The 257,664-nt window shown below is 37.2% G+C and overlaps 8 protein-coding genes across 10 annotated transcripts; 4 read left to right on the forward strand and 4 right to left on the reverse strand.

Moving 5' to 3' along the window:
- Positions 1–5,879: 5,879 nt before the first annotated feature.
- On the reverse strand, positions 5,880–19,179 carry LOC140165145 (mediator of RNA polymerase II transcription subunit 19-like). The gene is made up of 6 exons (XM_072188584.1): positions 18,971–19,179; positions 11,841–11,963; positions 10,038–10,171; positions 9,313–9,421; positions 8,456–8,583; positions 5,880–6,816 (listed from the first exon to the last, which is right to left on the reverse strand). Exons 1-6 carry the CDS (start codon positions 19,134–19,136, stop codon positions 6,748–6,750), a joined length of 729 nt encoding a protein of 242 aa, XP_072044685.1. The 5' UTR covers positions 19,137–19,179; the 3' UTR covers positions 5,880–6,747.
- A 5,289-nt stretch (positions 19,180–24,468) lies between these two features.
- Positions 24,469–66,589, forward strand: LOC140163855 (uncharacterized). The gene is given in 22 exon segments (XM_072187169.1): positions 24,469–24,498; positions 25,097–25,320; positions 27,340–27,463; positions 28,744–29,835; positions 29,838–30,301; positions 31,644–31,869; positions 34,675–34,764; positions 35,612–35,731; positions 37,279–37,422; positions 38,479–38,568; positions 39,349–39,577; positions 40,052–40,262; positions 41,395–41,560; positions 42,549–42,724; positions 43,215–43,386; positions 43,629–43,659; positions 43,928–44,435; positions 45,480–45,714; positions 63,903–64,082; positions 64,922–64,996; positions 65,780–65,860; positions 66,413–66,589. Coding segments are annotated over 22 exon segments (4,740 nt in total). The 3' UTR covers positions 66,485–66,589.
- On the forward strand, positions 49,446–59,008 carry LOC140165146 (uncharacterized). Its single transcript, XM_072188585.1, has 3 exons — positions 49,446–50,083; positions 56,354–56,584; positions 58,091–59,008. The coding sequence occupies exons 1-3, from the start codon at positions 49,663–49,665 to the stop codon at positions 58,708–58,710; spliced, it is 1,272 nt and encodes a 423-aa protein (XP_072044686.1). The 5' UTR covers positions 49,446–49,662; the 3' UTR covers positions 58,711–59,008.
- Positions 66,590–79,053: 12,464 nt separating the features above from the next.
- Positions 79,054–164,749, reverse strand: LOC140165147 (protein CASP-like). 3 transcript variants are annotated; one of them, XM_072188587.1, is made up of 18 exons: positions 164,646–164,749; positions 128,897–129,007; positions 126,189–126,315; positions 122,614–122,751; positions 121,670–121,793; positions 121,113–121,189; positions 120,651–120,717; positions 119,754–119,907; positions 118,863–118,922; positions 118,316–118,444; positions 117,359–117,599; positions 98,213–98,349; positions 96,579–96,654; positions 96,202–96,299; positions 91,341–91,460; positions 82,134–82,277; positions 81,195–81,340; positions 79,054–80,228 (listed from the first exon to the last, which is right to left on the reverse strand). In XM_072188587.1, the coding sequence occupies exons 1-18, from the start codon at positions 164,709–164,711 to the stop codon at positions 80,138–80,140; spliced, it is 2,106 nt and encodes a 701-aa protein (XP_072044688.1). In that variant the 5' UTR covers positions 164,712–164,749; the 3' UTR covers positions 79,054–80,137. The 3 variants fall into 3 exon arrangements, with proteins under 3 accessions (XP_072044688.1, XP_072044687.1, XP_072044689.1); XM_072188586.1 differs by having other exon boundaries at positions 118,863–118,928; XM_072188588.1 differs by lacking the exons at positions 79,054–80,228; positions 81,195–81,340 and having other exon boundaries at positions 82,140–82,380; positions 118,863–118,928.
- On the forward strand, positions 83,258–91,347 carry LOC140164165 (uncharacterized). The gene is made up of 4 exons (XM_072187407.1): positions 83,258–83,988; positions 84,842–86,436; positions 87,984–88,248; positions 89,209–91,347. Exons 1-4 carry the CDS (start codon positions 83,716–83,718, stop codon positions 90,799–90,801), a joined length of 3,726 nt encoding a protein of 1,241 aa, XP_072043508.1. The 5' UTR covers positions 83,258–83,715; the 3' UTR covers positions 90,802–91,347.
- LOC140164166 (homeobox protein cut-like 1) lies at positions 108,816–113,702 on the reverse strand. Its single transcript, XM_072187408.1, has 3 exons — positions 113,171–113,702; positions 110,310–110,852; positions 108,816–109,744 (listed from the first exon to the last, which is right to left on the reverse strand). Exons 1-3 carry the CDS (start codon positions 113,700–113,702, stop codon positions 109,035–109,037), a joined length of 1,785 nt encoding a protein of 594 aa, XP_072043509.1. The 3' UTR covers positions 108,816–109,034.
- LOC140164167 (homeobox protein cut-like 1) lies at positions 113,712–116,875 on the reverse strand. Its single transcript, XM_072187409.1, has 3 exons — positions 116,865–116,875; positions 115,052–115,672; positions 113,712–113,841 (listed from the first exon to the last, which is right to left on the reverse strand). The coding sequence occupies exons 1-3, from the start codon at positions 116,873–116,875 to the stop codon at positions 113,838–113,840; spliced, it is 636 nt and encodes a 211-aa protein (XP_072043510.1). The 3' UTR covers positions 113,712–113,837.
- Positions 164,750–181,115: 16,366 nt separating the features above from the next.
- On the forward strand, positions 181,116–215,095 carry LOC140165148 (nucleoporin 88-like). Its single transcript, XM_072188589.1, has 14 exons — positions 181,116–181,366; positions 187,746–187,915; positions 193,915–194,040; positions 195,107–195,367; positions 196,549–196,732; positions 197,530–197,686; positions 200,448–200,546; positions 201,725–201,929; positions 203,825–203,971; positions 205,338–205,460; positions 207,792–207,938; positions 209,366–209,492; positions 210,074–210,189; positions 213,285–215,095. Exons 1-14 carry the CDS (start codon positions 181,139–181,141, stop codon positions 213,346–213,348), a joined length of 2,154 nt encoding a protein of 717 aa, XP_072044690.1. The 5' UTR covers positions 181,116–181,138; the 3' UTR covers positions 213,349–215,095.
- Positions 215,096–257,664: the final 42,569 nt, after the last annotated feature.

The following is a 257,664-nucleotide window of genomic DNA, read 5'->3' on the forward strand; positions in this document are numbered from 1 at the left end:
TATGTCAGCAAACAGATTGAATACAATATCGCTGTTTTCAAAGATACTAATCTTGCAGGTGCGAGTGATAAGCCTTTCTTTGACACCTATGGTTCAATGCATAGGTACCGTGTGAACGTTGTAGTGCAGGGCGATATATTCAAAATTGTATTCATATATTGCTATGGTAGTTAATCCGATTAATTACGTCACTTCTACTGTGAATCTAAATTGCCATTATTTTTTCTAATACATTATTTTTGTCAAATATATTCTACAAGAAACAATAAAACAAAAGTCCACTGGCTTAATTTGTAAGTTTGCATACCTTTATTACAACTTCCAAATCAAAGAAATAAAAACATGCTTTTGAACATTACAAAATTACATAAAACTGGATACAATTACGTATGGTTACAATTAGAACATAATAAAATCCTTAATATTCAAATGTATTATTCAAAATCAAAGAATAAATATTTACTATAATAACATTAGCATAATACAGTAGCAACATGGTTGTGAATTGTGAGCTTTCCTATCTAAAGACTGCACAAAAAGTAACACAGCTGTTATAAATACGCTTATAGCGTCAGAACTATTAATTGTGTTACAATATTTCAACATACAAAGAAGGATGATTTATTTACGCGCATTTTGATGCCCCATTTGTCCAATTTTGTTCAATATTAAGAACACAGCAGTGTTTTAAAGAAAAAATATTCGAATTTAAAAGTTGCAGTTATTTGTATTGATTTGAAGTCAGTGCAAAGATAAATGGAGGGTTTTACATGCCACAATGCTTGCGTAATAACCATTGATCGCTGTAAATTCGGGTATTTTTCTTTAAAAGCACTACTGTGTTGCAGGCCTTGCCGTTTGAGGCGAGCGATCGCTCTCGCTCGCCACCGCTCGCCCAAACTCCATTTCTAGTGAGCAATTTTTCACTCGCCATGGACACTATATCTCGCTCGCTGCGAATCTCCCAAAACCTGCCATCGAATCAGCCAATTCAGCATTTAATCGATTCTGTGCCATCTCTATAACATGCCATAGCGGAGAAAATTTAGCGGCAGCTTAGCTTCGCTCGTATTTCAACATAAATACCGTTTTAAGACCAAAGCTCTACTTGATTATACGTATACCCAAATTAGTGGTATTTGTTCAATTTCAACCACTCGCCTAGCATCATACTAGTGAGTGATTAACCACTCGCCTTTAAAATCTAGACGGCAAGGTCTGGTGTTGTTAATATTGAACGATATTTGACAAATGGGGTATCAAAAGGTGCGTAAATAGAGCATCCTTCCTATGTAGAAATATTGTGGAAACAATTATTAGTGTTGACGCTATAGGCGTATTTGTAACAGCTGCGTTACTTTTTGTGCAGGCTTTACATTTGTATTACACCCCTCCTTTTTCAACAGTCCCTTTCTTTCCAACAGTACCCACCAAACTTGGAAAAAATATTTTGAACAACTTTATGTAAAATAATGGAACAAGTACGCAAGGAGTTGACGGCCATGTACACACATAAAAAGGCTTTCTAAAAGTTTCTATTTTACTGCAAAAATACTGTGAATTTGTAACAAAGAACCTCAAATATTGAAAACAATTCAGTTATTAAAACAATTTGGCTATATCCTCATTTTGTACATGGGTGTACATAAAATTCCAATCCCCAAATTGAAAAAAAGGGATTTTTTTACCCCATTCAATATGAGTGACACAACCTATTAAATCAGTATCGCAAAGCACAACAAAGTAATATGGTCTCAGATTGTAACATTTTCGTACAAAAATTGACTTAATTTTATTCCTCAAAATTTTAGTTTTCACGATTGTTTACATATTATGTATGTTAATCATACCTATGCACTTCTGTTTTTGTTTATTATTATCTGTTCCAACTGCTGTGACACCTCATGCATATTTTTCTGGGTAGGATTAGGCAAATGTTCACTGGAGGGGAGCTGAGGGGCATGAAAACTAACACTGCAGCCCGGTTATATTGATTTTTTATTAGAAGTAAATGCTAATACCTATTTCAATTGTCTTGGCAAATTAATGAGGTGACATGGGAGCTGGACAGTAGCGCAACTAGGGGGGGGGGAACGTGCCCCGGGCACCACCCTTAGGGGGGGCACCAAATTGACCATTTCAACATCGATTCTCGCCCCTCAAGTGATGAAAGTGAACAAATTTTAGCACAAAATCAAGAACATTTTAAGACCGATATTTATCTTCTAGTAACCAAAATTAATTAGTGGTAGGCCATATTTGTCCAAAATTTCGCACGCTCCGGCGCAATTGTTTCAAGAATTGGGGGGGGGGGCCATTATGTATCCTTAGCCCTGGGCGCCACAACCCCTAGCTACGCCACTGCCCACATCTAAGATATTCTTGGGTGGGGGAGGGGCAGGGGCTCAATTAGTTTCTTGCCCCAGGCGCTACCAACCTTAGATTACGCCACTGGAGCGGAATAGATAATAGTTTTTGTACAAATATGCAGTTATGCCCACTCACATTCTGAATGAATTAACACAATTCAATTTACTGTAGAACATGATTTCCTTTTTACTTCAAGCATGGTCTCTCTTAATTGATCACAGAGATGCCACATCTTATTTGCTACTGATAATAATAAAAGTCTGAGATAAAAACAACAACATAGTTTGTGTCTGTTGTCACTCGTCAATCAAACTCAGAGACGGTTTGTTTATGATTTGTCGTGATGAGAGTAATTTCTGAACGCAGTGGAAAAACAGCATACCCTATGGTTAGTTTTTCACCTTCAAACATACAAAACATCTCAAACGTTAGGTTAAGTACTAGGAAACTTCCTGTGCTGATGGCACAATGTCAACAATGCCTATTGCTTTTTGCTTTCTTCTGCGATTTCTATTCTCCGATGAAGGCAAAAGACGAATCAACCTGTTTTATGCATTACTATACAATCACATGCTGTGGGGAGTATGATTGACAAGATCGTCAGATGCGAACTAGTATTTTATTTCTGACTTTTATTATAATACCTTCCTAAGTGTATCTATAAACAGTTTGTACAATATCTACAAAATATAATAACCAAGATCTATGTTAGCAAGCTTCAAAATAAGCAGGCACCCAGGAGCCATTTACCCAATGGTCATAACATTTTGGCTCCTGGTCCACACCAAAATCATATGAACCAGGCTCTACATTTTTTTTTATAAATAGAGCCTGGTAGTTAAAGCAGGTTTTGTATTTAATATGTGAAATTTAAATGACTCTTAGCTCTTTGAAAATGGCTCCTGATTCACTAGATAATCACAGGACCAGGAGCTTCTTTTTCCAAATGTGTGGCTCCTGGTCCAGGCATGCTTATTTTGAGGCTTGTATGTTAGTATTCAAAAAGTACAAGCTTGTTCACACAAATCTCTACAGGCTGTCCCATGATAGTTCATGATTACTTCTGGTCCATGTCCCAACATTTTAAGACATTTACAAGGTTTACTTATTGTGCAGAGTGGATGCCCTATGTTATGTCATGTGCAGACGACAGTAAGAGTCGTACAAACAGCAACTGTTAAATCTGACCACATCAGGGTAGTTAGTACCCCACTGGAAGGCACACTTTCAAGTAAAGTAATTTGCCGAAGTTGAAAATAACATTAGAACTTGCATTCCAGCTGACACTACTAGAACTTGCATTCCAGCTGACACTACTAGTCTTTTACTATACCTGGTGAGCCATATGGTTCATGGGTGAAAATGTGATTTCTGGTTACATTTTCCCTGTTACAAAACCGGTAAATTCCAAGTTTCTGAGTTTTCTCTAAAACCATTCCCATAAGACTTTACAATTTAACCCATTTGAGCTAAATGTAGCTTGTGGTCATAAGCGCACAAACAAAAAGATTGATGAAGCACTAGAAATGGGCTATTCTAGTTGAAATCCATACACTCCCTATGTAACACATGACCTTTATCTCCCACACAGGGAGTGTCAATTTCAAATGTAGTCATCCATTCAGGTAACCCCATTTGAAATTCACACTCCCTATGTGGAAGATTAAGCTAATGGTGGGGATTCAGGCAGTGTTCGATTTACCTGGATTAGCGTAGCAAAATGCTACTCACAATTTTGGAATTGCTACTCAAATCTGAAAGTGAGTAGCCTTCTTTGCTACACAGAAAAATATACGAAAATCGATCACTGGCCAGTGACTTGAACTGAAAATGGAACATTCAGGATTAGCATGTTGCAAAATGCTACTCACAATTTTGGAATTGCTACTCAAATCTGAAAGTGAGTAGCATTCTTTGCTACACAAAAAAATATACGAAAATCGATCACTGGATTCAGGGGGCAGCACCTGGATTTGATGCAGTGATGCCTTTTTGTGGGCAAAAATCAGCATGCTGGGGCACTGTTATTTGCATTTTTAGCTCCTACATTTATATTTTAAGAGTGACAGTCAGTATTCCCAGAAAATTTTCAGAGCTGCAGAAAATTTTAAATCTTATATTTTCCCCTGTCTTGATTTTTTTTCTGCAACTCTAATGAATTTTTTTCTGGGAACCCCAATCTTGTGGTTTGTTCCCTAACACAGAGAAACTGCCATCTTCCAAGACTCCCACTTGTTTTGTTACCTTGCATTTTTTCTATCAAATGTCCTTCCAAAAACATCATATGATTGCACAATTCTACTTCCAGACCTTTTATAATACAAGATCTACAGTCTACACCCTTATTTTTTCAAACATTTTTTAATGAGAAAAGGGAAATATTTCCCCCATTTGTGTACCTGATTGCTTTAGTTTACATATCGGGAGATAAGTGCCAGAGGGCTTTATCTTCAATAGCTGCCCTCTTGACATTTGACAATTTCTGCATTATATATTGTATACAATCTAAAAATACGATATCTGGCAGCTATTGGAGATAGGGCATTCTGGCTCTTAATTCCTCCATAATACATTTCACTGTAAAACAAGACAAAAAGCAGGTATTCACATAAAGTTTGTTACTTTACACACCAGTGTAAAAAAAATTAAATACTGCTGTAAGAAATTAAGCATACAAGAAGTATTGCTGACCTGACATCTTGACATTTGGTGCTTTTTAAGCTCCAGAGTACAAATAAGGCACCACTGCATAATTTTACCACTGACTTTCACAGCCACTAAAAAGGCTTAGCCACTAGCTTGTGACCATGCCAAATTCTATGCTTAGCAACTAGAAGCATTGGTACTTGAAAGATTGTACTCCTGGATAGGTCAGCTACCGTCAACTGATTACTCTGTACATCTGTTTGAGGTTACATTGCTACAAAAGCAGCAATCAAAGAAAATTATATACTTCATTAATATATTCTTGTTCATTGATTGGTTAAAAGTGGATCACATGACCAAAAACAGTTCTACCATCAGTACTCCTATCCGTAAATAGTACCTCTAAGCCGTAAATAGTATTTTCAATGTCCCGGATGAGCCGTAAATAGTACCTCCAAGCCGTAAATAGTACTTTTGACCATGCCTTCGGCGTGCTTGGCGCATTCGATGCGACGGAACAGTTCACGCACAGCGGAACTGCCATAGCGTCATTTGGCGCTGCTGTAATTGGTTAGCCCGATTTTAGGCTATTCGATTTTTTTTGAAGGGTAGGTTGTGCTTAAATTGGTCGAGCTGTTCACTCAGGATAGAAGCGGGCGAGTCAAAACGTCAAATCATTTTTCTTTTAACAAATCAATGAACAAAGAACATATAAATGAAGTATATAAAACAAATATATACTGCCTTTATTCAAAGTTCTGGTTAAAACTATGGTCCCTCGTTGAGATCAATTAATACTATGTTCCTCCGGCCCTGCGCCCCTCAGGAAAATAGTACTGTTGATCTCACCTCGGGCCCATAGTTTTAACCAGAACTTCTCATGGCAGTATATATTTGTATACTATTGACCCAATTAGAGTGCTTACTCTTGCCAGTGTTAGGTCATGCATATTTGTGACCGCAACAATTTAGTGGTCAAGCCTAGTGGCTACCACCTAAGTCAGAGGCAAAATTATGCAGTGTTGCCTTATGATAATTATAATTCATTGCCAGGATGTTTTTCCCAGCTAATTTTGTAGATGTTGCCTACTTGACAATACTTCAAACTGCTGAGAAAATCAATGAATTAAATTGAAGATAACAAGCTCTGCCATAATTGTGAGCATATTTTGTTTTGTGGACATTGTTTGCATTTGTTCCTGTAAGGTGACGGAAAAAAAAACCCTGTTCTACGGGCAGATGGACCTTTCAAGTAGGGTCGGTCGTTCAGGCTTTTTTTTTTAAATGATCAAAAACAAAGCACCAAAATCTGTAAATATTTTGCAATTTGGGAAAATACCAACAAACAAAATTTGTTCCTGAAATTTTCGAGATTTGGGTCGGCATTCATTTGTACAGGAAATTTTTTGCTCCCAATTTGTTCAAAATCTGGGTCGGTCGGGCCCGCAGAACAGGATTTTCTTTTTTCATCGCCTAATGCTCCTTTACTCAACAACATACTGTATCAAATCTATGCAGAGTTTTGTCAGGCTTATGCTTTTCATAGATACCAAATATCATTCAATTTACAAATCTCGACTGACAAAATCCAAGCATGTACATCACTTTGGTCTCAATGCCAAACAATCCAATATGGCACACTTACCAAGATGTGGGGCTATGTGGAGTATACAGTCTCCAATTTGAATTCATTGGATATATAATAATAAATAGTCCATGTGATATATCTCCTCATGGTCTTCCAGGACCGCTGCCTTCGTTAGGTTGGGCACCACTCGGATGAGACGGACTCTGACGGGACTGAAAGGAATGAACAAAATATTGTGGAAATGTATGTTAATTTTAATCACTTGCATCGGGGGTCGCATTTAAGGAGTTTGTGCGTCCAGGGACTCCTTATTTTTTTATTTTGGCCATTTTGGACTCCTTAAATCACAAGTTGAAAGTGACCAAAGGGTCCGATAAAAACTGTATGGACTCCTTAGTTTTACGATGCACGGAGGCGTAAATCAGTATAAGAATCATCGATCAAAAGTAAAAAATAAAAAGATCAGTAAATCTTCCAAATCACCATTGGCCAACGACACTTATAATTTCACTGGAATATTTGACAAGTTCCAAAGTTTCGAATTTCGGGCAGGTCGACTCCTTAAATTCTCATTTGACCCCTTAAATTTTGATTTTACAGGTACCAAAGGGTCCAGAAAAATTAAATTGGACCCGTTGGTATTTTGTGCTCGCACTACCCCTGACTTGCATAATTGGAATGTTGAATTATTATTTGAATTTTAATCACCTACTATATTTTTACTACTCTTTTCAGAGCAACCTTTTATTGAACAACGGACAGTCCACTTGATCGCTCTTTAAAGAACCACTGAATCTTTGGTAGCAAAGGGTACCTACTGAAGTTATTTGGCTCATAATTGGCAAAAACAATGACTCATAATATTGAGTTCTGACCAGTGTCTTAGCTAGCCACCCGTCTGGCCGTCATTTAAGTCGGGGAGTTTGCTCCTGGGACGGGTAAAATTAATGCCTTTGACAGATGCTATAAATTGTATGTGTTGAGAAGCTAATTGACCTTTTTTAGTAGACCAGATTTGTAGAACAAGGCCATTATCAGCACATATTTGAACCCCAATGGGCTAGAGACGTCTGGTAAATGTTTTAAAGGTCAAATAAGGACGGGCAATTTTATTCAAATGACGGGCAACACTCAATTTCTAGCTAAGACCCTGGTTCTGACATATAATAGCGTGCACACAGTTGCGCATTGAATGGGCTATTCCATTTAAAATCCACACTACCCCTGTGGAAGATTTAGCTGAAGTCTGCCACAGAGGGAGTATCAAATTTGAATAGAATACACAATTGGGTAACCTCCACTTGAAATACTTACTCCATTTGTAGACGATATAGGTAAAGCCATAATACAGGGGGAGTATGGGTTTCAAAATGATGAGCTCTAACCAATTACATTGAAAAACATACTCCCCTTGTGGAAGATATTTCCAAAATCTTCCACAGGGGTAGTGTGGATTTCAACTGGAATAGCCCAATGAGTGGCTGGCATGCACTTATGTGAATTTATGTGAGCGTAAGTTGGGACTTGATTGATATGCGAAGTAACAAAAACTGAATAGTTTTTACCAATTATAAGCCGAACAAACTTTACAATGGTTCTTTAGTAGATAAAAGACAATCTATTATATATTGTTGGTTTTGCAGCCCAATAGTTTTGTCCTGAGGAAGTCAGAGCTTGACAATTGTATACTTGTCCAATGAGCGAACCTGTTGAAAACCTCAATTTTTATCATGAATACCAGTCGTAAAGGCCTATTGTACAATGTAATTTGGACAACAAAGAAGATAAAAATATCCAAGGAACCAAACAAAGAAACCAAAAACACCATCTTAACTGATTATGGTAACGTACCTTTTTCTTCCTGTCTTTCTCTTTTTTCTTCTCCTTCTTCCTTTTCTTGGACTTGTTTTCATCTCCATCATGTTTATGTTTCTTTGGTCGCTTCTTATCATGTGGACCTTCTTGGGTTTGGTGTCCTTCTACGAAATAAAAACAGGAAAAGTAAGTAAGGCCCATGCTGAAAATTCTTTGCTAAGGGCTGGTAGGTATATTGTGCAAAGAACGCCATTAGCCTTTTCGAGATATGGCGGACACAATAGGATGGCGCTGCACGAAGTGGGTAAAGTCGTGAATTTGCCGGGTTTTAACCAGATTGAAGACTGCCCTTCCTTTATGTACGCCATACTTCGAAAAGGCCAATGGCTATTAATGACCTTTATTTTTAACTTTGTGTTTTTTCTGTGTAAGATCATACTCTACTCAACACCAAAAAATTTGGGTTATAACTGCCATTTGGAGATAACAAACACAAATGGCTTAGCTTCACCAGACTTATATGGGTTGAATTTAGAGGTTGTGATTTGCATTTAGGGTGTTTGGGGTAAATACCAACTATTAAAGCCACCTGGGATGTAAAATCAAGTTTGGCAAACACTAAGGACCATCGATATATCGATAATAATCAATAAATCGACTATCCAATAATATCAACATTGCGAATATCACTTTCTGAAGATGTCATTTGCAGTATTAGTCACCACTGAGTTACCCACCAAGATGAATCCATGGTATAAACCTCTCATGTGTCTTATTCAATGATACATTTTACTGTGTAACATATTCACAACTCCACTAATCCGGGGGAAGCCCTAGTCTCTCAAACTTGAGAGGGGGGTTCAAATGCAGGTCAGTGATAACCCTGTCCTTACCTGTTCCCACCGGTTCTGCCAGATCAGGTACACGGTGTTCTTTCTTGTGCTTCTTATGCTTGCGTTTCTTAGGTGGTTGGTGGTGAAGAAGCTTGTATTGATCTGGTATCTGCAAATCAAAGCAATGTGGACAATATTATATTAGTACTTGGTTTATTACACTACAGGTACCAAACATTGTTACATTATTTCATGGTAGTACTGAGATCTCACAATGTGTTACCAAATTTCTTGCACAACCCCAACTATTTGGTGGGATTGCAGGATCCCGTTATTTCTGAGCCATCATTTTGCAGGCTTCCAATTTTTTTTGCGGGCTCCCATTCTGTAGCGGGCCGACTCATCCTAATTGTGGGATGACTTGTACTTGACACAGACTTCACCCACACTTTAGAGGACCCGTAGTAGAGCCTGCAAGTCTATATGTGACATGATCAAGGGGAATGAGTCACATGTCGACCCTGGTCGAAAATGAGTTTTTCACATGTTTGTAAAGAGGCCATTTAGAGCTTTCAGAGACTGAAAACCCCATGTTGATACAACTTTTCTTTGCAAAGTTACGTCAATTTATCAATTGCTTAAAACAATATATAACAAAAGAATTTTAACACTTTCTTTGTTAATATCTCAAAATCAATATTAGCGACATCCGACTCATTTCCCTTGATTGTGTCACATATAAGGCCAGGATGTTTTTCTCAACTGCAATGCTAAATGATACCTACCGATCCAGGATGTAGCTTAAATCCTGTGAGTAATTGACCTGAGAGAGGCATTAGTTCTTTGCCTCCTATTGGTGGTTTATCAATCAAAGCTTGAAGACTACTGTTATCCTGACTGCCAACGGTATCAATCATACCTATACAAAAATATCAGAAGTTGCGTTACATTTTCTCCAAATACAATCTAATGCGCATAATTTGATTGATTATTGCCCTACATTTTCTGCTTATCCTCTTTCTTTATAGTATCAAAATAGGTTTGAACCAGTTTTGACCACTTTTTAGTGGTCAAAACTGCCTGGTTAGGAACACAATAACTGTGATAATGCTATTGGACATAATAAATAAAAAATATCCAAATTTACGCCTAAACAGAATTACGGCAGTGACCAAAAGCCATTAATGTCCTACCTGGACCTGAATTCAAGAATAGCCCAAGTTCTGATAGTTTGCATGAAAGTTTAATGGCTTGGTTGAGGTGGTCCCTAGCCACAAAATCTAATTCCAAGAGGCCTCTAGGATAACTAAACCATAATTTAAAGATCAAATGATGTCAAACCATTAGCGTGTTTATACTGAGCGTACGGCTTTTTGCCCCGCTATTTTCAGGGCACAAAATACCGATCATAATCCGGCCACCGTTACCCAGCTTGTTTCTACTGAGACCAGAAAGCCGTGTCTCGGCACGATGCACGGCATTTATTTCCTGTAAACCGGAAGTACGGAAAACAGATTTGACGGTTAATTATATCCTAAATTTAAATGTCTACGGATGGCAGCTCATGGCATATGACCTACAATCACAATTTAGTATTTTCGTAAAATCCAAATTGCATTAATTTACCAGTGGATCTAGTAATTGGCTATTATGATAATTAATTTACAGCTCATATATAACCAACTCATTAATTATAAAGATATAACCAACTCATTAACTATAAAGAAGTAGGCCTAGACTATTTGTAAAGTCATATCCATGTGTCCAGTGTATATAATATCGGAAAGAAGGAACCTACTACATCATAGGCCTAAGCTAGACTATACAAGTAGAATATAAATCGCGTTATTTTTGCAACACGCATGACCTCGACCCGGCAACCGATGACACGGCTCGTTTCTACTGCGCAGATTACACGCTTTGACCGGCATGATCCACCTCAAGAGGTGGATCACGAAAAAGCGAGCACATGACCCGCATGACACGGCAACCGATTACCCCAAGTCGTTTCTACTGGGCTCGTTACCCGGCACGGCACGGCACGGCACGGCATGGCCCGAATTTTACCCTCAGTAGAAACACACATAATATCTTCCTTCACAAAATGACCACTTTTTGAGGGCACAGTGGCTCAGTGGTTCTGGCCTTGGACTCATAATCTGAGAGCTTGCTTGGCGTGCGTGAGGTTCGAGTCCCCGTCCGCCACCGTGTTGCGCCCTTGGGAAAGGCGCTTTGTCTCGCTTGCCTCACCCCACCCAGGTGCAATGGGAAGCTGTTAGGGGTAGTCACAGTCGTTGTACTGATGAACCCTGCACCATTTGTAGGCAGCAAACGTGGTTCCAACATATTCTAATAACGGCGGAATAAATGTAAAGCGCTTTGAGGCTGTTTACGGCATAAAGCGCTATATAAATATCTACATTTATTTTATTATTTTATTAAAATACCATTGCTATTCACTCCACTTTGATTTGATCCATCATCACAGTTACTCGGATATCCACCCGTAAATTACATAGCGCACCTGGGAAATCACACCCCTAAAAGTAGGTCTACACAAAACATGAAAATGAAGGGCCATTACTCACCTGGAAGATGCGGCAGGAATGCACTGAGTTGTTCTTTGACCTTCTTAGATGAAAACTTATTGTAACTGTGTTCCAGTCCATAATGACAGATAAGATTGGTTTCCCCTGTCACTTCACTTGATGCTTTAAAGTAAAGGAGAATAAAGACTATAAGGTTACTTCAATGCCATACAAAATACAATGCTAAGGGGGTACTACACCCCTGCCCAATTTTGTGCCTATTTTTGCATTTTTCTCAAAAAATATAGCGCATTGGTGACAAGTAAGATATGTATATTATAGGGGCAAGGACTACAACTACTGTACTGAAAATTCAGCAACTCAAAGCAAGTAGTTATTGATTTATTGATCAAATATTGGTTTTCCGTCATTTTTGACTGTAACTCCTGTCTGTGCTGAAATAAAATTTCCAGTGCAGTAGTTGTAGTACTTGCCCCTATAATATACATATCTTAAGGCTCATATTGAAATACCCTACCACGTTTTCACACAGAAAGAAGGCAGGATTCCCCTCGCTAAGCGCGCGCTTCAGGAAAGCTCGGTCATAAAAAGCATGGATTATATGCATCAGTGATACACCCTGCCCAGGATTTTAACAAAAGAAGGCTAGCACAGGAAAGCTGCAGGATGGCGCACACCTTCCTGTGTAAGGGAATTTCAATATGAGCCCTTACGTGTCCCCAATGCGCTATAATTTTTGAGAAAAATGCAAAAATGGGCACAAAATTGGGCAGGGGTGTACATTGTAGTACCCCCTTAAGTTGATGAATACTCTATTAATTTCCTGCCCAGGTAACAGGATTCTCGGGCGGGACTCGAATTCCCGGGACTCACTCACACCATTAATTAAAATGTTAATATTTGATGTTTCCTTTGATTTGTTTCTTTACAGATGAAGTAACTTTGTGATGATAACAAAGAATAAGTCAAATACTTTCGTTTTAAGGGATCTGAAATGAGCGTTTAGAGCGTTTCGACAGTATTTTTTATGGGACATGAGAGCACCACAGACGTATCGAATTGCATTCTGAATACGAATAATGTCTTTCTGATATCAAATAATTTTCTTTTTTTTGAAAATCACGATATAATACAAATTTTATGACAAATTATAAAAATTTGATATTTTTCAAATTTTTGATATATAACAGTCCTCGAAGTATATTTTATAAATCTAATGTTATATTCTTTAAGTGTGTGTAGCTGGGAGGATAAGACGACGATCAATTGAAAATTTTGATCTTTCATATTGATGATATGGATTTTTTCCAAAAAAGACCTAATTTTTTTGTGTGTTTTGGGAAAAAAATCCATATCTTCAATACGAAAGGTCAAAATTTTCAATTGATCGTCGGCATTTCATCCCACCTACATACACGTTAAGTATAAATCATCAGATTTACAAAGTTTACTTCGAGTACTGTTAGGCCCCGAACAATCGATTTTGAGTTTCCCGTCACATACTTTTTGAAAACAAGTGAGGTAACTTTTTCATTATTCATTATTTTCGTGACTTTCATTATATGACAAAATGCGAGTGTAAAACACGTTGTTATTTACCGTTCACTCACTCAAAGGATGTTTAACCAAAGATATAAACTTGCAAAGAGGCTGCAAGGTCAAAATTGATACCAATTCCTTTCTTTTTACTATTATTTTTCTTATTTATTTATAATGTTGTGTGATTTAAGTACAAATTATCCACTCCAGTTGACGTTGACATGCGATATCGTCCACTGCATGACAGTACGACCACTGTCGCATATCTTAATTGATATGTACATGACAAATCTTTAATAAAAACATCAGCAAAGTCCCATCAAATTGAAATCAAAATACGAAACAATTGCAATTCATGAATTGGTAAGTTTTTACAACTCCACTATCGAATCTTGCGCCAACAAAATTAAAGGGAAAACCCCATGCGTGTTTTGTTGATGTTGAATACCGCATAGTTCTTGCAGCAATGTCATAAACACAACGGAGTTGAAATATAAATTTTTTTGCTCTTTTTGTATATTAAATTTAATTTAAAACTATGTCGAATACTATTTAAAAATAAATAATTGATCAATCGTGACAACAAATATAAAATTAACACTAACAGTAATAATATTTCTTTAATTACCACAAACAACGATATTGTGCAAAGTCACAAACAGCACTGTAGAATAAAAAATCAGACATTGAAAAATATTTTTGTTCGACCGCATATTTCGTGCAACAGTGTCACAACTCGGTTCTTTCTGACTTTAAACCTGTAAACATAGGTATACCTCAAGGGTCTATCTTAGGACCACTTCTCTTCATAATTTTTGTAAATACTTTACCACAAAGTGTATCATGTAAATCTGTGATGTATGCTGATGATACTACCCTTCTTTGTTCTTCAGAAACTGCATCTCAACTTCAAACTGATCTTGAAAATAATTTGAATGATATTGCTGATTGGTTTCAAAAAAACCACTTAACTTTGAATATCAAAAGACTAAATTTATGATATTTGGTACATGGCATGTTCTATCTAAATTTGATGATATTAAGTTAAGTTATTGTGATCAAACCATTGAAAAGGTTGACCAGTTTAAATACCTTGGTGTTATATTTGATTCAAACTTAACATGGTCTAACCATATCAATTATGTTTCTAAAAATATTTCTAAAAGATGTGGTGTCATAAATCGTATTAAGTATTATCTTCCAGAGTCAACTCTGACCATGCTGGCAAATGCTCTCGCTCTACCCCATTTTGATTATTGCAGCCCTGTATGGTCAAATTGTTCTGGAGAACTTGCAAACTCTCTCCAAATCCTCCAGAACAGACTTGCAAGAATTATTTTGTCAGCTGATATTAGAACACCAACAGATGAAATGATGGATAAGTTAAATTGGATTAAGCTTGACAAAAGGTGGTACAATCATTTGTTAGTTATTGTTTTAAAATGTATTAAAGATCAAGCGCCTTCATACTTATCATCTAACTTTACATTTACACATTCTGTACATAATGTTGCAACCAGAGGCCAAATTTCAAATATGCTTTATCAACCAAAATGGAGCTCTAACTCTGGTAAGCGTACTTTTAATGTTAGAGCTGTTAAAATATGGAATGATCTTCCATCTAACATTCGTAGTAACTATAATACAATGAGTCTCTCCATGCTTAAGAATGCTACATTGTGCACCTCAACCAAGATAATTTAATTCATAATGTACTCATAATTATTTCATATTCAAATATGTATATTTTTCCTCATGTACATGTACTACTATAAATATTATTTAAGTTGTATTTTAATTTGTAAATGTACGGCTCTTGCAGGGCCCCCAGGAAGATCAGTGTTTTCATTGATGGGATTACCCTGCTTAAAGAAAGTATAAATAAATAAATAAATAGAGCAGAGTTGAAATATAAATTTTGCCATTTTTGTACAGTCAAATTAATGTAAAATGATACCAAGTACTATTTTAAAATAAACTCCTCAACAAAAGTTTGGAAAGTTTTTTCAAGCAGCTGTATCTCCAATTATTTGTGACATATTCATATCGTGTTGCATATCACTGGATAGCTACAATACTCCCCTTTACAATGACACCCCATTTGAAACATCAACATTTTTCATGGCTGAGTACATGCCTTGTGATAGTAGTGGGGTCTCAAACAGAATTTGCCAAATTGATCATTATTCTGTGCTCAAACAAAGCTAGGCACTAACCACAATAGCGGGTGGAAAAACCACAGGCAGCCACAATAGTCAGGCACCTTCTCCTCATGCTGCTCACCGACCTGGTTACACGTCACTGTGGGATGGAATTCCATTCTTCAACAAGGATTAAATGCTTGAGGTCATTCAATGTGGTTGCACATAGGCTTCTCTGACACGCACAGCACGATCAAGCTGGTCCCACAAGTGTTCAATCGGGTTGAGGTCTGGCCCCCGGGTCTGGCCTGATGGCAGGCCATTTTGACTCTACTCCCATATTTTGTAGGTAGTCGTTGACTACCGTGGCTATGTGGGGCGAGCGGTGTCATCTTGGAGGATTGCATTAGGTCCCAGATTGTGAAGTTATGGGATTGCAGCTTGCTGCACAGAATAATAGTCAATTTGGCAAATTCTTTTTGAGACCCACTATATTCACAAGGCGTGTACTCAGCCGTGAAAAATGTTGTTGTTTCAAATGGGGTGTCATTGTAAAGGGGAGTATTGTAGCTATCCAGTGATATGCAACACGATATGAATATGTCACAAATAATTTGAGATACAGATGCTTGAAAAAACTTTCCAAACTTTTGTTGAGGAGTTTATATGATTGATATTTGTGAAAAGAAATCCAAAAATAACAGAATCAATATATTTTTTTAAAATTCGCACAAACATCACTATTCATTGTGCGATTTCGCGAACAGCACTGTAGAATCATTGATCTGCCAATGACAGGATTAATCTGTCAGTACAGTATATGATACGCACGTGGAAAAGGACTGCGACGTCAACATATTTACAAAGCGTTGCGAACCGGGCCTACAGGATCTAGGCTATCACTATCAGACGCAAATCAACCGGCCGCAATGAGTTTACTGCCGGTAGCGAAATCGATGTTTTGAATTTGATTTTCCACTAAAAATGCACAGATTTCATCGGTTCTTTTTGTGCAAAAATGACAAGTTTTTATTTTTCGAAAATGAAGTGCGGGCGGGCGACAGGAAACTCAAAATCGACTTTGCCAGGCCTTAAATTTATATCAAAAATATCAATTTTAATGATTTGCCATAAAATGTGTATTACATTGCGAATTTCAAAAATCAAAATTATTTGATATCAGAAGGACATTCTTCGTATTCAGAATGCGATTCGATATGTCGGCTTTTGTCTAACACACGCGTCACGTCACGTCACGTCGCGTCACGTCGCGTCACGTTGAAATGTTATCAAAAGTTCATAATAAATTATTAACTCCACAATTACCCTTATCTCCCTACGTGATAAATAGTCCGTGAAATAGTCCATGGAACCTGAGAGGGTGAACACGTGTTCCTTGGGTGATCAGTCCGAGGAAAACATGAAGTACTCAAACATATACTGCTTAAACATGAGAGCCATGCATGGAAAAAAAATTTACCACAAGAATGCCTAAACATGCATGCGCCACCCCAAAATGGTTTGGTTTTGAAAGGGAAACAATATTTTGAATTTAGGTCATTAAATCTACTACACAGTCTACACTAGCAACAATGAATGAGCAAAAGGATTCTTGTCAACCAGTGAAGGCAAGCAAGATACCCAGTTGTGAAATGGAACATTTTCTAAAGCATGTAATGTCAACTTTGAAAATTTTTGAAATACACAAAAAATATTCATCACAAAAATCAACATGTACTTTGCTTTCTAAACAAACACTCGCGTCCACGCTTGTATTATGCACATGTGTCGCATGGTTAAATAAATCGGCGATCATGATAAAATACACCATCTCAAAGCTAGCTTTACTGCAAATGTTCGCTATAATAAAAACAATTACTTTACCACGACAACACGAGGGATTTGTTTAGTCAATCAGAAATTTATAAACAAGCTGATGTATGCGCTGAAGTGGTGGCTGTACCATACTTGAGACGCAGCTGACTGTAAACATGCATGTATCAAAAGTCTTTGTGTATGCATGACGACACGCAGGTACTGCGGAAGCGGCACAAGATAAAAGGCGTACATGTACCGAGGGTGAGCATTGAGCAAACATGTTCAAACATGTACATGCAGTCAACATGTCTGGAGCAAATGTTTTGAAAAATGCCATTTTATGGTCCATGCAAAAATACAGAGCACCGCTATTTTTGAATGCATTTTAAAAAGAAAACTTGTACAAAATTTATGACATGAAAACACCCGAACTTTTTAGAGAGTTTAGCACAAAATCGCATCTTGTACTCATAATTTGAAATGGAAAAAAATATATCAAAACTTTGAAACACAATCACAACCACATCCTGATTTACTCTTAATTTGGCAGCCAGCGAGGGGGCACGCTTGACGATCTTCACAATGAAAATCGGTTTACACATAAAACATGGAGAACGAAGTAAATGTGAACTTCCAAAATGTCTGTTACTTTTACCAAAACATTTGCTAGTTTCAAAATCATTTTCCTCTTTCCATACATGAAACATTTCCGATTATTTTATTCATTGAAGCTTTGCTGTGCTTTGCGGCATTGATGAAAAGCTGGAATTCCATGGACTATTTCACGGACTATTTATCACGTAGGGAGATAAGGGTAATTGTGGAGTTAATAATTTATTATGAACTTTTGATAACATTTCAACGTGACGTGACGTGACGTGACGTGACGTGACGCGTGTGTTAGACAAAAGCCGATATGTCTGATGTGCTCTAATGTCCCACAATAAATACTGTCCAAACGTTCATACCCCTTCCCTTAAATTTTAACTTTTTTCGCAGCAATATTTTCGTACCAAATTAATGTATTTTTTGCCTGTGACAATTTTTGTGGCATGAAAATTGTTGCGTTATGATTGATACTTACACAACTTTTTTTATGGATGAATATGACCTGACCTCAACTAAATTTGACCTGACCTAATGTCATGTGACGAAAACAAGTCAAGATAAATCAATCCGCTTTCTTAACCCTGTTTTTGCGATGGTAATTCGGCGATTCAAAATGGCCGACCGGCGACCGTCATCACAGGTCGCCAATAGCCAGTACTTCCGTGTGAGTGATATGATCAAAGTCATCATCGATGTGTGCGTGCCTACTTTTGGTATCAATGTCCAATGATCCCTTTTTAAGAAATTAAGCCAATTTTGCAGATTTTTGGTCCTTTTTTCAAAATTTTCTACATTTTTTCAGAAAATAACCCAATTTACTGAAAATAATTTAGCCAAAATTTTTGGGAAAATTTGTAAAAACTAAATACCCTCGCGAGCCTCCAGTTTAAACTTCTGCAAGGAGATTTTTGGAGGATACCAATACCAAGTACCAAGTACGGAAATTTCAAAAAGATAATACTATTTTATTCTGCTTCTATTTTACATGATATCGGATTTCGATGTCCGACCATACACTACTGTGACTACAGATACCGGATACCGAGTAAAATTTAAGCTTACCTGGTGCATCTTTGAATAAGTAGAATGGCTCCGGATCGGCTCCCATCGGGCTGGTAAAAGGCCTTGGGTTTGCGGGAGACTTTTGTCGAACCGGTGTCGGCATTTTTGCCGGTATCCCGCCGTATTTTGGCGAAGTTTCACTCAAAGAACGCTTCATGGAAGTCATTTTTTCCTTCCTCCATTGGACGCCATTTTGTAAAGTAGATGTAGTGTTGGGTGGTATATGATACACAAAACAAGCAGCATAGTGTTGGGCGGGAATCTTAATCGCATTATTCATTTTTGAACCCTCTATTTCTGCGGGGGGGGGCATGACCAGACGGGTATGCCCCTGAAAGACCCCCCCCTTTTTGGATTTCGCAGCTCCGAAATACCCCCTAATCTATATTTGACCAAAAGTGAGTTCCGAAAGACCCGTGAAATTGATCATTTCAGCCCTCGGAAAGGTTTTTTTCAGGCGATTTTCAACCAGAAAGCCAAGAAAGACTCTTGATGTGGACTGTTCGCAGCTCCCCTTTTAACTTGTTCGCAGCTCCAAAAAAGGTTCTGTAGCCAAGAAAAAGGTTCTTTGTAGAACCTTAAGCTTCAAGAACCTTTAAGGAATCTTAAAGAAACTTAATCCTCAAAGGGTTCTTAGAACAGAAAAAAAGGTTTTTTATCCAAGAAAATGATTTTTTAGTAGGGGCCCTACCAAAAGGGTTAACACTACGTTTTACTTTTCTTAACTTTGTGATGAATCCCTGAATGAATGAATTAGAATGTCCCCAGGCCTATTTAAATCTTTAAGGTTCTTTATAGAACTTTTTAAGGTTCTTTTTTTACTGCTTAGGATCTTAGGGTTCTACATACAAGACAAAAAAGGTTATAAGCACCTTTTTTCTGAGAAGCTCTGAGAGTGTGCTCCCTTTGCGCACGCTACTGTTAAATATTAGCAGCCGGCGTAGCTAGTTGTGGCGCCCAGGGCTATAAGGATACATAATGGCGCCCCCCCGCCCCCAAGTTGAAACAATTTCCAGTGGAACGCGCGAAAATTTAGACCACGGGAGCCTACCATGGATATAATGAAGTTGAAATCGGTCTTAAAAGCTCTTAAAATCCGTCTTAAAATGATCTTTCAAATGATTTTGTGCTGAAATGCGCGGGAAGCACGCGAAAATTTTGATTTTCATCCAAGTTGGAGGGGCGCAGATGCAGAATTGCCCAGGGCACGTGCCCCCCCCAAGTTGCCGCCCCCCCTCCGTTGACTACGCCATTGAATATAAGAATTTTACGAAACTCCCTCATTTTCAAACCTTCTACGGATTCAAATATCAATATGCCATCTGCACAGATATTTTACTCCGTGCATAGAACGGGATGAAAATGAGCTAGTTTCGTAAAATTCTTTTATTTCAAAAACGGAGGGGTCAATTGTCAAAATTCAAAAATAGCTGATATTCTTTAACCACACAGTTTATGCGTTAAAATGCCCAAATAATTCAGTTTCCGACGATACAGTTCTTTCAGGGACACCCTGTATCATACAAAGGTTCAGACATTGACATTTCATTGCGGTCACAACTTTTTTTGCAATATCATACAACGACCATTTTGCTTCTACCTGGAAAATTAATTTCCATGACAGCTCATGACCGGGCTCATGACTATCCTTGTGCCTAATCAGTACTGATGAAACATATCGTAAGGTTCTGGCATATTTTTGACAATTCATTGCTGTCACCCCTCAATAATTTTGATCAGGGGCCCAAGTAGTAGTAGGCCTACCGTACTAGAGCCCCCAATAATCTGAGGTAAAATTCATAATTTCATTTCTTTTCTTTTCTTTTCTTTTCTTTTCTTTTCTTTTCTTTTCTTTTCTTTTCTTTTCTTTTCTTTTCTTTTCTTTTCTTTTCTTTTCTTTTTTCTTTTCTTTTCTTTTTTTTTTTTTTTTCTTTTCTTTTCTTTCTTTCTTTTCTTTTCTTTTCTTTTCTTTCTTTTCTTTTCTTTTCTTTCTTTTCTTTCTTTTCTTTCTTTTCTTTTCTTTTCTTTTCTTTTCTTTCTTTTCTTTTCTTTTCTTTCTTTTCTTTTCTTTTCTTTTCTTTTCTTTTCTTTTCTTTTCTTTTCTTTCTTTTCTTTTCTTTTCTTTTCTTTTCTTTTCTTTTCTTTTCTTTTCTTTTCTTTTCTTTTCTTTTCTTTTCTTTTCTTTTCTTTTCTTTTCTTTTCTTTTCTTTTCTTTTCTTTTCTTTTCTTTTCTTTTCTTTTCTTTCTTTCTTTCTTTCTTTCTGGAGCAGTGCGCTTTTCCCAACGTAACAAAAGCGCTTGACCTCATTTGCAGCTATTTGCTAGTAAAAACTAATAATCGCTATCATCGCTCAGCGATGTAGTATAAATTCAGCTTTAGCTTTTCAAGAAACATTACTGGAGTTTTGAAATAACTCACAGTCACAAACACACGAATCACGATCAACCGAAGGGAGGCGAATTTAAATTGTTTGTAAACATAAACAAAGCTTTAATATCCACAGGTAAAAATAAGTATACAAGAGAAAAATCTGTTTCCTATATTTTAAGAAGATATATTAATGATCCGTGTTATTTTGGTAAGCAAAATTTCCTCATAAAAGCTATTAGAACTAATATTAAGTTGGCTAATCAAGCTCGATCCGATAGACGGGTGCAAAATTCGGCATCCGAACTCAAATCTTATTTGCGTCGTTATGTTTGTTTGAATTTCATGATTTAAATGGTCTGGATCGGGAATTATGGACTCTGTTATGTTTCCTATTTCGTACGTGCAGAGGGTCTAAAATGGGCGATATTTTCCTAAGTTTAGACTAGTCACGATTATCGCACTTTCAGTTTGAACGGGAATTGGATTGCGTACTTTTTCGATGTCTAGTGAGCAAATTTTTTCAATATTTTGAGAAAATGATGTCAAATTTTCTATTCTGTATTGTTTGGTAATAATGTCTTTTGCCAATAGTATGTTTAAAGTTGTAATTTTGTGTTTTTGATCGCAAAGATCGGATATTTTCGCTTCGATTCAATTCTGAACCCTTCGCAAGGGTGCCGATTATTTCGCAGAACTTTGACGATAATTTTGCCTTTTTGGACACTAAAATGCTTTCGATCCTTAATTTTGTTTCAACCGAGTCTTAAATTAGCAAGCACAATACGGTTGGTACCACTTTTATACATTGATGAAATTTTAAAGATTTTTTTTCAATTTTCTAACCGGCGCAAATCGTTAAGTGTGTATTTCCCATTGACATCCAAAATGGCGTAAGCCAGTCCTCAATATACATAGGTACGGCGTATATAGAACTGGCAAGCGAGTCTACTTTAGACCACCCTCGCTTGCATCATTCAAGGTTTACTTTTGCATCAAGTTTTAAACAGTTGAGTTGCTAACACTAATTTAGTGACTAAAGTCAAGCATGTCAAGGTTTAATGTATTGGAACAAGTGAAAACGGCCATTTTGTTAGGAAAATATTTCCTCAAAAAACAATTTAAAAATTATCGGAAAAGCAAAAAACATACCTTCATAAAATCAGCACCCGAATCAGCATCACTTCCATCACATAAAAAGATGATCAGATCAGTGCAAAGTGTCAAAGAATTTGTGAAATGAAGTAATTTTGTAAATAAAAATACATTGCGGTTTTCGAGAAATTCGCAATCTTGAATAAATGAAGAATTTTTGAACAAAATAAAGCTTGTTCGACGAAACAAAAAGTATGTTACGTTTATATAGCTAAGAACATGTTTAACCTTGATGCAAAAGTTTAATTTGATAAATTAATTCAATACTTTTAACCTTATGTAGCTCAGGTGGTCTAAAAGAAAAGATCGCCCTAAAATGGTTGTTGGGTCTACTGATTTAATATTTTTGACAATGAAATAATATTCGCGCAACATATTTTAATACGGGATTTTAATTCAATCCCTATCATGCCTACAGATCAATCAATTTGATATTTTTGACGATTCTGACTTAGACGACCCGAGCTAATATAAGGACTAAATTTTTACTTTTGCATCAAGGTTTTAGTTTTGCATCATGGTTAAAAAGATGGGGTAAAAAACAAGTTCAAAACAACTTGTTAAAAACAAGGCCATGCGTTTTGAACTCAACATCCGAAAAGGGTGGCCTGGTGTCTCACTTTTCATTGTGATCATTTGTTTTTTTGAGTGTAGCTTCAGAAGGAAAACAGATATGACAGTAAAATGAAAGCTATTGATTATTAATTGTAGAGAGTTTAATTGTTAAGATATCCTAATGGAACCAAATCCAACCGACCAAGTTAGGGGTGGTAGTGGCAGCGTGCAGCGGTGCACTCATGTACAATCTCTATCTCGAAATTGCCAAGTCCTATCCTATACTTGTAATACATTGTTGCATATGTGTTATTTTTGCGGTTGGAGCTCCAATCGCAAAAATATCCCCTAATTACAGTAATTAAATTGTCCCTAGAAAAAAATTAATAGTTGTCCCTACTCCCACTCTTTAGATTCTTGAGCGCCCTTGCTCAAATAATCATGGGGCAAAATGAACAGTTGTTGTCGGCAAACAATAATTTCGGACGGTCCCGGTACACCACTTTGACATCGTCATGCCAAACAATTCCAAAAAATTGACAGCCCTGGTGTTGACCGTCTGAAGCATGGAAGTTTGATCTTGTAGGAATTCAAGAAGGTTATGGCTTGCACTATGCTTGATTGCTTGTTTCCACTTCTCCACTCACCAAATATTCAAAATGTACAACAAAAACAGCCCCCTATGGTCTACACTTATGTGACTTTGGGTAAACTCAACTCTAAAACAGTTTGTGATAGTTAAAAATGCGATCCCCAACCCTTTGGTTACCTTTGTACGCAATTTGTAAAAATCTTTGTGTCAGAAAATTTCCAGTACAAATATAAAAATGGCCACAATGGATCAGTCCAGTTAATCAATACTACTCTGAACTCTGAATTTACGTGGACTCGTTTTGTAGTTGCTTGGTGAGAGTGTGCTTGCACTACCCCCCCATGATTCCCAGTCTATGTTAAGCTGGCACAATTGGTCAGGAAAACATTTTCAATACTTCCGGTACACACCACAACCCATATTATTTAGCATCAGCAGAAACATGCTGGTTGTTAGAGAATGGGGTTGTGGCGGGTTACCTGGTAATGCTGGGTGTAATTCAGAGTGCCCAATAGAAGGTCGACCTTGTTAGCACTTGATAATATGCTCTGTTAGCTCACATGAGCGACTTAATTCTAACTGTAGGTGACTCCTAAATGTAGACAGAAACTGCTACGCTAGACTAGAGATGTAAAATTTAATCTTACTACATGTATATATCATTCTCTTTACTTGCAGTGAAGAATACACCATGTATCGTGTTAGTAGGGAATCTACTGGCTTTGTGGACAAGGAGAATGCCGGGACACCTGTCAGGATTAAGATGCTAGCAGCACAGGTAGGCCTATTGAATATTGGGCTATTGCAGTTGAAATCCATGCACCCCCTATGGAAGACAAGGACATGACCTCAGAGAGTGTGAATTTCAAATGGGGTTACCTGAATGGGTGACTCCATTTGGAATTCACACTCCCTGTGTGGAAGATTAAGGTCATGTCTTCCATAGGGGGTGTATGGATTTAAACTGGAATATGCCATTATATACATACTTGTTGGTGATGAAAACAGATTGTTCAATAGTTTTAGTTTTATTCATGTCTGAAATTGTAATATTCATGAAATGAATGTAACTTTTGGCTGAAAATGAAAACAAAAAAAAAAACTGATTTTGTATAAAATCCAGGGAAGAGGAGAGCGGGGGATACAAATGCAGTGTTGCGAGAAGTTCAATAAACATGTTTTATATTTTCAGTATAATGTTAAAGAGATTGAACAGGTCACTGAGATAGTAGTAAATTCTTTATTTACCAGTCAATTCTTAGTCAGTGGCTGTGGCTGTGGCTTAGCTTGCTAGCTCTGAATTTCATTAGTTTTGATGCCGTCTATCACACGATAGACGGCAACAATATCGTAGTGGATACCCTCTACTCAAAATATTGGACCTGCCTGTCATCTATCACACAGTAGGGGATGTAGTAAAAACAAAAATTCCTATTGTTGTTTCTCTAATTGACAGAACACACCTGTAGGTGCATTGAAGCCTTCCAAACTCCCTACGGCCACGCCAGGTAGCAAACAATGTACGCCGATGAGACGACCCCTGACCGATGTCAATCACGATATGAGTGGATCATCAACTCCTGGCAAGATGTTAAGTAAACCAATTGTGACTCCTTGTCTTCAGGGAACACCCAAGTTGACATCGTCTAAAACTCCTCGGAGGAAATCAAGGTCTTTGAGGTAAATTTCATGGAAATTTATGCAAGGGGTTAATTCGGTTATAGTTCACTCTCTACTATTTGTGCGTAATATAAAATCCACATTCTGGCTGTGGTAACAACAAGTACAGTGTATGGAAGAATGCAAAATGTCAGTCTTTCAGCAAATGTTAGCGTATTTGGTTCATTTTGTGGATGTTGCAACTGACACAGATTTATATGTGTGTGCTAAATGCTTGAACAAACCAAAACACAAAACGAAGGTGCTTTTATTAGGAGGCTGACCCCTCCCTCCCTGTAATGTTAATGTGAAATATTGAAAATTAAATCTTCAAAAGATCAACTTTAAAACAAATATTTTAATAAAGTAATCAAACTTTTTGACCCCCTATTAAATGATTCAAGGACTTTTGTTTTAATGGACATGTTCGAACGTTTAGTTTGTTTCCCAACCCTAGTGCCAAAATATACTTTTTCAGGACGCCTTTTAGGAGAAGCATAGATTATGTATGACCATCAAATATATTCAACCAATCAATTTCTGGCTTGAATGCATATTCGATCAATACACTGCATCAAGTAAGATCATTAGATCAATTGATGCGCTACAAGATTGGATTGAACAATCGTACCACGCTACAAGCTCGTCGAACATGCTGTCCCCAATGTTATTTTTGTTTTCCGCATGCGACATCTTTCTGGACAAATATCTGAAGATAACCTATCAGCTTCTGAAAACTTGAGGTTTATTGGCACAAAGCCTTCTACAATGTAAGAAGAAAAAAGAGGTTACTTTTCAGCAGTGTTTGAAATAAGAAAGTAAGATCTCATTCTTTGGTTGTCCACCACATTTTTGGTTGTCCGTATTTCTTCGGCACCAAAACTTCAGCAATGTTGACTTTTAATCATGTGTAGAACTCCCATTAGTAGTTGTTAGATTTAATCAATGGCGATAAAATATATTACATGTGTACACTTTATCCATTATTTTTTATTCAAGACTTGTATCATGACTGTATAGTGAATTTTATGTGAGCTTTTTGAAATTGTGCATGCAGATTTTTGGTTGTCCAATGGACAACCACCAGCAGCATTTATGCAGACCTGCCAACTGTCCCTCATTTTGAGGGACTGTCCCTCATTTTGAGGGACTGTCTCTCATTTTGAGGGACTGTCCCTCATTTTGAGGGACTGTCCCTCATTTGGGGTTTACCAAAGTGAAAATGAGGGACAGTCCTGTTTTCTGAAAATTTCAGTGATGGCAAATTTAAATGTAAGAACAGCAGAAAATGATGAAAATGTCACTTTAAAATTGGCTACAGGATTCTCTTTAGTCTATTGTGATAAATTCAGACCTGCAAAACCTTCTCTGAATTCTGAAAATATTGCACACCTCAAGTCTTTGAATTTGTTGGTACCTGGTTTGTGTACATGTACAAGGTTTTGGTCTCAATGTCCCTCATTCTGACTTCGGTAGGTTGGCAGGTCTGTTTATGGTTGTCCAGTACTAGATTTAGTTGTCCCGGCGAACGGACAACCACTTATTTCAAACGCTGCTTTTCTGTCCAGTTTGACCATTAAAATGCCAACAATAAAATCCTTTAGAGGAACACTCATCAAATGACTCCATTTCATCGTCTGCATCACACATACTGTAGTATCTCAAAAGGCTGTCTTGTGTGATTTTTATTATCATTTTTATATTGTTATTTTATATTTCAGCAGGGTCCTTTCTTTTATGAATGGACTTGAGATTGTAATAGTGTGATATTAACTCATAATTAATATATCCAGTTAATTTTACAGTGTATATTATCACAATTGGATAACAATTTTAAAAAACAATACAAGGCAGCCTTTTGAGGTACGATCAAAAGTACATGTATGTGATGCGGATGACGACTAGTTCTAAATTTAAGCTCTTGATTCCAGACATTTCTGATCTAATTTCACATGCTTCTAATTTTTTGAGATGCTTTATCATTGGTCAATCTGAATGTCAAATTTATATTTATATTTTGTTTTTCTTATATAATTATAGGAAATCGGTAATGACAGTGGAAAGCCAGAAGCGGTGGAGTGACAATCTTGATGCCATTGCTGATGAGTTAACGAGTCAAATAATGAGGGAGGAACTTAAAGCTGTCTTCCGAGATGTTAAATCGGTAAAAATAAAATAATATATAAGTGACTGAAACAATGGTTCAATGAATGAAAGAATGAATGAATGTCGACTCCAGTTCAAGATGTAATTTTGTAAAGTTTTGTCAAGAAACATCCTAGTACTAGCACTCATCTCATTCTGAGTACTTTATTCAGTAAACTTCTCAAGGCGGGGGGATCCCCTGGAAAGCTGGTCTTCTAGCTCAGCCGTCCTAATTTATAAAAGCGGTGAGACATCCAAACCTGAAAACTTTCAGATGATTGCTCTGTCATCTTGTGTTGCTAAAAACTTATGTATATTTAGCTTAGTGTCCCTGTCCACCCTGTGTTGGCCCATGCTGTTGTTTTCAACGGCATGTAGCCATGTGCTGGGTTTTGTGTATGCTTTGTAACCTTGTTTTATTAATAGAGTATACAATCAAATCCATGATAATAATTGAATACCTGAGTGGAAGAAGGGCCCAACTCCGTCAAAACTGTTTTTGAGATATTAAGAAAAAACTTAATTATTTGGAAAAGTTAAATAGACAGAATGTTTTCATCTTCAGGGGACCTTTAATACATGAACATACAATATTACGTACATTCGAAATTATATATATGATGTTTCCATGGCAACAGTACAGGTCTTAATACAAGCTGGAGTTAGGCCCTTCTTCCACTCATATACTGCAAGTGCGAGTTCCGTAAGCAGATGTGTTATAAATAGCTACAGAAATTTGGAATTATCCATTAATTGCATACATAGAAGCATGTAATATGTTAGCAAGAAAGTTTAATGTAGTGAAAAGCAGATTTCATGGATGAACAAATTATTCGTCTTTAACCCAATATTTGTGGAAGAAGGGCCCAACTCCATGGAGTTGGTCCTTTCTTCCATGAAAACTATGATTGAGTGTACATGGAAGACTATTTAGAGAGTGGGTTTTGGCTCATATTTCACACACAAGGAAGAACAGTCTGCTGGCAATAAAATGCTGGGCCTAACTCATTTTTTGTAAAAAATTGGAGTTGGGCCCTTCTTCCACTCAGGTATTCAATTGTTCTATACCATTTTTCGACCCTGATGTAGCAGTGACGTCAGCTGCTTTGAGGCAGCTGTTTAAGCGTGTGCATGTGTACGGCAGCGCTTTGAGCAAATGCTAGCGATTTGAAGCTGCGCCCAATGAAATGCACACTAACGTCACTGCCACATCAGGGTGAAAAATGGTATAGCATATAATTTTTATCACCCGTTAAAGAAAATTACTGTAATTGTCTTTACAAATTTTTCTGTTCGCAGAAATATACATCAACAGCTAACTCATCTGCTTCAACACAAGCTGCTGAAGAGGACATACATTCAGTGACATCTGCTCAGGAAGCTGACCAGATACCAGTATGCCAATCGGTGGATTCAAGAGCAGAAGAAAGCAACACAAGTAATGCCTCCTCAGATAAATCTGATGGAGAAGACTGCCTATTGCAGGAGACATCCATACATCTTTTGTCAGATGGATCTGGAAGAATTGAAGAAACTTGCTCAGATGAAACTGGAATAGTGTCACAATCAGAAGTTCAAAGTGGTGTCCCGGCAGAACTTGTGAGTTTATTAGATCAGCTTACGGATTGGACATTTCAGAGTGACGTGTCATTGGTGACTCCGGTCAAGACGACGTCGTCATCACGTAAACCCGTTATGCAAAAAGATAAGCTACACTACATGGGCGAGTTAGATGTTGTTTATATGGGGACATCAAGAGAAATGATAGAGAGTGTCACTACAAGGAGAGGGGTAGCATACAAAGAGATGTCATCGGAAATGACACCTACGAGATGCCAGGACATGTCCTCAGAGATGACCCCAGTCAAGTGTCATGAAATGTCATGTCAGATGACACCAGTTGGCCAACGAGAAATGGCATCGGAAATGACACCTGTTGTACACTGTGAAATGGCATCGGAAATGACGCCAGTAAGATGTCAGGAGATGGCATCTGAAATGACTCCAGTTAGATATGGTGATATGTCATCTGAAATGACACCAGTACAGCATAGGGAAATGGCATCTGAAATGACACCGGTACAGCATATTGAAATGGCATCATCAATGACACCGGTAAGACACAGTGAAATGTCATCTGAAATGACACCGGTAAGACACAGTGAAATGTCATCGCAAATGACACCGATACAGAATAGAGAAATGTCATCTGAAATGACACCGGTAAGACACAGTGAAATGTCATCGCAAATGACACCGATACAGAATAGAGAAATGTCATCTGAAATGACACCGGTAAGACACAGTGAAATGTCATCGCAAATGACACCAGTACAGCATAAAGAAATGGCATCTGAAATGACACCGGTTAGACACACTGAAATGTCATCGCATAAATGACACCAGTACAACATAGAGAAATAGCATCTGAAATGACACCGGTTAGACACACTGAAATGTCATCTCAAATGACACCAGTACAGCATAAAGAAATGGCATCCGAAATGACTCCTATCAAACATGACACCACATCAACCTGTATGACTCCTGTGAAATTGGTAGACGGTTGCAGTGAGACTACCAGAGTAGAGCTAATTGACACAGGGTTAGATCCTATTCCACCGGTAACGACCAACCTCGGGACAATGACGTCCCCAGTTAAGGTCGCACACGTTGAGGTCGGCACCGAGCAGGTCACCTTGGTTCATACAGAAGTCGGCACTACACCAATCCAGACTAAAGATTCAAGTTGTGCGATGACGCCTCATCTTATGATAGACAAGTCAACATCCATTACACCAGTGGTGGTTAATGAGATGGAGACTGAAACATCACCTATGGTTGTCCCAGTTTACAGGTAAGTTATCCTCAAGAAACCGCAAATACATACCTATAGTGTGTCTCATCTCAAGTTGAGAGTAACACCATGTTGGATTTCGCAGTGGCAGATTCGAATCAGTGTGTTTACACAGTTGGGTTGACAGCGTATGCACAAATTACCCTTCTACAGTCGCGTGTGTATATGTGACATGATCAAGGGGAATGAGTCACATGTCGGCCCATGAGTTTTACACATGTTTCTAAAGAGGACATTTAGAGCTTTCAGAAACTGAAACCCCCATGTTGATACGACTTTTCTTTGTGAAGTTACATCAATTTATCAATCGCTGAAAACAATATTAAAACAATTTCACTTTCTTTGCCAATATCTCAAAATCAATATTAGCATCATCTGACCTCATTTCCCTTGATCGTATCACATATGCCCCATGTTTGAGTCCAATCTGCCACTGCGATATCCAACATGGTATTACTTAATATGCATTTATTTTACAGTTTAAAGCAGTATTGAAATGAAAGCAAGGATTGAAAAAACTCTTAAAATGGAATTGGTGGGATAAGGGATTGATGTGTTTCCATTGAGGTGATTTCAATTAGCTAAGCAGAATAAGTAAAAATGACTGAAATTATTGTAATGAAAATAACAATATCATCTGAGGTGATGTTACCAAAGGTTGTAGAGGGATAAAGGTTTTCAGGAATTTTTATAATTTAAAAAAAAATGGTTCTTTAGCGTTAAGTGATAAAAATGCAGATTTTTGTTATATATTTTCATGATTTTATTTTCCATAGCACTTACATCTCTGGTTGTATGAGCAATTGAGCATTCATTTGGGTGTATTTATTCAAAACACTCAAATAATAGCCAAATGGCTGAATCACATGGTGATTTGCATTAAAATTCTTACTAATACACGCATACGAAAGGCAAAACATGGTTGTAGGCAGCTGTATCACAAATTACATATTCAGTGTAATTGTGTACTTAAGATATATGTGACATGATCAAGGGGAATGAGTTGGATGTTGCTAATATTGTTTTTGAGATATTGGCAAAAAACTGTTCAAATTCTTTTGTTTCATATTGTTTTCAGCCATTGATACATTGCTCATAACTCAAACTAGATGTCTGATTTTGATGGGGTTTGCATCAAAATGCAGCATAATTTGTAAGCTGCCCTAAAATGATGTAAAACACTTTAAAATTGAAAATTGCCGACAATGTGACTCATTCCACTTGATCATGTCACATATTATATAAAAAAATAGAATATATCAAAAATATCAACACAAATAATTTATAAGAGAGCAGTTTTACAGAGATAACCGTTTCACCTGTGTGTTTATTTATGTTATAGATGGGAAGCTGAAAACCAACAAACCACAGATTCAGCCTCACTGATAGGTCACCTGGAGACTGCTTCCATCAGCAACCAGCTGTTGAGAAGGGAAGTACAGATGTGGACAGAGAAGCATGCCACTATCAGCCAACAGCTCAGCAAAGCCAGGGAAGACTTGAAGAAGAAACACAGTTTACAAAGGGAAGAAGATCAGAAAGCTAGTCAAATGCATAGTTTGGCAAAGGTACGATTGGCTCTTGAGTCAAAATGGATCAAAAAGTTGCAAACTTCTGCTGCTCTGGGTATAAATGTAAAAGGTCATCATTAATCATTTCTTTGGTCATGGTCTACCCTTATTTGTTTTTATGCCTCCACCGTGAGGCATACTGTTTTACAATGTCCGTGCTTCCGTCGTGCTTCCGTCCGTCCGGAGCTATATCTCGGGCATGGATGGACGGATTGACTTCAGATTTTCAGGATAGGTGGGTCATGGTCAGAAACTCTGGCTACTTTTTTTTTGGGTGAGGTTCAAGGTCATATACTTAGGTAAAAGGTCATTTGAGGTCATTTCCTTATTTACCTCTTTTCTCAGAGACTAGGGGTCGCACGTTCCTCAAACTTGGTGGGTGGGTGCATCTTGACCCCAGGCAGAACTTGTTTGTATTGATTGGTTAGGGGGTCAAGGTCACCTGAGGTCATCAAGGGGTCATCCGAGGTCAAATTAGCAAAAACTGTCGTGTGGCCATGAAACTTGATAGGTACAGTCAACATTTAGAGCAAAAGTTTTGGAAGGATATTTTGGGGTCATCTGGGGTCACTCGGGTCATCTGAGGTCAAATTAGTAAAAACTGTTGTATGGGCATGAAACTTGGTGGGTGCAGTCACCATTTAGATACAAATTTTTGGAAGGTCGTTTTGGGGTCATCCAGGGTCACCCAGGGGTCATCTTAGGTCAAATTAGTAAAAAGTGTCGTATGGGCATGAAATTTGGTGGGTACAGTCAACATTTAGAGTCAAATATTTGGAAGGTCATTTCGGGGTCATCCAAGGTCATTCAGGGGTCATCTGAGGTCAAATTAGTACAAACAGTCACATGGGCAGGAAACTTGGACAACCTTAGACAACCTTAGACAAGACCATCTGTGTCTTTTAACTTATAAATGTATTGCTGGTTTTGTTCCAAAGTATATGCAAACAATTTTTAACCTCTGTGAAAACCAGTCATCGTCACAATACACGTGGTAGCGCTCATGGCAATATTGCACTTAATTTCAAACCCAGAATTGAAGCTGGTAGACGCTCATTCTTATTCAGAGGGGCTAAGGCCTGGAATTCACTTGATCCTAAACTGAAATCACCTCTCCCAATTAGCACAGCAACTTTCAAAACAATATACAACTCTCAATTTTATGATTCTCAAATTGTAGTCTTTAAATTTGTTTCATATTTTGGCTTCATTCATTTATTTTGCAAAACAAGATTTGTTTGAGTTGTATTTATACTATCATGCTAAGCCTTATTACTATTTTGTGCAATCAGTTTCCATATTGAATTATTTGTATTTGACATTAAATAAATTATTTAGTTTGTATTTGGTGCAATCGATAGTTTTGAATAATATTATAATTATTATTGTTTTATAGCTATGCTGGTTCATAGGTTGATTTTTGTAGTGTTTTATCTTTTAAGTAGTTTTAATGTTTATTGGGTCCCCCCATATTATTTGATCCTTTATCCTATATGCTTTGCCTATGTATGTAATATTAATAGTATTTTAAACATGTTGTAAAGTTACATTGTAATTTAATTTATTTTGTAAGCATTGTATGTATCAAAATTTGCAATATTATTGTGTATTTGAATGTATGTAGTATTTTTAAAACCTTAATAATTATGTTATGTAAATGTTGTATTGATCCCTGGGCCTCAAGGAAGTTTCAACTGATTGAGTGTCCCAGGTTAAAGAAGAAATAAAACAAACAAAAACAAACAAACAAAAACTTGGTAGACATAATCAACATATAGAGCCAAAATTCTGGAGGGTCATTTTGGGGTCACTAGGGGTCATCTGAGGTCAAATTAGTAAAAACTGTTGGATAGGCATGAAACTTAGTGGGTACAGTCAACATTTAGAGCCAAATTTTTGGAAGGTCATTTTGGGGTCACCAGGGGTCATCTGAGGTCAAATTAGTAAAAACTGTCAAATTCTTAATATTTGTCCTATGGGCATGAAACTATTGTCACCATTTACAGCCAAAATTTTTGAAGGTCATCCGGGGTCACCCAGGTGTCATTGGAAGGTTGTTTTGGGGTCTTCCAGGTGTCATCTGAGGTCAGATTCAGTCTCCTCTGTTAGGCTTGAAGCTTTGTATCAACTTTTGAGTGCCACATTGCTCCCTTTGGTGGAGGCATCACGGTCGACGCTTTGCGTCGAAAACCGCGACATCCAAGAACCGTGGTCCATCTAGTTCTTTCATCATTTGGTTTTGAGCACTCGGCGAAGCTAATTATGCATGGGGATGTTAGTACGTCCTTAATGTTCCACCTAGGTAGGTGGACTGTACAGTTTCAGGTGTTTGATGCTATACTAACACTACAATGGTCTATTTTTTGTGAGGTCTTTGGCTTTTCAAAATTTTCCCTTTCTATATATATTTTCTTGTTTGTTTATCTTTTGACCAGAATGGCTGACCATAGATTTGTTTTTGCCCTTTTGACCTAGTTGGCCTTTTATACTTGCACATGTCTGTTTTTCTCACTTAATTGATTTTTCCCTTGTATGCTTTTATTATTATTCTAAATCCTTTTCATTCCTTGCTGTAAATGTGATGTACACTTCTTGAATCTTTTTAGATCCATCCAAATTTGCCCTGCTGGTCAGTCAATTGGTACTGTTTTAGTTTTTTGTTGTCTTTTTAGCTAATGTTTGCTAGCATTGATTAAAAGAGCCATGTACATGTATTGCACTCCTGAAAGGTTTTTAGTTGATATTTTTTAGAAAAGCTGTCATATAAGAAGAGCTTTATCTTGAATTTTTTAACTGATGCAGGTAACACTGGAGAAGGATGTGGAGGATTTAATGACACAGATAGGAGAACAGATGATGCAAATTGGAGAGCTACAGAATCAACTAGACAAGGTATGAGGTAGCTCGAGATACTCTAATCTGAAATTACAGGTTTTAAATCTGACAGATCATTGCTTTATTTAAGCTAGAGCACCATGTGTCAAAAACATGGGGCAAAATAGTACAAAAGACAGTCTGTGTCGCTGAAGCAGCAGCCTATTCATGACTTCAGCTACGCGACCTTGATGTCCATCATTTTTATTTACTATGTTCATTCAAGTGAGAGGGGCGGGATGGCCGAGCGGTTAAGGCGTTGCGCTGCCGGCCGGGAGAATATGAACGATAAGGGTTCGAGCCTTGCATGCTTGGGCTTGCCTTAGGTGAGAATTCTCTTCCTCTCCCAAAATGTTCCTAAAATGTCGGAAATCTTGCAATTGCGTTCAGTTACACCACAGAATGTAATTGTAGAATTTCTTCTCACCCCACACACTGTTTATCAGTATATTGCGTGGTTCGTAAAGTCACGAAAAGCCATTGGTCCCGTGTACAGGACGATGTCACCCCTGTGCATGTTAAAGTGTCAGAGCTATACGAAAAGAGAAAGGGAACCATCTCCTGTTCTGGTACCTGTACTCAAACCCTCTAGGTTCAAGAGGACAAGATGGGTGCAAATCTTGTAGAATGTAGAATGTGATCGAAGCTTGAACGGTAGAGTTTGCATCTCATGAATGTGAACTCATTCTTTAGAAATTAAACTGCCCCACTTATTCGACTTAATTAGCTTATGTCTGTTGTTAGTTTGATAAGTTGTTGTGCAACAAGCTACACATGCACTTGTAAGGCATTTCTCTTTTCCTCATGATTTCCCGTGTTATTGACCATATTGTATTGACCATATTTTCCCATATACAAATGGCAGAAATCTAAAGAAGTTGAGGCTGTGAATCAAGAAAAGACCCGGTGTCAGGAGCAGTACCAGAGAGAAATTCACAATTTACAAGAAGATTTGAAGACAAGCTACAGACAGCACCAGCAACAGGTATGGGGTTTCTTTTGGAATTGTTACCATAACTTAAGGGATCTGGAATGGCGTTTTGAGCGTTTGAAAGTATTTTTTGTGGGACATGAGAGCACATCAGACATATCAATTGCATTCTGAATCTGAAGAATGTCTTTCTGATATCAAATAATTTTCATTGTTTGAAATTCACAATATAATACAAATTTTATGACAAATTATAAAAAATTTTCACATTTTTGATATAACAGTCCTCTAAGTAAATTTTATAAATCTAATGACATGTTCTTAAAGTGTATGTAGCTGGGAGGAAAAGCCGACGATCAATTGAAAATTTTGAACTTTCATATTGAATATATGGATTTTTTTCTCAAAAGACCTAATTTTTTTTGGTGTTTTGGGAAAAAAAATCCATATCTTCAATACGAAAATTTTCAATTGATCGTCGACTTTTCATCCCACCTACATACACTTTAAGTATAAATCATCAGATTTATAAAGTTTACTTTGAGTACTGTTAAATATCAAAAATATCAATTTTTAATCATTTGCCATAAAATGTGTATTACATTGCGAATTTCAAAAAATCAAAATTATTTGATATCAGAAAGACATTCTTTGTAATCAGAATGCAATTCGATATGTCTGATGTGCTCTAATGTCCCACAATAAATACTGTCCAAACGTTCATACCCCACCCCTTAATATGGGGAAAACTTTATATTATTTATTCATCTTGCCTTTTGCTTGCCCCTGTCAATGTGCAGATACTATAAAATGAACTCTCAATGGTAGGGGTTGTTTCCTGATTTTAGGCTTTTTTGTGACCAAAATTTATGTAATTGTATTGATTTTCAGCCCATTTTGGGGTATTTTAGCCCAATTTCAATCTGATTTTCAGGATTTTCTCCTACTTCCAGGTTATTTCACAAGCATTGAATCACACCCTGCAATGGTTATGTGTAAAAATGTTAATCCATGTATCTTCTGGAAATGGTAAATCTACTGTTATAGCTCAAAACTACTTGGTCAAAGTCTCTTACCAAAATATTATTTATAGTGTATTTTTGGGTGGTTGGTTTGGAGGTAGTAGAAGTCATTTTGTCAAAATGAATGAAATGCTTGTGATGCAACAAATTAAATACACTGATAATATGAACCCCTGACTTGCCCCTTGTATAGAGTGTTTAAAGTTTGGGGTCAAAAGGTCAGATCGGAGTCAAGTTGACTTCAGTATTCTCAAAGGAGGCCCAACTATAATCGTGGACTACCTGGAAATGTTAAAATGTGACCTGCTACCACGAATGAGCGTAAGTCGCACGTTGGTAGTTTTGAGAGGTTCTTGCTGCTGCATCAGTATTCTTTGTTTCACATGCACCTGTTCATGCCAATAGTATTTCTGTATGTCCTTTATGAATGGGCACACTGGGCCATTCACAAAGGACATACTACTGGCTTGTACAGGTGTGCGGCACACAAAGAATATCAACTCTGCAGCCAGGATGTCTCGAAATTGGTTTGTCATTCTCAATTTTATTGTATTATTTTTTATTTTATGCATTGCACAGATTGCTGAATTGGAAGATGAAGTCAAGAGAAACAACTACAAGCCTCACTATCAACGAGCACAGGAAACGATTCAAACTCTACAGGCGGAGATAGAAGCATACACAGGACTACATGATGCCATGCAAAGAACTACAAAGTTACAGGTAAATAATCAGGACTGTATCCTTAAATCCATGTGAAAAGAGGCTATTCCAGATGAAATCCATACACCTGCTATGGAAGACATGACCTTGATCTCCCACACAGGGAATGTGAATTTCAAGTGACCCATTCAGGTAACCCCCACTTAAAATTCCTAACTCACTGTGTGGTTTATTAAGGTCATATCTTTATACTATAGGGGGGGGGGTGTATATTTCAACTGGAACAGCCCAATAGAGTTTTGAGTGGAGGTACTAGTGTTTTGATGCAACCATTATCCACACATATCATAATCTTTGTGCATGTGTGTACATATGGCTCAACAACACACATACATACATACAAAGTATTATGACACACTGTTTCATAGAGATCACAGCGTGTGTGATGATACACTAAATAATAAAAAATAATAAAATAATAAAAGCAAGCAAAATAATATGAAACAAAAGAAATCATTGTGTGAAAAGGTGTGTTTTAAGTCCTTTCTTAAAAATTTGAAGTGATGGCACAGAACATAGAGTAGGTGGTAAAGTTCTCCTCCACTATGTTTTTCAGTACTATAGGTTTGATTGTACTTTGCATATGTGGGAAAAAATAAATTATGTTATGTTATGGTATGTTATGTTATGATATTTCAACGTCAGTAAATCTTAGTCAAGGATCAATATGTTTGATTAAAGGTAAGATTTGACCTAAACGTCTGTAGCATTTACCAATTATTATCTGTACCAGTTTCGGTGACCCCTCTTGTCACTTTCAAAGAGGTAATAGAGTGGTTTGATGAGACAGGTGCCCTGTTCTTAGCAATTTCTTAGCAAATCAAAGCTGTATTGATTGCAGATTGATTTGCTCCATTGCATACACACACACAAACTTTCGCTGATAGTGAATGGAATTTGTCCAGCATGACGTCACAAGGTGTCACCGTAGCTGGAACGTATAATAACATGATCAATAATGTGCTATAATTGTGCTTATGCAGTGGCGACAGCAGAGTAGAAGTGTACATGGAGTTCACCCATATCCTTATTTAATTTTGAACACCCTTATTTCAGGAGGAATTTGGATGTCTAGAGGAAGCATTCGGCAATGTTACAACGTTGTTCCAGAAAACGGTGGCTAAGAAACAAATCTGGCAGACTGAGGTGAGTAGAGAATAGACAATACCTCAATATCCCATACATGGGCACCGTACATGTGTTTGCTGGTAAACGGGGGACTCTGTACTGGACCGGCAAAAGAGGTTGTGTTTTTTCTGATTTTCTGCGCTTAATCAGGGATATGCACCCCGTTTTACACAAATTATACAAAATTTTTGGATTTTAACGTATCAACCGGGTACTGATTGCCTACCTACTTTCTTGACTCTGTGGATTCGCTTGAGGTAACTAAGAAACTCTGGATGTCATGGTTTGTTGTACGTCCATGGTTATGTGAAGTGAATCAGGAACAAATCACCAACTCTGGCACGCACATGCACACCCACCCCTGTCTGTGTTTGCCTCCAAACGTGGACATTGTGTTTTGCTATCTAACCGAGGACGTGTGTATGATGTTTTCATCGCCTAACCATGGACTAAAATGGCGGATTTTTTTGTGTATAATACGAAACGGAATTTTAGCCATCACCCTGCGGACGGTAGTTTATACACGTGTGGTCCTCGGTTTCAGGCAAATAGCATTTAAAGCATCTAGCATGCATTTGAGGTCTTTTGCAGCAGTTTGAGACCGAAGACAGTCCTCGGTTGGAAGTAGGCCCACAGTTTAGGGTGAAAAATCTTGTGTGTGTCCTCGTTTGTCGGCAAACACGTACGCACCCCTACACATTCATACTCACATGTACTCAACAGAAAAACAACTACATTGTCAGAATCTATTAAAGCCATTTCTGCAAAGCAAATTTGTTTCTCTTACTTTTTTACCAGAACAAAGCGATGCAGGCCCAAATGGAAAGCAACCAAAAGCAGCTGCTCGATGCCCAATCCCAACTACACCAGGTAGAAACCGACAGAAATAAACTCCAGGCAGAGATGAAAGAATTCAGAGAAAGAGAGGAGACTACACAGAGTTTGAACCAGACATTGAAAGCTGAGATTGAGAGTGCTAATGCCAGTATTGATGAACTCAAAAAGAAACTGCATGTCACTAAGTTGGGTAAGGCTTTAAATTTTTGTTATATCATGTTTTTATAACTAATGGATGACAGGGGCCGGAAGTGTGGATACAGACTGTACTTGCTGCGTATGTCTTTTATGACATTTTTTGTCATAAAAAATGCAGCTGCGCTGTTCATTTTGCGATGCACATTTTGGCCTATGTCTCTGATATTTTTATGTCTATTGTGTATCATGTATGTTAACCTTTAGATCTATAAGGATATGCTTGCTAGTCAAGTATATTCAGTCGAGTGTGATAATATGGCTTAATAAATATGCTAAAATTTGCTCAAATTAGTTTGTAAATATGCAGAACAATTTTCCATATCTGTGGAACCCTTTTTTAATTTATTTCTGGAAAAGAGTTGCCTTTTACATAAGCAGCATTTATACTTTTTCTATGCGGCTTATGAGGCACTTGTGTTAAATAAACTCACATGCTTATATCTACATCTTCAAATGTTATCCACAGAGGCACTTGGATTCCAAGAAGATTTCACCAAGTCTTCATCTCGTTGCAAGGAGCTTGAGGAGGCAAGCATTGCAGCCCACATCAAGGAGCAATCACTGGAGGCGGCCATTTTGGTACAAGGCAACCAGTGGAAAGATGCTGAAATACATATGGAAAATGTCAAGAAGAGTTTGCAGGCTAGGATAGCAGAATTGGAGCAGCAATGCCAAATGTAAGAATGGGCTATATTCCATTTAAAATCCACACTACCCCTGTGGAAGATTTTGGAAATGTCTTCTGCAGAGGGTGTATGCATTTCTGATGGAATTAGCTTATTAACCAGCGCTATTTAGAACTCATCCTCCCTCTGTGGAAGATTCAGGGTGAATGTTTCTCAGAAGGTGTATGAAATTCTAATGGAGCTGCCTAATGTGTTCATTCCATTTGAAATTCATACTCCCCCTGCGGAAGATATGTCCAAAATCTTCTACAGTGGTTGTATGCATTTTAGTGCAGCATTAATTCCCTCGCTTTGCACCACTGAGGTCCCGGGTTCAAGCCCCGGCGCGGCCTAAGGACTCATGTGCACTTGGTTTATCCCGATTCCATGCTCGCTCTCGCAGGTTTTCTCCGGGATCTCCGGTTTCCTCCTGTATCGCAAAAATCGGGTGATTAGTTGTTTGGTTATCAAAAACTTCCTTCACCCAATGGAATTTGGGGAGCTGCACAGATAATTGGTGGATGTTACAATCTAAATGCGGATAAGTGTGCGCTGCTCGCAGCAACCTAGTTGATGCGATCTGATTGTGATGATTCACCATTGCAGCAAATTTACAGCGGTTTGAGTCCTCTTTTGGCTATTGTAAGAAACGTCATAACTTGGGAAAAACAAGCTATGCTTCATGAGAAATGTTTTTGAACACAAGTCTCCACATAATGGCAGCCAGTGAAAATTGCTCTAACCATTCAGGATTTGAACCTGGGTCCTTTGGATCACCGGACCGATGCTCTACTAACTGAGCTAATGAATCTGATGGGGAAGAGCAGTGATTTATCTGTAGGTCTTCAGTTCAACACCAGCCATATTTTGTTTCATCTCAAGTTTTGTAGAGGTATATTCTTTTAGGCGGTAGAGCTGCAAGCGTGCTGACAAATTGCACTATTATGTGTGTGTTTACGCTCTGCAGGTTTAGATTACCAATGGCAAAATATGCAGCTATGTCACTGCCAAACTTGTGGTGAAACAAAGTATGGTCAATAATGTCTGACTGTATTTTTGTTCTTGATTGAAGACCAATAATGAATATGAGAAAATGCTAACATTTTGGCAACTGCTATTGCATCCTTTAAAATTGTCATTTCAGGCTGAGCAGTGCCAAAACTGAACTGGAGAAACAACTGAATACAGCAGAGGAAAGCAGATCAGTTCTACAAGCTGATTTAAATCTGTCTAGAAACACTGTAGAGGAACAGTGGAGGGAATTGGAGAGCTTAAGACATCAGGTTGGCCAAATGAAGGAGGAGATTAAGGTATATTTTGTGATTATCTTATTGGGGGGGGGGGTGGTGTTTGTCATGCTCATCAATATTTTGTATTTTGTACATGTTGCTAAGAATCTTGTATTTGACATCAGAGTGGTGCAAAAGGGTTCATGACCCTTCTGCTTTAATCACACAAATCATATGTTATGCAAGTAGGTCTATTTAGGGGTATGACAGCCAGCCAATTCAGTAAATTTTGCATCCTGGATCTGTGGGTGTAAACCCTTCAAAATATGCATGATTAGAATACTGACTTCCAGTGTTTACTCAGAGGCTGTATGTCGCAATTTGGGCCCAGTGAAAATTATATTTGGCGCACACAAATTCACAATGCTGTATTACAATGAGTAAATTTGAGGAGCCGAAATTGAGCCAAAATTGGGCCAATTAGGAAGTGGGATACTTCATGATAATAAAGATACTAATGTTACCAGTATATATTATTCTTATACACAGTTGTATTTGTCCTGTCATCATGTCAATGTGTGTGCATACTTTGCAGAAGCTTACAGTTTTGTCTAAGAAGAACGGCAGTTGCTTACATTTTGAGAGTGCGTAGAGTGTAAACACGGAAGTGGGGTTCCGATTGGCTGAATAAATCGTCTGGCAATAATAGCAACAGACCGATGATCTGATTGGCCGATTGTGTGTCAAAACGTTGTTCGGCGCAGATCGGTGCCCTTGAAGTATGTTGCTCATTAACAGGGTGCGCTCGTCAATCTGAGTAAGGGACTGCCGTACTCCTCTGAAACCCAGTGTAGTAAATAGCTGCTGAGTAACGACATTGTGCAGCATAATTGGTTTGAATTTTTTTGAGTTGTACAAAGTCATACGCTTTGTGGAATGTGCGTGGGATGCACTTGTTGCTTTCAAATGTACATGTCATGTCTGAGAATTAAATACAGGAAATTTAAATACGATAATATCATCTACAGAATCAAGTTAGATAACTCCCATGATTTTGTTTTTGTTTCAGGATCTGCAGGACAGCAGTGATTTCCTTGAGGAGGAGAGGAGATCACTATTAGATGCAACTAAGGAGTCAGATGATAACCTGAGAGTCACAACACTGGAGCTGTCACGATGCAAGGTGGCGCTTGAAGAAAGTGAATCGGCCAGGAAACAATGGGAAGCGGCAGTGGAAGATATAAGGTAATAACTGTGTATTAAATAATCGTCATCCAAGCTAAATTCGTTCCCGGTTAGGCATTTAAAATCAGGAAAAACATGTCTGCGTTCAATGGTCATTCTGCCACAATGGTTTAAGTGTACATAAGTTTTTAGGCTTACTTCCATTTCCAGTTCCATGACCTAACATAACACCTAGTACTACTAGCATCATTAATAGTATCAGTAGCTGTTAAAATCACTGATATTATTGTTTCATCCTCCTCCTTGTTACCAAAGTTCATCAAATTCAAAGTTCTTTTTGACTTTAATGCCATCTTGAGTACTTAAAAACAATCAAAACTTTTGACCTATCCTATCCTATTTGCTGGTGATTAAAAGCTTCAGCAGTTGGTCGCCATTTGCGCCAGGGATTAAAGGTTTAGTCGCATCAGAAAAAATCTAGTTGCCAATGCGACTAAAATGGCTGCACTGTACAGCACTGAACATAACTGTCTTTTCTATTTATACACAGTGAGAAACTTCAAGAGACACAACTTGAATTAGATAACACCAAAGCCTATGCACACTACATGTTATTAAACCAGGGTTCTGAGATGAACGATGCTGCACAGGGATTGAATGCCATCCAACAAGAGATGGATACTATGATGTTGCAACTCAAAGATACGCTGGGACTAGATATGGTATGTGTATAATTGGGCTATTCTATTTGATATCCACACTACCCCTGTGGAAGATTTTGGAAATATTTTCTGCAGGGGGAGTATGAATTTCAAATGGAATGAACACATTAGGTAGCTCCATTTGAATTTCATACACTCTCTGAGAAAGATTCAACCTGAATCTTCCATAGAGGGAGGGTGAGTTTCAAACAGAGTTGGTTAATGTGCTAATTCCATTTAAAATTCATACTCCCCATTGGAAGATATTTGCAAAATCTTCCACAGTAATAATGGGTCAAAAATAAACAATTATCTTGTCGGTAAACAATGATTCTGTTCCGGTACACCGACCGACCGACTCTACTTGAAAGGTCTGTCCGCCTGTATAACTGTGTTTTTTTTGTCACCAAAGAGCTGACAATCACTCTCACAAATGGAGCTTAAGGAGAGCATTCACTCTTGCGCTTCTGAAAACAGTCCCTGCATTTGAATGTAATATTTGACATACCGGTATCTTTTTTATTGTAAACTTATTCATTGTTTTCTTGTTTTATCCAATCAGAAAAAAGAAAAGAGATCTCACCAATCAAAAACACCTCATCAGCCAGCTGTTCCATAAGCAACACTTCCTCCTCGTCGGATGCTTCATCCATTGTTGCATCAGTACTCAGCGCTTTGCAAATCAATGGGAGTAGCACTCCTAAAGAGAACAGCTTGCTATCTGATTCACCTATGCTAGGTGGAGTGGGTCTCAAACAAAATGTCAGCGACTATGAACAACAAGAGATGTCCATGACCGAGTCTTCCGGTTCAAACATTGTGATTGGTCAATCCAGCGGTAGTGCCTTTACGTCGCTAAGGACCTCCTCCAATAGCATCTCGTGTAACAAAACCCCAGAGCAGCAACAAAGAGACTCAAGGACGAATGAGGTCAAATCGGAGAAAAACACAGGTCCATTGCTGGTGGATCAAGTTGGCCTGGTTGGCAAACTGTTTGGACAGATTTTGAGAGGGTTGATTGTGTATGCCAGCAGTCTCCAAGAATCTTTGGAGGAAATGAAAGAAGAAAGGTAACAAAAGAACTAATAAAATTATACCTTACTTCACACACCTTGATTTTGGTATACAGGCTGTATCAAAATGATTGGTACCAATCAGTTTTGATGCTTATTGAAAAGTGTGCTTCTTCCAAATGCAACACATCAATCAACCAATTTTGCAGATTCTATGTTGCATTCTGAGTCATGTCCATAATTACTGGAAACTGATGGGTACTAATCATTTTTATACAGCCTGTACAGGTTTTGCACCCTATATTTCCTATTTTCCCAATATTTTTGAAGTTTCCCAATATTTTTGAAGTTTTCCTATATTTATTACGAAATGTGCTATAATTCCTATATTTTTTCCAAATTTAGGAAATTTACTTGTTTTAGGAAGTTTACTTGTAATAACATGTATAGGGCGCATTGCATTCAAGTGCGCTGTACGCGTTCCTGATACGCAATGACAGGGTCAATGGCCGCTTCCACGCAGTTACATACTTCTGACGTTGCTGTCAGGGTCCTGCTTGTACTAGACTAATTTCAGGTTATGGATTCTAATTTTTCGAAAATGAATTTTCTATTATTTTTTATAACCAACTATCAAAATTAACATAAAAAACTAAATTCATGAGCAAACTCTTAGCCTACAAAATGTATACTCCACTTGGCCAATTCTTTGAATTTTTTGGCTGCAATTGTAAGAAATCGTGCAAAATTGCATGTTCTTGGCTCATTTTTCCTGAAATTTGCAAAACTATTAAAATTTGACTCTTGTTGCCTGTTAGAACTAACTAAATGCTTAGGATTTAGCTATGTTTCATTTGGCAAAACAGGATAATATTTTTTTTAATCTCAAAAAATTAGCGCTGTATTTTTCTGAATGGGGGAGTATGGCGAGCGTGGGTGGGTTAAGCGATTTGGCCCCAGAGATCCTCCCTCTCCAGCAGTCTTTTGTCTGCATTGGGTTATTCTTGTTGAAATTCCAAACATTTTACTGCTTCTAGCCAATCGTATCAAATCTGGAAAATAAATTTGATCGAAGGTCTTAATTTATATTTATTATTTTAGGGATAGTCTACAAAAGAATGCAGCCAAGAGTCGACAGAACCTTGACAGCGAGTTGTCCCTGGTCCAGGAGCAACTACACGCATCACAATGCAGTGAGAGGGCGCTGCAGCAACAACTTGCCAATGCTAAAGCCAAGCTGTGTGATCTGGAGCAAGATTTGCAGTACGGGGAGCAGCGAACACAGGCGATGGCCAATAACTTGGCAAGGTTTTCAGACCAGAAGTACACAATAGAAGTAAGATCTTTGCTATATGCTGTTATGCTTTTATTATGTATGTGTTTAATTTTTATTAAAGCCTTATATACGATTTTTATTTGGTAATCCTTTGCCAAATGTTATAAAATATTAATAGTAGCAACTGTCAGGAAAGTTTTCTGGTCATTTTAAGCCAAACTAATGGGGTAAAATGAATGAAAATTCACTTACTGTCTTAGCCGCTTAATTGTGGTGTTCTATGGGGGATTTAAAGTCATAATTATTACTTTAATTCAAACTTGCTCTGTTTTCCTACAAATACAATGAATTTGGCTGAATCCAATTAGGTGTAAGTTGGGACATGTATTCACCCATTGCATAGTTCCGCCATGTGCAAGGAGAGCCTCAATCTGGCAGCATGCATGAATGGGAATTGAATCAGTCATATAACATTGTGTAAAGTTATGTAATTATTCCTTTCATGCCATGCCAGTTCAAGGCTCTCCTTGCATCATGGCGGAACAGTGCACCTGGCGAATAAACATTACAAATATGCTAAAAAATGACCAACTCATTTTAAAAGATCATACATTATTATATTATCTGGTTTTTTTACATGATTAAGGGTGTACTACACCCCTGTCCAATTCTGTGCCTATCTTTGCATTTTTCTCAAAAATTATAGCGCATTGGTGACAAGTAAGATATGTATATTATTGGGGCAAGGACTACAACTATTGCACTGAAAATTCAGCAACTCATGGCAAGTAGTTATTGATTTATTGATCAAATATTGGTTTTCCTCATTTTTGACAGTAACTCCACAACTGTTGTGTGTGCTGAAATAAAATTTCCAGTGCAGTAGTTGTAGTCCTTGCCCCTATAATATACATATCTTACTTGTCACCAATGCTCTATAATTTTTGAGAAAAATGCAAAAATAGGTACAAAATTGGGCAGGGGTGTAGTACCCCCTTAAGATGCTGTATTTATGACCAAATCCTGAGATTTAATCAGCCAATCAGATTTGCCAAACATTCACGATCTAGGCCTGGGATGATATAGCAATATTCTATCATTGGGCTATTCCAGTTGAAATCCTTACACCCCCTATGGAAGACATGATTTTAATCTCCCACACAGGGAGTGTGAATTTCAAATGGGTTACCTGAAAGTGTGACTCCATTTGAAATCTTCACTCCCTGTGTGGAAGATTAAGGTTGTGTTTTTTTATAGAGGGGTGTGTGGATTTAAAGCGGAATAGCCCATTTTTCCTCTAGTTTGGCTCAAAATGAAAAGGGAACATATTTTTCTGATGGTGAAAGCTAGCATGCTGTGAAAAAATAATCTTTATTTTCTTCAGAAATCTTACCATATTGCTGTAAGGTTTTTCCATTCTCAGCTGATTCATCTCGGTGTAAGCACCTGTATTCAATGTGTGCGCAAGCGTACTTGTTGTCGTCCTCGGCTCTGTGTTGGGGACATCGCATAGAACAATTTTGTGCATTTCACTGTTTTTTTTGTGTGTGTGCACTGATGATGTATCATTAGGGCCGCAAGAAAATAAAAAATGTTTGCTAAGCGATTAAATTGTAGATGTTTCTACAAGCAACGACTCTGCAGGACAAATCTTGCTCCCTGTCAGGGGTGCAAATTGTGATTTCTTCCTCAGGAGCAAGGTTTTTAGGCTCAAGATTTCCTCAATCATACCATGCATAAAAAAGCTTTATTCTGCACTTTAAAAGATGAGAATGCTAACATAGCGTGTATTCTTAGAGCGACTTTATATTAAGTCTTCGAGCTTCCAAAAAGGCCTAACGAGGACAATGTGTGCGCGTAGCGCGCAACAATTTGGTTTTTACACTAGTTTGGGGTCACAACTTGTTCAGTGCTTTATGGTTCTTCTTTTTAAATTTCCTCAATTCTCAGTGGCATTAGTATTTGATACACTGAATGTCTTCATGATTTTTGTTCCCATAAAATCCTCATTGCTGCTTCTCTATAAATTTCCTCAGATATGATTGCCGCATCTCTGTCAATTTCCTCAGATATGTGCCCTGTTTTCACCTGCCTTCATCCAACTTCTTTTTTTCCCGTCAATTTTTTTTTACATTTTTCCTCATATCCCATTTCCTCTTTCTTGCTCTTGTTTCTTGAACAGTAATGTGAATTCCTCCAAATTTTGCACAACCAGTGTCTTTAAAGATTTCCTCTCTTCCATTCAGTAGCTTCACAGCCCTCCCCTATTATCTTGTACCTCACTCCTCTTCTTTTTCTTTTCTCTTTTCCCCTTTCCCCTTTCCCCTCCCCTTTTCTTTTCTTCTCTTTCCTCCCTTTTCTCTCTTTCTTTGTTCTTCCCATGGCATTATTTCCTCAATTTTGACTATCATTTCCTAGGAGCGGTGCTCCCCGCTCCCGCACAATTTGCATCCCTGCTCCCTGTGGACCCCAGCATAACTCCACTGAGAGGTAGACACATAATCAAAATTTCAGAATCGTGAGACAGCCTAGGCTCGAGAGATTTACAAATGACACATATCGAAGGCTCTGCGCAATGCTGCATGCCTCATCTACATTTTGAGAAAATAGCATTTATAAAATTTTTGTATATAAGGGTATGTTGCATCTGCAATCATTACCGGATTTGTGTGTTTTCTGGATCTTGTGATGGCTGTGGTTATGTTAGCAATGTTGCCGGCTCAAAATTCTATAAAGGCAACTGATGTGAACACAAAAGCAGTGCTAGGTGAGTTCTACCAATTATTTGTTAATAATCAGTTCAAATGAGAAAAGATAAATAATTTCATAAATAATTTCTCCAATCTGAATCTCAATATATTGTATGGTAATTAAGGTCCAGCCATGTTACATTTAGGCCTATCAATTTCTTAAGAGATGTTGATGATTGATGCAGTAGCTATATCTACTGCTGATATTGCCATTAATGAAGTAGCTATCTTTTTCTGATACTGGCATTAATGATTAGGTCCCTAGCTGTCAAATACGATTGATGCTGATGAACTTATTATCTACTTCTGATATTGGTACTGATGTGAAGTAAAGTTGCATATTGACTTGTATTATTTTTAGTTTTTATGTTCTAGTTTATTTTTAGTTTTTATGTTCTAGTTTATTGTAGTTTCTATTTTTCATTTTATCAAGTCGTTATGTCGATCTTTTGTTTATTTTTAATTTAGTCTGTGTTTACTTAAGTTTTGATTTATTTTTTTCCAGTTATCTTTTTACATTTAATTTTTATTACTTTTCTTTTATTTAATAGTTTTCATTTGTTATGTTTTTTCTTATTAGTGTATTCTTGCATTGGCTATTTCTTAATTATTCAGTTTTGAATAAAGTAGACTAGTACATTCTAGTAGGACTACAGTATTCTTTGACTTTTCTTAATCATCCAGTTTTTTTGCAGGATCATTATTCTAAGTCAAATGTTTCCCTGGGCCTCAAGGAAGAACAGATGATTAATTGTGTTTTCCACTGATTAACTGCCCCCAAGTTAAAGAAGAAGTAAAACAAACAAACAAAATGTCAGCAAATTGTAAACTCTATTCTAGAGATATTTGATTGGCAGATGACTACATGATATCACTTTAATTCTGTCTTTGTTAGCCATTTAAATGAGTGGGTATAATCCACTTGTCTAACAAGTGGGGGAATAAGCAGATCTAGAGTGGGTCCAAAAAGGACACCTGACCCCTGACCAAGTCAATTAACCTCTATTGTTGTCCACAGGAAATTCTCACCCATGACTCAATGACACTTTCTGTTGACAATGACACTTGAAGTTCCCTCCATGACATCCCCTCTTGACATTTCTTGTCAATCACTTTGACAGTTTATGTCCTTTTGACAGGTCTCCTATTGTAATGCCCCAAGAAAGTCACTTCCTGTCAATCACTTGACAAATGACGTTTTGACAGGTCTCGTATTGTAAAGCCCAACATTTTGTTTTAATAGTTAGTTGCTCTCAAGATGACACTCACTGAAGTATTGAAAGTTAAGCTCTCTGACAACGACTTGTCTCGGGAATCAAGTCCTACTCATGTTTACCGGTCTAGAATATCAAGTAATTCCAAATCGCTACAAGAAAAGGATACCAAAACAGCACTAGACCGTATCAACAAATCCATATCCAGATCAACGACTAGAATCAAGAAGGACACAGGGAAATTGCGACGAAAAAAACTCCAGCAAAGCCTCCTGAGGACAACGTCTACATTGCAAGTCAAGGATGGTGTGTCTAGTTACAAGAAGGACTTTGGATATGATCTATACACAATTGACACTGAAGAAATACCTGCACCGATGAGGCAACCAGAGATGCAAACGATGGCTGCTGATGAAGTTTCAGATGATTGTGTCATCTTGTTTGATCTGGAGACCACTTGTACAGGTATATTGATCTTTTTTTGTTTTCCGGTGTTTTCTTTTGGCCCTTCCAGTGAATATAATCATTTTAAATTAAAGTAGGCTAAAAAATGCATCAAAAATTTCATGCATTTAAAAACCATAGCATGTAGCTATTTCCAAATTTGTGAGAGACCGATCCTTATTTTTATTTATTTTTTGCCTTAAACAAAAATACAATTCCAAAACAATTTTTTAGAGTGTTTTTTGTATGCTGTGACAATGGAGCCCAAATACTTGAAGAAAAACTTATTTCATGTTGTTGGAAAACACATTTTATAATCGTTTTTTTAATTTTTTATATATAACCAATGATCATAATTTACAAAATATTAAAATTAAAGGTACTCTAATACTAATTGTAAATGTGTTTTGCAAGACAAAGGTATAAACTTTATTGATCGTAAGTAACAGTCATGCATGAGCTGAGATAAATAATAGTTGCAGGATATTATTGACCAACCCCCGTATGTATCATGAATTGGTATATCAAATAAGGTGGAGAATAGAGATGCTACTTTTCGGTTTTTAACCTGAATTCAGCTTTTTTGTGAGTCCAAATTACCACATTTTTATTTATTTTCAGCCCTCTTTTGGGCATTTTGCAGATGTATTCACATGCTTTTTCAGGGTTTTTTGACCAGTTTCTGTTTTTTTGAGTGAAACTAAGTGGCATCTCTGATGGTACAACATCAATTAATGTTGAAGTTCTTAACTAATACTGTCTTCTTTAAATAAAAAAGATGTTCATTTGGATGTCAAATAAAAAAGCTGACCAAGTAGTCAGGGATGGAGTTGGTGGGGGAGCAGCCACTAGCGATTGCACACAAATTGGTCCAAGGTGTCATTTGGGAAAGTAGAACTCTTGGGGTTTCAAAATTTGCAGGTATTGCAATCAATAACACACTTTTAACAAATGAAATGTCATTTTGAACCAAGGATCTCATTAAGTAATTGTTTAATTCAAGTGCTAATGGCGATGCCTTCTTTGAAGTGTCATAGGCCCTATAAGAAACTCTTAATTGGGTATCTCAAAATTCACAAGAATTGTAATCAATAACACAGTGAAGCCAAAGATCTAATTTGATTATTAATACATGCCAATTTTATGACCGAGCTTTCCTGAGGCGCGCGCTTAGCGAGGGGAATCGTGCCTTCTTTCTGTGTGGAAACGTGGTAGGGTATTTCAATATGAGCCCTTACTGAACGTACTATATATCATGCATGCTTACTGCTATATTTTGTTTTTTATAATATACTTTCAGAATTGTTTATTTGGGTATTTTGATACTAGAAAAATAGATGTTTTTAATGTTACACCCTGTATAACTCATACACACCCTGCAAAATAACATTTGATGTTAACATATTCTGTGTCTTTTTATTTTAAATATGTTTTTTTCATGTCAATCAGATATACAGAAGAAAAGGCATATATATGTTCTTTTGTGTCTGAGAATTGGTGATTTTATCACAATTTGCAAAGTGTAACTTTTTTCATATCAACTTATGACCACATGCAACTCCCATCTACATCAAAGTTTAACCCAATCCAAGTCCAGATGTGGTGTTTGGTACCAGTTGGGGGTGGGGGGCAAAGCTGTACTGCTACTAGAGATGCAGTCTGCAAAACAAGGTACCAGTTACAATAAGTATGTGAAGGTCCATCCTCTCCTGATTTCAAGACTGAAAATTTTATTTTAGTCAGACATTCGGTTACCAAAATATGGCCTGTCTAAATGGTGCAAAACCAAGAAGTTAACAACAACTTCTTTTCATTTTTGGCATGCAGTGTTGCCAGGTAATTTTCTCATTATATATGCATGGATTCTGCAAATTTTAAGTTTTCCAGATACAATTATAAGAGGTATGGTAAAAATTCTCTTGTTAAATATGAAATTTTCTCGTTCATACGCACAGTCTCGGTTTTTAGTAAATATTCGCCCAACCTAATTGTAACTTTTAGCTTTGAGAGTGCACTGCCATTTTAAGGTGTTTATGGTTCAGTGTGTTAAAACAAGAAAAGTCTCAGGTCAACCTAGCTATGTTGAGTTTTTGATCATCTGGCATCTAAATCATCTAGTTTCACCTGATATTGGTGGTGTTTAACTTTGAGAATTCCGAATATGAGAAAATTCCGCCCGAGATTAACAATTTTCCCATTGAAAGCTGTGCAATAGAGATAATTAGTGGTATTGAACCATTTACTGCCTGAGATCTACCATTGAAATAAGAATGAAACCATTTATTTGCATTACCGTTAATATCATATATGATTTAAGGTTGTGGTTCACTGCATCAAATGCCTTTTTATACGGAAATTGGACCTGTATACTATGTATAACTGCACCATTGTGTACATTATTAAAGAATTTGATCTGTTACATCCAAAAGAGCAGTGTTATAGTACTGTGATGTTTTCTGAAACCTGATTGACATGGATTCAAAATATTGTTACATGATGTGAGCTAATTATATATATTCTTCCTTGGGGCCGTGCATAAACAAACATACATGTACAAAATAACAAACAATTACAAAAGCTTATTATCTAGGCTTAAACATATTACAATCACAAAATTATTAATTGTCAAAAGCCATTATGATACTCTTATGGTTACTTACCATGCTTACAGGCATGTCATTATGTTTTTTAGATTATTTTTAAAAGTATATAATGTTGGAGAATTTTGGATATTATTTTCTAGTTCATTCCAGCTTACAGCACCTCTATAAGACAGACTGCGCTTTTTGTACTCTGTTCTTGGCAGGGGTATAGTTACATTACTTTGGCTTTGACGGAAATTATAACTGTTGTTTACATGACTGAAAATATGACCCAAATAAGGAGGTGCAAGATGATTTAAGATTTTGTAGGTTAAAATTAAACAATTTGAGTTTTGTCTGTCAATTAAAGGTTTCCAGTTAAGTTCAGCACGAACATCTCTGCTAGGTGTGTCCCATTTTGCACCACAGATAGTTCTTGCAGCCCTGTTTTGAATAACTTGAAGTTTCTTTGAAACAGTAACACCACAATTTCCCCATACAACATTACAATAATCTAAGTGTGGCAGAACAATAGCATTATACACAGTACATAAAATATCCTTAGGGAGACAATTTGCCCTGCATTGTTTTAGCATGAACATACCTTTTAGGCTCTTTTTACGTACATTATTGATTTGCTCATTCCAAGTTAATGTGTCATCAATAATTACACCCAGATGTTTACATTTATTAACTTTCCTAATAGTTACGTCATTTATGCTGATAGATAATTCTTTAACACTGTCCTTAATTGTATTGAGTCTTTGTCTAGATCCTATTAGCATAAATTCAGTTTTATCAGTATTAAGACTAAGTTTATTACTTTGTAACCAATTATTTATCATTTTTAAATCATTATTAATACATTCCATGATATCATTTGGCGAGTTAGAGGCATAGTACAGCACGGTATCATCAGCATACATATTAACTTTACAATGAGAAACACAATTTGGTAAATCATTTATATAAATAAGAAAAGCGAGTGGTCCGTCAATTGAGCCCTGGGGCATTCCACAAACAGTTTCTTTAAAATCTGAAAGTATCCCATTTACAGATGTACATTGGGTGCGACCAGAAAGATAACTAGTAAACCACTTAATACAATATTCACCTACTTTATACATTTTAAGCTTGCTCAAGAAGATATTATGGTTTACGGTGTCAAATGCTTTCTTCAGATCCAGCAGACATAATCCAATTAAATTACCTTTATCAATTTCATTATACCAATCCTCTGTGATGTTTACGAGAGAAGAAGAAGTGGAGTGAGATGGCGGAAACCAGATTGGTTTATATTAATTAAACAATTTACATTTAAGTACTCGTACAGTTGATTAACACAGCCCTTTCAATAATTTTAGAGATAACAACTAGAATTGAAATAGGTCTATAATTGCTAGGATCATTGGGATCACCAGCTTTAAATACAGGAATCACCTTTGCACGTTTCCAGCATGTAGGAAAAGTACATGATGCAAAAGAATTATTTATTAAATAAGTTACAATTGGTGTGATTACTGGTGATGCTATTTTCAGCAGTCGAGATGGGATGTTATCTAAACCAGTAGCTTTATCATTTGCTAACTTATTGAGTTGATTGAATACATAGTCATTAGTTACATTTACAAATTCAAAGTCTGACTGATCAGTTGGCTGCTTTTCATTGACTTCATAATTACAAAAGTTATTTTTAGGAATCTTACTTGCAAGTTTATAGGGCCTATATTAGCAAAAAAATTGTTCAATTCATTTGCTTTATCCTTAGGTTCAGTTAGTGCCAGGCCGTTTTCAGAATTAATAACAGAGATTTTTGTATTTTTACCTTTGGATGGAACAATATGCCGTAGATGTTCCCAGCTTTTTTTAATATTATTCTTGTGTGCATCAAAACCTTGTTTAAGAAACTCTTTCTTTTATCTTTTATAAGTTTGTTAGTTTCATTTCTAATTTTACGGAAATTTTCCGAGCATTTGTTATCATTACTTGATTTAATAGCAATTTGTTTAAGTTTGTCACGTTTACGCATCATATTTAGCACATCATCGTTAATCCATGGAGAACACTTTTTACGAATTCTATGCTTTTTGAAAGGTGCATGCCTGTCAATTAATTCAAGAAATAACTTTTCAAATAATTCAGCTGAAATGTTAACATTACCAGTATTAAATACACTATCCCAGTTTGTTTGACACAAATCATTTAAGAAGTCAGTTTCATTGAATTTCTTGTAAGAACGAGATGTTCTGAAGTTATGTTTATCTGCATGCATTTTATCATCATCATCATTTTCATTTTTTGGTTCATTACATATCCTGTGTTTTTTCCCCCATATTGCATATGATATTGAATGGTCACTTAAACCAACATGAATTACTCCAGAATCACATATCTTGGAAGGATTTGTACAATATATAACATCAATGAGTGTTTCACTATTCTTAGTTATCCTTGTTGGTTCCTTAATTAGCTGTACAAGGTTCATATTACTACAAATTTCTTTAAGTCTATTTGTGTAACAATGAGGAGTGCTTGTTAATAGATCACAATTTAGATCACCCATAAGTATATAATCTTTACCTTCTGACTCAACTACTTGAAGAAGATGATTAAGATGATTGAATAGATCAATAGCTGACCCAGGCACTCTATACCATAATATAACTATAATGGGTTTCCTTTTAAGAGGCATTAGTTCAATAGTAAGCAGTTCAAGTTGATTTGAAGCTAAATCATCTCTTATTTTGTGAATACAGTTTTTGTTAACATAAAAGCTACACCCCCACGCCTATTATTAACATAATGTCCATTTAGTACTCTATCATGTCTATACAAAAATAATTATCAATATCTATAATGTTATCTGATATATGTTCATTTAAGAAAGTTTCACCAAGTCCCATTACATCAATGGGATTATCATTAAGTATATGTTTTAGCTCATCAATATTACCAGTAAGACTGCAAATGTTTAGGTTTGCTAAAACAATATTTTTCCCATGAGTATTAAGAGCTTTGTAAGGATTAAAATTTATTCAAGTGATTATAATCATTACTATTACTGTCTTTACCGATTTGGTTTGAATTGTCACTTGATATATTTAGACTACTGTTGCTTTCGATACTCATACAAGCTTCACTAATATCATTTTCAACACTATTTTCATTTAAAATGTGAATGTTATTTGTTAATTCATTTATCACTTTATCACCATTACTGAGCCTACTACTGATATTATTTTTATCTGAGGTCTTGTCAAGATTATTAAAGCAATTAGTGGTATGATTAACATTGTCATTATTAATATCAGTATCATAATCTACACTCTCATTCAAGATAGATAAGTTATTTTTAGCATGAATATTTTCAATTAAAGTAGAATTACCAATGTTTTCATTGATACCAGAATTAATTACACTTACATTTACAGTATCATTATCTTTAAACTTACAACACTTTTTTGTACACTCATTATAGTTACATGTTGTGACTTTATAAACACTTTCCATTTCTTCATTATCAAAGTTATTACCATTGTTTGCACCATTGGTGTGAACATCTTGAGACATTTCATTTTCAATAACAGATGTACCTGAAACATCATTACTACATGTACATGATCACAATTGATCATGCACAGCTCTTTACAAAATCTTTGAGTTTTGTCTAATGCATTATACATGTGATGTTCTATGTTTATATTCAAAGGATCCCATGCAGAGATTATGCAGATAGCTGCAATGAAAGGGGATCAACGGTTCAACAAATATGTTCTTCCAACAGGCAACATTTCAACAGCAGCAGCAGACAAAACTGGCCTAAATGTACAAACAACTGTCCAGGGTTCACGGATACTAGTGCACAACGGTAGAAGAGTGGCTGCTGGGTCCATTCAGAGTGTACTATCAGAATTCATCTCCTGGTTAAGATCTATACAAGGTAACCATTTTGCATGCGTGCATATTATAGAAAAAAAAAGTTAAATCCTTCCCAAGCCTTTCGGTCTGTTGGGCGGGGCCTATCTCCTTTTCATAACCCTCTAGGCCACATGTCTGCAAGCAGAAAAGCTACAGCAGGGGGTTAGTCCACTGGTAGCCATGTGTTTAACTTTCCCTACTCCATTCTTTCAATGCCGAACGCCTGGCAAGAAGGCAGTAGGTACCATTTTTAAAGCCTTTGGTATGGCCCGGCCAGGATTCGAACCCACGACCTCCCGATCGTGAGGCGGACGCTCTAACCACTAGGCCACCACGCCGGTTATTATACGAGGGTCATTTAAAAAGTTCTACCTCCATCATCACATATCTGTTATCTTACGTGTCAGGATATTGAAATTACTCATGGTTATTATACTCTTATATCTCGGCTACAAAATAAAAGTTATTTGATGAAAATGTAGTTTTTAGTTGTTTAGATATGCTGGTTAAAGCAAATACAGATTTGGTACGTTGGAAATGGTTAGAAGCCTAGAGTTTAGTAAGCATCATATTGTAGCTTTTGATAATCTCCATTAAAATGTTTTTAAGATGCAGTTGTCCAACTGCTTACTCATGATAAATATTTTGTTCCTTCAGTGAATAGATTCATCAGGTTTGTATATCAAATCAAGTAGTAAATTGTGCTTGGCAAAACCAGTAACTTTTTACTTACTATTACTAATATTTCCTCCATCTCGTTGGAGGACTTCATCAGATGTGAGCATCTGATCCACTTTCCCGGGAAACTGGCTTCCGTTTTGAGTAGTCTTACTTCCAGTCTTCAAAAGTGGGTCAAATATGTGACTTAGGAAATAAGTGCCTTCCTCTCTATTCATGGTCTTGGTCCCCCTCTTTCCGATCTCCATCGCTTCTCGTACTTCTCTATACTTTCTGACATGCTCCTTGCCAAGTATCTTGGACTCCACCCAATTGACGACATGATTTGCCCTTGCGCCATGATCCGATATGGCTGAGTTTGATTGTTCTAAAGGAGAGAAATGGCAGTTTTATTAAAAATTTTGTTTTTAAAAGTTATTTTGAGAAATTGGCAAAGTGCCAGGAAACCTATCCTTGTAGCCATTCAATGGGATTTTCAGATGACAAAAATTACACAAGTCAAAAATGCTTTTTTGTGATTATTAAAATTTGGCAAGTAAGGTTTTCTCATCAATGCACACATCCTATATCATTTTTAAAGGGGAAGCCCTGCCAGAGCAGTTCTTCTGGGGTGAATCAAACCTGCCTGGTTATCAAATTAATTTGACAGGTGCTAATCGATGTTTTAATGTTTTAACCTCTCAAATTCAGAGATTACCTTGTCACTGATTAATTTGATAACCAAGCAGGTTTTGTTCACCCAGAAGAACTGCTCTGGCAGGACTTCTTCCTCTTTAAGGACTTATGTGCATGAAATTGTAGCCGATAAAGCCACCGTAAACATATCTGTTCTGCAACATTATACTTTCAGGAACTAACATAACCAATGGCTCCAAGGTGATTCTGTGTGGCCACAATGTCCGTGTATTCGGCATGCATGCTATCATCTCAGAAGCTGAACGATGCCATCTTACACAAGATCTCCAGGCGGTAGTTGGCGGGTTCATGGACACTCTTCCCTCATTACGTCAATTTTTACCAGGAAGGGACAGCTACTCACAAGCAAACTTATACAAAGACATTGTGAATGAAGAATGTGAAGGACACAGTCTGGTGGAAGATGTTAGTGCGCTGGCAGAGTTGGTGACAGTTTCTGGTATTCCTCTTGAAGTCCTTGCTCAACACACGGTCACGTTTCTCACAGCGGTTGAACGTGTTCGCTACCTGAATGAGAAGAATACAAGGTTGAAGACATTGAAAGGTCGTCTCTCTACTTTGTCTAGTGCCACACTGAACAAAATTGCCTGTTCCGGACTGCAGTACTCTCATCTTAAGCTCGTATTCAGGCGTGGAGGAGAAGCAGCACTCAAGCACTTACTATCGGAGCCAATATCTGGCACAAGAACTGTCAGAGTTTCAAAGGATAAGCAAGTCCATAATCAAATTATTGGTCATTTCCATGAAGTATTGACTCAGAGCTCTGAAGTGTAGACCAATATACATGCACATTTACAAAACTGATATCATAGTCCTTTTTATTGGCCAAATGCTTTTTTGCAGGTAGGCAGAGATGCCAACCCTCCCTGATTCTCCTGGACGCTCCTTGAAATTAATGGATTTTTTGTACATTCCTACAAACAAATTTGATGATCGCCTTGATCCAGGAAAGTTTTGTACCCATCAAGGCAGTTAAGCGAATGCCCTGGTGCCGTGTGTCATTATACCGCTCATGTACTGATCAACCACACAATAAAAAAATTCGGGAAGCACCGTAAGAAAACTTGGCAAGTGGTGGCAAAAAAGTTTTGCACCACGACGCCAAAGTTCACTTTTCAAAGGGCTTAACTGTTGTTACGAAAATCAAAACGACTGGTAAACAGTTCTACTAAATGACCTCAAAAGGTCAAATCTTCTCATTTCGTCTGTGAAAAATAAAATGACGAAATTGCAACAGTGACTGTCACCCTTACGAGTGAAAATACAGCTTATTTAGCCAGTGTCAACATGGGGTCCTCGGTTTGAATATTTTCCTAACATATTGGACTAACTCCACAGCTATATGGTTTTTCACAATATAACAGTAATGGAAAAAAAACTGAAATTTTTCGGCACAAACATTTTTTTTAAAAATTGACGTCACAGACATAAACAACAATCTCCTAATTAGCATATGCTCGCCATTCCTCCAGCTAGCTCGTCCTGTGATTGGTCCTTTAGTTATCTAGTTTTTATTCTATATCGCTGGTACCCATTAGGTTGTATACAGGGTGTCCCTGAAAGAACTAAACATAACTTCTGTGGTTGAGAAATAAATCAGTTATCCCAAACTTTTTTTATCTTTTGACAATTGACCAACCGTTCTTGAAATATAAGAATTTTACGAAACTCCCTCATTTACACACCTTTCTACTGACTCAAATATCAATTGATGAACTATATTCGGAGTGCTAATCACTGCGCATCATCAGCGCATGAGGTGTCTATTTTCATTGATAGATATTTGACTCAGTGGAACGGATTGAAAATGAGGTAGTTTCATTAAATTCTATTATTTCAAAAATGGAGCGGTCAATTGTCAAAATTCCTTTACCATATTGGTTATTTAGTTATGTTTGGTTTAAGCGTACTTAAAATACTCAAACAAATCAGTTCCTGATGGTGCAGTTATTTCTGGGACACCCTGTATAATTCTGAAAATCTCCCTGATTTCTGTGTGACACCTCCCTGTTGCTGAATGTAAATGTTGGCATCTCTGAGGCACACAAGGAGCCCTTTTCACAACGATTGATTGCATAACTTTGATCGAATTGGAATTGGAATTACGATAATCAAACTTGCGATCAATTGTTTTTGTGAAATGGGACTCAGAATTCAAATTAAATTATAGAGCTATATGTACCTACATTATATAGTTTGTCATTTTATCACCTTTCTGATGCATTGGGCTCTTCCAGTTGAAATTCATACATCCTATGGAAGACATGACCTTATTCCTTAAAGGGAGTGTGAATTTCAAATAGGGTTTTCTGAATGGGCAACTCTGTTTGAAATCTACACCTCCTGTGTGGGAGATTAAGGTCATGTATTCCATATGGGGTATATGGATTTCAACTGGAATAGCCCAATGTTAACAAACTGCTTTAGACCGTATTTATACCGGGTATTCATACCACACTATGAAGACGCATTGTGGTCAACAACAGTTCAATGTACACTATTGAATTTGTTAGCCTGCTTTTGAGAGACCATGACTCAGAGAATGAAAGCATCAAAAAATAGCGGATCACAAAACAATAGCAGTATATGGGCTCATTAATGTAAATTTGTGCATTAAAAGCTAAAAGTATGCACTTATGGCACAATGTAGGGGTATGTTGGCGCAGAGGTATGGGCTCTGCCTTGTAATCGGTGGATTGCGAGTTCTAGCCCCGGCGGTGCCATCGTGTTGTGCTCTTGGGCAAGGCGATTTACCTTACATGCCTCTCTCTAACCAGGTGTGGAATGGGGAGCTGTTATGAATATTGTCCATTGAGCGCCGCCCAAAAGTATGAGCATGCCTTGGGCATTGTATGGCAGCTGACATATTCTAATGACAGCAGAATAAATGTAAAGTGCTTTGGTACATGTACACATGTGAAAGGCGCTGTATAAATACACAACATTTATTTAACATTTATTTATTATGACCCCTTCTAGCACTACTGGGATCTCTGCATTTTTTTCAATAATCAGTAATATCACTGATGCTCTGTTTAAGGTTAACCCTGAACTTAGGTATGTTATGTTTTGCATCAATAAATCAAAACAACAATAAGTTAGCATTGCACTTGGGGATGAGTGCAACATGCAGACCAAATAATCTAGGTCTGTGATTTGACATACCAATAATTATGGAGTAACAAGTATCAATGTATTCAATTATTACAAAGGTCACTCCATACCATATCAAGGAGGGCCCCCACCTGACCCCCTCAGATTTGCTTTATATTTTACTCGTATATTATATCTGTAGAAATATTTAAAACATACAAGTTGGAGGTCTATAGCTCTAACAGATTTTCTGCGACAGCTTTTGGGTCCAAATTTAGACCACCCTACTCCAACTTAAGATGGCTGCCACAGAAAATCCGTAAGAGCTACAGACCTCAAACTTGCATGTTTTTAATATTTCTATAGTGAAATATAAAGCAAATCTGAGGGGGTCAGTTGGGGCCCTCCTTGATATGGTATGGAGTGACCCACAAACAACTCTGAGGTACTCATCAGGTAACATCAGGTTAAGGTGGTGATAGGCCTATCCAAGTTTTTCTGCATCAGAGCGCAGAAGTTCCTTTGTGAATTGTGCTATTCCATTTGGAATCCATACACCCCCTATAGAAGACATGACCTTAATCTTACACACAGGGGGTGTGGATTTCAAATGGGGTTACCTGAATGGGAGTGTCATGTCTTCCATAGTGGGTGTATGATTTCAACTGGAATAGCCCAGTTTGTGTTATTTTTCTATTTTGTTACATTTTGTACAATTAAAATAGTAAGTTATTTTTCTATTTTTCACAATTAAAATTTGTTGATAACCATGCAATGTGGAAAGACTGTTTATTCTTGTTTCGTGCATGTCTAGGTCAAGAGGTTTACCCCCAGCTTTCATCCACAGCCCTTCCACACACTCACAGGGTGTGTGAATTCCAATGGGGTTAACTGATCGAATGTGTGACTCCATTTGACATTCACGTTCCCTGTGTGGGAGATTAAGGTAATTTTTTCAGGGGGTGTATGGATTTCAACTCAAATAGACCATTGTTCCATGAAATGGGATTCTTTCCCAAACTTGAAATCCTTTCAGGGAACAATGGATAGAACTTGTTGATAGACCTGATAACAGCTATCAGTAGTAGACAGCAACATTAACATATAAGCTGATATCAGTCATCTTCAGTATAAAGCAACATTGAGGATCCATGCAGGATCGCCTTTGGTGGGAAAAACATTATTTTCACTTTGTCAGATAAATATATATGAAAGTATACATTTTTGGAAAGGGAGTGGTGAAAGAAATTCCACTGTTTAAATTTGAAAAAGTGCTACATTTTGGAAAGAAAATGATGAAAGGAATTCAACTGTATCTTAGAAATTTGGAAGAAATGACCTGTTTTTGAAAAAAGTTCAAAGTTAAAAAAAGTGGATCAAAAATGTTTTTGGTCCTTTTTCAAATATGAGTAATTTTTCAAAATTTCTAAGATACAGTTGTATTCCTTCCATCATTTTCTTTCAAAAAATGTATACTTTCATTTATCTTCGTTACTTCAAAAGTAAATAAAGTTTAACAATTTCCCACCAAATGTGATCCTGCATGCACCCTTAAGATAATCTGATACCAGCCATCATCAGTAGATGCTTAACATGACCTGTTTTTATCAATAACTCAAAATCGACAAAATAGATTGAAACAACAGCTTTTTTTGCATCACTGTTGGAGCTGCCTCACAACCTTTCAAATTTTTAATGATAATGGACCTGTCATGGTCTTTAGTGGGCCCATTATCGGTAGAGCTCTGCAGGAAACACGACTTGCCAGATTGTCGCTTTTTAGAGCAGTCATCATTTTTTCGCTCAACATTATTTTCTTTATTTGTGGCCCTAATGATTTCATGATACATCACAGGTGCGCAAAAATAACAGTAAAACCCACAAATCACATTGTTTTTTGTGATTTTCGCAACACAAAGCCAAGTTTGACGCATAGCGCACACACATTGAAAATGAGCAGATGAATCAGCTGATGATGAAAAAGTAAGTGGACTTGTAATATTGGAATTACAGCTATAAAAAGTTATTGAATATTAGACTCGACAAAGCATGGTGAGTACTTATTGTACCAAATTAAATTTGTGACCAGCTCCAACAAAACCCGGAACAAGTCGCCAGATATGTTTTAAGTTTTAAAGATGACATTCCCATAAAATAAAATCAAATTTTGGAAATCTTAATTTCATGGTATTTGACTGTGGGGCTAAGTGGATTTTTAGATCCTTGAAAGTATTTATTAAAAAAATCTTTAATCAATAATTAACAGTTGAACTATGATAATCCCTATTCAATCCTGTATGAGGCAGGAAACTAATTGGCCCATTACTCAAAATAGCAAATTGGCAAAAATATCAAGGTATCATTTACAAAATTATCCATATCGTGAAAAGTATTGATGCTATAATTTTGGTATCATTTTAAAGCTTATTATCTACTTACATTTTTATTCAAATCATGAAATGGCGAAAATGCGACTTGTTCCTGGTTTTATCAGAGCGGATCACATTTTTGTCACAATATGTGACCATCCACCACGAAGTGGTAGTAAAGTCGGCTCTAGATCCATTTTCTGTTTATTGCAGATTTTAAAAGAATGCACTTTCAACTTTACAATGACACCTCAACCAGCTTCATTGGACATCTAGAAGTGAAGTTATGGTTCATCAAAGGTCAAATTCCTAATATATTTTACATAGAAATCCAATAAGGTTTTTGATTGTATCTCAAAATGGAAAATGCCGACTTTACGACCAGTTTGTGGTGGATGGGCACATATATGGGGTATTCTGGATCCATAAATCATGTTTACAAGCTAAAAAAACCAAAAACGGGCATGCAACATTTATAAATACTCAATATTTTTGTTCCCACAGAAATTAAAACAAGATGTGAAGGACCTAACAGCTGCATGCAAGGCATCGGACATGGAAAAAGTCACCCTGCAGCAGGTGCTTGATGACCTAGTGTCAAAGGTCAATAGTGAGGATGAAGGTCATAAGGGGTCGCAAGTATTTGGGCCTGTTGTCAAGGAGAACTGCAAACTCAAGATTGAGGTTGGTAGGGGTAGAATAGTGTGATGACGGAATGTGTTTGTTTGTTTTTGTTTCTTTCTTCAAATCGGATAATAAGCCATTGAACTCATGCAGAAAGCTTGCAGTCATTATATTTGACCCTTAACAAATTCATATTGGTGCTGTATGGAAATTCACAATGTAAGAATTTATGACAGATATGATTGGAATTGAATGAAGTAAACTGGATCTTACACCCGGGGGGGCCACTTAAATATGACGAGTGTACGCATGCGTGACCAAATTTTTTTCAAACACCCCCTAAACGAGTTTTAACCTACCAGCAAATTTAGCCCCTTAATAAGGTAATTTAGTGTAGAATTTACCCCTAATGAGTTTTTGGCTGGTGAAAATGCAACAAATGTACCCTTTTTGGACTCATAATTTACCAAAAATTTGAAAAGGTACCCTAAACAAGTTGTCCAGTTTCAGAAAACTACCCTTATCCGTGAAAATCACTGTTTTTTAGACCCTAAACGCGTCATAACTTGCCTTGCCTAAAAAAAACACCCCCTTTTACTTGTTTTTTTGGTCACGCATGCGTACAGACCATTTATGTAAGTGATCCCCCCGGGATCTTACATCCAAAAGCAGTGCTGTGATCTTGATGAATGAATGGCGTAATGCATGTTATTTTTTAGGGTCATTAATGCACTATCCAAAAATGGCAGTTTTATAGTAAAATTAAAGGTACACTTTAATTCAAAAAGGTCACTACTAAGGATTATCATTTGTAATAAGTACTGCGACTAAACCTGATTCTCGGAGTGACTTTCCAAATAGGAGTACTTTCAATTGCAATAACTGATTCTCTTTTATAGGTTGAGAGGATGCGCTTGAAGGCGATTGAAAGAAAAGACCACTATGAGGCGCTGAACACAAGGGCAAACAGACAGGTATGTACCATATGTAGGGATAACCAGTAGTGGTTTTCAGTCAAATGTTTCACCTACACATTAGAACTCAAATGAACAGCTTTTTTAGGACTGGTATTATAATCTCCTTGAAGAAGCAGGTACATGTATTAGAACAGGGCATTATACCTGTTCTCTCATACGGTGCTTAGACCTTGACGACCACCAAATTTTTGAAGAAGAAACTCAGGGTGACAGAAATGGCTATGGAAAGAATTATGATAGGTGTATTAAACAAAGAAGAACAAAATTTAAGACAGAAATCAGTGCAAGGTATTATGTTGACCATCAAATGAAAGAAATGGAGGTGGGCAGGAAACCTGGCCAGGAGGTATGACAGCAGATTGACACACAGAGCAACAGATTGGACTCCTAGACACCAAACCAGAAGGAGAGAGAGACAAAACAGGAGATGGAGGGATGAGTTAACAGCACAAAAACAGCATTTCTTGGCAGAGTATATAGCTCAAGATAAAGTTGGTGAAGAGCCCTTCCTCCTGCAGTGGAGGGAAGTAGGCCAAAGAAGAACTAGAATTGTGTGAGGATTTGTAGGAATAGGATCACCCCATGAATTAACAACATCATTGACACTATGTGTATGCCTGATCTTCAAAGTCACACCCATTGCTTTTCTATTTATTGGCAGCAGATTGTAAGCATTCACTAAGGAAGTGGCTGTGACTCTTGCTATATTACATCTGCATTTTTGGTTAACTGTACAGATCTGATATACTAAAACGCTTGTAAATTTCTTTTTTTTTTCAGATGAAAGTTTTAGAAGGGAATTGGAAGAAAGCGGAAGCTGAGATCTACAGACTAGATGATATATTTGACAAATGCAAACAGGTATGTTGGCTGGTATGAGAATGAGATCAATTTACTGCAACCAGGAACACAATCAAAATGGTCTATTCCAGTTCCTATGGAAGACATGACCTTAATCTTCCACACAGGGAGTGTGAATTTTAAATGGGGTTACCTGAACGGATGACTCCTTTAGAAGTCTTAAAAATAATGCTTGAATAAGTGAACTCAAAACAAGACCACACTTATAAATCAAGGCTTATGTTTTCAGGGTCAAATTTTGGACAGGTAGTTTTGGTGAAAATGACAGGTCCTTGTCAAATCCTAGCGAAGATCCTGCTTACTGAAAAAGTACAACATGTATGGGGTATACTGGACCTATAAAACATGTTTACTAGTTTTAAGAATTCAAAATTTGACAATGCAAATCAAACTCGCCTTTTTATTTCTTTTCTTTTATTTTGTCATGTTTTCTTTCTCCATCCACCTAGCCAGCTTTGTCCCATCATGGCCAGGTATTAAATCAAAGGTTGACTGTAAAGTGTTTTGTCAATAAAGGTCTCACTGTGTGTATTTATTGTTCTTTTTACACAGCTTATTAAAAATGTGGCAACGGCAGAGGACGAGGACCAAAATCTGTTGGCGCTTAGAGAGATTTTCAACTGAACAAACCAATCAAGTCAGCTATCAACTATCTAATACAATTAATTAGTAGATGTACTACTAATTAACAGGGTTGACTGATAAGGCCAAAAAAAAATAATGGGTTGTCTCAAAACAAATGCGAAATTCTGGAAAAACTATAAAAAAAAAAATTTTGTGTAATAAAAAAAAAAATCTGCATTTCTTTTTTTCCAAATCTCACGATTTTACAAATGCGCGCGCGAGCTTTGAGACAAACCTTTTTTTTTGCGCCTAACGGCAGAAATTAGCAGGTGTTATGTGAAGTAAATCCTACAAGTAGATATCATACTAGGCAATTGTAAAACATGTTACGTTTTTTAGTGATGTAACTAATCGCTTATCATAAAAGCAAGCCATTGACTTGAAGGCAACTTTGTCGCTACGTCACTAACTATGACTGAATTCTGGTAGCGATTGTGAAAATGCTATAGCGTTTGATTACTAGTGATTTTTGAATTGCACAATGCTAAAGAACTGTTTTCTAGTGAGAAACAGTAAATGCTGATCATTCAGTTATTTTGAAAGTAAAGTAAGAAGTTTTGTACTATTTTATCAATTATTAGCTAAATTGTGAACATGCTGTATAAATACTGCTCGTAACATATATTTTATGTTGTTATTGTCCATAAAATTTACTTGCAAATTTACATTGCAAATGGACACAAGTACAACTTTCCTTTCTGTAAATGTATACTTATATGACACATCATCATTACTTTAAAAATACATACAAAACTAAGTCTAAAATTTCCCAGTGATCCTGTGTGCCCTATAACCCTAACACTGGCCATGGTTTTTGCTATTAGAAGGGTTTCGCTGGCCTGGCCAGCAATTTTGTGCGTATATATGACTTGAGGTGATTGTGTCAGGGTATCACATGGCATGCATGCACAGTGGTTTTCCTTGTAAGATTTTATAGCGTTAGGTTTAATAAAATATCTGTAGAAACTGTAAATGGGATCATCTGCAATGTAAATAATGTAAATTTGGTTATTGTATAGGTAATGTTTGTATGTTAATATGTAAATCTTAGTACACCTATTCCTCAAATCAACCAATTCAATATACTATTATATATGAAGTGTTGAATTGCAAAACTGCATAGGGACGATTTTTTCAAAATCGAGTTTTTGGTGTTAAGTTATAGTGCCGATAAAAATACACATTTTGGTGCTTGTTTTGATTTTGAAAGTATTAATCAAGGTGCATAATATTCCATGCCAACAGATTGGCTCAACTCTGATTATAAAGATGTTTTTTAGAAATAGGGTAATAGTTGAATTGCAAAACTGCTTACATCCATAAAAGGCATGATATAAAAGTAATAATAAATTAAATATGAAGGCTAAAAATTTGTACCAAACTTATTCTTTTGGTTTCTTTCCATCAACACTTTGATCAAAACCAAAATGAATCAAATCGAACAAGTGATTATTGCACAGTTAAAAAAATGTGTTTGTTATGTTTACCCCTGTATATCCTAAACAACGACAAATATGTCGAAATTAAAACAAGTAGTCAATGCCTGTACTCTTTAGCTCAGATTTAAGACCTTATTTGTTGAAATTGGTCAAGAATTTAAGAAACGGTGAAACCCTAAAGAAGAAACAAAATAGAAAATTGCACATTTGTGCTCTAATCAATGAAAGCACAATGCTAGTTTTAGCGTGCTAATCAATGGAAGCACGCGCTAGTTCTCATGTTCGAGAACGCTTTGTACAATTCAATAGGGCATGCAATGGAGCAAAGTGCAACTTTTTAATTGACATCTTCCTTGGGTTTTTGGATCATCATTTCTTTATTTCTTGAAAGATTACAATGAATTCAAGCTAAAAGATGCAGCTATTGGCTGCTGGTTCCAGTTATGACATATCTGCCTTTGTTTCGAATATACAGGGGGTGAACAATAACATAACTGGTACCTTAATTCTTTACTGTATTGGGGTAATGATAATTTGGAACAAAAATGTTAGAATAATGGTATAAGGGGTTACTTGATCAAATCAACATAAAATAAAGGTAAACAGTAAGGGGTTAAGTAACTTGATAAAATCAACAAAATAATAAAATAAATATAAAATAATTGCAGCTATTACCTTTCCATATTCTCATTTGTTTGTTCAGCTTCTAATTATAAGGCAAAAATTATATGACTTTTGTTACTCCACACGTCAATCAAGTCCCAACTCACACTTGTGTAAATTCACATATAAATACGCACAACTAGCGTAAGCATGGTGCTCAACTGCGTCAGGGGCTATTTTAACGTGCCTCACTGTCACGTATGTGTCGAGGTAAAATATTCGTACAGTGACATTTAACAATCCGTGTAGATATGCTTTAATAGTAGACAATGGTAGAGCCTTTCTTACGGTCATTTTCAGGTAAAAATGTCAGTTTTTTAATTTTTTAAACGCACTCTACTTCATCAACACTTTTATCTCATTGCACGAACGTGACAGTGAGGCACTTTAAAATAGCCCCTGAACTGCGTGCACGTCATTCTATCTCAATACACGGTGTTATAAGTCTTATTTTTTTCACCTGGACAAACGTAAGTTAGTGACATTTCTGTATTAAAGATATGTGACCAAATTGGGGTCTGATTGTTTTTGTTCATACTGCCAATATGAAACATCCCCCAGTCCTAAAATTTCACTGGGGTTATGAGAAATGTATGAGCTTTCACCTGATACCAAAATATGCATTTTCATGAGGTAAAGTTGGGGATGAGACTCGATATTGTCATGCACCTTTAAAACAACCAATAGAATTAGAGAGAATTAAGACTGCTTATAGCATCATACCGTTCCTATAATTGGCATTTTTCTGCTGTTGGTGGGGTGAACATCAATATTATGCATTAAAAAAGATATTTTGAATTGATTGCCTATATGCATACGTTTTACACCCACCTTAAGAATTGATCCTAGAAAAAGGGAAAAAAATCATTGGAATGTTTATGCAAGTGTTGGTGCCAGTATGAAGGGCAGTCAGTGGATTGCGCAAAGGGGGGGGCACACCGACATCGCCTGGCTAATAATTATTTGGTGCAGCAGAGACACTAAAATGAATACACGGGATCGATACACGTGAATTGCTATGCACGATTTTCATATCAGACGAAATTCTTCGGATACCGGGTTAGAAAATGATGAATATCTCCCGTAAATGATTTCATATAAAGAAACCAGATGTGGTTCCTTGCACATGAATATATATTTTGAACAGATATGATAGTCGTTAGCTTGCGCTTTGAGACGGTAGCTTGCGTCTATAGCTTGCAGTGTATAGGCCAATCGTGAAGGTTGTCTAAAAGAATATGACCTATGGCATACCATGCTTGACTGACACACAGCGAGGTGAGTCACCGAGCTAATCGGGCTATTGTCAGTAGCCTTAGTCAGATGTCCTTCGCCTATTATATTTAACAGGTCGATATGTATAATGGCCATGTGTGGCTGTGGCTTCAATCTACCATGGCGATTTCTGCCATGAAGATATCGGGGCGATGACAATGTGGGGGGGGGGGGGCAGTTCCCCACTATTGCTGGTAAGTCGGGGGAAATGCACCCATTCAGGGGAAATTTGGGGTTTAGCAATGACAAATTTGTAAAGAGTTGGGGGAATCAAGTCCTGTGGCCTTCCCCTTTTTGAAAAGCTGTGGACACCACCGAGGGCAGTTTGTGTGTATTTGTATATTCTCCATTGTGCTTTTCCACTTTCAGAGAAAAACACTGCCTTTGTCATATTGGAAGTCTTGCCAAATATGGGAGTGTAAACTGCTCCTCAGGTGCCAAAAAACCTGTTTCATTGGTCCATCCGTTCAACAGACCCAGATATTCCGTTCTGGGAGCTTTTTTCAAAATTTGCTTTGGCCAAAAGTGGATTGAGTTTGATGGAAATTGCTGTATTCATGTAGAATCACAATATTGAAATTACATGATTAGGGAATATTTGTTGTCACAGATACTCAGTATTGGCAGTTGCATTTCTAGGGCACTTTCTTAAATAAAGATGTCTATAGCATTTATTCAATTTATGATACCTGTATGACAAACAAGAATAAAAGTTTCACCTGTATACAGAAACAAACTGGTCGTTCTGATTGCTTCTTTAGATTTCTTAGGGAATGAACCAATTATAGTTTGACGTCCTATAAATGAAAGTGCTTTCGTTAGGAGGTTGACTGACCCCCTCCCTCCCTCCCTCCCCAAAAGTGTGAAATGTTGAAAGATGAATTTTGACCAATATTGTAACTAGTTTTTAGAAACTTATTTTAACTTTTTGACCCCCTCATTTCCAACGAAAGGACTTCCATTTAAAGGATGTCAATGAACTTCTGGTTTATTCCCTTGATACTGCTGATTTCAAATATTTTAGACAGACATTGCAGTTACATGCATGCTTTCATGCTTCCACCATGAGGTATATTGTTTTTGTAATGTCCGTCTGTCTGTACTTTAAGTACAGACTTAGTATTTCATCTATACTATGATCAGCTCTTAATAGGTGGGAAGTATTTGGTTTTTGTTACTGCACGAGTCAATAAAGTTCCAACTTACGCATGCGTAAATTCACAAAAGCGCAGTTCATGTAGGTGCTGCGCCTAGCTGTGTGTACGCCATTCTGTATCAATCCACGGTGTTATGATAGTCCCGCCTATTACGAGCTGATCAGAGTATAGGATAAGTAGGCCATGGTCAGAAAGTCTAGCTACTTTGGGGGGGAGGCGGCTCTAATTTGCATATTTGAAGAGCTTATTTCCAAACCGTGTTAAGTCCACCCACCTTCAAAATTGAGATTTTGATGAAAATGGGTAGTGAGTAACTAGGGCTATCCAGCAATGTGTGTGTTTTTTTTCCAAAATTAGTCAAGTTCCGAAATATTGACACACAAAGTATCAATTTTTTTCCAAAACGTGTTAAGTCCAATCCAGTTTTGTAGCAAACTGTGTTAAGTCCACGAACACTGCCCTTGTGGGCAGCTTGTAGGCAAGTAGCACAGCATAGGGCTTCCAATAGTTTATCGCCAAAGTTCTGCATGATTGATAACACTGCCTTGCTCTGCGTCTTCATTCTTGTTTGGTCCTGAGACTAGTATACCTGAATTTGGTCTGCATAAAGTAATTGTTGTTTTTGGGTGTTTTTTTAAAATATTAGTAGACCTAGTTTGTATGGGATTTCTTAAATATTTGATAGATGCCTCCAGAAAGACATGAACAGGGTGAAAAGGGGGAGAGGGAGAGGTTGTGATGATAGAATTAATGTTAGAGGATGGTGGTAGAGTTAGTTTTTGATATCATTATTTTGTTTCATTATCAAAATGTGCTACTTAATTCAAGGTATTACTTTTAAAGTTAAAGGTGTAAAAAACTTACGACTGCCAATATGAGATTTGGATGGCAGCATGGGGAGGGGAAAATTGTGATAAAACAAGTGGATATTTCAGGTCATCACTTATTGTCAGTGAAATGTTTATTCAATTCTGAGAAATGCAATACAACTAAGTTTTGAATTTTGAACGATTTTAAACGTCAAATTTTGGTAAAAAATGGACGGGAGGAGGGGGTTCAAGATGCAAGGTGTTTTGTGGCAAAATTGTGTTTTATAGTAGAGAGAATCACATTTTGTATGTTTGTAATAAATTTGTTATCTTAAGACTAGTTTGAGAAAAATATGGCTAGTTCTGTGTTACAGATACTGTGTTTTGTGTCAAAATGTGTTAAGTCCATGCCAGAAATTGCGTTTTGTGTCAAAACGTGTTAAGTTTCCAGATTACATCGTATTTTGTGAAACAGTGAATATGTAATGTGCTAATAAAACAGGACATTTAAAAAAAAAAAAAATTCATTCATTAAAAAAAATTAAAAGTCTCTAGATTTTAACTTAACATGTTTTTATGGTCCTATATATGTCACCTTCACTTCACTGTAATTTTATAGAAATCAAACTTTTTTTCATTGCCATAAAGAAAATTCCTGATTTTCTTCAAAGTGAATCTTGTGGACTTAACACGGTTGGGAAATAAGCTCTTCATTTGTTGATGTGATAATTTAAAGACTTTAAATCGCTCCATGGTAAAGGCATCCCGATTGATGTGACATTTTTAGTTTTTTAATTATTTTCAGCCTGTTTCCGGGTTTGTCACGCCCGTTTTGATGACAAATCAATATTCTTGCGACTGAAAACTCACAGAAATTGTAATATTATAATGTAGATATAGAAACTGACAGCCATGGGTTGGTAGATTTTCCTATTACATGTAGCAAGAAAAGGATCCAGAAATTTTAATGAAAATGGCTTTTCAGTAGAGACAATCTAGCATCTGGTAAACAAACCAATTACTACAATTAATTATAAAACCAAATAATAAATAACAATATGAAACATTATTTTGTGGTGAGGTATATTATTTATTAATAATAATGCAAGTGATAATTTAATATCATATTTTCTATCATATATTTTATGTACAGTTGGATCAAATTCTTCTGCATTTCGCAATTTTGCTCCTGTGAGAGGTTGCAATTTCATACACCTTGGTGCTTATTAAGTAGTTACACCCACCTTAATCCTGCAATGTAATTTTGAACAGTTAGATGGGAGTAAGGAATTGTAACCTCTTAATTGTGTCGCATGTCCCGCCTTATTTCTGGAAGTCTTGTGAACCCATGTTTTGAGGTCACACCCCTTTGGAGTCATGACTAACAGTTTGGGAATCTCTGCATACAAGCAAATGGTTCCAGTTGGTATCTATACACCCCTTTGGAAGAATGACCTTAATCTCCTGCACAGGGTGTGTGAATTTTAAATGGGATTACCTGAATGCGATCTACAGCTACACCCTCAGTAAGGATTTCAACTGGAATACTAGTACCCCTATGGTTTCCAGGCATGAACATTTTTAAACCCAATTTCAGTTTCACTACTCACTTTTTGCTCGCTTTCAGATTTTTGTAAATACAATTCTCAATTTTTTCCCACAATTTTGTATGAGTGGTTATTCTCTTGCCTGTTACAACTCCACTCCAAAGACATACAGGAAAGGAATTGGCCATTCCAACTGAAATCCATACACCCCCTACGGAAGACATGACCTTAATCTTCCACACAGGGAGTGTAGATTTCAAATGGAGTCACCCATTCAGGTAGCCCCATTTGAAATTCACACCCCCTGTGTGGGAGATTAAGGTCATGTCTTCCATAGGGGGTGTATGGATTTCAACTGGAACAGCCTACTGATAATCACAGACCACTTTGGCACATGTATAAAGGAGCAGTTGGTACATTCAACCACACTGATATTTTTCATGCTAATCATAAGAAGCCTACAGGAGCATTGTACACAGCAAGTCCAGTAAGAGTAGCACCATTTTAATTGCTGCCCTATCAAGATAACCCCAACACCACTATATTAATTTAAAAAGTTGAGAAATAAATATTAAGAAAGAAAATGTGCACTCAATATATCATGTTTTGCATACTTATGAATACCAGATAAAAACCATTCCTATATACAAGTGTATAACCTGTCATGTGTCGTGAGGCACTGAGTACAGGTGACCATGGCAATAGAAGCTATGCACTCATATACCCAAAGATTACTAACTCAAATTACACCATATGTAGCGCTATGGCCATCTTGGTTTGTTGCTCATGGAGGGCAGATAATGTACCTCCGGCATTTATTGACAAGAGCCGAAAATTAAACGATAATTTGCATCTTTAAGCTCAAGCATTTCAAGGGTTTGCGCATGCAGCGATTAGCCCGCATGTTTTGACTCAACACGTTACATGCAGATTACACCACACACTCTGAATTTAAGTTTTTTTGTGCGCCTCGAAAAATAATCCCGGGATACATTAAATGGCCTCCATTAGCGACACACAAACATGGCGGAGTTGGTACTCTTCGATTCTACCTCATTGATAACATCATCCTCTACAGTCTGTATAATAAATAGGGACAGCTTAGGGAACAAACCAAAAGTTTGATGCATCATATCGTTATGAATTCGGCAGATGGCCGAATCCGGATTCGGCTTTTGGTAAATTCATTTTATGCATGCATTACTTTTGAATTTGAGAACAAGGGATCAATACTTAACCCATAGAGGGCAGCATTACCGACTTTTTAACGGTTATCGACGTTGACCGTACTGCGATGCACCGTTAGCTAACCATGTATACCGCCCTCTTATTGGTCCCTTGTTCTCAAATTCAAAAGTAATGCATGCGTAAAATGAATTTACCAAAAGACGAATCCGGATTCGGCCGTCTGCCGAATTCATAACGATATAAATGAAAGTTTTGTTAGGGCCTACAGGGGTAGATATAGAAACTGACAACCATGGAGCAGGTTGGTAGTTTTTCCTGTTAGCAAGAAAAGGATCCAGAAATTTTAATGAAAATGGCTTTTCAGTAGAGACAATCTAGCATATGGTAAACCAATTACTACAATTAATTCCAACATCAAATAATAAATAACAATATGAAACATTATTTTGTGGTGAGGTATATTATTTATTAATAATAATGTAAGTGATTAACTTATTTTCTATCATTTTTTATGTACAGTTAGATCAAATTTGTCAAAAGGAATCATAACCTCTTAATTATGTGGTGCATGTGCCCGCCTTATTTCTGAAAGTCTTGTGAACCCAAATTCTGAGGTCACACATGTTTGGAATCATGATTAACAGTTTGGGAACCCTTGCATACAAGCCAATTGAAATGGGCTGTTCCAGTTGAAATCTATACACCCCCTATGGGAGACATGACCTTAAGCTGCCATACAGGGAGTGTGAATGAAATCTACACCCTCTGTGTGAAACTGATTAAGGTCATACCTTCCATAGAGGCCTTGCATGTGACGTATCATCCCGTAAATATGGCGGACTACTCAAATGCATTCAACAAAAGCATGATTGCAATCTACCGTGACAGCTCGTCTCACACACATAACCCTGCACTACGATCAAATAGGTCGATGACAACATTTGATTGAATGGACTGCACTCCGCCATAACTACGGTGAAGGACACCGGTTCAAATCCTTTGTTTGGAGCCAATCGATAAACTCATGCAAGGCCTCTATAGGAGTGTATGGATTTCAACGGGAATACTTATGTATTACTACCCTATGCTTTACAGGCATGAGCATTTTTAAGATTTCCAGAATTCAGTTTTTTTACTTCTCATTTTTTGTAAATATAGTTTTTCCCACAATTTTGCATGTTACAAAAAAAAACAAGAAATGATACAGGAAAGGCATTGAATATTGGATATTCCAACTGAAATCCATACACCTATGGAAGGCATGACCTTAATCTTCCACACAAGGAGTGTAGCTTTCTAATGGAATTGAAATTCCCTGTGTGGGAAATTAAAGGTCATGTCTTCCATATGGGGTGTATGGATTTCAACTGGAACAGCCTACTGATAATCACAGACCACTTTGGCACATGTATGAAGGAGCAGTTGGTACATTCAACCACACTGATATTTTTCATGCTAATCATAAGAAGCCTACAGGAGCATTGTACACAGCAAGTCCAGTAAGAGTAGCACCATTTTAATTGCTGCCCTATCAAGATAACCCCAACACCACTAAATAAAATATAAAAAGTTGAGAAATAAATATTAAGAAAGAAAATGTGCACTCAATATATCATGTTTTGCATACTTATGAATACCAGATAAAAACCATTCCTATATACAAGTGTATAACCTGTCATGTGTCGTGAGGCACTGAGTACAGGTGACCATGGCAATAGAAGCTATGCACTCATATACCCAAAGATTACTAACTCAAATTACACCATATGTAGCGCTATGGCCATCTTGGTTTGTTGCTCATGGAGGGCAGATAATGTACCTCCGGCATTTATTGACAAGAGCCGAAAATTAAACGATAATTTGCATCTTTAAGCTCAAGCATATCAAAGGTTTGCGCATGCAGCAATTAGCCCGCGCTCTTGATTATGCACAGAACACAAACAACCACACACTTTGAATCGAAGTTGCAGGGTGCATAGCAAAATAATCCAGATACATTAAGTGACATGCAAACATGGCGGAGTTGGTATACTCTTTGATTCTACATCATTGTTTGCACTGCAAAAAAAAAGATAACATCACCCTCTACAGTTGGTATAATACATAGGGCAGCTTAGGAAACAAACCAAAAGTTTGATGATATCACATAAATGAAAGTCCTTTTGTTAGGGGGTCAAAAAGTCTGATTAAGTTTGTAAAAAAGTATCGGTGAAATTTTATCAGAAATTAATTAGTTACAGGGGAGGAAGGGAGGGAGTAGTCAGCCTCCTGATGAAAGGATTTTGTTTATAGAACATCATCAAACTTAAGGTTTGTTCCCTTATCTGGGTTCCGTCAGTATGAGAAAACAATAAAAATATGATATCGTTGTTATAGGCAGGAAAAACATGTGTCATTGGCCCCTGAACATGTTTAAAGCAAAACCTCTGATGTCACCTGTTGGCAGTTTTGTTGTAAACATGTTCAGGGCCAAAAGCACATAGGAGGGTTTTCCTGCCCAACAACGATATATGATCTCATCCAATCAGCCCAAAGTCAACAATAATGAAATTGGCACAAAATAAAGGAGTTTGCAACCAAGTATGCCACGGATATGAAATTTCAACATTAATAAGCATAACTACTGAAAAGCAAGTTAAAAATGGTTATACCTGATTTTTCAAAATGGCAGACTTTGGTCTGAGTAGGTCAGATCATGTACAGAAGTTGTAGAAAAAAATAAAGGCTTTTACATTCAGATATAAAAATATGTAGATAATGACAACTTAATGTACTTGCATTTCCTACATCTATCCTGAGACTAAAATACCTATTTCAGTCTCAGATCTATCTCAAAATTGGTGATAATTAAATGCAAGTCCAATACATGTATACTGTTAGGTTATAACTATCTACAGGACTTGTCACAAGTTGGTTTGTTTAAATTTTATTTAAAACTACCCAGGGGAAACAAATTAGAAAGTCTCTTCTGTAATGTGAAATTTGGTATCATAGCATCACAGACTACTACAGACTAACCACAAACAGTCTTGGCATTGCCCGATAATTCCATGAAGTGCGACAGGTGGCACTGCTATGCACATACTGCATATTTTTACTCTCCTCCACATAAATGCGAGGACACACAATGCTTTTTTGCGTATAGACGAATCCGACGAGCTAAGTGGTGGTCAGGATTAAGTTGACCATAGTAGGGGGCCATCCACACCAAACTAGCTTTGCTCGTTTGGAATGCGATCCAAGACGCCCACTATCACGAGCGCATTGGAACACTTGCGCCGTGTCACGGGAGCGGTAAATACTGCATGCCTGTGATACTGGTGTCACGTAAAATGGATGGAAGGCCCCCAGCTATGGCCGCCACTGAGGTGTAGGAATGTGTCAAGTCGGATTTGTGTATACGGGATGCCACAAAACACTAGCGTGATTGTGATTGTTAATGGATAGTCTGTATTAGTCTGTGTACAGCATATTCATGCAATCCCATATCTTTATTATATACAAAGTGTACAGTCAGTATTACACAGAACACTACTATTATGGTATAGAATTTCAAAATAAATATATTTATATTTCTACTATCTTACAATGCTTCCCCTTATAACCTATATATGCCTTAAATCACTTTAAAGGAGGGTGGTCAATTTCATAGCGTGTCTGCTTCTTGGTTGCCTGACCAATTGTCACCCACTCCCCACCTTGCTGGTACTCCAGTCCCTTCTGATATGAGCAGAAATACTGTTAGTATAATAAATGGGTTAACCAAATTTAGAAACATTGGCTTGCAAACAAAACATTTCAGCCCTATATCACAGGTTGAAAGAAAAATATTGTCGGCTTTCCATGTATAGACCAAACCAATGAACCAAGTATTGGTCAGAATTCATTCCGCCATTACTGGGTGCCATCTGCACCAAACTGGTGTTATACCTGGCCAATCGGGTGGAAAAGCGCTGCTTCAAAATCAATCTTATATTGTATTGCATTGTAAACTTTCAGCATCCTTTTGTCACACAGGTGATGGAACACCGTTTAAAATTTCTGCAAAGCCTGCATCATTACACATTTCAGGTGGGATGGCCCACTTTAATGGCTGCCATTGAGGAATCTGATTTGTCTATTCCAAACTCTATGTTTGATGGATAAAAAATGAGGACAAGGGTGTTGATCAAACCATCCTCCTTGAAGTCTAAAATGCATATATTTAAAACAAACTACATTTCCACACACATAAGGACAGCAAATTAAAAACAAAATATCAGGTCATCCTGAAATAAAACCCAGGATCTCTAGGTCAAAGCTTTAGAAATTATTTATTGATTACAACAGGGGGAGAACGGTTATAAAGTATACTGGGAAATTTTCGCAAGGCTTCTATTTTCACACATTAATTTCAGAACCGCACATTTTAAAGCCTGCAAAAATATATTTTATCCACAGGCTTTAAATGTGCAACTGTTTGTCACTGCTAATACATGAAACATTCAAACTGTTCCAAACAAAATAAATGCCACAAAAATATCACGCTATGCCTTGTGCCTTATGGCTTGTGCTTAATTTGTGTCTATTCTTTTGAAATTTACTCTGCTGTGACATGAATTTAATGGAATATCATTGTAAGAAATGTCAAATCACATCTATTCTTCTCACTCATCCAAGATACTTTAAAAAAGCCATCACTTTCAAAACCTAGTAGAGAGAGACGGAAATTACATTATATGTCACTAAAGAAATTGTGAAAAGTAGCTAAATATACTGTAAATAAATGAGATATGCGAGAGTAATGAGTGACAACTAACATTTAAAATGAACACCACAATTTGGATGGTGCAAATTGTTTTACAGAATACTGGATCTCGTTTCCTTTGTTTTAAAGCTTCTGCACTGAATGAATTAATATTTGTTGCCTTGGACTCAATAGTAGCTAGTTACAAATGCACAATTCCTTCAATTTGGTTCAGAAGTAAAGAAATTATCTACGCTATTTCAGATGTTTCCTTCAAATAATTGTCAAAAGACTTAAGACACTTGGTTTTTAACTTACTGCTTTCAATTACTATGGTTCATATACCTTCCTCGAGTCAGTAAAGTAAAACCAAATTTTGAGATTTTCTCAAAAACTGTTAATTTTTGCAGGAATATGTTATGCTAGTTGAATTCCTTGCATCATTTCCTTTCTGAAAATGTATACTTTTATATACTTCTCATCATTACATTTAGAGATACAATAAAAACAAATTCTAAATTACTGACTGAAGAAAGGTATATATTAGAATAAAAAAGTTCTTAAAAAATAGAGGTGCACTGCTCTTTAGCTGATAAGAATCATAATAGATATTCAAGTTTCAAATAATATTTTCTCAGCTAAATAATGTATATTTCAAGTCATCCTTTTAATAATTAAACTATCTACTTTCAAATATTCAAATAGTGGAGCAATTTTTTTTCAATGACAAGGGTTGCAAATTATCAGAAAATTTTAAAAGAGTATTTTTTAAAGTGCATTATCTGAGCATTTGGTGTCCTTTTGTCCAACATAGTTATACTGATAAGACAATACATCCAATTAGTGTCGTCATCCTGGTAGTAGTCCGCCTCCTACATTATCACCTATGTGATCAGCCCCATGGTCTCCTGGATGGAACTGATGCATGTGTTCTTGGAAGCTGAAATGATGCAAAGACAAATAAAAAGGGTAAATGTCAGATCTAAATGTATAGGCCATCGTATACAAGACAAGAAATAGACTTGCCAATCACTATACATACCTGTGCACACATTCCAATGCCATGTCTCTCTTACAAGCTGATGTATAGGCCATCTTATACAAGACAAGAAATAGACTTGCCAATCATTATACATACCTGTGCACACATTCCAATGCCATGTCTCTCTTACAAGCTGATGTATAGGCCATCTTATACAAGACAAGAAATAGACTTGCCAATCACTATACATACCTGTGCACACATTCTGATGCCATGTCTCTCTTACAAGCTGATGTTTAGGCCATCTTATACAAGACAAGAAATAGACTTGCCAATCACTATACATACCTGTGCACACATTCTGATGCCATGTCTCTCTTACAAGCTGATGTATAGGCCATCTTATACAAGACAAGAAATAGACTTGCCAATCACTATACATACCTGTGCACACATTCTGAGGCCATGTCTCTCTTACAAGCTGATGTATAGGCCATCTTATACAAGACAAGAAATAGACTCGCTAATCACAATACATACCTGTGCACACATTCTGATGCCATGTCTCTCTTACAAGCTGATGTATAGGCCATCTTATACAAGACAAGAAATAGACTTGCCAATCACTATACATACCTGTGCACACATTCTGAGGCCATGTCTCTCTTACAAGCTGATGTATAGGCCATCTTATACAAGACAAGAAATAGACTCGCTAATCACAATACATACCTGTGCACACATTCTGATGCCATGTCTCTCTTACAAGCTGATGTATAGGCCATCTTATACAAGACAAGAAATAGACTTGCCAATCACTATACATACCTGTGCTCACATTCTGAGGCCATGTCTCTCTTATAAGCTGATGTATAGGCCATCTTATACAAGACAAGAAATAGACTTGCCAATCACTATACATACCTGTGCACACATTCTGAGGCCATGTCTCTCTTACAAGCTGATGTATAGGCCATCTTATACAACACAAGGAACACCATGATATGGAGGAATATTAAGTAGAGTAGTGCTATGGTCCTTGCTATCTTGTTACCCAGTACAATGCGACTCTGTATAAGATGTAGAGATAAAATAATTTCATTTTTATTTATATCAAAGTAAATAGGCAGAGTGACATATATAGAAAATATCAATATATGACCTGCCACCACGAAATGAGCATTAAGTCAGTAGTTTCGAAATGCCCTGGCTACTGCGTTGGTGGTCTTTGTTTCCTTTGTGAATGGGGGCATGCATGGCAAACAAAGCCATCAACTCAGTCAGCCTGGATGTCTTGAAACTACCATCTTGCGACATTATACTCATTTGTTGCGGCAGGTCACACATTATGATACTATTATGTAGTCTTCAAAAACATTTGGTAGGTGTAAAAGACACTCAGGTAGAAGATAAGTGTAAAAGTCACAAAAGGCATGCTTTTTCATTTCAGCATACTGCAAATGGAACATTGACCAAGCAAAAATAGAGCTAGAAGAGACATCAATTCAATTCACTCCCTACTCCCTCTAAAAACATGCATGTGTACACTAGCACTATTAGCCAAAATGCGTACATGAAATGTACAGGATGCAAGATTTGGCCAAGTTTTCCTATAATCATAACAACTTTACTGTGCACTGGTCTAGTTCACCATCAGGTTTGACTGGTTCATAATAAGATTTAATTGATTGATTGATTGATACATTTAACAATCGATATTGATTGTTCAATTGATGCATATTGAATGATTGATTGCCTGATTACTCATGATCACTTGCTTATTTGCTTGCTTGTTTGATTGATTTATCACTTGATTGATCAGATTGATTAGTTTATTGCATCATAGCATGCATATATACTTACCATGCTGAGAGTGGCTTTATCAAATGGACTTAGATTCATGTACTTTCTTTGTCTTTCTTTTCTACTGAATGAATTGAATGGGTCTAGCCTCTCCTCATACTGGCTGGAATATCGCTTCTCTGTCTCATCGTGTCTGCTGGAACTCTGTGATAGAAAACAAAATACATGGTAATGAATTGAATGGGTCTAGTCTCTCCTCATACTGGCTGGAATATCACATCTCTGTCGCATCATGTCTGCTGGAACTCTGTTTTTCGACAGAAATAAATAAATAAATTTGAAACAGTGCCTGTTTTGTGTCTTTTGTAATAGTCTACTTGTTTTAGTCTTATGAATGAAACGGGATGTTAACTATCCATGCGGGTGTCAACTGCAGACGACAAGTTAATTTTTTTTTTAATTTAAAAATTAAAGAATTGTAAATGTTCATGACCACATTTGGAATCGGTATGAAAAATATGTTAAAATGAGTACAAACAAGCCTAGTATTGGTTCAGTGGTTCTTGAGATAACTCTTTTGAAATTGTGAGAAAATATCTCAAAACTTGGACTTTTTATGTTCAAGCCTATGGCCAGCAAAACCCAGCATGTAGAGCTGGCCTTAACTGGCCATTTAGTCATTTCTTCCATAATCATTTTAATTCACCTTCTGTTGTCTGGTGTTTTCTTTTTATTTAATTACAAAAATATAGTTGAATTGGAAAATTAGAATTGAACTATGTTATCACAAAAATATTCTCAAATCTGACACTTCTTTCCTGAACATATCATAGAAGTAGTAGTAGCAGTAGTAGTAGTGCAATGCTGACACTAACTTCCACGCATGATAACACCTTGGCAACATGCATGCTTCATTGATGACATCAAATTAAAGTTTGATGAACTTGAACATATCTTGCACTCATATTGCATGAACTGCATGAGAGGTGTTCCTGTATGACGTGTGGTACAGCTAGACCCTGGTACAGTAAAACAGAATTAATGAGCCATAACAGAAATAATAATATAAATCTGTGGGTGTCTTTTTGTATTTTGAAATAAAATATTGGACCATTGTTCACTCAGGGTCATGTGCACACAGTAACCAAACAATGTAAATTGGGAATAACTATACAACTGCATCCTACATGTATAAGACCAATACACTGTGGAATTGCTACCAATTCGGATCATTTTTGTGGACGACTCTATGGTGAGTTTTGCCTTCTCTCCAGCACAAAATGGGTAAAAACATTTCCAGGACTTGAAGTACAGTAAGTTTACAGAACTGTATCAGCATAGAACTTTTCTGTTGCCAACTTGCTACACTACTACAGTGTACTTGTAAGATCACAATGGTTTGAACACAATGTCTCAGCACAGTGGTTTGAACACAATGTTTCAGCACAGTGGTTTGAACACAACCTCTCAGCACATGTTTCACTGACTGCTCCTCATTATACCTAAGTGGAGTGAGGCAAACAAATCAAATTCCTTGCCATCAAAGATAATATTGCATTGCTAAGACTAAAACTCGATTTTGTGATATGGTCATGATTAGCGCTGCCTTCATTTAAGCTGTGATCTCACTATCCATCATGTTATGGCTAGTTCATTAGCGGAAAAAATAGATGAGAACTTTCTACAGTGCGGCATCTGTCTTGAACCGTTCAAGAACCCGCGTGCATTACCCTGCCTCCATTCATTTTGTGAGGAATGTTTAGCAAGATGGACGAAGACAAATAAGAAGGATGATTCCAAGGTATTGACTTGTCCAAACTGTATGAGACCAACTCCAATATCAGCAGAGGGGATTGCAGGATTTCCAGCTCACTTCCTGGTTAACAGTTTACAGGATACACTCAACATGGAGAAGGTATGTGACACATGATTTTCATGTTTTTCTTGGCTGATACAATTTACAGCAGACTAAATGCAGGGCTCAAAATACTTTTTTGATCACAGGGGCTATTTTAATAGATTTTATGAAGAATAGCCCTTGTGTATGTACATACTATTAACCATTGACAGATCATCAGGTGCATCACATACTGGTCTTCTTCAATTTTTGACTTTTCTGAGAAAATTAGTATATAGTTCTTTTTTATGGAGCTCTTCCAATTCAACAAATTACAGACCTCAATATTTCCTAAATAATTAGTTATAAAATGTTAAAATTGAACTATTTATGATTTTTACAAAATACCTATTTCACATACTGATCTTGAAAAAACATGCATTTCTAGAAAATCGCAATTGAAAATCATAAATTCATTGTATTAAGTTTACCTTTCTATAAATTAATTAGACTATGGATATTCATGAAAAGGGTTTTAAATTAAAGCATATACTTAACAGATTTATTTAAGTGGAATCTTGAATTATATTTACATATTCAATATTGCTTAAAACTATACACTTAAGTTGTAGTTCTGGGCTGAATACGGCTGATGATGATGATGATGTGAACTAGTTAATTTCCCGATATCATATTTAAAGTGCATTTCATACTGGTCTATCTCAAGATATCGAGATAGACCAGTATGTGATGCGTCTAAAGTCACGTCACCGTTCGCGAAATCGAGATAGACCAGTACGATATAAAATACGACATCGGGGAATCAATTTCCTGGCACGTAAGATAACAGAGATGTGATGACGGAGGTAGAAGTTTTTGAATGACCCTCATATATCAAACATTCATTTTTGTTAATTTCTATTTTCCACAGGTAAAAGACCTCTCAGCAAAGTCATGCGACCAATGCGAAGAACCAGACAAAGCAGCGGCTGTATACTGCCAGGACTGCAAGTATTATTTGTGTGAGTCTTGCCACGATATTCATGAAGCATGGAAAGGCAATAAGAGCCATACGGTCTTGACAGGAGCAGACATGTTGTCTAGGAAAACAAGTGGTAAAGAACAGTACTGTACAGAGCATGATAATGTGGAACAGAAGTTCTACTGCAAAACTTGTGACAAACCCGTCTGCCAAAACTGTATTGACTCAAAACAGCACTGTCGTGATCATGATACAGTTACTCTGCAGCAAGCAGCTGACAACAAGCTGACTGGATTAAAGGACCAAATGAAGAAATGTAATCAGAAGAAAGAAGAAGTTCAAGATGCTATAGATAAGATTGAGGAGATTGAAAAGGAGATTATCAGTTCTGCTGATGAAATCAAATGTGAACTCAACACAAGGAAAGTGGTTTATGTACAAGAGGTAGAAAATGTCTTTAAAAGTGCTACAAGTGATGTTGACAGGTTGAAGACAGAGCATATCAACAAGCTTGCTGAAATAAAATACTGTCTGAATGGAAAAATGATGCAAATCAACAGCATCAAAGAACAAGGTGAACATTTGGTGGCAACAGGTTCCAATTCAGAAATTGTGTCCAACTGCACATCTGACATGTCATGTTCCTTTCAAAAGGTCATTGACCTTGAGGTCAATGAGGTAGATGAAAACCTGCATAAATTCACACCCAATGTTCCAATGCCAGTGTTTACTTGTGTGGTTGGTTACCAATGGAAGCAAATAGGTCAGATATCTGTATCTGATTCTCCAAATGGAATTGCAGTAACTTCAGATGGAAAGATGGTGGTATCATCATCAGGTTGTTTCTCAAACTCAAAGGTTCAAGTGTATACTTTGTCTGGCAACATACTACACACATTTCAGCTATCTTCTTCATGTATAAGTATCACTGCTGGTGATGTATTTGTGTTCCCTACTTCCAATTCATGTAAGCTTTACAGTAACAAGTACAAGTTACTTAAAGAACTAGAAATAAGGGATGTACGTAATGAATTATGTACAGCAGATGCAGTTACTGTAGATAAAAATGGGCACATTATATTAGGAATGCATAAATTTATATTGACTGAGCCAACTAATACAATATCAATCCATTCTCCTGATGGGAGAGTCCAAGCCTGCTTTGCACCATCCATTTCACCACAGACTCTTGCTGTAACATCTAAAGAGGAGATTGTTATTGCAAATAATTTTGCAATTGGATGCACACTTCAATTATTTGACTATACAGGCAAACATCTTCACACCATTGAGCCTCCTCCTGAAGTCACTGAATGGAAACCCACGCATGTCTGCTGTAGTACAAAAGATGATGTGTTTGTGATGAATCAGGGTGATCCAAAGGCTATATATAAGTATGCAGCAGGAAGAGTGTACATGGGATGTGTGACCACAGAAGTCAGTTACACATGGGGTATTGCTCTCTCTCATGATGATCAGAAACTCTTTGTTGGAGATAGAAAAGACAAGTCAAACTATGTCATCAAGATATTCCAGGCATCATAAAAGGGAATATTCAAGAACTTCAATGGATAAAAGTTCAAAATATTCCAGTGTCAATGAGACGAAAGTGAAAACAATTAATCGAAAATAGGCACAAATAGATAGCAAAATTTGTAAGAATGCACATTATATCACTTATATACAGGCAGATATGCTTGACTGCGTAAAGGTTAAGGTGTATGCCTACATTACAGGCTGACATGTCCATCTTTCTTTCTAAGCAAATTGGGGTCAGCACTCCTGCTGACATGTACAGAAATACTGTTAACCTTCCCAGCAAAAGCCGGTACTCATTTAAACTTGGATGAAGTGAAGCAAACAGGATTATGAGCTTTGCCCTACGACATAATACATTGATTGCAATGCGACTCTAACCCATGACCCTATGATTACAGGTCAGATCACTTAAAGCCATAATGTATGAATTCTGTCAAATTTCAATTTTTTTATTCTTTACCAAAAATTATGAAATAATATTAGCAATAGCTGTCAGTAAGGATTTCTGATCATTTGAAGCTGAGGTAAAATGAAAGAAACCCCACTGGCTATCTTGACCGTTTAACATGGAGCTTTATGGAGGATTCAATGTCATAATTATGACATCAATTTGAAATTGTTCTGTAGTCCTATAAACACAACAAATTTGGCTGATTCTATTTCAGTTAAATTGCGACATGTGTAAACATTACATATGCCAAAATATCAAGGAAAAAAAAAAAAAATTAACCAATAATGGTTTTAACCACTAAGCCAGTATGCTCCTAGATAATTGCAATATGACCAATGTATATACACGATTCTCCTTGCTGCTGTACATAAACCCAGGAAAATAAATGGTCAAAAACCTCTTCACTATCAATATTAAATACAGTGTCTTGTGCTATAATAAATCTCAATTTTCAAAAATCTCAACCTCTTCCCCATACATTTGGGCTATAATTTCATTTAAAATCCACACTATGAATTTGAAATAACACATTAGGCAGCTTCCATAGAGGTAGGATGAGTTTCAAATAGAGTTGGTTAATATTTGAAATTCATACTCCCCTGTGGACGATACTTGCAAAATGGAGTGTGGAATTTAAATGAATCAGCTTTGTCTACACATTAGTAAGTATCAATGTCAGTACAAGAAATTTAAATTAAATGTTATATCACAAAAATATTCTCAGATCTGACTCTTCCTGATCATGCCATACTGACACTAACTTCCATCCATATGATAAACACCTTGGCAACATGCCACATTTATGACACCACATTAAAGTCTGATGAACTTGAACACTCATATTGCATGAACTTCGTACATGCATGGGAGGCGTGACTTTCTTGTGTATGTGTGGTAATATAGCTAGACCCTGGCAAAGTAAAACAGAATTAATGAGCCATAACAGAAAGAAAAAGATATATCTCATATGCATGCAGTAACCATAGTTACCAAACAGAACTGTTGCTAGCTTGCTATACTACTTGTGATATTATAACAGGATCACAGTGGTTGGCTAGCACTGCATTGATTACTTCATATTATCTGTCATGTTATGGCTAGTTCATTAGCCGAAAAAATAGACGAGAACTTTCTTCAGTGCGGCATCTGTCTTGAGCCTTACAAGAACCCGCGTGGACTACCATGTCTCCATTCGTTTTGTGAGGAATGTTTAGTAAGATGGGCAAAGACAAATATGAAGGATGACTCCAAAGTATTGACTTGTCCAAACTGTATGAGACAAACTCCAATACCAGCAAAAGGGATTGAAGGATTTCCAGCTCACTTCCTGGTTAATAGCTTACAGGACACACTCAACATGGAGAAGGTATGTGACACATAATGGGCTATTCCACTTGAACTCCATACACCCCCATGGAAGACATGAGGTGAATCTCCCACACAGGGAGTGTGAATTTCAAATGGAGCTACCTGAATGTGCCTATGTGGGTGATTAGGGTCATGTCTACCATAGGGAGTGTATGAATTTCAAATGGAAAAGCCCACTGGTCTACACATCCCTAATTAAAGAAAAGACTTCCACAGAGGGTGTATGTTTTTCAAATGGAATTGGCTAGTGTTAATTATTTTGAAGTCCATACTTCCCCTGTGTATGGCTTTGCCTAAACCTTCCACAACTGGAGTGAGTATTTTACATTGAAATCACCCCATTATCTATTTGAAACACATACTCCCTCTGTGGAAGACTTTATCTAAATCTTATCCATGATGAGTGTGAATTGCAAATGGAACAACCCAATTTACATTTACAATGGGTTAAATGCAGGATTCAAAATATTTTTATGATATACAAGACATATTTTGAAAAAATTGTTCTTGTGTGCAGGAGTGTAGCCAGCTTTCTTGGTGGGGGGGAGGCAAAATAAAAATTTCAGTGGCAAAGACAAAAAAACATTTCCCGGTTTGCATCATTTTGACCCTGTATTATCGGTGAGATATAATACATTTAGAGAGATTGCCCATTTAGAGTTTTCCAAGTTTCCACAAAAAGGGGCTTTATTCATACACATGATCACATTTTTAAAGCTTTTTCCATTGAAAAGTTGCTTCAAATAAACACCCTTGCAAACAATTCTACCCCACGTATTTATTAGGTACAATACACTCTGTCATTTTTGGCCTTATCAGTGTTGCATTTTACCATGCTGATGAATGATTCATTGGCACCGAAACACAGCAATCATGATAGACCTATACAAGTGGTAGGAATATTTATACAAAATTTACTTGTAAATCTATATCAAACTTTCATTTATATTTAACACAGGTAAAAGAAGATCTTTCATCAAAGCTATGTGACAATTGTGAGGAACCAGAAAAAACAGCTGCTGTGTACTGTCTGGACTGCAAGCATTACTTGTGTCAGTCTTGTCACAATATTCATGAAGCATGGAAAGGCAATAAGAGCCATACGGTCTTGACAGGAGCAGACATGTTGTCTAGGAAAACAAGTGGTAAAGAACAGTACTGTACAGAGCATGATAATGTGGAACAGAAGTTCTACTGCGAAACTTGTGACAAACCCATCTGCAAAGACTGTAATGACTCAAAACAGTGGTGTCGTGATCATGATACGATTACTCTGCAGCAAGCAGCTGATTACAAGCTAACTGGATTAAACATGTTAAAGGACAAATTGAAGAAATGTACAACGAAAAAACGAGAAATTGAAGAGATTGAAGAGGAGATTATCAGTTCTGCTGATAAAATCATATGTGAACTCAACTCGCGGAAAAATTATTATGTGCAAAAGGTAGAAAATGTATTCAAAAGGGCTACAAGTGATGTTGATAGGTTGAAGACAGAGCATATCAAGAAGCTTGCTGAAATAAAATACTGTCTGAATGGGAAAATGATGGAAATCAACAGCATCAAAGAACAAGGTGAACATTCGGTAGCAACAGGATCTAATTCTGAAATTGTATCAAACTGTACTTCTGACATGTCATGTTCTTTTCAAAAGGTTATTGACCTTGAGGTCAATAAGATAGATGAAAATCTGCATCACTTCACACCCAATGTTCCAATGCCAGTGTTTACTTGTGTGGTTGGTTACCAATGGAAGCAAATAGGACAGGTATCTGTATCTGATTCTCCAAGAGGAATTGCAGTAACTTCAGATGGAAAGATGGTGGTACCAACATCATCTCGTTACTCTTCGATTCGCTCAAAGGTTCAAGTGTATACTTTATCTGGTGCCATACAACATACATTTCGGCTATCTTCTACATGTATAAGCATCACTGCTGGTGATGTATTTGTGTTCCCTACTTCCAATTCTTGCAAGCTTTACAATAAGAAGTACATGTTACTTAATGAATTTGAAACAAATGTAGAAAATGAATTATATACAGCAGATGCAGTTACTGTAGATAAAAATGGGCACATTATATTAGGAATGTATAAATATAGGATGTTGGATGAGCCAATTAATACAATATCAATCCATTCTCCTGATGGGACAGGCCAAGACTGCTTTGAAACACCCATTTCACCACAGACTCTTGCTGTAACATCTAAAGAAGAGATTGTTATTGCAGATGGTGAATACACACTTCAATTATTAGACTATACAGGCAAATGTCTCCACACCATTGAGCCTCCTCCTGAAGTCACTGAATGGAAACCCACGCATGTCTGCTGTAGTACAAAAGATGATGTGTTTGTGATGAATCAGGGTGATCCAAAGGCTATATATAAGTATGCAGCAGGAAGAGTGTACATGGGATGTGTGACCACAGATGTCAGAAACCCTTGGGGTATTGCAATCTCTCATGATGATCAGAAACTTTTTATTGGAGATAGCAAATTCAAGTCTTCAAAATACATGTATTTTGTCAAGATATTACAGGCACCGTAAAAAATAAAAATTCCAGAACTCCAGAGGATAAAAGTTCAAAATATTCCAGTTTTTACTGAGAGGGAAGTGAAAACAATTAATTGGAAGAAGTGCACATTTTAGACTCGGACCCAAACAGAGGTGAGTGAAGGAGGCCATTTATATCCCAGCCGCCAATCTGGACCTCAACAAAGACTTGGGCTGTCAACCCCTTCTCTCTCCCTCCCTTTTTTGGATTGGCCCTATGCCTGCACATTCGTAAGCAGATCAATTCCAGTACAAGATGAAGAGCTGAGTTCTATACATTTTAGGTTAAGATATTCAACTGGGGGTGTGGACTTTAAATGGATTAGCCCTGTCCACATATTAGTAAGTAGATTCTTCCAATACAAGATGCATGGCTCGAAAATTGGGGAATTTGGGAAGCTCCTTCTCAGGAAATGTTGGTGTTTGGAGGGAAATTCTGGTATTTGGAGGAAAATTGTGGGAAATTTAGTTTCCTTCCCAGGAAATAAAACATTTTTTCAAGCCCTGACAAGATGAAGAGCCAAGTTCTTTACCTTTGATGATGGGTAGCTTTGTAGGAATCTAATCTTCTCATATAACTTGACATTATCTGATCTCAGGTTATCCACTTCATTCCTCAGGATCTGAACTTGTTGTTGCTGCTGTCGACTCTCCTGCAAAATTGTAAAGTTATAAATACATTAGGCTTGAGACATTAATATCATGTCATGTTTTACTATGAAACTATTACCAAGCGGTCAACCAGTATTATTATATAGATGTTTGGTGACTCTTGTACAAGTTTGTTTATAGTTGTATATGCCAGCATCATTATCATAGCTTATCATCTTGTATGCACTATCACTATGTACTGTCAACTGTGCCAAATTTTGATCATTTGTGTGCATTTGAACTAAGTATTTTGCACTTTGCCACATCATGAGACCATTTCTCTACGGAAAGGACTCGCTTTACAATTTGCGGAAAGGTGTGATAAACAAGCCACTCAGCAAAACACTATGGAACTCTCTTAAAGACTTGAAAATTGCAAAGAGAACAAAACAAGGCTGTAGGGGTGGACGTCATAAACAAAGACCTATTAATGTTGTGACTTCCAATCGGGTAACAACGGAAAGCGTCACCAACAACCGATCGTTGCTAAGAACAGTTAATCACCACAATCTTCATAAGATATCATGCTCAAATAGATCGAATAAACTGAGGACAAAGTTTGCTTCTTGGAACTCACGATCAATCAAGAATAAAACCACTCATCTATGCGATCTAATAATATCGCTGAAACTTGACATTTTAAGCGTCGTTGAAAGTTGGCAAACGGGTGATAATAGAGACAATCATTCTATTGCTGATTTCAAAGCTACTCTTCCGGGCTATGATATTTTTTCTGCACCAAGGATTGGAAGAAAGGTGGCGGCATTTGCGTTATCTACCGCAGAGAATTTGATATCAAAGCTAATGATGTTCCCGCTTTCAAATCATTTGAATGTGTTGATTTGCTCATCACATCAACAGATCATTCGCAATTCAGACTGATCTCCATTTATCGCCCACCGCCGTCAAAGGAGAATCGTCTCACTACAAATCAGTTTTTAGATGAATTTTCCTCGCTGCTTGAAACAATAGCTGTGTATCCTGGTCGCCTAGTAATAGCAGGAGATTTTAATTTCCATGTCGACGACTATAACGACCGTGACGCATCTCGTTTCCTCAGCATCCTCACATCTGCTGGTCTCAAACAACATATTTCGGGAAGCACGCACAAGAAGGGTCACACGCTTGATCTGATAATTTCGCGTGACACCGAAGCTCTTGTTGTTAATCCCTATGTGAACCACGGCACTAAATCAGATCACTCAGCTGTTAGATGAACTTGACATTTCACGACCAAAGTTAAGCAAGCAGTCTGTGACATATAGACCGCTCCACACATCAATTATCAAGATCTTCGCACAGACATTCTTTCCTCAGATCTTTCGAATATGACTGAGAATGATTGTAGTGGACGTCACTTCTCTTGTTGAAAACTACAATAAAACCCTTCGCGAACTTTTGGACAAGCACGCCCCCGAGGTTGAGCGCACGATATCTCCCTGCCCTCATGCGCCATGGTACACTGATAGAGTGCGTGATAAAAAGAGGGAAAAGCGCCAAGCAGAAAGAAAGTGGATGAAATCTGGTTTGCAGGTGGACAAGGATGCTTTTCGAGCAACATGCACTGAATATCAAATGTCTCTCGATAAAGCTAAGACTGAGCATTATCAAGAACAATTTGCTGCTGCTAATCAAAAGCAACTCTTTCGCATCGTCGATAAACTTTCTACTGATTAAGACTTCTGATGCTCTCCCATCTCATGACTCTTTGGAGTCACTGAGCCACCAGTTCCATGACTTCTTTGACACAAAGATAGACAAGATCCGCCAAAAACTTGATGATGCTGAACCACCTCCTATGTCCATCGACCTACAAGACTCTTGTACTGCTAGCTTTCAAGAATTCCAACCAATCTCCAATGAGCCAGTGCGTAAGATCATTATGGATTCTTCGAAATCGTCTTGTGCTCTTGATCCTATGCCAACTCGCGTGCTTGCTTCACCGGAACTTTTAGATGTCATTGTGCCTATTATCACGAAGATCATCAACGCATCTCTCTGTAATGGTGATATTCCATCTGTGCTGAAAGAAGCTCTCGTTAGACCTCTGCTGAAGAAGCCCAACCTCGATAGAGACGAACTCAATAACTATCGTCCCATTTCCAACTTACCGTTCTTATTCAAGACTCTTGAGCGGGTTGCTGTCCAACAACTCCAACACTATGTTGCTGAAAATGGACTTCATGCTAAGCATCAGTCGGCCTATCGCAAGCATCATAGTGTTGAAACTGCTCTTGTGCGTGTTACCAACGACATTCTGCGGGCCGTGGACTCACACATAAACATGTCGTCGTTGCACTGTTAGATCTATCGGCGGCATTTGACACGCTGGACCATGATGTTCTTCTAACTCGCTTCAAAGAACGATTTGGTATAAACGGAACTGCTTTCCGCTGGTTAACATCGTACTTCACCGGACGCAAACAGTGCATTGTTGTAAATGGAGTGCGTTCGATCCCACGGACAGTTATTCATGGAGCACCTCAAGGCTCAGTAATAGGACCGATGAGTTTCTCGTTCTATTCGTCCCCCATTGATGATATTATTGAAGCACATGATCTTCAGAGCATGATGTACGCTGATGATACGCAAGTGTACCTTACCTTCAGATCTGATGAGTCAAACACCAGCATCGCCCGCATCGAACGTTGTATTAGTGACATCAAAAGTTGGATGATCACCAACAAGCTCATGCTTAATGACAACAAAACCGAGATCTTACACCTCACTTCTCGGTTTATTCATGATACCGACAGCGTCACAGTGTGTGTGGGTGATGCAAGTGTACCTGCTTCTTCTACTGCACGGAATCTGGGCGTCATCATTGATGATCACATGACTCTGTTCCAGCATGTAAGCAGCATCTGCCGTAGTGCCTCGTTTGCTCTCTACAACATCGGCAAGTTAAGAAAATACCTCGACCAGGCGTCTGTTGAAATGCTTGTTCACTCATTTGTAACTTCGCATTTAGATAGCTGCAACAGCTTGTTATACGGACTTCCTCAATTCGAACTTGATAGGTTACAGAGAATCCAAAATGCCGCAGCTCGGCTAGTCACCTGTGTTAGGGGTCGCGTCCACATGAGTCCCATTCTTCGCCAACTCCATTGGTTGCCGGTATGCAAAGCGGATCATGTTTAAAACTCTTCTTCTGACATTCAAGATCATCCACGGACTTGCACCTCTTTATCTTACTGATCTGGTTACCATCTACACACCGACGCGCTCACTACCACGTTCTTCAAGTCAACGTCTGCTAAAACCACCCCACTCGGTTCCAGACGCTTGCGTATAGATATGGCAATCGTGCGTTTTTCGGTTTCAGCGCCAAAATTATGGAATCAGCTGCCCACTCACATCCGTGCAATAGACTTGATATCTCAGTTCAAATCGGCTCTGAAGACATTTCTGTTCGACAATGATTTATTTTAATTTATTTTTGTGCAATCTGCATCATTTGAACTTTGACTTTGTGCATTGAGCCTGCTTTGTATATATTCTGCTGCAGGTTTTTAACATATTATCTTGTGTACTTTTAATTAATGCCAGTGTGTATTTCATATATATTTATGTGTAAACTGTACGATTAAGGTATTAAGGGGTTTTTAGTAATGTATTGGTTTTTGTCTTACTTTTGTTCAGCGCCTTGAGGTGTATGCGTAAGGCGCTATAAAAATGCGGTTTTGTTGTTGTTGTTGTTGTTATATACTTAACCTGATGTAATGCTCCTTTCATTTTACATAATTGCTGCATAAATCTCCTCTACCCAGCAATAAAATGTTCAAAACTATTTTTTGATCAGGAGTATTTCAGTATTTTTTTTTTATTTGACACCTCCATCCTGTTTTATATAATCTCACATTTTGGGGTCAGTGCATGATATTGTAGTCATAAATGACATTCTGAGCGAAATTGAGTTGTGAAAGGATTATGCAAATATATGTAACCCATTTTACAAGTCTAAGAAGCAGTTAACTAAATTTAAAAGTAAAAGACAATAAATAAGTAAAAGAATTGAAACACAAAAATGCTCTCTTGTAAAAGTTGAGAGTAACGCCATATTGGATTTTGCAGTTGTAGATTTGAATCCTATGCGCAAACCTAATCATACGTGGCATATACACAAGCATAGCAGCTTAATTTGTCAGTATGCTGACGGCACAACCCCGTAAATGCATTGATTCACTGCAAAATCCAACATGGCATTTTTTTTTAAAACTTGAGATAAGACACACTATAGATAACTCAAGCCATTGAATAATGCAACCATCTACTGGTTGGGTTCCAACCATGTATAGAACATAACTGCACTTCTTGATAGTCAGATCATTTCATAACTGTCTGTGTGGTTTTACTTTCCCATGTTTTTTATATTGTATTAAGAATTGCGGATCAGCATTAACTTAATCCTGTGTGCCAGCTTGTAATCTTTGAGTGTTTTTATCTTATTTTATATACAGTTTTCAGGAAGAAAACTCACCTTTTCAGTTAGCTTCTTTCTTGTTCTGCTGTGTTTCTTTTTTTCCCCCATCCTTTCTCTCCTTGTTCAGCGCTTTGATAAATTTTAAAGGCGCTTTATAAATACCTTTATGTATGTATGTATGTATACATAACAAATTATGTTTCAATGTATGATACCTATACCTCATCCCTTATTTGTCTGTGTAAATTTTTACCAATTTATTGCTGGAACTTCTCACGAACTCAGGTTGGGAAATCCCTATTGTATAAAACTATGCTTACCGCTTCTAGTTCTTGGTTGCGTAGTCTAAATCTCTCCCTTTGACTTGATACAATAGGTAGCAAGGACTCCGCTGCACCTGTATCACCACTCTGTTTTACTAAGATGAGAATAGATAAAAATATTCAGCAATCAAATTTGATTCATATTTGTTTTTGATTTGTGTAAAATAAGTATGAATGGGTCTCATTATCAGGATCATGTCATTTAAAGATTTACTTGTTTGATTTGGTAGAACAAGAAATAAAATATGATTAGCATCAAATAACATTTATTCAAATTTTCTTTTTTATTTATATTGAAATTGTCATATCATTTTCAGGTCTTCATTATATTTGTTTTCTTTCCTTCATCTTAGCACTGTTGCCTAGCAACTCACCTGGTACAGTTGTGTCTTTGACAGCTTCAGCCACAATCACAGCTTCTGTGTTGGTTGACGGTGGGGTAGCCTGACCCTGAAAGACAAATTCCAAAATATTAATACTGTTAATTATCCAGCTGATCAACATTGATTTATTGTTTATATATTTGTATCATTATTTCATGAACTTTGAAGAAATCAAAATTAAAGTGGGAATTCCAATTGAATGAACGCATCTTTCAATAGCGTGACGATTTTTTGCGTACACTGCGCGATGTACACCAGCGTGTGTAACTGTGCCAACGCACTCATGATTGGTTAGCATTGTATCCAAGATGATGCGTTCGCGTTGTAGTTTGAAATACACGATATAGGATCGCGGTTGGATTGAGTGCAGCTGTTGAAAGCTGCGTTCATTCAATTGACCTTTTCGGTAAATCCCGTAACCCTTTGCGAGTACACCTGAGAACTCGTCATTTGACGTCACGCCGACTTGCAATGCGCAGTAACGATGTTCGATAAACGATGTGCGCATCAGAATGACGAGTTCTTAGGTGTACTCGCAAAGGCTTATGGGATTTACCTAAAAGGTCAATTGGAATTCCTACTGTAAATGGCCTTGAATTTGATATCCAACTGTTCTTGCTCTGTGTAGATACGATAGAATAAATGTTGCGATTATGTTTCCAATACATATAACTGCCAACTCATAAGTTTTGAAACTGTCAGACTTTCATGGCACTTACCGCAGGTGGCTTGACTTAATAACCAATCACAAGCCTTGATTGTGTCCGTTTGTCTGTAATGTGTGTATGTTACGCCGCTCAGCGGCAAGCGGCATGACAGTATGAAACCAGCAAAATTGATTGTCAAGTACTAGAAATGCATTATATAAAAGTTCTGTAACTTCACAATCATTTACACATGACATACAAAAGTACAAATTTTTTGAAAGGACCCTTAGGGTTTTATTTCAGGGATGTGTTGTTCATTTTTGGATATTGGCCCTAACCCTAACCCCCTCAAGTTGTTTGCTCTGGGTGGGATTCGAGCCTGAGACCCCTCGCATGCCAAGCACTGGGTCGGCGACACCTTGCCACAGGTCTTGGGCTTCGCTGGCCAGCGAAACCGTGCCTATAGATCACTTGGGGTGATTGCGTCATCATACCACATGGGATGCATGCACGAACAGCGCATATATCAAGTAGTATTTTGTAGTACTTGGTCCTGTGAGGGTTAAGCGAGCCTACCTAACCCTAACCCCCTCAGGGCTTTTTCGCAATGGGAAGGGAAAGAAGGAAGGAATAAAGAGAGAAAACAAAGAAAGAAGTTGTTTGCTCTGGGTGGGATTCGAACCCGAGACTCCTCGCAATGCCAAGCACTGGGTCGGCGACACCTTGCCACGGGTCTTGGGCTTCGCTGGCCAGCGAAACCGTGCCTATATATCACTTAGGACGATTGCATCATCACACCACGTGGGATGCACGCACGAACAGCGCATATATCAAGTAGTATTTTGTAGTACTTGGTCCTGTTAGGGTTAATTTATTTTAATTATTGACACTAAATAAGGCAAGAAGTGTGAATTTATGACTAAAAAGTGATTTTTAACAAAAAGTTACCATTCTGAAGTGTTTATGAATGGTACATACCTCTCCCTCTCCTCTATAGATGGTAGAAAGTGCATTGACACTGAGTAAATCTCTCTCTAGTTGACTCACTAGTTGCTTCTGTTCATGCATTGTCTTCATGGCTTCTGTGTGCTGTTTCTGAAGCTCTACATACTGGGCTGTAGAAAGATGACAGGTTAAATATGGATAACTACACAGTCAGAAATAGTTGGGCAAATTGTGAGAAATGAGAACGGTACCATAGCAAAAATTGTTTGATACAAATATTCAAAGTTTTCACAATGAACAATTTTCATTTCATAAATAGATATGTTGAGGAATCGCATGATCCAGAGGTGTCATTCAGATTTGAAATATAACATCAAATTCAAATTGATAAGTCTAGAAATTATATTATTAAACACAGAATGTCTCACATTGTATACTGTAAACAGTTTCATTTGTTCGAGGAAAGCTTATGAATTGTGTTTTCTTCAAAACAATCTATAGAAGAGAAAAATATTATAGATACTTCAACTTTTGTTGATACTGCAATCATTGGGTTATTCCAGTTGAAATCCATCCCCTATGGAAAACATGACATTAATCTCCCACACACGGGGTGTAGGTTTCAAATGGAGTCACCCATTCAGGTAACCCCATTTGAAATTCACACTCCCTGTGTGGAAGATTCAAGTCATGTCTTCCATAAGGGGTGTATGGATTTCAACTGAAATAGCTTATTTGATAAAATGCAGATCACAATTATCATGTAAAAATCCTGGCTACAGGCATAACTACTGGCAAATGATGGCAGAACAGCTACACCATAGGCTGACTGAGTTTGGAAGTAACCCCTAATAAAAGCATCAATTTGAAGCTTGAATCTACCCACCTCAAGCCTCGGCATATTATCAACGTTGATTCTATGCCGATGATTGAGGTAAACAAAAACTTGAGGTGGGTAGATTCAAGCTTCAAATTGATGCTTGCATAAAGATATACTGCTCACCTGCATTTTGTATATCACTAATTGTTTCTCCATTGCTTGATGGTTGAGATGCTGCCTTGTCAGGTGATTAAATACCAGATAATATCACAGACACATCTGTATGCTTGAATATATTCAGCATGTCAAAAACTGTTATGGTTGTTTTGTTGTTTTTGGATTTTTTTTTTCAAATTGTTTTGAATTTTTCATGGCAAATAATAGCATTTTCTTGAGCAATTGTGATGAATTTGGCCCCTTCCAGATTTTGGCAAATTAAAAATGCCCTAATCACTTATTACAGTTGGATAGCAGCTTCAGTTTGCCCAAAAATACACTCCTAAAAAGATCATGCCTAACAAAGATCCCAGAACATGAAAGGGAAACTTGCAGACTGACTTGTTTGATGCTTCACTTGGCTCAATACCACTTTGAGCAATAGAGTATCGTTATGAGTTTGAGAGAATGCCAAATAGCAATATTATTTGTCTTTTGCTAAATTCCTGTTGCAGATGTTATGTTCTGCATTCATTAAGTTTTGATGGACCTTTTTGTCACTTGGATGAATACAAAAGCAATTGAAATTTGCTGAGATGACACTTGAAGATGGTGCATAATAGTTCCACAGGTTTGTTATGCCAAAGGCTAGTCTAATGCATACTTGATCTGAACAGTAATCATCATATTTTGCACTTTCTCCACCAATATATGCATGTTACTATCCACATGGCCATGAACAATGTAATCCCAGTAGAAGCATAAAAAATGAAATTGGTAGGAATAAGGTCTGGATTTCCCTCCTTTTTTTGGAGGCTAAAATGACCCTAAAATATCACTGATAGCTTGAATAATCTGGCAAATGGATGATTTTTTGCAAAATCAATGAGCAAAACATGGATAGTGCCTTAACTTTAAAACATGGCATTTGTTGCATACAGTGCCATGGGGGATGCCCCTAACTCCCCCCACCAGTAAAAACCCAAAATGATGAAAACTTTTCACTTTTTGCAGCAATTGTGCAACATTTGCTGATTTTTTGTTCCCCTGAAATTCCTTTGCCCCCATGTCCCCCAAGGAATTTCTTGTGCCGCCACTGGTAGTGTACTACTAAATAAGGCCAAAAAATAAATTGCTTGGTTGCCCTTCCAAGACAATAATTTGGAGGGTCAGTAGGTCCATCCCATTTTTTCTTTTTTTTTCATGGGCTCTTCCTCCATTTTGAAAAGGCTAGAATTGACAAATACGTGATCATTTTATGGTAAAAATTTGTTGTTGACCGCACAACAAAGGGATTATGTCCCTGAAAATAAAACATACTGAAAACTATACTGGAGTCCTTATATATTACGTATCACCCAGAAATAAAGGAAGACAACATCATGTATTTATCTGTTCAATGCATAATTTATTGATGATGGATTGTATATCACTTCACTACAAGCACTAACAATATACAAGGGGCAAAATCTTCCATTTTCGCTATAAAGCGCCCTCTGGTGTGGTGTCTCATCTGACAAGCTCACAAACTACGCTTATCAATGGGATAATTTACTGTACAGAGGTAATATGTAAAATGTTATAATTATATCTATGTACATTACTGTTGTGTAGCATCGTCATTGCAGATTTATTGCGCATGAACGAAAGAGCCATAAAACTACAAACTTTGGTATTCTCATTTACAAGGAATACTGTCATTAGCATGATTAGAACTTTAGACATTAGTAATAGGGGATTGTGTTACTATAGGAAATCTACTGCATGGAGCAAATGTAGTCAAAATAGTTTCCTCAAGAAAAGGAGAAATATTGACAACATTAGCATTGTGAAATCTTTTCAATATCCATAAATTTGCATTTGAAATCAACTTGAATTCTAAAATTTAAAAAAAAAAGTCTGATTGTCATTAATTAGCATCGCAATTCAAGTTTTATATTAGTTTTGTTTGTTTAACAAAAACATCAACACACCAAAAACAAAAAATATTTCAATTACTTTCAAATATTTTGTTCAAAATAAACATTGTGAATAAGAATACAAAGTTTGTATTTGGTACCTGGTATTCCTATGAACTTGACTGCTGCATTTATAACAACATTATGTTGTTATCAAGTCATGTTAAGAATGGAGCCTTTCATTTATTCATTTAACAGAATTTTTCATAACTTTATTCATAAAATTTACTACTGGTAATGATTCAAATTAATGAATTTTCACACTGTATTTCGATAAGACAGTAGTGAGATTATTTATTCAATCCTATTTGAGAATGACCAGTGCTCTTGGGGTCCAATGAAAACTTTGGAATCTGCATATTTTTCATTCACATACGTCACCATGGCAACATTCCATAGGATATTGATGTAAGTTATCAAAATGTGCAGAACATAATGGACTATTCCATTTGAAATCCATACATCCCCTATGCAAGACATGACTTTAATATTCTACACAGGGAGTGTTGATTTCAAATGGAGTCACCCATTCAGCTAACCCATTTGAAATTCACACTCTCTGTGTGGGAGAAATTATAAGATGTCTTCCATAGTGGGTGTATGGATTTCAACTGAAATAGCTTCTTCTTGATCAAACCTGATGCACAGCTTTTGAGTTATTGTCTACCAAAGAAGAGGGTAGAAACTTCTTGATATTTTTATAATTTTGCATATTATTCAGTATATCAAGTTGCAAATACCAATTTTGTTTGCTCCGCCATGCTGCTGGCTCAATGGGTTATTCCATTTAAAATCCACACTAACCCAGTGGAAGATTTTGGAATTATCTTCCACAGGGGGAGTTTGAATTTCTAATAGAATTAATATGTTAGGCAGCTCCATTTGAATTTCATACACCCTCTGAGACAGATTCAACCTTCCACAGCAGAGGGTGAGTTTCAAACAGACTTTGCTAATGTGCCAATTCCATTTGAAATTCATACTCCTACTGTAGATGATATTTCCCAAATCTTCCACAGGGGGAGTGTGGATTAATGGAATAGTAAAGTAAAAATGAAGTTGTAAATATATTTGATAACATAAAAGGCTCCATTCTATACATGTACCTATTCTGTACATACACACCCTTGACTATCAAAATGTATAATTAACATAACAAAACAGATTAGAGGTGAACATGTAAATACCGGAAACTGTCAATGCTTTCAGTTCCACATAAATATTGCAATTTTCTTGTGAAAATTCATCACAATTGAGTTGTTTCATTCTTTTCTTGCATAGAAATATCAAATTAAAATAATCACAATGTCAACACAGATTTACTAATGACCAATTTATCTTGGCAAATTATATAAAATTACAATTTTGTACTGTTTCTAATAAAGATTTCTGATGCATCTCTAGAAATGTGACTGAATGTACTGAAGTCATTTCACAGCCGAAAGAAAACCATGTAATTGAATCTAAAACTGCAACATGTTTTCATGTCGGTTCCTTAGAATTTACAAGACAACATCATTTGCATATTGGGCTATTCCAGTTGAAATCTATATGGCTATTCCAGTTGAAATCCATACACCCCTTATGGAAGACATGACCTTAATCTTCAACACAGGGAGTGTCAATTTCAAATGGGGTCGCCCATTTAGGTAACCACATTTTGAAAGGTCGTGTTTTCCATAGAGGGACATATGGATTTCAACTGGAATGCCCCATCTGATGAGCAAGTTCGAGACAATTGAAAATGTTTTTGATCAATTTTGTTAAGTTTACCAATTTTTAGGAAGAGTGAAAACTGAAGATTTATCACTGTTCATGTAGCAGTAAAACGAGCAGGACTTTTCCTGGATATTATATTAAGAGGTCATTATGAGGGTAAATTGTAAAATGCCTGAATTTATCTAAACCTGTGCCTCCAGAAATAACCTGATTGCAGGAAATTATCTGAAATTGTGAAATGGCAAGAAAACTAATAACATCCATAATTCTTTTCTCAAGCTGGTTCAGATAGTTGGTCACTGAGATCAATCACATAACCCCACAGGTTATCTAATGAATAGAATTGGTCACTCAGCCATTATCCTTACATGGTTATCACAATAAATTGCACTTAAGACCTACCATGAAAACATTAGTGACAACATTACATGTAGCACACCATTATTCAAGTTGTCATTCATGGCAAGAAATGCAATTTAAATGTGTACATATGAAAAATGTGAACTATAAATATGTATTTCCTCGAATAGTCACCTCCCCCCTCTCTCAATTAAATGCCCCCACCACTTCAACCAAGATGTTTTGAAAATGCAGATATTTCCATGTTATCTTGTGTAGTAAGCTTACCAAGATGCACACATGGTGGCTAATGACATCGGTAATTGGCGAAAATCTGGTTGTGAACCCGGTAGTGAACTGTAAGTTCATAGTTTGTCATTTCAGCGTGAGTTTTAAGCTTACCTAATAATTTTAACGGGAATTAACGTTCTAAAAATGACCTCTAATAAACGCCCCCCTTTTGGAAAATGCAACGCCCCGGGGGGCGACTATTCGAGGAAATATGGTATTCTCACATTCTGACAACCAATGTACTGTCCCCACCTTCATTTCTGGTAACAAAAATAGTCTTAACACACTGGTCATCTATGCCTTTGTGGAAGTTACTGTTCACAATTTGCACATTATTTCATCTTATAACTCTTTTCCCCCTTTCTGCACAAATATGAAAATTACAAATGTGTGCCAGAAAGTTTCACAGAACTCCGTGGTAAATTGCACTGTGTGAAAACTGTTATTTTGTCATTTTCCCTGCATTGGATATAATATCAATGTTTATGACATCAGAAAATGCAAATGGATTTTATTCCCCAGTCCCCTTCTCAATATCAACTGAAATCCAGAAAATAATAAATCCTACTTTGTGATTTACATATTCCTTTTAATGATGCATTTCCTGAAATAAAATAATTTTCTTTAAAATCTGTAAATAACTGATTCATCCTGTTTGTTCATTGTCATAAATCCTCATTCTCACAATATTACTGGTTGCGATTGTACACCTACAAATGAACCATTTCATTATTTTCTGCAAAAATACTGAAAATGAGAGGGTTTAAGCCCACACTGCTGACCCACCCTTGACACCTCTACACACAGTTTCCATTACTTGGTATGCTGCAGTAAAGAGCAGCGATCATTTTACAGCAGCATATTTACAAAGCTGAAGCAGTGCAGGAGGAACTAGAGTGAGATACAAGAAAAAATTGTAGCAAGATTTCGTTTAAAAAAAGTACACTATGATAATAATTATAATAAAATTCTCTATTCAGTATACATGGAAGATGGAAAAAAAGTGATGAAAAAGACACAGATAATATCAATAACATGGTAGACATGAATATCTAAAAAATTACTGTCTAGTTGTACTTGGTTTGTTACCAAGAAATACATAAAAATACATGAGAGTACACTTATAAATAACTTAAAACCATCCGCTTCGAAGAAAAAGAAGTGAGATAAGAATACAAGCACACTGAAAAAATATTCAGGAATAACGACGGTGGGAACCAACAGGGTTTACAGATAAAAACTACTGGCAAGGACTGTAAAACCATGTAACTTCACAAGCACTTAAAATTTGTGAATTTGGAAGCAGTTTTGCGGCCTATAATCAAATTGCTGCTATTATATTTTTCTAGAAAGTTTGTTTTTGGAGGGCTTAATTAGTTCCTGAATAGTCAACTTTCAGTTATTTTTTGATATTGCTGTCAAAATTTTAAACAGTATCTTATTGGCAAGTAGAGAAGGACAGGAATGGGGAAAAGTACAAAACTGTTTATATCTCTGTAAACATTGACCATTCTATTTTGGAAAAATATTAAATGGATGCATGCAAACTGTTATCACTTGATTGTTTTGTTTGATTTTGTGCCAATAATTATCCTTAATGCACTAAAACAATACGATCATGATTGCTTGGTTGAACACCGTGAAACACCAATAGAACACATATGCACAATGCTCAGCGGCACAAAGACTCAAGTCCATAAGCTGCTGTACATTTGTAGACAGCTTGATGGCACAAACATGTGAGTTGAGCCTTTGTGCTGCTGAGCTCTATACAAATGCGTAGCAGCTTATGGACATGTCTTGTGACACAGGGGGTGTAGAATTTAAATGGAGTCATCCATTCAAGAAACCCAATTTGAAATCCACACTCCCTGTGGCAGACTTCACTTAAGGTCATGTCTTCCATAGGGGGTGTAACATATTTCAAATTGAACAGCCCAATTGTTTTGTTTTGGGTCATGCAAATACCTCAGATATATATACCAAAAACATACCCTGTATTTTTATTTTACTAAAACTAATAGAAATCCATTCTGTATTTTCCTCATGGGGGCATCCTGAAAGGGGCTTTAAATGCTCTTGAATTGGTGCACACTAATCAATCTAACTGAAGAAAATGTACATGTATCTAACGGTATACAAAAATAATAAATGATTTTCTAAAAAAAAATGAAGAAAGAATAATAATATTCACAAGTAAAATGAAACTATTATGGGATGGATACATAGTATACAGCTAAACTACGAATACATTACTTGTTTTAACATTTGGCACTACCAAATGAAGTGTACAAAAATCTACTGAATATTTAAATACTTATAAATAAAGTGCAACCATGGTAACAAAGGTTACCACAGCAACATGGCAAGACATGGTAAAAAATGGGCTGTTCCAGTTGAAATCCATACACTCCTCAAATGGGGTTACCTGAATGGGCAACTCCATTTGAAATTTGCACCCCCTCTGTGGGAGATTAAGGTTAAGTCTTTCATAGGGGTGTATGGGTTTCAACTCGAATAGCCAATGTATATGATGAAAGCAAATAAAATATATATGTTGTGCAAGTTTTGTTCATTAAACTTAACAAAAATTTTGTGTGGGTAGGAGACATCAAACTTTACTAAACAAATTAATAAAATAACAACAGAACACATGACATGCATCAAATATATTTGATGAGGGAAACAGCTAAAATGATTTGCCTAATTCCTTTTACAAATTATGCGTACTCACAATGCTCTCGCCGCATATAACTGTGTTACACACTATAACAATGCGTATGATACACAGTTCAGTGACTCGACAACAGCAGATTGTGTCAGCAGAGGCAAGTGTGTTTAACATAGTGGATATGCGGCATATAAATACGCTCTCATCAAAGGTTTACAGCAGTTTACTGTAGCAATCTTTTTGGAAGGACTGGATAGAATTTGGGAGACAGTAAAACTATTTAAAAATAACTTATAAGTCAAGTCAAGGAGTGTTGCATTTAAAAATGTTGCAAAGATACCCTACAAAACTGAAGTTAGGTACACATGCTTTTGAAAGGGAAATTTATCAAGTGCATCAGAATTAATGCTATATTCTTTTAAAAAAATCTATAACAATGTCATTCCACAATGAAGTTGAATTGCAAAAGATTTAGAAGATTTTGTGGATTTCTTCTAACTTGGGTTTTAGAAAACAACAATGAAATTATTCTTTCGTAATCATTAAAACATTTTCCATGGAAAAAACAGTAACAATTTAACCTCGTATTGCCTAAAGAAATTGTTTAACCCGAAAGAAAATGATTTACAAACAATTACAGTAAAACCTCATTATAACGAAATCTGATACAAGAACTAGAGCGGTTCTCGACTTGCGCGGTTCTCGACGCAAAGCGTCGGCCGCAATGCCTCCACCCTGACGGGCATCATTTTAACTGGTGCAATTTCACTAGGAACTGGCCATCTCTAGATGACAGTGTAGGTTTTAGAAAAAGTGTAACAAATGAAAGATCCTTGACCCATTTTGTCTCATGCCCATATGACAGTTTTAAGTTATTTGACCTCAGATGACCCCTGGGTGACCCCTGATGACCCGAAAAGACCGTCCAAAATTTGACTCTAAATGTTGATTGTACCCACCAAGTTTCATGCCCATATGACAGTTTTAAGTTATTTGACCTCCGATGACCCCTGGGTGACCCCCAAAAGACCATCCAAAAATCTGACTCTAAATGTTGACTGTACCCACCAAGTTTCATGCCCATACGACAGTTTTAAGTTATTTGACCTCAGATGACCCCTGGGTGACCCCGGATGACCCCAAAATGACCCTCAAAAATTTGGTTCTAAATGTTTACAGTACCCACCAAGGTTCATGCCCATACGACAGTTTTAAGTTATTTGACCTCAGATGACCCCTGGGTGACCCCGGATGACCCCAAAATGACCCTCAAAAAATTTGGTTCTAAATGTTTACAGTACCCACCAAGTTTCATGCCCATACGACGTTTTTTGCCAATTTGACCTCAGATGACCCCTAGATGACCTTGGGTGACCTTGACCCACTAACCAAACCTACTGGAATTTGAAGACCGCCAATGACCATCCCTCCACCAAATTGCATCACTGTACATCTTATCAGTTCCGAGATATTGCACCCGCAAGCTCGGACGGACGGACGGACGGACGGACGGACGGACGGACAGATGGACGGACGGACAACCAGGAAACATAATACCTCCGGTGGAGGCATAAAAATCCTGTTATAAAGAAGTATTTTTCCAGAACAAAGATACATAATTCTTTTGTTATTTATTATTTTTACAACTCTGATATAACGAAATTTGGATATAATGAAGTAATTTCTCTGCCCCTGATAACTTCGTTATAATGAGTTTCCACTGTATACGAAATCCACATGTGGAAAGTAACCACCTCTACAGCAAATATCATTTGATTCCACAACTACATCACCCATTACATTGTTGTCGACAGGAGAGTATTACAAACCCAATTAACGAATCATATCACTAAACGGCATAGACAGATCATTGTTCACCAAATTATTAAATAATCAAAATTGTCATATCGGTTAATTAGTTATGCAAGCCAGAATTATGAAGTATGTTTTCACTTTCCCTCTCTGACACATGACATTTCAACAATTTTCTCTGTTTGAGATCACCGAATGAAATCAGTATGGGCATATACATCGATATACTTTAATTTAAAGTAATGGTTCCCTGAATTCAGTATGTTTCATTTTTTCCCAGCATTAGTAGTATTGGAATACTTGGAAATTGGCAAGATTAATTGCTTAGAGAAAAAAAAATGTAAATTAAACTTTGCAATTCAGGTGGCATCCATAGGCTATTCCAGTTGAAATCCATAAACCCTATGGAAGACATGACCTTAATCTCCCACTGTGGGGTTATAATATTTCAAATGGAGTCACCCATGCAGGTAACCCCATTTGAAATTCACACTTCCTGTGTGGATGATCAAGGTCATGTCTTCCATAGGGGTGTATGCATTTCAACTGGAATACCCTAAATTTGCTCCATGTGGTACTTTTTGTTATTAAAACATATCATATTTCAGTAATTATTGTTAATTATTTGTTAGCATGTCCTGTTCACCTACTTCAGGATAAAAAAAATACTAAATCATTTCAGGGGAGGGAGGACATACGTATAATACGACAAGACAAAATAAAACTTAGGCAACAAAAAAACAACTGTTTTACGGGCACGACCGACCCAGAATTGGCATTTTGCTAAATCATGTAAAATCATGGCCAAAATCATGGCCAAAATTTCTTGATTTGATTCAAAATTTTTGAAACAATTCAGAACATTTTCAAAATATGTTTGAAAAAAAAAAAAATTTTTACCATATTTTTCAAGCTTTCGGTAATATTTTAGGGTAACTTTTAGCCTCCAGAAAAACAAAAATCCTGGCCCACCGTACTTAAAAAGTCTGTCCGCCCGTAAAACAGTTTCTTGTTCTTTTGACACCTTATCCAGTAAAATGCTCAATACAGGTAGATTTTATAAAATATTTCATAAGTTTTGCATGATGACTATGTCTCTATCTCCACTTCTTCTGTATTTCCCTTCACTCTATCTTGCATATTCTCAAGAAGTTTATAAGCACCACTTGCGGCTTTCCTTTTACTGCTTCCTTTCTTGCCGTCTTCCGTTTTCTCCGCTTCCTCTCTACCCTCCTGTTGCAGGATCACCCTCTCCATGATAACCGTCTGCCCGGCCTGTTCTATTACAACTAACCCCTCCCCTACTTCCAACGTTTCCGTCGCTTCCTCAATGGAGCTAGTCGAATTGTTCAGAATTTTCCTGCTTTTTGTTCCGTTACTTCGGGTGATTTGTACGGGACTGGTCGCTTTCCTCTTATTCGGGCTCGCAGGTACGCTCACGACAGACGGCGATGCTGGTTCGGTCGTGGGCGTCGTCACCACGGTTGCGTAAAGCTCCTCCGTGGGAACCATCTGGCCGTCGGCAGCTTGCACCAGCATGGAATTGGCCAGCATTTCCTCGTTGTTGGCGTGCGACCTTTTCAGTCGAGAGCGGTGGTTGTGAAACCAGTTCACCACAGTGGAGTGTGGGAGTTTGAGAGCTGCAGCTAGTTCCTCCACAGTGTTTTGTGCTGGGTATGGTTCTTTGTTATACGCTGCCAACAGGGTGTCCTTCTCTTCTGGGGTAAGGAGGAGGCGTGGTTTCTTCATTGGCGTCAGTGTTGTACCCAAGTGAGTATCAACAAAGCTTAGCCTTTTGGCTGTAAGGGAACCAAAACAAATACAACAATTTAGTACAGGTTGATGCCTACATGTTTCTTATTTGGATGAATGGGGTAGCTGTTTGATATAAGCCAAAATCTTCATTGGACATTTGCTTCATAAAGCAAACAGATTTCAACCAGGCTCTGTAATGGGCTTCAAAATTCTCTGTGTGCAAATTACAATGCAATATTATATGAGTTAATTCGAGACTTGTCTCAACTTCCTGATTCACTCGGTCGGACATCCGGGAACATTGTCCCCTTCGTCCCCTTTGCACAAGCGCATGCATAGCAACCAGCTCGAGAAAGGGGAACTGCACATGCACACACTGGTTTTACAAGGCTATTTCCCCTTTGTGACGTCAGCCCGATTATTATTTATTTCACCTAATATCTTTATACATACTCGTTGTTGGGCAGGAAAATCACCTATGTACTTGTGGCCATTGAACATGTTTAAAACAAAACTGACCAAGATGTTACATAGGAGGAGAAATTGCTTTTAAACATGTTCAGGGGCCAATGACACATTTTTCCTGCTCAACGACAACACCATACTTACGTTTCCTTCTCGGCTTGTAATTTTTGACATTCTCAATGCCGTCTTTGTCCTGCAACCACAAGTACATCCTGATGTACGGCTCCCGTCCTTTCATACTCAACTTGAGCCACATCTTGGGCTTTGAAAGCAGGTCACTCACTGAACCCTGCGTCAGACCCAGCACTGCCTCCCCAAACGCTTTCTGTCCGACCCCATGCTGCTGCAAGACATTCTTAACCTGTCTCGTCAATTCAAACGTGTCCAGATATTCAATCATCGCAGCTTGTTCGTGTACAGGCACAAGTTCTGGCAGAGGGTCAGGTGTAGGCGGTCTGAACCTGTCCGTGATCGGCGACTGGGGGACTTTGGTGACACTCTCGTGGAGTGCTTGGACCGCGTTGATGGTTGAATGGTGCGAGTTGGAGTCGTCTTCATCGTGGAGTGATACTTGATCGGAGGTGGATTGTGGTGGTGACGGGGAAGCTCCCTGGATGTTAGGTGATCCTGGATTGCTACCATGCTCTGAGGTGTCTACGTATGGCATGTCTGACATGATATAGTTAGCTGCAAGAATGGATTAAACCAGGTACAGAATGATTAGAAACTTAACCTAAAACACTCAAGCATTGTGATGATAGCATTTAACTGCATGCTGTAAAATATTGACAGCAGTGACCGTTATATTCCCTGCAGTGCATTATTTATCCCATGCACAATTGATATGGGAGTAACAGTTTCTATGCAGAGTATGATGAACACCAACATCTTGATTGCCGTTATCACGTTTGGCATCTTAATTCTTCAAATACAATTCATCGTCTGCATCACATACTGTCACATCTCAAAAGGCTGCCTTATGCGATTTTTTTTCCATTATTGTTGTCATCCAACTGTGATGAAATACACTGTAAAATTCACTTCATATATTAATTTATCTTGAGGTTGTATCAGAATGTTACAATTTCATGTTCATTCATAAAAGAAACAAGCATGCTGAAATATAAAAATATGAAATCCAACAATGATAACAAAATTCACATAAGGCAGCCTTTTGAGATACAACCGTATGTGTGATGCAGATGACGAATTGGTTGATACTCTCTCATTATAATATTAATTTCTGGAATTTATCCCATAAAATAGCTGACATTATACCTTGCTACAGATGAAAACTTTGTTGTGTCCAAGTTTTATGTACATTGTACCTGCCCCAAAACTTTGAAAGTGGAAGCAATTTTTAACAACCTTTCAAAAATCCCATGATGATCAAGAGTTGCTCACTCTGTTGCTCCGAAATTTTTTTAAAGTGACGATTGGATTCATTTTTCAATGAAAATCTACTGGTATCACCAAATGGCTGGATGTATCCATTTTAAAATCCTGAAGGGGGTACTACACCCCTGGCCAATTTTGTGCCTATTTTTGCATTTTTCTCAACATTTATAGCACATTGATGATAAGTAAGCTATGTATATTAATGGGGCAAGGACTACAACTACTGCACTGAAAATTCAGCAATTCAAGGCAAGTAGTTATTGATTTATTGATCAAATATTGGTTTTCCCTCATTTTTGACTGTAACTCCAGAACTGTTGTCTGTGCTGAAATAAAATTTCCAGTGCAGTAGTTGTAGTTCTTGCCCCTATAATATACATATCTTACTTGTCACCAATACGCTATGATTTTTGAGAAAAATGCAAAATATGCACTAAAATTGGGCAGGTGTAGTAATTCTTAACGCTGCTGTGTACTCTAGCCATTGTTTCTTTCTCAATATTGAGTTTTTATGATATGTTTGTACCTTGTTATGTTTTTTATAAATACAAGGAATGAAAATCCAGATTTGTAAACTCCAACTGCAATATTTTAAGGATTTTATTTCACTATTACACTCGTGTTTGAAATTGAAAAGGAAAGAAAATCTTTGTTGTACCAGCAAGGTACACGCGGCATAACAACTCATCGCGTTGCGTATCGCGCAATTTGTTAACGCACAAATACGCTGGCGATACTGTGCGACGCTTATCTGCATGCTTGGCGCATCTTATGGAAACACCACGGAAGCACTGATTTCACAAAAACCTAGTGGTCAAATGGCTCCGTTTTAGCTGATAAAATGTGGGTTTTTTCAAGTTCTTTCCCCGATTTAAATATCAAGTTATGAATGGATTTCGCTCAAACTTCTCAAGGGGCTGTGGATTTACCCGATGTTCACGTAATATAAGTTACAAAAGCGAAAACTGTCGCATTCTCCTGTGAGATTCGATGAAAGTGCAAAATGTGACCACTTTAAACTTCAACGGCCATTATTTCAATGTTCATTTTCTCGGTAAAATGACGATTTAGGTACTACGATAACTCAATAAATACAGCATCTATAGGTTAGCAAATATGATCATCGTAAAAAGCATGATCGACTCAAGAAACGGTTTTCTCATTTTTTATATTTTGGTCTATTTCGATTTTGGGCATCATTTTTGTGCAAATAGGTTTTTGAATTTTAAAAGTTCATTTTGATGCCTTATATGGTCAATATCTCAAAAAATAAGGCCAATATCAAAAAATAAAAAAAACGTTTTTGGAATGGAGCCTCAAGATTGAGCTAAAAACAAAATAAAATATTTTGGAAAGAGTGTTTTTTGTTATGATGTACCTAACAAATATTGCCAAAAACTCACTTTTTTGTGATTTTCTTCAAAATTGTTGTTTTTACCCCAAATCTGTATTTATATTAAGATTTATTGATGTCTTGCCTTCATAAAATGTATACTTTTATATGTTTTATGTGAATAATTACAAAGTTATTGCACTTTTACTACATGCATGTCTGAGAGTACACAGCCACCTTAAAAGCACCTCAATTTGATAATCATTATACTTACAATTTCTGACAATGTCCTTCAACTTGACGAGCCCTTCAGGATCATCAAGCCACAGTTGCATCCGGATGAATGGCTCCCGGCCTTTTACCGTCAACTTCTCCCACCTCTTAGGCTTGGACAGGATATCGCTCACACTACCCTGCGATAACCCAATCACAAAATCCCCAAACACGCGCTGGGGGATGTTCCCCCGCGCCAGTTTCTCCCGCACTTGTCGGGCAATGTCCAGAGTGTCCAGGCACTTATTTTCATCGTATTGCTGGGGTGTGAGCGACGGTAGGGACTTCCGGATTTCTCGTCTGGCCAAGATGGCGGGGGAGAGCGGCGACTTTGACATACTCAGATTGGTAGGTTGTTCGTCGTCATCATCATCGACTTCTGACTCTCTGAGGTACTCTTGTTGCACAAAAGTGACTGTTGTTGGTGAGGTTGACACAACAGTGGTGGTTCTTGCTGGAGATAATTCTGGTGTTGAGTTGGTTTTGTTGGTAGGGATGTTGATAGGCACCTTGGGGATTGCGTGCATGTACATGTAACGACTGTATTGTCAACCATATGCCTTTGTTCCATCTCCTCTTTAGCCAAGGCAAGAATGTTATTTACAGCTTCTTCTGTTGAGGGTTTGAATGTTGGTGACTCGCTGTTTAGCGATGGCGACGAGAGGTCTTTACCTATTATCAAAAGTGAAGGGAAATACACAATCAAAACATCTTAATGGCTACTTGTTGACTTAGGCACAAAAATGTTTTTTAATATTTCTTAAGGAAATTATCCACCTAAATCACTCAATAGTCACCCAAATAATTAAAAAATCATTCAAGAGGAACACCCCTTACCACATTGCATTTTCAACCTCCCATGGGACAAGTGACAAACCTTTTGGCCTTTGCTTTCTAAAATATGGTGTTGCAAATGGTGAAATAATAAATACCAACAAGTCCAATGTTATTCCAGATATTTCAAGGAAGCTCCAGGCAAAATACGCGGCCGAAGTGATGTAATAATAATCGGATTAACCACCATAGCAATAGGGTAAAACAATTTTTGAATATACCGCACTTCACTAGTACGTGCACACGGTACCTCTGCATTTAACCATATCATGCTGATCACTCGCACCTGTAAAATAAGTATCTTTGAAAAGAACAGTATTGTATTCTATCTATGCTTGCTAACATGCACAGGTGATGAGAACAACCTGCTTGTAGTGCAGCGTGATATATTCAAAAATTGTTCTACCCCATTGCTATGGTAGTTAATCCGATTACATTACATCACTTCGCCAGTGAATAGAACAGTACAGTACACAGTACCCTGTTAGCTCTGACTACGGTTCAAACCCAACATGACATCTTTTAACCGTGCACAAACTTTTTTTATATCTCTAATGTTGCAGATTCTTATTTGTTGTTCAGCTACAAAATACATAAATTTGTGTGTGCAATATCCATCTAACGTTGATCAGGGGAATTTTCACTGCTTATTGCACATCCTTGATTGTTGTTGACTAAAAATACCTAAATTTGAGTGCCGGCATATTGGGCTATTCCATTAAAATCCACACTCCCCCTGTGGAAGATTTAGCGAAAGTCTTCCACAGAGGGAGTATGAGTTTTGATTAGAATAGACAAATTGGGTAACTTTCATTTGAAATACTCACTCCAGTTGTGGAAGATATAGGTAAAGCATAATACAGGGAAGAATGGGTTTCAAAATGATTAACCATGACCAATTACATTTGAAGAACATACTCCCCCTTTGGAAGATATTTCCAAAATCTTCCACAGGGGTATTGTGGATTTCAACTGGAATAGCCAATTGTTACGTAAATTTTAAATATCAAAATTAATAATATTAATCGAACAAGAGTGAGTAACCTACCTTTTTTCTGCGAATTTGATCACTTTCAACCGCTCCATATATGAAGGATCCGACAAAAACTGTACCATCTTTACAAAAGGCTCCCTGCCTTTGAGAGTCAATTTCTCCCAGGGTTTAGGTCTCGACAGCATATCACTGACCGAGCCCTGGCTGAGTCCCAAAACATGCTCTCCAAAGAGCCTCTGTCCAATATTGTGATCAGCTAGCACCTCTTTGATACGACAGGCCACATTGATGGTATCAATCCATTCATGATTCATGGCAAGTTGGTTTAGAGTTGCAGCTGCTTTCATTTCTGGATGAACATGAGCTGGGGGTGGGGTACGACTAACCCCTTGAGGTGGTGAGGAGGCTGCTGCAGTGGCGGCCTGATGTGCAATCCGCATTTGAGAATTGGACATAGCAGCGGCAGCTTGATGTGCAATCCCTATTTGAGGGTTGGCGATAGCGGCGCTGCAGCTGCTGCTGGACTCTGGAGCGTTGACGGGATCACTATGATTGGTTGGATGATATGTTGTCCGTCCTCGTCGTTGTCGGCGACGATTGTGTAGGCTGCCACTTCTTGACCGATTAAGGTAGCGATGGCTTGAGCTTGCGACATTTCCCCGCTGCCGCCGGTACCTGCGAAAAAGAGGCAAAATGCATTTCTCGCATTTGGATTTGAAATATTCTCAACACGAAACACAGCGCTCACGATTCGTGTCTGTGATCATGTTACAGGATGTTAAACTTTGAAGACATTATGTAGCGCTTCTAACATCCTGAAATCAAGACTCCCGACACTTGAATCAGCGAGTTCTGTGTTTGCATGGAAACATCTCAAAACCAAAGCATCTATCTGTCATTATTACGGCACTACAGATTTAAACTAATATCCGGAATAACGTAACCTTCATGTCTCATCAAATTTGTTTTTCTACCATACATGGGGCTCAACATCGTTAAGTTTTGGCCTGTTAGACTTGCCTCTATAATGACAGTGGTTTGATGCATTTTGCCCCTTTCTTCAACGACTGGAAAAATCTTCGCTCAACAATTCCGAAACGATGCTCTTGTTCAATATATGCTCTACAGCAGCCAGTCTATACGAGACCTATGCTATCACATTTTTCCAACTAGCTTTGATACTATTCTTTTTGTTACTTGATGTGCATTGCCTAATTATCTAATGACACTTTTACCGAGTTTAGATTTTTTCAAACAAACTATTTTAATATTAAAGAACATTTTACTAAAACAATGTGAGACATTCTATGTTGCATATAGTTCAGTTCATTCTACACTTATAACAAAGTACCTGAGTTGAAATACCATAAACTAAACTAAAAGCAAGATTCCTTTTAGGCATAGATCTTGGGCAGTATGCCAGCTAAAAAAGTGACTTTACCTGGACAAATTCGAGCAAAAATTTCCAATTTTAAGGGGGTACTACACCCCTGTGGTAAAATTGTGACTATTTTTGCACTTTTCTCAAAAATTAATAACACACTGGTAACAAAAGTTATGTATATTATTGGGGCAAGGAATCCAATAACTACACTGAAATTTCAGTGATCCAAGACAAGCGGTTCAGTAAATATGATAGGAAATGAGGTATATCCTAGCGGTACCTCATTTTCTATCACAAGTATCGAACCGCTTGTCTTGGGTCACTGAAATTCCAGTGTAGTAATTGGATTCCTTGCCCCTATAATATGCATAATTTTTGTTACCACTGTGTTATTAGTTCTTAAGAAATATGCAAAAATAGACACAAATTTATCGAGGGGTGTAGTACCCCCTTAAGTTTACTTCCATTTTACTCAAATCATACCATTCAACCATATTTTATGTTCCAGTATAATCTCCCCTACAACTATGCCCAGCGTTGAACAAATGCTACTTTCGAATAAAAATATATGATTATCGGCAGGTTCATGAGATAAAGGATTAATTTTATAGAATTATGTTTTGAAAATTAATTTTATGAAGTTTTCAAAAAGGATTAATAGCAATCAACATTTTAGAAAATTATTTTTATTTTGAAAATTAATTTCATCATTTTCTGGATTAGGAGTATGTCTGTCACCTTTTTGAAAATACTTCTGGCTAAGATTGAGGTACCAGGGGTGTGATTAAAAGCTTGTGAAATATCCTGAATATAGTAGAAAATCCTGAAAAACAGTGTGAAATTGGGCTAAAATACCTCAAAACGGGCTGAAAATTAATAACAATTGCATTAAATTTTGGCCACAAAAAATCCAGAACATCACCCCCGGATTTGATATTAAAATCAAGCCCATATCTTACCCATCTAGAAGGACTTACCATTTCTTTCCGTGTTGGAAACCTTCAAATTGGTGTTTTCAGTCTGTAATGCTCTGTTTTTCTCTAGTAGCAACACCTCCAATGATTTGGGATTGGCGCCTGTAGCTTCTTTATCTGCCTTCCCTGATGATGATGACGACGACGAAGCACCCTCTCCCCCAGAGTTGAATTCTATTGATTTGAGCACCTTTAGTTCACGCTTGATCTCCTCGTAGTCGTTTTGGTTGCGTATTTTATCCTCCTGCAAATGACACAAATCAGAAAATTGCAGATTTTTAAAACAATCATGCCCTATTGTTGCTTACATTTAAAACTAGAAATCAGTGTGCCTATCTGTTGAATACTAGTCTGTCTTTGTCAGAGGCAGTAGCGCAGCGGTACAGGTTCCATCGGTGTCATCTTGATGGGCACTTGGGCAAGGCACTTTACCTCGCTTCTCTCTACCCAGGGATGAAATGGGAAGCTGTTATGAACATTGTCCAATTTCCACTGAGCTGCAGGTATGAGCATGCCTTGGGCACTGTATGGCAGCTTACAATAATCTAACGACAGCAGGACAAATGCACATGTAAAGCACTTTGAAACACATGAAAGGTGCTGTATAAATGCCAACATTCATTTTATTTTTTATTAAATCTATAAGTTTCCTGTAATTGATAATCTCAGGCTAGCATAACTCATTTAGCAGTGATCATTATCCTCATGAATTTGGGACCAAATTAATCATTTATTACTGTGACATTTTTAACAATGCAATCCCATGTCACGTTTTCTATCTACCATGTACTGATGATACTATATTATGACCACAAGTATTTAGACAAAAAAAAAAAAAAAAATATCATTCTATAAGAGAGCTACAAGTTAGCTCAATCGTTCTGGCGTTAGACTCCAGAATTTCGAGCCAACTTTTGAAAAAATTTTTGAAAATTTTTTTGAAAATTTTTTCAAACTTACCAGTTTGTGATATGCTGTATTGTTTTGATTGAGTTGTTCTTCCAGCTTCTGCACCTGTCCCGCTGTGCTTTCTCTTAGCTTAGCATTACTAGCCTGTAACCTCTGAACATCATCAACCAGCTGGGAAATCTGCAACAGAAAAGGCAACAGATTAATGATGGTAAAGAGGAATCATCTTCACATCAAATAAAATAGACCAAACAAAAGAGTTCATCTATCTTGTCTTGACAATATGTGACATGATCAAGGGGAATGAGTCACATGTCGGCCCTGGTCGAAATAAGTTTTACATATGTTTCTAAAGAGGACATTTAGAGCTTTCAGAAACTGAAAACCCCATGTTGATATGACTTTTCTTTGTGAAGTTACATCAATTTATCAATCACTGAAAACAATATAAAACTAAAGAAATTCTTTGCCAATATCTCAAAATCAATATTAGCGACATCCGACTTGATTGTGTCACATATCAACACCAAGATAGTTTACATGCAATATGTGACCAAATTAAATGTGAAAACTTTTGACTTTTGCAGAAGAATCTTACCTCTTTTTCTTTGGCTGATAATTCCACTTCCAAACTAGATCTGGTTAAGATATCGATAGCCTGCTCCTGGCAAGATGGGAAGAAAAAGTGACATATTCATATGCTGTTGTTATGTAGCATGAGGGCATGGATGCCTAACACAGGGTTGCCAAAAGATTTCAGCCCGAATCGCGGGTCAAACAATCGAAAAGTCACCCAATTTTTCTCTTTACCATTGGTTTCTATGGGACAGGAAACTAGCGGAAGTTGCGGGAGCCAATGTTGAAAAGTCGCCCAATTTTTTCTTAACCATTGGTTTCTATGGGACAGGAAATTGTCAAAAGTCGCGGGAAAAATCTTCAAAAGTCGCCCAATTGGGCTACCAAATCGCGGGTTTGGCAACCCTGGCCTAACAGTGAAGGTGTTCATTGAACACTGTTCAACTCATGATCACAAGGGCCTGGGTTCGAACCGCATCAAGGGCCCAATGTGTTAGGCTGGACAAAAATATTTGTGTGTTTGCGGTCACTAGACCGACCACTTCTCAATCTTAGAGACCCAAAAAATATTTTGAGTGACAAAAGTAAAATACTTTAGATTTCTGCTTCTGATCTGACTAAATAGACAAGGCGTAAAATATGTTTAGCTTCTGTAACATTTAAAAACTTGCTTTAGGAGAATTATTCTAATTCAATTACTATCATATTTGATTATAATTACATGCTAGCATTGTATTTTTTAACTTAATCTTCTTGATAATACCAGGATAAAATGAACCACACCAGGAAAATCATCTTTGCATCCCAGCACCAAAAACAGGACAAAAATGTTATTTTTCCCCTAACCCTCCCCCACCAAAAAAGCTGGCCACACCCCTGCCTAAGCTCTGTAACATGCCATGTTCAGTCTTACCACATTCGGTGCCTTTTGCATGTGTTCAGCCTGTTGCAGAGACTGTGTCGTTGACTGCAGCTGTCCTTTCATTGCCTCCAATTCCTTCTCTGCAGTGCCTAGTTTCTGATTGGCTCGTTCTAAGTCCATTGAAAGAATATCTACTTCATCCGACCTGTGGGCATGACCAAAGATTGGGAATCATTACCAAGTTTGCTAAAAAAGTTACAAACTCTGCTAATTTTGGATCAACAATTAATAATTAGAATAAGATCATTTCATGTTCTTCAATGTGTGATTTTTTAAGCTTCCACCTGTAGTGAGGGGAGAAAAAAAAACCCAAACAGGGTTCGAATGGAGCTCTACTTTTGTTAAGGTGGATTTTGTGTGAACCAGGAGCTATTTGCAACTAACCAAGTGTTAAAACACACTAATGTAATATGACATGCAAATATGAGATATTCAGTGTTTTGGCCAAAAGAGTTTCAGCTTAATAGCTGCCAGTCATGATATAAAAGAGGACAAGTATTTTATGGTGACCAATGGGCAAATAGAGCCTGAGAGTCTTCTTATTTTCTCTTGATCTGTAGATAATGTGTGCATTTTATTACAGCTAAGAGATAAAACCACCAAAGAATATCTTAACACCAAACTGTATGACCTATAATACTAAATTTCAGCTTGAGTTCGGTAGTGATGCAAGTGTCTTCACGCATTCGTACTGCAAACATGTTGACAAATCTTCCTTATACGAATATACGTGTGTATATGCAATTATGAACTTCGCATCAAGAATGGACTTACGGTTTGCAAGATGTGAACATTTTCATGCGGTCAAAGTAAAATTAAAAGATTTCAAAATGGAAAGGTATTTGGATAAGTTTATTACAGCATTTGTTATATCTCATTATTACTTACTTTGCTACTGATTGTTCATCAATCTTAGATTTGATTTCAAATAGTTCCGACTCACTTGCCTCCAAAGCTGTGTAGGAAAAAAAGCAGACTATCATTGAAACTGTACATCATACAACAATTTTTTGTCATTTATTTTTCCCTGAGTTTAAATAAATTGAACTACACATGTTTTATATGTTATTTTTAAGTGAATTGTGGAAATAAATAAATGAATGTGAACTTAGCCCAATTGATCAAAATCCATTTGCAAATGGTATGGAGCTTAGCTTAGTGTAGATTTCAGATACTAGAATGGAAGTTGGGGTGTATTGATAGACATCATAAATTAGTATTTAAAACGTTTGATCTCAACACAAGATTAGACATACCTCAAATTAGACGTAATCTTGTGTTAAGATCAGATGTTAAAATACTAATTTAGGTCTCAGATGTTAGGCACAAATTACATCAAATTATACAAACCTGACTGCAACTGTTGGATTTTGTGTTCGGCTTCACCAAGTTTAGTTGCCACAGACATTTGGGTTTCTTGCAGTTGCCTGAAACAATAAAATCAAATAATATATGTATCGAACAATAAAAGGAACATATGATATTTCAAGTAGGAGATATGGTTCAAACAAGCTTCTTAGCTGCAGAAATACTTGTAAATCAACTTTTCAATGTTTTCTTTTTAATCTTTCATTTTTTAGAATGTATCCTTGCAATTCACCAACAAGTATAACATTCTTATCTTTTATAAGGTGTTTCCTTGTGACACAAAATGATGCTTTCAACATTGGGAGAACATTTTAACAAAAGACAGACAAAGTTCTATAAACATATAGTTTTGTTTCACAGCTGACACACTCCCTCCCCGTCTGTAATGAAACCAGGAAGTCCGGAAGTGCGTCATATTTTTAAGAGCAAAGGAGAAATGTAATCAACATTTTCAACTCTCTCCCTCATTAACAAGACTAACTAGTTCATTCCTAGGCCTTAATCAGTGTTTTTGTTGTTCGCTTAGAAATTTAACTTACCTTTCTTTGTTGGCAAAACTTCTTTGTAGTTCCTTTTCTTTTTCCTTAGCCCTAGCCTCTGCCACAGCTTCCATTTTATCCTCATATTCTTTGACTTTGTCTCGAAGATTTTTGATTGTCACCTCTATAAATGTGAAGAAAAATAAACGAACAAACATGAGCTGGTGTTTTTAAAATGGGAATTTAAGATTTTTTTCACATGTCAGTTACAGTAACCATGAGGTCAACTGTGGTTCGGTAGAGAGGTAAGGTGCATATTTCACTGGAAACAGTATGGAATCCTTTTCCTGGTGATGAGTTATACAAAACAACTAGAATTATGCATTTCATAATTAAGGTGGCCCACATACAAAGGTTTGAAAATAACAAAGGTTTGTAAATACAAATAATATGCTACTAAGCTCATTAATTAATTTTCATAGATATCCAAATAACATGAACACAAAACTATACACAGCATATCAGGCCACCATATCCTATCACTATCACCATACCAAGTATTAAATTGATCGGTTGTTGTGTTGGAGCTGCATAGCGGATTAATGGTTTTGCTTCATCCCGGACAAACAAGACAAACAGCCAAACAACGATTTGGGTGACAACATAAGCCCCACATAATGTGTGTTGCCAAAAATTGAATGTTTTTATATTTTTATTTGTTCAATGGAAAGAATAATATCATTCGGTGAAACTGTTTCATTCAACTCGGCTGGAACTGTCCATATTTCACCTCATGGAAATATTCTTGCCATTATACTCATAAACATTCGCTATTTGTATACCATTTAAAAAAAATTACAGATTAAAATTCTACTTTTTAAATTTGAGTGCACATTTTTGTACCCAACATATTCAAAGGTCATTCAATGCATGTGCAAACATATTGGGGCCAAGGACCTGTGTCCTGATAGATGAGCATGTTTCTTCAATATGTCCCCATTTACCTTGATTCTTAACCTCAGCAAACTCCTGGTTATACTCATCCAATGTTTCTCGTAGCTTCTGATTCTCAATCTCCAAATCTGTGGCTTTCTGTGCCCTCTTTTGTGTGTTAAGCCCATGTTCTAAAACTGGTACGGGATCTGTAAGAGTGGAACAAACAAATAAACTCAACCAGGACTGTTCATCTTCAATTTTATAACTGTATTCAATATATTTATCAACCCACCCTTAACATTCACCCATGTTTGTAGTTTGATCTAATAACCTTTTGGTGAATTCGTACCTTTAATAATTTCGGTTGAATTCCATGAAAAGCCACAGGAAATTTGCATGGGGTTTAAGTTGCAATGAATTGTTTAACCTTTTAATTCTGCAATGCAAATATTGTTTTTGCATGGGAAATTTCTCACAAAAAACATTTCTTAACATTGATTTACTATGCCATCCCTTACATTGGACTTACATTAAGTACCTCGCGTGTTAGTTTCATACTGTGTAAAACAATCCCCTGTAACAGATAAACCTGTTCATTCTCCTAGTAGTTGTGTTAATTTAACTCTGCAACCCTGTATCATATAGCTACTTGACAATGGCTGACCTCTCTAAAGCTAACCCTAACTATTTATATTCACTTCTTCCTCTTCCTAGAAGTGTTTTTTCCCATACCTGAATATCTCACTACTCGTATATCAACGTCCTTATCAACCCATTAAAGGTACTTAAAACAATATTTCAAGTATAATACTCCTGGGTTCTGCCCTTAATATAAATTCAACCTAATATAAAATACTTTAATTTACTTGTTTTTGAAATCAATTACGTGTCCAGTATCAACAAGTATCCTGATACTGAAAGGAGATCTCCTTTCCAGGGCTATTCCAGTTGAAATTCATACACCCCCTGTGGGAGACAAGACCTTAATCGCCATAACATGCTTAATCAGGCTATTGACAGACGTTTTGATACTATGCTTTACTCCATATTGTTATAGAGGGCCATACTACGGGCCTACAGGCTGCATGGTGTATCAAATGGAGTCTAGGGCCTAGATTACGTGCCAGTTTGCGAGAATCATAAACCATCTGAGTCGCTTCACTTTACTGCATGATTCAATGAAAATAATAATAAGAATCATTACAAGAACCCATTCTGTGATTCTCGTTGAATCCGAGGCCCTGGAGTCACCCATTCAGGTAATCCAATTTTGGAATTCACACTGCCTGTGTGGAAGATTAAAATGCCATGTCTTCCATACTGGGGTGTATGGATATCAACTAAAATAGCCCATAATTTGTGCCATCAATTTTCTTTATGGGGTAATTATAATTAATAAATTGACAGGTTTCATTCATGTAATGGTCAAAATATGATCAATCAGTGCAGGTATCAGTTGACTCATAGGCAACAAATGCAGTAAATCATATCAACAATCACCCCCAAGAGAAGATATCTTACACTTCCCACAATGCATTGCATCCATTTCAATTTTCTGTACTGATTTGCTATCCAGTTCAACATCAGTTCGGGGGCACTCATAATTCACGGACGTCTCTGTTATCAAATACTCTTGAAGCGTCATGTCACATAACAGTATCATATTTCAGAGACGTCTCATAAATCACATACTCCCTAGTTTCAAAACCCAGTCGCAAAGGATATTAGTAATTTTACTATCCAATTCATGATTAGAGCGCAGGCTCAGGTACTCTTGGGATTTTTTTACTTCAAAACATTTAATTTTGCCCATTGCAATCTAAGTGTGTTCTGGGACCATTTGTCAGAATTTGCACAGATAGATATAATTTTTGCTAAACATAGGAAAGCTTATTCTAATACACTCAGCTTCGTTCCGATGTGCTGCATGGAGTGCCCAGCTGTCAACAAAGCTCGACGTATGTGATATCACAGACCCCCGTATGTGAAATCACTGACCCGTCTTTGAAATCAGAGACGTCCGTGAATTACGAGTGCCCCGCACTGACATGGGTCGATAGTGATCTGAATCTGAAAATATTCTCAACGCTTCTCATTCGAAGCCAACCGAGAAATGTACCTCAATGAACAGAGCACATCCAGATATTGCAAATTATGTTTATTTCTTGACTATCGACCCATGCTTAGCCAGTCCATTCTCACCATGAAAACAAGTGGAAAATGTACAAGGAAATAGGAGTGTAATTTGATGAAACGAGGTGATGTTTCATACCACAATGGATTCTGGGAAGGGTACGATATCTTTCCTGAATCAACCCCCATGGAGTGGATTCTTCATTACTAAGAAAACACCAAAGTCACTCTAATGATGGGGATTGTTCATAATAAAGAACACACAGAAGCCTTAACAAATCATGGTTGTATAAATTAGTTTTGAAAATTTTAATGTATTATTAGAATTCAAAATGGTCAAATTAATTTATATTAGATGTGCCTATCCTATCTTTGGCATTATAATCATTACTGCTAAATGTATGTATAAACTGACCAGGGGTATGTAAAAACTTGGAAAATTCTGTATTTTTTGGGCATGGGAAAAAATAAGCTTGTTTGGAAGTTATGGAAGAAACAAGCCCTTTTACCCACTGAAAAACATGTCAAGTCCATGACTTGTAAAGTAAACATCTCTTGAAAACTAAGGTTTGGAAAAAAATAAGCCCATAAGACTGACAATATATACCCCTGGAACTGGCGAGTGGCTTGTGGTTTTAAAACCAATAGTATGCTATTACAGAATAGCTGTTCCTTTAGTTGACAAGGACAAAGTGAAGCTTCCTGACATGAATATTTTATCCTTAATTACACAGGATATTCAATACAACCATACATGAAATATCAACTTGCAATGAACTATATTTCATTGTTGGGCAGGAAAAACCTCATGTGTACATTGGCCCCTGAACATGCTTAAAACAAAACTTCCTATGTAACTGGTTGGCAGTTTTGTTTTAAACATGTTCAGGGGCCACAAACACATAGGAGGTTTTTCTGCCCAACGACAATTTGTATCACACAGTGGTGTGACTTGCTACTGTCAAAAGATCCTTAAATAATCCTGGAAATCCACAAAATCTATACCTTTTCAAAAACAAAAGCAAGATTCCCTTATGATGGTACTACATCCCCTTGATAAATGTTATGACTAATTTTGAAATTTTTCTCGAAAAATACCTGCACACTGGTAATAAAAGTTATGCATATTATCTAGGGGCAAGTGGTTCATTATATATGTTAAGAAATGAGGAACATTCTAGCAGTACCTCTTTTCTTATCATAAATAACATACCACTTGTCTTGAGTCACTGTAATTCCAGTGTAGTAACTGGATTCCTTGCCCAATAATATACATACCTTTTGTTACCAGTGTGGTATTATTTTTTTGAGAAAAATGCAAAAATAGTCCAAAATTTATCAAGGAGTGTAGTACCACCTTAAATCTAGAAAACTCCTAGTGATAGCATCTCTAAATACATCTGCATACTTTGTTCAGAGTTGCAGCCAAAATGCTCTCAAACAAGTCAGAACCGACCTAAGCAGAGGATAACCTTACTTCTTGATATAATCAATATTCTTCTTATCTTACCTGGTAGATCAATCAACTTCTTATAGATGGATAAAAACGCCGCCTCGGCTGCCTTGCTTCGCTTCGACAACGTATCGACCTCGCTCTGAAAGCTCTTGATAACGGGGGCCACTACTTTACGTACATCCTGAAATTGAATCATGTTATCAACAGGGGAGAGCCATTAACAACATTATTGATCAAATCGACCAAAAGGGCAATTTCCTCAATTTAACATGGAGTGACCTGAGGTGAATTTTATGAAGATCTCTGTCTTGGCTATGTTTAGATGCTTTGAGCATTGCTGTACTAATTTGCTGGCTTTATTGCCTAAAGCGTAGGTGATACCATTTTTTATTAATTGCACATAATGTAGACAACTGCACAACATTCAGGACATTGTTTTGCTTTATTCATAACTTTCACCTAAAATTTGACCAAAAGTTAAATTCAAGAAGGTTGTAAACCTCATGCATGCAAGCATCGAAGTATTCTTAAGCTCTAGTCAGACGGTCAATCTTTGCCAACATACTTCCATATAGGGAATGGCAATGGTGAATTGCCTGCACCTGGTTCATAGCAGTTTGAAGACAAATTTGACCGTGTGACTGTCACTGTTTGGTCAATCTTTACACAATTTGGGGTTACAGGAATGTCAAAATAGTTTGCAAGAAAATACAACATGTTCTATTTTTCCTTCAAATTTTACAATACCTAGGGAATCATGAGCCAATTATAGAACAAGAATGTGGGTAGATTGAGGATTTTCACAGAAAATTTTGACATAGTCAATATAATATCAGTATCACTGTATCAGTATCTATAGAAAGAGTACAGAATTTTGTTTTGATGTTGCTCGATGTTTGTACATAGAACTAGTATCATCATGTCTAGAGGTAAAAAACATTAAACTCTACCAGTCCTGTAACCTACTTGAGAGGAGGAGGTTCTTTGGAACATCAAAGATAAAGATACTTTAATATAGCCAAGAAATACTTCTGGAAGGTTCTTAATCATTTATAGAGGGGGCTTGCCTACCAGAAAAATAAAATATAAGGCCTGCTCCTTAATCTCAGGCTATATGTCTGTATGTTCAATTCATAGGCCTATATCACCTATATCTATAGGTATTTACACTTATCGTTTGATAAAAAATAAAAAGATCCTCCTCAGGATCCATTTTTTTATTTTTACATGTTTAATGGGTAGGCCTACTTTAATGGTATGGTATAGCATTATGCTAAGGGCTATGCGTAAACAACTAAACATGTATGAAAAACAATGTAAAGCCTAATACTAATACATTGTATAAGCCCCTCTACTTTTAATAGTTAGATTTTTAACAGAAAGGAAACTGTATCTATATAATAATACGCATCGTCTGTCTATCTGTCTGTCTGTCTATCTGTCCGCCTATTTTCTCGGAGACTAAGGGTCGCACGTTCCTCAAACTTGGTGGGTGGGTGCAGCTTGACCCCACACAGAACAAGTTTGTATTGGTTAGTGGGTCAAGGTCACCCGAGGTCATCCAGGGGTCAAATTAGTAAAAACTGTTTTTCTCAGAGACTGGGGGGTCGCACGTTCCTCAAACTTGACAGGTGGGTGCGTCTTGACCCGGGACAGAACAAGTTTGTATTGGTTAGTGGGTCAAGGTCACCAGAGGTCATCTAGGGGTCAAATTAGTCAAACTGTCATATGGGCATGCAACTTGGTGGGTAGGTGCATCTTGACCTAAGACGGAACAAATTCGTATTGGTTAGTGGGTCAAGGTCACCCAGGGGTCATCTGAGGTCAAATGAGTAAAAACTGTTTTCCGCCTATTTTCTCGGAGACTAGGGGTCGCACGTTCCTCAAACTTGGTGGGTGGGTGCATCTGGATCTCAGACAGAACAAGTTTGCTTTAGTTAGTGGGCCAAGATCACCCGAGGTCATCCAGGGGTCATCTGAGGTCAAATTAGTAAAAACTGTCGTATGGGCATGAAACTTGGTGGGTACAGTCAACTTTTAGAGTCAAATTGTTGGACGGTCATTTTGGGGTCATCCGAGGTCACCCAGGGGTCATCTGAGGTCAAAATAGTAAAAAACGTCGTATGGCCATGAATCTTGGTGGGTACAGTCAACTTTTAGAGTCAACTTTTTGACTGTAATTTTGGGGTCATCAAGGTCAAATTACTAAAACTGTCGTATGGGCATGAACGTGGTGGGTACAGTCACCATCAGCCAGGTAATCGCGACAGCCGAGAACCGCCAAATACGGGTAACCGCCTAGTACTATTTTAATAGCATACAGTTTCGAAGCTTGTTAAAATGTTTTATTTTAACATGTTTATTGTTTAATCTAGTAATAGGCCTATAATATTAATTAAATTTTACAGAACAAGACATACAATGTAAAGGCAAAATCAACAGTATGAGTATATTAAGATATAATACAACATGTGGACTATTAAGATTGTCCCTTTCTCTTAATACAGTGGCCCTGCTAATACCACAATAGTTCAAAAACATTTGATAGTGTGACTGGGTTTAGATAGGATCATCAAATATCTGTCAAAACGAAATTTGAAGCCAAGTTTGATGTAAAGATTGACCGTGTGACGAGAGCTTTAAGATCCTTCAGTATTCTAACTTTCTAATGATCATCTAATTTGCAGAACTTATTAACATTTGAGCAAAAGATGCACCTTATTCAAGATCAGTGAAAATATCGAATTTTCCTATACACTTACATCTGGTGTGTTTTTCTTGAAGTCCCTGCTCATTTCCACCAATTTCTTCCTGGATGATTCCGCCTCATCTTGACGGTTGGCTAACTCTGTGGCTGTAGTGTCTAGCTCCCTCTGTTGACAAAAACAAAAGAATAAAGAAACAAACAATGTATTAAAAGCATTATCATCATTAATATCAAATAAAATTCCCGGTATAAGTGATCAGCATTCTAAAAACCATGTTCACTTATTTCTCATTCCATCTGCACTTTGGCTTCTAAAACGAACAGTGTTTCAACAAAACACAGCAGGCATTAAACACAGCGATAACATCAGTAACAACACACTTGCTTTGAATTACACCATTAGGCTATTCCAGTTGAAAACCATACACCCCCTATGGAAAACCAGACCTTAATCTTCCACACAGGGAGTGTGAAATTCAAATGGGGGTTACCCGAATGGGCGACTCCATTTAAAAATACATTCTTAAGTGGGAGATTAAGATCATGTCTTCTTATAGGGGGTGTGTGGATTACAACTGGAATAGCCCATTTTATAGCAGACGACACTGAATGGATGACTCCATATGAAATTCACACTCCCTGTGTGGAAGATTAAGGTCATGTCTACCACAGGGGGTGTATGGATTTCAAGTGGAATAGCCCATTTTATAGCAGACGGCACTGAATGGACGACTCCATTTGAAATTCACACTCCCTGTGTGGAAGAGGTCAATGTCTATCACAGGGGGTGTATGGATTTCAAGTGGAATAGCCCATTTTATAGCAGACAACACTGAATGGACGACTCCATTTGAAATTCACACTCCCTCTGTGGAAGATTAAGGTCATGTCTACCACAGGGGGTGTATGGATTTCAAGTGGAATAGCCCATTTCTGTGTCCCACACTGCCACCTCTAATTACATGTAACTGTAACAATCATAGAAAGCTAGACAGGTTTTGTATTCATTTAAACAGTTCAACATTACAAGGTTGGGTTGCTTTTCAGCCATTTTCTTTAAAAGGTCAATGAAATATTGATACTATTGCATATAATTACAAGAAGGAGATCTATGCATTTGATCTAACATAGTTCGTTTTATTCATGAAAACCCAGGTATTATTACAATAAAATTGCTGAGATCATAATGACAATATACCATTGGCTTAAGCATGGAAGTACTATCCATGCACTAAGCAATATTACACTGCGATCAATTACACTGTGATCAATTTCACCATCAGATGTGACCTTTCATATATCACCTAATCAAAAAGTTTGATTGATATACTGGTACTACCAAGCCATTGATTGATCATCACAACCAATTTGATTGACCTTATAATTTGTATATAATATTCAGCAGGATCACTAACATTCTCATCTATCTCGACAAAGTTCTTTAATAAACAAATTTTTAATGCGTTGGCACAAAAATTCTTACCCAAATCCCGAGGTCAAATTTTGTGCAATGATTATTTTTATGAAAATTATTGAACTCCACCATCAGGTTTGAGACCATAAATGGTTAAAAACTGAATCGATACATTGGAAGCTGGAACAAAAGTGTAGCCTATTAAAATTTATGTGCTTTGCCCAGGTGCACGATGTATCAGTGCTGGAGTTTGAACCCAAAGCCTTGTGAGTTCAAGCCCACGTTCTTGGTATTCAAAGAGCAATTCTTGAAAGTTCTTGGTTTTCTCCTTTCATACAATGGTTTCAACACCTAACTGCTAGTCAACTGCCAGCACCCCGAGTCCTGGCAAAACCAACAATTGGGTCCGATTTCTATTGTTCGGAATGATGAAATAATCATTGGATGTTCTCACAAATGATCTATAATGTAGACTTTCGCAATCAATCGATATCTACCTGATTTGCGCAAATTTTATTTTGCAAATGACAAAATTTTATTTTGATAAATTAACACCAGAATTCTTACACTCAAAGGGCAGCCAATCAATTTGATAAGGACAGCTTGGCAATAAAATGTTTTTAAATGGCTTGGGGAAAATCAGGGCACTTCAAGAACATTACCATTTGTGTACAGCTTCTTGAAGGGTTCCATTATTTTGCAGGCTTTTGCAGTCCTTCAGTTCATCATTTGAATTGAACAAATAATGTGCAAAAAATCTAAAAAATCCATATATGTTTCAGCTTCCAGAATTCACCGATTATCAATATTATTGATGGCAATGTTGGAAAGTAAATTGTACTATGTTGCCAGTGCCCACTCCTTTATAATTACTGGAAGCATCTTATGCATTCTGTCAGATTCAAAGAAATTGATCTGCAACAAAAAATTTCACCAGTGGATTTATCTTTTCATAGGTAGAAGCTATAACCGACATGCACAGCACAATCACAGTATGATCAATCACACTAATCAATGAGCCAAATCAATTCAAAAATCTAATTGATTATCCCAAGAAGCATCTGATACATTCCCCTCAGACACACAACAGATGATGGATGTACATTCTCAAATCCATTGATATCAATTAGGCCTTAGTCATGTCTTGTTAATCAATAACATGGATGTGAAAGATTTTCAAACTCAAAGCCATGGAATTGGGAATGAGAACAAAGCACAATACCAGGTCAGGTCAGCCTGCCTGGTCATGAATTCCAATTGGTCCTAATCTATTCACTGTAGAGCAGTATGCAGATGGGCAGATCCAGAATTGGGAAAAACATTATCATACCAGAAGGCTGGAAATATGCCAATTTTGCATGATTTTTGCAGAGTTAGGGGGAGGAGAACACCCCCTCACCCTGGATCCACTCCTGGGAAAGGCCACCTATTTAGTATTCTCACTTCAGTTGCATAAGTTTCTTATCTTTTTCCCCCCAACTTCTAGAAATTTACACCGGCCAGTCAAAATGGACCAAAGTGACACAGACCATTGGTAAATTTCCTCATGCTCCCTGTCGCCAGACCAAAAATGTAGACGTGCCACTACCTGGTGCAGTCTCATTATTATTTTTTTGGCCAAATCTTAATCCTATTCACATTTTCAAAAAGACATAAAATTGGCAAAAAAGAGTCAACTGTCTCAGCTATAACTGAATGAAGAGCCCATTCATGAATCATTGGGTTATATCTTATTGTATAACACTTCGATTTCCCAACTGCACATGGTTTTATTAATTTATTGAATTATTTACTTTATGCCAAGTAACATCATTTAGATACAATAATGGGAAAATGTTTCATTTCATTCCGGCAATTATTGTCAAAACAAATCAATTGTCATTTGAAAAAAACACTTTAATAACATGCAGCCTTGAACGGTAATTTGTATAAACAATGTTTACACTTTCTCCACATTAAATGTTGCCACATAATATGATACTATGGGACATTATTTTATCCTGATCAAATTTACAGAATGCTGAATTTTGCAAATATGGATGACGATTAATGCTCTGCATGCTGGCTATACGCTTCAACATAAAAAGTCCTAAGTTTTGATATATTTTCTCAAAATATCATGAACTATCTAAGAACCACTGAACCAATACTAGGCTTGTTTGTACTTATTTTAATACATTTTTCATTCCGATTCCAAATATGGTCATGAAAATTTACAACTTTGACATTTTTTAATCTAAAAAAAATGAAACTTGTCGTCTGCAGAATGACACCTGCGTGGAGAGTTAAATATCATTGATGAACTTGTTTGTAATCGCTACATGAAGGATCTCATGAACCATGCTCATCTGTCAGTACACAGTTCTTAACCCCAATAGACTCCTATACACATAGAATGACCTTTGAATGTGGCGAGTACAAAAACTCATACTCCATAATTTGAGGTCAACTTTTGAGCTATCCTTGTTGGATGGAGTTGATTAAACTTTGCCATTGTGGATGAGCTCATTTTGGATGTGCTTGTCATATTGATGAATTAGAAATTGCATTTGGTAATAAAGTGAACGACTCGCTGTTGGAATGAAAACGCAATGAAATCATCATTGATTTAATCACAATATTTGTGACAAGATTGAACGTAAACGACATATTATTATATTTTGTGAAGTTCGTTAATTAATGTCAGTTTTAATAAATAATACTGTTTCAACAATATTAGAATTATTTGTTCTTCAATTTCAAGCTTGTCTTCACCATGTTCATCAAAAATATAAACGCTACAATTTTTCTCAATTGATTGAAGTTAAAAATGAAAGATAATGTAATGTTTTATGTTGGGGTAAGTGTGCAAAATATCCTGCTCACTACACTCGCATTTAATTACATATATATCTAGACGGTGACTATTTAAGGTTTGCAAATAGGGTCAGTCCATGTCGAAACAGATTGAGTGTACACCCACCCTCTTGGATTTTGCTCTCCTTTGGCTCAGGGGTACCTTTTATGGATCCCTAGGTGAGGTCACAAGAAAAAATTCAAATTCCATTTCGTTTGCGAATGGCGGGCAATCAAAGTTTGGCGACCTCGACCAAAATTGTGAATTTAAGGGTCCAAATGACAAAGTGCTCTCTTTGAGGGCACTTTCTTCGTAATTGAATCAGTTGTGATCCTCTTTTTGAATGTGGTCACTCACTGGCTGTGTCTGAAATACCTAATGCCAAAAAGATAGATTTGAATTTCGTTGGGATTTCAGAGGGGTCAAAATCAGCACCGTGCACTGTTCAATCAAATTATCTTGATTTTGAAGGACCCATGATAATGTCACAGTGCACTTATAGGTCCTAATTATGTTCAGAATGGATTAACCATATGCCAATGTCTATGAGCAATTTAAAAAAGAGAAATTTCTAGACCCCTACAGAATTTTAGGCCACCCCTAAAGTGGTTCAGCCACAAATGGCACTTAAAGTCGGCAAATTTTGACCCCTAATAACTTTAGGTGTACACCAGATATGAATTTCTAGTCTTTTGCATCTGAAAGAATGTAGTTTAATGTTACTAGGAACATAAGATTTGTTTTGTATTTTTTGTGTTTTAGTATTAAGTTGACGCTTTCAAAAATAGTCATTTTTGCCTAACATACCATGCATACAGGATACGGTACAAAATGCCAATTTTAGTATGATATTTTTTTATATTTTTGATCACTTTATAGCCATTTGTATTATTTATCCTGATATTTCAAGTTGCTCTTGAGTCAAGTAATAAGAAAAAAATACTTTCTAATCCTCTGTATGGATTTTTAAGGGGGTCAAAAATGCACTTCCTGGCAACGATGCACATGCAAAGTACAGGTTATGGGGGTCAAATTTTCAGAATGCTCCCAATTATGTCAAGTAATATATCAAATTACTCGTATGGTCATGAGGATTCCAAAATGTATAGTTTGTTATGTGTCAGACCTTTCAGGAGGGCGCTATGACGAAAAAAATGTTCATAGGTCAATGACCTTTTGAAAGTTTCAAAACACAAAAATACAAAACAAATCTTATGTTCCTAGTAACATTAGACTACATTCTTTCAGATGCAAAAGACTAGAAATTCATATCTGGTGTACACCTAAAGTTATTAGGTGTCAAAATTTGCCGATTTTAAGCGCCATTTGTGGCTGAACCACTTTAGGGGGGCCTAAAATTCTGTAGGGGGTCTAGAAATGTCTCTTTTTTGAATTGCTCATAGACATTGGCACATGGTTAATCCATTCTGAACATAATTAGGACCTATAAGTGCACTGTGGCATTATCATGGGTCCTTCAAAATCAAAGATAATTTGATTGAACAGTATGAAGTGCTGATTTTGACCCCTCTGAAATCCCAACTAAATTCCGAAATCAATCTTTTTTTGGCATTAGGCATTTCAGACACAGCCAGTGAGTGACCACATTCAAAAAGAGGGTCACAACTGATTTAATTAAGAAGAAAATGCCTCTCAAAGAGAGCGCTTTGTCATTTGGACACCTTAAATTCCCAATTTTGGTCAAGGTCGCCAAACTTAGATGGCCCGCCATTCGAAACTAAATTGAGTTTGAATTTTTTCTTGTGACCTCACCTAGGGGTCCATGAAAGGTACCCCTGAGCCAAAGGAGAGCATAATCCAAGAGGGTGGGTGTACACTCAGTCTGTTTTGACATGGACTGACCCAATAGGGTTTCCCAAAATTTCGCGATCTGCCTCCCCCAGGCTCATAATTATGATACTGCACACCTTCTAATTTGTAATTTCAAGTAAAAGAAAGTTTTAACAAGATTTGAAATATTTCTACCAAACAGTGCAAGATGCATTTAGTATATTTAACTCGTTCATGGATTTTAACTTGATTTTAGTTGTATCTAAGACAGACATTTCCTGCTGAGAGTGTCTACATCTGAGATGCTGCTCACTCCTAAACAACATTTCACAGGATTTATCAAATTTCCCACCAATATACCTCACGCTATAAAAATATAGCTATTTTGCTTGTCAATAGGCCTCCCAGCCTGGACAAAATATGGAATCCAGAAAGCGCATTCCCAGGAATTTTTTTGGATTTGGACTTGAAGCAAAATTTAGAGATTTGGAATGAAATGAAATCTTGTTTCCTCAATTTAAGAAATATGTGGGAAATTTGCTATCTTGGATGAAATTTGGCTTATCTTCCTAATAAATACCCCCCTCTTTTTTCCCCTCCAATGTAGATGAATAGCGTGAAAAGAATGAATGAGTACCATCACAGATATTGGAACACAGGGGGACATGCATGCAATTTTGATGAATTTGGTTGACTGACATATTGATTGACCTATTGATTGATAGATTTATTGGATGGAAGTTAATTGAAAACAAAATTGATTGATTAACTGACAGTTGATTGAAGATTGAATGCCATTTGCTATTTTTGGTTTGATGAAGATGAAAACCACCAAGGTGGTTATTGACCGAAATATTGTGGGAAATGAAAAAATAATATTGACTGCTTGATTGATTGGTTAACTGATGGATGGATTTAATAATATCCTTCTAAGAATAAGTTTGAAATAGCATGTATTTATTTTCCAGGCAAGAAAATGAATCCTCATGACAAAAACCTTTGAAGCAGCTCTGCCTTTGAAGTATGTGAAATTGGAATAAAGAGACAAAAAATGGGCTGAAATTAAAATAAAGTGCAAACGTTTTGGACACAAATGATAAGGTTGAAACCAGAACATTCTCATGCCTAATTTTCCCACCATATGTGCGATTTAAAAAAGTACAATGAAATTGCTATATTACGTAAATAAATGTATGCTCAATCTCTGCATCACCTATTCACCTTTATCATGAACAGTAACATAATATTATGATATTATTTGTTTATTAGATTCATACAATAATGTAACACGTCCAGTAGAGCTTCAGGAAAAAGGCTGGACCTCAAGCATTGTCCAAAATGGGTAACAAAATAATATTACCGTGTATCGGGTACATATAATATTAATCTCTTAACTGTGCAAACAATTAACATACTATACAGCATATTGTTTTTACTGAGCCCCTGAATTGATAAAGCAAGTTATAAAATCACAGGTTACCATGTACTCCAAATGTGGAATTCACAGAAACCCATCCAATATTAATGCCCAGTTTTCTTGCAAGTTCTCCAATTCGGATTAGGTCATGCATAGCCTCATTCAAGTTGACAGTTTTCATAAAGACGCTACAGTGCGCTGTCACATTGTATAAGTTACGCGACTAACTGACACATTCTTAATATGAGAGGATGTGTTCTTTATAATAATTGCATAAACGGTCTAATGCGTACCGTATCTAGTACAGACCCATACCCTAGATGTAACAGTATGTGCCTAGTACACTTTTAAATTTCACGAAATATGGATCCTTCACCAAAATAATACCATTTTGTAACATTTGTAAAAAGCATTGTTCTGTAAAAGTGAAAATATTTGCACATGAAATTTTTTCAACCATTGCTAAATTTTTTTGAACCGTTCACTTGTTTTTAAATGCATGATTCTAAGCTTCTATACATTGAATTATATGGTAGGAATATATTTACACATTGTTATTTTTGTAGTAGCTGCTTGAAATGTGAAAAGCGTGAAAATAAACTACTGCAAAAATATCCACTTTAACAATATTTATTATTTACATCTTTCTTTACATTTTAAAACTTTAACATTATGTTCAAACAGGATAGCTCTGCAGTTACATTCAAGAAAATCTAAATTATATCCTCACTCTACTGCGCTATGTCCATTATTCCAAGACCCCCCCACTTGAATCCCACAAAAATGGACACAATTGTGAAAATATTGATTTTTAATTTACATTAAACTTAAATGACTAGTTTAGGTAGGTTTTGTTGTGTAATTGTTTTTCTCCCTCCCCTTCAACAAAAAATCTTTTCCAATGGGGAAAACTTATTCCCCCCTTTGGGGATAAATATTGGAAGAGTCAGTAGACCCCCCCCCCCCACACACACACACACACACTACATTCATGCATTGTACTTGTCTACTCCTAGCACTTGTAATATAATTCCACGTTACAGAGTATCCTTGCATGGCATTAAGTTGCAGTCCATGAGGCTGGCCAAGTGGCCATACCAGTTCAATAACATTGACATTGATCTCAATTAATTTATATCATGGAACTTCCATGCACACTCAAAGTAGAATCAGATGAAATTTTCTTCCTCAGCTATTTCTGAAACAATCATGAAATAATTTCCATCCTTTTCCTGTTCATGACTTCTAAAACCAAGTTTGAATGCAATGAAAATTGGAATTCACACAGAGGATACAAAGAAGCCATAACCTTCACCTTACCTAAGGTCAATATATCAGTTAAAGTTTAAAGTGGAAATTTTTGAGGGATTAAATTTCTGTGGTTCGCTTAAATCTTTCAATGATGTGTTTCATGTTTTAAATTCACCATTTCAAACACCTTTATACATAGAGCTAAGCATCTTTACATTGACCGAAATGCAACACAAATATGTCTATACTCGCATTGTTATTTTCGCTATGGATTCTCGGAGCACAAAGTCTCAAAATAAAAGAATTGCGAACTTTTCCACTTTATTATTGCCTGTGCTAGCAGTCAACTGGCAAACCAATTGATTGATAGATAGATTGATAGATGAGATATTACTCAGTCTAAAAATATTCATAAATTGGCTGTTTGTGAAACTCTAGTTTCATGATATTAATGACCAAGGCTGTCAGGCTAGCTGCATTAATGACAAAGTTATTTTGGTTTTATATTCCCCAATTATTTTATTCACAATGTAGAGATCCTTCTTGGCCATCAAAGGAAATGTCTGAATTTGGCTGTACTAGTTTCAGTCTTGTGTCTCAGTGTTTTTACAGGATTGCCAGTCTCTTTTTTGGTGATCAATTATTTAGGGCCTATACATCTATAATGTCATCAGTCGCATAGCCAGAACCAGTGGCGTAGCGACGGTAGCGTGGGTCATCACATTGGGGGGGGGGGGACACCGACCATGATTGGGGGCACCAGGTCTGATTGGGGGCACAAGCCGTTTTTCAGATCGATTTGGGGGGCACATGCCCTTGTGCCCCTATGACGCTACGCCACTGGCCAGAACCTTTTCAGAGGGAGGGAGACAAAAGGGGGAAAGGCAACTTTTAAAGGAGCACAATTTTAAAAATGCAATTATGGCATAAAAATCTTAAATATCAGAGCAGTCAGCATCCCACAGGGGGTAAAGGGGTTTGGGATGACTTCTTACTGGGGAAGGGGGTAAAGGGTGGGAGAGGACTTCTTACCATGCTTACAGGGGGGAAAAGTAAACAGCAAAAACATTTTCACTCTCTCAAGCTCCATGGAATAGTGATATTTTTGTCCACCTTGATAGAGCCATACAAAATGAACTTTACATAAAGTTTCCATTCCACCATCCCCAGTTTGCCAGCTCCTCAGAATCAGGTGAACTCAAATAGTGAAAAAAATCTTAAGACATGCTTCTAATTTTATATACTGGTAATAAATCAATACCAGAATGTGAAAATCTTGGTTAGGGTGCTAAGAAATAGGTCTTAGGGGACAGAAAATGCTGCATATTTTACCACCCTATCAATTTGAATTGAGGATTATTCAAGAGTGTGAGCAATCTTTCCATTCCTACATCAACAAATCACCATTTATCACTGTTCCAAGATCACTGATCTAGGTTGATCTCTAGTCTGTTACCATCACAACCCTCCAATTATACTTCGCTAATTGACCACATGACTCCCTTAATGGCATGACATCATGTGTCACTATCAATGATACAAACTCGTTTATTTCCAATGCTGACCTGAATTCCATCATAAACATGATAAACTGGGGAGAAAGCTGCACTTGGTTCAATGGTGTTGTGGTGAATGTATTATTACAATAATTATTCTATATAGATGTGTTCTGCACACTTGCATACTGGTTTTCTTTCAAGAAAGTGACTACTTTTAATACAAGGATGAAAATAAGTGGGAGACGGGAGTCGTTTAGCCCCCAGAAACCCTGAAATGGCCCCTGGTCCCATCTAAATTTAAGCTGACCAGGGGACACTTTTCTTCAGAAAATGGCCCCTGGTCACTACACCCAAAAATTCAATTCCATAGCCATTAATGCATGGTGCACTTATTCAGAACAAATATTGGCCCCTTGTTGATTAGAAGTGGCCCCTGGTTCCATGTTGAATGAAGTGAACCAGGGGCCATTTTGTGTATTAAAAAAGGAGCCCCTGGTTCATCATTTATTTTCACCCTTGCAAGTATGAGCAGAGGTATTAGCCAGGGAGTGGTGGTACATGTAGGGAAAGGGGAAGGGGAAGGGGATGGGGAGCCTGGGATGGGGAGGGGAGGGGAGGGCAGAGCTGAACAAATATTATCAGGCAAAATATGGATGAGATTAAAGATGGACACACATGATTCAGTAATACCATCTTTTTATTTGTTTTGTGAGCCTTCTTCAATCTTCATCAGCATAGCACATCATTTTACTGCTATTGCCAACTTAGCAATAGTCATATTTTCCAATAAAACACTGTGTTTTTACCAACCATGAACATACAATAGCCACAAATAACTCAAACTTCACACTTTGTCCAAAGAACTTCTATCCATAATTCAATAACCAGAGCTTCATCCCAGCTCTATAGAATTAAAAGAAAAACGTTCTGGCAACCCTGGCAGCAGGCTGACAGGCCTGGGTAATTGATACGGGCCGAGAGAATGAAGGGAAGTGTGCGTGCATTGACAAATGGACATGCTTGCCTGAACACATCCTGAACTACAATCCATCAATAATATTCAATTCGATTGAACCCTTGGCTGCCTGGACTCGCTGGTCCCCAACTGGCTGGCTGGCTGGATTGTGTGTGCAGCATGATCATCATCACTCTTTTAGTAGATTAGATAGATGCACGGTTTAAATTTCTGTGAGCGATTTATTTTCGTAAATTGACTAGACGGTGTATCGGTCACAATGTCTATCTTTGGTATATAGCCTGCATTGTGATACTAAAACACACCATCATCATGATCATCGAAAAAGACATTCTCCGTTGTCAATCTCTGTAACTTTTATGTGAAAATAAAGCCGAATGAAGTATAAGATTAAATGAGTGTTGACATTCTGAATCCATTCTGTTATTAATTAATTTGGTTGTGCTGGAGGCACTGTGTTCAATACTACAATACAAATGTTTGTTCAGTGCTTTCAATTTAAAGCGACTATTGATGATCACAAAAATAGTTGCCTAAAAGATAATACTAGTTTAGTCAATATGTCACAGAGGTTTTAAAGGTCCATTCAGCATGTCCAGTGATATACCTCAAGTTCCTTCAACATCATAAATTCATCCCAATTCAGATTTTAGCATAATTATTTTTGAACAGCATATCTGCTGACAAACCTTCCAAATGGGACATGCAATTTGTTAACAATTTTAAGTTTGGTTTAAAAGCAATTGATACTCCACTCATGAATGCCATTAACTTTTTATGCATGACTTTTGGAGCTTGATGCTACTGCGATTTGCCAATGGCCAGTGACGGCACCAGGATTTTTTTTGGGGGGGGCATGGGGAGGCATGGGGTGAAGTAAATGGGTGCAAAATTGCCGAGAAAAATATTTGGGGGAAATGCCCCCTCTTGCGCCACCAATGGCATGAGGACCAATATTGGAATGTACCATACTGACTCAAGTATAATCCCATCACACTTTTGGTGAACATTTTTCAAAATTGGGGGGGGGGGGAAGGTGGGCCTATATACTTGAATTTCACAGAACCATTTCCAGTATTTATAAGCATCAAAGCACTTGATTTCCAACTCGCCTTTTTCCACCTGGAGTGTAAAAGCTGTAACTTTTAAAATATGCATGGGACATGGACTATACAAATGGCCACAAAGGAAAAGGAAGAGCAAAACAATAGAAGACGTTTAAAGTGTTTCCTGGGAAATATCAATTTGGGGCAGGAACTTTATTATATTTTTACTGATATTTTATATTGTGAGTTTCCTACAATTAAAAACTTATTACAGAACAATAAAGGTTTGGGTAGTGTGTGTGTAAGACCAGGGTGTAAGAGCTAGTAAAGCATTATCGGACTTGATAAATTTAGAAAAATGTGCTTTTTTTTGGTCAAAATAAAGATGTTGTTGCAACGTTGATGTATTTCATCTAAAATTATGACTGTACCACAGACAGTAATAAAGTCAAAATAAAGTTAAATTTCTAAAATGAAATCACAGACCTGTGTGAATGTGCCTTTAAAATGGAAATTTATTAACAAGAGAACAACAATGTCAATTCCAAATATTTGTTTTATTCTGTACTTATAGTATTTTATACTTTTACAAGCACCATTCCACACAAAAATGTCCATTTTAATGCAAATTTTAAGTAACCTGCTATAGGTTCAATACGTGCTATCAATTTATACGACGTGCCTTTTTACCCAATTAAACATGAGCCATGATATATATTAGTAGTCCATGCTGATTCACAGCATAGCCCAAACAATCCCTCTCTTGTGAAAATATTTTCACAGTGCACTCACCAGTGCTCACATTTACTACTATGTATTTGGATGGAATCGGATTATGACACACTACATCTGATCCAGGGTTGCATGTATGGTTTAACAACTACTAATCTAACTGGCAACACCCCCACATCCAGTCTACCTGTGAGTGATCTCAGCTTAACGGAGCCATACACAACACATGGAACCGACCATGCAATGTACATGGGGCATTTGTCATATTGATTACGCTCACGCCATCGCATCAATTACTGTTCGTTGAAAACCTTTCAATATTTCCCCCACCAAGCCTCATCTGCCGCCTTCTCTTGATAAATAGTCAAAATTGGAAATCTTTGAACTTGACGTTGCCGGAAAACTAATGCATTACCATCAGGTAACTCGATAGAAAGATATTATGGATCGTGTTAAATTATATTGTCCCTGCACAATGACTGGGAGTTATTTAATGGACTTATTTAATGGAATGAAATTCTATTTTGCAAAATGTCTTTTTTCGTCAATCCTTATCAATAATTACAAAACTATACCATCTGTGGGGCTTTGATCAATAAATAGGCAGTATATTGACTATTGATTTTGATCAATATTACTCTACTTGATCAATAAATAGACCTAGTATTGATTGCAATCAATATATTTCAGTTGACACTGATCAATATCTATATCTAGTATTGATTATAGTCAATATATTTTTGTTGATATCGATCAATATCTCTGATCAAAACATGTCTGTGGTTCAATATTTTACGCATGTATTCTCATTTCATTTATGAGTGAACTAAATATCTAAAATTTTAATATTACATCCACAATTCCACATTGTTTCAACTGAAGCAGGTTTTATAAATACTGTGTTTACACAAAATAAATAAAACTGCTGTTGTGGACCTGTTTAGTCATCAATTTTTTTGAAAATTTGATTCTTTTTTTCAAGTTCAAAGGTTACTTGGCAATCATTGAATGGCTATGATCAAAGCAGCGATCAAAGTATAACACTATGGACCACAAGAGCCTCATCCCACATGGCATAGTCCAATAACCTCAATTACATAATCATAGTGCAAAATTTGACCTCAAGTTGCAGAGTATGAGTTTTTGTACCCAAATTGTCAAACGTCATTCAATGAATGTACAAATGTATTGGGGTTTAAGAACTTCCCCTGATAGATGAGCATGTTGTGGATCATAGTTTAAGTACCTCTAGAGTTAGAAATATATTTTATGTAAAATACAACTGGTGCAGAACTTTTGAATGGTCCAACTTTTTCAGTGGTGTAGTGTCATAGGCGCACAGGGGCATGTGCCCCCCCCCCCCCCATCGATCTGAAATTTAAAAAAATCCCATAGGAAAATTGCCGAAAAACAGCTTGTGCCCCCTCAATCAGACCCGGTGCCCCCCCAATCATGGTCGGCCCCCCCCCATGTGATGACCCACGCTACGCCACTGACTTTTTTCTGAAGCAAGCTGGTCTGTGGTGTTATTACTTGTAATTGATTGGAAATGTCCAAAATTGCACAATTTAAGGAGCTGAATAAAAACAATTTAAGAAGAACATTATAAACTTTTTTCCCCAAACTGCAATGAATTCTGACTTCAGCTATCAACATGCATTTGATCAAGAATTTTTTAAAACATAAAAAATTGATAAATTACATGGAATATAAAAACCAAGCTTTACTTCATCTTAAAGTTCAATGAATTCCAACTTGAGCTATCAATTGCCTGTCTACGCAAAGCCCAGTGTATTGATTTGCAGCTGCATTCAGCAATTTATTGACCAAATACGGAACTGGGAAACTTGGCAGTGTTGCCTGCAGGCTTATGGAGCCGATCTCAATCATCAATACTGCTTTAGTTTTAACCCCTCTCCCCATATGCATGGGATGGAGAGTGAAAGAATGATAGACAAAACATTTCTTTTTCTTTTATAAATAGTATACATTGTCGTAATATAATATCTAAGCAAAATTGATCTTAAAATAATGTAGTAATAGTGAGCTTTCATGCATATTAGTAGTTGTTCAGCAGTTTTTATTCCACCAGTATTGATGAAATATGACATTTTTTCTGGACACATGAAAAATGGTTAAATCTTTCTTTCGTAGATTGTGCAGTAGTGAGCAAAAAAAAAGAAAATGCTTGGACCAGTATACTTAGCTTGAACAATGCTTAAAGTCACACTCTGGGGGGACCAGTGCTACATTTGTATCTCTTGATTAAGCTTTTTAGCGGCTGTTGGCAAGTCAAAATTACTTTTTCTCCTTCGTGTACGCCTCCTTTTTAAGCGAAGTCGTATGATGGATACGAATAGGGTACGACTTTGGGACTTGGGAACTGTGTTGTGATCTTGGTCAACATCATCGTTGAATTGACATGTGTTTAAATACATTGATACCCAACTAAATAAATAATATCTTAGAGGTTTGTAGAATAGGCATAGCAAGGCTTGGGCAAAAGTTGCTACACAACATATAATAAAGAGTTTCATAGCATTTTGATTTATTCATCTATTTTGTCAATTTTCAATGCATTTTCATGCGCAAGTATTTACAATGTTTTCACAAATATTCCATGCCGTCAGAATTTTTAACCTTGAAATATCGCAGAGAATGACTGTTATATATTTGCAGTGATTTGAACGATAGGGATCAATAAATTGAATTGCAAGCGCAGTGTGCAATTTGTATATACCATTTGAAGCATTAATTAAAACTTGTTTTTCTTGGCAAGCGATCAATACATTAACATTTAATAAAGCACATGAAATGACACAACACGACATCAAAATCCTGACAACTTGCTGCCGGATTTGATCATTAAATTGATTACAGATCTAATTTTAAAATACTGCAATATTTTTAACTTACGTTATACATGCCAATTTACAATGTTTGGTTGGCAAGGCAGTTCAAGTAAAAAAAAGAAAAAAAAAGAGTAAACGATAATAATGTGTGTAAACTTGAAAATATTCATTTGAAGGTTTTAGATCTAAACAATATTTTGCATCTATATGGCATATGTAAAATTTGCTTAAAATAAATGTATCATTTAATATGTATCATATTTTAAAATTACTGATTCTTAATTTCTATTAAAAAAAATAGACCCAGAAACAACTTTAGTTAGAACATTGCAGAAAGTTAAACAACTTCATGATCAAAAATTTTAACAACACCAGCAACAACTGACCAACAGGGTCCTGGAATTATGTGTAAGGTGTATGTTTCGGAGGGGGAGGGGGAAGGGTAGTGAGAACTTAAATCCTTAGTTGGTGAAATATTACCCAAAATATATTTCAACAATTGTCGGTCAGACAAGATTTTTAAAAGCAGATTAAAAGTTAATTTCTCAAGGTCCTCTGAAGTTAAAAAAATATTTAATTGGTCATAATTTTTCAATAAAATATTAATTTCATTACTTCCCTTTACTTTGTGTCACAGATATCTTACAGTATGTACTTCTAATAAAAACACAAAAATATAAAATATATGAAGACAAGCAGCAGTAAAAGGTAATAAAACAATGTCAACACTTATTTTCCATAATATAGATTTTATAATTCATTTGGACATGGAAGAGTGGTGCACTCTGTTTAATTTAACAGATTGTGTTTTTCTATTCCTTTTGCAAACATCAAAAGGCATTTGATGTGGAAAAACAAATATTGCCTATTGATTTTGCTTAGTGACTCAGCCTGGCAGCTATAGCTATCAATACAAAATAAATTGAAATTTTTTTTTCATATCAAGGCAAAATTTGATGACCGACTCAATGAAACCAAGACTTAGCCTCGCTATAAAGCACCGACACCCAGCGCTTAATTCCACTGGCATAATAGACTTATAATCAACGCCGACAAAAAATGGTCAACTTGTTCTCAAAAATTTGGGTTTCATATCCTAGAGGGGTTTTTACAGTCAGGACAAGACCGAATGCCGATTCTTTTTGATAAGGCTATGAGAAATCAATACTTCATCAGATATGATAGAATATAGATCTATGGATTGTTAGACTTGACTCAAGACTTCATCTGTGCAGCGCCAGAGTTGTCTCACTACAAACTGGTAAAAGTTTGGAAATTTGATGTCGATTTCTTTTCAAAGTTTGGTGTTGGCCTTATTGCCTTATTTCACAATTTTATTTCTAATTTCAAGCTATTTTTTTTAAACTTAGTTTCCCATATCAAATATAATTTCCCAAATGAGTAATTACAAATACAAAATCTTATAATTTAATGCTGCAAAGTAAATTATAGAACTATCAGTATTAATGCTTACAAAGTACATACAAATTCAATTCATGGGCATTTTCCTCATTCAATTCAATTGTAATATTCTGCTATCCAATTTCAACCAACATTTAAAAGCAAATTGACAAACAATACTTCAGTACAACTGAAATCTGGATTTCTTCCTACAAAGGTCTAACTATATATACACACAAACGAACTCTTGACCTCACTGACAGACACCGAGACTGAGTCAGTGCTGGCTAGGCATGATTGAAGACTAAAATTTGAACCCTGCAGGTGCATTAACCATGCCCAAGTCTGTAATGTTATCGTGCCAGGACCTTGCAATAAAAGTAAAATGGCAGGAGTAAGGGGAAAATATCACACAAATTGCAGGCAGGTGCACTTAAACTGATCATGTTTGGGAATAGAAAGCCATCGACTTCCTTTCCAAACCAGCTCTGCTTATTTATTGAATCTATTGATCGGCAAAATCAATGGGCGATGGTAGCAGGCGGTAGGGGACATTTTACTCTTGCCTTGCTAGGGTATTGATTAAATCTAGGCCTCCTAAATTTGGTGCATCAATATATTCCCTGACTGAAGGAAATCAATGTGGTGGTGCTGCATGTCGTCGACTTCGGGCCCAATTGGGCGATGAGTCAACCAATGACCGCTCATGTTCCTGGTTTATTATGCTTGTCGAAATTAATCAAGGCACCGTAACTCGAGCTGCGAATGGGCTCTTTTATCTGGACGTCATCGGTAATTTCATCCAGTGTGGCAACACTGAATTGATTGGTACTAGATTCATCCATCTACAGTGCTGTACTAAATGTTATATAGAAGAGGCCCTGTTCAGTGTATGCTGTCAAATCCTTTTTTTATTTCTCTAATATTTTCAAGTAAAACAAAAAATATAGATAACACAATACACGTATCACACAAGCTTAGATTTTATATAATACTGAATTAATGACTCAGGTTATGGACTTCGTAATAAATCAAGTGCAGCTCCTAATTATGTATTATCAAAATGCATCGCCGAGGGAATTGCTCAGAAATGGGCAATTTAATTTCCTGTCTCTCCTCAGTCCTCTGTACAGCTAAATGAGTAAGCCAATTGATGATTGGCTATACAATATTGACAATTGAAAATTAATCAATTGGGTTCACATTAAAAATGCAGATTTTGGATTCCTATAATTATTTATTGACATGAATTAAATACGGCAGTAATCTGCTGTTTGCATGTGGTGCCAGCAAATTTTTTTAATAAGATTTTTTTGTTTTCAAAAATTGAGTAGTTTTGAAACATATGTTACATTATTGTGATTTCTATAACACTACTGCTAGTATTCGACCTAATTAGCTCCCGGGCACCTAAGTCAATTTATTTGGTGTTCAAGGGGGGGGGGGGCACTAATATTAATATTATTATGAAATGAAAATTTCAAATGGGAATTTACCATGCATTTAAAGTAAACATTCAAAATACAGTCGTCCAAAGTCAAAATCATTATATAATCCTAAACTGGTTGACATTTATTCAAACATTTAATAGAATTGCGCTTTACTTGTGGATTGAAAAGGGTGTCCTTAAGGCGGGTCAGATGAGAAATAATCCTGTGGTGTTTGCACTAAAATATGCAAGGCTGACACACAATAAGAATGGTATGGATTCTATAAAGGAGATTCCAAGGCATTTCTGCCCCATGTGCAATGATTTTCTCAGGAGAGGGCAAACATCCAAAGCTTTCATTTTGATAAATTATTGGCTATATAAACTCGTTAACCGGCAGAATAGAAATATAAATGTGATTATTTTCCATAAGATCAATGTATTAACTATTAAGAAGTGCACTGTAGTATGTCTCCTTAAGGCAGTTATCACATGACCTGGACAATGTATTGTACTTGTAGTGGGCACTTGTTAGGGGAGAGGCTTTACTTAGGTTGAATACTGTATACTGTATTAGTGCTCCATCCATAATAAGTGCCCTATGCACCTGTTTCAGTGCCTCTTTTCTGTGTACTTTTAATTTTAAAGTGCCACATGAACAGATTGGAACAAAAATTAAAAGGACTGTGGCTATGCCTTCTTGTTAAGGTGGCCCCCTGACATAAAGGTTTTAAAGACCAGTTTGGTGATAGCTTCTCCTTCTCATTATACAGTCCTTGACAGATTGGCCTGTACATGACCTTTACTGTTGGTTTGGATGATGCCTGTGCAACATGGGCCCATAGTGACAAAATGTACATCAATGAACCAGGGAAGTGCCACTGAATGAATACAGGCCGGTAATAGAGCACATCCAGAATTATTTCCTTACTAACGACCCATGTTTAGCCAGTCTATTCTCAAATGAAAACAACTTAGGGAACCTGTACAAAGTAACAGGGGTGTCATTTGATGAAATAAAGTGATATATCTACTTCAGAGTGCTGAAAGATGTTGTTGTACATGGCTCTTGAAGGGCTGAGCACCATCATCACTGATTACTCCAACTACATTGTCTGGGAGTCTATTCCAGATGTGAACTGCAGTTGGATTAAACAGGTCCCCCACTCCAGGAACAGGCCATGAGTGCAAGCCCTTTTGTTAAAACATCATATCAGACTTATCGATGCTCAGGCATGATATCATGCCTGTTTCTTCCACCCGCAGTCTCCATCTGGAATGGACTCCTAGACAACATTGTTGGAGACTTGAGTGATCCTAGATAATGTATAGTCTATATACCCCTAGTCAGCGGCACTAGCTTTGAAGCTCAGTGTGTGCTGCGTTGGCTTAGCATGGTTTGTTGCATGTACATATACACCATGTTGATCGTGCATGTAAAAGTATGTACACACACCAAGTAGGGGTGTGATTTTCGGGTTATTTTGTGCCCGGGTACCCGGCACATTTTTCGGACGGGTAACGGTACTAACCGGATACCCGAAATTGAAAAAAAAAATCGCTTTTGTAGTGTTCCAGGACCTAGACCTAAATGCTAGGAACATTCATGGTTGACCTAAAAATTTTGGGCACCCGGGCAGGTAATCTTGGGTGGGTACCCGCGAGCCCGCCTGAAAATCCCTGGTTAACACCAAGTAACGCTACGCTAACACAGAACATGCTGAACTTCAAAGCTAGTGCCGCTGACTGGAGGTAGACTAGACTACCCCGTAGTCCACTTACCCATTGTGCATACTCTGGATATTGTATTTAAGCTTAAAACTCTGATTTAATTAATGTGTGCACAATTGATAGATTTTCACATCTGATCTTTTCAGTCACCCTACTCCCTCTGTTTGTTAGCTTCCCAAGTGGACTACTGACATTGGATTGCGGTTTACATGCTTAACACGGCTGTCTATGAGCTTCTATGGATGAGATTGTCGGAAATCTGGCCTACTAAAATTGGCGATGATGTAATGCATCTTTAAATGGACCTGGCTTGTGATTGGTCGCCCAGATCTCGTTATGGTTTAAATCCTCCGGGTACCTGTCATTACCATTAATAACTACATGGTACACAAGTATGTGGCCTACGCCGCCTTTGTGTTGTGTAATAGTCCCAAACAAAAATGTTTGGTAGACTCATAACCGGTGCGATCTTACCTTTCCGATGTTGATTAAGATACTTCTTGCATCGATCCCGAGATGCGGAAAAAACCAATAGTCATTTTGTCCCACATAAATGAATAAATAACAAAACCCCGATCCCCGGTGGACTCACCCAAAAGGTGACGTCACACCATATGATAAATCCCTTATCCGACTTGGGATCCCCTACTCGGACCAAACTTGTAGGGGTGGCGGGGTCGGGATAATCAACATCGGAAAGGTAAGATCGCGACGGTTATGAGTCTACCAAACATTTTTGTTTGGGACTAGACTCAGTACACCGGTCGATCTTACCGTTCCGATGTTGATTAAGATACTTCTTGCATCAACATCTGAAAGATCGATCTAGCAAGTAACCGGACGGATGGAGGTACAAGATTGGTCAGCATCTGATCAGGGATCGGGAGCGGTAACGATGGTTTCGCGAGGTCAGAAAATATTTTCCCCAACGGTCGGGAAACAAAAAGACCACGCGATCACAGACATAAACCTCCTTACTTAATAAGTTTGGTGGTTAAGAATAGCGACACTGGTTCTTACCATGCTGAGTATTCTGTATAGTCTGAAAACCTGGTACCCGCAGACACCACCGTATTATGATCGCCCGAACAATGTCCCGGTAAACCTCCCGCCCGTCTCTGATTACTAACGTAAGCGGAAGTATCGTAGAGAAGGGCGAAGGTGGCTTCCGGGACACCGCCTGCTAGATCTCCTCAAGGGACAACCGAGCGGTATACCCAAGATGATGAGATAGCTCGTGTCGAGTGGGTCGTGGGACGCGAAACCTTCGCGATCCCCCGGACCCCACCAACACCTGGACCAGCCATTGCGACAGCGGCTGGACCGCAAGGCTCTGTAAGGGTGATGAATGCGGTCGTGAGTCCCTCGCAAGGCTTGTGTTCGGAAGAAATAGTGCTGCAGCGCCTTATCGGACACCCCAGCCTATCTTTGGCTTCAGCCGAACCTTGCCCAACCCTGGGGATTGGAGAGGGACGAATGTCGGTATGCACGCGCCCGTTCAGTAGTCACGAGAACAGAGCGCCCGAAACAGTGTCGCTCCAGTGTTTGTGAACACGGAAGCTAACCTCGAGACCGTGTGCAACTCAGCACCGCCGTCCGAAGCCAACGCCAAACCGGAAAGCCATCTTGAGAGTTACGTATTTAAGCGCCGCTTTTGACGGAAGGTCAAAAGGGTGACCCTTAAAGTAATCTAAGACTGTGTTGGGATCCCTTAGGAGGATCACTTTCCTTTTTGGTAGACACTCGTTGAACATACCGTCGAGGCGTAGACTAATAAGGTAACCATCGGCTATGATAGTCGACCCGTCTCGAAACCTCGGTGAATGGAGAGGACAGCTGACTTATAGCTGGCCCCAGTGGCCCGCTGAAGTCTTGCTTGGAACTTTTCTGTCAGAAACTCCGAACTAGCAGCACAGAGGCTCTAGCGGAGAGCTATTTGTCTCATTGCACCAAGCGTAGTATGGAGCCAGACTCTGGCTATACGCACGGAGGGTAGACTTCCGTCTAGCCCGGCGATGAGAAAAACAGCTTCTGATGAAAAGTATCCCTCCGCTGCGTGTTCCCTGGTAAGGGCCATGCAGCTAACTGCAGGTGCTCTAGTGATAGACTGGGTACCTCCGCTCCGGGCATCCGGAGTAGATCTGGTACCTCGGGGAGTGCCAGCGGCCTTGCCGCTAGCAGAATGACAATGCAGTCTTCCCACCCGATCTTGGCCACCACCCTCATGAGTAGTGAGATCGGAGGGACTGCATAAGCTGTCATCCTCCCCAGTCTATGGACAGGCGCCCACGGTGAATGCTTGGGGTCCGCGACCCTTGAGCAGTACACCGGCAGTGGATGATTGCGATGAGATGCGAACAGATCTTTCGAGGGGTGGTACATCCCTTGAAGATCGTCTGAGCGACTCTGCGGAGCAAGGGACCATTCCGCTGGTCCCGACACCCTTCCCCGTGACAGACTGACAGGATGCCGGTGACGCCCGCGATGTGTATCGCTCTCATCGTAATCTGCCTGAACTTGCACCACCCTATCAGGTGTCGTGCATGCAGGCTCAATCGTGGTGGCCCGGAGTCCCCTTGTCTGTTGGGGTAGGCTACCACGGTTGTGTTATCCGTCAGGACAACGGTATGTGATTCCACAATCACCTCCTCGTAAGCGAGGGAGGTTGATGTGAAACTCTGTCTCTATGGCCCCCATAGGCCCGAGACGGAGTCTCCGTGGATGTGGACCCCCCCAGCCCCGTTTTGACGCTATGGTCGTCACTACGTGACATACCGGGGGTGCAGGAAACCTGACACCCTGGGTCAAATTGGGCTGATGGGTCCACCACCAGAGTTCCTCTCGCGCGATCTCCGACAACGGAACCGCGAGGGATCGGGGGCGACGCCTGGGCCTGCAAGCCGGCTAGAAGGTGTAGTTCGGTAAGCCTAACGTAGAAACGGCAGTACAGTACGAGGTCTACCATACTGGCCATTAGGCCTACCACCTTCATCCATGCCACAGCGGGTTTTGCCCGAGACTCGGCCAAGAGTCAGGCACACCGCACCATGTTCGTCACCCGCCGGGTGAGAGCACCGCGAACCCCTGCGTGAGGGGGATCTGGGCCCCTACAAATAGTGGTGTCTGCGTCGGGACCACGCTGGACTTTTTGAGCTGATCAAAAATCCAGGGTCCCGCACCCTACGGACTATCAACCCCATGAGACCCGTAGTCTTCAGTGGAGTGCGTCCGTATATGAGCCAAACGTCCAGGTAGCAACTGATGTTGACACCCCTGTGCTTCAGATGCGCTGCCACCGCTCTGACCAAGAGTGTTAAACACCCTGGGAGAGATGGACAGGCGGATGGCGGTATCAAAACTGGTAATTTTGATCCTGTACCTAGAAGCGCAGATGCCTCCGATCTTGAGAGGCGATTGGCATATGCAGATAGGCGTCCGAGAGATCTAGCGATGCTGTTCCCATGCCCCTGATGGGGCAGGCTAGCACCGAGGCGAGAGTCCCCATTCTGAACCTCTTGGGCCTGAAGAACGTGTTCAACAGCCTGCGGTTCCGGATGGGGCTCCCGTCGCCAGTCTTCCTTGGAGCCAATGGCTCCAAGATCACCCATAGAACGGGGGTAGACCGGGACAATCGCCCGCTTCGTGAGAAGCTGTGTGATCCCTGTCAGTAGTGCCCAACGCTGGCGGCCGTCTGACGGCACTACTGTGGACCTCTGAAATGTGCAGACGAATGTGGGGAGACTGGGTTGCCAGTCTGTACCCCCCACTCACCACTGACCATACCCAGGCGCTCAAAGAGATGGTTTCCCACCTCTGGGTGAAAGCCATAAGCGGTCGATCCACTGGGAGATCCCCTGTGGAAAAACCGCTGAGCCCCCAGGAATGCTCTGCCTAGCTTCCCTTGGAAGAGCGCTTGCTCTTCTTCGGGGCTTGCCAGCTGTTCCTGTGCTACCCTTGCGCCTCCCAGAAATGGGTGCTGCAGAGGTAGTGGGCTCGGGTACTGTTGGTGGTGCATGGCCTGCTGAAGTCGGAGCTCCTACCCATGGTAAGGGCAGTTTCCGACCTCTTCAGAGTGCTCCCGTTGGTAGCTTCTTTGCACGGTCCTCCACCGTAGCGCAGAAGCATCCAAAGAGAAAAGGACCCTGCCTTTCCATCGCGTTGAGCGATTGGAGTGGCAGGCCCCTCCCGGCGCTGAGTGGACACCCTATGGGCTAGGCCCATGGAGCTCTCGTTGAGGCTAGCTGTTAGCACCGCTAATAGGCTCACCTCATGGAAGAGCTCAGATGTTGTCTGAGCGTGATACGCAGCGACATCTGGGTCCTCTCGGATCCCCTCAGGTAGGTCCCGTGGTCCTCCCGCGTTACACGCAGAGGAAGCGTGCAAGCACGCGGCGTCATAGCTCTACTGAGCTCGACAGCCCTACGATATCTACCCGTGAGGTTTGCCGGGAATGAGAGTGCAGGCGTCCCCTGTGAGGAAGCAGCAGCTGAGCATCCTACTGAAAGGATCCCTGGTCCTCCTCCATGGACTCCCCTTAGGGGGTGTCCGGAGGAAGATCAGTGCTGTTGCTCCCCTCGCGGGCAGCGGGGAAGGAGACTGTAGTGATGTCACTACCGGACTCAGCTTCGACTCCTTTCCCTCGCCCACAGTATCCGTATCATGCTCCGATGATGACGGTAACTGAGGACGGGCATCTGAAAGCGGGTAAGAAGGCATAACCACTGTGTGGCTCGCCGACTACCTGCCAGCAGAAGAGGGAGTACTCCCGCAAGACCCTGAGGTATCCGCCATGGCACCACTGGGTCCGCAAGCTCTCGCAGCCGTCGTCCTAAGCGCTAGCAGCACGGGCCTACCCTGATCAAGATCTGGGTTAGCCCCATGCCGGCTGGCCTGGTCAACAGCTGATGTTGGTACTGCGTGGCCATCGCTGGCGACACTTGCCACGGTGCTGGGCCGTGGAAGAAACACCCTGCGGCGGGTACCACGGGGCATACCCCGCCGGTAGCTGACCCTGAAAGGATCCGCTACCAGGGTAACCCCATGGTACTGCAGTACCAGCACCGCCTCCCCCCCCCTTGTTGCCACAGAGACTGTGGCGACTAAGGCGGGTGCTGCGGTACCGGTGCGGTATCAGCGTGGGTACCCGTGAGGGTTCCCAACTGTGGACCGCTGTACCCTCGCCACACTGCGTTCCCTGTTTGGGGATCAAGCTGTGTGCTGGCGTGGTACCGGCGCTGGTACTAGCGTAGGTGCCCGTGAGGGCTCCGGCTGTGTACCACTGTACCCATGCCTCACTGCGTTCCCCGCAAGGGGATCAAGCCGTGTGTATGGGTACCCGCTATACCGGCTGTCCCTTGGCTAGAGGGAGCTTGCCTAGTACCACGGGTAGCTGAGCGTGCATACCCCCGCTCAATCACCGCGCCACCTGAATAGGCAGCGTCAATCAATGGAGCTATGCCCTGTTGATTTGACAGTGATCGATCAAGAGAGGGTAATTGACCCATTGACGGTAATGGATCACCCACGCTCCGCTGGCTCTCGAGGACATAAGTGGGTTGTTGATCAGCTAGGCTGTTCAAGCTACTTACTGTACCCTCTAGAGCTTCGCCCAAGGTCGCTGTGTGTGGCGGACCACTCACGGCAGCTATGGGCGGGTGCATAGCGGCTACCACTGAAGTCAAGCCGTAGCTCGTCTTTGTAGCTGCCACCGAATGCACCTGGGTCGCTGTCCCGTGAGAGACTGCGAGCCCAACCCCTGAATAATCGCCAGCCAGTCCCTGTGGACAGCCAGCCGCTATTCTAGGGCCCAGGGTATCACTCGGCGGTCCCGCCATGGGAAGCTGCCGTGTGACAACCCCAGTTGGTTCTGCTAAGACTACACCCACAGCGTTAGCAGCGGTATCGTCTCTGCTGAACCCATGCATGCTAGGGTTCAACCCAGGCAAGCCCGGGTACCCTTGCATGCTGCCCGTCGCTGGCTACTACTGTGGCTGTTTGAGCCCGTGAGACATGCCTGCAACAGGCGGGTGTCCTCCTGCTAAAAACCCGTGAGGATTTTCGCTAGAGGGCTGGTATCCTCCTGCTACAAAACCCGCTAGGGTTTTCGCTGGTGGTTACCGCTCTGCTGCCTGCTACTTTGCTCCGACGTATAGTCAGTGCTTTCGCTGGCTGCTGAGCCTTCGGACGCGCTAGCAGTCCCCGAAGGAACCGCCTGCTTGTCCGGGGACCCGAGCCCCTTACGAGCAAACCTGCCATGACCCATAGGGGCTGTCACAGCAGAATCTACCGTGTCGACTGGTATCCTCCTGCTGCAAAACCCGCTAGGGTTTTAGCTGGTGGTTACCGCTCTGCTGCCTGCTACTTTGCTCCGGACGTATAGTCAGTGCTTTCGCTGGCTGCTGAGCCTTTGGGCCGCTTAGCAGTCCCGAAGGAACCGCCTGCTTGTCCGGGACCGGAGCCCCTTAAGCAGACCTGCCATGACCCATAGGGGCTGTCACAGCAGAATCCACCGTATCGACCTTACCAGTGCCCTTGGTAGATTTCTTCTTCGTCTTATGGCGATGACGGATCCTATCCCAATCGTCAAGCTGGAACTCGGAGAGTCCTAAGCAAAAGAAAGACATCTAGAAGATCGTGAGCACTCCTGTGGGTGAAACAGAGCGGGTGTGGGTCCCGCTCCGTCACCAGGGAAGGGCAAGCCCGACAGGGCCGAGGCGCAGCGAGGAGAAAAGGGAGGGGGGGCACTACCCCCCCCCCCCAACACGCGACTCAAGCCCAGTAAGCAAACCTGAGCACGGAGGCTGGTCGCTAACGTTAGTGGTAAAGTAAGGACTGGCTAACTTTATTACTAAAATGTCAGGCGGGTCCCTACCAATCCCCACCGTATGAATATCTGATTAACTCGTCTTTATTGGACGGTAATGAAGACATAACGATAGAGTAATCACCCTAACATAGCAACAATAACCTACCGTACATGAAATACAATGTGTATGTACAAACATCTATTGTAACTTACAGGCTGCAATGGTTGTTTTACGTGGGAAACAAAATGAATGGCGCCAACGAGCTGCCATTTTGAATTGCTCGTGTGTCCCGTATACAAAGCGGAGGCACGATATGTAGCTAAGTTTTGGATCGTTTTTGTCACTTTTTCGCCAGAAAATGCCGTCAAAACTATCCTCAGCGAACAATACCGGTTTGGTTTTACCTAAGGTGTGAAACTACAACAGTATATCTCGCCTTGGTCGAGAAATTGATACACAGTGCTATGAACAATCGATAGGCACGTCTGTGTCAGTCGGAGACCAAGGAGGATAAGGGACGATCATATGGTGTGGCGTCACCTTTTGGGTGAGTCCACCGGGGATCGGGGTTTTGTTATTTATTCATTTATGTGGGACAAAATGACTATTGGTTTTTTCCGCATCTCGGGATCGATGCAAGAAGTATCTTAATCAACATCGGAAAGCGGTAAGATCGACCGGTGTACTGAGTCTTGCATGAACGCGTCATAAGTCAATGAGCGCGTCTTGTATTTGCTTGCGGTTAAATTTGATTGATAAACAAGTATGATTGACAGTGTGAGTGTTAGGGACTTTGCCTGTTCAAAATCACGTTTTTAATTGAATGTCCATAGTCTATTTTTAACCTGGAATTTCGCGATTAATAAACTGGCAGATTCTAAAATCAGAATTGTTCAGTACTGAAGTGCCAATACAATTTAATATGACATGATATGTTGCATTTAATAATATAAGCCACTTTACTTTTACTGTCACTAATATAATTATATTAACTTTTTCATAACAATTTTATACTAGTATTTTGATGTATTAAATATCAGTATAATTTCAAGTTCAACTGAATGCTTTCATCATGATTAACATGCTTTTATTTATCAAAAATAGACTATGGCATAGTCTAGAGGTAGACATATAGACTATCACTATCAGTGTCCAAAATAAGGAAAATATGGAGGTTGTCCTGAGGACAACTAAAGCATAAATTCTGCTTGTCCCCAAAATGTGTCATATTTTTGAGTGCAAATGAAATGAAATATGGTATATACTTGGTGCTGGCTATTTTGGGCTCCGTTGCTTTAGTCCGTTAGCCTCAAGGCTCACACGAATGGTCAAGTCCTTCTGTCTGGCCTCGCACAAGTCTGTGAGGACCACAGACTGCACAGCTTTATTACATGTAGGAGCCGAGGCCTGAATGAGATTCATCTCAGTCCTGGTGCATTTACATACTTCTCCAAATAAGAGACTAGTTGATGTGTGTGCTGGTCAACTTCATCTGGTCTTGGGTATGCATCCCTGATTGACTATCAATTTGATAGTCAATCAGGGATGCATACCCAAGATATCAATGAGTGACTGCTGCAATTTTCCACAAAAGGGCTACCCATTTACATGGACTTGATTTAAAACCAAATCTTCAGTCTTTATGCTCCTAAATAAAGCAGATAGCTTGTCCAAGGAGAAATGTGCTGCTCAAAACACAGTTGCAGATAGTGCGCAGGATACGTACAAGATGTGCGAGTAAAAATGAACTCTAGATGCTTAGAGAACCTGGTGGACTGCAGAAGGCTGTAAAGCTCTAACTGCAGGGAGTGCTGCTGACTGGAAGGCTTGAACTGATGTTGATGTTACAGCTTCCACAGGCAGGCAGTTCCAAATTGGTATCGTGCTGATGAAGAAAGAATACTTGTAAGTGTCCCAAGATGCTCGGATGGGCTGATACCGGAGATGGTGGGTTAATCTCCCAACGGTTGGATGAAGCATGGCCCAAGGTTTCTTCGGATGACCCCAAGGGTACTCACTGCCTTAGATCGAATGTTAGCAATATGCTCTTTGAATGTCAAATCACTGGAAATGGTGACTCCGAAATATTTGTGACTAGCAACTTTTTGGATGACTTGTTTAGCTACATGTACATGTACAGAGTAATTGAAGACAGATTGCTGCTTTTTACGGGTGATGGTGAGATGTTGACATTTTGATGCATTGAAGGCCATTTGCCAACTGTCCGCCCATGCGAAGACAACTTGCAGATCTTGCTGTAATGTCTGATGATCTTCAGGTCCCCAGATTTCGCGGTATAGGATGCTATCATCGGCGAATAAGCTGATGTTGGACTTTATCCCACTTGCAATATCATTAATATATATCAAGAAGAGTGTAGGACCAAGGACAGATCCTTGTGGGACCCCTGATTGTACTGGGGTCCAAGATGAGCACTGACCATTGACGTTAACAGACTGATTGCGATCTGACAAGAAGCCTTGTATTCATTTGATGCCATAATGGTCTAACTTTGTGGCCAATCTATGATGAGGGACCTTATCAAAGGCCTTACTAAAGTCCAGCAACAGAACATCCATTTGCCCACTTCTATTCAAGCATTCTGCCCAGTCATGAACTGCCTCGATAAGTTGCGTCTACTGCAGGATCTTTTTTTCCCTGAAGCCATGCTGGTTGTCTACTATGATGTCATTTGCAGAGAGATGTTTGGACATGTGTGATAAAACAATATGCTCCATTATCTTGCATGAGATACAGGACAAACTGATTGGCCTGAAATTTGCTGGATTTGATTTAATCACTCCACTCAGTTCGATGTCTAAGTCATCTATGCTGGAGAATGGCGAGGGGCCCTTGTCAGGTACGGATGTCCAATTACACCAAAAAAAATTGCAGCCAAAAATACTGCAAACATTTCCCTCCTGTGCTTGCAAGGTATCAGATTATAACAGGACCTGCAGTCAGGTCCCTTACATTACCTGTTAAAACTGCTCATCTTCTGAAGACATGTGGTTTTTTATTTGATTCGATTTGAATTGTTCTTGTTTGACAACCCGAAAAAAGCCTCTGTAGATGAAGATTATTTATGTTGGGACTACATGTAGGACCTTTTTTTCTAAGTTACCAGACTACACATTTCACACTATGATCACTATCTCACATGGCGCAGGAAAGACCCATTCGGGAGGGGCGGTTAGTGGATTTTTGTGGTTACTCTTTCCTGAGCGATCAGAGTTAGAGTATATACGGTCATTTTCACGGTAAAGGGTGTAACTTTGGATTTTTAACATTTTGATCCGTAGTTTTCCAATAAAGCCACAGAATTTCATGATTTTTGGCCACATAAGTCATCTAGTTAGCAGCTACCTTGGGTAGCATAATCATCTTCGGGAGTTACTGCGTTCAGTTTTAGCAGGCTTAAATGTACCTAATATTGCCATTTTGAAAAACTGTAAAAAACAGTAACATTTTGTAAAACCCTGTGTTTTCTTCAGTTAGTTCATGGATAATTTTTCTTATCCTGAAAGTACGGTCATATGTTCAGTAAACACTGCCACATTAGATTTAATTGTGAACAGCCCTGTATTTTTGAGAACCGGACTTTGATATTTGTCGTTTGGAGGCTTCATTTTCCGTTAACAATTGTTAACAAACTTTGTGGGTATAGCTTTGGTTCATAATTCTTGGTTATTTCTTCACTTCTTCTTGATTCATAACAGTTGATATCTTAACTTGAAATGGGTAACAAAAATTAGTTGATTTGCAAGCTTTTAAAATTTTTATAAAATCTTGACTTCAAAGAGCCGATTTTCCGTTAACTTTTTGAAGCCTCGAAACAAACTGTTCAGCAAGCTTGGGCAAATATAAATAAAAGAGCTCATCCAATCTATTTATCAAAATGTAGCAAAGTAGATCCTCAAGTCACTTGTTTTTAAATCATGGAGATATATATCACCGTTTGAAAATGGGACCCAAAACAAACTTTCCGTTAACAATTGAAGCCTCCGAAACAAATGAAGCCTCCGAAACAACAGTAAACTTAATTATCATCTATGCATATCTAAATTGGTATGTTCCATATTGATATCTGCATTGTAATTGTTGCATGATATGTGCAGAATGTCATAAATAAAAAAAAAAAATTGATATTATCGTTAATGCTTGAAAAATATACTGATATCCAAGAAAGCCCGTTTCGGAGGCTTCACATGCAAATAACACCATACTTAACAAATGGGTGAAAAAATTATCATGTTATAAATCTGCAATATCTGCCGCATAGAATCATTGATTCAATACACACAAGAAAATAACAGCTTAGATGATCCCAACAGTGTTGTTTTCAAAAAAACTACTTCTGCCATGTTTAACCATTGTAAACATGAAGCCTCCGAAACAAAAAAAATGACTTGCTGTGATAATTTAATTTTTGTCACAACTGAAATTCAATACTTAGAAGCAAAGCATGAAAATTGGTAATTGTGATATTTTTTACCTATTTTTTCATGTCAACTTGTAGTAGTTAGCCAAATATTTTACTTTTATGATCACCTGTGTTGTTAACTGAAGCCTCCGAAACACAAATCGCTTGAATTGCCAATTCTAAAAAATAACTCCAATTTCTGTGAAACTTGGCTGGGAGGTTCCTTTCATCAAGTAGTATTTGTACATGAAGTTAGACATTTAAATTATTTTAGGAACCCAATTAAAACTTAAAAAATATGTTTAAGGTTGGGAAATTTCCATTGCAAATGACCCTTGATGTTAAAAATTTTCAAAATTGCAATTACAAACATAGCAAAACATGGTATAAAATTTAACTTATATCTGTTGACTTACTTTGGAATGGGATTTCACATGTATTCCAGCTTTCATGTCATAATTTTCTGGGCTTATGTAAAATATATTTTTTCTTAGATTTTAACCAAAATGTTATGGAAATGTCAAATTTTTTATCAGAAATCAAAAGGTTTAAGCCTTGAAACACTATTTTACTGGAATTTAAGTTGCTTCTATGCATGATTACAGTAAACAGAAACATATTTAAGTGGTTTGAAATTTTGACCCTAAAAATCAAAAGTTACACCCTTTACCGTGAAAATGACCATACATGTACTTGGTAACTAAGAACAAAAAACAGGTCCTACATGTACTCAGGGGTAGCGCTAGGTCGCTTTTCAGCCTTTTTGGGGTCCCGGGCCCACCTAAATAGAGTTCAGACCCCCTGTTTTTAAATTTTCTGCAAGTTCAGGGGTCCCTGCAGACCCCCAGTTTTTCGATCTAGCGCTATTGCAGACATACTATTTATGCTGCATTTGTGCAACTTGGACTCACCAAACTCTACTCCGGACCCCCTACTTTTTAATTTTCTGCAAGTTCGGGGGTCCCTGCGGACACTGGAGTGTTTAGTTCTGGCGCTACACCTGGTCCTACTCGTCGGACTAGTTGGGATCCATTTGGATACCAGACAGGTTGGGAACAGTCAGGGGTTTAAAACATTAATGCTCTGCATGCAAGCCATAGGCTTCAACATAAAAAGTTTTGAGATATTTTCTCAAAATATCAAGAGCTATATAAAGAACCACTGGTCCAATACTAGGCTTGTTTGTAATCACTTTCATGCATTTTTCATGCTGATTCCGAATATGGTGATGAAAAATTACAATTATGAAATTTGTCGTCTGCAGTCGACACCCGCGTGGAGAGAGTAAAACAACCTACTATTTTCGAAACTGAATGTGAAATACATATAGGACAGGTACACACGTGTATGGCTCTCTGATGGGACCGGCGACTTAACGTCACCTCTGAAGGACGGAGTACTTTTCATGATTCATTTACCCAATTCTAAATGAACCATAGAGGAGAGGTGAAGTCTGAATTTAATCACAGATGCTGCCAAATAATTTCTATTTCAGACATTCCTGACCCCACCCCCAGTCAATATCCCAGCAAATCTCCACTGCCGTGGTGGTTTAGGCTCTTGGATTACACAAGGTCCTTGTTCAGGGATGAAAACAAGCACTGACATAATTTCCTGAAACTGCTTTAACATTTCCTGAAAAAGTATATTTCCCTAAACTTTGTACAGGGGAAGATCCAAGCAAAATTTCCTGAAATCAGGAAATTTCCTGAAGATTTACATCCATGATCCCTGCTTGTTGACGCTGTGTGGATTATTTGACGGTATTCTCATACTTGCTTTTGTTCCACGTCCGTAACCTGACAACACAGCTTTTGGGTGTGTTCACATGTATCCACCCAAAAACACATAATACATTTTGTTGGTTTTCGGTTCTTGCAATTATTGATGCTTGCAAACATAAAACAAAATTTGTGGAAAAAAATCAAAATATGTCCCTTTTAAAAGTTTAACTTTAACAATTGTCCTGCTGCTAGGAGCAAGACATTAGTCTTTATCATTTAAACATAATGACTATGGAGTATCCAATAACATCCCAATGATAAACATGGATAAAATGAAGATACTGGGTCATTCATAGTAACTACTTTTTAAACACCAACAACAGATAGTATACTCTATTAACTGAGTGATAGATCATAACAATCAACAACAATATCAACAACACAATTTCAATTTCTCAAGTCTTATTTTCAGCTTAGAAGTTAAATATCGTCATTATTTCAGGGCTCGAAATAAGGAGGGCCCAAGAGCCCTCGGCCCCCAAAATCAGTGAGGGCCCGCAAAAGACACATCTGGAAAGCCCAAATGGCCCGCAAAATTTGTGGCAATTTTTCTCACTTTTTTGTCGGGTTCATAGGTTAAAACCAATGGCCCAAATTCGGCCCCACAAAAATTTGTGAGGGCCCTCAAACATTTAAGATCAAGGGTCCAAATGGCCCTCAGAAATTCTGGCTTATTTCAAGGCCTGCATTATTTACAACATTTTTAGACTTGGAGTACTTTTGGCCTTATATTGGACAGGCTGGTCATATGCTGTTTAAATACCGGGTACGGTATAACAATGCCACCGGTACTGAACTATTTAGGCAATGAATAAAAAACCCTGTTCTACCGGCTGACTGACCCAAATTGTATATTTTTGAGATTATTTTTAGAATTTGCTATACATGTATGTACAATTTTACTTCATGGCTTTTACTTCACAGGAAAACAAAAATCCTGGCACACCAACCCTACTTAAAACTACTTCACAAGCAGGCCTTATATTAAGTATGCTTGGACCAGGAGCTAAAATGAGCTCCTGGTCCAAAAGATGGCTCCTGGTCCTATAGTTTGTAGTGTAAAGTATTGGACACACCAGGAGCCAAAACTTGGCAACCATGGGGTAAAAAGAGCCTGGGTGCCTGCTTAATATAAGCCTTGTTCACAAGTTTGTCTGTCCCTAAAAATTAAAAGGTCTTTTTTTTTGTCGCCCAAGACTGTGATGACTGGTGAGTGGACAGACACTGCAATAACTCTCTATGTATTTGTCAACAAATAAATTGTCAAATATTTGAAGTTATAATCTGTAATACTTCAACAAAACATTATAATTTATAATTTAATAAACCAAGCAATATCATCATGATTATGTGCTGGCCCATCTGATCTCATTGGCTGCAAAATTAGGCCAAGTAAAAAATAAAACATGTTTCACGTCCGGGTTTTCGAAAAAAAGGAGGAGGAGGGGTCTTTTTATTTTCTATTTTTTACCGCAAAATTGGTGTAAATACCCATATTTGGAGCTGTTTTAGCGTATACAATAATGCCTGGAAAAAGAAGGAGGCCCTTTTTTATTTGTTGTTCTGAGAGTTACACCCCCTCCAATGAACACAAAACCTTCCTAAAATGTTTCTTGTCTCTTAACAAGGCTATAGAAAGCATTCCAACTTCCGAGACATATTTTTTGAAAAGTTATAACTGAATTTCAAAAAATAAAAAAATATTTGAGGAAACCTAAAAAAAGGAAGCGGGAGGGGACGTGAAACATGTTTATTTTTTTATTTTGCCTTACCAAAAAGGAATGTGCTGCTTCTTGGCTCGAGCCTCGGGTCATTGACAAGGCAGTCAAAGTTTGGTTGTTTTTGACAGCCGACAGAAAGAAACTCAGCTTTGCCACTACACACTTTACACAGCCATGACAGCAGAGGCGAAAGGACGGGCATCAGATTACACTGCAGCACCGTGCGCTGGACCCACTCTCATGATGTATGCACAGCCACGACAGCACAGTCGACATGGTCGTACTATTAATTTCTTCTAAATTACGTGCATGCGTGTGTCAACATCACGAATAAATTGCAGAAAAAAGACATGCCTTTTAACAGAATCAGTTTTCTTTACATTCTATGACGGGACCTTCGTTGTTTACAAACAATGAATTACGTCATTGTCAAAAAGTAACCCTCCACATCGACAATCAAAACACGATTATTTTGCCGTTTCGATTATTGCGAATATTTCCAGGCCCCATTCAAGTCTACGGCAATCCACCATATTGATGAACGGGAAAATGGTAATATTTGATCAATTACTGATACTCGTCAATTCGCTCTTGAAAAACAAATCCAAACAATCTTAAACAACACGCAAATTATATGCAAACCATCCAAAAGGCTAGAATATGTTACAAAATAATCAGAAAGTGCAATTTCTTACCTGTAATTGTGGTAAATCGAAGTTTTTCCAGTACTCGAACATAGAGGCTACATTCGCTGCAGCCATCTTGATCGATTTTGGGACAAAGAAAAACGAACTCTCGCCTTTCTGTACAAGAACAAGGCGAGATAGCGCGAGATAGTCGAAACCAATTTTTAGAGGTATGATTTATAATTACGCCAGTTCCGTTTGTACTTTCATCAAAATAATAACAAATTTGGTGTCAACTGGCATGAGAGGACTTAAACCTTGATCATTTGAAAACAAGCGGTCGTGTATTGAAAGCAAATTATTAATTTCCTGTCAATTAACAAAGTAGATTTCAATTCTCCCTCGATATATTAATTATTGGTATATTCCAAATATATTCCCGTTGCTGAACTGAATCCATTGCTAATTGCAAACTCTTGCTTTAGAGATTTTGCTGTCTCAGATTAAAGTGGGCACTATAATATGCCCTGGATCAAAATAAATTCCCGCGAGGTCACAAATGGCAATAAGTAATTTGTATAAACCCTGTTTGTAACAGAAAAGTCAGTGCTTTTTAGACTATAATTTTTTGAAACGAAAAATTGCTAAAACAATTATAGTTCCATTCAAAACTTAAATAAAAAGAGCTCAAAAGGTGTCTATCAAGCACAAATTTTCCATCAAGCCTGGGATGGCATTTTTTTCTAGCTTTAGCCGTTGAACCCCCGCGCCCGGCGTTGAACTAAAAACTGCAGTTATAACTATAGGCCTACTAGTATATTATTTAATACATTAGTCTTATTATAGAAAAATCAGCTGTTTTTTCACCAAAATTTATTAATTTTGGCTGAATTTTTTTTAAAAATATTTTAGAAATATTTTTTAGAAATATTAATTTTGCAAAAATGTTCAGATTGTTTTAAAAGATTTTATTGAAATGTTCAGGTAATTTTAGCCTCCAGATATGTTTATATCATGAATCTCAATATTTAACATCCCAGCAAACACAAAAACGTTTTTAAAACGTTTTAAATAAGATTATATTTTGGGTTTTGGTTTAGGTAAAAACGTTTTAATAACATTAAAATGTCGGGTTATATAAAGGTCATGAAATCGTTTTAAAACGTTTTGTATAAAAACACACTACAACAATATTTTTAAATGTTTTCGAAATGTCATTGTAAACTATTTTTGCAAACATTTTTGGCCAAATATTTTATCAACACTTAAATAACATTATGTTGAAATATTTGCACCCAGCAAAAACAGAAATGTTCTTAAAATGTTTTTTCAAAACGTTTTAAGAACCTTTTAATAACGTTATTAAAACGTTATTGTAAATATTTTGGGAAAACATTTTTGCAAAATATTTTTCAACCCCAAAATAACATTCTGTTTAGAATGATTTTTACCAAGTTTTCAAAAACGTTTTTGGAATGTTATTAAAACGTTTTTATACCCTTTATATAACCCAACATTTAATGTTTTCTGTAAAACATTTGTGTTTGCTGTGCAGTAAATTACCAACAAATGTTATTTAATGTTAAGAAAACGTTTTATACCATTAATGTACCCTTTATATAACCCGACATTTAAACGTTTTCTGACAACCTTTTATAACCTTTTGCGAATGATGTCGAAAACGTTTTGTGTTTGCTGGGATGTCTATATATTTGGGGAATTACAATAATTTATTTTAATTCCCCGAATATATAGACAATGCTTGGCATTTTAATTTCAAGCATTCAAAAACTAGAGCGATAACCGCACCATAGCTGAACCATGTGGCTTTGGCAGTATATTGTAGGCCTAGCGCCTATACCACTGTCACCCGGAGTCTGTAATGGACATAATCTCGAAATAATCTAAGAAAATTGACGTTTAACCTAGAACTAATTGCAACCAAAGGATTGTTAGCACAATGCATTTTGTTTATGTACCCAAAATGACATACTAAAAGTCCAAAAATATTCGAGTTGCGGAAATACGTCTAATTTGCATAAATTCAATATGGCCGCCAATGTGATAGCTTTTTGACCATATCTCGAGATCTAAGGCTCGTAGAAGCAAAATTGTGGTCTCGATACCCATGTTTGCAAGGGCTACAAGTCCAAATATCACAGTAGGAGTAACAAGAGATGTATAGTTCAGGCCTAATTTACATAAATTCAAAATGGCCGCCATTTTGAGGAATTTTTGCTACATCTTCGGATCTGGAACTCCTTAAAGAGAAATTATCTGTCTTGTACCCATGTTTTTGGTTCAGGTACCATGTATATATATGTTGTTGCCGTTAATCTCAGCATGGTAGATAAGAAGCACCAACAGATCGGTGTCGTCACCTACGAGGATGGTATCCGTTGACCGTGCAGACTCCACTGCAGTCTTCACTATCAGGAGATCAGCATCCCCTCTTGCATGGATTATTAAGCAACCAGCTTTCTCCAGTTTCTCACTGAGAAGGTTAATAAATCGTTGCTTGTTGATGCCATTTGAAAGGAACTCTTCTTTCTGAGACTTCATCACCATGTGTTCATCAAACTGTACTGTCAATCCTTGAGCACCTCCGTACTGTCGGAGATGTGTGGCATCCTTGATGGTAGGTTGATCAGAGTATCCATCAAAAACAATTGTGGAACTACATGTAGCATATCTCTTTGAGACGTAGTCGACATACATCTGACATGCCTTGCTGTAAGAATTGTCACGTGGCCATGGTATCCGGTGCAAAAGTGCCCCACCATCAAGTATGTAGTGCACATTGTTGTTCCTAGAAAGAGACTCTTCGTGTTTGACCTCTTTCCAAAGCGTGTCGGCTAAGTCTGCTTTCTTGGCTTCTAATGGAAGGCCTGACGACTCAAACAGAGCAGGAGGGAAGCTACATAGCTCATATTTGAAGATTTCCTGTTGTTCTTCATCTGAGCGTCCCCTGCCAATAGCTACCAATCTCTGAAACATCAGATGTGGGTCAACTTGGAATACGGTATGCCATCCTGTAATTTGGCTTGTGTTCTCATGCCCAGGGTGACAGACTGGTTAGATTTCTTGAAAGTGAAGTCTTCTACATCTTTGTCAACCATAGAGTCCAGTATCCTTTGACCGATGATTCTTGACCGCTCTACATTAACATATGAGTCTGCTGTAAGACCATTTGCGATGCTTCGAAGGGAAGGTTCTTGAAAGGAAGGGGCTACGATTCCAGAGATAGGTAAGTAATTCCAGTGTGTCACTTGCATCTTTGGTCTGTCTTGCGTTGCTGCTGTCTTTGTGTTGTTCACTAGTCTCAAATTTGATGCGGGTGAAAGACTGCATTGCATCATTAACATCAGCACGAGCTGGCATTGACATCAACCAGACATTGCGTTGCGTTTCGGACATACCAGTCCCCCTTGTTAAACCTCCGCTGGTCTTCACATTCCGCATAAGAACCTGCTCTATTATCAAGTCAGTGGACAATCCTGCCCAAAAGCTCTGACTCCTCCTAACCACATGGTAACCTTTCATGAACATTGCGTGAACTTCCGGATGTGTCTTGGGCAAGTCTCTCATCATCTGCAGGTAAATGTAGGCACTCTTGGCATACAGATTATGTCCAGATGCCGCAAAATATGGTAGCATGTCATGAGTAGCTTGTAGATGCAGATTCCAGTCGCCGGTTCTCTCGGCTTTCAGAAACTTACAGAGAACATCTATCATGTCCATATGTATACTTTCTTTCTTGGCTTCGATCTGTCCCCGAATGCGACTGATAACATCTGATGAGAAACTGTTCCTGCCATCAGTTTATCATACAGTAGTTTTGCATCATGAAGATCTGTTTCCCTGACAGTGTCTGATACGTCATGTCTGTAGCTACTTCAGCTTGGGTGTGGTTGTTTTCATTAGTCATACTTCGGGCTTCGGCTTCAGCTGACAACTGGCTATGTTCATCAGTCAAATTTGGAACTTGTAGCTCTGGGTCAGCTGACGATTGGTGGTCTTCACTTGACAAGTGTGGAGGATCTGGTACTGATGGATGTTGATTTACTTCATTTGTCATCACCTGGACATCATACACATCTTCAATAAGCATTGTGTTCAAAGCAGCACTAACAAGCAAATGTCCCCTCACAGCACGCGATATCGCCTTCCCTTAAGCATTACCGGCATACACCAGTTCCAGAAGCTCACGAAGACCTGAACTATTCATCAGATGCCCTATAGATTCAAGGAAACTCATCTCTGAGTGAAAGCCACCAAGTCTGAGAACGAGTTTGTGCAAACCACTGTCACGTGGCTCTCTTCTAATGGTTGAAAGGGCTTTCCACCACGATGGCTGGTCAAAGGTTACAATGGGAGTGACATTATAACGTTTGGCATGTGCACACACAAACACAAGCGTTGATAACACACATGATGGGTCACTAGGATTTAAGTCAATCATCGGTACGAATATCACAGATGATTCTCCAGGGTAGTTTCCTTTATTTACCATCTGCATCATTCCAGACCAAGAAGGACGTGGGGATCGAATGAGTAATGACGCCTTCCAAAGCACATTAAGATTAGATGTTGGGTCCATTATCCCCAGATCCTGAATAGACTGATAGGTAAGTGACTTTAATGGAAGAGATGGCTTCCAATACTTGCTGTTGATTCTTCCAGCATTTGCTATATCATCAGAAGTTACTGCTGTCCTTGGGACTGCCCTATAATTCCTGGAACCTGGGGTTTTTGCAGCTATTATACCCATGCCATGAAAGGTGCCCAATCTACAATGGTGCAGATGTTGTGGTCCACATTATCTGCAGCGTACTGAATAAACTGTTCAGACTTAAAATCTGATATATCGGTCCCTTGTGATACATCTGCACTCCTCTCATTTCGGACATTTTGGAATTATGCCTAGTAGACCCGAATCAAGGGCTGCATGTTATTATTACTGTTATACTGTTCACAGCCCCTGAAAAAAGAGGGGAAACACCACGTCTGTTCCTTTTACAAACCCCAGGTCTCGAGATGTGGTGAAAAATGCATTAAAATGGGGGCCATTTTGAATTTATGCAAATTAGGGTTGAACACATGACTTTATGTTAATTATAATGTTATATGTGTATTCAGAGTCATCGAAAACATAGGTGTAGCAACCAAAATTTTTCTTTTATGAGCCTCAGAACTCGAGATATGGTCGAAAATCCATCAAATTTCGGCCATTTTGAATTTATGCAAATTAGGCATATTTCCGCAACTTGGATTGTTTTGGACTTTTATTTAGTATGTCATACAGGGTACTTCACTGCAATGCATCGTGAAGAAAAACCTTTGGTTGCAATTTGTTCTAGGTTAACCCAAAAAATCCATTATCTTTCCTAGACTAAAATGCTACGAAGGTATGACCACTCGAGTGGTGTTAATGAAAGAGGAAAAGTAAAGAATAAACTAGAGCAACTGTGCCCTTTGCAAGGGCACGAGGTAAGTTAGGCGGATGACTGTGACGATCTGATCAAGCAGCAATACTGTGCAGGATAGTATTAATTTTAATAAGACTGTTTCATTAATTGCCGTTTTAAAGGGGCATTTCGTGATCCACAGCCTCATCTCCCCACTTTTCTCAAAAAAAAGTTGAGATTTTTATATCACTGGAAACCTCTGGCTACATAATGTTTATGTACAAAATATTTCTTGCAGATTAATTCGTTTTGCAAAGATGTCGTGAAATTTGAATTTCGTTCTGGTGCACCAGAACGAAATTACAACGCATTGTCTATGGAGCAGTGTAATACACATAATCATGCATAACTCGCAAACGCAAAATCGGAATCAACTGAAATTTTGGGAATAGGCTTTTTTTGTGTATATGTACTGAAAAATGTCATAAAAAGAGGATGCTAGGATCACGAAATCCTCCTTTAATATATATACCTTGATCGTGAGAAGCTGGCATTTTGAAAACTCGACTTTTGACCTCTGTATGACCCCCTAAAAATGACCTTAAATGAATGTTAAAATATTTAAAACATGTTAAGAATGTCATAATGATCATTGCATTTAAATTTCAGGTCAATTGAAGCATTTTGAAAACTTGACCTTTGACCCCTTTATTGCCCTTAATGACCTTAAATGAATTTTAAAATATTTTCAACATGTTTAGAATGTCATAAGGATCATTGCATTTAAATTTCAGCTCAATTGGAGCATTTTGAGAACCTTGACCTTTGACCTTTATGGCCCTTAATGACCTTAAATAAATTTTTAAATGTTTGAAACATATTTAGAATGTCACAAGGATCATTGCATTTAAATTTAAGCTCAATCGGGTATTTTCAGTTAAAATGACCTTTTTGACCCCTGTGACCCCTGGATGACCTCCGACGTTTGGAAATATTTTTATTATATTCTTTATGTTTTCCTCTTTCATATGACACCACTCATGGGGTCATACCTTCATAACATTAGAGATATGTCCATTTCAGACCAAATGGTTAGTCAGTTAGTAAGCTAGTAACTTAGTAAGTAAGCTAGTATAAAGTAAGCTAGTAAGTAAGCTAGTAACATTCACTCTTATAGGCTGATACCATTTCATGGTTCAGCAAAAATAGCACGAAGCTGCCTAACACTCAATAAATGGCCCTAAAAAGTAAAAATGTAAGTATATATTTTTTTACTTGATTTTTGCTGAACCATGAAATGGTATCAGCCTATAACTGTGTATGTTACTAGGTTACTAGCTTACTAGGTCCCTAACTAACCATTTGGTCTGATATGGACATATCTCTAAATGCCACGAAGGTATGACACCATGAGTGGTGTCATATGAAAGAGAAAAACATAAAGAATATAATAAAAATATTTCCAAACGTCAGAGGTCATCCAGGGGTCATAGGGGTCAAAAAAGGTCATTTTAACCACAAATGCTCCGATTGGACTTAAATTTGAATGCAATGATCCTTATGACATTCTAAACATGTTTAAAACATTTTAAAATTTATTTAAGGTCATTATGGGGTCCTAAAGGGGTCAAAGGTCAAGTTGTTCAAAATGCTCCAATTGAGCTGAAATTTAAACGCAATGATCCTTATGACATTCTAAACATTTTGCAAATATTTTAAAATTCATTTAAGGTCATTAAGGGGTCATAAAGGGGTCAAAGGTCAAGTTTTTGAAAATGCTCCAATTGAGCTGACATTTATATGCAATGATCCTTATGACATGCTAAACATTTTAAAAACATTTTAAGATTCATTTAAGGTCATTAAGGGGTCAAAGGTCAAGTTTTTCAAAATGCTCCGATTGAGCTGAAATTTAAACGCAATGATTCTTATGACATTCTAAACATGTTGCAAATATTTTAAAATTCATTTAAGGTCATTAAGGGGCAATAAAGGGGTCAAAGGTCAAGTTTTCAAAATGCTTCAATTGTCGGTATAGGCCTACCACAATATACTGCCGAAGTCACATGGTTCAGCTATGGTGCGGTTATCGCTCTAGTTTTTAAATTTCATTGTACTCATGGTAAATAAAAACCCCTTTAAAAGGGAGTGCTCAGGCATGATTGGAAAACATGGTTGTACAATGTAGGTCGGTGGTAATTCATGTAGGCCTACTAATAAACTTCTTGTTATAAAAAAAGTGTACTATAGCTTTAATGTTATTCTATATATTTATACTATGATCAGCTCTTAATAGGCGGGAATTATTCGTTTTTTGTTACTGCGCAAGTCAATAAAGTTCCAAATTACGCCGCGCGTTAATTCACAAAAGCATGTGTCATTCACGCAATATGCAAAGCGCAGTTCGCGTAGGTGCTGCGCCCAGCTGTGTGTGTATGCCATTCTACATGTATATCAATCCACAATGTTATGAGTCCCGCCTATTATGAGCTGATCAGAGTATAACAAAACATACATGAAGTAAGAAACAGGTTTCCATGGTGTACGTAGGTCTATTTTGTGTATATGTAGGCCCACCCCATATTGGATTTTTTTTAAACACTTCAACATGTACATGTAATATATACAAATGGTAATGAAAAGTAAACCCAAAGTTATACTAAAGTAATTTACAAACATGTATGTAATTTCAATGATGTGCACTAATTTGGACATCAATTCAACACAATTTGAAAGGGGGCATTCCGTGATCCACACTTTGTACAGAAATATTCAGATTTTTATCATTTTTATGCCACTGGAAAACTCTGGCAGAACTGTTTCTGTATAAAATAATTCTTGCCGATTAATTCGTTTAGCAAGCATATCGTCAAACTTGTTCGCCAAATTACAACACAGCAAGTGGCATATGGGGCATATAAATACACCTAGAGGCTGTATCAAAATGATACCAGTACTCATCAATTTTGATGTTGATTGATAAGCGTACATGCTTATTTTATTCTTGCAAACAAACAATCTGAGCAACTGAAGTTGTGAGATTTAAGCTTTTGCTCCTGGATATCTACTGACAAATGTCATAAAAAGTGGATGCTATAGGATTGTGAAATACTCATTTAACATATCGTTATGAATTCGGCAGAGTGACGAATCGAGAATTTTGAGCAAATTGAGTTTTTGTATGCTTATGATTATGTTTCAGGTTATCTTTTATTTCCACTAAAAATTAATGAAAAATCTTACTCACCGACGTAGTTATTGAAATTTTGATTTGGACGAATCGCGCCTAAGTGCGATAAATGAATTCGGCAGAGAGACGAATCGTATACTTAGCTGTACAAATCATGTTGATCTATAGTATTGTATAGCGGAAAACCCCGAATTTTCTATATTACATGTCCTATACTAATATATTTGATATCAACGTATAGCTGTAGGTATCTTCTATCCAGTGATACCAAAATAAGTACAAACATTCCTCACATGATATTGCTGTGGTTTAATAATGTGAGTGCGCGCCCGTGAAATTGGAAAATCCCGGAAAATCATACGCAAAATATAGGCCAATATTGTAATTTTTGCTTTAAAATCCTCGAGTTTTTGCTACATATTACAGGGATGACTATTTATAACTTATATAGCATGTTAGGTCTACATAGCCTTAGGACAACCAGTATTTTCTACGCAAAAAGCCCCAAATCAAGAATGCGTGCTATGCTTTACACGTAGTTGGGGTATTTGACCTCTCTCTGCGCAGTGGTATAGACATTTTGGATACAGCATAAAGCCGAATAACTGTTAAAACGCGTTTTGAGGGATATATGGATTATTTCAGAACATGCAAGTATAGTCATTAATTCGTATACATTCACTTCTATAATATACATTTCTAATGAGTGCTCACGAATGTTCTAAATTTTTAGAAGGACCAATGGAATGGTACCAAGATTTTCAAACGCCGTTTACTCAGAACAGCAATTTTGCGTATTCGGCACTCTGCCGTGTTCATAACGATATTATGTCACATTTAGTGATGTATGCCTATGCACTTGAATGTTACCCATGAAAATAAAAAGTAAAGTTTAAGTTGTACATGTTAACGATCTAAATAATACAATTTAAATATTACACACTTTATCACCAATGCATAATTTTTTCAACAAAAAAAAAATAAATTTAAGCCCTTAGCTTAGCTCCAATGTGCTCTGTTCTATTTCAGATGCCATTTTACCCAAAATGGTTTAAACTTGATAAATTTGTGTTTGTGGGATATTTCAATCTGTTGGCGTTGAAGATGCTGCTGGATATAAATTTGTATCTGCGGAATATTCCAATTTCTGTTGATTCTTGAAGATGGTGCTGTGGCAGGCTGTTGTGTAGAGTGTGAATGAGATGACTACTGTGTATATAGTGTGGATGAGATGACCACATGCACTGTGAACTTCTGGCAAATCCAGAACAATCAGAACACCTTACTTATCTCTCATTGCAAATTTAAGAAGTTCATGGACATTTGGTAACTTGGTATAATTGACCATGCAGGCTGACCTAGCTAGCTGACTTTGTCCATAAAACAAAATCTGTTCATGGACAGTTTGTAACTTGTTATTAAACTTCAACTTCAACTTCCAGACCACTACACTATCAATCTGTCAACACTCATAATATTGAAACTGATTATCATTCCCAGGTAACAAAACCCTCCACTATGGGCTACAGAACACAGTCTTATAAATAATTTCATGTGGAATGAGGCTAATATCCTATCCCCACCTCAAACTAGAAATCTCACTGCTGCATATATTTATGAACTATGTCATGAGGAGTGAGGTTATTTTAGGAGCTGGCAGTAGTCTGCATTTAGTGCATTTCTATTACTGAGATACCATGCATTATTCTACAAAATATTTTTAGTGATTACAAAGCAAGAGCATTTGCAAAAGAAGCTCGACTTAGAGCTACTTAGGTTCAAGGGTCAAATTTTATTTCAAGGTCTAAACTGAATGTATATATTCACTCAGGTGTACCTGAGCGAAAAAACAATTCCAATTGTTAATTTAAATGTTCTGTCCTCATAATCAAAATAATATTTTATGATGTTATAATGAAACGTCAAATGTTCAATCAATTGATTACAACAATTGCAATTTTCTGATAAGCAAAATCAACGAAGCAATTAAAAGGGCATTTCGTGATCCACAGCCTCATCCCCCTCCCCCACTTTTCTCAAAAAAAGTTGAGATTTTTATACCACTGAATACCTCTGGTTACATTATGTTTGTACCAAATATTTCTTGCAGATTAATTCGTTTAGCAAAAATATCGCCAAATTTGAATTTCGTTCTGGTATACCAGAACGAAATACTGAACAATGTCATAAAAAGTCAAAAGACGATGCTAGGATCACGAAATCCTCCTTTAATTGTTTAATATTTTATATCAAATTACCTATAAACGAAGATTTACGAAGATTTATTTCATGGTTAACGTGCAAATGATCTCTTTGTCACAAACACATTCTTCCAACATATAGGAGTAGCCAAATATTCACATGGTACAAGTGGAATGACCTCACCAAAGCTTCTCAGCTTGAATTCATCCTCATTAAAAAGACAGATCGATGCAAAGTGAATGACTCTAAAGCAATGCCAAACATCCACATGGATACTGATCACAGACCAGTCATGATGGAAACAAGTGCCAGGAGAAGACCACGGTCAAATAAAAGGCAGCAACCTGAGACAATAAACCTCAGAAAATTAGCAGAAGAACCAGTGAAGGCAGCCATCGAACAACAGATGGATCAGCTATTCCAAAAACTACCAGATCAGGAAGGAAATACAGAAGAAGAGTGGACATTGTTCAAAGATGCTCTAACAGACACCCTTAAAGCAAATTGTGGGACTAAGAAAAGAAAAACAGGACAAGTGAAAGGGACATCCTGGTGGAATGACACGGTCAAAGCAGCAACCAAAGAGAAGAAAAGACTCTTCAAGAAATGGTCCAAAAGCAAACTGGAAGCAGACTACAACGAGTACAGGGAAGCCCGGCGAAACTGCAAGAAGACTATCAAAGAAGCCAAAGACCAGTCTTGGAAAACATATGGGGAAGATCTGACAGAAAAATAAAATAGCTCAAGCAGAGAGTTCTTTAAAGCAGTTAAAGCCTACAAACAGCGGGACGAGCCTTTTGACCCAACCGCCATCATAAACGACAAGGATGGAAACCCCCTCACAGACAGCTGCGAAATCACCAACAGATGGGGAGAATACTTCGAAGATTTGCTCAACCCAAGCGGTGATGGTGACAGACAACAGCAGCAGCCCTTCCATCCTCGGTTCCAAGAGGAAGTTGATCCACCCATACTCCAGGAGGAAGTCAGAAATGCTATTAAAACCAGTCCCAAAAACAAGGCAGCTGGAATTGATGACATCACAACAGAAGCCATACTTGCTTGTGGAGATACAGGAGTCAAATGGTTGACAAGAGTGTTCAACAGGGCTTGGGAGGAGCGAGCTGTACCCGATGACTGGCAACGTGCAATAATTGTCCCCATCTGGAAGAAAAAAAGGGAGTAAAAGAGATTGTAGCAAATATAGAGGAATCTCTCTGCTCAGCCATACTGGGAAGATTTATGCAAAGATCTTAGAGAAACGAATACGACAAGTTGTTGAACATCAGCTGAGTGAAGCACAGTTTGGGTTCAGGAAGAACAGAGGGTGCACTGATGCCATATTTGCTCTGAGACAGCTGTGTGAAAGGAGTATTGAGTACAACCAAGATCTGTACACTATATTCATAGACCAAGAAAAGGCGTTTGATCGAGTAAACAGAGATCTACTCTGGACTGTGCTAGAAGACTACGGTGTAAAAGGGCAACTGGACAGTGTGAGAGCCATCTACAGGGACAGCCTCTGTACTGTCAGGACAAGGACAGGACTCACCAAGTGGTTTCCTGTGAGGTCGGGTGTCCGACAAGGATGTGTCTTCTCGCCCCTCCTGTTCCTCATTTTTATGGACAGGATCACCCAAGAAGCAAATCCAGATGAAGAAGCTCTCAATGAACTACTGTTTGCAGATGATCAATGTCTCATACACCAAGACAGCCTTAGCTTACAAAACCACACCAACAGACTGCACGCAACCTGCCAGAAGTATGGCATGAGCATAAGCATCCCAAAGACAGAAACCATGCTGATCAGCCGATCCCAAAAGACCTTGGACATCAAGATGGACAACACCACCCTCCAGCAATCAAAGGAGTTTAAGTACCTGGGCAGCATCTTTACTGAAGACGGGAAGATAGACCGAGAAACTGAAACCAGATGCCAGAAAGCAAACAACATCACCTTCATGCTTGGGCCTATACTTTCCCACCCAGCTGTGCCAATGGATGCAAAAAGAACAATCATCAACGCAATCTATACTCCGACTCTCTGTTACCAGGCACAAACATGGGCTATGAACAAAAAGACTCAACGGAAGATCACCACCTGTGAAATGAAATGCCTACGAAAAGCTGTAAACAAGACACTACGGGACAAAATTAGGAATGAAGTCATCAGAGAAGACTCAGAGACATGGTTGGCACCAAGCCTATAATGCTAGACCAGATTGAAAGCCATCGCATCAAATGGTTTGGTCATCTTATGCGCATGCCCACAAATCAACCAGCCCTGCGGACCTAAACAGCAAACTGTCCGGTACCAAGCCTGTAGGAAGACCAAGAAGAAGATGGATTGAGGGGGTCAAGAAAATCCTGACAAGGTACAATGCCAACCTGACAGATGCTACCCATGCAGCCCAAGACAGACGTCCCATCATTTCCCCGCGACTCTGAGAGGAACAAGCGGAGGACAAAAGTAAGTAAAGTAAGTACGTTAACGTGCAATCAAAAATGACCAAGTATTAACTGCCCGGGGGGGTTCTCAGTACAAATGACCATACGGGGACGTGCCGCAAATATGGGTAGCATTTTCAGCCTTTTCGTATATCAATGACCCCTTTTTCAAAGCCTATTTTGGTATATAAATGGGTCCTTTTTTCAAAATGTTCTCAATTTTTTTCGGAAAACCGCGCTTAGTTTAATTTCTCTTTAATACAGCAAATTAATTACACCCTGGGTGATTTTATTTAATGATTATTTATCTTTAGTTTTGTTTACGATTAAAATCCATTTCATGAGAGAATTTTGGGAATCTCCTCTCATGCATCAAGTTGATCACAAACAAATTGGATCATATCTAATTTTGTATTGCACCATCTGAGACTATTTTTCAGGTATAATAGTTTCAGGCACCATTAGGGGAATCTGACATCATTTTGGGAATTCCCCAGGAAATAAGTGAATGTGACAGAATGGTCTATATATTTGGTTTTTTTGTGAGTATAAAAGGTGAACGCAATTTAGTTTGCTCTTTGAAGAATATGAAGAGAGACTGTATAGGCTCTCGTCTCTAATGTGTTGATCGTCGTTGTGCTTCAAAAGGAGGTATTATACATTTGAACCTTGTTTATAAAGCAACACAGTGCCAAAGTGGATATGTGCAGAAAGAAGCCTGCTTCCGGGAGAAAGAGCTGAGACGAATATACCTAAAGGTATATTCGTCTCAGAGAAAGAGTGTGATTGATGAAAGAAGCATCATTTTTGAAGATCATCATGACGATATATATCAGTGCAAGGAGTTGAGTATTTGGAGAAAGCAGCACCATTTCTGTGCGATGATTTTATACACAAAGGATATATAAATGCACGTGTACAGCGGACTTCGCTGAGTAGTGATTTTTCGCAGGACAAGTGAACAAGGATATACATCAGAAGTCCAGAACATTTCAACAGAAAGCTATAATATAAATCATCAAGCGGAAAGACTGCCGGTTAACAATGGTTAAGTAGTGTTAATTTAAAAAGTGTGATTATAGTATATTATATGTGCATTTGTTGTGTCAATCATATTTAACATTAATGACTATGTTAACTTAATCACACAGTACATCCAAAATGATTAGCTATGATTTGAAATGGCAAGGTCAGGTAGACAATATGCATTCATTCGTTTATTTTTCGTTTATTTCCACAAAATACATCCAAATGATTATAAAGCTAATAAATGTTCGTGTTAAGTAAACTTAAAGAAGCAGATCTCAACAAAAGTGAAATTCTCTCTGTCTACACAGGTTAATTTTTGGCAGGGCAAACTGAGTGGAAGCACTATGCCATGCACTTGGTGGGCGCATGAGATTTTTAGCAAGTCAAAACGATGGGGGAAAGAGTTGTTTGGCACATATACATGGGGTATGCATACCCGAAAAAGAAAAAGGGTCATAAGCCACAATTCGCCAGCAGCTGCAAGCGAAGTGTTAATGTTACTTGTAATCCGATTATCACTACAATAGATCACGCTTTTCAAAATGATCACAACAGGCTATGGCTTAGTCTCGGGCCAGACTGTATGTGGCTATACGCTGGCGAAGTTACGTAATTAATCGGATTAATTACCATAGCAATAGGTGAAAACAATTTTGAACATATCGCGCTGCACTACAAGCAGGTTACACTCATCACCTGTGTATGTCTGCAATCATGGATTGAATACAATACTGGTCTTTTCAAAGACAGGTGCAAGTAATCAGCTTGATATGGTTCAATGAAGAGGTACCGCGTGACGGTATCAGTGCAGCGCGGTATATTCAAAAATTGTTTTCACCTATTGCTATGGTAGTTAATCCGATAATTACGTAACTTCGCCAGCGTATCACGAACATATAAGAGGATCGACGAGTGTCAGCAGACCGACGCAAACTGGCTGTGTAGGAGACTAGCTATGGCTTTGAGTTATACTAGGGCCTACTGAAGGTGCGTGATCCAGTTCCCAGGGAGTTACGTAACCCAGTAGCTCCCAGTGGTGGATCTAGAGCAGTCAGAGAGGGGCCACTGATCTAGAGATCAGTGGAGGGGGGGGGGGGCCATTTTAGGAGAAAAAATCTAAAAAGCTCAGGCCGCGAAGCGGCCATCGCTTCACGCGTGCGCGCCGTGGGGTGGGTGTTTGGGGTGGGGGAGTCTGACCTAATTGAAGCCATTTGGTGGACCATTTTGTCATTATTATTGTATACAATTTTAGTTTGAAAACTGGGCGGAAAAAATAAAACTTCGAAATTACAGGCCAATTGAAGCCACATTTTCACTTGTATAAATTGTTCTTTTAAACAATTGCTGGGTGCGAAATACAGAAGCGAAGGCGCAGTTGTTTATATATGCCTACGACGGAAGGGGTGGGGTGTTTGGAAATTTTCAGGTGGTGGCCACATTGCATTCTCTAAATTCAGTAAATTTTCATCGTCAACCGTGTAATTGAATGGGATTATTTTGAAATTTTAAAACGCTTGAAATATCACAAACAAATAAATACAAGCTAAAACCGTTGGGGTTCGATAATGAACCCCACAAAACTAACCAAGTATATTAAAAATGCCATACGGCCGGGCGGTTTCACAAGTTGCCGGCTCGATCATGTCATCCACCACCTGGAAATTTTGCAAAATGAAGGTCACAATTGAAGCCATTTGGTGCACTGCATTTATACATTATATATAAATAAAATATATTAAAACAAAAAAGGGCCCGAACTCAATTGTCAAAATTGGAATAGGCCTACATTGACACTTTATAGGCCTAAGAGTCCGTCTAAATACTGATTTTGGTGACAAAATGTGACGGGCCAGTGCATGTCGGCGGACCCGCAGTAATTTTCACATGTTTTTGGCCAAGCAATGCCTAAAACGATCACAGGCCTATATATTATACATGTAGGGCTTACTTTTGATTGACCCGACAGTGCAGTTTATTTTAGGCATCTACTCAATTAGGCCTACGTGCATGCAATCTCTTTTTTCTCCCTTTTCTCTTCTCTTCCCCTTTTTTCCTATTTCTCTTCTTTTCTCTCATTTCCTCTTTTTTTGGGGGGGGCTAGTCGGCCCCACTCCTGAATCCGCGCCTGACGTAGGCCTAAACCACTTCGCGGGCGAAAATCGCTCGTCGTTGGCGAATGGAGTATAAATTTGGCTTCGTGAATGACAGGGATTTTCGGAGACTGCGAACAAGAAGTCGAGAAACAGTCTGGCAACTGCTAATTGATCGATAATGCGACAACTAAGATGGCGGCCTACACAGAGGAAAGTGATGAAGAACTTGGCTTAGATTCGCATCCGATATTCGCTATTCTGCAAGAAAATGCTGAAGAACAGACTTCGTATACGGATCCCAAAGAGTTGATGGTCGTACAAGATAGTCAAGTCTTCATCTGGGATAAAGGGAGTACAAGAATTCTGACAGCGAACTTAAAAGATGTGTTTGCAGACGACGGTGACGATCCACTTGTTCAGGTGAGTCTCGTGAATGCATTGCCTTTGCATATTCACATGTTCACTGACATTCAATGCATTATTGCATGATTGATCACCACATGAACATGATGAACTCTCATGATCATGCAATACGCATTTCATCAATCACGTCTGTCATGATTTTGATATTAGAGTATTAATAATAATCTACCAGAAGTCATTCTTCCCATCAACCATCGTTAGCTGGAACCAGCTTCCTCCATCTGTTGCTGAGAGCCTAGTCCGAGGTGCTCTGACGATAACACTCCGATCGCCAGGCAATCTACGTTATTATTGTAGTAGGCCAGTGGGACAACGAAAACGCTACGTGAACGAGCTACTGAGAGCCCTGACCTGAATACCTTCAAAACCAACTTAGTTCAACACCTCAAACCAAAACTATAACTGCTCCGCCATCCAACCGCTGCGCAAGTTGGTGTGATGTATCCTCGAGATATTTTTGCCAGCAGCGAATTCAGATTCAGATTCAGAATAATAAAATACTTAAATAGTCAATTTTTTAGTCATGCAAAAAAAATACACTTTATTTTTACTTTCAAAATTTTTGTGTACATCGGTCATCGTGGTTCAAATAGTCCGAATAATCAGACCCCAGAACAAAATATTAATTTCTGACATGATCCTGTTCTGGGTCTGAACTATTTTCATTCGAAATCTTGATGGCAAATAGGACAAAAGAAGCACATTTGACATGGTCCTACTTCACAGTCTTTTAATCCCCTATAAGGCCCTCCGCACGCACTTGATTATTAGTTTCCTGTCTAAGATTTTGAAAAAGGGACGAGGTGACTTTTAATTACTAATTATTAATTATCTTTTATTTTCTTTATTTAGTTTGAACTATTACAAGCAACTATTATCTCGTTTTGACTAGAGCGGGCATTTAATTATTTCACAACAATATTTGATTTTATAAATGTAGTGAAGGTGGAGTTGTACTATTTCATGTATTTCTTCATTCACCATTATTGTTGAGGTTATTAAAGTCAGAAAATGGCAAGGAAAAGTAGTTGAAACTTATTTTAAAGGAGAAAATTAGAAATAAAAATAAAATAATTAATTATTTTGAGATTTTCAATTTTGGACGCGGGCGGTAAACAGGAAACTAATAATCAAGTGCGAAGGGCCTAATCCCCTATTTATTTTGCGTGAATCACTCTATTAATATAGAGTGATTCACGCAACATGAATAGGGGATTTAAGTTGGTGATAGTGGAGCCATTGAGTATTTGGACAAGCGGAACAGTTTTGACAGACCCTTGTCTACCTCTCTGTTTGTAAACAAACGAGGAGCGAATAGTAATACGAAAGTCAGCGTAATAGTACGGCACTGGAACATAAACTACGCTTATCTAAAGTGTGGCGGCGCTAGAAATAAGCCCTTTTGCAATTTCAGAACAGAGTGCATTGTGGGTAATAATATCCATGAAAAGAATTGGAGATAAACACGGTGACTTGTGCAGTATATTCAATGGGAGTGAACTTCGCAAAAAATGCTACGTACTTGTGTTTTTCACATTCTCTGGTCCAGATGTCTTCTCAATACTTGCATATATGCTAACAAAGTATTGATTGTGATTGTTTCAAATGGCTAATCTTGTAAAAGACATGAAAAATCACAGGGGATTCCCTTTGAATCGCAGTTAATTCACACGGCTGTCAATGGGGGAGAATGGGAGATTGGTTCTGTTTATGATTTTATCTCTTGTCGAAGAACTGTGTGACGATGTCTGAGCATGCGCAGTTGCAATTTTCCGAAATTGCGAAAGGGCTTATTTTTTCGGGGGCGGGGTCCTACAATCACTAGCGCTGGTATTGGCAAGCATTTTGATTGTCGACAATCGATAAAAATTAAAAAGCCGACGTCGACAATTGTCGACAATCAGGCCTAATTAATATCCCAAAAATTCGCCCCATGGCAAATTGCGACGATCAAGGTTCAAAATTCGGCAACCTACAGAGTGCACATTTATACAGTCAACACGCTGCATGGACTATGAAAACAATAGGCCTACATACTGGCAACGCTATGGTCATGGTATAGTTGCTTAAATATTATTTGCATGTGGGGTGAGAGGAACTACGTAAAAACATATAAATAAACAAATACCGGTACTCAACCAAGTAAACACACAAAATAAATTTCATCATCCCAAGTGTGCACACGGCACGCTAAGAATGACCTTGACATTTGGCCAATCAATGATCGTTATTCAGCCAAGCCCCCCTGACGTCACATGGCGGCCGTTCTAAAAATAAACCAAGATGGCTGAAGCCAAATCAACATCGACGAAAATGAGAAAGCATGGAAAGGGGTCATAATTTTGCTGGATTTGACCATTTTGGATGCTATATGTGACATGATCAAGGGGAATGAGTCGCATGTCGACTCTGGTCGAAAATGAGGATTACATAAGTTTCTAAAGAGGACAATTAGAGCTTTCAGAAACTGAAAACCCCATGTTGATATGACTTTTCTTTGCAAAGTTATGTCAATTTATCAATCGCTGAAAACAATATAAAACAAAAGAATTGATATTTAGATAAAAAAGATTCATAACTTTCTTGTTGCATGAGATCTTTTGGGTTGCTAGTAAAAAAGAAGGAAATTAACAAAGTTTCTGTCAATCAATTTTTCAATTTCGATCGCAAAATTTCTGATATTTTTTGTCGATACATGCAAAGCTCTTGTCGCCAATCGGCAAAAGTGCTCTTGTCGACAATTTTGTTGACAATGCCTTGTCGATACCAACGCTAACAGTCACCCATGGAAAACAGGGTACTGAAAACCACTATACAATGTCCACATCAGCCATGGTTGGTTTTGTTTACATTGCATTAATTCCCTCAGAACAGGCAATACAGATTCCAGATAGATAAAACTTACCTAATATCAGTTTTAGTTGCCGTTAAGGGATCTAGAATGAGCGTTTATGGCGTTTCGACAGTAATTTTTGTGGGACATCGAATTGCATTCTGAATACGAAGCATGTCTTTCTGATATCAAATTTTTATGACAAATTATTAAAATTTGATATTTTTCAAATTTTTGATTTATATAACAGTCCTCGAAATAAATGTTATAAATCTAATGATATATTCTTAAAGTGTATGTAGCTGGGAGGAAAAGCCGACGATCAATTGAAAATATTGACCTTTTATATTGAAGATATGGATTTTTTTTCTAAATATACCTTTTTTTTGTGTGTTTTGGGGAAAAAAATCCATATCTTCAATACGAAAGGTCAAAAGTTTTCAGCTTAAATACAATATCCAGAGTATGCACAATAATGGGCAAGTGGACTACGGGGTAGTCTACATACAGTACTGTATGTGTACCGCATATTTACGGTATGATACATCACATATGTGACTCCTCGCCACAACTGAGCCCGGATGTCGCCAGTGCCACTATTGAGATATGCTCCATCGAACTTAACAATAAACAATAGGAAACAAAGGATTTATTGACTGTTTTATTGATTTTCACTACTTAAATGTCAAGTACTATAGACATGATATACATCATTTTAAAGCTAATTTAAAGCAAAATATTTTGGTTGAATATCTCAAAAATGATGATTGGCGACTTCCGGGCTCAGTTGTGACGAGGAGTCACATATGCAGTATATGCACAACATAATACATGAGCATACAACACTACCCTATGTGTCCATATTAGCGAGGTTATCTGCGTACTACGTATGCACAGCCACGCAAAGAGTATGTTCCATATGTACACGAATTAAATAATTTTTCTATTACAATATAGTGCTGTAATCATGCAGACATGCCAAGAGAGTAGTCCTGCCAGCAAGACGTCAGTAAACATAATGACATAAATGACAATGACAGACTACGGACCTGAAGTCTTGCAGCGGTACATAGGCAGTCCTTTATTTTTTGAGGAGCGCGATCCATGAGGCGCCCTACCGTGCACCTCAAAGCATAGTCGGGGCGCAAATAACAGCGCTCCTTATTTGGAATTACGATCATTTCAAACAAAATGTCAAAAATAAATTACTCCAAGAACTGTATCACATCAATCACTCTGAATAACGATCTATTGAAACAACGTGCTAGTAAAGGCTCTGCGAACGAAATAGTGCGGCAATCGACTTGAGAAACAACAAATCATGTCGGGTCATTGGGGGTTCATTCCGAAAATACACATGCGAAGTTTGTTTCTCCTCTAAAACGATACATGTAGGTAGTGCTCAGAGGCGTGGGTTGGGGATCGCACATATGGCCATTTTGTTTTCCATTTGCGTGCATGTTTTGACGATCCGTTGATGTAATAATGACTGGGCAGAGATGTCGCCATGAAAATTGTACAGTGCAGTAAACATTGTTAAAACAAGTGAGATTTAAACTTTGATAAGGTGGTACTACACCCCTGGCAAATTTTGTGCCTATTTTTGACTTTTTCTCTAAGAGAAATCGCAAGGCATTCAGGAATTTCTGAATGAGCATTATTTTTAACTTGCAGATATTAAAACCACCGACATGACCAGCGCGTGCACGTACAATTTATCGCCTGTTGGATTCCAAATTGAGCGACTCAAAAATCACAGGAGAGTGATTTTGAGGAGCTCGATCAAGCTCTTCAACAAAACCAGGAACGTGAAGGCCTGCATAGGGATGCACTGTAGTTTGACCCATAGAAAACACCTATAGGCTTGCTCGAGAAACACTAGCCACGAATTTGCTCACGGATGCCCTCGCATTCGTGGCTAGTGTTCCTTTGCCCGGAATATCGGTCGGTAAACAAATTACGTAAGCTTACCGTTACGTAATGTCATTGTAATAACAATAGGCAATTCTGAAATACCCCTAAATACCTCATTGTACGTAGCTTTACCTACCAATTTGTTACTATGCGAGTTGTTGGCGTAATTCTCAGTTCTATGTGTCATTTCAGGTGCATTTAGGTAAATATTTCATTACTATTTCTGGAGAAATTGCTCCAATATTTTCCGGCGATCGGCTAAGCGTCACCATTTTGTCAGGAAGTAATTCAAGTAAAGGTCAGAGAGATGCAGGTGGTGAGCGCGTGCAATCTCTAAATTCAGTAAATTTGCTTTGTCAGCCGTGTAATTGAATGGGATTATTTTGAAATTTAAAAAGCGCTTAAAATATCACAAACAAGTAGGCCTATGTTAATAAATATTAATACAAGCTGAAACCGTTGGGGTTCGATAATGAACCCTACAAAAATAACCTTCAAATTAATTAAATACTGTAAAATTTGATTATTACTGGAAGAGAGTCACTCTGACGTAATTCGCTGTGTTGGTTAGGCTCCGATCACTCAGTGTGCAAATTGAATGGCGCGTACCAGTGATCACGGCAGCTGCGAAATTCATCGCACTTGTGTGGAAAGTGCCATCACATGTGCATACGGCTGAGCAGTTTTGCCGTCTCTCTCTATCATGCATGTCATCCGCCGCCTGACTGAGGGCAGCAATCTAAGGTCAGGTCACGTCAAGTAAGCTCACGTGGTAATAAGATACTCTCATCTATAGAATCTGTTAGCCTTTGACCTCCCAGTCATTATTCATGAATATTTACCTGCGTCAAATGCCCCTACAGGTTGAGGTTAAATTTCTGCCATCTTTTAAATCGGCTGTGCAGTCAGCAAAAATCAGCTTATATTTGCTTCCAATTTTTAGGACCGTAAGTATCGAAAATGTAAAAAGGTACGGCGTAATATATGAAATAGAATAAAGCTTATAATGACACGCTTATGAAGTGTGTTTGTGAACTATGAAGCATGTTTACGCCCCGGTACAATTTTATGAACGGACTATGCACAAGGATGACATAGTAGCCATCTCTAACAGTAATGCTAAAGCATTACGTGTTAGAGAATATGCTCGAACAACTATAGGCCAACCTTTTAAAACATGCCATGTCACTTGAAATGGCTTGGCTCCCTAGGTATTAAAAATGTAAATGTGTTAAAATCCCCATGACCTAAATTTCAGCAGAAAAATATGATGCGGCCCACAGCATAAATGTAGTATACAATGCTGTTACTTACCAAACTTATCATCGGCGTACCGGGCAAACTTTCTGAAGGGCCACAATTTCCAAGTTGTCCTGTACTCCTGTTGAGTGCTGACCAGCTCCCATATATTGACGTACTGGGACAAATGTGTGTGAAGCGCGCAAAAATGTAACAGGTAAAATATGGTTACAATTACATTATCGGTACCAATATGATTATAGTAACCCTGCACTTTAATGTATGCAGGTGTATTCTTTTAAGTTTTTGCAAAGTCCCCCAACCCCCAAAATGGTCGGCACCCACAGTTTTGGAATTGCTGCATTAAGCTTCTTATATTTTTCTATACAGGCCTTGGTGTGTTCTAACACTCCTCGATTTGATGTGGAGCACATTAGCCTCAACCTAACAGGGCGTCATATTCTACTGTGGGGTAAACATGGAGCCACAGTGATGGAGCTACCCAGAAGATATGGCAAGAATGCACAGTATGAAGGAGGCAAGGAAAGAATTAACTGCAGGTGAGTCATCTGTTATTCGCTGGTGTAGTGCACGTTAGAACATGACCCTTGCTAGATTAACTGGCTCACGCTTTCTTTGTTACGAACCACTGATCGAAATGATCACAATACAAAGCCGATGACTTATAAAAATTCAGAACAGGTGTATGAGCCCAGGCTTGGAGCACGCGCACTACGACAGCGAATACTCAATAGTTGTGGAACTATGAAAATTCTAAATTAGCCCAAATCTTGGCTTAAGAGCTACAATTTTAGGAATCTCAGGGATTGTCTTTTGGAATTTGCAGGAGAGCATTAAATAGCTCTTCTGGATCCTCCAACTTTCAAGGAGAGCTGTTTAGAGCATTTACAAAATAGAAATTAGAATGTAAGGAGAGAATGGTCAACTAAGATGAGCTAAAATTCACTCTCAGATTTGATTAAAGGAGAGCAGTAGAGAGCTCTTGTTCAAAAGGCAGTCCCTGGAGTCTTATTCAAAGTGGGGGGAACCTGAAAATGGTACCCTTGACTGTCACACATACCCGGACCACTGTTTTATGTCAGTGCATTGGCATGTATTTTGGTTGAACTTGATTTGAAGTGGTTGTATGTATCTGGATGGCATTTTATCTACTGAAGGTGAACATCTTTTGTATGGATTCACTCTATCTACATAAATAAAATATCTGGGTGACTGGGTCTTGAGGTCCATTTTATAATACTATCTACTGAAGATGAACATCTTTTGTATGGATTCACTCTATCTACATGTGGGCAATTCCACGGTAACTCGTGCTACACTTTATGGCGTCCTTTTACATACTTTGTGCTCCAGCTTTTAAATTGATTTGATTGGAATCTGTATTTTTTGTATTTTAATACCCAACATTCAAGGCTAGATCCTCATAGTATTGCTAATTCAGGATATCAACTTTTGTATGTATGGGACAGCTGTAAAATCGGTAACTTCGTACTACGAGCAGAGGACATGCTTAAAAATCACTCATTTTTATTTTGATGGTGTGCTAAAACAAAAAACACTAAAGCCTTATTGATTATATGATAAGTAATTGATATAATAAGGTTTGTTTTGGTATACCTTAAAAAGTTGTGCCCCTCATAGTTTTACATTGAATGGCAAAAACATGGTAACTCGTGCTACGGTAACTCGTGCTACAGTTTGTCCGGCCATATATAAAATGGTATTGTTCATCTAAATGTAAATTTTTTTTTTGATAACAATTCCTCAACAACTGGTGTAATGATCAAATAACTCAATCTATGTACAAATAACCCCCCAAATAACCCATCTATGTACAAATAACACTATTCAGTGTATGTACCAGCATACAATGTACCGCATTACATACAAACATCCCAGCCTTACATACGCCTTGCTTGATCCTGTTTGGATATTTTATTCTAGGGCTTAAATTTAAACAGTTAAATTGAACAGTCAACAATTGATAAAACTTTTACTTCCATGTTATTTGACTCTAAATTCCCTCACAAAACTTGTAATGTTCATGGTTATTTGCTCTGTAAGTTTTTTAAAAATTGCTTTCTGAGTTATAGAATGTTTGGTCATCTTTTGGTTGAGACCATTTCCTGCTTGGTACAAATACTCTACATGTAGTTTGCCCGATTTCAATCACTTCACTAAGCTGGAAAATGAGCCTCATTACACTCAACAACAAACCAATTTCCAATACAAATCTCAGAACTATACCAATCTCAGTATCAACAATGTCACTGTGGCTGTTAATCTCAGGATTTCCAGTATCTATTTTGTTTGTTTTATTCTTCTTTTGCCCCGGTTACTCATTCAGTGGATGTTTTAAGGTATCCTCTGTTCTTCCATGAGGCCCATATTAATTGATTGGTTCTTAGGCTAGATCCTAGGGGGTGGAGGGCTAAAAATTTTGGTTGCATCATTTTGACCAGGTATTGATAGTGGGATATATGCTAAATAGCATGTTTTTTTTAGAGAGACTGTACAATGTAAAGTCTTTGAGCTTAAAAAAAAAGGACTTTATTGGTGTGTGCAAAAATTTGGTATAAATAAATTTACACTATTTTGGCACATATGATCGGGGTGGAAACTGGCTCCTTGAATCTTATCTCTATCTTTGCCTTCCATATTTTTACTTTAATTTTCCCTCGACAGGAGGTCACTTTTCTCTTTAATTTTTGGCCCCCACACATGTGTGGGCACCTTAATTACGAACTGCATAATTCTAGTTTGTCATGGGGCAGGCTTCCCCCTCCCCCCCCCCCCCCACACTGGCTACACTGCTGCTAGAAAGCTGTTACCAATATCATGGTCACATATAAATGCATATTCATGTAGTTGGGAGATCCTCTATTGCTGCCAAGTGGTAGATTTTGCATTACCTTTGCTGGTACAGGGGGAAGTGGGCTATGGTAACTCGTGCTACATCGGTAACTCGTGCTACTGGTAACTCGTGCTACAGTTTTAAATGGGTCATTATTATGTGATGGATAGTGTTTTGTATATTAATTTCTTATTTTTACTCAAGGCACTACTAGTAGAAGGAAAATAATAAGTGGCATCAATTAAATTGCCAACATTTTGAAAATATATAAAAAATGCATCTTTCGGTAACTCGTACTACGCCATATTTAGTGCTATGAAAACGCAATGAAAGAAAAAAAAATAGTTACCAATACCATGGTCACATATAAATGCATATTCATGTAGTTGGGAGATCCTCTATTGCTGCCAAGTGGTAGATTTTATGCGTTACCTTTGCTGGTACAGGGGAAGTGGGCTATGGTAACTCGTGCTACATCGGTAACTCGTGCTACTGGTAACTCGTGCTACAGTTTTTAATGGGTCATTATTATGTGATGGATAGTGTTTTGTATATTAATTTCTTATTTTTACTCAAGGCACTACTAGTAGAAGGAAAATAATAAGTGGCATCAATTATATTGCCAACATTTTGAAAATACATAAAAAAATGCATCTTTTCGGTAACTCGTACTACGCCATATTTAGTGCTATGAAAACATAATGAAAGAAAAAAAAATTAGTGGGGGATTATTTAAAATGTGTTGGATGTTTCTTGAAGACCATATTTCAGAGATATAAAATGTATCAAATTTAAAAGAAAAGTGCCCATGTTTAATAAAATAGGCCCACTTGGAAAATATCCAAGTTGAACAGGAGTTTTTCACTTAAAATACACTCTCCAAAGAAACTTTCTAAAAAAAACCAAAATATTAAAAAAATGCCGAAAAAAGTTTATAACTTGAACCTTACATCTGTTTGGAATAATATAAAAGTTAAAAGAAATATATATTGGCAATTTCATTTTTTTGAGTCATGTCCACTTTTGCTTGGAATTGCCCATGTATATCTGGGTTAGGCTTGTTATCGTTTCATTTTTCTTTGGCGACATGTCGCCAAAACTCTGAATCCGACGTCGAATCTTTGTCGACAAACAAGTGAAAAATATAGTCTTAATAAAGCTTCCGAATTAAGCACTCAATGCGTTATTTGTGCATCCATGACGGCCGACGATGGCGTAATTCTATGACCCTAAAATAGCACTTGTTACCTGTACTGAGCGGTGCGAACTTTATCCTACCATATTTCCCTTGAATGAATTGACTTCTTCCAAACATTATTCTTGTTGGATGGCTTCATTTATTTGCTTTTTCTCCTTTATTTTGAGGATTTATTACAATGATTTACAAGGTCAAATTTATTCAACAGTGAAAGCATGCAGCGATGATGTAATGACGTGTGCAGGGGACTCCCCAAAAAGCAGTTCATAGGTGGTTCGGGGGAAGGACTTCACTTCAATATGACTGTGTTATCATGAACCCAATCAACTCATTGCCGTATGATCTCACTTTTATATTTAAATAAAACAGCTAAATAATAATTAATCCATAGACGAGCCAAGAAATATAATTACATCTTTACAAGCAGTATTAAAACATCAGCTTGCCCTCCCAGTGCCTACACGGTAATAATGGACTGGCCCATGAGTTACGACATGACGAGTTCGCTATTAATAGCTCACACACAGCGTTGCACCACATACATGTCCACGCAGAGGTGGAAAAAATGAAAAGTTTCCCGGGAATATAAAATTGTTGTTAAATATTCCCGTGATAGGTGGCTGCGAAGCAGTCACATGCGCCGCGTAAAGGGGGGTGTCTGAGGGGGGATGTGCCTCAGAAGTTGAAGAATTTTCAAAAATGGACCTTAATTGGACGCCATTTGGTGCCATATTTTCACAAATTTGAGAGATAAAAACTGACGTTTAAGCTTATAAAAAATTGTCATTTCTAAGAACTTTTTTGTTGCGCCCAATTGACCAACAACGCCTCTACATTCCATTGTCCATTATATAATAAAACCACAAAATATTACTCCACTCAGTGACAACACTCCCGACTGTACAGTGCGTCCCTGGGAAAAATTTGTAAACACTTACACTCGACATGTGAAGTCCCTGCGCCCTTCAATGTCGGGTTTCCCAAGGTGAATTTGAGGGCATGTTATTTTTAGAATCGCACACATTCTCACTATTCCTCCTCACACGGACGATTTCATCTCTTAATCTCCGAACACGTGAATTCTTTCTGTAAACAACTCTGCACAACCAATCAGGATGGGAATTCCGCGGTATTCCCCAATACGTCATATGCATAAATTATTATAATATCGATGGAGCTGATTTAGCTGCAGGGTCATCGAATCAATTCGCGCAGTGATTCGCCTAACTTGGTACACACACAAATCAAAGTTGATTCGCGGAGAAGAAAGAATAAAACAATCAAGAGAAATGCAAGAAACATAAAATAAAGAAAGGAAAAAGAAAAAAAAAAACATAAAAGAAAGAAAAGAAAAGAAAAGAAAAAAGAAAGAAAGAAACCAAGAGAAAGGAAATAATTACATCTGTGGATAATAAACAAACCATCACGGGAAATCCGCTATTATTACACGAGTGCCTGATGAGTACAGTGAACCCCCCTCGACCGTGCATTTATAATTAGCTGTTTAGCTCAACATGTGCCGTCACTGCCGTGTACAGTTGCTGTGACTTGTTGTTTACATAGTTACTTTCCACACTAGCTATTGGTAAAAAGTTTTTAGCTTGGAGGTTTGGACGGCATTTTAACTCGGATCATGGCAATTCTATTGGCGTTATCATGGTAGGCCTATACCCATCTAAGTGTAAATATATTAATTGGCTTCCCTTTGTTTTTTGTAGGGTCATTTTGTCTGGATTGTGAAGCTCTTGGTTTTATATTTTTACTACTAATTACTAGCCGTGCATGATTTATTATTGATTACTATTTTGTCGACAATGAAAGTCTCTTATCGACTGTCGGAAAAATCTCAAAAAAATTCATTGTCGACAATATTGGCGACAGTAGCTCTGTCGATAACAAGCCTAATCTGGGTGACTGGGTCTTGAGGTCCATTTTATAATACTATCTACTGAAGATGAACATCTTTTGTATGGATTCACTCTATCTACATGTATCTGGGTGACTGGGTCTTGAGGTCCATTTTATAATACTATCTACTGAAGATGAACATCTTTTGTATGGATTCACTATATCTACATGTACATGTATATCTGGGTGACTGGGTCTTGAGGTCCATTTTATAATACTATCTACTGAAGATGAACATCTTTTGTATGGATTCACTATATCAACATGTATATCTGGGTGACTGGATCTTGGGGTCCATAATCAAATGCTGTCTACTGCCATAAAGTGGCGTACTTTACAAGAGCAGCTAATATGAACCTACACTGTAGGTTGTAGCAACATATTGTGAAAACTTCTAACAAGTGTTTGCTTTTGTTAAATCATTTTCTTAGGAAAGCAAAAACAATGTGAAAGCAAACTAATGTTGGGTTAGGATTAGGGACTATGGTTAGCTTAGCTTAGGCTTTCTTATATAAGAATTGCAGACGTTCAGCTAATTGAATTGACTTTTAAAATCAGAAGTTTTTCTTGTCTTACAGGACCATAGGACTTGCTGAGAGATTCTTTATATCCAGCAGTTCATTGAGCTTATTACAGGCAGAGTGGCATCCAGGAAGTGCATCAGATACACATGTACTATTACTGACTACAGACAATACCCTCAGGTTTGTAAAGGTTCATTGGGTACTGTAACTTTGAAGCATGTATAAAACTAAGGGGGTTGAACTGGTAAACATACATAAGCCAGGGATTGTCTTTTAGAATTGGCAGGAGAGCATGAAATAGCTCTTCTGGAGCCTTAAAGGAGAGCTGTTTAGAGTATTTACAATAGAACGTAAGGAGATATATAATGGTCAACCAAGGAGAGCTAAAAATCACTTGCCTATAGCAGATTTAAGGAGAGCAGTAGAGAGCGATAGCTCTCGCTCTCCTCAAAAGGCAGTACCTGATAAGCTATTTACTTCTTTGTTATGGATAAGAAGTTACTTCTTAAAACTATACCACTTACCAAATTTGCCAGAAGTGCTGTCTAAAGTTAGTCAAACACATGAAAAAATTCTGGATTTGACATGTTGAAACCTACTTGTCCGGTTTCTCAGTCATGGGTGATGACTTGATCCAGCAGCACTGGTGGTGTTTCTAGAAGATGTAGTGTTTGTAGAATTGTTCTGGATCAAATGGTCATAAATTTGACTGAGGTCGAATCCTCAGCAGAGAAGATGAAAATATCCCAGATGGATAAGAGAATCCATATGGATTTGTCACAGGGGAGACAAAGCAATGAACAAGGGGATACAGCATTCATCCTCAGTCATATTTATGACCATTTGATCCAGAACGATTCTAGACCCTACATCTTCTAGAATCACCACCAGTTCTACTGGATCAAGTCATCACTCATGACTAAGAAACCAGCCATGTAGTAGGTTTTGAAATGTAGAGTCTCCATAAAATATGAATACTCTGTACACGGATATATTTCATAGAACTTAAGCTACATAAAAAAATGATGCAGTAAATTAAATTCACAACTTCATGTTTAAGAAAATGGAATATATACTACCACAGGAATGCAGGTTTTGAGCTGAAAAGTTAATCAATTTGATTTTGGTGTACAGACTCATAGTGGTATTTGTGATATCAAACCTATTGCTTGGGGTCTATGTTGTACATTTCCTTGACTTGCTTTGCTGTAACTGATAGTGTCCATTTGTTTATTATTTGTGACAGAATCTATGAGATATCTAACCCTCACAAAGCAGCCCAAGTTCATGGACTAGGAGAGCATTCAACAAGCTTCTCACTTTCATCGTCACGCTCAACATTTGAGGTAGCCCTGGGTGAGATAGCAGTGTCCTTTGATTTTGGGCTTCCTGTGGAATGTGCAGCAAGAGGGGGAGCCAAAGCGGAAGATAACTTACTGTATCCTGTATATATACTGAAAGGCAATGGGGATATATTTCTTCTCAATATCAGCCTAACAGATAGTAGGTAAGTTGGTGATGAACCTTGGGTGAGATTGAAGTGTCCTTTGACTTTGGGCTCCCTGTTGAATGTGCAACTAGAGGGGGAGCCAAGGCAGATGATAACTTGATGTATCCTGTGTATATACTGAAAGGCAATGGGGTTATTTTTCTCCCTAATGTCCTAACAGATAGTAGGTAAGTTGGTGATGAACCTTGGGCGAGATTGAAGTGTCCTTTGATTTTGGGCTCCCTGTTGAATGTGCAGCTAGAGGGGGAGCCAAAGCGGATGATAACTTACTGTATCCAGTGTATATACTGAAAGGCAATGGGGATATATTTCTTCTCAATATCAGCTTGCAGTGTCCTTTGGCTTTGGGCTCTCTGTGGAATATGCAGCTAGAGGGGGAGCCAAAGATGAGGATAAGAGGATAGTTTTCTTTATCCTTTGTATATGCTGAAAGGTGATGAAGTGATGTAGAATTGTGAATATGTTACAGATTCTTTTGCCATTCTATTACCGTCACAACCCATTATTCAAAATAATGGGTTGCAGTAATTGGTCAAAACCTAGTCCCAAAATTTCAGTTGATTCCGATTTTGCTGCTTATATGCATGATTATGTGTATTACACTGCCCCATAGGCCACTGTTGTAATTTCATTCTGGTATACCAGAACGAAATTCAAATTTGATGCTATTTTGCTAAACAAATTAATCTTCAAGATTTTTTGTATAAAAATTATACACATTATGAAGCCAGAGGTCCCAGTAGTAAAAAAATCTCATGCCCCTTAAATCAAGTGCTATAAAAGTAATACTTTTCATCTGCAGAGATGCCACTTTTCTGATTTTTTGCATGTCCAAAATTTCTATGTTTTCTTTTAATTTCACCCTGTTTGGGTTTCTCACCAGTTTTAGTTTAATTTTGTTATATTCAACTGAGTGGCATATAGTTGTGTAAAAAATAAACTAATTGTGTAAGTATTTCATAATTGTGTTTATTGTTTTATGGACACTAAGTAATCATCCACTTTCTTCCACTTCTTAGGGAACAAACCAAAAGATCGATGACGTCTTATAAACATCGGTCTGAAGAATGTGTCATTATTATTATTATGTCTTTCTGGCAGGGAGGGAGGGGGTCGACTGAGAAACGAAACTAGTTACGTTTATAGGACGTCATCGATCTTTTGGTTTGTTCCCTTAGGTATTTCCATACCAAACTTCAGGGTCCACTTACGATGCAACCAGCAGCAGAGGACAATTATGGGATGGATGCATGCAGTTTGCTCTGTCTCCATAGCAACCCACCAGTTTTAGTTGTTGCTACATCATCAAGCGCCCTGCATCACTGTGTTGTGTTATCATCTGAAGAGAGATCAGAGACAGAGGTCAGTTCAATTCAAGTCTATTCAAGTCTATTCTATTCTATTCTATTCTATTCTATTCTATTCTATTCTATTCTATTCTATTCTATTGCCTATAATAGATGCCCCTCTGATCCCATAATGTTTTTCTTGAAAAAGCGATCAAAGTAGATAAATGTTCATGCCCTATCAAATTATTATGTGAGTAAGCTGGCAATTGCTGGCCATCACAATTGCTAAATTACATGGACAAAATCTTTTTTAATTTAAATTTCCATCCATCCAGTTCATTGCCAAATTATATAATTTTCATAAATCACATTCATGCATGCAATTTTATGGACCTTAGAGATAATACCCTGTTTATGTGTGCACAACCATTTGAAACCTGAAACAAACCGGAAGTGGAACATTTTTGTGTGAATTTTTGTTTTTTGCCCTGATTTTAAAGCTTTTTTTGTTGCAAATTTGCCTCAAATAAATTGCTCGTTCTTGAAAAATTGCATGTTTCGGGGGCTTATATAACAAATAATACAGTATTTTATTCTATTCTATTCTGTTCTGTTCTGTTCTGTTCTATTCTATTCTATTCTATTCTATTCTATTCTATTCTATTCTATTCTATTCTGTTCTGTTCTGTTCTGTTCTGTTCTGTTCTATTCTATTCTATTCTATTCTATTCTATTCTATTCTGAAGTATACATCAAATCAAATATATAATGAAAACATTGAGTTATCAGGGTGAAAAAGACAAGCCCTGTACTTTATTTGTTTTACTTGATTTTGTTCTTAATATATCAATATTATTATTCCTTTTTAAGGATGTAACTTCTGATTCTCAGCTCTCAGTAGCCAGCATGGCAGACTATGGCCCAACACTGTGTGTCTATGAAAGCGTAGAGTTGGCTTTATCATTGGTACAATCAGACTTGGATGAGTATGAAGATGATGTCAACTATCCTATCAAGTTACACAGAGGTAATAGAAATTATGCATTCTTTTATTTGATTTATTTTAAGTGTGTGTCCGTAGAGCATGGTGTCATAAGACCAAATGTGAAGTAGCTAAGACAATGGGCTGCTCCAGTTGAAATTCATACATCCTCTATGGAAGACATGTACCCTTAATATCCCACACAGGGAATGTGAATTTCAAATGGGGACCCACTGTATAAGGTCATGTCTTCCAGGGGGGAATGGATTTCAACTTGAAAAGCCCAATGCAAGTAATGCCATGCTGGATTTGGCAGTGGTAGATTTGAATCGCACGCTGACGTAATCCCGCAGGCATATACACATGTAGAAGGGTGATTTGTCCATACGCTGGTGACGCACCACATTAATGCACTGATTTAAATCTGCCTCTACAAAATCCAACATGGTGTTACTCACAACTTGAGAAGAGATAGATAGATAGAAATCTTTCTTTATTGAGGGTAAAACAGCTGCTTTCCAAGCAGGCCCTCATACAAAGTACATTATAATATATACAAACATCATAATTAAAATTTACACAAGATGTACACATTAAAAAACAAATGGGATCAAGTAATTAGAAATACAATAAAAAATGTATGCGATAATAATGAAATTGAATGAAAATTACAATGTACACAAAGATAAACTTTTCAAACAGGAGCTTGGTAAACTTTTGATTTGAATAGGCCTATTGAAATATTCTCCAACTCTGCTCTAACTACCGGAGATAAATTATTGCATGTACATGCATAGGCTGCTCTCACATGAAATGTACGTAGTGAAACGGAGAGCCAAAATGCGATTTCAGATTTTTGGCCTGTTTTTAAGCTTACCTCCCGTATGTTGTCAATGGCCGAATTTTAGCTCTTGTCAAATTCATATTTAGAGAAATGTCACGATGCTCACGTGTTCGTGGTAGTTTTTGATTGTTATTATGAATATAAAAATGATTGCATGGGTCTGCACAAGGTATATTTTTTTTTTTTTTTTGATTTGTTTACCTGCCGATCGCCTGTTGTCGCCGTGGGTTGAAAATACGGCAGAGAAAATTTGTCATAAAGTACGTGCGAAATTGGCCTCAAATTTCACTATTTTAGCTCATATTGTACAGTGATCTTATAATATTGTGTAAATAATTTTGTCAGGAACAAAATAAGGTATTACATACCGTCTACGAGTAAATATTCAGGACAAAATTCAGGTTTTTCTTGTTTGTTTACAGAATTTTGATTTGTCATTTTGAAACTCCCCGCCAGCAATCGTCTGGGAACGTAAACAAGTTTTCCTAAAAATTGTAAATTTCCTTAAAAACGACTTTTGTTGATCAAACTTTGGATTATTTAAGATGTAATTGTTTAAGGATGTAGAATTTTAAGATAATTTTGAGTATTTTCACGCTTTTACATGGTCAAAAGGGGGTCATCAGTTTGATTCCTGATTTAAAAACACTTTAGCAGTTGCAGTTGTTCTAGTTATTAAATTTCGAAATTGAGCGCCTGACGCGGAGTGACTGCGCGATATCCATAGTAACGGAGCTTACGCTTTGAACGCAGCCGCCAAAAGGTTCCATGAACGCGTTCAGGAGAGTATAAAACGCCATGCACGACGCAAGAAATTTCAGTTTGTCGGGCGGGCTCCTTCCCACCCGTGCATGCAAGGGCCATGCAACAGCCGGACTTTGTTCTAGGCTAGGCTCACAACATTGCATTGCAGCTTGGACGCAAGCTTGGGCGTGAAATATCCCCAAAGTCCAATTGCAGCTTGGACACAAGCTTGGGCGTGAAATATCCCCAAAGTCCAATGAAAAGGCACTGTGTTTTGTGCATTACGGCATGGCAAGCTCGTATTTGGTGTATAGGCATGGATACTCTGAAGTAGGCCTTGGCCTAGCCTATGACTATGTCATGTGATGAGATATTCTGTTGATTAAATTGTATTTTTATGCTTCTCGATTATTCAAGCAGATAGTATATACTTTTCGGCAGCATTTATTAGTAATTTATTTGGATTTAAAAGAGATAAATAAGGAAATATCGTCATGATCAACAACAGAGATTGTGTATTTACCAGTGTTACTTTACTTGTATTTTATGAATTGTGATGTGATAAGACAAATATGAAAGCAAAATAACAATACAAGATTTAACAAAAGAAGCAAATATAAAACAGAATTGTCAAGTCTCATTTTTACCTGTTAGCCTACTCCTTTCTTGCATCACTGGTTTAACATCTTGGGGGAGAATTCTAGTCTGTGATACTACGCTACCACTTGTATGTTTAGAAGGCTAGTCTTCTCCATCAGTCGTTTTCATAAGTATTAGGGGCAAGCTCGGTCCCGTTACAGTACGTAGCCCTGAATTTGATTTAAATTTTGGCACAATCAATGTATTTGCACTATGATGTCTAGTTAGGTGGGTATGGATATCATGTACAAAGTTAAATTGAGAAGATAAGTATGATGGACTTCAGTTCCTTATGCATTTAAAAATGAGCAGTAATAATTGATTGTGCCATCTATTATCTAGTTTAAGCCACTGAAGTGTTTCTATCAATTCATTTATTGGCGTTCTAATATCTGCAGAAAGTATTGTTCTGGCCAAATGATTATGAAGTACCTGTAATTTGTTATGAAATTCAATTGAAAAATGTGACCAAACTGTGCTTCCATAGTCAAGGTGAGGAAGAACAAGGGCATTTGATAACATAAAGAGACACACTATATACATAAGCTCATGTTATTTGTTTTCCCTCTCTTTCCATAGATCCTACAGTTAGCAGCCAGTATTTCTGTTCCCATGCTGCTGGTGTTCACCATATTATCCTACCTTGGCTTCAGAAGATTGAGCAGTTCTATGCTACAGGTAAACTTACTAAAAACATGTAAAAAAGTGCAGTTATTTGTAGTGCGCTATCCACATTCAAAAATACACAAGCCTCAGCTCGCTGTACTGGAATTTGCTGACCACTATGACCCATGCACTACATCACCATTTAGCAACAATCAGTGCACATTCTATTGTCCCTATACATACCCCAATAAAGGTCCCGTTCATACTACCACCGCATTTGCAATGCGTTGCTTTGCGATGTGGTGCGTTGTCGCACTGCGTCGTACTGCAAACTACTGCATTGCGATATCGAAATAAAGTTAAATACATTTTATCTTGGAAATGCGACTAGTTACGTTGAGTTGCGGCAAAAAGTAATCGATATATCGGCATCGCAAAGCAACGCATCGCAAATGCGGTGGTAGTATGAATGGACCTTTAAGCACTGTAACCTGGATCAGGTAACCGAGATGGAAATTACATATTAGCTCAATTATTTTGATGAGAACAAACAGGGACTGTGTCCGGGCTTGAAATCTCATCGCCAAACACCAATGCACCAGAGTCTTACAAATACGCGGATTTTGGGTTTCTCTACCGGAAGTCAATTTGTGCCAAAATTCCTTCCCACAATGCAATAAGCATTTTGCATAACAATAGATACAGTTGGGAGGTTAATCAATATTCTTTGTTATGCAATACGATATTGCATTGTGGGAAGGAATTTCGCACAAATTGACTTCCGTATAGAAACCCTAAACCGCTGTGATTGAGCCAACTTAGTGGACCCCATTCAACCCAAAAACCCAAAATAAATTATCTGTAAATGTATAGTTATCACTACATCTCGGGAGCTCACTGACCGAGCCGAATCGACTCCGACTCATAATCGGAAGGTTGCAGGTTCTAGTCCTGGCGACGCAGTCATGTTGTCATCATGTTATCATGTTAAAGCACTTTATCTTGATTAATCCTCTCCACCCGGGTGCATAAATGGTACCAGCATTCTTAAATGTTGGGATGGTAACAGACTCGCTGTGAAGGAGGTGTGGCAATCCACCCTAAAGCAACATTTCAGTCTGGCCTAATTGCTAACGAAAAATAGATGGGCACTCCTTCCTGTAAGAAATGCAGGTTCGACTCCTTTTCTTTACCACTACATATGAATATACGTATAATACTGTGTTAATTCTTGTTTTCTTATTTTGCAGGTGATGGTGAGGAAGAAGGTGAAGCAGCGCTTGGTGAAATCACAAGAGACCAAGCATGTACAGTGGCTCACATGGTGTGCACTAAACCATCAGGGGCAAGCTCTCCAGCTCCTGTATTAGGTCTTACTATCATAACAGATCAACTCCTTGGACCAACGTTTATGTGTCTTACACCTGAGATGGGATGTTATGTCAAGTCGCTAAGGTATGTAGCAATCACAAAATTTGGCCAGTGACAGGGGTTTTGGGTGAACTTTGATATGCTATGAAACCCAAAGGGGGACAGTGTTAGTATGTAATTCAAGTGATTTCTTCTCTAGTATATTGACAAAAAAAATTATATTGATCAAACACTGGTAGCAATTGAACAACACTATCAGTAGTTCTGTCGTGGCTAGAAAGTTTCCTTGAAGTCAACTGGTTACCTTTTGATGCTAGGTCATGCTAGCAAATTCTGATCGAATTTATCAACAATCACGTTTTCTGATCAATCAATGTATGTCGATGCGAATAAAGCCACTTGTTGTGACTGCTTAGAATGATGATTAGCTTCAAAAGATGTGGTGATTTAGAACACTTTATGGGAAATTTATTCCAGAGAAATAGCTCTTTTTCGTAGATGCTCCCTGTTTGGTATAAATTGTTTTGTACTTTATACCCATTTAGACCTGTAGACATTGGTGTCACCCAAACTGTTATCAGAAGAAGGAACAGACCCTATTGTATTTGGTACATTACTTACCCTGTTGTACTTTATACCCTTTTAGACCTGTAGACATTGGTGACCCACCCAAACTGTTATCAGAAGAAGGAACAGACCCTATTGTATTTCAGACATTACTTACCCTGTTGTACTTTATACACTTTTAGACCTGTAGACATTGGTGACCCACCCAAACTGTTATCAGAAGAAGGAACAGACCCTATTGTATTTCGTACATTACTTACCCTGTTGTACTTTATACCCTTTTAGACCTGTAGACATTGGTGACCCACCCAAACTGTTATCAGAAGAAGGAACAGACCCTATTGTATTTCGTACATTACTTACCCTGTTGTACTTTATACCCTTTTAGACCTGTAGACGTTGGTGACCCACCCAAACTGTTATCAGAAGAAGGAACAGACCCTATTGTATTTCGTACATTACTTACCCTGTTGTACTTTATACCCTTTTAGACCTGTAGATGTTGGGGAACCACCCAAACTGTTATCAGAAGAAGGAACAGACCCTATTGTATTTCGTACATTACTTACCCTGTTGTACTTTATACCCTTTTAGACCTGTAGACGTTGGTGACCCACCCAAACTGTTATCAGAAGAAGGAACAGACCCTATTGTATTTCGTACATTACTTACCCTGTTGTACTTTATACCCTTTTAGACCTGTAGATGTTGGGGAACCACCCAAACTGTTATCAGAAGAAGGAACAGACCCTATTGTATTTCGTACATTACTTACCCTGTTGTACTTTATACCCTTTTAGACCTGTAGATGTTGGGGAACCACCCAAACTGTTATCAGAAGAAGGAACAGACCCTATTGTATTTCGTACATACTTACCCTGTTGTACTTTATACCCTTTTAGACCTGTAGATGTTGGGGAACCACCCAAACTGTTATCAGAAGAAGGAACAGACCCTATTGTATTTCGTACATACTTACCCTGTTGTACTTTATACCCTTTTAGACCTGTAGATGTTGGGGAACCACCCAAACTGTTATCAGAAGAAGGAACAGACCCTATTGTATTTCGTACATACTTACCCTGTTGTACTTTATACCCTTTTAGACCTGTAGATGTTGGGGAACCACCCAAACTGTTATCAGAAGAAGGAACAGACCCTATTGTATTTCGTACATACTTACCCTGTTGTACTTTATACCCTTTTAGACCTGTAGATGTTGGTGAACCACCCAAACTGTTATCAGAAGAAGGAACAGACCCTATTGTATTTCGTACATACTTACCCTGTTGTACTTTATACCCTTTTAGACCTGTAGATGTTGGTGAACCACCCAAACTGTTATCAGAAGAAGGAACAGACCCTATTGTATTTCGTACATACTTACCCTGTTGTACTTTATACCCTTTTAGACCTGTAGATGTTGGTGAACCACCCAAACTGTTATCAGAAGAAGGAACAGACCCTGTTGTATCTCCAATGCGTCAACTCAACACAGAACCATTCCAGAGAGTCATACAAAGACTGCTTCACAGAACACAGTCCAATCCGGTGCTAAGGTTAGTAGATTAAGTAGTTAAGTAGTTATTAGTGTAATGGATAAGGGACAAACAAAAAGAATGATGAAGTCCTATACAGGTATCTTGGCTACATATACAGGTACCTACCGTTGATAATCGTTTATAGCACATGAAAAGAGATGGAAATTACAGAACACCATCCCATGGAAATCCCAACAGCATTATTGATGTTTAGTTGAAAACTTAAACCTATCAATACTTCACAAACTTTCCTCACATGATCAAACACTGCAATTTCAACATTACTCAAGACAATCCCGTATGCGCCTATATGCAAATTTGTATGGTAGTTTCATTCCTCCCCATCTGTAGCGAAACCAGAAGTGGATGGAAATAACATCAATAGTTGTATAAGTTTAACCTCCTCCCTTCATGAATCTTTTGGCTTGTTCCCAAACCAGTAAGGAGTTTAGGGCTCTTGCTGAAATTTCAAACAGGACAGAAGTAGGAAAGTGCCAGAAATCCCCTGACCATATGGGCAGTAAGCGCAGGGATTCCCTGCCCTGGCCTGTGTAAACAATGGATTGGGTTATAGTTGCCAGGATTTACATGTAGCTATACCATGGACAAAATAATCCTCCATCTAGGGAGGAGTGGGTATTCATGGTACTGTCCTGTGTATGCGCCCTTTATACTTGCATCAATTGCATACAAGAAGGTTGTTAGTGCATAATAATAACAAAGATTTTACAACCTTTTTACATTCAAGTCTTGTCATCTATGGATTAAGATTTATAAGGATTAGCAAGATCCATCTTCTGTATACTGTCACTGGGTAACCCTACCCATGGTTTCTTGACCCGTTCGCAGTATATGTTGATGGCTCACCAAGCTGGTCTATATTGTGTGTGTTTTAAGTATACAAAGTATAAAAAGGACTTGAATGAGTAATTTGTGATACTTCTGGCGAGATGTCACAAGACAATTTTGGAAATAAATTATATTGATATTATTCCGCAATGTTATAAGGCCCGTCGATTACGAGCTGATCAAACTATAGTTCACTTATGTACAATGAGCAGCTAATGGAGATTGTCTTTCAGCCGTTGAGCTATTACATTGTGACTTGGATTTGATGCACCCATACAAATCATGTACTGGATATTGAGTGTTCTAATGCATTTATATCATAAGGAATCATAAATACAGCAGGTATTGGAGATACGTCTTTCTGCTTCTAAGCCATTGATCCATGCCTGTGGTAATAGGTTTGAATGTAGGACTGTTCACTGAAATCATGTTGGACTTAAATTATGGAAAACTTTTGTAACATTTATATGTAATTGTTTTGATGAGTGTCCATGCTAAAGTCTTCCTTTTTCATTCGAACATTTTCATTTGACAGAGCTAGCAGTAAAACACACCTGAGTCTTGAAGAAAGTTTCCAGTTACTACAGAGAGCAACCAAGGTTCTAAGGGATGAATACATACAGAAGCAGGAATTGGCAAGAGAGGAAATAGAAAAACGGTGAGTAACAAGCATTTGTAGGTAGTACACCCTAAATTGGCAAAAAGGTATAAAAGATAACTATTTCTTTCTTTGTGTAAACAAATTGATATACATTGCAAGGCCCAACAATAAACTCTGCAATTTGGATGGAATTTCTCTGGAACAGGGCAAAGGCAGGCAGCAAATTCCCCATATCCAAGCAAACCACCCCTAGGGTATTATGGTTTCAGATTTTTATCTATTTTTGATTTGTATGACTCCGGTAAATAAAACTGAAACTATTCCTGTTGGATTTCATTTGTGAAAGAGGACAGGAATTTAAAAAGGTCAAAGATTTATACAGCAGAATTACATATGATTGATCATTGTACAAATTAAGGTTATACGGGATTTTGAAATTTTGTGTAGGCAAATTGGCTGCACGTAGCCACCTAAAATATTTTGTTTTTCAAAAAATAAACATGGCAGGCCTAAAAATCATACTTCATCTTAAAGTTGACACTCTAATGATTATTATTGTAATACTTTTAACGTCATAGCTCATACACAAATGTACTTTGTAAGTGTTTCAATTTGTGTTCAATTTCATGAGCATGAGGTTTTTTGGAAAAGAGGCCAGGAAAATATGGGGAGAGGGTCCGATTTCATTGCGATTTCGGATATGTGTTACAAACAAACCAATGAAATAATGTACCTATTTATTCTTTCGATAGGTCCTCCTGATTTGAAACAGTAAGCTTACATGTTCACAGAATGTCAATGAAAATGATGGGGTAAATGTCGTCTTTTTTGCAACAACAATATTAATTTAGTGTGCCAATATATTGACACAATTATTCCCTACATTATTTCTTTGAAGTATCAGCTAACACATGCATATCAACATTTTATGAATCAGTTACGGGAAACATGAAAAATAATTTATTTTATCTCAGCATATCAGGCCAAATGGTCCAAAAATGGAGTTTTGAGATATGCACACATTTAGTTTCAAGTACTCACATTTTCTGCTATTTCACAGTATCAATTCACAATCCCATAATATTCCAGGTGCAGTGCTCCTGTATTACTACTGATAATCCTTACTGCATGGGAAGTATCAATTGATTTTCACAAAACTTGCAGAAATTGACAAATTTCTGCCAAAACTTCCACACTATCTATATCATGTTCAAACCATGTGCTAAGTTGTTTACAATGCTAGTTAGTGTTGCCAGGGCCAAGGTGATAGTACTTATTTTATTGATTTTGTCTAGTATAGTGCTGGTTGAATACTCATGCTCCACTGTGCTTATGCTTCAGTGATTTTAGAAATCAAATGAAAATGATAGGGTTGCCAGTTCATGCACTGGAATAATAATCACTATAAGGGGGCACATCACTAAATAAATGTCCCATTGAAATACATGTGAAAATACAATAAAGTAACTAGGTGCATAATAAATATGAGTCCTGGGGGAGGGTAGAATGGGGGAGGGGGAGCAGTTTTTGGCAAACATTTACAGTGCATCTTTATAAGGCTTAGGAAACACTACAGAAACATTCAAATCTGCATCATCATGATATCTAGGCCATTTAAAGTTTTGGCAACATTGGCAAAGTTAGGCTGGCCGAGAGCAGGGCCAGGGGAGGATGACAGGAAATGTTGGCATACCTTTTAAAATCTAACACACGGGCCCCCCATGTATATTTGGGATTCCCCCTTCCAAAGAAAATGATAGCCCCTCACACCTTCTCTTTCTTCCATGAGTTACACCAAATGCGGAAGGATTTAGTGTAGTGTCCCCTTAAAACAAGAACTGTCTTTAAAAAGGAATTATTGCTGTGGGATATCTAGAGCAAATATTGATACACAAAAATAATTTAAAAAATACTTTGTTGGTACATTTTTTTCAATCTACATCTCTGAGATGTTTAATATATACATATACTTCATAAATAAAAATTAAAAAACAAAAGACAAGTTGAGTGGAATTTTCACCCTACGTAACCTTAAATTGTTTAAAATTACAAGGGGTTATGAGGTGCATTCCATAATTTCTTTACCAATGATCTTTCACAAAGGCCCTACTTTTTGTCAGCCATAGTAGCTCTTACAACTTTTAGTCAATTTTGTCAGGGATATTAAACAGGGGCATACCAAGAATTTGGGAAAACCAGGGTGGGGATGGAGGAGGGGGAGAATGCAGAATGCAAACAAACACATACCCTAAATCAAAGTTAACTGGTGCATGGCGAAAATATTAGGCAATATTATTTTGCCCTCCCATGAGTGACACATACACATGGCAGAGTTAATACTGTATACGTTTAATCTCTCTATTTTTCCAATTCTGATTTGTGTTTTAGGATGAAAATCTTGCGGCAACAGAAGGAGTTACAGCAGTCAGATCTGCAAGATAGTCAGCAGTTGGAAGAAGAAACAAAGGCAAAAGCTGAGGAGCTTGCCGATAGATATAGTGATGCAGAAGAAAAACAGGAAGAACTCATCAACAGGTATGGTATTCTTGGAGTAGGGGCAGTATATTTTTTGATATTTGTCATGTGTGTGGTATGTAAACACATCAACAAAAGTTTGGAAAGTTTTTTCAAGCATCTATATCTCGGATTATTTCTGACATTTTTATATCATGTGGCATATCAATGGATATAGCTGATTTATTCCCCTTTACAATGACAACAAATTTGAAACAATCACATTTTTCACCACATCTTGTGAATGTAGTGGGGTCTCAAACAGAATGTGCCAAATTGACCAGTTCATGTCAACATAGAGTGGTGTGTAAAAAAACATGATGTAGTGTAAGGCAAAAAGGTCCTGTATATGCCAGCAATGGTTTGTGAACTGCTGTTAATGTGCGGATAAGCCAAATTATCCATTGAATGCAATAACAGAGTATTTATTCAGTTCATTAGAATTTTTTTTTTTTAAAGCGCAGTGATTTATTGTGCGCTACGCACAGGCACAATGCCTAGACGTTGATCCACAAGCCTCAGCACACTTTACAGGTTGTCGCTAACCACTACGGCCCCACAGCATTCCATAAATCATTTAACAACAAATCAGGGACTTTGCTGCTACAAGAGCGCACACCTTAGACATTCCACAAATAACTATCGCAACCAGGATCAACTCCCCGAGTTTCGTACGGGTTAGAACGAGACAATTAGCAGTAAGTTCCTTGTCCAGGGGAATTTCAAGCTAACTTAATTTTTCTACAAGAGCATTACTAGGCACCGCCAGGGTTCGAACCCGCAACCTCTCGCACTATAGTCGAACGCCTTAACAATTGAGCTAACTTAAACTGTGGAGCAGATGACTACAAAATTTCTCCAGACACACCACGGTCCATAGCTAGTGATGCACTAGCATCTGGTTGTAAATAATTGTTGGTATCCCCCAACAGCTTCTGTACATAAGTCAGATAGCTTGTCCTTTGTTGCCCTGGTCCCCTTTTGCTATTTAATGGAATATAAAAAGCATATCTTCTATTTTGCTCCTCCACTGGCATCCTCAGGATGCTGGTAATACTGCAAGTACAGTGTGCATGGCTGTCCCTGTTTCCTCTTCCCATATGGTGGAATGTAAAGGGCATATTCTTTCATAAGCTTGTCATCTGTAAGATGCAGTATATGGCCAGTGGGGTGGTGTTGGTCGGGTTGTACATTGTTTTATTTGGAATCCAGTCCACACACTTGATGTTTAACATGATAACATGGTAGCAAGATTTAGCTAGGCATTAAAGTACATGTACCTATTGGATCCCAGTCAAGCTCACTAACAATTATCTAATAATTTCCATGCATCACTGTTATGGCATTGCTGTGTCTTAGTGCCAAGCATTGTAAGAAGAGCAGTTAGTTGATGTGGCTATGGATACATGTAATACATTCTAAACAAAGATGTTTATTTTATCTTTCAGAGTTTGGTCAGTGCTGCATGCCTTACAGAATCAGTTGCCTGTATTATCTGAAGCCGAACATGGTATGAACAAAGAGCTCACAGATATGCAGGAAAAACTCAAGCAGATGCAAGTTACTTTACAACAGGTAAAATGATGGGACTCACAGAATTATGTGAATCCTTATAGTCAGTCTTGTCTTAAGTTGAGAGTAACACCATTTTGGATTTTGCAGATTGAGCATATACACACACATAAAAGGTATTTATCCATACACTGGTGACACAATCATGTAAACAGACTAATGCAATTCTGCCACTGCAAAATCCAACATGACATTGCTTGAGATGAGACAGACTATAGTGAACAAATTGGAGAGGCTTTGAAACTAGCTTGTGTACTTGTATTGTTAAAAGAAAGAGCAGCATTTGGTTTGAGTAAGGTATGATCAGTTATGTGACTTGCTTAATGTCACATCACATTTTAAAATGATGAAATGAAAGTCCAATGTGGGAATTTACACACAAATATTATGTTAATACTTAAATGGAATAATGAATACATGAGACTTTCCTATAATTTCAGATAGATGATGGATGCATGTGAAGTGGCATAAAAATTACCATCATGTATATCACTTGTCTAAAAAGTGTACTTAGGTTTTGAGGGGGCATCTGCCAAGGTTTAACTTTTAACCGGTTTGGTTTTTGGTATCTTATCATTTTCCAGGTTAATCGCAAGCATGAGTATCAACAACAGCAAGCAAATCAGCAAAGTAAACAAGCATCTAGCCCAGCTCTGAGTCAATCACAACATAAACACCTGAAAACATTACTGAAAGAAGAGTAAGTTTACAGCAAATACCTGTTACAGTTTGTGGCAGAGACGAATGGCAGTTGTTTACATTTTGAGAGCGTGCACAGCGTAAACATGGAAGTGGGGTTCTGATTGGCTTATTCAATAATCTGACAATCATAACAATGGACCGATAATCTGATTGGCTGATACGTTGGTCAGGGCAGATCGGCACGCTTGAAGGGAACACAAAGCTCCGCATATGTTGCTCATTAACAGGGTGCTTGTGCCAATCTGTGCAAGCTTCCATTCTTCTCTGAAACCAAGTGTAGGGGACTTAAAGCCTTAATGTACAATCTTTTTCAATTTTATGAATCATTATGAAAGTTCCCAATACATTTGGACGCGAAAAACATTGGGAATTTGCAAAGAAACAACATCATAAACTTCACCTCTATCACTCAAAATATCTCACACTATTTGGATTAGGACGGCGAAAAGTGCGGCCTCAGAGTTAGTCTTCACGCAGCCAGTTTGTTACGCCTCCACATGTGGAGGGAGCGAGCCAAACTGGCTTCAGAGGAGACTACGATTTGTGATCGTTCTGACATATTATCCTAATCTAAAAATTATGATAATATGTCGGACCAACAGAAAATCATCCCGTTTTATTACAAATAGGGCGAATTTGACAGTTTGCTCATAGATTTAAGTTGGAACATGTGTAAGGATTACAAATATGCCAAAAGATAGGTTTTGAAAAAATAAAGGTATATTCTGATAAAAGATCGTACATTAAGGCTTTAATTTTGTCGAAATGTGATGGATTGAGCTATATAAAATCATATTGTTGAGGTTTCCTATAAGGAAGTAATACCAGATTACTATTACACTAGCTTCCAGAGAAGTGGTGCTCTGATCAACACTCCCGCCCTGTTAATGAGCGACATACGCAGGGCTCTGTGTTCCATTCATAAGTGCCGCTCTGCGCCAAAACTTCTTTGACGCGTAATCAGCCAATCAGATTACCAATCTGTTGTTATGATTGAATCAGCCAATCGGAAATCCACTTGTGTGTTTGCGTTGTGTACTCTTATCACAAGCAAGAGAGTACCATTTTTCTAAGAAAGCTACTGTAACTTCTCTATGCACTGAGTTGGGCAGCAACAATGTCTTTGCACTGCTATAAAGCAATAACTCCCTTGTCATTTGAAGCAATTCAAAGGTGCTGTATATTTATGTAATATTGAATGGCTTTGAGTGTGATACAAGAATATATTGCATGAGGTAGAACAAAAAATTGCACAAGTTACAGATGAGTGCAATTTTTTTGTATCAATTGCAATGGGCTATTACAGTTAAAATCCATATACCCCTATGGAAGACATAACCTTAATCTTCCACACAGGGAGTGTGAATTTTAAATGGGGTCACCCATTCAGGTATCTTCATTTGAAATTCACACTCCCTGTGTGGGAGATTAAGGTCATGTCTTCCATAAGAGTATGGATTTCAACTGGAATAGTCCAATATATTCTTGGTTCACACAAAAATCAGCCATTCAATGTATTTTTTTATCTGACTGACTTGGTAAAGATAAATTAAGTTTGACTGATTTAACCTATTGGGGCATGGTGGCCCAGTGGTACTGGTTCTGCCATAATCAGAGGGTTGCAGGTTCAAAGTCCGGTGGTGCTATTGTGTTGTGCCCCTAGACAAGACTTTTAACCTCTGTTGTCTCTCTCCACCCAGGTGTATAAATGGGTACCGGCTTATGCTGGGAAGGCAAACAAACTTGTTGTGCAGGAGGAGTAGTGACCCCCCCCACACACACAACAACATTATCTGGCCCAAAGTCACTTTGAAAAAGAGAAGGTCACTTTGGCATGTAAAAATCAGGGATGTGAGAGTTCCGCGTTTTCGCGAATTTCCGCGTTTTTAGCTTGCCTGCGTCGCGTTTTAATTATTCCCAAACGAAAAATCCGCGTTTTGCTTTTCCCCAGTGATTTATACATTATACGTTGTCCGTCCGTCTGTCTTCCATTAATTTAATGTATGAGACTTACGTTGCGTGTATTAAACCTGCATATGAGACTAATTTGCGAAAAGACGACCGCATGTATAGAGATCCGTGGTAGGATGTGTAGCATTGTGTAGTATCATATCATATGGCAGCGGTCATCGAACGTTGCCGTTGGGATCGATGTTTTGTTTACGTACGACGCCATTGCAGAATTGTTTCATGTGGGTTGTCGAATTGTACCATTTTCAATCGTAACCATCCATCTAAAGTGTGACAACATGTTTACTAAAAAGCACAAGGAATTAAGAGAGGATATATCATGGCTACCAGGATTGTAATTTTGTCGCGCAATACTCACATATGTGCAATGAAATATAGCTTTTAATCTTCTAATATTTATGATGAAATACGCACAAATACGGATGGTAGTAGGTAAGCTTTCTTTGCGTGCTTTGAACATAAACGGATACTTGTTTTTTTCCGCGTTTTTTGGAAAGCTCCACTCACACCCCTGAAAAATACAGGCTTTACCTTTACCTTTTTCGGACTTAACTTAGTGTGAGTGTGATACCGATTACAATATTTTCAAAATATTGTTGTCATCTTGGTACTTCAAAGATACTATAGTCCGTCAACTCAGAAGTACGAAGTACAAAGTAAATAGACCTCGGAAACTTGAGATATGAGAATAATTGTTTCAGTGCAATGCATACATGTGTAAATGCTTCTTTGGCGCGCCAACTGCTGTGCGATTTGTTCTTGCCGAGTGACCACGCTCTTTATGCATCACGTTTTTAACACGCAGTGCATGTGACGCAAAGCATTGACCCCCGATGCCACAGATTTGGTTTGTACTTCAAAGAGGACAAACTGTATGTGAAATGCATATTTATTGTACCACTCTGAAAGCTGATAAAAGTAATCAATAGTAATCTTAGTTTTGTCACTTTGGGGAGAAGCAAAAAAAACATGGAAGTGTTCATTGCACATCTTGTTTCTCTTTATCAAAGGTACGGTATGATATTTTTGATGATTTCTATAAATGTTAAATATCAATAGTGATAATAACATTACAGGGAATAATTCTGTATTTTTATTTCTATTTCTTTTCACCATTTCTAGAACGGATCGTATCACAGCACTCGTGTCGGAGGTAAAGAACTTATCTGTTGCCGTTGGACCATGATGCTGGATTTCCCGACCCGATGAGATCATGTGAAAAGTAATTAAGAGTACCCTCACTTGTGTGTAGGTCATATTTGGAATAAACACAAGAGGAAGGTAATGTGTGTGCCATAATTGTCATACAGTCTAGTTGGGGTAGTACCATATCACCATCTGGTCAGCCAGCGATTGTCCGGTGTCAGCCTGTCCAGGTTGCCTGCTCAATAAGACTGCATTGCTCACACCACCAAATTGATGTCCTATTTTTATGTGTTAAAAGAAGAATTTGTCATTTTCTCATCTATAGTTATAACTCCCTGGTGCATCCAACACATCGTTTTGCCAAAGGTTTATGATATATTCTACCCTATAACCGACAATTGCTTGGTAGTTATGCTATCCTACGGCCCTAAGGGCTCATGAAATTTTGTTACCAAAATCATCAATCTGTCCCTTTTATAATGCATTACTTGTTGATTTGCAAGTATTAAAGTCTTAGAAAGTATCATAAATGTGGACCAGTGTAAAATTAAAATCTTCAAATGGTTAAACATATCTAATATGTCAATTTTACGTTGGGAGTTCAAGCCCATAAAATTGACTGGACTTGTAGAACAGACCTAAGGGGTGTCAGTATGGCCCTTGATAATTTTGGGTTAGTTCAAACACTGCTTCAATTATACTCCTAGGCATATAGGAGAACAATGCAAAGAGTGCCCAATTGGTGGGCAATCTCAGAATTCTAAGGTCAAAGGTTAAAACCCACACCATATATTTTTGTCCCTCTGGTCATAATTGTACATGGAAAGTCCACTATGGGGTTTCAGACTCAAGGATTGGAATGACCATTGAAAATTTGGCCCTAGTCATACACTATAACTTATATTTAAGGTATATAGAGGAAGAATGCAAAGAGCGGGGCAAAGAGTGCTCAATTGGTGGGCACTCTTGGGCGATCTCAGAATTCTAAGGTCAAAATTCAAAAGTGCTAACTTTATTTTGTTAAAACCCACACCAAAATATCCCTCTGGTCATAATTTTACATGTGCAAGTCCACTATGGGGTAGTTGTTGTTTAAAGACCCATTCAGTGATCCCAGCACAAGTGTAAACATTTTTTTACTTTTTATAAATTGCTTAAAAGTGAAGGATAAGTCAAATTGTCATTTGGTATTTTTGAAATGAAGAATTTGGCAAAAAATGAAGAAAACAGCAGTATTGACGAAGTCGAAGTCCCATTCAAATACATGTAGCCAATTTATATACTGTCAGTATATAAATTACAGATTCATGTAAAATGTCTTATTTGTGACATGGGGGCCAAAGGCGGCAAATTCGAAACTGAGATAGAGGCAAAAATATGGAGTCAAAAAACAATAAAATACATAAGAAAATAGACATCAAAAAACTTCATAACTTTAGAACCAAGTATTCTAGACCTTTGGTGTTTTCAGTAAATGATAACCTATTGTATGTATAATGTAATAATTACAGTAACTCAATTTCCAAAAATGCCTCCTTTGGCCCCCATGGACCAGATCATGTCTTATTTTGTCTTAAATACACAGCTTTCAGCTGAACACTACCAGGCTATGTTAGCACATCTATGACAATAACAAAGGTACCAAAATCTGAATTTTGATTTTTATGATCGTCCAGATGAGCAAATCACTGAATAGGCCTTTAATTATAACTTTTTGTAGAACCTTCTTAGCATACAATGTTAGATATATTTTGGATAATATTAATAAAATATTGAAACACACACACATTGATGTATTGTTAATGAACATTAATTTTATTGAAACATGTTTTTATTTTAATTATGTACTTTGTTGTCGAGTCATGTAATCTTTATGTGCGTAAAATTATTTTGTTTTGTTTTGTCGCAAACACATAATTCAGAGCACTGTTTGTAAAAGTTGAGAACTAATTTATCATCCCCCTCGCCAAGTGTCCAAATTTAATTGAGATGTGTTACAGATAACCATGTGTTGTATTTCCAAATGGAAATATGTGCCCCAGGTATGATTTGTAGGGGGGCTTTTTTAGGCAATCCATGTGATGCAAAGATTTTTGGAAGTTTTTGGATCATATTTTTGGAGCATATTTTGGATGATACACTCTAAAAATGCATAGTAAAGCAGGTGCTATGTTCGCATCACATATAGTAAGACAATTTAAGGTTAGAAGTTGGGGTTCCCAAAAATCTGGCATGTGTAAAGGAAGGGGGCAAAGATATTTTGGCACATCAAAAGGAGCAAAGATTTTTGGGCACATTAAAAGGTGGGGGGGGTCAAGCAATTTTTAGCAGATCACACCCCTAACAAGAGAAACAGAAAAATGAAGAGATGGACATGTGACCTGCATCAATACTGATTGGCACAGGGTAGCAAGAAAGTCTTGTGGAAGTAGTCACTAGTGAAGTCTAGTACTACTACAGTAGTTCCTGATAAAGACCAAGTCAAACAAGGAGCATGGTTGAGGTAGTGAAGATTCACACTTTATGTCTTGGAGGAAGGAAAGAAATGGAGAAGTGGTTTTATATTCCGATCCTCGCATATATTAATTTGTGTTTCGCATTGTCTTACGCCCTGTTAGGGTGAAGCATATAGGCCGCCTCCTTCTTCATTATTTAATATATAATTGGCCGCTGAGACACAATGAGAGAGTTATCATGGGGACTTAAGTTGAGATTGCCCGAGTACCGACTGTGAACTCAGGTAGCACAGTGGTAAAGCTATGGACTGGTAATCCAGCGACCGGGGTTCAATCCCCGCTGAGTCCTGATTTTTTCTCTCTCAATATTTTCATATGCCAGTTTGCTCGAGCCCCAATCATGCCATTTAAATTATAATTTCTTGAGCTTGCATCGTTTTATTTTCCGATCCTCGCATATATTAATTTGTGTTTCGCATTGTCTTACGCCCTGCTAGGGTGAAGCATATAGGCCGCCTCCTTCTTCATTATTTAATTCTAAAATTGTTTAAATTTGGAATCAAAATGGGCCAACAGAACACAGAAGCAAGAAAGTCTTGTGGAAGTAGTGAAGTCTCTGTCTTGTACTACCACAGTAATGATCAAGACCAAGTCAAACATGCAGCATGAGTAAGGTGGTGAAGGTCAGATTTCATGTGTCAGAGGGAGGAAAGAAACAAGGTGTGGTAAGTTAAATATTTCTTCGTTTAGTTATGTTCCAAGTTTGTGTAATTCTGAAAATGTTTGGAATCAAAATGGTCCAACAGAACACAGGGAAGCAAGAAAGTCTTGTGGAAGTAGTGAAGTCTAGTACTACCACAATAATGATCAAGACCAAGTCAAACAAGCAGCATGGTTAAGGTAGAGAAGATCACACTTCTGTGTCAGAGGAAGGAAATAAATGAGGTGTGGTAAGTTAAATATGATATTTCTTTGTTTAGATATGTGTAATTTTAAAATTGTTTTGTAATCAAAATGCACCAACAGGATAATCTCACTTGTTGTTCATGGCACATGCGCTAATGGCACAAGCCCACGTCGGCCATCTTGGATCTAGGCAAGAATTTCTTCATAAACATTTGAAATGATTATTCCTTATTCATTTTTAAAATTCAGCTGAAGCTAGGCAAAGCCTAATAGTCAGAGATGCCAGTTTTCAGGTTTTAGCCTGAATTCAGGTTTTATGTGAGTTCAAATTTATTTTCAGCCTGTTTTGGGGCTTTTTGGCCTGCATTTGCACGCTTTTCAGGTTTTTTGAGTGAAACTGACTGGCATCTCTGAATAGTGCTGAGATGCTACCAGATTGAAGGAATAGCAAACGAATATGACAGGACAGGGATATGGGAAGAGGTTTGATTTTAGAAGCAGGAGGAAAACCGAATCACCTGCAAGGATGATCATGGATCAGCAACCAAACTCACATGTGGCAATGTGTTGAATTGGAACCCTGGCTGCAGTGGTGAGAAGTGAGTGGGAAGACCGCTTCTTTATGTGATGTGAACAAAAATTGTTACATTTTTCACCTACTTAGATAGGGGTTAAAATTTAGTGTTATATGGCAATTGTGCTAAGTGTCAATGCAAACCTGTTTATCAAATCTCATTGATTTGAAAAGATGGGTGTAGGGTAATGTACAGTCAATCATTACCAAATATGTGATGCGATCAAGTTAATGAGTCAGATGTCGGATGTCGATCAAAATCAAAGAGTCAGTTTTCGCAGAGTTTTATTCTACTAAAACCCCATCTTAATGACACCCCCACATGTAATTACCATGTAAAATTATGACCAGAGGGAAATTTTGGCGTGGGTTTTAACCTTAGTGACCGAGATTGGGCACTCTTTGCATTGTTCTCATACTAGTATGCCTAGGAGTATAAGTGGTTCCACAGATATGCTCATTTTAGAGTTGCTCAGAACAATAAAATGCTAAGTAAGTTGTATACTATTATTAGCTATATAAATGAATATAATCCCAACATCATTTTGATTTATTTTCCTTGACATATCCACCAATCAAACTCACGATGTACCAGCTACCGGTACCAGGGGGGAACAGTTGACTGAAAGTTGATAAATTTGATGTGTAAGATAGAGGGCTCGCTTTGACACTACTGTGAACATCGATGCATGTATGCATGATGTTGGTCGAGTCTAGTTTGCATAATGTGAACCATGTGTCGAATACATCAATAATTCCACATCCTGCCCCAATAGTAATATTCCCAAAAAACAGTGGCGGCGCCATGGGGGGGGCAAAGCCCCCAGTCAGAACTCTTGTCCCCTGTTGCCCCCCAGTAAAAACCCAAAGTTACTTAAAATGTCCACTTTTATGGCAATTTTATGCAAAATTTATTGATCCCCCTGAAATTCACTCTGCCCCTCAATGCCCCCCCCAAAAAAAAAAAAAATTCTGGCCTGCCACTGCCAAAAAACAATAATATTTTTATATTTGTGTGTGTAACTCATAAGAAGTATTATAAATGAACCATTTTATGATATAAAGTTTATATTATTCCATTTGAACAAAGTTTATCCCATTTCAACAAAATTTATCCCATTTCAACAGAGTCAGACTGGCTTATTGTACACCTCCTGGTAGGAACTCTATGTGATAATAGTATTTGAATACGATTAGGCCAAAAAAAAAAGTTATACCTAGGGAGCCAAGCCATTTGAAGTGAAAACCCGATGATACTCGCCTATTATGAGCTGATGGCCATAGTGACAACTTTCGACTGGTGATAATCTATTATGCCCATAAGGAAAAATAAGTGGAATGTTTACAATACAATGGAGTTAGATACATATATAAAATATTGTTTTATAAATATGATATATGATCTTTGTTTTGAATGCTTGTGTAATCATATTGCTTGCACTATCTGTTCTTTTAAAGCCATATTATAACATTTCTTTAAAAATAGCTTAGTATTTATTTTCCATAAAATGTTAGCTGTTACTGTCAGATATGTTCCCTTTTAATTTTGAGCTGAACAAGTGAGGTAAAGCAAAGAAAATTGGAATTTACTAATAGCGCTATTGCAATGCATGTTACTCCGGTGGTTGTAATACAGTACGATCCTATGGCGTGTGTGTGTGTCCCGCACGCCGTGTACGTAGGGGTGTGTTGTGAACAACACATACGCGTTCGACTAATATTTCTATTGTAATAATAAAACGCCAGTTCCATCGGTTTATTCAAAATCACAGATTTTGACAAAACTACAGCACCTAAAGTCTTGATTTTTGCAGAGAATCTTTGTTTACTAAAGTACATTACAATCATGTAAAAACCTGAATTAAAATTTTTTTTTGAGGGCGTTCTTCTCAGCAAATGTTATAATATGGCTTTAAGTCCATGTTACTCTCTTTATTTGTGCAGTTTGGGCAATAAGGCCCCGGAATAAGGCACAATGAGCTTTTATTAGGTTTTAAAATTACTATATTTGGTGTTGACTACTAATACTAAATACATTTGAAGTCATGCAACCTTATTGATAACAGTGACATTTCACTGGATCTTCTTGGTCATGAAGTAGGTCTTTAGCCCAGTTATTTTTAGCCCTATGTATAGAGCGACAGGTCAAGTACAGGCACTTGATATTCAACATTTGGTTCACTCATTGAAACATAAGGGTAAGGAGGCCCTATCTGCAATAGCTGCCAGATATCGTATTTTTAGATTGCATACAATATATAATGCAGAAATTGTCAAATGTCTATTAGGCAGCTATTAGTTGTACCATTTCAATGAGTTAGTGCAATAAGGGTCCATCTGCAATAGCTGCCAGATATCATATATGTGACATGCTCAAGGGAAATGAGTCCGATGTCGCTAATATTGATTTTGAGATATTGGCAAAGAAAGTGTTAAAATTCTTTTGTTTTATATTGTTTTCAGCGATTGATAAATTGACGTAACTTCACAAAGAAAAGTCATATCAACATGGGGTTTTCAGTTTCTGTAAGCTCCAAATGTCCTCTTTAGAAACATGTGTAAAGCTCATTTTTGACCAGGGCCGACATGTGACTCATTCCCCTTGATCATGTCACATATTTATAAGAACATAACCTAAATAATGTTTTCGCAAAAAATTGCTATGCAATTTTTTTCAAAGTAAATCGAACCATGGTGTCACATATAGAATCATAGACAGTAGAGAGAATGCACAGAAATTGTCACATATCTAGAGGACAGCTATTGCAGTATAGAGCTACAGGTCAAGTACAGGCACTTGATATTCAACATTTGGTTCACACATTGAGGCATAAGGGTAATCTGCAATAGCTGCTAGATGTCAGATTTTTAGAAGTGTACAATATAGAATGTGCAGACATTGTCAAATGTCTTAGGGCAGCCATTGCAGTATAGAGCTACAGGTCAAGTACAGGCACTTGATATTCAACATTTGGTTCACACATTGAGGCATAAGGGTAATCTGCAATAGCTGCTAGATGTCAGATTTTTAGAAGTGTACAATATAGAATGCACAGAAATTGTCAAATGTCTTAGGGCAGCTATTGCAGTATAGAGCTACAGGTCAAGTACAGGCACTTGATATTCAACATTTGGTTCACACATTGAGGCATAAGGGTAATCTGCAATAGCTGCTAGATGTCACATTTTTACAAGTTTACAATATAGAATGCGCAGAAATTGTCAAATGTCTTAGGGCAGCTATTGCAGATAGGGCATTCTGGCATTCAAACTTTGATAATTGTGTAGCAAATGGATGAATCCTTGAAACATATCAAGCTTGATTAAATATTTCAATTTACTTGAATTAGTATATTTTGCATGTCCTTAAGTGTAAAAAAATTGTATTGTTACTTTAATTGGTGTAGTCCAACCAACACTATAGTAAATAAAATCACTGACCCAAACGTTTTTATTCAACTTTCAAAAACAAATATGTATTTGTCCTAGACCCAACTGTATTTTGTCAAATATAATAACAAAGCTATCAAAATTTTTCTTAGCTAAATTTCAATAAAAAACTTGAGGTTTTACTTTTCTTCTTTAATTTTTTAAAATCCAGTTTATTGGATAAATGGTTTTGTACCTTCTTTTTCATTTCCATATTATATATATTGCATGACATTTACAAAAACAAATAAGACAGAAGAAAAAACTTTAAAAAAATGAAATTTATTTTTACACCGTAGCATATTTGCATGTCCTTAATGTTATATATTATACGGCAAATTTCACACTTGTATTTATGTATCATGAATTTGACCAACCTGAACAATTTTGTAGGTTTAAGGGCTGGGGTATGAACGCTTGGACAGTATTTATTTTGGGACATTAGAGCACATCAGACATATCGAATTGCATTCTGAATACGAAGAATGTCATTCTGATATCAAATAATTTTGGTTTTTGAAATTGCAATTTAATACACATTTTATGGCAAATCATTAAAATTGATATTTTTGATATTTAACAATACTAAAGTAAACTTTATAAATCTGATGATTTATACTTTAATGTGTATGTAGGTGGGATGAAATGTCGACGATCAATTGAAAATTTTGACCTTTCGTATTGAAGATATGGATTTTTTTCCCAAAACACCAAAAAAAATTAGGTCTTTTGGGAAAAAAAATCTATATCTTCAATATGAAAGGTCAAAATTTTCAATTGACCGTCGGGCTTTTCCTCCCTGCTACATACACTTTAAGAATATATCATTAGATTTATATAATTTACTTCGAGGACTGTTATATATCAAAAATTTGAAAAATATCAATTTTTTATAATTTGTCATAAAATTGGTATTATATTGTGATTTTCAAAAAATGAAAATTATTTGATATCAGAAAGACATGCTTCGTATTCAGAATGCAATTCGATAGGTCTGAGGTGCTCTCATGTCCCTCAAAAAATACTGTCGAAACGCAATAAACGCTCATTTTAGATCCCTTAATATTAACAAGTTTTGTCAATTTAACAAGTTACTATTAACTATTTGACAACAAACTTTGAAAGACATGAAGCAATACATTATGTCATAGCATGTCCGTATTAATGGCAAATTTCACACTTGTATTTATCATGAATTTGGCCAACCTTAACAATTTTGTAGGTTTAATATTAACAAGTTTTGTCAATTTACTATTTGACAAGTTCACAGGTTTACTCCAAAACAAGGTTACTTTAAAGTAATTTGCTTTTTCGCATCTTTTTGCAAAGCTCAAGAAATGAGTATGCTATTATACCGCAAGTAAACCTATCATTTATTCTTTAGGTCAAACTGTTCTCTATTCTTAATGCAATTTTGCAATTTTAAAACATAGACTACATACTACTCCAAAAGAAAAAGCACATTGCACATTTTGTAATACAATAAAAAATAACATGAGATTCAAGCAATTTAAAAAAAATGTTACTTGACTTGATCAGCTAGACTAGTAAATGGTGATGTCTTATTTATTAAGATACTATTAAGGGGGTACTACACCCCTGCCCAATTTTGTGCCTATTTTTGCATTTTTCTCAAAAATTATAGTGCATTGGTGACAAGTAAGATATATTATAGGGGCAATGACTACAGCTAATGCACTGGAAATTTTATTTCAACACAGACAACATTATGGACCCCAATGGAAATAAGCTTCAATAGAGGCTTTCTTGGGTTATCCAGGGTTGTCAAAATCCGAACAAATCAAATCAAACAGTTGTGGAGTTACAGTCAAAAATGAGGGAAAACCAATATTTGATCAATAAATCAGTAACAACTTGCCTTGAGTTGCTGAATTTTCAGTGCAGTAGTTGTAGTCCTTGCCTCTATAATATACATATCTTACTTGTCACCAATGCGCTATGATTTTTGAGGAAAATGCAAATATAGGCACAAAATTGGCCAGGGGTGTAGTACCCCCTTAAGCTGTTTCTGAGTTAACTCACTGTATATATAATTGCCTTTGGCTTGACCCAAGTGTTTGTAAACAGAGATGATGATATTAAAGCCCATGTCTCTGGGGGTAATTTGGCGTAATAAGTGACCTCCTTTCAACAGCCATGCAGTGGTTCAACACTTGTAATTTCCCCCTAGTAATTGCCATCCAACCTTACAATTGCATGTATGTGTCTATGTCGCCATCAAAACCTTGATAAGGCAAAAAAATAAATAAACATGTTTCACGTCCCCTCCCACTTCCTTTTTTGAGGTTGCCTCAAATATATTTTTATTTTTTGAAATTCAGTTATAACTTCAAAAAAAATTCTATGAAGTTGGGATGCATTCTATAGCCTTGTTAAGATACAAGGAACATTTTAGGAAGGTTTTGTGATCATTAGAGGGGTGGAACTCTCAGTACAACAAATAAAAAAGGCCTCCTTTTTCCAGGCATTATTGTATATGCTAAAACAGCTCTAAGTATCATGGGTATTTACACCAATTTTGCGATAAAAAATATAAAATAAAAAGCCCCCTCTTCCTCCTTTTTTTCGAAAATCCAGACGTGAAACATGTTTTTTATTTTACTTGGCCTAATAATTGCAGGTTGAAAATCTGTTGAAACCTTTTCATTAAAGACTTGTAATTATCACAGGTAATTTCCATCCCAAGCATAAAATCCATGTCTATCTCCTAGCCATGTGATCAAAACCTTTAAAAATTACAGGTTTAAAAGCTGTTGAAGCCTTGATTATAAATTTGCAGCAAGGTCTGAATATAAATATATTGTTTGTTCCTGTACATGCTGAGAGACACAAAACAATTGGGGCAGTCAGTTGGCTTTTTCTCTTGTGTTATATTGTTTGTGAAATAAAAGGCACATTGTTTGTGCCATTGAACATTCACTAGGATCCACAACATGCTCATCTATCAGGGCACCGTTCTTTAACCCCAATACATTTGTACATTCATTGAATGACCTTTGAAAACTTGGGTACAAAAACTCATACTCTGCAACTTGAGGTCAAATTTTGCACTATGAGTGTTTAATTGAGGTTATTGAACTATGCCATTGGGATGAGGCCATTGTGGTCCATAGTGATTAGTTTGAAGGAAATAGCAAAGTAAAACTAAGATATAAATTCAAGGTTGATGATTCTTTGGATTTTAAAATAAAAATGTTTACCAAATCTGTTAAAAAAAAAATTAAAAAAATTTGATACTTTAAAAAAAATTATTAATAGGATTTTTTTCTCCCCAACCTCATAACATCCACTTAAGTCACCCAAAGTGGCTTAAACATAAGAATGCCTAAGAGTTGGCAATTCCAATTATGAAACAAAAATCAAACAAATTGTCATTCAAATGCAAAATATTTGTTGATAAAAATTTTGAATAAATCATATGAAAATTAAAGATGAACCAAGGTGATTTCTGTTGAAAAAAAATTAACTGGTAAAAGACCTACGCAGGGTTTTAAAAGTCATTTATAATCATAAAGGACATGAAAAAACAGGCCAATGCAGATAATTATTTAACCAAAACAACATTGAATTGTACATAATTATTTAATAAAAATCATGTGATTTATATAGCGATTTAAATCCCTGTAAGAAATGAAAATTAAAATTTTTTCATGCATTCAGTCTAAGAAATAGTGTAGTTAAAACTTAATCATGTTAATGGTAATAATACTTTACATGTAAAAATTATTCATCAGTATACTGTTTTTCTCATATAGGCCTACAAGTTATATAATTATTTAAAATAATTTGTGGTGTTGTTTGTGTATTTGTGATGCTTTATAATGCAAAATATTTTGTAATACTATGGGCCAAAGGCCTGATTGTATTTAATAAAATTGAACTTGAACTTGGTGTTAGAAAAAAGAATAGGTAAAAAAAATTGTTTACAAGCAATATGAAATCACTTAATATGCTATGATAATCAATTTAGAATTTCCCTAAAACTATAAATTTTCACATCTAACCTACTATGCGCTGATTTGACAAATAATTTGAGGCATATGTTATCAAGCATCCCAATTCCTGGAAACAACTTTGTTGGGTTTCTTTATTAAAGGTCATGCACATTTCTTTTCTTTAGAATGACTTGCCAATCATGTTGTGTTTTCATACCAGAAATCTAGAAACAAAAAGTTTTCTTAAATAAATACTGTCGAAATGCTCAAAACGCTCATTCCAGACCCCTTAAGTTAATAGATAATAACAAAATTATACAAAGCATGATAAATCAGTTTATTTATTAAATATTAATATTTATAAATAAAAATGGAATACAAAAAGAATAAATAATAAACAAATGAAACAAAAACCTTACTGAATGAACTCATTTAAGTAAACAAACAACAAGAATAAATAATAAACAAATGAAAAAAAAAACCACCCACACATTTTACTTGCCATATCACATATATGTCTAATTTAGTTACATAAAAGAAACCTTTGCCATTCACACACCTTGTGTGAGGACTGTTATATCAAAAATGTGAAAAATATCACATTTTAATAATTTTTCATAAAATTTGTATTATATTGTGAATTGAAATGAAAAAATGAAAGTTATTTGATATCAAAAAGACATTCTTCGTATTCAGAATGCAATTCGATAGGTCTGATGTGCTCCCATGTCCCACACAAAATACTGTCAAAATGCTCATTCCAGACCCCTTAAGTTAATAGATAATAACAAAATTATACAAAGCATGATAAATCAGTTTATTTATTAAATATTAATATTTATAAATAAAAATGGAATACAAAAAGAATAAATAATAAACAAATGAAAAAAAACAACTTACTGAATGAACTCATTTAAGTAAACAAACAACGCCCACACATTTTACCTGCCATATCACATACATGTCTAATTTAGTTACATAAACATGATAAAAGAAACCTTTGCCAATCACACACCTTGTGTGAGACCAGTCATGTGATGTGGAATAAAATCAACAAAATCAAGGCCTGTCTAATTTGGTTGTAAGAAACCTTTGTCATTCATGGCAGAAAATCATGTCTTCCCTTGGTGCATTAGTGAAATTGGCTATTCCATTTAAATGCATGCTTCCCCTGTGGAAGATTTAGCTTAAGACTGCCACAGAGGGAGTATGCGTTTTGAACACAACAGACAATTGGGTAACTTCCATTTGAAATACTCACTCCAGTTGTTGAAGATATTTCCAAAATCTCATATAACGAAAGATTGTGGGCACATCTTAATTGTGAAGTTAAAGAATGTGCACGAAAATTTTGAGTCACCAGCCCTTAATAATTCTATACTCCCCTACTTTGGGTGTTAAAAATTATAACCCCCCTATTTTTGGTCTAAAAATTCTATGACCCCCCCTCCCATATATTTGGGACCCCGGCTATCTTTTAGAATAGGGTATTCTAAAAGAAATCCGGTACCCCCTTCCAAAGAAAATGATAGCCCCTATATCATTCTAAATCAAGCTCTCAAAGCATTCAAAAAATGTTTTTCTATGAAGATCACATGTCCGGATAACAGAAATCTGTAAACATGGTAAAGGGTGGGATGGGAATTCAACTGAAGATTCTGTGCCAAGTGAGAATTAAAATGTCAGCGCTATAATTACCAATACTCATTAAGGGGGAAAAGCAAGAGATCAATTAGTGTCTACCTGAGCATTGTATGCAGAGTTGTGGTGTATTAATGCTTTGAGTGCTAGCCATAGGCTTCAACATAAAAAGTCAGTTTTGAGATATTTTCTCAAAATATCAAGAGCTATGTTAAGAACCACTGAACCAATACTAGGCTTGTTTGTACTCAATTTAATGCATTTTTCATGCTGATGCCAAATATGGTCATGTAAATTTACAATTCTGAAATTTTAAGCAAAATTTGAAGCTTGCTGTCTACAGTCGATACCCATGTGAAAAGAGTTCATTATCACTGATTATAATTGCCATTTGTTTTACCATAGACCCTAGAAAGAAGGTCTGTGGTTTTACCTGGGACTGATTATTGGGCTATTCCAGTTGAAATCCATACACCCCTATGGAAGACATGACCTCAATCTCCCCACAGATCCTGGAAATTTCTTTCCAGGATCTGTGATCTCCTGCACAGGGATTGAATGGCGTTTCTTGAAGGGGTGCCTCCATTTGAAATCTACATGTACACCCCCTGTGTGGGAGATTAAGATCATGTCTTCCAGAGGGGTGTATGGATTTCAACTGGAATAGCCCGATGTAGCTGGGATTGACAAATGGTGAGTAAAGCCATTCATTTGGACTTAAAGGCACTATTGATTCCAATGAAAAATCGTAAAAAAAAGTAGGAATTGCTTAATTAAAAGTGACAGTAAAGTCAATAAAATTGTCATTAAAGGTAATTATCAATATTTTAATTTTAATTATTCACAATTTTGCAAAATATAAGAAAATGACAGTTTGATAAATATGACTCCATTCAAATGCATGTAGCTACAAATACAAATATCTGCATACAAACTCCCCTAAAATTGGCCATAATTTTAGCAATTAATTAGCACCGGTTACTTAAGTCAATCTTTTCATGGGGGGACTTATTAAAATAATAAAATAAAAGTCAAATAGCTTCAAATGGGGAACTACACACAATGAAAATATTAAAATACAATATATCGTAAAAACGGAGGGTTCAAATAGTAATTTATTTCATTTATTTTATTTTTGACAGTAAAGCTTGTTTTACAGTTTCATTGAAAAGGAGGCACTTAGACAGTTGTCGCTGGGAAAATTTCATACAGAGCGCTTATTAGAGGCGGGGCTAATTAGCTTGTACAAATTAATTCGTTTAGCAAAGATTTGTGAAATTTGAATTACGTTCTGGTACACTAAAACAAAAATTACAGCACATTGTCTGTGGAACAATGTAATACACATTAAATTATGCATATTAACTAGCGAACACAAAATCGGAATCAAATGAAATATTGGAAATCCACCCTATTTGGCAATCGCTCCGAAATAAGCTTTTTTCATGGATATCTACTGCAAATTGTCTTAAAGAGGATGCTAGGATCACAAAATACTCCTTTAATACAATGTATGTTGTTATTTAGCAGGACTGATTTAGGTTCAAAAAGTTTATTGCTCCGACCCTGACACACTTATTTGTCATCTGTGTATCCTCCCTGTATGATGCAACCATTGCGATCTATCTAGGCATAAACAGCATAGCATAATGCTCTAGTCTGAAAGTGCGATGCCACAATGAAAGTTTGTTGACTCCGCTGATGTGTTACAGTTTCCATCAGCATTATTGCCATACATACATGCAATGCATCGGCTGCAAGTAATTAATATACATCAGCACTGGCTTTACAAATTGCCTTTGCCCGTTATATAACCTTTTGGTATCTAGACTTGACTCTTTGATCAGACACATCTCCTGGTGCACTTTCAAATCATTTCCGTTCAAACATATGTATGACAAACATGACACATACAGAAACTTTGTAAGATTCAATTAGAGTCACCTTTGATCAGGCATATCTGTCAACATCTTCAACGGTTTTAGAAAAACAAACTGTGTTTTATTTTAGCTCTTGCAGATCTAATATCGTTTGAACTGTCATGTTTTAACTTTAAGTGTTTGGGTCAATTTTAGCCCCAAATCACACATATTTCAGGATCTGTTGCCATTGTTTTGTTATTTTCAGTGAAACTGATGTTTAGGGACTAACCAAAAATATCTTTCTGAGCCATTTACCAGCAATCCATCTTGAAATGGGGGAGGGGGGCATTCAGCCTGAATTGTTAAAAAGTGGCTGAAAAGAAATGGATCATTTTGCCAAAAGGTGGGGGCGACACGTCTCCCCTGTCCCCCCAGGATTGCCGCCCATGTTTCGGAGGCACACCCAAGCTATAATAATGCTATACAGGGATGCAGACTATGTTTTACTTGGGCACAAATTGGATAGTCTGGTCACAACCATTTCCAAGAGGATGCTAATTGTTACTCCATAATAGTACATACAAAAGCCAACAATTTTGCTATGTTAACAGCTTGGATAACAACATTAGCACAGTTTTTTTCTGGGACATGAAAGCACATCGGACATTGAATTGCATTCTGAATATGAGGAATGTCCTGATGATATCAAATAATTTTGATTTTTTAATTAGCGATATAATACAAATTTTATGGCAAATTATTAAATGTGATTTTCGATATTTAATAGTCCTCGAAGTAAACGTAATTAATCTAATGATATGCGCTCAAAGTGTATGTAGCTCATCGACTTTGCATCCCAGCAACATACACTTGGAGTACCATAGATTTGTTTTAAAGTTTTCTTCAAGGACTGTTAAATATCAAAAATATCGATTTTAAATAATTTGCCATAAAATTTGTATTATATCGCAAATTTCAAAAAATGATTGGATATCAGAAAGATATCCCTTGTATTCAGAATGCAATTCGATATGTCTGATGTGCTCTCATGTCCCAGAAAAAATACAATGCAAATGTTGCTATCCAAGCCTAAATGTAAATCTAATATTTGCCTTTCTGCTCACTCATTGGTGAGATATGTTTGAGACTTGAAAGAAGTTATATTTATATTTCAACAATAGGACATAAATCTGCAACCCGCCTTTCCCAGGCAGTAACAGTATGCTTAGCTAGGCCCCGTCCTGTCATGATAACATTTTTGGTATAACTATGTTAGTAAACCATCTGTGCAGTATCTCCCAAAATTATAATCAAATTTGCCCGGTTCTTCATATTGTGGAACCATGGCACCTCCGCATCGCATCACCACAGCTCAAACTCGCAGCTAGATTTTCAACTCATATCATATTAATTACTATTTGTTGTAAGCTCAAGAGCTTGTACAGCACCGGCAGGTACTATGTATAACCAGGCATGTGAGAAAAACATATCATCCCTGGTATACAACAATGAACAGTCCTAGGGGTACAAATGTACTCAAGTTTGGGTATAGTGATGTGATATGCCACTGAGAATTTGGAAGTGGACCCATACCACATCGCTATACCAAAAATCAAATTGTTTGGCCAAATTTATTGCAAATTGCCAAAATATTATGCAAATTTTGGTTACTTTGGTTACAGAAAAAAATTATTCCTGGAAAATTTTTGAAAATTTACTCACCTATATACCAATATTGGCCTAGAAAAAGGAGTCATTGATTCTGAGTTTAGCGTCCACCGCCCCGCCCCGCATTATGAATTTTGTGCTGGTTTGAGATGTAAAATCTGAAAATAATTCATTATTTTGCAAATTACTACTAAACCAGAAAGAAAATTTGTTCTGCACAATTTTTAAACCCCTTTTTTGTATTTGAACCCTTCAAAAACTATAGAAAGCCTTGAGAACTATTAGATGAATCCATCTAAATATTTTACCATTAAAAATATACAGGTTTTTGACCCTTGCTCTATCCAATTATTTCAATTATACCTTTGGGATACCAGGGTAGACTAGAAGAAAAATCAACACAGCCAAAATGTTTTTACCAGATGGACATTGTTGATGTTGTAAATAATTTAACTAGGAAAGACCTAGTTTTGACAAATTGGTGCCAAAAATTTATTTCATAATGTTCTGCATGATTGTTATTTTTGTATTTAATGAGTCAATCCCCCCTCATTTCCCCCTATCCTCAGATGTATACGGAGAGGTTAGTACAAATTGGAGTTAAGAAGACTGGCATGGTATACTTCGGAATACATTTAGTTTGTTTTAAAACTTATTATATTGCGACTGGCGATACCCAATTAGAATGAACAAAAGCTCATAAGCATTGGTAAAAGGCCGCTGATAATGAAACCTTGAAAATAATGAATAATGAAATAGTTGCCTCATTATGAGCTGAAAAAAATGGGACGCTAAACTCAACATCAAGTTTCAATAGCCTAATACCACATAGCCAAAAATGAGATAAATGCTATGTGAAACAACCCATTATAGACCTCAGAATAAAATTATGTATAAGTTCCTAGAATGAAATAGTGTCACCTTTATGCAATTAGAAAATGTCAAATGGTAGATGTTGGGTATAATGTGACCTTGTGTTTGAATATAATGCAATAAGTAAACATGCTCAACACTGTCAGAATCCAAGGGGGTACTCACGTAGAAGGTATACGGCGATGTGCCATTCTAGAGGGTCGCTTTTTTTTTTCTTTCAAGAAAACCCTAAACATGGGTCCTGATTTGAGAACAAAAATCCCTAAACATGGGTCCCAATTTGAAAAAAAAAATGGTCAAAAACTGTCAAGTCAGCCGTTTGTTGTGTAAAAAATCCCTAAGCATGGGTAGGGGTCAGTGGCGTAAACAATAGACTATTTTTTACCCAGGGTGACAGAAAAAAGGGGAGAATTGTAAAAAAATGATGAAAATTTGTGAATGAAATTGAATTTTACATAAAAATGTTGTGTTTTTATGATGGTACCGCCTATAATCCTTTTTCTTTTCTTTTTTTCTCTTCACTTTTTCAAACCATGCCAAAAAATTTGGGTCAACAAATCACAACTTCCGTCGGCAAAAAATATTTCCGTCGGTACATTTACAAGTTGTGCCCCCTCGGTTCCAAAATCCTGGCTACACCACTGGCAGGGGTTTCAGAGTAACAGCAGCACCCCATACAAATGAAATTTGAGTACCACCCCCCTCCCCCACCCGGTCAAAATTATATCAATATTGTAAAGAAAATTTTTTGTAAATATCAAAATGTGAGATGTGATCTTATATCACAATAGCTTTTACTATAGTTGATAATACATGCTTCGCAGTAAAGTACCTACTTTATATTAAGTGATTTTTGATAATGCCACATTTCTAGCAATAATAATGATAAAGGAGCACGCTCTTCATAATGAAAGCGTTTCCAGTACATTTATAAGAAAGTGTTTTGACTGCTGATGTTATATTCATGGAAATTGTTAAGGTAAAATAATCAAGTGCCCCATTTTGCCTCTGAATAATTAACACTCCTTTCCTAGTTGGTGCCTGTGTGGATTTAATACGTTTACCCTTTCAGTGCACTTGAATCCAGGACTTTTATAACAAAAAATGAAGGACTGATGCAAGATAAAATCCCCATTAAAATGACAGAAAAAACATTTCAGGATTGCATTACAATGGTTATGACTAGTGATGTGGGTGGGTGTGTGTGTGTGTGGGGGGTGTTTGGGGTTCAAGTCCCTCTGAATTGAATCAGTGTCAAACACCTGTAAATCATACTACTTTTTTGGCACATTTCCCCTATTTTTGTGGCACATTTTATCCACTCAATCCCCCTCGCCATCCCCCCTCTGTGGGATGGGCTTAGCCCTCTGGGTTGGCTCCCAGCCCCAAAGGTTTCTGGGAACACCCCAGCAATGGCATATCCTAGTTTACAACATTACTTTCCTCAAAAAATTGCCCCATTTAACTTTTTCATTTAGTAATATGTTTGGGTATAAGCACCTGAGCCTCTAATGAGGTTCAATTATGAAATCCTTGGTAGTAATGGCCTCTCATATACATGAACCAGCCATATACCTATATAGCAGTATATACCTGATGACCATTATGTGCGCAATATCGTTCATTAGTAGTCAGTCTACAAAAAAGATCATTAAAGGTATAATGACAACAGCTGGCTGTGTACAATTAATCCCTTTCTGTGCGAATGTCATCATTAACTTTCAAAATTTAGCTTTTATTTCAATTAGATTTAAAATATAAGAGCTGTATCACAATGCTTTTCAACGAGTAAACATGATTTAGAATAAGCAATTCTCTAAAAAGCCCGGTTTATAATATAGGCTACTTGATCAAATTCACTTGTTTACAGTCTGTCTTATGATATGTGTCACATCTATATAGCAGGCTGCATATTAATTAGTTATATTACAGCTAATGATTAATTGATTTGGCATCCTGTTCGGAACGTTGCAATTGTTATTAAAATGGAACAGTGGTTTGAGGTTCAGCAAACTGTGCAGCTAGCGCATTGCATGCATTATGGAGGTGAACAAACTTTTTGACCTGAGTATCCGTGCTCACATGCTATACTGAAGTGAAGTATTGCAGGCTTTGCAGCGGAGGAAAAGGTGAACAAACTTTTGATCTAAGCATCCGTGTTCTCATGCTATTATATGAAGCATCCGTGATGTCATTGTTTTCGCTGGTATTTCATGTTTATTGATCCATATAATTGTTTCATGCAATATTATATTTGTGTTAGATTATGTGGGAGGAAATATATCATATGCTTCTAAAGGAAATTAGGAAACCCACAGACATGTTTGATATTCATTATTGATTGTAATGGTTATGGTCTACCCGTATAAATTAAACTCTGGTGAATCCTTACTAAAGACATAAAAAACATGTTTTTCGATGAAGATCACATGTCCGGATAATATAGAGATCTATATAAAAGAGGTCCAGATAATTGCAGAGGAGCTGGTATTTCATGTTTATTGATCCATGCAATATTATATTTTGTGTTATAGAGTAAATTATGTGGGAGGGATATAATTATGCTTCAGAAGGGAATAATCCACAGACACATTTGATATTCATTATTTAGGCCTAGAAAAAAATTGTTTGATTGATGTAAAAAAAAAAAAAATTAGGGTAGGTCGGTTGGCAATTTTATTTAAAAAAAAAATTTTACACACATTTTAAGCGGTAAATTGCGTATGATAAAGACCTTGGAACTTTTTGGTTCCTTTTTTTAAAATTTTATTTTATTTTTTATTATTTTTATTTTATTTTATTTTTTTGCAGGTCAGGTTACGCCAATCAAACAATTTTTTTAGGCCTTATTGTAATGATCCACCCTTGTAAATTAATCTCTGGTGTATCCTTACAAAAGATATTAAAAACATGTTTTTCTATGAAGATCACATGTCCGGATAATAAAGTAGATTATGTGGGAGGGATATAATTATGCTTCAAAAGGAAATTACATAAACCACAGACACATTTGATATTCATTATTTATTGTAATGGTCTACTTATACAAATTAAACTTACTAAAGACAATAAAAACATGATTTTCTATGAAGATTACATGTCCGGATAATATAGTCTAGAGATCTGTGTAAAAGAGGTTCAGATAATTGCAGAAGTTAGCTGGTATTTCATGTTTATTGAATAATTGTTTCATGCAATATTATATTTTGTGTTATAGAGTAAATTATGTGGGAGGGATATGATTATGCTTCAGAAGGGAATAATCCACAGACACATTTGATATTCATTATTTAGGCCTAGAAAAAATTGTTTGATTGATGTAACAAAAAAAAAAAAAAAATTAGGTAGGTCGGTTGGCAATTTTATTTAAAAAAAAAATTTTACACACATTTTAAGCGGTAAATTGCGTATGATAAAGACCTTGGAACTTTTTGGTTCCTTTTTTTAAAATTTTATTTTATTTTTTATTATTTTTATTTTATTTTTTTTTTTGCAGGTCAGGTTACGCCAATCAAACAATTTTTTTAGGCCTTATTGTAATGATCCACCCTTGTAAATTAATCTCTGGTGTATCCTTACAAAAGATATTAAAAACATGTTTTTCTATGAAGATCACATGTCCGGATAATAAAGTAGATTATGTGGGAGGGATATAATTATGCTTCAAAAGGAAATTACATAAACCACAGACACATTTGATATTCATTATTTATTGTAATGGTCTACTTATACAAATTAAACTTACTAAAGACAATAAAAACATGATTTTCTATGAAGATTACATGTCCGGATAATATAGTCTAGAGATCTGTATAAAAAAGGTTCAGATAATTGCAGAAGTTAGCTGGTATTTCATGTTTATTGAATAATTGTTTCATGCAATATTATATTTTGTGTTATAGAGTAAATTATGTGGGAGGGATATGATTATGCTTCAGAAGGAATAATCCACAGACACATTTTATTCATTATTTAGGCCTAGAAAAAAAATTGTTTGATTGATGTAACAAAAAAAAAATTAGGGTAGGTCGGTTGGCAATTTTATTTAAAAAAAAATTTTTACACACATTTTAAGCGGTAAATTGCGTATGATAAAGACCTTGGAACTTTTTGGTTCCTTTTTTTAAAATTTTATTTTATTTTTTATTATTTTTATTTTATTTTATTTTTTTGCAGGTCAGGTTACGCCAATCAAACAATTTTTTTAGGCCTTATTGTAATGATCCACCCTTGTAAATTAATCTCTGTTGTATCTTTACAAAAGATATTAAAAACATGTTTTTCTATGAAGATCACATGTCCGGATAATAAAGTAGATTATGTGGGAGGGATATAATTATGCTTCAAAAGGAAATTACATAAACCACAGACACATTTGATATTCATTATTTATTGTAATGGTCTACTTATACAAATTAAACTTACTAAAGACAATAAAAACATGATTTTCTATGAAGATTACATGTCCGGATAATATAGTCTAGAGATCTGTGTAAAGAGGTTCAGATAATTGCAGAAGTTAGCTGGTATTTCATGTTTATTGAATAATTGTTTCATGCAATATTATATTTTGTGTTATAGAGTAAATTATGTGGGAGGGATATGATTATGCTTCAGAAGGGAATAATCCACAGACACATTTGATATTCATTATTTAGGCCTAGAAAAAAATTGTTTGATTGATGTAACAAAAAAAAAATTAGGGTAGGTCGGTTGGCAATTTTATTTAAAAAAAATTTTACACACATTTTAAGCGGTAAATTATGTATGATAAAGACCTTGGAACTTTTTGGTTCCTTTTTTTAAAATTTTATTTTATTTTTTATTATTTTTATTTTATTTTATTTTTTTGCAGGTCAGGTTACGCCAATCAAACAATTTTTTTAGGCTTTATTGTAATGATCCACCCTTGTAAATTAATCTCTGGTGTATCCTTACAAGAGATATTAAAAACATGTTTTTCTATGAAGATCACATGTCCGGATAATAAAGTAGATTATGTGGGAGGGATATAATTATGCTTCAAAAGGAAATTACATAAACCACAGACACATTTGATATTCATTATTTATTGTAATGGTCTACTTATACAAATTAAACTTACTAAAGACAATAAAAACATGATTTTCTATGAAGATTACATGTCCGGATAATATAGTCTAGAGATCTGTATAAAAAAGGTTCAGATAATTGCAGAAGTTAGCTGGTATTTCATGTTTATTGAATAATTGTTTCATGCAATATTATATTTTGTGTTATAGAGTAAATTATGTGGGAGGGATATAATTATGCTTCAGAAGGGAATAATCCACAGACACATTTGATATTCATTATTTAGGCCTAGAAAAAAATTGTTTGATTGATGTAACAAAAAAAAAATTAGGGTAGGTCGGTTGGCAATTTTATTTAAAAAAAAAATTTTACACACATTTTAAGCGGTAAATTGCGTATGATAAAGACCTTGGAACTTTTTGGTTCCTTTTTTTAAAATTTTATTTTATTTTTGTCTCGCCTGATAAGGCAGGAGACTATATAATCACTTTTCCGTATGTATGTGTGTGCGTGCGTGTGTGTGTGTGTGACAAATTTGATTAAAGTTTTGGTTTTTCTCGGAGACTAGGAGTCGCACGTTTCTCAAACTTGGTGGGTAGGTGCATCTTGACCCGAGACAAAACCACTTTGTATTGGTTAGTGGGTCAAGGTCACTGAGGTCCTCTAGGGGTCATCTGAGGTCAAATTAGTAAAAACTGCCATATGGGCATGAAACTTGGTAGGTACAGTCAACATTTCAAGCCAAATTTTTGGAAGGTCATTTCAAGGTCACCAGGGGTCATCTGAGGTCAAATTAGTAAAAACTGTCTGATGGGCATGAAAGTTGGTGGGTACAGTCAACATTTCAAGCCCAATTCTTGGAAGGTCATTGCAGGGTCACCAGGGGTCATCTGAGGTCAAATTAGTAAAAACTGTCCGATGGGCATGAAAGTTGGTGGGTACAGTCAACATTAAAAGCTAAATTGTTGGAAGGTCATTTCGGGGTCATCTGAGGTCAAATTAGTAAAAACTGTTGGATAGGCATGAAACTTGGTTGTTACAGTCAACATTTCAAGCCAAATTTTTGGAAGGTCATTTCGAGGTCACCAGGGGTCATCTCAGGTCAAATTAGTAAAAACTGTCAGATGGGCATGAAACTTGGTGGGTACAGTCAACATTTAAAGCCAAATTTTCGGAAGGTCATTTCGAGGTCACCAGGGGTCATCTGAGGTCAAATTAGTAAAAATTGTCGTAAGGACATGAAACTTGGTGGGTACAGTCAACATTTTTTGGACGGTCATTTTGGGGTCACCAGGGGTCATCTGAGGTCAAATTAGTAAAACTGTTGTATGGGCATGAAACTTGGTGGGTACAGGCAACATTTAAAGCCAATTTTTTTGAAGGTCATTTCGCACCCATCATGGGTCATCTGAGGTCAAATCAGTAAAATCTGTTGTATGGGCATGAAACTCAGTGGGTACAGTCAACATTTAGAGCCAAAGTTTTGGAAGGTCATTCCAGGGCCACCAGGGTCAAATTAGTAAAAACTGTTGCATGGGCATGACACTTGGTGGGTACAGTCACCATCAGCCAGATAATCGTACCTAGCTGATAACCGCCAAATTCATTTACCTCTACCAAAAGTAATTGCAAAAGCAAGCGGTTGCGAAAGCAGGCGAGACTCGTGGTTCGAGAACCGCCTTTGTTTATTATTTTTATTTTATTTTATTTTTTTGCAGGTCAGGTTACGCCAATCAAACAATTTTTTTAGGCCTTATTGTAATGATCCACCCTTGTAAATTAATCTCTGGTGTATCCTTACAAAAGATATTTAAAACATGTTTTTCTATGAAGATCACATGTCCGGATAATAAAGTAGATTATGTGGGAGGGATATAATTATGCTTCAAAAGGAAATTACATAAACCACAGACACATTTGATATTCATTATTTATTGTAATGGTCTACTTATACAAATTAAACTTACTAAAGACAATAAAAACATGATTTTCTATGAAGATTACATGTCCGGATAATATAGTCTAGAGATCTGTGTAAAAGAGGTTCAGATAATTGCAGAAGTTAGCTGGTATTTCATGTTTATTGAATAATTGTTTCATGCAATATTATATTTTGTGTTATAGAGTAAATTATGTGGGAGGGATATGATTATGCTTCAGAAGGGAATAATCCACAGACACATTTGATATTCATTATTTAGGCCTAGAAAAAAATTGTTTGATTGATGTAACAAAAAAAAAATTAGGGTAGGTCGGTTGGCAATTTTATTTAAAAAAAAATTTTACACACATTTTAAGCGGTAAATTGCGTATGATAAAGACCTTGGAACTTTTTGGTTCCTTTTTTAAAATTTTATTTTTTTTTTATTATTTTTATTTTATTTTATTTTTTGCAGGTCAGGTTACGCCTAATCAAACAATTTTTTAGGCCTTATTGTAATGATCCACCCTTGTAAATTAATCTCTGGTGTATCCTTACAAAAGATATTAAAAGTATGTTTTTCTATGAAGATCACATGTCCGGATAATAAAGTAGATTATGTGGGAGGGATATAATTATGCTTCAAAAGGAAATTACATAAACCACAGACACATTTGATATTCATTATTTATTGTAATGGTCTACTTATACAAATTAAACTTACTAAAGACAATAAAAACATGATTTTCTATGAAGATTACATGTCCGGATAATATAGTCTAGAGATCTGTGTAAAAGAGGTTCAGATAATTGCAGAAGTTAGCTGGTATTTCATGTTTATTGAATAATTGTTTCATGCAATATTATATTTTGTGTTATAGAGTAAATTATGTGGGAGGGATATGATTATGCTTCAGAAGGGAATAATCCACAGACACATTTGATATTCATTATTTATTCTAATCATCTACCCATATAAATTAAACTCTGGTGTATCTTTGAATTAGAAACATGTTTTTCTATGAAGATCACATGTCTGGATAATAAAGAGATCGGTATAAAAGAGGTCCAGATAATTACGGATGTTAGCCCGGGGAGGTTAGCTGGTATTTCATGTTAATTGGTCCATACTGTAATTGTTTCATGCTATATTACATCAGAGGAGGCTTAAAGGTATTCCTACAATGCACTATGATTGGGAAATTTGATCAATATAACCTAATTTTAAAGGTAAAGTCCCCATTGCCACACACACAAAATGGTAATTTTAAAACTGCAGCCAACGAGCTAATAGTTGAGACTTATGACTTATATTTGACTTTCTTACAGGAAATATTCATTTTGTCCCACTGCATTAATTTTATTAACAAGTCTCGATGTTTTGAATGTTAAATAAAAGGATGAAAACACCAGATATTTGCACACAATCTCAATGCAAGGCATGGTCAACTATACCACATGTGTACAAAAGCTAGAGTTGGGCGACTAAGTCGCCAATAGTCGTTAGTCGCGACTATTACTGGTAGTCGTGACTATGACTATTGAAAACCAAAAGTCGTCAAACGCAACAATATTTAAATGTTACAAAATCATGTTAAAAGCGCCAGATAACCACACCAAAACCAACCAAATATGTGCATATAAACTGTGAAAATGTGATAAAATGTCAGTCATTGTCTTACCAATAGTAACACTATCAAATAAGTAATCATAAAGTTCATAAATCATCATTAAATTGGTCTTGTTGACTTGTTATTGTAAATTTACACCAAACTTTCACCCGATTTTTTGGTCCAATTCTGACCACAGATAGTCGCGACTATAGTCGTAGTCGTGACTATTTGCTGCCGACTAGTCGGCTAGGGAAAAAGTGATAGTCGCCCAACTCTAACAAAAGCCAGACATACTAAGGTCAGAAACCCCATTGGGTTATGGGAATGCCTTTAAACATCCTCTGATATTACATTTTGTGTTATAGAGTAGATTATGTGGGAGGAATATGATTCAAAAGGAAATTAGGAAATCCACAGTCACAATTAGCTACAATTAATATTCATTATTAATTACTGATTGTTAGAAGATTAATTAAATATCACGGATTAAAGCTCATTATCCCTCATTATAATCTATAGGCCTGCATTAAATTATGTGTTCTCTTACGTGAAGGATAAACCTTTGGGTAGCTGATTCCGGCTGTGATGGTTATTTTGTATTTAGGCTGATTAGGGCTCTGTGCCTGTATAGAGCTGTGTCCATGAATGCAAGTAGTGGCAGCACCAGGAATTTTTTCAGGTGGCATGGGGGGGGGGGGTTAATTTTGGGGGGCAAAATCAACATATTTTGCACAAAATTACTGCAAAAAAAATTTTGGTAAGTTTGGGGTTTTTATTGGGGGGACAACAGGGGGGCAAGAGTTCTGACTGGGGCATTTGCCCCCCCCCCATGGTGCTGCCACTGAATACAAGGTGTGTCTTGGGCAAAAGTGGTGAACTGGTCAGTAACTTTCTATATAAAAGTGCAGTGGTCTTACCATAATTATGCAAATCTAGCTTTTTAAATTTTACTTTCTGTTGAGAAGTTGGTCACAATATTGATATGTTTTATGTTTTCCTACACATACTTGGATATTAGTGGTTTTATAGTGTCAATGCAATAGATAAAATATGTGATGGGATCATGCAAAATCAGTCGGAACTCGGAAATATTGATTTTGAGATATAGCCGAACAAATGAAATATTTCTTTCTGTTCATTTGTTTTGGAAACTCTTTAATTGCATGCTCATTTGGAACTGGTCATTCAATTTCAATGGGGTTTTCTGCCAAAATGCTTTTTACTATCCTGTAAGTAAAGAAACTGAAAATTTAAGATTTCTGAGTTCCGACTAATTTTGCTTGATCACATCACATATGTGAGAGTAAAAGAGAAGTTATTTTTAATTATTTTGATTTAAGGGCTCGAATGTTTGCACAATATTTTTACATCACACATACTATTTACTATATCACATGTTTTATGTTTTTCTACATGTACTTTTTTTGTAAATGTAAAACATTTTTTGTGAATGTAGTATGTACTTTGCAAAAATTTTTTGTTGCATTTTTGCACTGTGCAGCAACATTCTACCCTTTAACAAGCCTTATCTGTTGTTATTGAAACAAGACAAAATCTCACCAATTTAGCCATCATATGTTGGTCCAACTCTAGTTGGCACCTCACAGGATGAACGGTGCCCACTCAGAACTCAATATTGCTCAATTCATTGATAGTTCGTTGATGTTATATTCATTGATCGATAAAAATCATCAATAAATTGCACAGGCCAGTTACTTTTTTGCATTTCCATTAGTATTTTTTAATGATTTCCAATCTGCTGCCATGGTACTATATCACACACACAATTCCCATGATACCTGTAGTACTGTAAATGTGCCTGTAGTTTTTGTGAAAAAATATGAGCTTTCTTCTGATACCAAAAACTCAGTTTTGATGAAGAAAAATTGGGGTTGATCGGCTCTAGAACCTTTAAATCCCTCATAAAGCTGGATGTCAAATGGCCAAGACTCATTATTTCGGCTTACAATTTAAATGGACTGAAACTCTTCCTGAAAGTTTACAAATATTATTTTATCATTTTTGGTTAAAAAAAAAGAATTACGGACAGATAAAAATAATACATTAGGCCCATGAAAGTCAATTCCGAGTTTATCGTCCCTTTTTTTCCAGGTTGGTGAGGTGACTTTTTCATTATTTCATCAGATTTCATTATTGACCTAAAATGTGTGTTGATTTAAAGCCAAACTCATACATGTGATTTATAAACATGTTTTTTATATGGGTAGAGCTCAACAAGCTCCAAGTACTCGTGAAAGAAAATTCACAATACACAAACGGTAGCCGGCCACCAAACTCGAGTAATTCCCAAATGTTTGCAAAATGGAAATAAATGTGACGAAGTAACTTTCACGAAAGGTAGGGACTAGAAAAGTTAGAAAAGAGCCTGGTTTTGCTTCCAAGTTATGAATTTATATATTTTACAAACAAAAATATATGTTTCCAATTGCTAAAACTGGTGAAAACACTTAGTGAAAATAATGAATTATTTTGGCATTTTGAAAATTTGACGCTGGTATTTTGGTTTCCAAAAAGTGATGCGGCAACAGGGGACGATAAACTCGAATCGACTTTCACACGCCTTATAGTGTTATTCATGTTGGCTACAATATGTGACGTGTCATGTCAAAAGGAGACACTTTTGAGCAGGATCGTAAATGGAGAAATAGTAAAAAATCTGACCGGAGTGATTTTTTCACAATTTGGGTTTGTTGCGATTTTGTGATGTTATTAAAGTTAAAAATATTGTGTGATAGTTTCAGACCGGAATATAACTGGCGTCTTGTATTTTTTGAGACATTTTTCAAGGTAATTCCCACTCTCAATATTGTCAATAATATTTTTAAAGGCCGATATCTCAATTTCCAATTTTATAATACCATAACTTATGAACTCAATATCTTCACTTAGGAATGTCCGATTTCATTGGGGAAAGCGGTGTTCTGGAGCAAAATATCTCTATATTTAAGACATGTAAAAACCTCAGAATTGATAACCTGCTCAAAAGTGTCTCCTTTTGACATGACACGTCACACATAATGATATTTTAATAATCAACAAGAAAATATCTCGTTAGTTTCATCTCCTTCATTTATTCATGTTTAATACTAGATCGTAATCTTTAATTTAATACTTAAAACAATTTGCTTCATTGAGGTCATAAATATATTTAAAGTGGTATTTCGATGTACATAAATGTTTGAGTGATTTTCAATTAAGTTAATTGAAAATTGGCATAGTTACCATGGTTACTTGTAGTATGCTGGAGAATGATTATTATAATTTGTTATTTTAGACATGGTAGAAAGGAGCAGTAAAAATGTGACAATAATATTGGTGTCTTTTTTAAACAAAATTAACCCATAATACTACTGTGTTACTACATTAAATTTGTGTGAAAAAGGGCAAGTTTTAGAAGCCAAAGAGTTTCACGCTTTTAAATTATTATTTTTTAGCTGCTTAGTGGATCTTTTTTGCAGAAATGGATTGATTTTGATTAAAATTCTTTGAAAAAATTCAGAAAATTGTCAAAATATCTTTGAAAAAGAATCGGAAAATTGTCAAAATATTTTCAATTTTTTTTTTAATGAGCTTTTAATGATCGTTTTAGGGTCATTAAGCCACTTATTTTTCACTTGTAAGCTATTCGTTCCTACATACAATATGTGACGTGTCATGTCAAAAGCAGACACTTTTGGGCAGGATCGTAAATGGAGAAATAGCCAAAAATCTGCCCGGGGTGATTTTTTCACAATTTGTGTTTGTTGCGAATTTGTGATGTTATTAATGTTAAAAATATTGTCTGATAGTTTCAGGTCGGAATATAACTGGCATCTTGTATTTTTTGAGACATTTTTCACAAGGTAATTCCTACTCTCAACATTGTCAATAATATTTTTAAAGGCCGATATCTCAATTTCCAATTTTATATTACCATAACTTACGAACTCATTATCTTCGCTTAGGAATGTCCGATTTCATCGGAATGGCGTTATGGAGCAAAATATCTCTATATTTAAGATATGATGTAAAAACCTCAAAATTTATAACCTGCCCAAAAGTGTCTGATTTTGACATGACACGTCACATATATTCATGCTTTCGTTGAGATCACTGACAGTGCCCTCGATGACAGGAAATGATTTCATATTTCAGGTCATCATATCATATCCTGCAACATTGTGACTTCTGATTGATAGGTCAAATATTATTCCTGTGTGTGTAAAGATAAAATCAACCAGTAAGTAAAATAGTAGAAAATACATAATTACTGTAATTTGTATGAGTGAACTGGTTTTTCCTTGAAGGTGAAAGTTGTTTTAGCTGTAATTGAAAGGTGAGCAAACTTTTATGACAAGACATATGGTAAATTAATGGAAACTGAAACATATAACATTAATGTTTACTCTCTAGTGGCTCCGGAAATGGGGGTCTGGGGACCTGGCACCCCCAATAATTTCGGTGGAGGTAAAATACATAATTTTAGGGTAAAAGTCATAATATTAAAGGCATACATTGGAATAACAGATGTGGAAATAGGAGTATAAAACTGACCAGTAGATACAAGTTGTAGTCCTACTGTACATGCTGTATATGGCATATTGGATGGCCTAGGGGAAAGTTAACCCATATTTGCAAGACTAACCTTGCCTTCAAGGTGAAACAAACCTACTCATTTTACCCTCTGGGCATGGGCTGGCCTGGTATCAGATCTTACCCAGGGAAAGATGACATTCCAATATATGCCTTTAAGGTATAATTCATAATTTAAGGTACAATTCATGTAAAATGCATGCATCTCAAAAGCCTCTGTGTGCACACCCCCTCCCGCACCCACCCCTCTGCATTTCATGCCTCAGAGAAGGCCTCATATTGGTGCCCCCATTTAAAAAATCTTCAGATTGCTCTGTTTCCTGGAATTTGCAGATTTTGGAAATTGAATTTGAATTCAATGGGTCTTTTATATTTGTGTAGAAGCCTCTTCCAGTATAAGTGTGGGTGTTGGTTTGTTATAATAACAACAGTACTTACTTCACATTTATGATAATTTTACGATAATTCTGAAGGGGATGTTTTATACTATTTGTTATCATGCTTATCTTGATTTTACAGACAAAAACTTCAATAGATAATATATAAACAATAGTGCAGAAAGTGGAGAGCCTTGACGTATATCTTTCTCATAAGGGGAAAATCTTGAAGGGTCCACACAATTTTGAACAATGCAACTTTGGCTTCATTTTTTTCCTTTCCTCAATACCTCTCTTCATTTTTTATTTCTTGTCTTTCAATATAAATTTAGAATTTCTTTGCTCTTTCTTTCATTCATGTCTGTCTTCTGCAGGGGTCTTCTGTTCATTATTTTAGTTGTCATTCTAGCTTTCAGTTTCTGTTATACTTTCTCCGAACTATATTATTTTTATGTTTCTTACTTCCTTGTTCCTGCTGTTTCTTTCTTCTGCTGTTTTCTTCCTTGGTACATCTATATTTTCTGGCTTTTTATTTCTTCTTGCTTCTGTACATGCCTTTTTCCTGTTTGTCAGTGATTTAATATCATATAGGGACATCACATTGGGCAGTAGCATAGCCAGTGCCCCTGACAAAAAATGAAAGAGAAATTTGGGAAGGCAAAGGGAAAGGAGCATGTTTCCCCCAAACAAATCCTCACAAAAATCCAGTGCCACCTCAAGAAAGGAAAAGAAACCCACAATGATATACCAAGGCACTTGAAAGAGAACACCAGTATTAAAAAACTCTTCTCAATACTGACAATTATTGATAGTTGCAAGTAGTCATGGTAGTAGAAGCACGTCTTAATAATATTGATAACCTTTCTCTCTAGCACATGATGGTAGCAAGTAAAAGCCCATGTTTTCATAGCATTCTGCGACGTCATTGAATCGCCCAGACTGGATCTATATATATATATATTTGTCAAATTAAACAATTGTCAAGGCAAACACACACAATATGGCACTCTACACTGCAGAGCTGATCCACATTAATGTTATAAATCTGGTCTTGGCTTGCGTTGCATCTAACTTGGTGAACCATAATGGGATATTTCCAGTGGCGGTACCAGGAATTTTTTCGGGGGGCATTGGGGAGGGAGTGAATTTCAGGGTGGGCAAACTCAAAAAACTTTTGCCCAAAATTGCTGCAAAAAGGGGAAAATTGTGTAATATTTTAGAGGCTTTCCCTTGGGGGGGCAAGAAAAATATTTTCTGAAAGTATCTCCATTGCCATCATTACCTGAAAATGAATTATTCTGGACATTTCTGAAAAAGTGAAAAGTCGCATATTTGCATGCCAGTAATGACAATTAATTAAAATTTGCAGGCGGTATTGAAATATTCATTGTATAAAGCATGATCAGACAATGTCTGTGGCCTTCATAGCATTGAACAATTGAACATGACATACATTCAAATAAATTGCTCTTCAACTCACCAGTCACATACATGTGTTTCTATGGAAATTTAATATGCAGAATTGGATAGACAGTGGTGAAATGGCTTTGAACTTTTTCTCTAGCATGCAATGTAATCAAGTGATTTCTTCCTATTCCAGAAAAATACAGTACTAATTTTTTTTTGATTCAAAATATATTCTGTTATATATGCTCAATCCTAATGCTTTAGTTTGCCCTAAGTTGCAATGAGAGTCACATTTTAATATTTATTTAGCCACTTTTTTAAATAAGGTAAAAAAAAATCTGGAAGCTGGAGTACAAAATATAGCAGCATACTAGTAAATTAGTAATACTATAGACCACTTGACATGTGACGTCATTGCCTGGCAGTATCCCGGGGGGATCACTCGCATACCAAAGTGGTATGCATGCTCGTCCCAGCACCTCAAAAATGGACCCTAAATGGCGTAATCAGCGTGGAAAAATGTTACCCCTTATTGGCGTAAGGCTCTGTGAATCTTACCCCTAAAATATGGCAAAATATGGCGTAATTCGGCGTACGAAACTAAAATGGACCCCTAAATGGCGTAAATTCTTAAACAAACCCACTGAAAATGAAAAAATATACCCTAAACGTTGAAACTTTACCTGAAAAGCACCCTTTTTTCTATAAACGTTGACGCCGCCACAAGGCCAAAAATCAACACTTTTTCAATGTTTTTGGGGACAAGCATGCATACCACTTTGGTATGCGAGTGACCCCCCGGGGGGCAGTATGCGCACGAATTATGGCAATTTCCATTGTACTTTGCCCTGCAGTGTGCGTACGCATCGTAGTTTGCTCAGGGCATGTTTATTTTAAATCGCCCATCAAATTTCATATAGTACAAGAAAGCCATTGAATAGTGTAGTGGTTCGTTTATGCATATCGATAGACCTGCCCCTCGCCTTTGTTGATATCAAGTGGTCTATAGTGATAGTGTGTAAGAGACCAAAATCAGTCCGACATCTTTTTGTTCCTTCTGATCCCACTGGCTGTGTAAAAGCAAGAGGGTATCTTACGATGATGTATTCCTAGTGTGTGGGTATGTGTATGGGGATGTGGTGAATTTGTGTTCCATTTTTGGTTAGGTTTTTCATATTCTCCCAATATATATAGATCTATATGGAAGTACAGTGATGTAACTTGATAAGGGGTAGCAGAGCCATAGATTCTCAACCTGATTAGATTTTCAGATCAAAATATGCTAATTAAGTAGCTGATTTGCATAATTTATGCATCTGGTTAGGTTTTTCTTTCCTCAAGATCTGGAGATCTGTACGCGGTACCTTTGTCGAGGGTAGCAGTGCCAGAGGTTCTCAACCTGATATGATTTTTCATAGGCCTACAGTCTACTTGAAAAATGGCACTGCACAAATTGCAGACAATTTGAGGCTGCCAAAATCAAACCTTTTTGTAATTTTGGGTAAAAGCAGGTACTGGATCTCAGGCGCGTAGCAAGGTGTCAAAAAGTGGGGTGCCCAAAAATAATACGCAAAGCTGCCAAAAAGTTCAAAACAGTGTAAAAAAGTGCAAAAATTGCACAAAATGCAAAAAAGTGGGTGTTAATTCTGGGGGTATTGGGGACATGCCCCCACCATTTTTATTTTGAAAATTCACTTTTTATTTTGAAAATTCCCTTCTTTTTTTTTGCTCCTTTCTGCTACTTTTTGACAATTCAGGCCAAAATATTCTTTTTGGTCAAAATTTTCAAATGATAGATGGCTTTTCCTTCCAAATGTTCCACCCACTTAAGTTCAAGACGGATTCACACCGCAACCGGGATCTGAACAGCCACTGAACAGCATTGTTGTTGTTGGTATATTAATAGAAGGGACATTTATTACAGGCTGTATGTTTAACATGTAAATATTTGTATGATCACTTGGGCTGAAATAATTTCTTTGCTTGCAAAGTTAAATAATATCACTCAAACAGTCAACAAATAATAATGTTGGCTATATGTTTAATGTATGTTTGTATGGCCACTTGGGCTGAAATAATTTCTTTGATTGCAAAGTTTAATATCATCACCCAAAGCTAAATAATAATGGTTGCTATATGTTTAATATGTAAATGTTTGTGTGGCCACTTGGGCTGAAATAATTTCTTCATACTTGCAGAGTTTAATAATATCACCCAAAGCAAATAATAATGCTGGGATAACATGGAGGCAAAATCATGGCGCAATGATTAACAATTTGCATACAGGTCCCATTGGTTTTGTTGTGCAAGCTGACCAAACACGCTACATTATATAAAATGATCTTGTGGGCTATTTCATTATAAATGACACGTTCACAAAAATGGCTTTTATCATATCTGGTTGATATAATTAGGGTGATAATGCAGTGTTATTAACTTAATTCTAAGTAGGCCACATACTACAAGCTACATGAGCATTTTTACAGAATTCTGTCTATTTTTGTATAAAAAATTGCCAAAAGGTACATTTTAACCCAATTTTGGAGTCCCATTTCATTTTGCCCATGTATTCTGAATTAATTCTTTGAAAAATTAGGTACATTCTATGGCAATGTGCTTGTTGCAATGAAAATATGATATGTGTGGAACATCATGCAAGTTGAATGGTGAAAATTGGTGCAAAAATGTTAAAATTCAGAGATTCTTGCAAAATTGGCATTTTATGTTAAATAAAAAAATGAGTGTCCTCTCCAATTCATGCCTCCATTTTTGTTAACATTAAAGAGGAAATATAAACCCTTACCCTACCTGTATAATCTGTGTTATATTACCAATTGATGGGACAGGGCACTGATTGAGGAATTCATTTATTTTACATACAGTAGACCACTTGTTCTTGATACCACAGTTCGCGTTAAAAATTTGTCCTCTCCAGAACTGAAGTTAATTACTAATTGTTGAAATAAGAAGGGTTATATCATAGAATGTGAAATTTGTAGAGGAAGAGTGGTCTTCCTTCTACCAAGGTGGCACATGATTTGGTATTTGTTGCATTTTTGCAAGCCTGTATCCACGATTCTGTTTGCAATTTAACAAATGTCCTCTCCAGCACAATTATGTCATTTCCATGAATTGGTAAACAAACTAAAAAATAAAAATTTCAAAGAGCCAAACCTACAGGAAATTTTTTGCATTTTATTGCAAATTATGCTTACAAACCACTTTAGTGTTCAAATTATTGTCCAGTTGTTGAGAACACATATGATATTATTCTGCATTGAACTTCGGTTAGCTAAAAATTGCAATATTCCTAATTTAACCAGAATATTAACCCTGTTTGTAGTGGATTTTAAATGCTGGGGATCTTTTATGCAATAATATTGATAGTTTCTTGTTAATGCAGCTATTTCTAAAGTTAAAGTATGCTTTATTATGTGTTAAAAAATGTGTCCTATCCAGAACAAATGACACAGGAGGGGTCTTTTATTTTAGGTTTTCCATGACTAGTACAACAGATTGACGCAGAATACTCACTTATGCATCAGTGTAGCTATTGGGCAGGACAAAATGACTATTTCATGAATTTTTCATGTGAAGATAAAGTTTATCCTTAAAAATATGTAGTAATTTTGCACCATTTATCTGGATTAGTATCAATTTACTAATTGTTTTATATTGAAACTGGCATATTTAAGACACTGAAGTGTAAAGGAACATACAACAATTATTACAGACTAAATATGAATAAGTATGAACCCAATGTTGGTTACATATACTCTTTCAAAGTTGTGTATTAAATTGTTTAAAAAATGTCCCCTCCAGACGGCAGCTATGTTTTACACAGCAAAAATTCAATTTAATTTTTTTAATGGTTCCTGAGGGTTTGACGCTCTAATATTTTGAGAATTATTGACACACCATCTGAAATTTGAAATGATAATGAATTTGCATGAAATAAATGAGTTTGAATTTTGACCCCTTTTGGGACTCAATGTTGTCATTTATAATGAAATAGCCCTTGTACATTTATCCAAGACCTATTAGGAGTCTTACCGTATGTTGTTGTTTCCTTTTCTTTCTTTTTTTGCTTGAAAAATGAGCAAGAATTTCCTTTGTAATCTATGTATCTTATTTTAATTTTTTAATGGTAGTAGAGCATCTTCTATATCATTCACCAGTGGGGTAATTGGGAACAGGTCATAGAAGAATATGTCAGTACATGCTTAAGGCATTCATTATTATGTGAAATTCAGTATGGGGGATATGGGTAGTTGGCTGTTTTCTATTATGAATTCAATAAATTAGTTTGTTTCTTTATTTGTTATTAGTATATTTTGTCATTCACTGGTAGGGTAATACCATGAAGCTCCGAAATATGTCAACGTGGGCCCAGGGCATTGGATGTATAATGAAGTTCAGCATAGGTACATGTAGTGAACTGCTTTCTAATTTATTTTATCTATTAGAATTTTTGAAAACCCAACATTTACATGATCATGATAATATGTTATTATAATACAAAATAGATGTTGATTGTAATGGTCAAAGCACGGAATAAGAATTCCTGGTTTGGAATTGCACATTTTTTATATCAACCAAGGAGCCACTTGTATTTCGAGGTGGATATCATGATGCAAAAAAATGTGCAAATAGGGTCATTTTTACGGGCAAGCAATGTAGATGTACATCATTTAGGGAATGGTTGTCAAAAATTGTAACAATCAGAATAAAGGGTATGTTTGACAGGACCTTTTTCCATCCCACGGACAAAAAGTCAACTTTTCAGAGTCAAAGAAAAATCAACTAAATTATAGATTTGGAGGGGGGGGGGGTAGGAATTGATATTTTGGAAATTCCACATCTATTGCAACAATGCCTTGATACGGGCCTGCATGCAGTATACGGTTTACATTTTATAGTTTCTGTGGAATAAACTGGTGTGTATATTAGCGATATTGGTATGCTTCTGGTGAACAGAGTTGAGCAATTGGCTATGATTATCGGGTAAGTACGTCACATCACACGCGTCACAGGCAGGACCTCTTTAGGTTGCGTTATGTGTGTACGGTATGTGTTTATGAGTGCTGTGTAATAACAGTAATACTCAGGCAGAAAATAAAACACTCGGAAAGTGAAGTAGATTTCATCTTTCAGAAGATGTACTTTATTAATGATGGTGAACATTTCAAGAAACTATTTTACCAGATTTGAAATTTCTAATTTGATTTTAAACTAGTGAATCAACTTTTTATTATTGTTTTTTGAATAATTAACAGATGGCTAATTATAATTATTCGTTAATTTGTGATTGAAGATTACCTCAAAAATTAACAAGATAACACGATTCATAAACCTTTAAAATGAAATTCAGCAGGACATTCAGAGATTTTTTTATAAAATAAACACATTTCTGTATAGACTTGAATAAGTTATTTGACCTGAGCTGTGAAAATTTTGTTGGCTACTACCACTAGTCCTCATATACCTGCCTAAGGTGACAAAAAAAAACCACTGTTCTAGGGGCCCGACTGACCCAGATTATTTTGTTTTTTAGTATTTTTTATACTGAATAAGCAAGTATATTAAAACACCAGTCCACTGATTGATCATTTTGACTGGAAAAATTTGTATGGGTCTGACTGACCCAGATTGTTTTGGTATTTTTTAGCTGTATAAGCAAGTAAAAACACCAGTGAATTGATTAAATCATTTTGACTGGAATTTTTTTTTTTTTCAAAATCTGTTTTTCAAAATATGCAAAAAAGATTTTCAAGCATTGGTGCTTCTATTGGGTCATTATTAGCCTCTTCCAGAAAATAATAAACAATCCTGACCTTTCCACCAACCAGTAGAACAAGTTTTCCTTTCTTTTATTGCCTTAAGGTCATTTGAGGACATGCCTATTGCATAGGTATGAATTACCAATTACTTTATAATTAGAGAGAGTAGCATTATAGTTAAGGAAACACATCACAGTAGGGGGAATCAGGCTCTTTCTGAAAGTGCCCTAGTTGCCTCAACTCCAAGTGATTTCTTAACCCTCGCCACGAGGGTGTCAATTGCAGACGACATGTTTCCAATTTTCTTTAAAAAATTCTGAAATTTCAGAATTGTGCATATTTATAACCATGAACCATGAAAAATGCATTAAAATGAGTACAAACAAGGCTAGTGGTTCAGTGGTTCTTGAGATAGCTTTTGATATTTTGAGAAAATATCTCATTACTTCGGACTTATTTGTATGTTGGAGCCTTCGGCTAGTACACAGAGCATTAATAACATGAACCAGTCAAGTTTATTTCTAAGCCTTTTCCATGAAACAGCTTACAATACCAAAAGCCACAAAAAGTGATGTAATGCAATTGTGCCATCATGCGAAGGCACATGACATGGAAAGTTTGGCCAGCCAAGGTTTTGCCATCCGCGTGTTTACGGGTCGGGGGTCAAAACCGCATCCGAGAAAATGAAAATTCTCTTATCTTCTTCCTTCTCCTCCGCCAAAAAGCCTCCACATGGTTAATGTAACTCATGGAATTTCTATTTCAATGCCTGCATCTGCTCATATAGTGTATTAAAAGCAGTTTCCAAATTTAACTGACCGTGCTGATCATATGAAATGCACCTGCCGTGGTTGACAGGAAATTAGTCTAGCAAGTTCAAAGACTATGTTATTTTAACCAGAAAATTGTCACCATCGGTCAATAATGTGACCAAATAAAGAAACTGTTCCACAGACCTGAATTACCACTGGAATTAATCAACCCAAATTTTTGAAAATATCTTTTCTCTACAACAAATTAATACTGACCATATTTTATTTGGTTCTGTAGGCTAATAAACTGTAATAATACTGTTTATTTACACCAAAAAAGAGAAAGGAAAGGGGGAAAAAAGACGGGACAACTGACACAACTGATACTACGAGTCTTGTTTTAAATCTCTGAATGTCCTTTTGCAGCATTAAGTTATAAATAATATCATTATTTTAATATGACTTAATAATGCACATAATGTATGACAATTCTGTGTAGTTACGACTTTGGTGCATAAGTAATATTATTTTACATAATTTTCATAAATTATGAAACTAGTTATAATGAACTATGGTATTATAATGCTATATAGATATACTATTAATACTGGTGAGGTCTGGTTGTAACTATCAACTACTCATGTAAATATTACATCAGTTATGTTTTCAACTTTTTCAAAGTCGGATGAAATATATTAATCATGTTTATAGCACGATATTTGAGTACAATAATACAAGAAGTGATAAGGCCAAACAAACAAAAAAGGTTGTCTCAAAGCTCGCGCGCGCATTTGTAAAATTGCAAGATTTGAAGAAAAAAAAAGAATTTTTTTTTTGTTTCAAAAAAAAAAAAAAAAATTTAAGTTTTTCCGGAAAAATTTGGTGAAAATCAGATTTTTTTCACAAAATACCATAAAAAAAGTCGGCAATTAAAAAAAAAAATTGCATTTCGCATTTGTTTTCAAACCACTTGTGAGCTTTGAGACAAACCTTAATTTTTTTTGGCCTAATGACATAATTATTCACAACCACAGAACCATCTTCATATCTATTCCATGTATAATACAAGTAAATAACTAGTAGTAAGTAGATAAAAATAAATCTAAGATAAAAGTTATATACATTCAATCTGTTTCACATACTATTCTCAATGTTTTTTCTTTAATTGCATTGTTAGTTTTTATGTTTACTGTTCACACACAAGTTACAGGGTGTTGCAATAGTCGCATACACTGCTCAGGAACTATTGGGAGATAAAATCAAATTTAATTGGTTAAATTAACTTGATGTTCTGGTATTCCAACTTGGAAGTTTAAGTGCGCCCTATTTTTTCAGACATTTTGAGCAATTTTCACCTTTTTTCGGCAGAGAAATGTGCTTAATTTAACACAAATTTTGCTTCAATTTTAACCCTTTTTTTGCAGAGATATAAAGATACTTTAACATTTTGCTTCAAAACCTACTTGCTTGATTAACAAAAACAAATTAAGAGCCAAAAATGTCTGAAATTGACCGCAATTAATAAGATCATTGAAATGTTCCTGGAGTTATCAAAAATATTCAGGGTTTTTTTAAATTCTGACTGGGAATTTTTTTTATAGATGTACTTTTAGATATATTTCAGAAAACAAATGTTTCCTTCCAGACATGAACGTCATTTTTTGTTTCATTAAAGAATAATCATGCATAGCAATGTTGAATAGAAGGGCCTGTGGCTTTACATAGTAGGCACCAGACAGTATTCAAAAATTCTGTGTCAAACACACCAGAACAGTAGTATTATTTAGTCTATTACTGTATGCTTAGTGTTCAATGATCCATGACTTACGTAACCATGAACTTTCATTGTCTATTGTAGCAATTTTTCCAGTTTATCAACTCCTTTTATGGTAATTTAACCATAGCGTGAATGAGCGTGCTTTACCTTTATTGTATTAGGTGGAATGGGCTTACACAGAGAGTCTGCATCCCATGTACAGTATTAACTTGATGTCTGGCATAAATTAATGTTATAAATATGACTTTATGAGAAACAAATATTGCCATGAAATTGGACACAGGAATTGAGAATGGCTTTTTTGAAAACTGCCTGGAAAAGTATGTAAATTCGGCCTTATAAGGCCCAAAACAGGCTGAAAAAAATTTAAATGTGTAAATTTGGACAACAAAACTGCCTGAATTCAGGCAAAAGCCTGAAAATTTGAATGTCTGTGGACAAATGTTGGAACACTGAGATACCTGCTGGTATCCCCCCAAATAGTGTTTGCAACTATTGCAATTTCCCTCTATCTGTAAAAAAACATACTTATTGTTATGTTAAATATCTCTATACATATTTGCCATAATTAGCATCATTTGCACTTAAGTCAGTAACTTTCAGGGGGTGCTTTAAAGCACAGTTAAAGTAATGAAATGAAGACAAATTTGGGAATTTATACATTATTTGTAATGAAATAATGGTGTACGTATGTAAAAATGGTCTTTTATGGAATTTAGTTGTATACAAGTGCATTGAAAATTGGGGGGGGGGGGTGATTTATAGATTTGTTGTTTGAAAATTCAACAGGGGGTACTTATTAGGGGAGATGTGCTAGATTTGTTGTTTGAAAATTCAACAGGGGGTACTTATTAGTGGAGAAGTGCTAATCAGGGCAAATATGGTATGACATATTTTGATTTTATTACATCATACATACTAAACATAGTTACAAGTCATCATCCAATATGGAGATGGGGACACATGTTATACAGAGTATTAATTTCTTATTACAACAGACAACAAAAGAATTCAGATACCAATTATTTTCACTCCTGTACACCTGTAACTATAAGATATATGCATACATATGTGTGTTATAATTAGACCAAGCAGCCAATAGCTGCATCTTTTAGCTCAAATTTAAGACCTCAAAATTAGTTGAAATCAGTCGAGAATCGACAAGAAATTAGGATGTGATGATCCAAAATCCCAAGGAAGATGCAAATTCAAAAGTTGCAATTGCTCAGTTGGATGCGCTATTGATTTGTACACAAATTGATTTGTACACAAATAGTTCCAGAACAAGAAAACTAGTTTCCATTGATTAGAACATTACAATACCACTTTCGATTTCATTCCTTCCTTGGGATTTTTATCACCCGATTTCAACAAATGAGATCTTAAATCAGAGCTAAAGGGTACAGGCAGTCAGAATTAATAGGTAAATTTTCACGGAAAAATTTTCTGGACACGTGACACCCATGGGCGCAGACATATTAGCATTATGGAATGCGACCCCGAGCACAGCGGTGGTCTTCCAATGTATTTGAATAGGAAGAATTCCTCATTTGATGCAAAATAAGTAACTTTGTCGCAAGTTAAAAATATTATGGTAAGAGTTTCCGTCGATAAATATTTTCCGTAGGTAGATATTTTTGAAATTACGTTTTGATGATATTGTGAAGAAATTAAGATTGCATGATATTCAATAAATTTGCAATACACGTAATTTCTATCGACATTACTGACCAAGAATACTATTCCAATTCAAAATTACTAAGACTTGAATAGCGAGGTCACTGCCGGGGGTCAGAGATCAGGCTCGAGGTTACACTTACATTGATACGCATTGGTCACATCACATGTCCAGAAAATTTTCCCGTGAAAATATACCCATTAATGTTGACTGACAGGTATTGGCTGCTTGTTTAATTGTGACATATTTGACTTTGCTTAGGATATACAGGGGTGAAAATAACTGGTACCTTAATTATTTTGTTGCCTTTACTTGAATTGCTTTAAATTGATTATGAAATCAGACTTTGGTAATAATATCTGCTATCATCAGCTCATTTTTTAGGTTGCTTGGTCCGGCACACACAAGTTATGTGTGCAAACTGCATTATGGTTAGGCAAAAAAAAGAAAGGTTCGTCTCAAAGCTCGCGCGCGCGTTTGTAAAATCGCGCAATTTGAAGAAAAAAGAAATGCGGAAATTTTTGTTATTTTAAATTTTTTTTTTTTTATTTTTTCGAAAAATTTCGGCAAAAATCAGATTTTTTTTCTCAAAATACCATAAAAATACCAAGTCGGGAATTAAAAAAAAAAAAAAAAAATCGCATTTGTTTTCAAGCCGCTTGTGAGCTTTGAGACAAACCTTCTTTATTTTGGCCTTATATTTATTTGCATCAGGTCCAAAACCATGTTGGAGTAGCCTCTTAGAGAATTAATCCTTAGATATGAAATGAAAGAGATGTGCAAATATTGCAAATTACGAAAATGATAATGTACAGACACAAATGAACCCTGCTTTGTTTAGTATATATACCTAGCACATTCTGAAAGGAAAGACAGACTGTTAGACCGGGCCCAGAGGCCAACTACCTCCTCACAAAATTGAACGTGTCCCAATATATTTCTAGACTCTTGGTATTACACAAGCCTATGTTTAGTAGATTTGTTTTTGCAACTAATAAAATAATGAAGAAATACATTGCACATACTGATAACGCTCATTGCAACAATTATAATGCTGCTTAAATGAAAAGTTAAAAAATGTTTGTTCTTTACAGCCTCATACAATGTTTGTTCTTTACAGCCTCATACAATGTTTGTTCTTTACAGCCTCATACAATGTTTGTTCTTTACAACCTCATACAATGTCATCTTTGGAAAAGTGAACACATGCACCATAGAAAAGAACAATTGCACTATCAGTTTGGTATATATTGTGTTACTTGAATAGTAAAAAAGGGAAATATTTCCTTTGCAAACTATTCAGGCGGTAAATAATATAGTAACTTAGATCCTTAGTTCAAAATATTTCTATCGCTGAGCGCAATATAAATTGGGCTCTATGAACCACTGCGTTTAAAATCTTATTTGGAAAAATTTAAAAACTTTCATTAAAATGAGTTTAAAATGTGTAATGGCATGCATTACTTCAACTTTTTTACAAAAACCTATTTCCAAAAACACTTGGGGAACCCCCCAAAAAAAAAAATATTGAAAAAAATTAAAATTTAGATGTCATTGAAGCAAAGCCTATAGATCTGTGTATTAAAAGTGCAAATGTTATGCACTGAATAAATGTTATATTGTGAGAAATGTCAAAATAAGTGGTTCATTTTGCCAGCGGTAAAGACAAGTAGACTACATAAAAGTGACAATTTTATAACATTCAAACCATGTTTTCTAGAATGCAAGTTAATGCATTTTAGGGACCATTCAGTATTTATGCCAGGGGGGTGTGGGAGTTTTAAAATGAAAAAAATTAACAACAATTTTGCATCCCATGTTCGGATCCACCCTTAAAACTCTCACCCCCCTGGTGTAAATATTGAACAGTCCCTTAGAACTGGTAGCATTGATAATAAAGTTCACAAATATATTTGGTACTGTAAATCATAATTGCATTGCACAGTTGCAAACTTTCCGGGTGATCCTTGGTTTTAGAGGTCTAATTATTTTGCCCAAACGCTAACCCTAACCCAGATCCTAACCCCAACCCAAAAATTTA

This window comes from Amphiura filiformis, chromosome 11 (genome assembly GCF_039555335.1).
Source record: "Amphiura filiformis chromosome 11, Afil_fr2py, whole genome shotgun sequence".
In the NCBI taxonomy this organism is placed as follows: domain Eukaryota; kingdom Metazoa; phylum Echinodermata; class Ophiuroidea; order Amphilepidida; family Amphiuridae; genus Amphiura; species Amphiura filiformis.

Excerpts from the sequence above, each read along its gene's own strand:
- LOC140164166 (XM_072187408.1), bottom strand. The coding sequence starts at position 113,702 with ATGTACATGCACGCAATCCCCAAGGTGCCTATCAACATCCCTACCAAC. Across the intron at positions 110,853-113,170 it reads GAAGGACATTGTCAGAAATT|CTAACTATATCATGTCAGAC; the intron begins GTAAGTATAATG and ends CCATTCTTGCAG. Across the intron at positions 109,745-110,309 it reads TTACAAGCCGAGAAGGAAAC|CCAAAAGGCTAAGCTTTGTT; the intron begins GTAAGTATGGTG and ends GTTCCCTTACAG.
- LOC140165145 (XM_072188584.1), bottom strand. The coding sequence starts at position 19,136 with ATGACTTCCATGAAGCGTTCTTTGAGTGAAACTTCGCCAAAATACGGC. Across the intron at positions 10,172-11,840 it reads ATTCCTGCCGCATCTTCCAG|GTATGATTGATACCGTTGGC; the intron begins GTGAGTAATGGC and ends ATTTTTGTATAG. Across the intron at positions 6,817-8,455 it reads AGAAAGACAGGAAGAAAAAG|TCCCGTCAGAGTCCGTCTCA; the intron begins GTACGTTACCAT and ends CATTCCTTTCAG.
- LOC140164165 (XM_072187407.1), top strand. The coding sequence starts at position 83,716 with ATGGCTAGTTCATTAGCGGAAAAAATAGATGAGAACTTTCTACAGTGC. Across the intron at positions 86,437-87,983 it reads AAGATATTCCAGGCATCATA|TTCATTAGCCGAAAAAATAG; the intron begins AAAGGGAATATT and ends TGTTATGGCTAG. Across the intron at positions 88,249-89,208 it reads ACACACTCAACATGGAGAAG|GTAAAAGAAGATCTTTCATC; the intron begins GTATGTGACACA and ends TATTTAACACAG.
- LOC140165148 (XM_072188589.1), top strand. The coding sequence starts at position 181,139 with ATGGCGGCCTACACAGAGGAAAGTGATGAAGAACTTGGCTTAGATTCG. Across the intron at positions 200,547-201,724 it reads TGAGCAGTTCTATGCTACAG|GTGATGGTGAGGAAGAAGGT; the intron begins GTAAACTTACTA and ends CTTATTTTGCAG. Across the intron at positions 205,461-207,791 it reads AGAGAGGAAATAGAAAAACG|GATGAAAATCTTGCGGCAAC; the intron begins GTGAGTAACAAG and ends TTTGTGTTTTAG.
- LOC140165146 (XM_072188585.1), top strand. The coding sequence starts at position 49,663 with ATGACACTCACTGAAGTATTGAAAGTTAAGCTCTCTGACAACGACTTG. Across the intron at positions 50,084-56,353 it reads TCTGGAGACCACTTGTACAG|GATCCCATGCAGAGATTATG; the intron begins GTATATTGATCT and ends TTATATTCAAAG. Across the intron at positions 56,585-58,090 it reads CTGGTTAAGATCTATACAAG|GAACTAACATAACCAATGGC; the intron begins GTAACCATTTTG and ends TTATACTTTCAG.
- LOC140165147 (XM_072188586.1), bottom strand. The coding sequence starts at position 164,711 with ATGGCTGCAGCGAATGTAGCCTCTATGTTCGAGTACTGGAAAAACTTC. Across the intron at positions 129,008-164,645 it reads TCGATTTACCACAATTACAG|AGGGAGCTAGACACTACAGC; the intron begins GTAAGAAATTGC and ends TTTTGTCAACAG. Across the intron at positions 96,300-96,578 it reads CAAAGACACAACTGTACCAG|TAAAACAGAGTGGTGATACA; the intron begins GTGAGTTGCTAG and ends TTCTCATCTTAG.